Source organism: Ranitomeya imitator, chromosome 4 (genome assembly GCF_032444005.1).
Source record: "Ranitomeya imitator isolate aRanImi1 chromosome 4, aRanImi1.pri, whole genome shotgun sequence".
NCBI classification, from domain to species: domain Eukaryota; kingdom Metazoa; phylum Chordata; class Amphibia; order Anura; family Dendrobatidae; genus Ranitomeya; species Ranitomeya imitator.
Genome location: NC_091285.1, coordinates 200650807 through 200939164, shown reverse-complemented (window position 1 = coordinate 200939164; position 288358 = coordinate 200650807). Strand labels below are relative to the sequence as shown.

General features: G+C 43.0%; 1 protein-coding gene across 2 annotated transcripts; it reads right to left on the bottom strand.

The window, feature by feature from the left end:
- Positions 1-61112: 61112 nt before the first annotated feature.
- On the bottom strand, positions 61113-256840 carry IGF1 (insulin like growth factor 1). Of its 2 annotated transcripts, XM_069764265.1 has the most exons (5): positions 256720-256837; positions 256308-256390; positions 228353-228509; positions 72221-72402; positions 61113-68348 (listed from the first exon to the last, which is right to left on the bottom strand). In XM_069764265.1, exons 2-5 carry the CDS (start codon positions 256368-256370, stop codon positions 68289-68291), a joined length of 462 nt encoding a protein of 153 aa, XP_069620366.1. In that variant the 5' UTR covers positions 256371-256390; positions 256720-256837; the 3' UTR covers positions 61113-68288. The 2 variants fall into 2 exon arrangements, with proteins under 2 accessions (XP_069620366.1, XP_069620367.1); XM_069764266.1 differs by lacking the exon at positions 256308-256390 and having other exon boundaries at positions 256720-256840.
- Positions 256841-288358: the final 31518 nt, after the last annotated feature.

Below are 288358 nucleotides of genomic sequence, written 5' to 3'. Positions count from 1 at the left end.
TTGGTCCGGTGGCACCAATTCATTAAACAGCAAAAGTACAAAAAGAGGATTCAGAGATCCTCCAAAAATTAGAAAAAAACAGCAAAACACGGCAGAGGTTCTTACCTGCCTAGGCCTCCAAACAAATGCGCTAACAGGATGCAGTGGACCCATGTGATAAAATAGAAACACAGGTGCAGCATAACCGATGACGCAGCCACTCACCAGCTACCAAACTAATGGAGGGGGTGGCTGCTTGGCACATAGCTGCACATAAAAACTTGCATGTGGCGCTGTTCACACAATGGAGATGCACAGCATCCAGGCAGGCCTAGTAGTGACACCCTTCTATTAGATCAGGCGGGCCTGCCCAGCGCTATCCAAATGCACCCCACGTGCACAGACACCACAGTTTACAAGCAGAAAATGGGCCCAACTGCACCCCGAAAAAAAGTGCAAAAAACACATAAAAAAATATTATGTGAGGTATTGGTTTATATACTGGCCAAAATACGCAAGCTCATAACCCACGTCAAGGGTCCTCACGCTTATGAGTCCTATCTCTAAACAGCAAAAGTAGAAAAAGAGGATTCAGAGATCCTCCAAAAATTAGAAAAAAACAGCAAAACACGGCAGAGGTTCTTACCTGCCTAGGCCTCCAAACAAATGCACTAACAGGATGCAGTGGACCCATGTGATAAAATAGAAACACAGGTGCAGCATAACCGATGACGCAGCCACTCACCAGCTACCAAACTAATGAAGGGGGTGGCTGCTTGGCACATAGCTGCACATAAAACCTTGCATGTGGCGCTGTTCACACAATGGAGATGCACAGCATCCAGGCAGGACTAGTAGCGACACCCTTCTATTAGATCAGGCGGGCCTGCCCAGCGCTATCCAAATGCACCCCACGTGCACAGACACCACAGTTTACAAGCAGAAAATGGGCCCAACTGCACCCCGAAAAAAAGTGCAAAAAACACATAAAAAAATATTATGTGAGGTATTGGTTTATATTCTGGCCAAAATACGCAAGCTCATAACCCACGTCAAGGGTCCTCACGCTTATGAGTCCTATCTCTAAACAGCAAAAGTACAAAAAGAGGATTCAGAGATCCTCCAAAAATTAGAAAAAAACAGCAAAACACGGCAGAGGTTCTTACCTGCCTAGGCCTCCAAACAAATGCGCTAACAGGATGCAGTGGACCCATGTGATAAAATAGAAACACAGGTGCAGCATAACCGATGACGCAGCCACTCACCAGCTACCAAACTAATGGAGGGGGTGGCTGCTTGGCACATAGCTGCACATAAAAACTTGCATGTGGCGCTGTTCACACAATGGAGATGCACAGCATCCAGGCAGGCCTAGTAGTGACACCCTTCTATTAGATCAGGCGGGCCTGCCCTGCGCTATCCAAATGCACCCCACGTGCACAGACACCACAGTTTACAAGCAGAAAATGGGCCCAACTGCACCCCGAAAAAAAGTGCAAAAAACACATAAAAAAATATTATGTGAGGTATTGGTTTATATACTGGCCAAAATACGCAAGCTCATAACCCACGTCAAGGGTCCTCACGCTTATGAGTCCTATCTCTAAACAGCAAAAGTAGAAAAAGAGGATTCAGAGATCCTCCAAAAATTAGAAAAAAACAGCAAAACACGGCAGAGGTTCTTACCTGCCTAGGCCTCCAAACAAATGCACTAACAGGATGCAGTGGACCCATGTGATAAAATAGAAACACAGGTGCAGCATAACCGATGACGCAGCCACTCACCAGCTACCAAACTAATGAAGGGGGTGGCTGCTTGGCACATAGCTGCACATAAAACCTTGCATGTGGCGCTGTTCACACAATGGAGATGCACAGCATCCAGGCAGGACTAGTAGCGACACCCTTCTATTAGATCAGGCGGGCCTGCCCAGCGCTATCCAAATGCACCCCACGTGCACAGACACCACAGTTTACAAGCAGAAAATGGGCCCAACTGCACCCCGAAAAAAAGTGCAAAAAACACATAAAAAAATATTATGTGAGGTATTGGTTTATATTCTGGCCAAAATACGCAAGCTCATAACCCACGTCAAGGGTCCTCACGCTTATGAGTCCTATCTCTAAACAGCAAAAGTACAAAAAGAGGATTCAGAGATCCTCCAAAAATTAGAAAAAACAGCAAAACACGGCAGAGGTTCTTACCTGCCTAGGCCTCCAAACAAATGCACTAACAGGATGCAGTGGACCCATGTGATAAAATAGAAACACAGGTGCAGCATAACCGATGACGCAGCCACTCACCAGCTACCAAACTAATGGAGGGGGTGGCTGCTTGGCACATAGCTGCACATAAAAACTTGCATGTGGCGCTGTTCACACAATGGAGATGCACAGCATCCAGGCAGGCCTAGTAGTGACACCCTTCTATTAGATCAGGCGGGCCTGCCCAGCGCTATCCAAATGCACTCCACGTGCACAGACGTGCACCAATTCATTGTCAGGTTTTATTGCAAATTTAAATAAAAATGAGTATTTTTTTAAACTTCTCTGGGACCACCCGCTCAGAGTCCATTAACTTTTTAGACTTAAATATGTTTATTGAACAAGGCAAAATTCACACTAGGACTTACCACAAGCCCACTGATGTCAACAACTATATTTCTTTGGAAAGCTGCCATCTTCCCAGTTGGTTATTAAATGTTCCCAAGAGCCAACTAATTTGACTTATAGGAATTGCTCAAGGCTACAGGATTTTAACCATGAAGCGGACCTCTTGACCAGTAAATTTGCCCAAAAAGGCTATTCTCAGAGTTCCTTGACGCAAGCAAAACAAATAGTCGAAAAACTACCCAGAAGACAACTACTCCAAAACAATGAGAAAAAGGAAAACCACGCAATAACCGTAGAAGTTCCGATTATCACAATTCAATGCCAATATTCATATTCTTAGGAAAACAGTCAACAGACACTCAGGTATCCTAAGGGAAGACAAAATCATTGGAGAAAAACTACTTGACCGTCCAAAATTCATTTACAGAAAGGCTAACAATCTGGGCAATAAAATAGCTCCCACCATCCCAAATTCCCTGGTTTCAACTAAATATCCTTCTCAACAAAAGTGCTCGGGCTTCTACCCATGCTTAAAAAGCAAACCCTGCAGGAAATTAAACACAAAAAAAAATTCAGTATTTCTAATGGAACCATTGATTTACAAATTAAGGACTTCATCTCATGTAACACAGAAGGGGTTATTTATTCAATTAAATGCCCCTGTGCAAAACTATATATAGGAAGAACGAAGCTTCCGCTTCATGTTAGAATAAATGAGCACCTACGGAACATAAATAAAAAATTCCTCGGCCACCCATTATCAAAACATTTTGTGACTCATCGTGGAGGTTCTTGAAAAGGTACCATCATTACAGGCCTGAAAATAGTCCAAAAGAGCTGGAGAAAGGGATGTCAAAGGAAGAAAGTGGAATGATTTTTGAACTAGATACTTTAATTCCCAATGGCCTCAACAGTGAGATAGAGCTGTTCGCTTTCAACATCTGAGGAGGCCGCATGATTGCCGCTAACTATAAAGGTACAGAGGACCATCTATGGACCAACCCTGAAGAAGGAATATGTCTATTCCAAAACGCATAGAATATTGGTCCACCTCGCTTCCTATAGCCAGTCACGTGAGCAATCACGTGACCGTGACGTCACCTAAGGTCCTATACCTACAGTGAACCTAGCGGCTACTTGCTGCAGGTGCATTGTACTCCCACTCCACGCGGGTCACGACTCCTGGGGGACGCTTGCAACCGGCCGGGGCAGCCCCCAGGGTCCTCATATCTAAACATAGAATCACTGATTACAAAGCACAGAATGATCCCACGACGACACTGAAAAACTGAGTGATCTGTCCAGTACCACTGCGGAACAGGTATTTCAATTCATTTTTAACCCAAGTGCCCTTATTCTCCAAAATTGCATTTCAGATTTATCTGCTACGCGGAGTAGAGGCAAAGTACAATTCTAACTCTTTGCCATCAGCCAAATGCTATATTGCTATACTATCATTACGGGCTGTCAAGGTTCCCTTACCGCTTTTCATTAGTCAAATATTTTTCACCAAAGCACCAGCACTAACAAGGGATTGATCCGAGCGCAAATACCGTATATATCTTTTACAATGCTTGACATGTGCCGAGCATATCCAGGCACCCAGATACTCGAGTGATATCCGAGTATCACTGAGCATGTTCACTCATCACCAACACTCATCATCATGATCTTTCCCAATTTCTCCATGATATTTTAATTTTTTCCATGTGTACCAGGAAAAAGTGTGTCATTTACTCAAATAAAGTAAAGTATTATAAAATTTATATATGTTATCCTTATTATGAGTGAGGGGAGCGCACATCACATACACCAGCACCGCCTGCACCCCAGCACATTACTAGACAGGACTCCGGATACTCAGGGGAGCGCACATCACATGCACCAGCACCGCACCGCGTGCACACTACTGGCAGGACTCCAGATACTCAGGGGAGCGCACATCACATACACCAGCACCGCCTGCACCCCAGCACATTACTGGACAGGACTCCGGATACTCAGGGGAGCGCACATCACATGCACCAGCACCGCACCGCCTGCACACTACTGGCAGGACTCCAGATACTCAGGGGAGCGCACATCACATACACCAGCACCGCCTGCACCCCAGCACATTACTGAACAGGACTCCGGATACTCAGGGGAGCACACATCACATACACCAGCACCGCACCGCCTGCACCCCATGTTCTTGTACTGGTTCAGTTCGCTCTTGGATCTTTCTGGTGACCCGTCTACTCCAGCAGAAGCTAAGTCCCTGCTTGTTAATTATTTGTTCATTGTTTCCTTGTCCTGCTTGCTATCATGATTTTGCCTTGCTAGCTGGAAGCTCTGGGATGCAGAGTGGCACCTCCGCACCGTGAGTCGGTGCGGAGGTCTTTTTGCACACTCTGCGTGGTCTTTTTGTAGTTATTTGTGCTGACCGCAGATACCTTTCCTATCCTCAGTCTGTTTAGTAAGTCTGGCCTCCCTTTGCTGAAACCTGTTTCATTTCTGTGTTTGTGACTTTCATCTTAACTCACAGTCAATATATGTGGGGGGCTGCCTTTTCCTTTGGGAAATTTCTCTGAGGCAAGGTAGGCTTTATTTTCTATCTCTAGGGCTAGTTAGCTCTTAGGCTGTGAAGAGGCGTCTAGGCAGAGTTAGGTACGCTCCACGGCTATTTCTAATTGTGTGATAGGATTAGGGGTTGCGGTCAGCAGAGCTCCCACTTCCCAGAGCTTGTCCTGTGTGAGTTTAACCATCAGGTAATTCCGGGTGCTCCTAACCACCAGGTCCATAACACACTAGCACCGCCTGCACCCCAGCACATTACTGGACAGGACTCCGGATACTCAGGGGAGCACACATCACATGCACCAGCACCGCATCGCCTGCACATTACTGGCAGGACTCCAGATACTCAGGGGAGCGCACATCACATACACCACCACTGCCTGCACCCCAGCACATTACTGGACATGACTCCGGATACTCAGGGGAGCGCACATCACATACACCAGCACCGCACCGCCTGCACATTACTGGACAGGACTCCAGATACTCGGGAGTGCGCAGGTTACACTGTGCTGGATATATGCAAAGGATTGTTACTGGGGGGAATTTATTATGTGGCATCCTGCCAAGCAGAGACAATTGTGGGTTCAGGCCTGGTCATACTCAAGAATCACAGGCAGTATATCGCTATACACTCATTTATAAACAGTGACACACATACTGTACACTACACACACTATTACATACACAAGAAACCTCTGCATTCATTCACACACAGGAAAGCAGACACTATTGTTGTGAATTCTGTTGTCAAGCTCCCTCCTGTGGTCATGAATGGTACTTCGGCTGGTTCTGTCCATGGGCTTTCTCTGGTGGTTGTGAGTGGAGCTGCGGCTTCTGAGTTTCCTTCTACAGGTGACGAGGTTAATTCGTTAGCTGGCTGCTCTATTTAACTCCACTTAGATCTTTGCTCCATGCCACCTGTCAATGTTCCAGTATTGGTCTAGCTCTCTCCTGGATCGTTCTTGTGACCTGTCTTCCCAGCTGAAGCTAAGTTACTGCTTGTTTTTCTCTGGTTTGCTATTTTTCTGTCCAGCTTGCTATTTTGATTTTTTGTCTTGCTTGCTGGAAGCTCTGGGATGCAGAGGGAGCGCCTCCGCACCGTGAGTCGGTGCGGAGGGTCTTTTTTCGCCCTCTGCATGGTCTTTTTGTAGTTTTTTGTGCTGACCGCAAAGTTACCTTTCCTATCCTCTGTCTGTTCAGTAAGTTGGGCCTCACTGTGCTAAATCTATTTCATCTCTGTGTTTGTAATTTTCATCTTTACTCACAGTCGTTATATGTGGGGGGCTGCCTTTTCCTTTGGGGAATTTCTCTGAGGCAAGGTAGGCTTTATTTTTCTATCTCTAGGGCTAGCTAGTTTCTTAGGCTGTGTTGAGTTGCATAGGGAGTGTTAGGAGCAATCCACGGCTATTTCTAGTGTGTGTGATAGGATTAGGGATTGCGGTCAGCAGAGTTCCCACGTCTCAGAGCTCGTCCTATATTATTAGTAACTATCAGGTCATTCCGTGTGCTCTTAACCACTAGGTCCATTATTGTCCTTACCACCAGGTCATAACACACTATACACACTATTACATACCCTATAAATGACATCCCATATACTCACGTGTGTTGCAGCAGAGCTGTCACTGCTCGCCCCATCCCAGGTCACCAGGGACAGAGGACACAGTAGGACACAGGGAGCTGCTGCCTCCTCTAGGAGTCTGTGCAGGCAGGATCTGCCCCTCCTCCTCCTCCTCCTCCTCTGGTCCGACTGTCTCCTGTGATCTCAGAGGAACTAGGAAGGCATTATGGAGGGGACAGTGCACAGAGGCACCAGCAGGCAGCATCAACAGCTATTCTCAGGATGTAATGGAGGGGGCTGGGGAAGGGAGCAGCCCTACAACTGGAGCCCTACCTCAATTTGTGATGCTGCCAGCTACTGGCCCCTGTAATTGTCACACACTGTGGAGATTTCTGGCTCTGAGCTCCTCCTGCTTTTTCCCTCACTGCCTACGTCCTGATCAGCCCGGAGGGTGAGAGGGAGAGAAGACAGAGGAGGAGCCAGTGCTGGAGGCGGCACCAAGCTCTGCACAGGAGCAACGCTCAGGACTTTGTGTATCAGTCTCCTGCACTGAGCGCTCCCACTGCCGCCCAGCAGGTGGCGCCGCCTGAGGCAACAAGCTCAAGTTGCCTCATTATAGGGACGCCCCTGGCGATAGGGGTCAATACAATATATGAGTTAAATGCTCACAGAACATTGCATAATCTATCCCACATAGATGAAGACCATACTCAAACTATATCCATATGAAAAAAAGGGAAAATATAGCATCCGCATGCTGTGTCTTCCAACACCTAAAGCTGGATTAAAGGTTCCAATGGCCTGTTGGGTATATATATAACATGCATATTAGTAATAAAGAACCTATGGCACTAATATCTTCATAACATTAATCTACCCCTTTATGTATTGAGGTTACTCTGACTCATGGTGAGGCGGTATTTTACCGGGTCTCTGTGTATGACTTACCTGGGGGGAATCGCCTGGATCTGTTAGACCTTTGTGGATATCGGCACATTCTCACTTATATTTATGTGACTTTGCATACCAATTTGTTATGAAGATATTAGTGCCATAGGTTCTTTATTACTAATATGCATGTTATATATATACCCAACAGGCCATTGGAACCTTTAATCCAGCTTTAGGTGTTGGAAGACACAGCATGCGGATGCTATTTTTTCCCTATTTTTCATATGGATATAGTTTGAGTATGGTCTTCATCTATGTGGGATAGATTATGCAATGTTCTGTGAGCATTTAACTCATATATTGTATTGACCCCTATCTCCCATGGTTGTTCATGGGAGTTTTTAATTGTTTTTAGTTTCCAGTGTTCTTTGTGTGGTGTTGTTTACATATAATAAAAATGTGTTATATTTTTGTATATTTGTGTGGTGATCCCATTTATATGATGTTGGTCCTGTTCTTTCTGTAGTATCTATTTATATAGACTTACATCAGGTGATCCCCCCTTTTTTATCTATGTGAGTGTTGATGGTGCCCGCTCAATTCATATATTTCATACACTATGAAGTGTAGCGGGTAGTTTCCGGAAAGAACTAGGTAATAGAATGTGCTACTGTGTGTGCCCACAACTGGCACAGCCAGTATCAGTGGGTATGTACATACACACGGGGCTGTATTCGCTCTAGGAGTGAATGTCCATCAGAAGCTAGGACAGTCCTCAAACCATAAAATGAGAGGGTGTACTGGTGCACACCATGGGTACACCAAAGCCCTCATTTGCATGTATATTAAAAGTTATTTTCACTAGCATGATTTTTAAAAAAGGTGAAGTCCTCTATATCTCATATCCAAAGGAAATGGGACAACGTATTATCTTGAAACGGAAAGAGTGGGTGACACATATAATCATATGGCCTAAATAGCGATGAGCGAGTGTACTCATTGCTCGTTTTTTCCCGAGCACGCTCAGGTGGTCTCCGAGTATTTGTAACTGCTCGGTGATTTAGTTTTCGCTGACACAGCTGCATGATTTACGGCTGCTAGCCAGCCTGAGTACATGTGGGGGTTGCCTGATTGCTAGGGAATCCCCACATTTGTTCAAGCTATCAGCTGTAAATCATGCAGCTGAGGCAATGAAAACTAAATCTCCGAGCACTTACAAATACTCGAAGATCACCCGAGCAACGAGTATACTCGCTCATCACTAGGCCTAAACAATTTTTCATCCCGTTATGTCGGATCAAATACAATGGCAGCAAGCAGAGTTCCTGAAAAAAACATGAGGCATTGTTACAGAGTATATCTGAAAATTGTGTAAGTTTTTACAATAGATTTGATTAATTTGTTGAAATTGAAGTCCCAGTGCAGTTCTAAAGAATCTTGTAGAGTGCGGAGGTGTGTTTTAACGTACAGTACGTATTGCAAAATGTCAGTGTGTGTGGGTTCTTTAATCTCGTCGCTGTCTTTAATTTATGATATTACGTCAGTTGTCAAGCAGAGAAGAGGCATCTTGACACACTGTTTTATTACTATTACTGCAGTAATGGAAAAATACAGACCCAATGTAATTGTCAAAGTTTCTGTTGCAATCACATTAGTGTCATTTATTTATCTGCGCAAAGTCTCTTTCTAGGAAATGATTATTGGCAGCATTGTGTGGACACTTCACAGGTAGTCAATGAGACTGAGGACAAGAGTTGAAATATCTTACTAGCATTTTAATAGCAGAGAGTAACTCAGGAAGTCTAGAAATGGATCTGGTCTATTATCTGCTTAGACTGTCCTGAATTAATGGATTATTTAGTCAAAATCACAATTGCAAATTGTTTCTGGTTAAATATTAGGGCCTTAACTAGTGCAGACTTGCCTTTCTTTAGGAGAGGGGCCCTCAACTGGTAGCTTGAGAGCCACATGTGAGGCTCGCAGATGTTTGTTAGCTTGGTGCATTTGCACCAGATCAAGCAAACAGCTATGAAGAACACATCTTCAGTTGGTGACTTTTATGAGAAGCCCCGCATAGAAGAGCAAATCTGGATATACATGTACTTTCCTTGGGGGTTAGAAATAAATTACGGTAAGTATGGTTAAGAATGGCAAACTCGAGAAAGGAGGAAACTACCTGTCAGAAGCTGCGCTTGAAGCAGAATATGACAGTGTGGTGGGTATACTTGATGCAAGAATCCTGAGGCATTTAATAAATTAGATTTTTCATTATCTTCTTCCACCATTACATCCAGATTATTTTTGAGAGGCCAACACTATCATTTTTGAGTGTCTTATTGTTTATGTTGTTGAATATTTTTGTATTATTATTGTTTTCTTTAACCCCTTTACCCCGAAGGTACAAGGAATTTCGGAGCCCCATACTGGAAAAATTTTTGGGGCCCCCTTGAGACTCTGCCCAGGCTCCACCCCAAGCCCGACTCCACCCCTTAAACCGTCCACAGTCCCAATGCCGTCTCTTGGAAAAACTCCACTTCTGCACAACATCCTCACCAATCACACATTTACAGTTCCCATCACCACATACATAGCCAGCAGCTTTTGTTTTGGCCAAAAGATTTTTTAATCATCCACCATAACAATGTAGACTCTTTTGGCTATGTTCTACTCTACTGTAACTTATTAAACATTTGTTAAAATATCCAATACAATTTTAGTATATTTTTATTTATTGTTCAATTTTTAAAATAACCAATAATATCACAAACAAGGAACAAATACCACAGCACCATGACCAGATCACATATTACCACCATACAGTGATCAAATAATAACACATACAAAGAACAAAAATAGCCACACCATGACCAGACCACATATTACCACCACATAGTGATCGAATAATACTACCGGTACATGCAAATAAATACTGCCACACCATGATCAGATAACATTTTACCACCACATAGCGACAAGGTAATTGCACATGAGTCACCCGCCAGGGCTGTAGGGTACTCGGTACTGGGTTCGGTACTCAAAGAGGGATGTCACGGTGGTGGCCACCTGGTCCATGGCCCTGGGCGCCCATGTAAAAGGGAAGGTCTTTAATGGGGTTTTGAATAAAGTTTGTGTTCGTGGCGACACCTGTGGTATTCGATCAGTGGGGACTTACGCTGCTTAAAGGGGTCCACTGGGGTGATGTTAATGCAGCTGAGATGGTATAACTTCCCACAGGTGAAGTAGGTCCTCAGGGCTCTCAGTGTATAGATGAGGATGTTGAGTGGTGCAGTAAAGAACTGAGGACACAGGTTTGCAGTCTCTTTACCTGGTTTACTGAAGGCTTCAGGCAACTGCAGTCCAGGGCACCAGATCACAGGTACAGGCAGGGTCCGGCCAGCTTGTAAGCAAGTTCAGAGTCCCCTTTACCAGGTGGAGATGAAAGTCTTCCTCATAGCGTGGTGGTATTGTAGTCCCTTACTGCCAATGGCTTCTAGCAAGGTCCTCACAGTTCCTCTCTGTCCTCCATAAAGGTGGGACACAAACCTGTATGACAGGTGGCTCGAGTCTTTTTATAGGGTCTCTATCATGACCCGGGCTCTATGCGCCACTGTGCCTCCTGGGTATTAGGGCGGACAGGTAACGTATAGTCCAGCTGTCCTGCTGGTTTCTGCTGTGCCTCCTAAAGTCTGACACAACCTCGGTCTTCCGGCTACCGGTATCTGCGCTCTGCCAGGGAGGTAGCCCAGTCATATATATCCTTCCCAGATGTCACTCTCCTGTGCTTTGCTCTCCTGCACGCTCTCTACAATCTGTTCTTTTCTTCTGTATTCTCTTTCTCCAGGAGCTGCAGAAACTCTGGCTGCACGGCCCCTTCAGTCCTTCTCTGTCCCTCAGACAGACTAACTGATTTCCCTCCAAGCCAGAATCTATATATTATTATTATTAATTTATATAGCACCCTTAATTCCATGGTGCTGTACATGAGAAAGGGGTTACATACAGAGTTATAGATAACATTTACAGTAAACAAGTTTACAGTGACATACTGGTACAGAGGGGAGAGGATCCTGTCCTTGCGGGCTTACATTCTATGGGATAGTGGGGAAGAGGCAGAAGGTAGGGGCGAGGTGGCGGCTCTGGCGATGGAGAGGCGGCGGCTCTGGCGATGGCGAGGAGGTAGCTCTGGCGATGGCGAGGCGGTGGCTCTGGCGATGGCGAGGCGGTGGCTCTGGCGATGGCAAGGCAGCGGCTCTGGCAATGGCGATGCGGCAGCTCTGGCGATGGCGAGGCGGCAGAATGGTTATTGCAGGCTGTAGGCTTTCTTGAAGAGATGGGTTTTCAGGTTCTGTCTGAAGGAGCCAAGGGTGGTGGATAGTCGACATTTTGAGGCATGGAATTCCAGAGGATGGGGGATATTCGGGAGAAATCTTGGAGGCGGTTGTGTGAGGAACGAATAAGTGTGGAGGAGAGTAGGAGGTCTTGGGAAGATCGGAGATTACAAGAGGGAAGATACTGGGAGATTAGTTCAGAGATATAGGGAGGGGACAGGTTGTGGATGGCTTTGTAGATCAGTGTTAGTAGTTTGAACTGGATTTGTTGGGGAATTGGGAGCCAGTGGAGGGATTTGCAGAGGGGAGAAGCAGGGGAGTAGCGAGGAGAGAGGTGGATTAGCCGGGCAGCAGAGTTGAGGACAGACTGGAGTGGAGTGAAAGAGAGTTAGCGAGGAGGCCACAGAGGAGGGTGTTGCAGTAGTCGAGGCAGGAGATTATGAGGGCATGCATAAGAGTTTTGGTAGATTGTGGGCTGAGGAAGGAATGGATTCTGGCAATATTTTTAAGTTGGAGGCGACAGGAGGTGGCAAGAGTTTGGACGTGCGGTTTGAAGGACAGGGCAGAGTCGAGAGTTACCCCGAGGCAGCGGATTTCAGGTGCGGGAGAGAGCGTGAGCGTGATATAGGGAAGTTCCCCTGAAAACCGGGTACAATGCTCCCCTTCTGGCCTGGAGTGTGAACATGTTGCATGTTTGTGTTTACCTGATATAATAGATCTTCCCCTGCTTCCAAGCGTGACATCATTTTCCCTGTGAGGAAAGCAATGCCACTGTAACAACTAGGACCCTCGGGTGTTACACACATACAAGGAACAAATACCACCACACCATGACCAGACCACATATTACCACCACAGTGACCAAATGCTACAATACTGACCATTAATAGAAAAAACAAAATACTAATATCACCATGAGTGCCATTATACACAGGAGATCTGACATTATACATTAGTGCTCTGTATATAGTGTACAGGTAATACAGTGATCACCAGTGACATTATACGCAGGAGTTCTGAATATATTATACAGTGTATAGTGTCAGTGTACAGGTAACACACTGACTCACCTGTGATGTCTCTAGTTGAAATCCTTCATCTTTGCTTTTCATTTTCATCCAGCACACACTGCCATCACTTCTTCAAGCCAGGACTCGTCTCTGCAGAAAATAACACAGTTATCTAGAGCACATTCTCCCATTTTTCCCCAACCTCTATACTACGCCAGATGAAGAACAAAAAGCAACTGTGTCAACCTGCACAATAACAGGAGCTCTTCTCAACCACACTGAAAACAGTATCCTTAAAAATAATATCTTTTAATTAGCCCCTATAGCAATAATATTGCATATTCTGGACCCCACCTGTCCTCCCATTCTGGACCTAACATGTCCTCCCATTCTGCCTCATGTCTCTCCATACTGCCTTAATAGTCATCCATAATAGTATGATGTACCCCAAAATATAATGTAGCAGAATAATGCAGCCCCATAGTATAATGCAGCCCCATACCAGTATAATGCACCCCCATACCGGTATAATATGCCTCATACTGTGGCTTTACAAAGAAAAAGTTTTTCCTTACCTGGCCAAGCTCCAGTGCTGGCCTCCTCTCCGATTCAGATGATGCGTCATACGTGCTCGCTGACATCAGCTGTCGGCCTGTGATGGCCTGGTGGCTGTTAACTGTTGCCATGCGGGAGGAATCTCCTGCACACAACAGATTTTAACTGATCGTGCATCGGAGGATGCACAATCAGTTCCTTAAGCATTAGGATCCTGCCGCTGGTGCCTGGTGAGTAGAAGAGAGGGGGCCCACTGCGGGCCCCCTCTGCTCATCGGGCGCCTTACGCCAGTAAGGGTAATAATGCCCTGATGGCGGCCTGATGTTAATGACCAGTTCACTTTTTACAATTCTGACCACTGTCAATTTATGAGGTAATAACTCTGGAACGCTTCAACAAATCCCACTGATTCTGAGAATGTTTTTCGGTGACATATTGTACTTCATGATAGTGATAAAAAAAATTCGGTATGACTTGCGTTTATTTGTGAAAAAAATGGAAATTTGGAGAAAATTTGGCAAATTTTGCAATTTTTCAACAATGAATTTTCATGCTCTTAAATCACAGAGATATGATACACAAAATAGATATTAACTAACATTTCCCACAGGTCTACTTTGCATCAGCACAATTTTGTTAGGAAGTTATAAGGGTTAAAAGTTGACATTCAATTTTTAATTTTTCAAACAAAATTTACAAAACCATTTTTTTTTCGGGACCACATCACATTTGAAGTCACATTGAGGGGTCTATATGATAGAATATACTCAAAAGTGACACCATTCTAAAAACTGAACCCCTCAATGTACTCAAAACCACATTCAAGAAGTTTTTTTCATTCAAATTCATTTGTTTCTCATGAATTTTTGGAAAGTGGAAAAAAATGAACTTTTAACCTTTTTTCACAAATTTATTTCAGATACAATTTTTTTTATCTTGACAAGGGTAAAAATTGACCCCAAAATTTGTTGTGTAATTTCTCCTGAGCATGTGTTAGGGCTAGCGGAACGCACCAAATAGTTAGAGAAAAGGATTAAGGTGCGTTCGCAGCCCGGGGTCCACCATGCAGAGAAGGAACCTGCTGCTAAGCAATGATGGACTATATGGCGGTACAATGAGGATACACACGGGTTAGCCTCACCCTGTGTGAAAGAAGCGAACCCTGCTGCGTCACAGGGCCACAATACCACACGTAACAGAAATAATAATTAAATAGCATAAGAGTGCATGCAATGCCGCACTGGCGGACGCCACTAACCACCCAGACTTGGGATTGGAAAGCGCGGTGATAGCGCATGGCGCCGCACTGGCGGTCACAGCAATAGATGCTGTTTGTGTACCAGTGTTGGTTACAAGTCGGGCGCTATATTACAATCATCCTCCTTACGCGAGCATTCAAACACAAGGGAGGGGATGATTAAAGAGTGACTTTCACTCACATCACACACACATAAACAAGTGTATACTAGCGCATGGCCGTGCGGCCATGTGAAGCTTTTATAGCTGCAGCAAGTTCAGGACCTTCCTAGAGGACCAATAGGAGCTACTGCAGTACCTGAGCATGTGACCCCAGACCTCCACTGAAAGGTCTTCCTTTGGGCATGCTCAGAAGAGGAAAAGCAGGACTTAGTCCCAGAGACATCTGCTCGCCGCTGGTCAGTACAGGCTACAATGGCAGAGTCTGGAAAGGCAGCAGTAACCCTTTGCACAGAATCAGACTGAGCGAGACACTGGGACCGACGTCTCCGCTGAGCAGGCTCCACTGCGGCTGATGCAGAATGAGAGACCGCAGCAGACATGGTTCGAGATTCCCCCTGTGCAGTGGCGGGAACTCAACTCCTAACATTACCCCCCTCCTAGGGCCCCCCCTCGGGCCTCGCTACGCTCAAAGGCTGCAATGAGCAGCGGAGCCCAAATGTGCTCTACAGGTTCCCAGGTTCTGTTCTCACGGCTGTGGCCCTTCCAGTCCACCAGATAGTATTTTTTGCCACATACTACCTTGCATCCCACGATAGCATTCACCTCGTACTCATCCATGGACGAACCTGATGTCCCGGCAGATGACTCAGAAAACCGGGACATATAGATGGGCTTTAAGAGGGAAACGTGGAAGGTGTCAGTGATACCAAGGCGCGGAGGAATAGCCAAATGGTAGACCACAGGGTTAACCTGTTCTAGAACCTTGAAAGGACCAATGTAGCGAGGCGCAAACTTAGTGGACTCAACTCGCAGCCTGATGTTACGGGCGGAGAGCCACACTAAGTCGCCAGGAGCGAAGATTGGAGCGGGGCGCCGGTGAGCATTGGCAGAAACCCCTATTCTCTCCTTGGAAGCCCGAATGGCATCCGGTGTGCGGTCCCAAATGTCACATGCCTCCACTGCCCAGTCTGCCACCCTGGAATCAGTAGATGACACGGGCATGGGCACAGGGACACGCGGATGCTGGCCATAATTAAGGAGAAAAGGAGTCTGCCCAGTGGAATCGGCTACGGCGTTGTTCAGAGCAAATTCTGCCCAAGGTAGCAAAGATGCCCAGTCATCCTGCCTAGCAGAGACAAAATGTCGCAAATATGTCACCAGAGTCTGGTTGGCCCTCTCTACCAACCCATTCGTCTCGGGATGATATGCAGAGGAGAGATTTAGTTCTATGCTGAGTAAACAACAGAGCTCTCTCCAAAACCGAGATGCGAACTGGGGACCCCGGTCACTGACAATTTTATCAGGCATGCCATGCAAACGGAAAATATATTTAATGAACAATGCCGCCAAGGCCCGTGCAGAAGGTAACCGTGGAAACGGCACCAAGTGCACCATCTTAGAGAAATGATCGGTGACAACCCACATAACAGTGCAGTTACAAGACTTGGGTAAGCCCACCACGAAGTCCATCCCGACCATCTCCCAGGGCCTGTCTGCCACCGGCAGAGGGTAAAGTTGCCCAGCAGGCCGTTGCCAAGGAGACCGATTCTTGGCGCAGGAGACACACGCCTGAATATAGTCTCAGACGTCATGGGCCATATGCGGCCACCAGTACGTCCTCAGCTCCAAAAACTCAGATGTCCTCTTGGCCCCAAAATGTCCACCCACCCTGGATGAGTGAGCTCAAGAGAGAACCTCTGGTCGCAAATTAGATGGAACGAAAGTCTTGCCAGACTCTAGCGAAACTGGAGCCACAGTTCCCAGGCTCTCAGTAGGGACAATAAGCCGAGGCTCCTCCTCAGATGACACTACGGAGCAAGAGAGAGTGTCGGCACGAATGTTCTTCTGCCCGGAGAGAAAATGGAGAGTAAAATGGAACCGGGAGAAGAACATCGACCATCTAGCCTGGCAAGAATTCAGCCGCTGGGCCATCTGTATGTACACCAAGTTCTTGTGGTCTGTGAACACTTGGAAGGGAAAGCGAGCTCCCTCCAAGAGGTGTCTCCACTCTGAGAAAGCCAACTTCATGGCTAGCAACTTCCTGTCCCCGATGGAATAATTTCTCTCCACTGGTGAAAAGGTCTTGGAGAAGAAGAAGCAAGAATACTTCCGACCTTGAGCATCCTTTTGGAAGAGGACTGCTCCAGCGCCAACGGATGAGGCATCGACCTCCATAATACATGGCTTAAATACATCAGGGCGATGTAGGATGGGAGTGCTAGCGAAGTGTAACTTAATCAAGAGAAAGGCCATGGAGACCTCCTCCGACCACAACTTGGGATTTGCTCCCTTCTTGGTGAGGGCAACCAAGGGAGCTACCAAAGTTGAGAAGTGTGGGATGAACTGGCGATAGTAATTAATGACCCACATAAAGTGCTGCACCGCTTTAAGAGAATGGGGTTCTTGCCAGTCCATCACAGTCTGTAGCTTGGCAGGATCCATAGCCAATCCCTGGGCAGAGATGACATAGCCAAGGAAAGGCAAGGACTCCTGCTCAAACACACACTTCTCCAGCTTGGTGTAGAGGGAGTTTGCCCGTAAGAGGTCAAAAACTTTGCGAACATCTCTCCGATGGGAGTCAATATCTGGAGAGTAGATGAGAATATCATTCAGATAGACTACGACCGAGGTGGTGAGTATCTCCCGGAAGATGTCGTTCACAAAGTCTTGGAAAATGGCTGGGGCATTACAGAGCCCGAAGGGCATCACCAGATATTCATAGTGCCCATCCCTGGTGTTAAAAGCCGTCTTCCATTCGTCCCCCTCACGGATGCGAATCAGGTTGTAAGCACCCCACAGATCTAACTTAATACATACCCTTGCTTCCCGTAGCCTATCAAAAAGTTCAGATATCAAGTGTAGTGGGTATTTATTCTTAACGGTGATGGCATTAAGACTCCTGTAGTCTATGCATGGACGTAGTTCTCCATTCTTCTTCTGCACGGACAAGAACCCAGCCCCTGCAGGTGACACTGACTTCCTAATGAATCCTCTTGCCAGATTCTCTTGAATATACTGGGACATTGCCTCCATCTCCGGGAGAGATAACAGATAGACTCGACCCCGGGGAGGCTCTGCACCAGGCAAGAGGTCAATAGGACAGTCATAGGGGCGGTGAGGAGGAAGGGTCTCTGCAGCCCTTTTGGAGAACACGTCCGCATAGGACCAATAGTGCTTGGGGACAGAGGAAAGATCTGTGGGTACCTCTGTAGAAGCAACCTGAACGCACTCCCTCTGACATTTACCCTCACATGATTTACTCCATCCCAAAATTTTCCCTGAGGACCACTCTATATGAGGAGAATGATAGCGAAGCCATGGTATCCCCAACAGGACCTCATCAATTCCCTCAGGAATGACTAATAGGGAGATAATCTCCTGATGTGATGGAGACATAGAAAGAGTGAATGGAATGGTCTGATGTGTAATCTGTGAGGGTAGTGTCGACCCATTTACCACTCGAACGGTCACAGGTTTGGCGAGCATCACCAGGGGTATTGTGTGACGCTGGGCGAAAGCAGATGACATGAAATTGCCTTCCACCCCAGAGTCCAGGCAAAGCTCTACCATAAGACTGGATGGGCCTATGGTTATTGTTTCCTTGAAGGACAATTTAGAGGAAAAAGTCTCTGTGTCTAGTGTACCTCCTCCAACTACCACTAGATGCCGACGTTCCCCCGAACGCTGAGAACACTTGGAGGCAAAATGTCCTGACTGCCGGCAAACATGACAGACCATAGGTACACGAGCGGACCGGGACTTAGATCCCACATGCAACACCTCTATGGCCTCATGTGACTCGGACGCCTGAAGCGGAGATTCCCGAGGTTTGGCGAAGGTGGGAGAAAGCCGAAACTTCTGCCTACACTGGGCTCGCTCCAACCTTCGCTCGTGAAAACGAAGGTCAATGCGGGTTGATATAGCTATGAGCTCCTCCAGTGTGGCGGGAATCTCCCTAGTGGCCAAAGCGTCCTTCACATGGTCAGCCAGCCCTCTCCAAAATACCGGGATAAGGGCTTTATCCGACCATTCTAGCTCAGACGCTAATGTCCAAAACTGGACGGCAAAATGGCTGACCATGGACGAACCCTGAGACAATGCCAGCAGTTGGAGCGCCGTATCATTGGTGACTTGCTCAAAAACCGAGGAGCACTCTGCACCACATGATCATCGCGCTTTAGACCCAAGGGAGATAAGGTCTGAAGGGTATAAATCTAAAAGGACTCACGTTCCTTGAGTTTCTTAACCCGATCACCTCCCCTTATCATATCTGGTACATGATCTATAATTTGATATTTAAGTTGGGTTATTCTATGGTTATTTTGTAAAAAATGATGTGGAATGGGGAGGAGTGTACGTTCACATCTAATAGCAGATTTATGCTGGGAAACCACCCAGCATATCCGAGACCGCATTTCCAGAGGCCGAAGTTCATCCTATCTGAGAGAAAACTACTGTTTGGGCACACATCAGGTCTCAGAAGGGAAAGAGCATCATTTGAATTTTTAAATGTAAAATTGCTTGGAATCATTAGCGGACGTCATATTCCATTTGGAGAGCCCCTAATGTGCATAAACAGCAGGGGCTGGCCGGGCCGGCGGTAGTGAGGCAAATGCCCCCCCGGGCCGCAACCCCAGCAGCTGTGCGGGGCCAGCTGCCTGATTGCCGCACATAGTAAACTTGCGCGTGACCGTGTCTGCTGTGCTGTGATGCGGCCGGCAGCAGACACGGCCATGCACATCATAGTTACATAGTTATTAAGGTTGAAGGAAGACTATATGTCCATCTAGTTCAACCCATAGCCTAACCTAACATGCCCTAACATGTTGATCCAGAGGAAGGCAAAAAAAACCCATGTGGCAAAGAGTAAGCTCCACATTGGGGAAAAAAATTCCTTCCCGACTCCACATACGCCAATCAGACTAGTTCCCTGGATCAACGCCCTATCAAGGAATCTAGTGTATATACCCTGTAACATTATACTTTTCCAGAAAGGTATCCAGTCCCCTCTTAAATTTAAGTAATGAATCACCCATTACAACATCATACGGCAGAGAGTTCCATAGTCTCACTGCTCTTACAGTAAAGAATCCGCGTCTGTTATTATGCTTAAACCTTTTTTCCTCCAAACGCAGAGGATGCCCCCTTGTCCCTGTTTCAGGTCTATGATTAAAAAGATCACCAGAAAGGTCTTTGTACTGTCCCCTCATATATTTATACATTAAAATAAGATCACCCCTTAGTCTTCGTTTTTCCAAACTAAATAGCCCCAAGTGTAATAACCTATCTTGGTATTGCAGACCCCCCAGTCCTCTAATAACCTTGGTCGCTCTTCTCTGCACCCGCTCCAGTTCAGCTATGTCTTTCTTATACACCGGAGACCAGAACTGTGCACAGTATTCTAAGTGTGGTCGAACTAGTGACTTGTATAGAGGTAAAATTATATTCTCCTCATGAGCATCTATGCCTCTTTTAATGCATCCCATTATTTTATTTGCCTTTGTAGCAGCTGCCTGACACTGGCCCCTGAATATGAGTTTGTCATCCACCCATACACCCAGGTCTTTTTCATTGACGGTTTTGCCCAGAGTTTTAGAATTAAGCACATAATTATACATCTTATTACTTCTACCCAAGTGCATGACCTTACATTTATCCCCATTAAAGCTCATTTGCCATTTATCAGCCCAAGCTTCTAATTTACATAAATCATCCTGTAATATAAAATTGTCCTCCTCTGTATTGATTACCCTGCAGAGTTTAGTGTCATCTGCAAATATTGAAATTCTACTCTGAATGCCCCCTACAAGGTCATTAATAAATATGTTAAAAAGAAGAGGGCCCAATACTGACCCCTGTGGTACCCCACTGCTAACCGCTACCCAGTCCGAGTGTGCTCCATTAATAACCACCCTTTGTTTCCTATCCCTGAGCCAGCTCTCAACCCACTTGCACATATTTTCCCCTATCCCCATTATTCTCATTTTATGTATCAACCTTTTGTGTGGCACCGTATCAAAAGCTTTTGAAAAGTCCATATACACTACATCCACTGGGTTCCCTTGGTCCAATCCAGAACTTACCTCTTCATAGAAACTGATCAAATTAGTCTGACATGAACGGTCCCTAGTAAACCCGTGCTGATACTGGGTCATGAGGTTATTCCTCTTCAGATACTCCAGTATAGCGTCCCTTAGAATGCCCTCCAGGATTTTACCCACAGTAGAGGTTAAGCTTATTGGCCTATAATTTCCGAGTTCAGTTTTTGTTCCCTTTTTGAATATTGGCACCACATTTGCTATACGCCAGTCCTGTGGCACAGACCCTGTTATTATGGAGTCTTTAAAGATTAAAAATAATGGTCTATCAATGACTGTACTTAATTCCTGCAGTACTCGAGGGTGTATCCCATCCGGGCCCGGAGATTTGTCAATTTTAGTGATTTTTAGCCGCCGCCGCACTTCCTGCTGGGATAAGCAGGTGACATTTAATTGGGAATTTTTATCACTAGACATTTTGTCTGCCATGGGATTTTCTTGTGTAAATACTGATGAAAAAAAGTCATTTAGCATATTGGCTTTTTCCTCATCCTCATCCACTATTTCACCCAGACTATTTTTAAGGGGGCCAACACTATCATTTTTTAGTTTCTTACTATTTATGTAGTTAAAGAATATTTTAGGATTATTTTTACTCTCTCTGGCAATGAGTCTCTCTGTCTCAATCTTTGCTGCCTTGATTTGCTTTTTACAGAATTTATTTAATTTTCTGTATTTATTTAATGCCTCCTCACTACCTACTTCCTTTAATTCTCTAAATGCTTTCTTTTTGTCACTTATTGCGCCCCTTACAGCTCTATTTAGCCATATTGGTTTCCTCCTATTTCTAGTATGTTTATTCCCATACGGTATATACTGTGCACAGGTCCTATCCAGGATGCTAATAAACGTCTCCCATTTTCTTTGTGTATTTTTGTGTCTCAGGATATCGTCCCAGTTAATTGCACCAAGATTCTCTCTCATCCGTTGGAAATTTGCCCTCCTGAAGTTTAGTGTCCTTGTAACCCCTCTACTACACATCTTTTTAAAGGATACATGAAAACTTATTATTTTGTGATCGCTATTTCCCAAGTGACCCCCAACCCTTATATTTGATATGCGGTCTGGCCTGTTGGTTAATATTAGGTCTAGCAGTGCCCCCTTTCTTGTTGGGTCCTGAACCAGTTGTGAAAGGTAATTGTCTCTCATAGTTGTCAAAAACCGATTACCTTTGCTGGAACTACAGGTTTCTGTTCCCCAATCTATTTCAGGGTAGTTGAAGTCCCCCATAATAATGACTTCTCCTTGAGTCGCAGCTTCATCTATTTGCTTTACGAGGATATTCTCCATTGCTTCCATTATTTTTGGAGATTTATAACAAACCCCTATCAGTAATTTATTATTTTTTCCCCCTCCCCTTATCTCCACCCACAGGGATTCTACATTTTCATTAAATTCACCTATATTATCGCGCAGGATTGGTTTTAAGGACGATTTTACATATAGACACACCCCTCCCCCTCGCTTATCTGTACGGTCATTTCTGAACAGGCTATAGCCCTGCAAGTTAACAGCCCAGTCATGGCTCTCATCCAGCCACGTTTCAGATATCCCCACCATGTCATAATTATGCTCCAACAACATTAGTTCTAATTCGTCCATTTTGTTGGCGAGGCTTCTGGCATTAGTATACATACACTTTATGTTCCTCTCTGTACTTCTATTTCTTAAATTATTAACTATTCTGACCCCACCCCCCATGCCACCGCCACCCCCAACTTCCTTATTTGTGCCCAGGTCTCTGTCTGCACTATCTTCCCCTCCTATTAAATGAATACCCTCCCCCCCAATTCCTAGTTTAAACACTCCTCCAACCTTCTAGCCATTTTCTCCCCCAGCACAGCTGCACCCTCCCCATTGAGGTGCAGCCCGTCCCTAGCGTAGAGCCTGTAGCCAACTGAGAAGTCGGCCCAGTTCTGCAGGAACCCAAACCCCTCTTTCCTACACCAATTCTTGAGCCACTTATTAACCTCCCTAATCTCCCGTTGCCTCTCTGGCGTGGCACGTGGTACCGGCAGTATTTCTGAAAATACCACGTTGGAGGTCCTTGCTTTCAGCTTGCAGCCTAATTCCCTGAAATCATCTTTAAGGACCTTCCACCTACCTCTAACTTTGTCATTAGTGCCAATGTGCACCATGACCGCTGGGTCCTCACCAGCCCCTCCCAATAATCTGTCCACCCGATCAGCGATGTGTCGGACTCGAGCGCCAGGTAGGCAGCACACCGTTCGACGATCCCTGTCTTTGTGACAGATTGCCCTATCTGTTCCCCTAATAATTGAGTCGCCCACTACCAGCACCTGTCTGGCCTGCCCTGCTCTCCTATTTCCCTCCTTACTGGAGCAGTCACTCCTCCGGCTTTCAGAGGACATGCCTGGCTGCAGCAGTGCTACCCCTGTACTGGCACCCCCCTCATCTGCCAACTTAGCAAACTTATTGGGGTGTGCCAGGTCAGGACTAGCCTCCCTGGCACTCTTCCCTCTACCCCGCTTCCTAACTGTCACCCAGCTTGCTGCTCCACTGTCCTGCAGCTCCATCCCACCATCCCCCCCCCTCATCTGTCCCATTGAGCGTCTGCTCCGTGAGCAGAAGACTCCTCTCCATATTGTCTATGGATCTCAGTGTTGCCAGCTGCACATTTAGAGTCAGAATCTGGGTTTCCAAATGCACAACGTGCTCACATCTCGCACAGCAGTATGCACCCTCGATCGGCTGTTCAAGGACTGCATACATGTGGCAAGATGTGCACTGGATGGCATTAACAAGAGTGGAGCACATTTCCTAATGGGGATTGCACCAGACAGAACAGTTCAATAAAAATAAATAAAAAATAAATACAAAGTATTAATAAAAATCAGACAGCAATTCAGTAATTCCTCCCTTGGAAACTCCCTGACTCCAAAGTCACTGAATCACAAGTCACACTTACCGCCGTCCACACTCACGCTCAGGCCACACTCAGCTCGCTCACACTCGCTATGCTGAAGATTTAAAGATTTTTTTTTTTTCTCCCTCAACAGCAATCCACCTTGCTGTCCAAATGCACTTCCAAAAAGGACTGGAGCCCCAAACAGCTGCCCCTTATAAACCCTTAATTATGAGCCCCCACCCTAAGTTAACCCCTTATGAATATAGCTACCCCCAATTCAGCAACTCACACCAATTCACACAGGTATTTGTTAAAGGCTTTCCAAATACCTCTTCACTGAATCACAAGTCACACTTACCGCCGTCCACACTTATGCTCAGGCCACACTCAGCTCGCTCACACTCGCTATGCTGAAGATTTATAGATTTTTTTTTTCTCTCCCTTAACAGCAATCCACCTTGCTGTCCAAATGCACTTCCAAAAAGTAAAATAATAATAATAATCTTTATAGAGCGTTAACATATTCCTCAGCGCTTTACAGTTTTGCACACATTATCATCGCTGTCCCCGATGGGGCTCACAAACTAAATTCCCTATCAGTATGTCTTTGGAATGTGGGAGGAAACCGGAGTACCCAGAGGAAACCCACGCAAACATGGGGAGAACATACAAACTCCTTGCAGATGTTGTCCTTGGTGGGATTTACACCCAGGACTCCAGCGTTGCAAGGCTGCAGTGCTAGCCATTGAGCCACCGTGCTGCCTGCCTGTCTGTCTCATAAGCTGCAGACCATGGCTTGTGAGGCCTCAGCATGCTCATGCAGGGGGTGCGATGACATCATTGTCTCGCGCCACTCTACAGGTCAGAAGAGAAGACGGAGGCTGCGGTGCCAGGAATCAGGATGAGGTGAGTATAAACTTCATTATTTGTTATATGAACGGGCTGTGGGGCCATCCGACTATATATGGGGGCTGGGGCCATCATACTACATATGGGGGCTGGGGCTATCATATTTTATATATGGGGGAACAGGGTCTATCATACTGTAGTACTGTATATATGGGGGCTGGGGCCATCATACTTTATATATGGAGGAACTTGGGCCATCATACTGTATATATGAGGGCTGGCACCATCATGCTTTATATATGGGGGAAATGGGGCCATCGTACTGTATATATGAGGTCTGGGGCCATCATACTCTATATATGGAGGAACTGGGGCCATCATACTGTATATATGGAGGCTGGGGCCATCATACTGTATATATAGGGGCTGGGGCCATCATTCTTTATATATGGAGGAACTGGGACCATCATACTATATATGGGGGCTGGGGCCATCATATTTTATATATGGGGGAACAGGGGCTATCATACTGTAGTACTGTATATATGGGGGCTGGAGCCATCATACTGTATATATGGTGGAACTGGGGTCATCATACTGTATATATGGCGGCTGGGGCCATCATACTATATATATGGAGGCTGGAGCCATCATACTTTATATATGGGGGGATCTGGGGCCATCATACTGTAATACTGTATATATGGGGGCTGGGGCCATCATACTTTATATATGGAGGAACTGGGGCCATCATACTGTATATATGGGGGCTGGGGCCATCATACTGTGTATATGGAGGAACTGGGGCCATCATACTGCATATATGGGGGCTGGGGCCATCATACTGTATATATGGAAGCTGGGGCCATCATACTGTATATATTGAGGAACTGGGGCTATCATACTGTATATATGGGGGCTGGGGCCAGCATACTTTATATATGGAGGAACTGGAGCCATCATACTGTATATATTGGGTCTGGGGCCATCATACTGTATATATGGAGGAACTGGGGCCATTATACTGTATATATGGGTGATGGGGCCATCATACTGTGTATATGGGGGCTGGGGCCATTATACTTTTTATATGGAGGAACTGGAGCCATCATACTGTATATATGGAGGCTGGGGCCATCATACTTTATATATGGGGGAACAGGGTCTATCAAACTGTAGTACTGTATATATGGGGGCTGGGGCCATCATACTTTATATATAGAGGAACTTGGGCCATCATACTGTATATATGAGGGCTGGGGCCATCATACTTTATATATAGAGGAAATGGGGCCATCATACTGTATATATGGGGTCTGGGGCCAACATACTGTATATGTGGAGGAACTGGGGCTATCATACTGTATATATGGGGGCTGGGGCCATCAAACAGTATGTATGGGGGCTCGGTCCATCCTACTGTATATATGGAGGAACTGGAGCCATCATACTGTATATATGGAGGCTGGGGCCATCATACTGCATATATAGGGGCTGGGGCCATCATACTTTATATATGGAGGAACTAGGACCATCATACTGTATATATGGGGGCTGGGGCCATCATACTTTATATATGGGGGAACAGGGTCTATCATACTGTAGTACTTTATATATGGGGCTGGGTACTTTATATATGGGGCTGGGGCCATCATACTTTATATATGGAGGAACTTGGGCCATCATACTGTATATATGAGGGCTGGGGCCATCATACTTTATATATGGAGGAAATGGGGCCATCGAACTCTATATGGGGTCTGGGGCCATCATACTGTATATATGGAGGAACTGGGGCCATCATACTGTATATATGGGGGCTGGGGCCATCATACTGTATATATGGATGAACTGGGGCCATCATACTATATATATGGGGGAACTGGGGCCATCATACTATATACAAGGGGGGAACTGTAGCCATCATACTACTGTATATACATGGGGGAAATGGAGCCATCCTACTATATACATAGGGAGAACTGGGGCCATTATACTTTATATATGGGAGAACTAGGGCTGGAGTTCTACATTTTAATACAGCCGCACACTCCGATCCGAGTGTCGGCAGCAGTGCCGGGTCCTGATGTGATAGACTCACACGAGTTTCTCGCATCACACTCGCAAGTGTGACCCCGGCCTAGCAGAAAAAGTGACTGAAACAACAAGAACTAGTCTGAATAGGTGCACTCCGCCCTTCACCATGCTGTGATTTTAATTACATCTGATCACATCAGGTTCCAACCAACCCATAATTGTAGGCTTTACCAAGAGAGGTGTTTATATTCACCCATACATTCAGAGATTAGCCATAGGTAAGTCTTCACACTTGGCAGTTAGGTCGAGGACCCATCCGATTCATGAGATTACCTTGACGATGGTGGATGGGCTCACATTATTTGGCCAAATTAAGCGTCTCATGTGTACTTTTCTTAAATTTCAAAAGCCATTTTGTTATTCACACTTCATGTATTTCACATTGACATGCTTTAACACTATTGAGTGCAACCATTTTTCGTATCTTGATATATAAGTGGTTTTTTGGTATGCACCTATTCAGACTAGTTCTCATTGTTTCAGTCAGTTTTTCTGTTACTTATATGGGGAGAACTGGGACCATCCTACTATATACAGTATATGGGAAAACTAGGGCCATCATACTATATACTGTATGTGGTGAAAACTAGGGCCATATATAGGGGCAGTGGGGACAATGATACTATATACAGGGGGCAGTGGGACCCATCATACTATGTATACGGGGCAGTGGTACATTACATTGTATATAGGGGCTATGTAGCCATTTTACTATATGGGGAGCTATGAGGTCCTCAATGTATAATAAAGGGCTTTGGGGACCACCATATTGTGTATTCAGGGCGGTAAGACCATCATTCTGTATAGGCAGAGCTGTGTGGGCACTCAGGACAATATTTGTTATCAATGGGGACATTAATAGTTTTGATAGGGGCACTCAGGTTCCAGTATTTTTTTTTTGGGTGGGGACATTGTCAACTTGAAATGGACACTCAACGGTATTTGTTGCTGGAAGGGGGCACATGGCATATTATATCCCTCAAAGGAGCATATAGGCCTTTGCACAGTGGGGGTATTAATACATTCTATGGGACACTTTAATTTTTGGGGCAGGGAGTAATCATAGTAATGAGACAGTTTTTTTAAAATATTGGTGTCAGTATTTTATGCCTCAGGTGCATGCAGAATGGGGAGTTTTTGTAGGTTGGGAATAGATGGAGACATCACTAGAAATGTGTTTTTGTTGTAATCTGTGCAGACGCGTTGTGGCGGCTGGAGAAGTGGTAATGGAGGTCTGGACGAGATGGAAAAGATGGGAAAAGTGAGTGACCCAAATCAGAAAGATCATCATCTGTAAGTTACTATATATAACTGTACTGTACTCACGTGTATGTTCTGCGGGACTGGGATCTACCAATATACGGTTCCTGTAAGGTGGTAATATTACTCTTTTTAGTAGTCTTTTTTAAAATTTTTTATTTAGTAACATCTGAATTTGTTTCAGTCATTATGTAGTAGAAGGTGTATGGTGGTGTCATTGGTCTCTGCATAGTGTTTTGTTATGTAAAGGTAATGGTCATATTATATGATAATAATCTATAATCTTTTATTTTTATATAGCGCTAACATATTCCGCATCGCTTTACAGTTTGCACACATTATCATCACTGTCCCCAATGGGGCTCACAATCTAAATTCCCTATCAGTATGTCTTTGGAATGTGGGAGGAAACCGGAGTACCCGGAGGAAACCCACGCAGACACGGAGAGAACATACAAACTCTTTGCAGATGTTGTCCTGGGTGGGATTAGAACCCAGGACTCCAGCGCTGCAAGGCTGCAGTGCTAACCACTGCGCCACCGTGCTGCCATATGATATTATGTATTCGCTGTGATTGGTGATGGTGGTGGACATTGAGTAGTTTTATTGTTTTAGTCTTTTACAGTAGTAATTTTGATAATATTGGTCTTTGCATTGTATGTTTTTGGTTAACAACAGTGATATGGTATAATTATAAACAGTATGTATAGATGCTCTTTGAAATGGTTTTACGGGGGTTAGATGGGGAGACATGCACTTTGTGGCTTAGACCCCTGATCTTTTAGAACCCTAGCAATGTCACTGCCGTACTGTGTGTTTACTTGTCAGTGTTTCTAGAGATATATGTATGTTTGTAAGTAAGCTCAGTTACGGTTCCATATCTATGCAGTTAGCTTAGTTCTGGTACTGTATCAATGTAGTAATCTAGATTCTGGTACCATTTGCATGGCGTAAGCTTGATTCTGTTCCGTATCTATTTAGTAGACTTAGTAAGCCTGGTTATGCTCCCATATCTTTGTAATAAGCTCTGTTCTGCTCCCATATCTCTGTAGTAAGCTCGGTTTTGCTCCCATATCTCTGTAGTAAGCTCGGTTTTGCTCCCATATCTCTATTGTAAGTTTGGTTCTTCTCCCACAGCTCTGTAGTAAGCTCTGTTCTGCTCCCATGTTTCTGTACTAAGCTCGGTTCTGCTCCCATATCTCTGTAGTAAGCTAAGTTCTGCTCCCTTAAGGTACCATCACATTAAGCAACTTACCAACGAGAACGACAGCGATCCGTGACGTTGCAGCGTCCTGGATAGCGATCTCATTGTGTTTGACACGCAGCAGTGATCAGGATCCTGCTGTGACATCGCTGGTCGTCGCTGAAAGTCCGGAACTTTATTTGGTCGTCAGGACGGCGTGAATCGTCATGTTTGACAGCAAAAGCAACGATGCCTGCAATGGTTTTCCATGGAGCGAACAACCAGCGAGAACGATAAGTACGTCACTGGATCTTTCCTGCATCGCTCAGCTGTTGCCGGTGTTTGACGTCTCCTAGTGACCTAAACAGCGACGCTGCAGCGATTGGCTCGTTGTCTATATTGCTGCAGCATCGCTAAATGTGACGGTACCTTTACATCTGTAGTAAGCTCTGTTCTGCTCCCTTTTCGCTGTAGTAAACTCAATTCTGCTCCATTATCTCTGTAGTAAGCTCTGTTCTGCTCTCGTATCTCTGTAGTAAACTCTGTTCTGCTCCCTTATCTCTGTAGTAAGCTTTGTTCTGTTCCCTTATCTCTTTAGTAAACTCCATTCTGCTCCATTATCTCTGTAGTAAGCTCTGTTCTGCTCCCATATCTCTGTATTAAGCTCAGTTCTGCTCCCTTATCTTTTGTAGTAAGCTTGGTTCTTCTTCCACAGCTCTGTAGTAAGCTCTGTTCTGCTCCCTTATCTCTGTAGTAAGCTTGGTTCTTCTCCCATATCTCTGTAGTAAGCTCTGTTCTGCTCCCTTACATCTGTAGTAAGCTCTGTTCTGCTCCCTTATTTCTGTAGTAAACTCCATTCTGCTCCATTATCTCTGTAGTATGCTTGGTTCTGCTCCCTTATCTCTGTAGTAAGCTCAGTTCTGTTCCCTTATCTCTGTAGTAAGCTCATTTCTCCTCCCTTATCTCTGTAGTAGTAAGCTCAGTTCCTCTCCAATATCACTGTAGTAAGCTGTGTTCTGCTCCCATGTCTCTGTAGTAAGCTTGGGTCTGCTGCCATATCTCTGTAGTTAGCTTAGTTCTGCTCCCATATCTCTGTAATAAGCTTGGTTCTGCTCCCATATCTCTGTAGTAAGCTCAGTTCTGCTCCCATATTTCTGTAGTAAGTTTGGTTCTGCTCCCTTATTTATGTAGTAATCCATCCTTCTCGTGTTTATGTAGTCAGCTTCCTTCTGTTACAGTATCTATTTAGGCAGTAAGCTTGGTTCTGCTCCCATATCTATGCAGCAAGCTTCATTTTATTTATATATCTACGTATGTACAAGCCTGCTTTTAAAGCCTGTTATCTCTGTTGCTTTAATGCAGCAGCCAGCGATAAGTAGGGCAAAGGTGGGCGACTGCAACTCGAGGGCCTCTGCCTTGTGATGCCCCCCCTAGCTGAAAAGTGCCAGCCAGCCCCTTTATATAGTGGGGTAAATATGTGTATGCAGGGGGGAGACACATGTATGTATATAATGCATGTGACCTTGTTATTTTCAGGGCTTCATCCTGACAAGACGAGTCGTTACTGTAAGATATTGACATGAAGGTCTGACCAGATGGAGAAGAAACAGCAGAAAATGACTAATCAGATAGACATCAGACGTAAGTTACGGGATGTAGATATTATTCTGTATCTGCACTGTGTGACTTGGAGTGATAATGTTATCTGTAAAATGCCTTAAGGTACTGTCACACTAAGCGACGCTGCAGCGATACCGACAACGATCCGGATCGCTGCAGCGTCGCTGTTTGGTCACTGGAGAGCTGTCACACAGACAGCTCTCCAGCGACCAACGATGCCGGTAACCAGGGTAAACATCGGGTTACTAAGCGCAGGGCCGCGCTTAGTAACCCGATGTGTACCCTGGTTACCAGCGTAAAAGTAAAAAAAAAAAAAAAAAAAAAAAACACTTCATACTTACCTTCCGCTGTCTGTCCCTCGGAGCTCTGCTTCTCTGCCTTGTGTAAGCACAGCGGCCGGAAAGCAGAGCGGTGACGTTTTTTTTTATTTTACTTTTACGCTGGTAACCAGGGTAAACATCGGGTTACTAAGCGCGGTCACACACGCCGATTCAGCGATGTCAGCAGGAAGCCCAGCGACGAAATAAAGTGCTGGACTTTCTGCAGCGACCAACGACATCCCAGCAGGATTCTGATCGCTGCTGTGTGTCAAACTGAACGATATCGCTAGCCAGGATGCTGCAACGTCACGGATCGCTAGCGATATCGTTCAGTGTGACGGTACCTTTAGGCCACATTCTCACATTTGTGTGAAATGTCTGTACACTGCCAGATTTATTTATCGGATGGCACACGGACTCATAGAGATTTATAGATCCATTTACACATCCCTGAAAATCACGGATCCAAAAAAGAGATCAGTGAGGGTCAGAGAATCTCCTGGTCTGATCCGATTTTGAGGAGCAGAATAGGACATGCTCAATGCGTCTGTAAAAGTGGGCAGCACACCGACACTGCACATGGATACAGGATTATGTATAGCACAGTACCTTGGTATATAGTGTACTCACATATTATCAGTGAATATTGAAAGGCGCTAGTGTAATGGAAAAGGTATTAGTACGGTGTTCATTTTAGGACATGGTCACAAATCAAAGTCAAACATCAGAAATACTCTGTCTGATACCTCATTCTGATACTTGACTCTTATACCTGACTTTCACACATGGTCACAAATCAAAGTCAAACATCAGAAATAACATCAGAAATGCTGTCTGATACCTCATTCTGATACTTGATTCTGATACCTGACTTTCACATATCAAAGTCACAAATCAAAGTCAAACATCAGAAATACTCTGTCTGATACCTCATTCTGATACTTGACTCTTATACCTGACTTTCACACATGGTCACAAATCAAAGTCAAACATCAGAAATAACATCAGAAATGCTCTGTCTGATACCTCATTCTGATACTTGATTCTGATACCTGACTTTCACATATCAAAGTCACAAATCAAAGTCAAACATCAGAAATACTCTGTCTGATACCTCATTCTGATACTTGACTCTTATACCTGACTTTCACACATGGTCACAAATCAAAGTCAAACATCAGAAATAACATCAGAAATGCTCTGTCTGATACCTCATTCTGATACTTGATTCTGATACCTGACTTTCACATATCAAAGTCACAAATCAAAGTCAAACATCAGAAATACTCTGATACCTCATTCTGATACTTGACTCTGATACTTGACTCTGATACTTGACTTTGATACCTGACTCTGATACTTGACTCTGATACTTGACTTTGATACCTGATTCTGATACTTGACTCTGATACTTGACTTTGATACCTGACTCTGATACTTGACTCTGATACTTGGCTCTGATACTTGACTTTGATACCTGACTCTGATACCTGACTCTGATACTTGACTTTGATACCTGACTCTGATACCTGAATATGATACTTGACTTTGATACCTGACTCTGATACTTGATTCTGATACATGAAATTTGTAAAATTAGTAAAATTAGCTAAAATTAGTACCTGGGATCACTTGAGCTTGTGGTGCAATGGTAATGCCGACGGCTGTAGCCTCTAGACGCAGGATCTGTTTTTTTTCCGCCGATCCTTTTTTTTCCCGCCGGATCGGTTTTATTTTTCTGCCGGATCCGTTTTTGTCGGCTGGATCCGTTTTTTTTCCGCCAGATCCGTTTTTTTCTGCAGGATCCGTTTTTTTTCCTCAGGATCCGTTTTTTTTCCTGCTCCGTTTTTGTCCGCCGGATCCGTTTTTGTCTGCCGGCTCCGTTTTCTTTCTGCCTGATCCTTTTTTTACGCCGGATCATTTTAGGACATGGTCACAAATCAAAGTCAAACATCAGAAATACTCTGTCTGATACCTCATTCTGATACTTGACTCTTATACCTGACTTTCACACATGGTCACAAATCAAAGTCAAACATCAGAAATAACATCAGAAATGCTGTCTGATACCTCATTCTGATACTTGATTCTGATACCTGACTTTCACATATCAAAGTCACAAATCAAAGTCAAACATCAGAAATACTCTGTCTGATACCTCATTCTGATACTTGACTCTTATACCTGACTTTCACACATGGTCACAAATCAAAGTCAAACATCAGAAATAACATCAGAAATGCTCTGTCTGATACCTCATTCTGATACTTGATTCTGATACCTGACTTTCACATATCAAAGTCACAAATCAAAGTCAAACATCAGAAATACTCTGTCTGATACCTCATTCTGATACTTGACTCTTATACCTGACTTTCACACATGGTCACAAATCAAAGTCAAACATCAGAAATAACATCAGAAATGCTCTGTCTGATACCTCATTCTGATACTTGATTCTGATACCTGACTTTCACATATCAAAGTCACAAATCAAAGTCAAACATCAGAAATACTCTGATACCTCATTCTGATACTTGACTCTGATACTTGACTCTGATACTTGACTTTGATACCTGACTCTGATACTTGACTCTGATACTTGACTTTGATACCTGATTCTGATACTTGACTCTGATACTTGACTTTGATACCTGACTCTGATACTTGACTCTGATACTTGGCTCTGATACTTGACTTTGATACCTGACTCTGATACCTGACTCTGATACTTGACTTTGATACCTGACTCTGATACCTGAATATGATACTTGACTTTGATACCTGACTCTGATACTTGATTCTGATACATGAAATTTGTAAAATTAGTAAAATTAGCTAAAATTAGTACCTGGGATCACTTGAGCTTGTGGTGCAATGGTAATGCCGACGGCTGTAGCCTCTAGACGCAGGATCTGTTTTTTTTCCGCCGATCCTTTTTTTTCCCGCCGGATCGGTTTTATTTTTCTGCCGGATCCGTTTTTGTCGGCTGGATCCGTTTTTTTTCCGCCAGATCCGTTTTTTTCTGCAGGATCCGTTTTTTTTCCTCAGGATCCGTTTTTTTTCCTGCTCCGTTTTTGTCCGCCGGATCCGTTTTTGTCTGCCGGCTCCGTTTTCTTTCTGCCTGATCCTTTTTTTACGCCGGATCCGTTTTTTTTACACCGGATCCGTTTTTTTTTACACCGGATCCGGTTTTTTTCGCCAGATCCTTTTTTTTTCTGCCAGATGTTTTTTTTTTTTGCCGGATCCGTTTTTCTTCCGCCGGATCCGTTTTTTTCACCTGATTCGTTTTTTTACGCCGAATCCGTTTTTTTTCACCGGATCCGTTTTTTTTACGCCAAATCCGTTTTTTTCGCCGGATCCGTTTTTTTACGCCGAATCCGTTTTTTTCGCCGGATTCATTTTTTCTTCCGGATCCGTTTTTTTTTTACGCCTGATCCGTTTATTTTTACGCCGGATCCGTTTTTTTTTACGCCGGATCCGTTTTTTTTACGCCGAATCCGTTTTTTTTGCCGGATCCATTTTATTCTGCCGAATCTGTTTTTTTTTTAACGCCATATCCATTTTTTTACGCCGGATCCGTTTTTTTTAACGCCGGATCCGTTTTTTTTACACCGGATCCGTTTTCTTTTCGCCAGATTGGTTTTTTTTTGCCGGATCCGTTTTTTTTCGCCGGATCCGTTTTTTTTACGCCAAATCCGTTTTTGTTCGCCGGATCCGTTTTTTTACGCCAAATCCGTTTTTTTTCGCCAGATTCATTTTTTTCTTCCGGATCCGTTTTTTTTTTACGCCTGATCCATTTATTTTACGCCGGATCCGTTTTTTTTACGCCTGATCCGTTTTTTTCCGCCGGATCCGTTTTCTTTTCTGCCACCAGAAAAAAACGGATCCGGCGTAAAAAAAAACGTTTTTTACGCCGGATCCGTTTTTTTTACGCCGGATCCGTTTTTTTTCCGCCGGCAGAAGAAAAATGGATTCGGCGTAAAAAAACGGATACGGCGCAAAAATAAACTGATCAGGCGTAAAAAATAAAACGGATCTGGAAGAAAAAATGGATCAGGCGAAAAAAAACGGATTTGGCGTAAAAAAATGGATCAGGTGAAAAAAAACGGATCCGGCAAAAAAAAAAATCCGGTGTAAAAAAAAAAAAAACGGATCCGGCGTAAAAAAAAAACACGGATCCGGCATAAAAAATGGATATGGCGTAAAAAAACAGATCCGACAAAAAAACGGATCCGGAGAAAAAAAACGGATCCGGCGTAAAAAAAATGGATCAGGCGAAAAAAAAACGATCCGGCGAAAAAAAACGGATTCGGCGTAAAAAAACAGATCCGGCGAAGAAAACAGATCCGACGGAAGAAAAAAGGATCTGGCGGAAAAAAAAACGGATCAGGCAAAAAAAAAACCGGATCCGGCGTAAAAAAAAAACGGATCCGGCGAAAAAAAAATGGATCCGGCGTAAAAACACCTGGATCCGGCGTTAAAAAAACAGATCCGACGTAAAAAAAATTGGATCCGGCGTAAAAAAACGGAGCCGGCAGAAAAATAAAACCGATCCGGGGGAAAAAAAACCGATCCTGCGTCTAGACACTACAGCCGTTGGCCTTACCATTGCACCACAAGCTCGAGTGATCCCAGGTACTAATTTTAGCTAATTTTACTAATTTTACTAATTTCATGTATCAGACTCAAGTATCAGAGTCAAGTATCAGAGTCAGGTATCAGAGTCAGGTGTCAGAGTCAGGTATCAGAGTCAGGTATCAGAGTCAGGTATCAGAGTCAGGTATCAGAGTCAGGTATCAGAGTCAAGTATCAGAGTCAAGTATCAGAGTCAGGTATCAAAGTCAGGTATCAGAGTCAGGTATCAGAGTCAGGTATCAGAGTCAAGTATCAGAGTCAGGTATCAGAGTCAGGTATCAGAGTCAAGTATCAGAGTCAGGTATCAGAGTCAGGTATCAGAGTCAAGTATCAGACTCAGGTATCAGACTCAGGTATCAGACTCAAGTATCAGAATGAGGTATCAGACAGAGTATTTCTGATGTTTGACTTTGATTTGTGACCATGTCCTAAAATGAACACCGTATATTAGGGTGTGTTTCCATGGTCAGCAAACGCTGCGTGTTTGACGCTGCATAGAGCCGCAGCGTCAAACATGCAGCGACCAGATGTTACAGCATAGTGGAAGGGATTTCATGAACTCCCGTCTCCACTATGTGTTAAAACACGCATGCGGCAGACCCACGTAAACGGACATGCGGCATCTTTTCAGAACGCAGCATGTCTGTTTACAATGCGGCAACGCTCTGTCGCCGCACTGTAAATTTCCCATAATCATTAGATGAGGTAAAATCGCATCTAATGATTAGTCACATGCGTAGTAACTGCGTAAAGGCAGCTTACTGCGCATGTCTCCTAATTTAAATAAGCTCTTACCTGTCCGCCGGAAGTGCCGTGTCCTCTGCAGTTCTCGCGGTAAGCCAAGTTCTCAAGGCTTATTTGTAGTAACACACACGCTGCAGATACTTCACACACAAGTAACACACACACTACAGATACCTCACACACAAGAATCACACACACACTACAGATACCTCACACACAAGTAACACACACACTACAGATACTTCACACACAAGTAACACACACTGCAGCTACCACACCCAAGTAACACACACTACAGATACCACAAACAAGTAACACACACACTACAGATACCACACACAAGTAACACACACACTGCAGATACTTCACACAAGTAACACACACGCTACAGATACCACACACAAGTAACTCACACACTGCAGATACTTCACACAAGTAACACACACACTACAGATACCACACCCAAGTAACACACACTACAGATACTACAAACAAGTAACACACACACTGCAGATACTTCACACAAGTAACACACACGCTACAGATACCACACACAAGTAACTCACACACTGCAGATACTTCACACAAGTAACACACACACTACAGATACCACACCCAAGTAACACACACTACAGATACTACAAACAAGTAACACACACACTACAGATACCACACACAAGTAACACACACACTGCAGATACTTCACACAAGTAACACACACGCTACAGATACCACACACAAGTAACACACACACTGCAGATACTTCACACACAAGTAACACACACACTACAGATACCACACCCAAGTAACACACACTACAGATACCACAAACAAGTAACACACACACTACAGATACCACACACAAGTAACACACACACTGCAGATACTTCACACAAGTAACACACACGCTACAGATACCACACACAAGTAACTCACACACTGCAGATACTTTACACCACAAGTAACACACACTACAGATACCTCACACACAAGTAACACACACTACAGATACCTCACACACACGTAACATACACACTACAGATACCTCACACACAAGTAACACACAATACAGATACCTCACACACAAGTAACACACACACTGCAGATACCTCACACACAAGTAACACACACACTGCAGATACCACACACAAGTAACACACACACTACAGATACCACACACACAAGTAACACACACTACAGATACCTCACACACACATAACACACACTACAGATACCACACACAGGTAACTCACACACTGCAGATACTTCACACACAAGTAACACACACTACAGATACCTCACACACACGTAACACACACTACAGATACCACACACACAAGTAACACACACTACAGATACCTCACACACACGTAACACACACTACAGATACCACACACACAAGTAACACACACACTAGTTACCACACACAAGTAACACACACTACAGATACCACACACACACACTCTTCTGTGCTGCAGGAGAGGCCACTATACATGTGCAGCTCCTTCTGCTCACAGCAAGCACTTTCCCAGCACCTCCCCCGCTCTCTCCTTCTCTGCCTGCGGGAAGGGGGGGGGGGCCGTGGACCAGAGCAGGAGAAGATGTGACCATGGGGAATTGAGCTTCTTCTCTATCTGTCCCTCAGAGCACACACAGGTAGATATGGTGGACATTGCAGCTTGGTTGCACTGCAGGCTCTCCCTCAGAGGCGCACAGTGCAGGAGGACAGGAACACTGGCCAATCAGCTCTTCTGTCAATCTGATGCTCATTGGCCAGTGTTCTTCTCCAGCACGGCACGCCCCTTTTTTGAATGGCTGAACCTGGCGCCGCAAAAAAAATATCAGTGTATAGAAAAATGTTTGCACCCCCGCCTAACCAGTGGCACCATGAGCAGGCCGCTACCCATCCTCTGTCCCCGATTATGCAGAAACTTACTGCTGCAGTCTCCCTATGTTCTGTCACTGCCATCAGCACATCTTCAGTGCATTGTAAATACTTTCATGCCCTATCGCCGCACTAGTCTAGAAAGGAGGAAGTGGGTGGTCTGATGTCCTGATCACAAGCTGCAGTGGGAGGCATGCCCCGAGCAGCACAACGTGGCCCCCATCCTGTTTCTATGTTGCCTCACTGCAGAGCTAGTGATCAGGTCTCAGGACATGAGTCGGCCCACTTCCTCCTTTCTAGTGCGGCGCGATCAAGTGCGCAAGGCAAACAAATGCAACCTGGCGTGCTGGCTGCTGAAGTCAACTCTGGAACGCCCGCTGACAACGCGGAGAGGGCGATATATCTAGCAGCCCATTTCAAGGACCAGCCCTTCTGGCATTTGCCAGAAATGCCCGATGGCCAGTCCAGCCCTGCAATAAATAGATAGATAAAATAGATAGATTTGATAGATAGATAGAGCTATAGATAGATAGATACGATAGATATATCTATCGTATCTATCTATATCTATCTATCTATCGCTCTATCTATTTTATCTATCTATCTATCTATCTCTCTATCTATCTGTGTATCTATCTATCTGTGTATCTAAACATTATTCTTCAATGGAGTATGTAATGTAAATGAAGAGGGTTTTTTTGTATAACTTTATTTGGCTTGCAAAAACACACAAATCTGCATAAAAAACGCATGAAAAACGCATGTAAAAACGCATCAAAAATGCAGGTGACCTGGTATTGACCTCAGGTGCAGATTTGGTGCAGATTTTACCTCCGTCAAATTCTGAGCAAATCCTGATACAATCCTGAACATGGACACATACCCTTTGCTGCAAATAGAACAACACCACAAAGTTGTCAATAGATAAATAGAAAATAATACAATTTTGCACATTAAATACCTCCCATAAAGAATGAACATGGTTTTAATAGATGAAAATAATTGAATACTGATGCTGGATATTGTGTAAAAATACCCTAAGAATGTATCAATCGGAACAATCCTACGGGGTAATCAGTAAACAGATGAATAAATGAATCACGGGTATAAAATGGCATAAATGGCACTGTGAGTCACTAGTTCATATAAAGTTACAGAATTAGCAATAAATTCATAGGTAGCCTCTGTGGCGCGGTGACCCACGTTACAGCCAGGGGGCGCTGTGTGTGCGCCTCAAGATGCGCTTGGAGGCATAAATGTGATGAGACAAAGTCCGGCAGGAGTGTAAATGGCCGGTGTGTGTGTTGCAGAGGAAGACACTCTGCGCTGTCAGTCTGAAGTTAAGTTGGTGTGCTGGGACCTGTAGTCCCACAAACAAGTAATTGTGTAATGCTAATGGGAGACTGGCAGGACTAGTTATGAGAGATGGGAGGGTCAAACTAGCCACACACACCCACACTCTCACCCAGGGGAGTGGTTACAGGTATGTAATGTGACCAGGGTGTGGGTCACATGGTTCAGGGGTTTGGATCTGAATGGTCCAACTGCAAGGCCCTGGAAGCCTGTGTTGGAAGTCCTGGAGAATAGGATTCCTGAAGAGCACATGGCGGGGCTCTGGACCTGGCACATGCCAGTGTGTGATAACCGTAGGTAATGCTGACTGGGGTCAGTGAGAACATCTGAAGGATACCTCTGTAGAGGGGAGAGACACTGTGTATGGGGCACCTCTGAGGCCAAGAGGTGTCCAGGAACCTGTGAAGGTCGCCCACAGGTAACGGACAGGGATCCGTGTTATGCTAACCGGGAGTGACGGACTGTGGTGAAGTTGAATATGTACAGATGGTGTTCAAGCTGTTACCAAGTTCTGAGGATGTGGTTTATGCTGATGTGAAATAAACCTAGAGACTGTGTTTTATAAGAAATCAGTGCCTGAGTGCGTTAATCCCGTGCCAAGCGAGTGTCCCCCAAGACACGCAGTGGGTTAAACGCTACACATGATATAGGGTGGCAAGGTGGATTACCTTTGCTCCACTTGATGCAGGCACCTTTTCCGTGTCCAATGGTGGATAATGGATGGATGATTCCCTCTTAGTATATGCTTGCAGCAGCTCACCGGTTTTGTAGCAGCTTTAAGTTATTTATAGCAGCTCTAAGTTGAGATTCTTCAGGGGGGCGTCTCGGCCGGTGATGAGCGCTTCCCCAGCCTCTTCTCTAGCTGTGTGCGAGTGTGGTGATCTCACGGTAAAGACCTGCGATGTTAAGCATAACCAGCAGGACCTTTGTGATGTGTGTAACCATGCGACTGACAGGAGTACGAGGCACAATTGGGACCAAATCCTTCCTACGTGCTTCGGAAAAGCTCGGTTTCCTTCATCAGGACACGGAAAAGGTGCTTGCATCAAGTGGACGAAGGGTATGTGCACACTCTGCGGATCTGCAGCTGTTTTCCATGAGTTTACAGTACCATGTAAACCTATGGAAAACAAAATCCATAGTGCACATGCTGCAGAAAAAAACGTGCGGAAACACTGCATTGTTTATTTCGCAGCATGTCAATTCTTTGTGCGGATTCCGCTGCGGTTTACACCTTCTCCATAATAGGAATCCGCAGGTGTAAAACCGCAGGTGGAATCCGCACAAAAACCATGGTAAATCCGCAGGAAATCCGCAGTGCGGTTTATCTGCGGATTTACAAAAAACAGGTGCGGAAACATCCGTAGACATCCCACCTACGTGTGCACATACCCTAAAGGTAATCCACCCTGCCACCCTATTTCCATCTATTAAAACCTTGTTCATTCTTTATAGGAGGTATTTAAAGTGTAAATATTGTATTATACTCCCATATTATGTATAGCACAGTCCCTTAGTATGTAGTGTTTTCACTTATTATGTATAGCACAGTCCCTTAGTATATAGTGTGCTCACTTATGTACACCACAGTCCCTTAGTATATAGTGCACTCACATATTATGTATAGCACAGTACCTTAGTATATAGTGTATTCATTTATTATGTATAGCACAGTCCCTTAGTATATAGTGTACTCACTTATTAGGTACAACACAGTCACTTAGTATATAGTGTACTCACTTATTATATATAGCACAGTCCCTTAGTATATAGTGTACTCACATAATATGCATGGCACAGTCCTTACATAGTTTCCTCTTTTATTATGTATAACACCGTCCCTCATTACATGCCTTCCTCTCTTGTTATGTATGGTGCTGTCCCTTATTATATAGCTTCCTGTGCTGCTATGCACAGCACTGTCTCTTACGTAGTGTATTCTTCTTATTTTTGTTATTCACAGCGCCCTCTTTTATTACATAGTCTCCTCTCTTGCTAAATAAAAAACGACTGTGGATGAAGCAGCATCTTACCAGAAGACCAGTACATTAGCTCCTCCATCAGAAAAGAAGCTTTCCCATGCTCCATCAGCCATCATTACAGTTTATATCTAACAAGAGATAAAGACAGGGCTCTATGTAATCTGATATGTAAAGTATGGTGCTGTACATAACAAGAGAGGGCACTGTGTAATAAGGGCCAGTAATAGTAAAGGAGACTATGTAAGATATATATATATATATATATATATATATATATATATATATACTAGATGGTGGCCCGATTCTAACACATTGGGTATTCCAGAATATGTATAGTAGTATATAGCACAGCCCACGCAGTATATAACACAGGCCACGCAGTATATAACACAGCCCACGTAGTATATAACACAGCCCACATAGTATATAACACAGCCACGTAGTATATAGCACAGCCACGTAGGTTATTGCCCAGCCACATAGTATATTGCACAGCCACATAGTATATAGCACAGCCCATGCAGTATATAGCACAGAGGCGTAGTATATAGCCAGCCCATGCAGTATCTAACACAGCCCATGCAGTATCTAACACAGCCCACGTAGTATAACACAGCCCACGTAGTATATAGCACAGCCACGTAGTATATATAACGCAGCCACGTAGTATATTGCCCAGCCAAGTAGTATATTGCACAGCCACGTAGTATATAGCACAGCCCACGTAGTATATAGCACAGAGACGTAGAATATATAACACAGCCACGTAGTATATTGCCCAGCCAAGTAGTATATTGCACAGCCACGTAGTATATAACACAGCCCACGTAGTATATAACACAGCCCATGTAGTATCTAACACAGCCCACGTAGTATATAGCAATGTGAGCACCATATCCCTGTTAAAAAAAGAATAAAAATAATAAATAGTTATATACTCACCTTCCGGCGGCCCCCGGATCCAGCCCAGGCGTTTAGCGATGCTCCTCGCGACGCTCCAGTTCCAAGAATGCATTGCGGCAATAACACATGAAGATGTAGCTGTCTCGCGAGACCACTATGTCATCTCCGGTCATTGCTGCAATACATTCTTGGGACCGGAGCGTCGCGAGGATCGGGAAAGGCACCGGAAGATGAGAATATAATGATTTTTTTTTTTTAAATTATTTTTAACATTAGATCTTTTTACTATTGATGCTGCATAGGGATTTTCCATGACAAACAGACAAACAGACGGACGTGACCCTTAGATGATTATATATATATATATATATATATATATATATTGTAGCATGGCTAAAGCTTGTATAGTCGACGGGAGGTATGTATCACAGAGAAGGCTTGTCGCTGTGATGTAACCCGGAGTGTTTTGTTTAATACACATAAGGCAATAAGGAATTGTTTAGTATGTTTGGGTCGGGGTTACGGGTAGCTATGAGAGATGGGAGGGTCTGGCTACCCATATACCTCACCCCTGGGTAAGGGGCATAACCATGCCTATTTATGTTTGTTTCAGGACCTGTGGTGATGTCATAGCCACATGTCTAATCATGTGACGTTACTTCACCAATGGGTGTGGTTTCAGGCTACTTAATGGAGATGTGTAGCACATGGTAAGTGAGTGTTTGGGAATCCGTCAGGGTGGACAGAGGTCCCTGTGTCCAGATGGGACACTACAGACAGGAGTCTGTGTGTGTGGAGGAGAAAGCCTCCACAGTGTGTTAAGGCTGCAGGACTGAGCCTGAAGGACTGGACTTTTGTATTTTCCTTTCCTGAGCTAAAGGCTGTTTGTTTACCTGTTGTTCACGCTGTTATGTGGTTTATGGAGCAATAAACCCACTTGAACGCAGAAGAGAATGTGGCTCCTGTTTCCTCCTACGTACCTGAATGAGTGAACCCCTACAATTGGTGGAGAATGCGGGCAGCGATCCAAGGAGCACATGTTGCAGCGATGGCTGGTCTGAGCCAGAAGAGTGGACGGTCTTGACAACCGTGAGTAATGCTGATCGGGATCAGTGAGAACTGCTGTAAATGGGATACCTCTGTGGAGAAGAGATGTCCAGGAACCCGTGCAGGTTGCCAGCGGTGACGGTCTGAAAACCGTGTATTGTGCTGATTGGGATCAGTAAAAAAACTGTTTTTGGGCTATGTTAAAGCCGGGTGTGTAACAGACCGTAGTCTGTGTTAATCTGACCAGGGTCAGTGAGAGACTGTGGTTTTTTTTTCTATAAGCACGTGTGCAAGTGCTTGCTGTGGACCGGCGAGTCCATGTATTTCTTTTTTTTCTTCTGTGAACAACTGGCTGTGGCTCGGCGGGGCCACGAAGACTGAAGGCGTCTGGCGGTAACTCGGTGGGGTTACGAAGTTTTGCGGTGGATCGGCGGGTCCACGAAGTCTGCGGTTGAGCTGCAGTGGCGGTAGCAGCAACTTGTGATCAGCACCCGGAGGAGCCAGAGATTTGTGACTGCAGCAGGAGCTGTAGCAGTGCCAGCAGGAGCTGGTGGAGTATTGGAAAAAAAAAAAAAAAAAAAAAGTTGTGCTCCAGATTGTGCAGACTCTTAAAGGGACAGTGCCGAGCTAAAGAGACATATACTGTGGAACTGTTGGGGCTTGAGAGTACTGTGGGGAAGTCCACCGGGTGTACCCGAGGGAAGGGGTGGTGTCCCTAATAGGGTGGTGTCCCCCCCCAAAAAAAATGGGGCGGAAAACCCAAACAGGGATGGTTGCTAAAAAAGGGGCGGAGTCCCAAAAGGGGGTGGTATCCCAAAAGGGAGTAATTGCCCAAAAAGGGGTGGATCTTTTAAAAGGGGAACAGCAATGTTTGTGTTTTACGTATTCCGAGTGCGGCATAGACTTCCCGTTTGATGACAGGGCGCAGGTGTGTACTGTTTTGTTACACCATGAAGGAGTATCTGGTCTGCTGGACTCAAAGAGTCAGGTGACTCTGACAGGAACTCCTCTCGTCTTCTGTCTAACTGAGAAAAAGGTCAATGTTCGCTGCATTCATGGGGGCACTGTTGACTATACTGTGGACAGAGTGATCATTGATATGTCCAAAAATGTAAAGTGCCAAGGTGGCGGTATAACACCAGACTTGTTCTACCCATTTGAGAGGGGCCGGGACTTTGTGATCTTTGAAGAAATATTGGAAGTTGACGCAGTGTGGGGTTGTTCAGAGGAGAGACAGAACAGTCATATTGAAGCCCCACTACAGCAGCAGGCTGTGGGGATTCCTGTTAATGGGATGTGTAAAGGGAAAGTAGCACCACCTAATGTCAATAGTCCAGAGTTACGGGTGACCAGAAGAAAATGTGGGTCTGACACTTGTTTAAGTGGGGAATTGCTGTTCCAGGATGACAGAGTGAAAGGGGGTGACTCCTATTCAGACTGTGACTCAAGCGCAAGGGGAAAAGAGTGCAGTAAGGAGGAGCCGAGTAAAAATCACAGATCTTCATCTCGTCGCGGGGGCTGCAGAAAGGCGGGACAGGTTACACCCTCTGAGAAGAGGGATGATGAGGAGGAGACACGGTCAGGTGCAGATCACGTTGTTGTCCTTGATGAGGAGGTCACTTTATCTCTGACAAACCCTAGCACTAAGGTAGTTAGTGACGGGCTCGGGTTAGAACAGACCTGTAGTAGATCCACATCTGAAATGCCCGGAAAAGGTGAAGTGGCTCAGTATGACGAAGGCTCCAGAGTACCTGATGCTGAAAAGATGGAGAACTCTAAAGTTACCAAGAGTCAAGAGGTGTCTAAGAGTAAACAGACAGAGAGCCCAGGAGAGACCATAGAGGTGGATGCAGAAACAGGTGGAACTCTGAAGAGGCAGAGTGTGGGTGGGCAAGAGACCCCATCCGAAAATCTAATTAAAGAGGTGATGGTGCGACATGTGCTGGCCAAAAAGAGAGCAGCACCATGAGATAGAGCTGCTTAAAGAGACAGTTGAGCAAGAAAGGGTCCTGAGACTGGCGATTGAGCACAGAGTGGATGAGCTGGAGAAGGAAATCTCTGAGCTCAGAGGTGACCTATCAGCGTGTCAGGCCATGAATAGGGCCATATTGAAAGATATGGATGTGCTTAGAATGGCTCAAGAAAAGCATCAGCAGGAGCTTCTCCAGAGAGAGGAGGAACGTCGCTGCCTGGCAGAGGAGTTGCCAATGCCCATCTTGGCGAAGGCTCAAGCGGAAGAAAAGACTGAGGAAGAGTTCGTGCTAAAAGCGGAACAAGAGAGTCACCCGGTTGTGGCAGATGTCCGTGAAGATGAGACCCCACTTTTCAAGAGCGTAATAGAAGTACCCGAAGACATGCGAGAAGTGTGCGCCAGGAAGGGTGTGCATGAAGCATTTAGAAAGGCAGTAGAGGCTTGTAGTGTGCACTGGGCGCCTGAGACTCAGCAATTGGTCATACTGTCGACTAGGAAAGTCACAGTGAAGCGGGTGGCTGTCCTGAGGGATATGCACCTACACTGCCTCCGTACAAAGCAGAAGATCATTTTGAAGAATGATGAAGCCGTTCGATGTTTGGAGCGTGAAAGGAAAGCTCTTAGTCGGCTGGGCTTAGTGGAAGACACCGTCCAAGTACCTAAAGGTCTGGTGGCGAAAGTCATTGGGAAACTTGGGAGAGTGATGCAGGAGATGGTGGATAAATCCGGTCTGAAGAGACTGAGGATACCCGCTGATGAAGAGGTCCAGGTCTTGGGTGAAGATGGTATGGTTCCGTTCCTGGTTGTCGGATCCAGAGAGAGTCTCAGGAATATCCGCATGCTCCTGGAATATCGCATGGCATACCTAAGGGAGGTAGAGCAGCTGAGACTTGAGAGACGGCAAGTTAATAAACAGCTGCCAGAGAGGCGAAGAAGTTTGCGTAAGACCAGAAGTCCTCAAGCTGAAGCTAACAGAGGACATAGACAAAAGTGGATGGATTGCTCTCCAGGCAATAAAAACCATGGGAGAAGGTGGCCTGATGAAACGGGTAGAAGCAGTGATGCCTCAGTTAGCTCAGGGTTAAGTGACCTAAGCAGGAGATCCTGTAGCAGACGAGATGACAAGGGGTCATCGTTATTAAGGGATCTGACCGAAAGAGATGACGAATGCCGACGAAAGGGTTCAATGACAGGCCCTGACTTAGACAGACGGTTTGACTGTCAGGGACGACTGAGAGGGATCTCTAGTCGGTTTAGGACAAGTGCCACGCCCCACGGCTTTAGGCAGAGGGGGGAGGTATGTAGCATGGCTAAAGCTTGTATAGTCGACGGGAGGTATGTATCACAGAGAAGGCTTGTCGCTGTGATGTAACCCGGAGTGTTTTGTTTAATACACATAAGGCAATAAGGAATTGTTTAGTATGTTTGGGTCCGGGTTACGGGTAGCTATGAGAGATGGGAGGGTCTGGCTACCCATATACCTCACCCCTGGGTAAGGGGCATAACCATGCCTATTTAATCATGTGACGTTACTTCACCAATGGGTGTGGTTTCAGGCTACTTAATGGAGATGTGTAGCACATGGTAAGTGAGTGTTTGGGAATCCGTCAGGGTGGACAGAGGTCCCTGTGTCCAGATGGGACACTACAGACAGGAATCTGTGTGTGTGGAGGAGAAAGCCTCCACAGTGTGTTAAGGCTGCAGGACTGAGCCTGAAGGACTGGACTTTTGTATTTTCCTTTCCTGAGCTAAAGGCTGTTTGTTTACCTGTTGTTCACGCTGTTATGTGGTTTATGGAGCAATAAACCCACTTGAACGCAGAAGAGAATGTGGCTCCTGTTTCCTCCTACGTACCTGAGTGAGTGAACCCCTACAATATATATATATATATAGTATATTCTATATATATATATATATATATATATATATATATATATATATATATATATATATATATATATATATATATATACAGGTCCTTCTCAAAAAATTAGCATATAGTGTTAAATTTCATTATTTACCATAATGTAATGATTACAATTAAACTTTCATATATTATAGATTCATTATCCACCAACTGAAATTTGTCAGGTCTTTTATTGTTTCAATACTGATGATTTTGGCATACAACTCCTGATAACCCAAAAAACCTGTCTCAATAAATTAGCATATTTCACCCATCCAATCAAATAAAAGTGTTTTTTAATAACAAACAAAAAAACCAACAAATAATAATGTTCAGTTATGCACTCAATACTTGGTCGGGAATCCTTTGGCAGAATGACTGCTTCAATGCGGCGTGGCATGGAGGCAATCAGCCTGTGACACTGCTGAGATGTTATGGAGGCCCAGGATGCTTCAATAGCGGCCTTAAGCTCATCCAGAGTGTTGGGTCTTGCGTCTCTCAACTTTCTCTTCACAATATCCCACAGATTCTCTATGGGGTTCAGGTCAGGAGAGTTGGCAGGCCAATTGAGCACAGTAATACCATGGTCAGTAAACCATTTACCAGTGGTTTTGGCACTGTGAGCAGGTGCCAGGTCGTGCTGAAAAATGAAATCTTCATCTCCATAAAGCATTTCAGCCGATGGAAGCATGAAGTGCTCCAAAATCTCCTGATAGCTAGCTGCATTGACCCTGCCCTTGATGAAACACAGTGGACCAACACCAGCAGCTGACATGGCACCCCACACCATCACTGACTGTGGGTACTTGACACTGGACTTCAGGCATTTTGGCATTTCCTTCTCCCCAGTCTTCCTCCAGACTCTGGCACCTTGATTTCCGAATGACATGCAAAATTTGCTTTCATCAGAAAAAAGTACTTGGGACCACTTAGCAACAGTCCAGTGCTGCTTCTCTGTTGCCCAGGTCAGGCGCCTCTGCCGCTGTTTATGGTTCAAAAGTGGCTTTACCTGGGGAATGCGGCACCTGTAGCCCATTTCCTGCACACGCCTGTGCACGGTGGCTCTGGATGTTTCCACACCAGACTCAGTCCACTGCTTCCTCAGGTTCCCCAAGGTCTGGAATCGGTCCTTCTCCACAATCTTCCTCAGGGTCCGGTCTCCTCTTCTCGTTGTACAGCGTTTTCTGCCACATTGTTTCCGTCCAACAGACTTACCATTGAGGTGCCTTGATACAGCACTCTGGGAACAGCCTATTTGTTGAGAAATTTCTTTCTGGGTCTTACCCTCTTGCTTGAGGGTGTCAATGATGGCCTTCTTGACATCTGTCAGGTCGCTAGTCTTACCCATGATCGGGGTTTTGAGTAATGAACCAGGCAGGGAGTTTATAAAAGCCTCAGGTATCTTTTGCATGTGTTTAGAGTTAATTAGTTGATTCAGAAGATTAGGGTAATGGGTCGTTTAGAGAACCTTTTCTTGATATGCTAATTTATTGAGACAGGTTTTTTGGGTTATCAGGAGTTGTATGCCAAAATCATCAGTATTAAAACAATAAAAGACCTGACAAATTTCAGTTGGTGGATAATGAATCTATAATATATGAAAGTTTAATTGTAATCATTACATTATGGTAAATAATGAAATTTAACACTATATGCTAATTTTTTGAGAAGGACCTGTATATATATATCAGTACAGACCAAAAGTTTGGACACACCTTCTCATTTAAAGATTTTTCTGTATTTTCATGACTATGAAGATTGTACATTCACAATGAAGGCATCAAAACTATGAATTAACACATGTGGAATAATTATACTTAACAAAAAAGTGTGAAACAACTGAAATTATATCTTATATTCTAGGTTCTTCAAAGTTGCAACCTATAGTTATATATAACTGTAGCTTTGTCACCATAAAAGTATGGGACCAAGACACATTTCTTGCACAGGGGCCCCAAGCTGTCAATGTCCATCCCTGACCCTGCTGACTATAAGAGCTTACACCTTACAGGTAAGAGAGGACCTTGGTGATTATAAGAGTTTATATTCTGCAGAAGTCAGAGACAGAATCCTGCTGACCATAAGAGCTTCCACTCTACAGACTAGAAAGAGAGAGAGGACCCTAATGACAATTAAAGTTTACACTCTACAGGAGAGAGATACTTACCCAGTGACTTGGCAGATAGAAAATAACTCTTTTGTACAAACTGTGCCCCTCTGGGAATCAGTAATCTGTTATAGCCCAGCTACTGACCCTTTACTGTGCAATGTACAGTATGATTACCTACTTGATGTCATAGCTGCAGGGCATCATGCGGAGGCCCACGATGCAATGCAAAATGACGTTAGCTCACTCTCTGATGCCTCACCAGTGTGGGAAATGGTGTCGGGCAAGTTTTTGTTTTGTAAACTGCAAATTAAATCTCAAAATGTTCAATTTCGCATGAAATCGTGAATTTCATGAAATCTGACTGATTGGTAAGAGTCAGAATGCAGGGATCTGCATTGATCTGATGAATGAAGTACTTTTATCACTATTAGGCCTTGTTCTCATGTCTGTGTTTTCAGTACATATGGCATCCGATTTTTCACGGATACCACAAGTACGCATTATAACCTATGCAGTTATGCACGTCTGTGTTTTTATACAGACTGTTTGATCGTGCAAAACACAAAGATGTCTGTTTTTTTTCGGCAGCATGGATGAGAAGGGCCAATACAAGTTGTAGTGTGGCTAATGGTCGCATAGTCAATGGGAGGTATGTGTCACAGAGATAGCTTGTCTCTGTGATGTAACCCGGAGTATTTTCTCTAGTGCATGAAGTGCAGACCATATAAGAGATCACAGTACAGTTATAGTTAGTAACTTACAGCTGATGTTCCTTCTTATGGAGTCGTTCACTTTTCACATCTTTTCCATCTGGCCCAGAGCGACCTGATGACTTCTCCAGCCAGGACTCGTCTGCAGAGAATACAACAACACATTTGACTTCTCACATTTCCTGCATCGTCCATATCTATGCCCAACCTGTGCAAACTGCTCATTCTGCTGATACCCCAATCCTGAGCCGCTGCTGCCATATGTGTCCTACAGCACCTGACACCCCAATACTGAGCCACTGCTGCCGTATGTGTCCTACAGCACCTGCTGTGTTGTACAATAACAACTACTCTTAACGTCCCATAATACTGCCACCACTGTGCCCCTTACATAGTAAAAATGCCACCTTTCTGCTCTCTAGTTAGTAAAATTCCCCCTAGTAAATATTAATGCCCTGTGCTAGTGCCCTCCACATTTTGTCTCTAAAAAGTAATAATACCCCATATGCAACTGTGATGGTGACAATACTCTGAGTGCCCATATAAAAATAATGCTTAAGTGGCCTCTCAGCATTTAATAATGTCTCCTGAGTCCCCCCATGAACAGTAATAATGGCCCCAGCATCGCTGATGTGAGCAGATGGTCATGTGACGACTCTTTCAACTTCTCTCAATTCTCTTCTATTGGGAGAAACCTATCTAGTGGACACATGTACATAGCAAACATGGGGTCCATGACCGCCGGATAATGCCGATGATAATGGGGGGTCATGCAGCAGGCTCTCCATGTCATGATTTGGCATATAAAGTGACTGCAGACATTTATTCCAAGCCTAATCTACTAATAAAGCAGTATAATAATCAGTGCCCTGTCGCCCCTCCCCACCTCAGCCATCACAATACCCCATCCTCTCACATTCACCCCCCAGTGCCCTGTCACTCCTCCCCCACTTCAGCCCTCCCAATACCCTATCCTCTCACATTCACTGCCCAGTGCCCTGTTGCCCCCCACCCACCTCAGCCCTCACAATACCCCCATCCTCTCACATTCAGCCCCCAGAGCCCTGTTGCCCCTCCCCAGCTCAGCCCTCACAATACCTGCATCCTCTCACATTCACCCCCCAGTGCCCTGTCACCCCTCACCCACCTCAGCCCTCACAATACCCCCATCCTCTCACATTCACCCCCCAATGACCATGATATGCCACTTACCAAGTCTACAATCAGTGAGGCAGGACCAGGAAGTGTCTGAGATAAATGCACGGTGGGCACTAGGGCCCAGCGTGCCTGAGCCAATCCAAGCATACACCATACTACAACCGGGAAGATACTCCTCAGGTCAGTACACTGCAGGGGGTAGACTCCACTGTTCTACCAGCTGCAGAATCTCTGTCAGGAAGGGGAGCAGGCATTATACTGCTGTGCTCCTGTGTGGTGTTCTGCCTCATCAAAAAGCGGCAATGACTCTCCGTGGGCCCCCCCAAGTAGCTACACTACTGAGTCTGACTGATTAATTTCATCTGTGGACAGGAGTCTTTTATAAAGGTGAATCAATAGAAAAAATATGTGTGAGTGTAGGTGTGTGTGTGTGTGAGTGTATGTGTGTGAGTGTGTGTGTGTGTGTGAGTGTGTGTGTGTGAGAGTGTGTGTATAGATGCCAGTGTGTCGTTTTGAGTGTGAGTACACATATATATGTATATCCGTCATTTTGCTCCATTCAGACTCTTCTTACAGTGATCCTCCTACTATTATGTCTTTTTATTTTCTTTCTCTTCTGTTTTTTTAGTTTTAGGATGTGTTCTAGTTTGACCAGTGTATATATGTTGTCATCTGGTTCCGCTTGTGTATTCCTGAATATAGATATACAATTTTTTATATATTCGCAAGGGGCCCTTTTAAAGGGACTTCACATTTCGAGATCCTGTGTTGTTTTGCTCTATTCTATTACTGTTTTATTGCATTATTGTTTTGTTTTATTTTATTTTTGTCACTTTTTTGGTTTTTATATGTACCTTAATGCATTTACTCTTGTCATCATTACAGATTCATGTACAGGTTTTCTTGAAAAAGGCTTACAGGCCGAAACGTCGAAATGAAATTGTTACCTGTGAATTGATGCATAGAATTTTTTTCCTCCGTATGCGGTGTTACATATTTTTCTTCTAACGGATTTAACATTATTTGAAACGCTGTTATTTCCTAATAAATTCACAAGAAAATTGCATTGACTTCCACTGTGTGCCGGAGTTTTTTCTATTGATTCTACTATTTTTCTCCCGAGCACCTTATCTAAGGACAGTGAGCACCTCATTTTCTATAGACTGATCCATTTTGTTTTGAGTTGTTGCTCCTGGGCATCCCTTTCCCCTTCTTTTTCCAATGTCTTTTTTGACACTATCATACAACGCGGACGAGACATCTAGTATCATCTCTCAAGTCACGACCCCGGGGACCTTCCTCCATACACCATCCGAACAAATACGGACAAGAGATTTTGAAAGGGACTTACGGAGACTTACAGCCTTGGATCTGCATGCAACTACATTGGCTGAGTATCATAAGGTCCAGCGTATCCCGAGAGGTCTCCGGGTCTCTCTTAGACCTACACTCTTCCAAGAAAACACTGACTACTGTGTCAAATTTGAATCCATCCTGAACAAATGCTCTATGGATCTTATTATTCTTACCATTGACTTTTTACAGAAGGAGATTACAGACCTGAAAGCTAAGATTTCTACTGCAGAGCAACAGTTGGTTGATACCATCAAGCCTGAGGACTTCCAGACTCTTAAGGCCAAACTTGACAATACCATATCGGAATTTCGCAACAACCTACAAGAAAAGAAAAGGACCAAGTTCCTACGTGATACAGACGACTATAAATACAACTCAGTCTATCGATGGCGCTCTACTGGACCATACAGAGGACCAAGATCATACAGGAGAAACAACAATTCTTTCTCTACCAGCTCGGACAGTGACTTTGGAACTTCCAGAGTTCCTTTTTTAGAACGACGTACTCGACAACCAAAAGGAAGACGCGGAGAGGAAGGAGGCAACACGGATCGACAAAGGATGACCACGAGATCTCAGGTAGGGAAACCATTACATCCAATAATATCGTGTACAACATCTCGTCGCAGATCCTCTCCCCAGCTGACATGACACTTTTAGAAAAAGGTCTCACATTCTGTCCGGTTCCTCACTTCGATTCGTTTCAGGTTGACCAAGAGCTACACCGTTTTTTTAGGACCATAAGACTAAAAGCGCATTTTGCCAATCGCCAATATGATCCAGTGGTAGAACCTCCAGATACTTCCTCGTGTTTCTCTCTGAAATCTCTTGGCCTTAGAGTTGGCAGCACCTTCCAACCACCACGACTTTACCATCCTGTTGAGACTTTTATTTCGTTAGTTCAAAAAGATGTTACTTCAATCCTGGATTCCATCGACAAGGGTCACATGAAGGTCAGGAATAACCTATCTCAAGAAGAGTATCGATCTCTTCATGAGATCAAGAATAACAAAAACCTTATAATTAAGCCCGCTGATAAAGGGGGAGCAATAGTGGTGCTAGATAAATCTTACTACATGGAAGAGATACGGACACAATTGAGAGACATTACGACATATACTCCTATATGCTATAATCCTACCTTCGAAATAGCCAAGCAAATCAAATCGATTGTTACCCATTATCAGGAGTTGGGTATCATTGACTCTAAGTTGGGCGACTTCCTCATTAATAGACATCCGGTCACACCGGTTTTTTATACGCTCCCCAAGGTGAATAAAAACTTATGGAAACCTCCCGGCAGACCTATAGTCGCATCCACTAATTCTCTACTATCCCCTCTGGCTATCACCCTGGAAAAAATCTTATCTCCAATTGTACCAAATATGAAATCCTTCTTAAAAGATACAGCCCATTTCCTCAGATTACTAAGAGCTCTAGGCCCTTTGCCCCCACAATCAGTTTTAGTCACCATGGATGTGACAAGTTTATACACTAGTATTGGGCATCGACAAGGTATTGAAGCGGTTATGACATATTTACAAAAGCATACGACCTTCACTACGGAGAAATTGTCTTTTTGTTTTGATTTACTAGGACTGGTACTAACTAAAAACTTTTTCCTTTTTGAAGACCAATATTATATGCAACAGAAGGGGACCGCGATGGGATCTAACGTCGCGCCCCCCTACGCCAACATATTCATGGATTTTTTTGAGAACACTTTTGTCTATTGTCATCCTTTATTCACATCCCATGTGTTCTTTTGGCAGCGCTATATAGACGATGTGTTCCTTATTTGGACGGGTGATGTGGGGGCACTATTGGATTTTCATCATGATCTGAATTCATGTACACCGAATATTGCCTTTTCTATCCAACATGACTGCAACTCCATTAATTTTTTGGACACTTTGGTTCAGATTAAAACAGGTGGGTTGGTTGAGACTGACCTGTACGTCAAACCCACGGACAAAAATAGTCTGCTTCTATACACAAGCAGCCATCCCTGCCATGTTAAGAAGGCGTTACCTAAATCCCAACATGAAAGGATCAGGAGGATAGTCTCTAATCCACTTGTTCGTTCCCTGAGACATCGCGAGATGGATTTTAAATTTCGGGATAGGGGTTACCCCTCATCGATTTCTGGGGTACCAGAGAGCATGGAAACACCAGTACGCGACAAGCATAATACGTCCAGGATAGCATTCGTGAACATGTTTCACCCTTTTAAGCGGCCTATACATCAAAGCATATTTAAACACTGGAGTATTTTACAGACCTCATATCCCGATATCCCCGAGTTTAACATACGGCCATTAATTTGTAACAAAAGATCTGACAATCTAAGAAACCATCTTGTTAGAGCGGATGTGGGTTCAGCAATAGTCACACCATGTCAGCGGACTCTTTGTACTCCGCACAATGGGACATTCCCCTGTTTAGGCTGCCACCAGTGCTCCAATGTCATAAAGGGTGACTCCTTTGTTCATCCACGGACAGGACGCAGGTTCCAAATTAAAGGTCATTTTACATGTGACTCCACATATGTGGTGTACCTCATTAAGTGTCCATGCGGTCTCGGATATGTTGGTGAGACTACCCAACATATCCGGGTCCGCATTTCCCAGCACAAATCCACCATTAGGTGTTTACGTACTTTGTTACCTATCCCCGCCCATTTTGTGGAACGGAGACACACTATCGCACAATTGCGCTATCAGGTCATCGATCATGTCCCTCTATCAAGGAGGGGTGGCGATAGAATCAAAAAACTCAAAGCTCGTGAATCTTATTGGATTCACAAGTTGCAGACACTCTCTCCCCTAGGTCTCAATAGGGATTATGAGATTATTTATTAATATTTGTAGTACCATCAGGTATCATTATTTTGCATTTCATTATCTGGACTTGTTAGCTTTACTTTCCCTTTCTGGATTCCATTGTCCGGAGATCTGTTTTCTCTCCTTCTCGCTTACCTTCAGTCATTGTTACTATATTTATATTATTTATTATTCATTTTTTCCCCTCCCCCTCCCCCTTTCCCCCCCAGCCTCCTTTCACTCTTTCCCTTTCTTTTCTCTTCCTGGCTTTTGGTTTGTTTATTTATTCTGTCTTTTTTCTTATGTGCCCTGTCTGGTATTTATTATGTCTCTCTTTCCAGGTCGGCTCCTAGTTGCGCTTACTGCGCATGCGCCGAGCCATCTCATCGCTCGGCTGGTCTTGTCTTCTTTCGGCGCTCCATTCACTTCTGGCGCCTGCGCACTCTGGATACTCACCTCCTGGGCACCCGGAAGTCTTTCTGTCTTCCTCACTCATGGCGGGAACCGGGCACTTATAAGCGCTATTGTGCGCTCTTCTCTTCACCGCATCACGGACCTCGCACTGTTGGACCTCTGCTACGGGTAAGCCCGCCCCTGCCTGCCGTTTCCTACTCTCAACCGTCCTGGCATCTTGTCCCCTGTATGTGGGACTTGCTTATCTATTTGTACACGTATTCTGTGTATTCTTAGGCTCTGGCCCGGTTCTTTACCTAGCTATCTTTATTTTTACTTTTCCATGCTTATATTTCCTTTTATTTGTATATACGTATATATGCATGTATGGTTAGATGTGTGAATATATGTGTGTGTGTGTGTGTGTGAGTGTGTGAGTGTGTGTGAGAGTGTGTGTATAGATGTCAGTGTGTCGTTTTGAGTGTGAGTACACATATATATGTATATCCGTCATTTTGCTCCATTCAGACTCTTCTTACAGTGATCCTCCTACTATTATGTCTTTTTATTTTCTTTCTCTTCTGTTTTTTTAGTTTTAGGATGTGTTCTAGTTTGACCAGTGTATATATGTTGTCATCTGGTTCCGCTTGTGTATTCCTGAATATAGATATACAATTTTTTATATATTCGCAAGGGGCCCTTTTAAAGGGACTTTACATTTCGAGATCCTGTGTTGTTTTGCTCTATTCTATTACTGTTTTATTGCCTTATTGTTTTGTTTTATTTTATTTTTGTCACTTTTTTGGTTTTTATATGTACCTTAATGCATTTACTCTTGTCATCATTACAGATTCATGTACAGGTTTTCTTGAAAAAGGCTTACAGGCCGAAACGTCGAAATGAAATTGTTACCTGTGAATTGATGCATAGAATTTTTTTCCTCCGTATGCGGTGTTACATATTTTTCTTCTAACGGATTTAACATTATTTGAAACGCTGTTATTTCCTAATAAATTCACAAGAAAATTGCATTGACTTCCACTGTGTGCCGGAGTTTTTTCTTTTGATTCTACTATTTTTCTCCCGAGCACCTTATCTAAGGACAGTGAGCACCTCATTTTCTATAGACTGATCTCTTTTATAAAGGTGGCTATGTAAGACAGCTGTCTTTAATGCAGGTGACGAGTTGATTAGGAGCGTCTAACTGGTCTGTAGGAGCCAAAACTCTTAATGGTTGGTAGGGGATCAAATACTTATTTCTCACTGCAAAACGCAAATAAATTTATATAAATTATACAATGTGGTTTTCTGGATTTTATTTTTGATATTCTATCTGTCGCTCGTGTCCTGATATGCACATGTAGAGCATATGTCCACCGTTGTTTTAATATTGGCTTAATAAAGTTGGAATTTGGATTTTACTATTTGGAGCTGGAACGATTTTTTCTTTTCTTCATGAGATGACCTCGTGGATCAGCGTTGGGTTCCGTGCTCCTGCGGTGGCTACTTGGTGAGCTGGCTTTTTTTCTTCTTTGCTATTTCCAGTGTTAAAATTAACCTACCCTTAAAATGATAGATTGTTCATGTCTTTGTCAGTGGGCAAACTTACAAACTCAGCAAGGGATCAATTACTTATTTCCCCTCTGTATGTGTTTGTTAGATATAGGTCATACGACTGAAAGATTACATTTTGTAAATACATCATTTGTGGACCACTGAATTAAAACTATAATTCACCATACTCACCTTGACTACCGGATTCTCTATTACTATTTAGTATTTTACTATACCCTGTCCACTGTAACTTTTTGTTTTACTATACAAATTGTAGAACACTGTAATTGACTTTTGACAATCTTTTAGTCTCTATTCAACCCATGTTAAAAGGGACATGATAGGAAATTCTAGGTAGTTATGAATCAAACAGAATAGGGTTGAGCGAAACCGGTCGGCCAGATTCAGAAGTCGCCGACTTTTGGCAAAGTCGGGTTTCATGAAACCCGACCTGACCCCTGTGTGGGGTCGGCCATGATGTCGGCGATCTTCTGATCTGGAATCGGAATTCCGATACCGAGTTCTGATATGTTTAAGATATCGGGAATCGATATCGGAATTCATATTTAAGTGTAAAATACAGAATAAAAATAAAAAAATATTGATATACTCACCCTCGGACGCGCCCTGGTTCTCACCGGCAGCCTTCCTTCCTAAGAATGAGCGCCTGAAGGGCCTTCGATGATGTCGCGGCTTGTGATTGGTCGTGTGAGCGGTCACATGGGCGGTCCCGCGACCAATCACAAGCTGCGACGTCATCTAAGGTCCTTCAGGCGCTAATTCTTAGGAATGAAGCGTCCGAGGGCACGTCCGAGGGTGAGTATATTCCTAATAGGTATATACTCACCCTCGGACGCGCCCTGGTTCTAACCCGCAGCCTTCCTTCCTAAGAATCAGCGCCTGAAGGACCTTAGATGACGTCGCGGCTTGTGATTGGTCACGTGACGCCCATGTGACCGCTCACGCGACCAATCACAAGCCGTGACGTCATCGAAGGTCCTTCAGGCGCTCATTCTTAGGAAGGAAGGCTGCCGGTGAGAACCAGGGCGCGTCCGAGGGTAAGTGTATCAATATTTTTTATTTTGATTCTTTATTTTACACTTAAATATGGATCCCAGGGTCTGAAGGAGAGTTTCCTCTCCTTCAGACCCTGGGAACCATTAGAAACCCAATGCACTGCATTGGGTTTCGTGTTTCGGCCGACCCCGACCACGACTTTTCTATAGGGTCGGCCGATTTCACTCGACCCGACTTTTGAAAAAGTCAGGTTTCGTGAAACCCGACCCGATCCTATAAAAAGAAAAGTCGCTCAACCCTAAAACAGAAATCAAAATGTGGCAGCAGGCCACAATATACGGTAGGTATGGTACAGGTGTAAAAAAACTAACAGTTAAATGTCCATATTTTTTTTACTTTTTTTCTATTTAGCAAAGTTCAACCCACTTCCCAAAAATTATGTAATAAGAAAGGTTAGGTAGGTACTAGTGATTAGCGAGTATACTCGTTGCTCGGGTTGGAGATTTAGTGTTTGGAGATTTAGTTTTTGTCACCTCAGCTGAATGATTTATGGCTGCTAGACAGGCTGAACACATGTGGGGATTCCCTAGCAACCAGGCAACCCCCACATGTACTCAGCCTGGCTAGTAGCCATAAATCATTCCATACACTTATAAATACTCGGAGATCACCCGAGCGTGCTCAGGAAAACCCGAGCAACGAGTATACTTGCTCATCACTAGCAGGTAAACATCCAAAATCCAACACCTACAACAAGGAGCTGTGTTGGTGTGGCATGTATTGTTGTAACGCTTGATTAGTAAGCTACAGGTGCTTCTCATAAAATTAGAATATCATGAAAAAGTTAATTTATTTCAGTTCTTCACTACAAAATGTGAAACTCATATATTATATAGAGTCATTACAAACAGAGTGATCTATTTCAACTGTTTATTTCTGTTAATGTTCATGATTATGGGTAACAGTAAAAAAAAACCAAAATCATGATATCAGTAAATTAGAATAATTAACAAAAAACACCTGCAAAAGCTTCCTAAGCGTTTAGAAAGATCCATTAGTGTGTTTCAGTAGGCTCCACAATCATGGGGAAGACTGCTGACTTGACAGATTTCCAGAAGGCAGTCATTGGCACATTCCACAAAGAGGGTAAGCGACAAAAGGTCATTACTAAAGAAGCTGGCTGTTCAGAGTACTGTATCCAAGCATATTAATGGAAGGTTGAGTGGAAGGAAAAGTGTTCCTCCCTGTGTTTGTGTGACATTGTTATGTCATGTGATCCCTGCTGCCAATCAGCACTGGCTTCCCTCCCCTCTTCTTTGCACTTCCTGTGGATGTCAATTACGTCAGATGAGAGGGAAGTCAGTACTGATTGGCCACAGGGATCATGTGACATAACAATGTCCCTTCATCTCCGGAAAAGCCAGTGCCGACATTGCTGGGACGGCACCAGTATCGGAAGTGAGTATAAGTGTTTTTTACTTGAGGGAAATAAAGGATTCAGAAGGGGTTGTCGGAGTAGTGGACAGCCCTTTAAAAAAAACACTTTAATTTCCCTCAGAAGACCTTTACAATTGTAGGGTTTCCCCAAATTTACAGGGAAATAAACTGCTCAATGGCTAACACATTTTTGTGGAGCTCAATGGATAAAACATTTTTGATGTTTGAGAATGCAATACACTAATAGTTAAAATCAACGCATATATTTATTGGTTTCATTTACATGTTGTCACGATTAAGGGAGCTTAGTCTCCAAAAACGCTTTGAGATTCTTACCCATATGGTTCGTGCTGAAGTCTGTATCCTCTATGTTCAAAGTTTGTGAATAAGGCTACTTTCACACTAGCATCAGACTCGGCCCGTCGCAGTGCATCGGGCTGATGTTCCAACGCTAGCATTGAATGCGCCGCACAACGGGGGCAGCGGATGCATTTTTCCAGCACATCCGCTGCCCCATTGTGAGGTGCGGGAAGGTGGGGGTGGAGTTCCGGCCGTGCATGCGCGGTCGGAAAAAGCGGACCGTCGGCAGCAAAAAACGTTACATGTAACGTTTTTTGCTCCCGGTGGTCCGCCGCAACACGGCGCAACCGTCGCACGACGGTTGCGACGTGTGTCAATGCGTTGCAATGCGTCGCTAATGTTACTCTATAGGGCAAAAACGCATCCTGCAGACAACTTTGCAGGATGCGTTTTTTCCCCTAAACGACGCATTGCAACGTATTGTAAAAAACGTCAGTGTGAAAGTAGCCTAAAGAAAACTCTTTTTTACGGATTTGGTGAAGCTGGACATTCTTTTCTTTTTCATTTACATGCGCCTTCCAATTACTTCCCTCTGACAGACAGACCTCTCATTCAGTGCTTTATCTGTGGAAAGTGCACAGCTAGTCTTTGCACCAAGGCCCTAGTGCGAGGGGAAGGTGGCAAACATGCATTTGTGATGTACGAAAACACCAGTATTATAAACGGTAGATAATATGTAGTGGCTATATAATAGGTTTTGCAAGCTTTACATTTACATTTGTGATTATTAAAGCAGATTTACAGTATTGGGCAAATGCAAGCAAAAATGTTTGCACAATTTTCAATTTTTTGTTGAATAGGTATATGTATGTATGTAAACAGTGACTTAGACTGATTAATAAATGTTGGCCATTGTTTTTGGAATTTATAGGGGATGCTCACTTGATTTTTTTTTTATTATGTCACTTGTGTTAACATTGGGCATGGCTTCAGAAGTGCTAAGCGTCTTTAAATTCTGATATCAGAGCCAATTTGTTTGTCAAGCAGTACAAATAAACTACGCATCCTATAGTCAACACCAGGCGCAGACAGAGAATGAGGAGGGATTCTATGCGCAAGAATAGTGTGTAGTGTGTGTGCAGTTTATGTACTGCTTTGGAGGTGGACATGGCCCTCCTTGCTCCTTGGGCCATTGTGCGTCTGCACAGGTTGTACCAATGGTGTGTCTGTTCCTGGTCAACACATTAGTGGGGAAAAAGTAAAACTGTTTGGCACTACTCAATTCATGAGAGCATTTTTATAAAACAAGCTCAGTTTTGAACTAATTAATAAGCTTTGGATGCAGCCACTGAAGATCGTAGATATGAAGATGTAAACCCCTTTATTGACATCAAGGTGTAAAATAATCAACAATTTTTCTTCAAATTTTAATTTAATCCAGCCATAACAATTACTATAGGATCACTCACAATATGTATAATGCGACATAAAATGCAGTTAAACCTTGTCTTGTGGTCTTTCCAGACATTCGAGGGGTTATACAAGACAACTGACAGAGGGCTGATTGCATCTGTATTTTTCACTTTACCAGTCTGCCACAAACTTACATAATATTCCAAATATATCTTATAAAGTGCAGGAAGCTTGGTCAGCACTATATAAAAAAATAAAACATTACCAACAAAGGCAAAATGTCTGTTTGCACAGCTTTTGGTCTTATTGTCAGACGCTAAAGTTCATGTATTTGAAACATTCGGAACCTTGTAAAGCTTTCGATCCAGCTGACACTTTACGATGACGTTATTAAAATTTCAGATGGCACAATATTCAAGATATCGACATAGAAAAAACAATTCAATAAGTAATCTATTTACACAAGGATTGTCAGTTTCTTTGTTTAAAAATATATATTTTATATGCTTTATTTTTTTATATTTTAGTCAAGTACTTCATTTAAAAAAAACAATAGCACCACTTTACCACTCCTGGTCCAACATGCAACTGGTAAAAGCAAATATGCTACATATAAGTGTTCTGAAAGTGATCTAAGCGTATATCTGAATTAAAAATCTGTCACCAGATTTCCCAAGAAAAGTGCATACATTATTAAATAGATGTCCTAGGCCTAACGATGCCGAAGTACGTACTGTGAACATACATGTCATGATGGCTGTGTAGTTATCATACTAAGATAAGCATTTTATGGGCTAAGGTCTAGTTCATGTTAATATCAAGTGGGGAACTATTCCAGAAAAGATACATCCATACTGATTTGGACTTTTAAGTACATCAGCCACATGATGTCTAAGAGATCTATTTACTATTGTATACAGTGAAATTTGATGATAGATCCACTTATCCTATCTCCTAATTCTACTTTCATACAGATTCAGCTTTCTTCATGATGAAAAAAGCAACAAATAAATGTCCTACTAATCTATCAATTAACGTGCATGCATACAGTAGTAAAGGCAACTGGTGCAATCCCTAGAATGTTCTTATCACTTTTGTTGAAGGCCTATATACTACTTTCATTCCAATCTTCAAATAATTTACAAGTATTCAATTATGGTGACTTTTCAAGTAAGAAAAGTAGCCTTTGTTGTTGATGAGTCTTACTGTTTTACTATATTCTAAAATACCACCTCCTGTCAACACCAAAAAGGCTTGATTACCATTAGACCTGCATTGAGAAGTGACCTGTAAAAGAAGACCTCTCACCAATGTAATAATGACCGTGGAATGGAATAAAACTTTTTTTTTTCAATTTTGTCTCTCGTTATGGAAATATTAGCAATCAAAGGATTTCTCACCTCATGAGTTAACTTTTGCTAAGTTCAAGTGGGCGTTATCAGACAGTTTTCACTGGGGGTGTGTACTTGTCCCTGTGTGATGTTCATCAATGATAAGCAGGTGGACCAAGAGATCAGGGCTTACATCTCACACCATAAGAACCTGCACTAAGCTATGGTGGAGCATGTTTTCTTTCTCCTGAGTGTTGCTGCCTGCTTATGATTGATCAGCATCATAAAAGGGAAAGAAGTACAAGCCCCCAGTGAAAACACCCACTTAGACTTAACAAAAGTTAATTCATTAGATGCCCAATATTTTGATTGCTAATATCTCAGCAACGGAAAGCTAAAGTAGAAAAAACACCAAAATGTTTTATTCCGCTCCGCAGCCACTATTTCATCCTACGCCCATTTCAACATGGACAATTTGGTGAAAGGTCCCCTTTATAAAGGTTATTATATAATCTTTTGCTTCTAGGAGAACACAACGTATTTGCCTTCCAGCTTGCCAGGGGTGGTGTGCCCCCAAAGATTGACATTTCTAACCAGAGCATTGTTGGACAGCTGGTCTAAATTGTGCACTCTCCCGTGCTCCAAGCCTCTGCAGCATAGTAGAAGCTCTGGGGCATATAAAGCATAGAGAAGCGCACGCTTCTTGCCCAGGAAACTTGCAGCCTATGCTATCTTAGTAACCTTATCAATGAGCATTGCACAATACAATTAAAAATCCCTCTATTCTAAGGAACTGAAAGGATTTTTAATAAGAGGTCAAATAAAAAAAGGTTCTTGTTTTTACAAACATTTTGCAATTTTACCCATTTAATGAGATGAAACAACCAATTTAATTAGCAGTGGTGCATGGTTCATGCCAATTAGACCCATTGTTTGTTAACAGGGGCACACCATTATATAGCAATATGACCAAAATCTAGACTTAGAATTAGGTCTCATGCACTGAGAATGATACCATACAAAGGATTTTTGTGGATATTGTCTGTGCTGCTGAACAAATGGAAATCTGGACGTATTGATGAAAAGGAATGGTGGTTTTAGTCAACGCATTTCGAAGTCTATATATGACTTCTTCCTCAGGAAATACCACACATAAAAAAAACAATGACTGCTCTATGTAGAAACAGGAAGTCTTTTATCCCTGCATGAGTCATCATTAGAACTACAATTCTACATCACTGCAAAGTCCCTGGCAGGAGTAAGGAGAAGAGCAGCCTGGTCAGAAGAGAAAGATGACTCATGCAAGTAAAAGAGACTTCCTGTTTCTATATAGAGCTTGGAAGGATTCAGCTAGTCAGTATTTCATCATGTGATCTCATAGGAAAAGAGAAGAATTTACTGGGTAGAACGGCAAAATGAGCAATTTTAAGAATGCACTGCTAAATAATATGAGTGCAATGTTTAAAGGGATAAAACACTGATGTGAATGCTTCATTAAGAATAACTGATCACTCATAAGCAGCTTATTGCCCATTTTTAGTTAGTTTCAAGCCTGGCTTCCAGAGAGTAAAATAGGATTTACATTTGCTGATGTTAATCAATTATTTTTCGTAAGGATGGCTGTTTTATTTATGGTGACTTTGACAGAGTCAGACACTTCATTCAGGTTCTGTCGTACAGTATTCTTTATACTTTGCATTTGTGTAATAAAGTGTCCTTATTAAAGATGCAAAATTGAGGTCCATTATATTGACTTAATTTCTGAAACCAAATTTCATGAAGGTAATACAATTGTGCAAGTATTTGTAGATGAAAATAATTTTTGCATAAAATTTGAATTTAGGTAAGTTTTGAATTAATCCCCCTCATATTTCAGTGCAGAGTGCTACAGGTTTCCCTTATCACTTTTTTTGTCAATCTCAGTTGTAAAAATTCCTTGAATATAGAGATTACTATTACATATAAAGGTTCCTGTAGGTTCAGAGGTTGCAGTCACTACCAGGCCTTGGTGTTTTAAGGAGCCTAAAGGTTATGTCAGTAGCATCCAGGAATCTTATGATGGCTGGAAAGACATGGAAAGATCTCAATATGTAGAGGCAACTGCCTAGGAATAAAAACACGTTTCCGATTCTACTCAACTACCTACTGCTTTATAATATAGACATTTAGCTATTAATATATATGTACTGCTGTTGAAATAGCATACATCATTAAGAAACTCAATTTTCATATAGAATTGCAGATATTTTGTTAGGTTCTACCGTGTAGTTTCCTTTATTAAGTCAACAGTTACTAGTGTAAGACAGAAAAGTCCTTGTTTTATGGGTTGCCAGGATCAATTTCAATTAAATGCTTTTCATTTATGGTAGAATTATTAACTTTTAAAAATAGTTTTATTCATGTAAGGAAAGCAGGCTTTTCCTTTCCCATAAATTGAATAAACCTCCTCTTCAAGCCACATATGGAAAGGGGGTCATGATTCAATGAACTTACGTAAATTGACTCGAGGGATTGCTCCTTTTTGACATCTGCTGTGCAAATTAAACACAACAAAACTGTTAAATGGTATACGGTTTCTTTACTGGGAGATGACTGAAACCATCATTTTAAAACTATGACAGGACCCTCTTGGAGAAAAACTTTTCATTTGGTATGAATTAGCAGCTATTAACACTTTTTCACTTTGGATACTGAAAAATTGCCTTTCAATCTGTTCGAGTAGAGGGGGTTAAGACAAGACAAGCATATTTTGTGTCTGCTGGTATAATGTTCCTTCCTATACATTGTGTAGTTTTGGAAGTAGCACAGCCCTAATATCAAGCTCTACACATGGCAAACTCCTTGTTTACGAGGGACTAAAAATATGAAAGCCTTTCTAGTACATTAACACAGAAAATCAATGCTTGTTATATTATTTTTTGTGAATTGTTAAACTGACAATTTATGCGCTACTCTCTTCGGCTAGGGTTACACGACGTTTTTCTCTCCATCCGAGAAAATTGGTCCAATTATGCTAATCACACATCAAAATCAGATTGGAATCCGATTTTTTTGGAAATGGAGAGACAAAAAAAGTTTCTCCACCTTATTCATTATGTCAGTCCAAGAAAAAGGAACAAATGTCATCCTAGCGTGGTCGGATTTTTTTAATGGAACCATAGACTTGAATGGACAAGTGAAATACGATTTTCATTGGTAAATCATGCATACTGTGATATTTTAACTGGGACTACTTTGTCCATATAAAAAATTAGACATGCGCACAGCCCAATAGAATAACATGGGTACAAGTGCTAGCAATCAAAACCACGGATAGCACTTGTCTAATTGAAGTGGTCGTCATGTGCCCGTATTCTTAAAGTATGACAGAAACCTGGAGAATAAATAGGGTTAAACCAATACTTACATCCCCATCAATCTTCACATTCATGGGGTACATACTGCTTTCTTAAATGCCAGCATGTAGTAGTGCTTGTTCCCTGCTGTGGCTTAATGACAGATGGCTAATGCGTCCGTTTTTTGCAATAAGGGTTTTCTTAAGCCAGGCCGAATCAATTAATTTGGATAGCTTTAAACTGAAAAGGGGTTGTCTTATTTGTATAACCAATTTAAGGGGGCCAAAAAACTATTGAAAGTGAACAGTGTGTAGATAATGAGAGAGGAAATAGTTTTTCAGAAATGTGGGATTAATAGACCCTCATGACTTTGGTTGAATTTACACTGCACAATTACGGATGTTAAATGACCAGTGATCAATTGGTGATCAATTACATGCAAGTCTATCAGTGGTAGTTTAATGGCCTGTTTATACAAGTCAAACGCATATCCATGTGCACAGAATGATCGTTAACACAATCGTTGTGTGCGCATAGAACTTCATGTTCTCGGCAGCACGTGACTTGTTTACAGAGGATGATATGTTGCTAAAAACGATGATTGTAATCCTGCTTAAAAACCATCACACCCAATGAAGAAGTATTTTGCTTGTTCACCGGGTGACTGAAGGCCTGCTTAGGCAGGCTCATACTTAGGACTTATAAATTCCTAGGAATGCTTTTTCCTGATTAGGCTCTAACTCACCTCCCAATAATAAATATTGTTTGTTCACATTTCTATTTTTCTTTCAAGTCCAGTACAATTACAAGGTTAAACTCGATAAAAAAAAGTTCTTGACATGTACAATAAGGCCCCAGTTTGTTGTTTAAGAGATGAGTTTGCTTTTACCAGTTAACAATATTGGCCAGATCATTACACAACACTCACTACAACATACGGTAGCACCATTGTACTATTTTACAGCTCTACATACCAAATGATATATGTGCATTAGTGATATACAGGTATTGAATGGATTGAGCACAGATGTATATTGTTGGACAATTAATTAGCTTGTTACCTAGAGTGATGTGTGAGGTTTATGAGCTTAGAAACGTGTTTAACTGTTGCATCATACCATAATTAGCAAAAGGTGAATGAATCAAGCCATAGTGAAATGTAAAACGTAACCCACAATCTGCATATATTGAGATAAGATTCATGAACATAAGGATAGCAATACAACATTTTTTGATACTGAAAAGCTAAACTGTGCAAATACAGAAGGGCAGGCAAACAATGTTAATGGATGCTGGATAATAAAACAGTCCATGAAGAGAAGTGCAAATGTAAGAAAGAACTCTCTTATACATGTCTGGGTCATTCTTCCAGCACTCATCGAACATTAAATAAGTATAGTGCAATTGGAGCCATCAAAAAGGCTATTTATTTTTGGACCTCTAGGGGATACAGGCTATTAACAGAAATGTTTGCGCAGGACATGTAAAACAGGTGAAAGATTACACAGTATAGGATCAGCTAAGTGAATTGTCATGATTCTGGTTGGAATACATAATATTGGAATGTGTATTTGCATCGTACGAAGGAAGAATGCCCATTGATTGAGAGAAGTGAAGTCTTTCCCTGTTTTATCTGATTTTGTTCCATTTCAGTGATGTATCCTGCAGATGGCACATTCATTCTTCAAGACTCTAAGTGGCAATAGCATTATATCCTGAAGCTCCGGCTTCCCGTGTTCCCTCTACTTGCATTCTTCAAATGTACTTCCTGTAAGCATAGATATACACCAAATTACTCAAAACCACCACAAACAAGTTAGAAAATGCCAAAAATCAAACTTTAACCAGGTAAATCAAACCAGGTAAAAATGATCTTTTGATGTGTCATAGAATTTCGTGAAAAGATCACATCGGTGGTATCTGTCATCTTGTGCCACTATTAATTTTTAGAATGAAAGGCCTCTATAAAACAATCATACCAATTGAAGATGACAAACTTTTTGTCATATTTGATTTTTAGTGAACAGTAGCTAAATGTGCCATATATAGGGAGGTACATATCAGAGTACAGTGCCTTGCGAAAGTATTCGGCTGCCTGGAACTTTTCAACCTACCAAATGTAAGATACCATTTCAAGATACCAAATGTAAATTTTTGGTGAAGAATCAACAACAAGTAGAACACAATTGTGAAGTTGAACTAAATTTATTGGTTATTTTAAATTTTTGTGGAAAATCAAAAACTGAAAAGTGGGGCGTGCAATATTATTCGGCCCCTTTACTTTCACTGCAGCAAACTCACTCCAGAAGTTCTTTGTGGATCTCTGAATGATCCAATATTGTCCTAAATGCCTAATGATGATAAATATAATCCACCTGTGTGTAATCAAGTCTCCTTATAAATGCACTTGTTCTGTGATAGCCTCAGAGTTCTGTTTGAAGCACAGACAGTATCATGAAGACCAAGGAACACAACAGGCAGGTCCGTGATACTGATGTGGAGAAGTTTAAAGCTGGATTTGGACACAAAATGATTTCCAAAACTTTAAACATCCCAAGGAGCACTGTGCAAGCGATCATATTGAAATGGATGGAGTATGATACCTCTGCAAATCTACCAATACCCGGCCGTCCCTCTAAATTTTCATCTCAAACAAGGAGAAGACTGTTCAGAGATGCAGCCAAGAGGCCCATGATCACTCTGGATGAACTGCAGAGATCTGCAGCTGAGGTGGGACAGTCTGTCCATAGGACAACAATCAGTCATACACTGCACAAATCTGGCCTTTATGGAAGAGTGGCAAGAAGAAAGCCATTTCTCAAAGATATCCATAAAAAGTGTCTTTTAAAGTTTGCAACAAGCCACCTGGGAGACACACCAAACATGTGGAAGAATGTGCTCTGGTGAGATGAATCCAAAATTGAACTTTTTGGCAACAATGTCAAACGATATGTTTGGCGTAAAGGCAATACAGCTCATCACCCCGAACACACCATCCCCACTGTCAAACATGGTGGTGGCAGCATCATGGTTTGGGTCTGCTTTTCTTCAGCAGGGACAGGGAAGATGGTTAAAATTGATAGGAAGATGGATGGAGCCAAATATACAGGACCATTCTTGAAGAAAACCTGTTGGAGTCTGCAAAAGACCTGAGACTGGGCGGAGATTTGTTTTCCAACAAAACAATGATCCCAAACATAAAGCAAAATCTACAATGGAATGGTTCACAAATAGACATATCCAGGTGTTAGAATGGCCAAGTCAAAGTCCAGACCTCAATCCAATCGAGAATCTGGGCAGCACGGTGGCGCAGTGGTTAGCACAGCAGCCTTGCAGCGCTGGGGTCCTAGGTTCTAATCCCACTCAGGACAACATCTGCAAAGAGTTTGTATGTTCTCTCCGTGTTTACGTGGGTTTCCTCCGGGCACTCCGGTTTCCTCCCACATTCCAAAGACATACTGATAGGGAATCTAGATTGTGAGCCCCATCTGGGACAGTGATGATAATGTGTGCAAAATGTAAAGCGCTGCGGAATATGTTAGCGCTATATAAAAAAAAATAAAAAAATAAAGATCTGTGGAAAGAGCTGAAAACTGCTGTTCACAAATGATCTCCATCAAACCTCACTGAGCTCGAGCTGTTTGCCAAGGAAGAATGGGCAAGAATTTCAGTCTCTCAATGTACAAAACTGATAGAGACATACCCCAAGCGACGTGCAGCTGTAATTGCAGCAAAAGGTGGTGCAACAAAGTATTAAGTTAAAGGGGCCAAATAATATTGCACGCCCCACTTTTCAGTTTTTGAATTTCCACAAAAATTTTAAATAACCAATACATTTTGTTCAACTTCACAATTGTGTTCCACTTGTTGTTGATTCTTCACCAAAAATTTACATTTGGTATCTTCATGTTTGAAGCATGATATGTGGGAAAAGGTTGAAAAGTTCGAGGGAGCCGAATATTTTAACAAGGCACTGTATATCTATGGGCACAAAATGTGAACAAGAGAAATACAATACAGTTATGTAGAAAAGTCAAAACAGGATTTTTTGTTACAAAGAAAGGATTCATTTCTTGTTTCTTTTGAACTCTATATATCTCTCTTTGTTCATCCTAATCAGGGACTGGCACATCATTGGGGCAACTTTTGCAGCCACAAAATGTCTCAAGCTGTAAGGGGGCCCACTTCCACTCCAAAGGTGGACTTGTGCGTCATGATGAACTACTGGACTACAAAGAGCCCATATATAGATTTTGCACATGGGCCCTCTTTGTGTATGTCCACCAGTGCTTCTAATTAATAATTTCCCGGTCCTAGAGTCTTAATTTGACAACATGCTATTTAAACATATGTAATCTTTTTATTCTGGCAAATAATGTTTTGATGTTGAAATAAATGGTAGTGTGCTTAGAATGTTGTGTTAATGAATAATTAAACTTTGTTAAATTTAATTACCATTCAGACATTGAAAATGAATTTATTTTTACAATAGTTAATATTGATTATTATACTTCATTACCCGATTTTGCTTGCTTCTCTCCCAAACATAAACCCAGAAGAAACTAGGAGTACTCAGTCCAGATATTTCATATAAACGTATATAGTACTTTATTACATCACTTGTAGAAACATGTATAACAACATTACATAATTAGAGGGTTAGGGTAGTCACAGTTACACCGGCACAATCATATATCACAACGTAAAGTGCATAGTGCTCTAAATTTGGATGGGAAGCTTCCCCAATAATGTATACCCACTAGAGTCAGGGATTGGAGATTGCTACACACTTGTAGCCCAATAGAGTGATAGTACTCTTTAAGGGGGCTTACCCATCATGTGGTAAAAGACCGGGTCTGTGTTGCACCGCCACCGACGCGCGTTTCGCAGTTCTTCTCCCAAACAGTATGATGCAGTGCAGCTTTAATGCCCAGGTCATGCTGCTTTAGAAACTTCTTTAAATTGTGGCTCGGCAGTCATATGCACACTACATTCCAACAATCTGTGTAAGTGCATTCCTTTATCTGAGACTCTCTATTCCCAAACCTAGTACTCAGACAGGAGACTTTCTATATGTAGACCGAAAATAGTATATTTTTTGCTGAGCAGCAGTTGAAAGAAGCTTCTAAAGGAGCAAGAGAACTTCGTAAAATAAGATAATGAAATATTTCAAAAATTCATAATTTTGCAATTTCTGGAGGATAATTAAATTTACAACAAAATAATTGAGTTGACCAATAGAATTTAATGTTGTATAGAGGTTTTCTAGGAAATCAATGCTGGTCTAAAGTCATAGACTTCAACAACTTGGTTCTCTTACATCTATACATATATAAAAAATATGTACACAGACCTATAGTAAGAATTTAAGTACAGAATTTCAACTCCTATGCTACCTTTTACTACATGTGCTATTGCAGCCTGAAGCTTTGCCCTATGGGCATTAAGTGGAATCAAATCCTCATCAACATCTAGAGTGAGCTTTAACATATCCACGCGTGACTGTGGATACACAAACCTGCTTAATCAGTCATAATAATTTCATTATAAGTACAGTATACAATTTGATTTGAAGGCATCGATGCATTTCTTCTATTACTAGCTATGACATCTAAAATTCTTCTTATAATGCTAGTTTACCTTTTGAGCTTTAGGCATATCAGTGTGACGCTGAGCACGCACGGATCGTGCGGATTTCACTGGCTTGGCCGGTGCACAGTACATCTCTAACCTCCTTAGGTCACAGCTTTGGAAGCAGCACTCATCCACTATTCCTCTGTGATGTGAACGTCGACTGCTGTATCCATACCCCACTGGTTTACCTGAGTGAGAAATAATGATAGATTTAGAAAAAACGTGGCTGCTCTATACAGAATCCTACACCTCTTCTGTTGGCAGAGGTGATTCAAACTGGCATGAAAATGCCCAAAATTGCAAAATTGTTGTACAACTCCCCATTGCACTAAAATGTGCGTCTTTCAAAGCTTTTCTGTTGACAATGATGATATTTATGCCCACATAATTGATCCACTCTGCCTTCGAATAAAGAAACATTTTTATTTTTAGTCGATTTATCAGAGGTATGTTTGCGCAGGCCGATGGTCAAAAATACCGTATGTGTTTTTATGAATAGAACTAAACACTGGAAAATAAAGATTTGAAATTTGACCTTTGTTTTTCCATTTTTATCTACAGTTCTGGCAAAAATTAAGAGACCACCATATTAAAACCCTGTCATGGGCAGCCCAGTCTCCACACCTGAACCCCATTGAAAACCTCTGGAATGTAGTCAAGATTATGATGGATGGTCACAAGCCATCAAACAAAGAACTGCTTACATTTTTGCGCCAGAAGCAGTGTGAAAGACTGGTGGAAAGCATACTAAGACGCATGAAAGCTGTGATTAAAAATCATGGTTATTCCACAAAATATTGATTTCTGAACTCTTCCTGAGTTAATTAACATTAGTATTGTTGTTTTTAAATGATTATGAACTTGCTTTCTTTGCATTATTTGAGGTCTGAAAGCACTTTTAAAAAAAATTTTTGACCATTTTCTTTGTCAGAGAAAAAATACAAAAATTATTGCTTGGAAATTCGGAGACATGTTGTCAGAAGTTTATAGAATAAAAGAACAATTTACATTTTACTCAAAAATATACCTATAAAGAGAAAAATCAGACAAACTGAACATTTTGGAGTGGTATCTTAATTTTTTGCCAGAGCTGTATATTATTCTCCTTTTTATCCTTTTTACTGACTGAAAAGCAGCTGTGGATTATTCATAATAAATAATATAACAAAACTTTTATGCTCCAGTTACTACAACATGAAGTGACAAAACTATCAGCACTTCCGAGAACTCAAGTGACAATACTAACTAAATATTTAATGCCTTTTCTTCCCTGTTAACTTTACAGTAGTATTTAATATTTGCTATACTCTATAAATCATACATGTGAATAATTTTATTACTTTGTTACTCTTTTTCTTTCCCCTTTAGGAAAAGGTGTTGATCAAGTAGACATAAATCATACATGTGAATAATTTTATTACTTTGTTACTCTTTTTCTTTCCCCTTTAGGAAAAGGTGTTGATCAAGTAGACAGTGTGCATATTCATTTATGACAGATTCACCACCCTACCACCACTACTACATCTATCATTGAGGTATGACCATGAATATTTGTCATTCCGGAGTCTCAATTATAATAACAAAATTAAATTGATTGTATGATGCAAAATGCTCCAAAGTCTCATGAGTCCTGCATTACATATCAAGTAAAGTAATATAATGAATAAGATTAATCAAGTTTGCCATTTTTTCCCCCCAAAAATAGATTTTTGGTGAATAAATTTGCGTGAATCTCAATACTGGTAAACTTTGTAATTGCTTGGAAAGTACACATGGGGGAGAGGAGACAGAGATAACTGCTGGCCATAAGAGATTACACTCTACAGGAGACTGAGACAAGAGAGAATACACTGTATAGGAGAGAGAGAGAGGACCTCGCTGACCATAAAGGTACCATCACATTAAGCGACGCTGCAGCGATATAGACAACGAGCCGATCGCTGCAGCGTCGCTGTTTAGGTCGCTGGGAGACGTCAAACACGGCAACAGCAGAACGATGCAGGCGCGATCCAGTGACGTACTTATCGTTCTCGCTGGTTGTTAGCTCCATGGAAAAACATTGCAGGTGTGGCACCCCTAGGGGTATTTGCCACAAAAATAGTTACTGACAGTAAATGCAAATACTAAAATAGCAAGACTGCACTACCACCTCCGGCCAGAAGGGGGAGCTCCAGAGACTCCCCTTGATCCATTCTGGTCTGAGAGAAGAACTGGCAGTTGGGCTAAGGAGCTGAAAGTGAGAGGTCATACAGTTGAATCTCTAACAGCCCTGTGACTGTTACCAGGCCTAAATCACCGGCCTGAGGAGAAGAGGGATAGAGAAAAAGGACATTGTGAGAACCGGGTAGCATTAATCACTACCCAGAACAGGCGCAAAGACGGATACCGGATCCGTGGCTGTATTCATTACATATAATACAGCAACCGGAAAAACGTGAGGTGATATCAGCTTCACTAGGGTCGGACGCAGCAACAGACACAGAGTTCAGCGGTACTCCTGGAGGGGGTAAGCCGATAAAAGGACTCGGGTTGCCCGTCGAACCAGGACCCGGAGGGGACAGATTGGGCCGGCAGCCAGTTCACATACAGCAGCAGGGCCACACAGATATTGCGTACAATAAGAGGCGAAGACCCCGGCAGGGTCAAAGTAACTCAGAGTTCCCATACAGACTCCGGTGACAGGACTGGTTGTAAATCCTTTTTTGTTAAAGTAAACTGGTTAAACGTTTCAGTGCCTCAGTCTTTCATTTGGACAATAGCCATCTATCCAGGATTGGGATCATCACCGCTGGGAGAACCTGCTGCTGATCAAGTAAGTGCCTGTTCCCTCACGATACCCTTTACACTGTGCATTGCCTGAGGCCACAGCACCGGGTCAAGCCACCCGTGACACCCCCCTCAAGAGACAGACCCCATTGGTCCGGTGCTGGGTACCCCGGTCTCTTGGGCGTCACAATTGGCGTCACGAACAGGATCTAGCCAGCCCGTATACCGGGTATTGTGTGCCGTGATTGGAGCCCAAAACTGTGAAAACTTGGATGAAAAATCTTGAAAATTGACTTTATTAAAGAAAAATCCATTCTCCATTGAAAACTATTGAAAGTGACTTTTCCCCATTGGTTATAATGGAGTAAAGATGGCCGCCATCCCCTGAGGTAATCACTTCATAACCGTTAGGCACGAGACTGTTAATTGAGCTACGCCATCACCTGAGCCCCAGTCTAACTGAAAAACTTCAGAATCCGCCATTACAGAGCGCGGTGGGTGGGAGCAGCAGGGGGCGTGTCATTGTGGGCGGCACCAAGCTGAGCGCTCTGACATCAGAGCAAGGGGAAAATCGATCCTGCTGCACAGCGGAACGAATCTACACTATCCCGACGGAAGCGGAGGACCGGAAGGGTCCGGATTAACTAAGGGGGCACAGTATGTCGCAGCACGGAGACGCCGCAGCACCCGGCGACGCTAATGCAGCTGAAAGACAGAGTGTCGATAGAGAGTCCGGTAGCGCAGCGGTGCAAGGAGTGGCGCCCATCATGCCGGTGCTGATGCCATATACCCCGGGTGGCCCATGGCTTCCAATGTATGAAGGTGAGCCTAATACCCTTGACGATTTCAGAGAAAAGATGCTGGCCCATTTTGACATGTTCCCTGTGGGTGAAGTTCAGCGTGTTAGTCTCCTGATGATGCAGTTAAGTGGCCATGCTAAGCGAGAAGTCACAGCATGGGCAGCTGATCTAAAAGGCACTGTTGAACGCATATTTGCTGGATTAAAAGCTACATTTGAAACCACTGCCAGCAGCAAAGCTAAAGTACGATTCTTTAATTGCAAACAAAAAGTTAATGAGGGCGTGAGAGACTTTGCCTTAAACCTGCAGGAAGCCCTTAAATCACTTACACTGGCTGAACCCATTTTTAACACCGGAGCGGATAAACTGCTAAGAGATCAATTTATTGAGGGACTCTACACCCCTTCTCACCGGGGGCATGTGAGCATGCTTGTTTTTAAGAACCCTGAATTGACATTTGCCCAATTAAAGGAGAGCGTTATACGTCTCCAGCTGGCAGAGGCACCTCGGGATCAGGATCCTGCGCAACTCATGGCAGAGGCTCCTCAACAACATGGAGTACCAGTGACATCAGCTATGTCCGGGGCCATTGCTAAGCCCCTGGGGCCCAGTACTAATGAGGCTCTTCAACAAAAGCTTGACTCTTTAACTGATGTTGTTGCTTCAATGGCTAAAACCATGCAGGAGATGAGAGGACCCAAGATGGAGTTGTCAAACCGTAGAGAAGGTGTTCCATGGATGAGACCCCGGAGATACCCGACATGGAGAGGACGACCCCGCGACCGCTACCAACCGGATGGACAGCCCATTTGCCGCCGTTGCCAGCAGCCAGGCCACTTTGCACGAGATTGTGATTTAAACGGGAATCCCCTGGGAATGCGGGCCGCTTCGCAGGAATGAACTTTCAAGGCCCAACACCCTGGCACGACAGGTACATCGGAGGACGACCCATTATCCCTATCGTGCTGGACGGAATGCCCCTCAACGCTTTGCTGGACACAGGTTCCCAGATTTCATCTATACCGTATATCCTTTATAAGAGGTACTGGGCTGATGCAGATATTGATAAAGGGCCCTCTGATGTTGAACTAGATATATGGGCCAGTAATGGTAAGTTGGTACCGAAACTAGGATTCAGGGAGATGACCATAAAGATTGGTAAAGTAGAATTGAAGAAACAGGGTATAATTGTTGTTGATGTTGACCGGCGGAACTGTGAACCAACTGTATTGATAGGAATGAATGTGTTAGAGAACTGCTTTGCCGAAGTCATTTCTGTCTTACAGCAAATTGCTGAAACTGCCCAATCCTGCCAGCAGAGAGTTCTCCGGAGGGAAATAAAAGTATTGATGTTAAGGCAACAGGTAGAAGTTGCAGGTGGAGAAATCGGCAGTGTGAGGGTAAGTGATCCAACATCTATTGTAATCCCACCAAAAACAGAAATGCTGGTATGGTGTAGAGCAGTCATTGGTACTAAGGGACGAGATTATCAAGCCTTAATAGAACCAGTGTACACCGACAGCAGGCCCACTATACTCACAGCACGAGGGATAGTCGAGGTACACCGGGGACGAGTGCCGGTACGACTTTTGAACTGTGGAGAGGAAGAGGTCACTTTGCCAAGGTATGCTACAATGGCAAAGCTATATACTGTTGACAACAATGCCATCACAACCATTGAGCCCTTAGAACCAACCTGTCAGGTGGAAGGCAATGGCTCAGATGGAGAAATGGAGGATTGGTGCCAACAGCTACACGTGGGCATAAATTCAACACCTACCCATCAAAAACAAGGGGTGTATAGGCTAGTGACGGAATATGAACAAGTCTTCAGTAAACACCCATTGGACTTCGGACGGATAGAAGGGGTAGAACACACAATCCCCACCAGAGACCATCCCCCAATAAAAGAAAGATATAGACCCATACCGCCCGCTCACTATCAATGTGCAAAAGATATGCTGAGGGAGATGAAACAGGCCGGGGTAATAAGAGACAGCTGTAGCCCCTGGGCGGCCCCTCTAGTGATTGTCAAAAAAAAGGACGGAACCATGAGAATGTGCGTAGACTACCGGAAGATTAATAACATCACCCATAAAGACGCCTACCCCTTGCCTAGGATAGAAGAGTCCTTAACTGCTTTGAAATCTGCTAATTATTTTTCCACCTTAGACTTAACAAGCGGGTATTGGCAAGTCCCTGTGGCTGAGCGAGATAAGGAAAAGACGGCATTCACCACACCAATGGGTCTATGTGAATTTAATCGCATGCCGTTCGGACTCTGCAACGCATCCGGTACCTTCCAGCGGCTGATGGAATGCTGCCTCGGACACAAGAACTTCGAGACCGTCCTCCTGTACCTAGATGATGTGATCGTCTACTCAAAGACTTACGAACAACACTTAATAGACCTGGCAGAAGTGTTCGAAGCCTTATCCAGGTATGGCATGAAAGTCAAGCCATCCAAATGTCACCTTCTCAAGCCAAAGGTACAGTACCTGGGACACATCGTGAGTTCGGAGGGAGTAGCACCAGATCCCGAGAAAATAAACGCCATAAGGGATTGGCCAAGACCTACCAGCGCAAAAGAAGTGAGACAATTCCTGGGATTGGTGGGTTACTATCGCAGATTTATAAAAGGATTTACCAAGTTGGCAGCACCCTTGCAAGACACCTTGGTAGGGCAGACGAAGAAACCTTCAAACCGAAACCCTCCTTTTCAGTGGAACGACGAAAGGGAAGACTCCTTTGAACAACTAAAGAAGGCACTAACCGGAGAAGAGGTTCTGGCATACCCAGATTACCATCAACCTTTCATCCTCTACACCGATGCCAGTAATGTGGGACTAGGAACGGTGCTGTCACAAAAGCAAGAAGGTCGGGAGAAAGTCATCGCCTTTGCAAGTAGAAAGCTCCGGCCTACTGAAAGAAATTCAGAAAATTACAGCTCCTTCAAATTGGAACTACTGGCAGTAGTTTGGGCTGTGACTGAACGTTTCAAACACTATCTGGCCGCTGCAGAATTTATTGTCTATACTGACAACAATCCGTTGACCCACCTGGACACAGCCAAATTAGGTGCGTTAGAACAGCGATGGATAGCCCGGTTATCTAATTACAACTTCAAGATCAAGTATCGAGCAGGTCGCAAGAATGGAAATGCCGATGCCCTATCCCGGATGCCACACTTGAGAGATGTAGAAGAAGAAATGGGGGAGCTTGAAGAAATTGAACTACCAGCCTTCCATCATCCCAAGGCAAAACATCATCAGTCAAGTACCTATCAGAAACAACAAGAGGTGAATTTAAATCCGTTAGCACACCATAGATGGGCTGACACCCAAGACAGCAATCCGGCTGTGAAGTTAGTGAAGGAACTGTTAACTGAGCAAAGTGCATATCCCGATGAGGATGCCCCAGAAGAGACGCATCAACTCTGGAAAGAGAGAGGCAAAATGTTCCTGTATCAAGGGAAGCTCTGTAGAAGGTACACCAATCCGAAAACACATGAATTGGTTTGGCAGATTATCGTGCCTAAACAAGATGTCAAGATGGTCCTCGAAGCTTACCATAATGGTGCTGGTCACTTCGGTTGGAAAAAGTTAGAAGTACTTCTAAGAGAAAGATTTTATTGGGTCGGGATGAGAAAATCAATCGAACAGTGGTGCAGAAATTGTGGCCCGTGCAACCTCAGAAGAAACGATCAAAAGAACCAAAGAGCACCACTGCAGCCCATAATCACCAAACAACCACTTGAACTTGTAGCCATGGACCACGTGAAGTTGACACCAAGCCGGTCTGGCTATGTCTATGCCTTGACCATCGTGGACCATTATTCACGCTTCTTGGTAGTAGTACCCGTAAAAGATCTGACAGCAAAAACAGCAGCCAAAGCGTTCCAAACGTACTTTTGTAGACCCCATGGATATCCGGAACAGGTTCTCACCGACCAAGGTACAGCCTTTGAATCAGAGATCTTCAGAGAATTCTGTAATATGTATGGTTGCAAAAAGATCCGGACGACGGCCTATCATCCACAAACAAACGGCTTATGCGAGAAGATGAACCATATTGTAATAGAACTACTAAAGACTTTACCTGAGGCAGAAAGGAATCAATGGCCAGAGAAATTGCCTGACTTGGTGGATCTGTATAATCATGTCCCGGTGAGTTCCACCAATTGCACCCCAGCTTACCTTATGCGTGCAAGACCCGGCCAATTACCAATCGATCTAGAAATGGGAATTCTGAAACCAGACGCAGAAGTCCAAGACTCCAATTGGGATATCATACGGCAAAAGCAGTATCGCCAAGTGCAAGAGAGTGTGGAAAGAAGCCTTCAGCAAACTAGAGAAAGACAAGAGCGAACTTTCAACCAGAATGCTCTAGCGACCCCATTAAGACCAGGTGACCAAGTGCTCAAGAGAAATCGTCGAACCAATAAACTGGACAATCAGTGGGAAGCCGTACCCTACACAGTTTTACCAACAAGAGTGGATAATCCTAAAATGTGTCTCATTAGCAAAAACGGAGGCTTAACATCTGTACTAGTGTCAAGAGACAATCTTAAATTATGTCCGGAAGCATTGAAAGAGCCAGACGTTGTCCAGCCAGAACCAGAAGTTATTCAACCCATACAGGTTCAACCAGTAAAGGAAAAAGAAGAGGAAGTGTATCACACCTGTATAGGAGACTTTCCCAAAACCCTACTAACATACCATGGTGCAGTAGTGGTTCCCATAGTGGCCTTTTACCCAACACCAAACCCAATACCAGAAGTCCCAAGACAGGAAGAGGCTGACCCCGTACTACAGGAGGTTCCAGGCCAGGAAGAACAGATTCCTGGTCAGAGTAATCCCATTCACGGTGGACTTGCCAACTCCATAGTCGTGGAATTATCTTTAGCAGAGCGGGCAGATACTACATCCGCAGTAGACAGTAGTACACCACATGAAGAGACACCGCTATTACGTAGATCACAGCGTAGTACCCAGGGTCAATTACCGGCCAGGTATGCAGATTACCAACTATAAAGCTCATAATGTGAATTGTATATATGTTATGCCGTATATAGTTAAACAGAAAATGTAGTATAGTCATTGTTATCAGTCTGCAACGTTTAAGCCCAGTGCCTACAGAGACTTGTCTGTATGAACTTCTTGCATATTCTTGAACTTTTTATCAGCCCGGAGGCACTAAATCAAAGCTCCGGAAAGACTGCTTTTTGAACTTTGCTCCTCGCTCTTTTTGAACTTTCTTTAGACTTTATATTGATAACTCCGTTGGAAAAATGGAACTAAATTCCTGGACACTAAGTACAGTGCCTTTCCTAATACCTTCAAGGATAGAACTGTATTAATGGACGCTATTTGAAGTGACTTTGTACAGAACTATATTTTTGTTTCCTCGAGTGGTTTTTGTAACTTTTCATTTTTAAGACTCTGTACATATTAATTGTTATTTCAAAATGTTATTGTCCCACAGTCCCGGAGTACTGTTCTTAACTAAGGGGGAATGTGGCCCCCGTAGGGGTATTTGCCACAAAAATAGTTACTGACAGTAAATGCAAATACTAAAATAGCAAGACTGCACTACCACCTCCGGCCAGAAGGGGGAGCTCCAGAGACTCCCCTTGATCCATTCTGGTCTGAGAGAAGAACTGGCAGTTGGGCTAAGGAGCTGAAAGTGAGAGGTCATACTGTTGAATCTCTAACAGCCCTGTGACTGTTACCAGGCCTAAATCACCGGCCTGAGGAGAAGAGGGATAGAGAAAAAGGACATTGTGAGAACCGGGTAGCATTAATCACTACCCAGAACAGGCGCAAAGACGGATACCGGATCCGTGGCTGTATTCATTACATATAATACAGCAACCGGAAAAACGTGAGGTGATATCAGCTTCACTAGGGTCGGACGCAGCAACAGACACAGAGTTCAGCGGTACTCCTGGAGGGGGTAAGCCGATAAAAGGACTCGGGTTGCCCGTCGAACCAGGACCCGGAGGGGACAGATTGGGCCGGCAGCCAGTTCACATACAGCAGCAGGGCCACACAGATATTGCGTACAATAAGAGGCGAAGACCCCGGCAGGGTCAAAGTAACTCAGAGTTCCCATACAGACTCCGGTGACAGGACTGGTTGTAAATCCTTTTTTGTTAAAGTAAACTGGTTAAACGTTTCAGTGCCTCAGTCTTTCATTTGGACAATAGCCATCTATCCAGGATTGGGATCATCACCGCTGGGAGAACCTGCTGCTGATCAAGTAAGTGCCTGTTCCCTCACGATACCCTTTACACTGTGCATTGCCTGAGGCCACAGCACCGGGTCAAGCCACCCGTGACACCCCCCTCAAGAGACAGACCCCATTGGTCCGGTGCTGGGTACCCCGGTCTCTTGGGCGTCACACAGGCATCGTTGCTTTTGCTGTCAAACATGACGAATCACGCCGACCTGATGACCAAATAAAGTTCTGGACTTCTAGCTACGACCAGCGATGTCACAGCAGGATCCTGACTGCTGCTGCGTGTCAAACACAACGAGATCGCTATCCAGGACGCTGCAACGTCACGGATCGCTGTCGTTCTCGTTGGAAAGTTGCTCAGTGTGAAGGTACCTTAAAGGCCCCGTCACACATAGCGAGATCGCTAGCGAGATCGCTGCTGAGTCACAAGTTTTGTGACGCAACAGCGATCTCAGTAGCGATCTCGCTATGTGTGACACGTACCAGCGATCAGGCCCCTGCTGTGAGATCGCTGGTCGTGTCGGAATGGCCTGGGCCATTTTTTGATCGTTGAGGTCCCGCTGACATCGCTGAATTGGCGTGTGTGACGCCGATTCAGCGATGTCTTCGCTGGTAACCAGGGTAAACATCGGGTAACTAAGCGCAGGGCCGCGCTTAGTAACCCGATGTTTACCCTGGTTACCATCCTAAAAGTAAAAAAACAAACGCTACATACTTACCTATCGCTGTCTGTCCTCGGCGCTCTGCTTCTCTGGTCTGGCTGTGAGCGCCGGTCAGCCGGAAAGCAGAGCGGTGACGTCACCTCTCTGCTTTCCGGCTGCCTGCCGCTCACAGCCAGACCAGAGAAGCAGAGCGCCGAGGACAGACAGCGATAGGTAAGTATGTAGCGTTTGTTTTTTTACTTTTAGGATGGTAACCAGGGTAAACATCGGGTTACTAAGCGCGGCCCTGCGCTTAGTTACCCGATGTTTACCCTGGTTACCGGGGACCTTGGGATCGTTGGTCGCTGGAGAGCTGTCTGTGTGACAGCTCTCTAAGAGTTTACTCTCACCAGAATGGATTAAGAGCAACTTGCCAAACATAAGAGCCTACACTCTACAGGCAAGAGAAAGATAGAGGACCCTACTTATCATAAGAGCTTACACTTTACAGAAGAGAGAGAGAAAGAGAGAAATGACTGCTAACTATAGGAGCTTGCACTCTATAAAACAAACAGAAAGAACCCAGCTGACCATAAGAGCTTACACTCTATAGGCGAGAGAGGACATCACTAACCACAAGAGCTGAGAGTTAGGCAAAATGATGTTAGCCAACTCTCTGATGCTTCAGCTGTTTGGGAAATGGTGTTGGGCAATTTAGATTATGTAATAACAATAGCCTCCGGCAATGGTAGCTCTATGTGCCAGATTATATGTCCTTTTGATAAGTGTTTCAAATTTTTGCTTTTTCTGGTTTCTTTGTGTTATCCTCATCTTTTTATTTATCACTCCGATGCATGTAGCATCATCATTTGCCTGTCATCTAACAATGTTGACTAATTAATTTTACAACAGTGAAATTGATATGTGTTACTATACTGTTGGCATGTACTCACTTATATATTCCCATCCAATGTATGACACTAGAACTGATCTCCTAGTTTTCTATAAAATTATTTATGGCAAGTGATGTAGTTTCAGGACCCAGGGCAGAAAATGTTGACTGCAGTGTTGTTCTGTTCAGCCACAGCCGATGGACCAGTGAACAATGTGACGTTTTCAACAATTATGTCCAGCTCAGGCATAAAGCAACTAGCTAGACACAACCAATAAACTGAGTGAACCCTTAGCTATCTGCTGGAGGATGTGAATGGAGATTGCGCTCTCACCTTCTACTGTAAGTGTTTCAAAAATGTATACAATCTGCAACAAGGGAAACGTCTCCCCCGTAGATTAATGTAGTCCAGTCAAATTTAAAAATCAGCATCTCATCAAAATTCCAGACAAAACAGTAAGTTTATTACATCAGGTCAGTAACAGGTAACGTTTAAAGGAGATCCAGGCTGAAGAATACATGACTCATTAATTGGCCCTGGCTTTTTTATTTCATGAACAGATGTTAAGTTCAGAGACATCTTTTTAACCTAAAAGCCATCTTCTTAAATGAGAAAGTGACCTATGCAAAGTGCATTTTTCATTACTCCCTGATATACTTTTTCAGCCCTAAAAAATAAGTGGACATGTCAATTCCAGTGAAGAGAGCAATGTTGTATAGTGAATGTGTCATAAGAAAATTATTATTGTTTACAGCAAGTTTTTATGTTTATGTTATATATATTTTTAAATAATTATTTGTTGTGATTTGTATATTTTAATCTTGCCACATGCCCTAATATTAGGTTTATACTTTGTTTTATGGAAAGATAATTGTGAGGACACATTATCACCCTGTCCACTGGTGTGGGGTGAATTATTCTTAATTATGCCAGATGTATTGTTCCTTTGTTCAGCAGGTCAAGGGACATGAGCCATTGTTGCATATGAGCCTGTATGTTAGCTCGTGTTGTTTGTTAACCTGTGGAATGCCTGCTGATTATTTTTTTGTATCAGCCCCCTGTGGTTTACTAGTCTACACACCTTGGAGGAAAAATACGCAGGTTAATTGAACAATCGAACAATGAGGGATTACCTCACCTCACCTTTCCCCAATCATGTGGGAGAATGCCCTTAATGAGAGCTGTGGGTATAAAAGGGGCCTGTCTCTCTCTTTCTCCAGAGAGACTCTATAGGACATCAGCCGAGAGACTATGGCTCCACCTGGTGCAATAAAGATCTGCTCCACTGGCCATCACTGAACTTAAGACGTTTTGGGGACCCAGGTTGTGATAATAAGGTCACCTGGTGATAGGGCTAGCGGAACGCACCAAATAATAAGAAAGATAGAGTAAGGTGCGTTCGCAGCCCGGGGTCCACCGTGCAGAGATGGAACCTGCTGCCAAGTAATGACGGACTATATGGCGGTACAATGTGGATACACACACGGGTTAACTTCACCCTGTGTGAAGGAAGCGAACCTTGTTGCGTCACAGGGCCACGGTACCGCACCAAGAGCGCAAGCAAGGAGTCTCAGAACTCAATCCCAAGACACAGGATTTGAGTTCATATAGACCTCTTGCGCTCGACACCCTGACTGGGGTGTCAGAGTGACAGAAATAATAATAATAATAATAAAGATGCACGAGAGTGCGTGCGGTGCCGCACTGGTGAACGCCACTAACCACCCAGGCTTGGGTCAGGAAAGCGCTGTGAAAGCGCATGGCGCTGCACTGGCAGTCACAGCAAATAGACGCTGTTTTGTGTGTTACGTGCTGATGGCTAAGTCGGGGGCTAGATAGCAATCATCTACCTTACACGAGCAGTCATACACAAGGGAGGGGATAATTAATGAACGACTTTCACACATCAACACACACATGTTTACACTAGCGCATGGCTGTGCGGTCATGTGAACCTTTTATAGCTGCAGCATGTACAGGACCTTCCCAAAAGGACCAATGGGAGGCTGCCACAGAAGTTGAGCACCTTCAGGACCTTCCTGGAGGACCAATGGGATCTACTGCAGTATCTGAGCATGTGACCCTCAATCTCCAATGGGAGATCTTGCCCTGGGCATGCTCAGAAGGGGAAAAGCAGGACTTAGTCCCAAAAGCGTCTGCTCGCTGCTGCCCGGCACTGGCTTCAATGGCAGAAGCTGGAAAAGCAGTAGTAACCCTATGCACAGAGTGAGACTGAGCAAAACGCTGGGACCGACGTCTCTGCTAAGCAGACTCCACTGCGATCACAGCAGAGATGGTTCGAGATTCCCCCTGTGTACATTTCCTGTCTGTTTGCATAGGGGGGCAGATTTATTGTTTGTACATGTCCCCGCTTAATTGTAAAGTGCTGCAGAATATGTTGGAGCTATATAAATAAAAATTATTATTATTACTGCATGAAGATGAATAAAGGACATTGATTTCACCGTACTTGGGTGAGTGCCACGTCTGTTTTATCTCAGTATTTAATGAAGCTGCCAGTTGAGGACCTGTGAGGCATCGATTTCTCAAACTACAGACTCAAGTGTACTTGTCTTGTTGCTCAATTGTGCAGCGGGGCCACCCACTTCTCTTTCAACTCTGGTTAGAGCCTGTTTCTGCTCTCCTCTGAAGGGAGTAGTCAGTAGCGTAGCTACCAGGGGGCAGAGGGTGCGGTCGCCCTGGGCCTGGAGCTCAGAGGGGCCCACCTGGAGCTACGCTACCCTTAACTATATTAGCCTGCTGTGCACGCCAATATAGTTGAGCTCTGCGGTAGAGCAGATTCTTATTGACTCTGTGTGCACCGCCCTATGGTGTCCCCGACCAATTGCCTATTGGCCTCTGATACTTAAACTGTCCTCAACCATTGGAGGATGCCTGAGCAAATTATTTCTCTCAGTAAGCATTTGCTACTGAGCTGCCAGGTAGTGTCTGTTTCCTGTCTCTGAGGGCTGCAATTCGCAGGCCTATATCTGTGTCTAGTTCATGTATCTGTGTCTATTTCTGTCTGTACTCTGGTCTATGTCCATTCCTGCCTGAACTCTGCTCTATGTCTGTTCTTGTCTGAACTCTGGTTTATGTCTGTTCCTATTCCTGCTTTGTTTGTTGTCATTCCCACTCTGCTGTGTGTATCTCTGCATTATCTCTCTGCTCTGCTTGCCACTATCAGTGGCTCTGCACCTCTCTGTTCTGGTCGTCACTACCCGTGGTTCTGTGTTTCTCTGCTTTGCTCACCACTACCTGTGGCTCTGTGCCTCTTTGCATTGCTCGCCACAACCTGTGGCTCTATGCCTTCTGGCTCTTGGCTTTGCCTCCTGCGGTTCAGGCTCTTGGCATTGCCTCCTGCGGTTCCTCTCTCGGCTCCGCCTCCAGCATCTCCGCTCATGGCTCTGCCTCCAGCATCTCCGTTCCTGGCTCCGCTCTTAGCTCTGCCTCCAGTGGCTCTGTCCTTAGCTCCGCCTTCTCCTTCTCAGTCTTCTCCTTCTCTGCTCTTAGCTCCGCTTTCCTCTTCTCTGCTCTTAACTGTCTTCTCCTTCTCTGCTTTTAGCTCCTCCTCTGGTCTTGGCTCTGCCTCTTGCATTTCTGTTCTTGGCTCCACCTCCTGCTCTTAACTCCGCCTCCTGTGGTTCTGCTTTGCATCCGCTCTTGCTCTACCTCTATTCTGCACTTGCCGTACAGGTCTACCTGTTTCTTAATCTAACAACCGGGTACCAAGTACCCAAACAAACCACTCTCACAAAAGTGTTTAGAAAAATTAACAAATTTTATTATTAAAAACACAGAAAATATCAAAATGTCGTATTCATTAAGAGGAAAGGATGAGTACCCAAGTACATAGCACAAAAAAGTGATACAGGAAATAGTATACAGGCTTCTGGGATCATATAGTCTGTGTCATAGCATATGGGCATCCCAAATATATAAGCCCTAGTCTAAATAGACCTAAAGTGCATAGTGCCAAGTTCCCAGTCCAGTTTAACACATATAGAATGCCTGACACATACCCATGTGGTGAGCCCGTCCTTAGTATCACACACGTCCCGACGTACGTTTCGCGTCTTCCGCTTTCTCAAGGGAGAAAAAGATAATTGTGCATGTCATGTCTGCATAGTTGCTGGCTTATATGGTATCCCCACTCACCTATTGCCCAATAGTGTGTCGCGCACGGCGCTGCCGCCCCCGGGTCTCAGGTGCATCTAATGCCGGCACTCAGCTTCAGCATGCAGGGAGGAAATCCCCCGTGATGTCATATCTGCACGCCGGAGTTATAAATTCAGTCCGAATAGGTCCCTACCTGTTCCCATATACCCTCCAGTCTGAACAGGTTCTTACCTGCTTCCATACACCCACCTCTGTACCAGTTCCTACCAGTGTGCCAGTCGTGCCCGCCAGTCCGTGAGTGTGCCAGCCTTGCTCATTTGTCCGCCAGTGTGTTAGCCGTGCCCGCCTGTCTGCCAGAGTGCCAGCCGTGCCCGCCTGCGTTCCTGTGTCTCCAGCAAGCCAGTCTGCCCGTCAGGGCCTCTGCCGTACCCATCTGTCAGCCAGTGTCACTGCCGTGCCTGCCTGTGTCCTGTCCCCTGGTGGGATCAGCATCCACAGTCAGACACCACCCTGGAGTGGCACCTGGCAGCTACCTGCCGCACAAGTCTGACCTCACCATCAGAGGCTCCAGCGAACACCTAGGAAGCTACTTACAGTAGTTACGCCCCTTCCAGGGTAATCTGGTCAGTGGTCCAGTGGGTCCACACCCTCGGACGCCCGCGCGAGCGTTATAGCTTTCCTCTACTTCCTCTCCTTGGGTGCTTACCAAAAGCATGGTGCCACTGGTGGTGATAGTTGGCCTTGGATGCCCCAAAGTCGCAGGGGTTCTAATCTCTGGCAAGCCAGTGGAAGGGGGAGACTCTGTCATTTGCACCACCTTGTGTATTTGCTGAAACTGTACTATATGTTGTTGACTGTTGCTGATACAATAAAGTATTACCACAGTGTGTTACGCTCACCCTGTGTTGTCTATGCAGTATTTTTCCCTCAGGCAAGGAGTACAGGCGTTCAGTGGGATGAACCCTGGTCTGTGCAGTCTTTCTAAAGGCAGCCAGGCCAGCAAACGAGAGCTCCACAATAATTTTTAAGAAGTCATCTCATTATCATCACAGGTAAAATAAGAATCACGGGTAACACCTATCTCTGCTCAATGACCACTGCACAAAAGACAGAACACAAACCGAACTAACGCCCAAATCAAGTTAATAGATAGTTATTAAAGGGGTAGATTACACCATGTAGTAGGGGGGAAGAGAGACCAAAAGAAAAGCACTAAAACCAGGAGACGAGAAAATATATGCAAATGGCAGCACAAAATAAGCATGGCCGAAAAATAAAAAATAAAAAATAAATAAAAAGTGGAATATTGCTACATGCGTATAAATAAATAAATAAATATACATACAACAAATGTGTGCACGCAATATGAAAATTATATATATGTAAATTATATATGCAAAAGTTGTCTCATGAATAAAAGTGCATGTGCATAAGTAATGTATACTATATTAAGAGATGTTAGGAGACCACTTTATAAAGTAAAGTGCATATAGTGCATGCGTGTTTTGAACATGTGCGTATATGTTAGATTGTGATACAAAAGAAATGAGCGGCCACTAGAGCAAAAGGTAACCGGATCCAGGTGAATGCGCTGAGGTATTGGTAAGTATAGAAAAGAAAATACATTCAGAAATATTCCAGTAATATGGATACTAATACAATGACCAGAGCCGCAAATACCTGAATGGGTGCTCTGGTCATTGTATTAGTATCCATATTACTGGAATATTTCTGAATGTATTTTCTTTTCTATACTTACCAATACCTCAGCGCATTCACCTGGATCCGGTTACCTTTTGCTCTAGTGGCCGCTCATTTCTTTTGTATCACAATCTAACATATACGCACATGTTCAAAACACGCATGCACTATATGCACTTTACTTTATAAAGTGGTCTCCTAACATCTCTTAATATAGTATACATTACTTATGCACATGCACTTTTATTCATGAGACAACTTTTGCATATATAATTTACATATATATAATTTTCATATTGCGTGCACACATTTGTTGTATGTATATTTATTTATTTATTTATACGCATGTAGCAATATTCCACTTTTTATTTATTTTTTATTTTTTATTTTTTGGCCATGCTTATTTTGTGCTGCCATTTGCATATATTTTCTCGTCTCCTGGTTTTAGTGCTTTTCTTTTGGTCTCTCTTCCCCCCCTACTACATGGTGTAATCTACCCCTTTAATAAATATCTATTAACTTGATTTGGGCGTTAGTTCGGTTTGTTTTCCTTTTTTCTTCTCGCTTACATATCTCCGAATTGTCCACAATTCTTGTCCATATGGGTTACAGATCAGGCACAAGTAGATAATGCATACAGTTGGATATTTTGATTTATTCTGATCCATTTTGTGATGTATACCCTGCCTTGAGATCTATAAAAGAGAGAACACGCCTAGAAAACTTTGCACAGGAGTCAATTAACGACTTCAGCCTATTGTTTCCTATAGCCCATGTAGCTTCATTAACGCATATTATTGACTGCTGTTAACACAAGTTCAGTGAAAAATGCTTGCCCACATAATCATATAAAGAAAATAAAATAAAAAATTACATAAAAAAGTAAAAACAGATAAAAAGTAACTTATATCACTATATAGCTCTAATGTGTACAGTGGGTATGGAAAGTATTCAGTCCATTATATTATTGACTGCTGTTAACACAAGTTCAGTGAAAAATGCTTGCCCACATAATCATATAAAGAAAATATAATAAAAAATGTACATTAAAAAGTAAAAACAGATAAAAAGTAACTTATATCACTATATAGCTCTAATGTGTATAGTGGGTACGGAAAGTATTCAGTCCCTTATACATTTTTTGCTCTTTGTTCATTTGGTAAATTCAAAAAAGTTCATTTTTTCTCATTAATGTACACTCTGCAACCCATCTTGACTAAAAAACGCGCGTCGGGGTAAAGGAACGGACACACGGACATCATACACCATGTAAGTTTATCAATAGCTTGCCCTATTGTGCAATTTCTTGCCCTGCAATAAAACTGTGATAGGTGTATTCTTGAAGTGGTGAGTGCGACTATATACATGCCATATGGCAGTGATAGACTAATAGAGCCCCACTAATTGTATCACCTTTCTCTACTGAGCCGTTTGCAGGACGGTTAAACCGCTAGGCTATGTGTAGTTCATTTGATATAGGCAGGCTTTTTTGTTCTTTTCTGGGCATTATGCTATTGGTTGCTCATGTGTGTTCAATCTGATGTTATGTGAATAATCCGCTCCACTACATTGGAGGTTTTCTCTGGTTCATTACTGTTGTCATTTTTTGTATGAATTATTAATAAACATTATTGATTTTATATCATAGTGCATTGTGTATAAAGTCCTTTTGCGCTTCATGGCAATTTAAGACTTTATTTGGATTTGAGTATTGTGAGTGTAACACAATGATACAATAGGGATCACATTTTTGTTGATTAAAAAACAAATGTAGTAATTTTTGCAAATTTATTAAAAAAGCAAAACTGAAATATCACATGGTCATAAGTATTCAGACCCTTTGCTCAGTATTGAGTAGAAGCACCCTTTTGAGAACAGTCATGAGTCTTCTTGGGAAGGATGCAAAAAGTTTTTCACATCTGGATTTGGAACTCTGATCTGCATGATAATGATCTATATAAGAATTTGCCTCCAGAGTTTATTTTTAATAAAAGGGGGAGTTACCAGCGTGAGACAAGTAACTAACACAAAGCAGTAGAACTAAACTTTGTCTTCTTACAAACACATTTGCTGCATGTCTGCCCATGAGATGAAGGCTGGAGTACTATGAGAGGACACAGGCAGATATGTTTAGTGATGTGACATGTTAGTTATAATCACACACAGCTCTGCAGTGAGAACAGAAGAGCAGATAGCAGCCATTACCAGAAGATCTACAGGTACTGCTCACAAAATTAGAATATCAACAAAAAGTTAATATATTTCAGTTCTTCAATACAAAAAGTGAAACTCATATATCATATAGAGTGAATACAAACAGAGTGATCTATTTCAAGCATTTATTTCTGTTAATGTTGATGATTATGGCTTACAGCCAATGAAAACCCAAAAGTCATTATCTCAGTAAATTAGAATACTTTATAACACCAGCTTGAAAAATGATTTTAAAATACGTAATGTTAGTCTACTGAAATGTATGTTCATTAAATACACTCAATACTTGGTCAGGGCTACTTTTGCATCAATTACTGCATCATTGCATGGAGGCAATCAGCCTGTGGCACTGCTGAGGTGTTATGGAGGTCCAGGTTGCTTTGATAGCAGCCTTCAGCTTGTCTGCATCATTGGGTCTGGTGTCTCTCATCTTCATATTGACAATATCCCATAGATTCTCTATCGGGTTAAGGTCAGGCAAGTTTGCCTCGGTGAGCTGCGGGATGCGAATGGCGGAAGTGAGCACACAGCGACCGTGCCCTCTGCAGAAGCCTATCTAGTCCGGGATAGTGGGATAAAAATTGCTGGGCAACCAGGTTCAAAACGTGAGCCATACAAGGCACATGTGTGACATTGCCCCGGCGAAGGGCCGCACCCAGGTTTGCAGCATTGTCGCACACAGCCTTCCCTGGCTGCAGGTTGAGTGGAGACAACCATTGATGGAACTCGGTCTCCAGAGCTGACCACAACTCCTCTGCTGTGTGACTCACATTTCCCAGACATTTCAATGTAAACACTGCCTGATGCCATTGAGCCCTGATGACAGCATAGTGAGGAGGTGTGCAGGATTCCTTCTGCTGTTGTGAATTCTGTTATCGAACTCCCTCCTGTGGTCATGAATGGTACTTCGGCGAGTTCTGTCCATGGACTCCCTCTCGTGGCTGTGAGTGGAGCTGCTGGTTCTGAGGTTCCTTCCACAGGTGACCTAGTTTATTTTTAGGCTGGCTGCTCTATTTAACTCCACTCTGATCGTTACTCCATGCCAGCTGTCAATGTTCTTGTACTGGTTCAGTTCGCTCTTGGATCTTTCTGGTGACCTGTCTACTCCAGCAGAAGCTAAGTCCCTGCTAGTTAATTATTTGTTCATTGTTTCCTTGTCCAGCTTGCTATCATGATTTTGCCTTGCTAGCTGGAAGCTCTGGGATGCAGAGTGGCACCTCCACACCGTGAGTCGGTGCGGAGGTCTTTTTGCACACTCTGCGTGGTCTTTTTGTAGTTTTTTGTGCTGACCGCAAAGATACCTTTCCTATCCTCAGTCTGTTTAGTCAGTCTGGCCTCCCTTTGCTGAAACCTGTTTCATTTCTGTGTTTGTGACTTTCATCTTAACTCACAGTCAATATATGTGGGGGGCTGCCTTTTCCTTTGGGGAATTTCTATGAGGCAAGGTAGGTTTTATTTTCTATCTCTAGGGCTAGTTAGCTCTTAGGCTGTGAAGAGGCGTCTAGGCAGAGTTAGGTACGCTCCACGGCTATTTCTAGTTGTGTGATAGGATTAGGGGTTGCGGTCAGCAGAGCTCCCACTTCCCAGAGCTTGTCCTGTGTGAGTTTAACCATCAGGTCGTTCCGGGTGCTCCTAACCACCAGGTCCATAACATTCTGCGCAGTTACAACGCGGGTGGCATTACCAGACAGGCTTTGGGTGCAGGTGGAGGACCGAGAGGAGGTTGAGGAGGCAGAAGCAGTGGAGGAACTTCTAGATACAGAGGATCGACGAGCAACTCGTGGGGACGGCAAGACTTGCACAGCAGCCCCTTCTCCTGATGTCGCCGTAGTTACCCAGTGCCCAGTCACCGACATGTAACGCCCCTGTCCATGTCTACTTGTCCAAGTGTCTGTGGTGAAATGCACCTTGTCACACACAGAGTTTCTCAAGGAAGCGATGATGTTGTGTGTGACATGCTGGTGTAGCGCAGGCACAGCTTTCATTGAGAATTAGTGGCGACTGGGCATCTGGTACTGGGGCATTGCGATGGACATAAGGTCTCAAAAATGCTCTGTGTCCACCAGGCGGAAAGGCAGCATTTCTGTAGCCAACAGCTTGCAGATGGAGAAATTCAACCTCTTAGCTTTGTCATGGCTAGGAGGAAATGGTCTTTCACTTGTCCACATCTGAGGGACTGAGGGCTGGCTGCAGTGCTTAGATGGAGTTGAGAAGGGTGTCCCCGGCAAACTGCTGGGCTGTGAGGAAGGTGCAGGCGGAGATGTTATGTTGTCTTGATCAAAATGTGGTGTCGATGTCGGAGAAGTAGAGGACGAACAGGCGCTGGGCTATCCAGAGACAATGTAGACAGACTAGCGTTCATCAAAATGAACAAATCCTGGATCCACAAAGACTTTTCTACCCCTGTGTCATCCTGGGGAGACTAAAAGCCTGATGATTTTTGAAAATCACCTCACCAACCGTTTTAAAAAACTCTGGCGAAATTGATGCCACTTAAATGGTGCCTGTGGCCGAATTTTTGGAAAAAATGGAGACTCTTTATTGAGTCCCCTTGCTTTGTTTTACATGATGTTGCCATCGTCAATTCTAGGTGGGTGGGGTCATCTGCAGAGTTGTTTACTCATACTATGGCCTGGGATTCAGAGGTCTGCTCCAAAGCTTCAGTGTCTGCTAGTCAGCAGAGTAGCCCACCCACCGCCTGTTTACCTAAGTACTATTTTTTAACGGCATCTAGCCCAGAAAATCCTTTTGGGCCTAGTAGAATTTTGTGCTACTCAGCAGAGTACCCCACCCATGAATCAAGCTACACTGCCTGTTTACCTAAGTACTATTTTTTATCGGCATCTGGCCCGGGAAATCCTTTTGGGCCTAGTAGCAATTTCTGCTACTCAGCAGAGTACCCCACCCATGAAGCAAGCTGCACTGCCTGTTTACCTAAGTACTATTTTTTAACGGCATCTGGCCCAGGAAATCCTTTTGGGGCTAGAAGCAATTTCTGCTACTCAGCAGAGTACCCCACCCATGAAGCAAGCTACACCGCCTGTTTACCTAGGTACTATTTTTTAGCGGCATCTGGCCCAGGAAATCCTTTTGGGCCTAGTAGAATTTTGTGCTATTCAGCAGGGTACCCCACCCATGAAGCAAGCTACACCGCCTGTTTACCTATGTACTATTTTTTAACTGCATCTAGCCCAGGAAATCCTTTTGGGCCTAGTAGAATTTTGCGCTACTCAGCAGAGTACCCCACCCATGAAGCAAGCTACACCGCCTGTTTACCTAGGTACTATTTTTTAGCGGCATCTGGCCCAGGAAATCCTTTTGGGCCTAGTAGAATTTTGTGCTATTCAGCAGGGTACCCCACCCATGAAGCAAGCTACACTGCCTGTTTACCTAAGTACTATTTTTTAACTGCATCTAGCCCAGGAAATCCTTTTGGGCCTAGTAGAATTTTGCGCTACTCAGCAGAGTACCCCACCCATGAAGCAAGCTACACCGCCTGTTTACCTAAGTACTATTTTTAACGGTATCTGGCCCAGGAAATCCTTTTGGGCCTAGCAGCAATTTCTACTACTCAGCAGGGTACCCCACCCATGAAGCAAGCTACACCGCCTGTTTACCTATGTACTATTTTTTAACTGCATCTAGCCCAGGAAATCCTTTTGGGCCTAGTAGAATTTTGCGCTACTCAGCAGAGTACCCCACCCATGAAGCAAGCTACACCGCCTGTTTACCTAAGTACTATTTTTTAACGGCATCTGGCCAAGAAAATCCTTTTGGGCCTAGTAGCAATTTCTGCTACTGAGCAGAGTACCCCACCGATGAAGCAAGCTACACCGCCTGTTGATCTAGTTACTAATTTTTAACTGCATCTAGCCCTGGAACTCGTTTTGTACCTAGTAGCATTTTGTGCTACTCAGTAGAGTATCCCACCCATGAAGCAAACTACACCGCCTGTTTACTTAAGTACTATTTTTTAACAGCATCTGGCCCAGGAAATCCTTTTGGGCCTAGTAATAATTTCTGCTACTCAGCAGAGTACCCCACCCATGAAGCAAGCTACACCGCCTTCTTCCTTTCTCAATCTAACCCCTCGGCTCTGGGGTGTCCACTCTCCCTCCAGCTCTCTCCTTCTCACAGGTGGACTACCGCGTGTATTCACACTGTGGCAAATCTTTTGGGCTCAGGCATAAGAAGTAATCGAGGTAATGGTTAATATGTGCCGCCTTAGAAACATCCATGACGACCCATTCGAGGAAGCACCTAAATGCCTCAAATAGTGAGCAGGATATGGAGCACCCCATGGGCAAACAGCGATCTTATGTAGTATGCTCCTTCACAGAAACAGCCCAATGGGAGGACATTATTCGGAGGCACAGATAGTAACCAGAACGCCCCCTCAATGTCTGTTTTGGCCATTAGGGTGCCCCTTCCCAACTTCTTGACCCGCCTGATTGCCTCGTCAAAGGAGGTACAGTACATAGTACATAGGGGCAGCATGGTGGCGCAGTGGTTAGCACAGCAGCCTTGCAGCGCTGGGGTCCTGGGTTCTAATCCCACCCAGGACAACATCTGCAAAGAGTTTGTATGTTCTCTCCGTGTTTGCGTGGGTTTCCTCCGGGCACTCCGGTTTCCTCCCACATTCCAAAGACATACTGATAGGGGATTCAAGATTGTGAGCCCCATTGGGGACAGTGATGATAATGTGTGCAAAAACTGTAAAGCGCTGCGGAATGTGTTAGCGCTATATAAAAATAAAGATTACTTGGTTCCGCATCGATGTTGTCATTTACTGACCTGCCCCTTGGATATGACAAATGGTGGATTAGTCTGAATGTATTGGATTCCTTTTTTGGCACAACTCCCAGTGGGGGTACCACTATGTCTTCTAAAAAAAGTGTTCTGAATGGACCCGCCGCCATTCTACCTAAAGGTATTTCTTTTTTAATTTTTTTGTCACGACGTCTGGGTGTTGGTAGTGTGATTTTAGATTTTTACTCCAGCCTTTCTTGATTTTAGAAGGGCATGACATGCTTATATCTGTGTCTCCTCCTCCTTTTACTCCTCCACCTCTTTTCTTTTCGCATGACTATATGTAGTTGTGACTTTTCCATGTGTTTGTTGTGTCTTCTGAGCAGTTTGTCAGCTTTTGGACACCTTTTAAGGTATTTTCTATGTGTTTTCCATGTGTTTGTATGTGTTTGCCTGCCATTGGTTTCAATGGGGTTCGACGGTGTTCATCAAACGTTCGATGAACATTCGTTGAACACGCCCCAGTTCGACGAACCGAACCGAACTCGAACACTAGGGGGGTGGCTCAGCACTACCTGTGATACTCTTTGGTGCTGTTCACATATCTGTAATTTTTTGTGGACCGAATGATCTGTGCAAAATCGTGAAAGTCATGTTCGATATTGATCTGAGTGTCAAATCAAACGTGGCAATGTAAGTTTATGGGTCTGCGACCAAAATGGACAGCACTCGGATGCCATACGAGTGTTATATGTTTTTCATGGACTATGAGGAGCAATTGGAGACATTTTTCATTCTTTTCTTTCACAAAAACTGATGAAATTCCTGAGCAAACTTGGATGAAACTCGGATGATGCTCTGATGAAAATCTGATGAAACTCTGATTAAATTAAAGGTGAAACTCTTTTTTTCTTGTACTTGAAACTGATATTAGCCAAAGGGCTTGTTCACATGAACGTATAACACGACCGAGTACTATCCAATGGTTTTAAAAAAGCTACAAAAAGCCCAAAATAAAAATATTTGCTCATGATGGTTTACACCCACAAGCATGTCTTAAGATACCAGCAGTCAGTTAAATGTATAGGCATTAACCAATTAATGTAATTAAACTGGCATTCCTAGGTAATTACATGAAACAAAGTCAGCTAGGCATGAAAGGTGTATGGTAGGGAGGCTGCCTATGGAGGTGCTTAGCTACAGAGTAGTTGTGCTCTAGAGGGCGAGAGCCTCGCAAGCACAGCATTATTTTCTAGCCCAGGTCAGATTCCAGGGTAGAACGTGAGATCAACAGCCAAGAAATTTTCATTGGCAACAAAAATGCTTTGTATGACAAAATCACTTTTCTAGGAAACAGACTAAATTTTTCAAGGTCTGAGATAAGATAATTAGATAGCATTTTTTCTGCTTAGTTTACACTTTATTTTTAAACAACCATGCACAGACTGTAATGTCACTGTATAGCTACAGCTCGTGCGAATGTACAATTCTGAATAGTACAGAACATAGCTTATTAACAGCATATCTTCATACTTATTAAACTATGGCTGCGCATACTCAGTAACAGCATAACCACATACTGATCTAATATTTTTCCATGAAATTGTATTAAATTAATCTTAATTTAAACATATGTATAAACTCATTTTAATCTTTAAGCAATTTCTCAAACATTTGCTACATAAACGAGCACTACAAATAAATATTCTAGATTAAATTTGTAAATAAATTACTTTTTGGGTAGACATAGTCCAGTTGATTTATTCTATTAAAATTCCAATATACGGTACTTTTTGATTATTATTACTCAGCACGGAAAATATGCTGTTATGGGTGCATTTCAATTTTGTCAGAAAATGCACCAAGTTTTTGTGCATTTTGGCACAAGTGGTTGTATCCAGTTTTAGACTTCTATATTCTATTTTTAAGGGATCATTCAAAATCCGATTTTTCCATATATGAGAAAAATGGGTCAATTATTCTGATCAGACTTTGATCAGAGTATGGTCTAAGTGTCATCCATTTTTCTAGCATGTGGAGAAATACAATAAAAAAAGGATATCCACCTTTCTGATCTCATCAAAGTGCGTCCGATTTTTTTCATGGACCCACTGACTTACAATGCCGATTTGGTCCAACCCTTAAAAAATCATGAACATTTGAATGGCCTCATAGACTATCACAGGTACAAGTGCAATGTGTGAAAAACACGGATATTACGTGTACGGGAAAATCAGACATGTGAATGAAATGTGAATGAGCCCTAAAACAATGTTTGGATACCACCTGAAAAGTGGGTGTGGCTTAGTTGGGGAGCGGGCATGGCTTAAAATGTGACCATGTTCACCAAACTGCACCAACATTTTGGTGCAATAAAATGGAGCAAAATAAGCCAAGTTTCATGGCTTGGCTTAGGAATTCGATCTGGTGCCCTTTTGCTGCGTGGTCGCTTTCCCTCTCTGCGGGGCTACAGATCTTTTCGTCTTTTGTGCAAATGCGGATGGCTTTTTTTTGTCTTGGTTTTTCTTTCTTGGTTGGCTTCTCTTCAGTTGTTTTAAGCTTTCCCTTTTGGCTTTGTCCTATCAAATTTTGGGATGGGCTTTACATGTTCACCTTTCTCTTATCGCACTTGCTAGTTATACTTCCATAGAGATTGGTGGTTGGAGTTCCAGTTCCTCAGCAAGGGGTTTATCTTGTCCGTTAAGCGCCAGTTCTTTTTCCTGTTGAAAATCTATGAGGTTTTCCTCCACAGCACATTTCCCTTCTTCACATTAGGGGGGTCTAGAACAGGGGTGTCAAACTGCATTCCTCGAGGGCCTCAGACCATGCGTGGAATCATTCTGTGCAGGTGATTAAATTATCACCTGTGCAATACAAGGAAATCCTGAAAACATGACCTGTTTGTGGCCCTCGAGGAATGCAGTTTGATACCCCTGGTCTAGGAGGTATCACTTATTCTGTTTGTTTTTTGGTTCTCCTTATTTATCCCTATCTATCCTTTGTTTTAGTTTCTCACCCTGTGTTCTCCTGTCTCCCCACATGCTTTCCTCTACTTTTGTTGGATTTGTGTTGCTGCTTCCCCTCTGGTTCCTCAGGAGGTACGAGAAACTCCTCTACGGCCTTTTAAGAAGCAACGTTCGAGGAGGTGTAGTTACTGTAGTTGTGCTGTTAGGGTCTTTTCTAGTCTGTACAGAGACCAGATCGGTACAGGTATGTGAGTGTTTGAGCACGATCTTACAACCAAACAAATGTATACACCTAGTAAGTCTAAAAATGTTGAAAGGCAAATTTAATGACTAGTATGATGTTCAAAAAGGTTGTGTAGATTAAAGTAGGCCACTAATAAAATTCACATAAATCTCACCAGATTACCCTATAAGAACTGACTTATAATCTCATTCTTTTTCTGTTTTTTTAGCAGTATTTTAATTTGGGTTGTTTCTCTTATGCCGTATTACCACATATAAAACTGCTGTATTTTTTTGCGGTGCTTTTTTTCTGCATACACAATACGCAATAGCAATCTGCTCTGGATTATTGCATTTTGATGCACTTATAAAGACCCATTCTTGCTTTACTGATGTCTCCGTGACAGGAATACATCAAACATGAAAGCCAAGATTTTCCAGCCTCACTATATATGCTAAAGATGATGTTGTTTTGCCCCAGGTTTGTCAATCAAGATGGAATGGGTGTTTTTAGGGATTAGGTTCTATGACTTTTCACCCATGCTGCACCTCCATGACTCCAGGAAACTCTTCTGCATTGCTTGCATGCAGTGATCAAAATTAATATTTTACGTAAAAGGGGCATATTGGCTCAGTGGTCTCAACCCAATGCTCCTCACAAGCCCTTCTGTCTCACACACCCATAGGAGAAGAAACCCAGTTGTGCATCATGCAGTGGATATAGGTACCGTAAATGCTGTGCAGGTTGTACCACTGAGCACCTTCTTAAATGGACAATGGTAATGGCCACACTCTAGAAATCCTAAATCAAATTATTAAACCAGGGTAACCATTAGTACAAAAATCAGATTATACCCCAAAAAAACAATTTTATTAAATAATGTTAAAATGCCACCAACCTGTGGCCATACCATACACACCAAACATACTGTGAAAAAAAACATTGGTATAGGGATAAGCACTCATAAAATGATTCCTATTCTGGTGCCTGCCTACCTGCGGGGGTTGGCGCCCTAGGGGAAGGGAGGTCTATGATTGTGTATAAGGTGAAACATAGACAGCTATTGTGCTGAATTTATCTAATTGCCGTGTAATACCTATTTATATGTTCTCTATTGTTTTTATAACACAGTGTGGTGATTAGGATTCCATATATATAGGTGTGATCTTTGTCTAGTTGATAGGAGTACCTTCAGTTAGATACCTGGGTATAGGGACCCTATTGGACCCGTAGGGTTTATCTAGGGACCCTAGGGCCAGCTATCATTGAGCGGGGGCACCACAATGTTTCCCCTAGGGCGCCAACCCCCGCAGGTAGGCAGGCGCCAGTATAGGAATCACTGTAGGAGTACTTATCCCTACACCAATTTTTCACCGTGTGTTTGGTGTGTATGGTATGGCCACAGGTTGGTGGTATTTTAACATAATTTAATAAAATTGGTTTTATGGGGTATAATGTCCACACTCTCTTTGGATTCCTGGACAGTCCAGTGATTCCATCCCTTCATATACTGGTAGAAGTTGATATTTTGCATTTTTTTAGTCTAAGAAAAACATTCCACACATACCCTATTCATAGTCTGATAAAGTGTACATTACCCGAAACGTTGCTATTTTTCATTCTGTTATAAAATAACTATTTTTTGGTATGAGGGTAGAAAATTAAAAGCATTAAATTTTTTTTTCATTTTTTACATATTCTTGATGTTCTATTCCTTTATACAATATTAATTTTCTGATGAAGTAGGGAGTATTGAATCCTGCTCTATCGGAACAAGCACCCAATCTCTTCTTTGCAACATACGTTAGAGGTTGATCAAGCCACCTTCTGTTGATACAGTCACTTGTGACAATCAAACACAATATCTCTGACTAACACAGATTTCATGTTTTTTTTTCGGTAAAAATATTGTGCGGCTATGTTGATGCTTTCTAATGCATTATGAATAAAATAAAAACATGCATAATTACTGTATCATTGAAATGAAGCAGGACAAATGCCAGCTATACAATATCACTGATCAATCACACTAAGGCCGGCTTCACACTTGCGAGTTTTACGGACGTAAGAGCGCAGAAACTACGTCCGTAAAACTCGCAAAAAATACGGCACAATTATTCTCTATGCCCCTGCTCCTATCTGCCGTATTTTACTGATCAGTATTATACGGCTTTCTACGGTCGTACAAAATCGCAGCATGCTGCGTTTGTCACCGTACTGCGCAAGAAATACGCCAATGAAAGTCTATGGAAGCGTGAAAAATACGAATTACACACGGACAAGCAGTGTGACTTGCGAGAAATACGCAGCGCTGTTAGAGAGAAAAGCCGGTAATTCAGTGCGGTGTACAGTAAAATCACACTGACAGCTTACAGTCCAATAGGTAGAATAAATGTGTACACATAGAATAGGTATATATATATATATATATATATGTCAGCGAGACACATATATGTATATATATTAATATTTATTCCAGCGCTATACAGCTTGAAAGCCGGTAATTCAATTACCGGCTTTTTCTTTCTCCTTCCTAAACCGACATGATTTGAGACATGGTTTACATACAGTAAACCATGTCTTCTCTCCATTTTTTTTGCAGATTCCACACTACTAATGTCAGTAGTGTGTATCTGCAAAATTTGGCCGTTCTAGCTCTTAAAATAAAGGGTTAAAAGGCGGAAAAAATTGGCGTGGGCTCCCGCGCAATTTTCTCCGCCAGAGTAGTAAAGCCAGTGACTGAGGGCAGATATTAATAGCCTGGAGAGGGTCCACGGTTATTGGCCCCCCCCCCTGGCTAAAAACACCTGCCCCCAGCCACCCCAGAAAAGGCACATCTGGAAGATGCGCCTATTCTGGCACTTGGCCACTCTCTTCCCATTCCCGTGTAGCGGTGGGATATGGGGTAATGAAGGGTTAATGCCACCTTGCTATTGTAAGGTGACATTAAGCCTAATTAATAATGGAGAGGCGTCAATTATGACACCTATCCATTATTAATCCAATTGTAGTAAAGGGTTAAATAAAACACAAACACATTATTTAAAATTATTTTAATGAAATAAAAACAATGGTTGTTGGAGTATTTTATTCTACGCCAAATCCAGTCACTGAAGACCCTCGTTCTGTAAGTAAAAAAACATAATAAACCAACAATATCCTTACCCTCCGCAGATCTGTAACGTCCAACGATGTAAATCCTTCTGAAGGGGTTAAAACATTTTGCAGCAAGGAGTTCCGCTAATGCAGGCTGCTCCTTGCTGCAAAACCTTGGGGAATGAGGCTAAATATAGATCAATGATCTATATTTAGCTTCATTTGCGGTGAGGCGCCCTCTGCTGGCTGTTCATAGATCGTGGGAACTTACCTAGAAAGCTCCCTGGCTTTCTAGGAAAGTTCCCACGATCTACGGACCACTATTTTTGGGACTTTTCAGCATATTACAGCCGTAATATACGGACCGTATTTTCATACGCTGAGTGTGAAGCCGGCCTAAGTCTGTCACTGCTGCTGCGAGCACCTCTCATATTTCTCTTTTCCCCTATCAATTGAATATCTAGATCATTCACAGACTACTACACATCTTATTCAGTGCTGCAGTTGTAGAATAGATTTTTGAATATAGTTTCTGTCCAATGTTTTAGGCCTTCTCTTCATGTCTCTATTGCTGAATTTTGAGCTCTGACACGCTCTCAATATTTCCTAAATTACCTTAAAATAGTTGTTGCATTCCTTGCTTAGGACTTTATACAGGCTATGATAGTCCCTCCTGATTGATGTGATCTGGTAACCGCAAGACATTACAGGGAAATCCTACTGCATTCTTCTTTAATGTGCAAAATAGAAGGGAGCATATTTTGATGATTTGCACAAATTGAATCACAAATTGTTAGCATTCGCTCTCATCTCTACTCATGATACTACTCTTCCTAATGGCATTGTTCAGTAGCAAAGGTATAAGGGCTTCGGTGTCATTAATTGCACCTAAGCCGCAGTGTCTGAGAGGGGCCAAGGTCCCTTGCTATACCAGACATCAGTATTAGAAATAGCACATTAGGGTACCATCCTTGTAGCTGTGAGTTCTTGTGAATTGACTTGATTGTGAGACCAGATAACAAGTGGTGGATGGGTGTTAATGCTGGTGTGAAGTGGATTGGTCTGTATTGAGACAGGGTCTCAGTTATGCTATGTGCCCACAAACAGGAAATAGCAGCATTTTGGACACATCATATTTTCGCATGACATTTCTATAACTACCATCCACTGTGCTTCTAATGTAGAACGCAGCGTTTTGGACGCAACGCAGGTGAGCTATGTCCAAAACGCTGCTCTTCCTGATCATGGGCACATAGCCCAAGTTCAAAGTCTATAAGGGTAAGTCAATTAGAGAGTTACTAGAGGAATTTAGGATACACAGACAAAACAGAATGAGCCTAGCAGATATGGTATAACAGCAGGGTTTATATTTATTCAAGAAATCAAATGGGAAAGATTTTAGTAGGATATTGATGATGTACAGCAAGCCATAAAATGCATGTATAAGCAGCTGTATTTAGGTAAAGAATTTGCTGGGAATCACTAGAGAAGAGCTTGTTAACACACTTTACAGGAAACAATAAAAAGCCAAAACCAAACTGTAATGCCCGATCAAATGTAAGAAAATAACATAACACAATTTTCTCAAATATAACACCGTTACATAACATAATATGGTGCTGGATCATTTTATTTCTGAATATCTGATATTCCTCAATAAACCTCTTCTCACAGTGATGACAAGGACAAATGGGCTGTGCTAACAGCATTATTGGCACTGGTGTAGAAATCAAAGCCAAGAATAGATACGTCTGCATTTTGCATACAACACAGATAAACATGTGATCTAGAAAAAAAATGCAAAGTTAACCCATTGATCCGAGAAATTATTGCTTTGTATTATTAAAACACCCACACTCCTTAACAAATCTGTTGCATTGTCAGACTGTTCAGATGAATCGACATACCATCCATAATGGCAGATCATGTGCCTTCTATGGGGCTCATGAAATGGGAGGGCCTGGTACCAAATGGCATTGGGCCCCCACATTTTGGCTTTCAATGGCGTCTGCATACTCAGGATGCCGATACTGTTCAATAAAATGGTGGAGGAAAGAGCTGATGACTACCTCCTTCACCTTCATAATGTGTGGGGGCCATAATACTATCGATAGGGTGGGGGCATTACATTGCATATAGAGGACTCTGAGAACATCATACTGTATACAGTGAGACTATAGGGGTATCATACTGTACATATGGGACCTGTGGGGGTCATAATACTGTATATAGGTGGTTATGGAGACCATAATATGCTGTTTATGAACTGTAGAGACATCATTTAGGGTATCATACATTGCTGGAGTCATTCTAGGGACATTAGATGGTGCTTGTGGGGGGCGGCAAATTCACTCTGGGGTTGTCATACTGTATTTGGAGGGGGTCATTTTTGGGGCATCATATTCTATGGGAACCATGAAAGAGCTATGGGGGTGGGTAAAAAAAAACTAAGGGAACTTATTATGGGCATAATATTACTATGGCATTTAGGGGCTGCGTCCCCTCATGATGTTTTTTTCATGACATGAGAATAAAGTACTGAAGATTTTATGAAGAGACGCCTGGTGCTGGAACTTTTTCCTTTCCTTTTTGTTATAATATTACTATGCATGTGCTGCAATACATGTCACTCTCGCTATCTATAAAAGGTGCCATGCATTTGTGCCATGGCCTCATCTACTCTGCATTGGAGGGAATTAAACTTTTGCTATTAGGCCCCATGATTTCTATATACGCCCATGACTACATATCTCATTACGCATAGTATGGGCAGCTGCACATTTACAGTTGAACATTTAAATCTAAAAGTATTTTATGTCTTGCCCAAAGCACATTGTTCTTGCCTATTTGGCACAAAATTAGAGCAATTCTAGAAGTGATTTTTCTAAAGCATACTTATTGTTTCAGGTAATTATTTACAAAAAGCTACAACTATTTCTAGTCATTATATGATTTAAATTTGCATTTTTCACCATATTTGCCATCTGCAGGTTCTTTCAAAAATAATCAGCTGTCTGAGACAGTGTGGTCGAGACTAGCTGGTATAACATCTGTCATACACAATACACATAGGAATACATATTTCAACTCTTCTTTACTGAGAGCACATGATCAGAAGCAGAATGAAAGACATTATACAGCAATATTGAGCCATGTTGCTGTGAATCCAGCACTGCAGTGAAATAAATTTGGTAGAAACCACAACAGAATCTGCATTTACCTCTTCCTTGTGTCTAGCTGTCTTTCACTATGTTGACTGCTCCTCACTTCTCCCCCCCCCCCTCCCTTCTCCTCCTACAGTATAGGAGGTGTTACAAGGCTTCTCACTGTCATGTCAGTTTTGTGTTAACCATAAAGTATTTATGCTGTATTCTTCAGAGTGGATGGTGAATTTAAGTGGCAGAAGGAGGGGAAGAAGTGTTTCATAAATAGAGAAACATATTTTTCTGATAATACATACTACAAAGTTTCTCAAACTCACTTTTACTTTTGTTTTATGCAAAGTTTGCTGAAACAAAAGTGGTAGTGGTCTTACATGGGTCTATTTGATAGTATTTCTTTTTTTTGACAGTAGTATTATGTGAGTGAAAATAACTTGAAACACACTTGCAAAATGATGTGCAGAGAAAAGGGTTACTTTGCCAGTTCACAACATTATGGTTAAATCATATCCCGTGCTGTTATGACCTGGTGGTCAGGACAATAATGGACCTGGTGGTTAAGAGCACACGGAATGACCTGATAGTTACTGATAATAAAGGACGAGCTCTGGGACGTGGGAACTCTGCTGACCGCAATCCCTAATCCTATCAAACACACTAGAAATAGCCGTGGATTGCGCCTAACGCTCCCTATGCAACTCGGCACAGCCTAAGGAACTAGCTAGCCCTGAAGATAGAAAAATACAGCCTACCTTGCCTCAGAGAAATTTCCCAAAGGAAAAGGCAGCCCCCCACATATAATGACTGTGAGTAAAGATGAAAATGCAAACACAGAGATGAAATAGATTTAGCAAAGTGAGGCCCGACTTACTGAACAGACCGAGGATAGGAAAGGTTACTTTGCGGTCAGCACAAAAACCTACAAAAAGACCACGCAGAGGGCGCAAAAAAGACCCTCCGCACCGACTCACGGTGCGGAGGCGCTCCCTCTGCGTCCCAGAGCTTCCAGCAAGCAAGACAACAATAAAAATAGCAAGCTGGACAGAAAAATAGCAAACCAAAGAAATACAAGCTGGAACTTAGCTTCTGCTGGGAAGACAGGTCACAAGAACGATCCAGGAGTGAACAGACCAATACTGGAACATTGACAGGTGGCATGGAGCAAAGATCTAAGTGGAGTTAAATAGAGCAGCCAGCTAACGAATTAACCTCGTCACCTGTGGAAGGAAACTCAGAAACACCCACCAGAGGAAGTCCATGGACAGAACCAGCCGAAGTACCATTCATGACCACAGGAGGGAGCCCGACAACAGAATTCACAACACCGTGCCACCCTAGCCAACCCTTTTCTGTTTAGTATGAGTAAAAAATGTTTTTTTTGTCTAGTTTTGAGTTTTGCACCTTGTTTTTATTTTGACCCAATTCATTCTTATATTTGCCCCTATTTTTAAGTCTTTTTTTTATATGGGCTCACTTATCTTTTTTTTCCATGTGCTAGACTTAGTTTAGCATTATTCGAGACGTTTTCGCCTTATTCGTCAATTGCTACTTATTAAAAGTTGCAAAATTTGGAGCAATTTTCTCCAGTTCCCCTCTGGTGTATTTCTGAGTACTCCAAATTTTGGTGTCATTTCTGTGACTTTTGGAGCTAAAGTGCAACTTTTGGCATCAAAATTAATCACTGGTGCTCTGGTGCTTTCATAGACCTCAGTCATGTCCTCTTTTATGATTGTGACAACAGTCACAGGCTCATTCCTTCGTCATTTCTATTATTACAGTATATTCTCTGGAAAAAAAAAATGTTTCTGCTTAATGAGAATACAGTGCGTAATGGCTCTAAAACTTTATGTTAGTAAAAGAATAGACTTCCTTTTGAAAACAAAGTTCATTCAATCTGAACAGTCACTGGCATTATTATACACGGTAATTGTTAAATGCATTAAGTAAACCTGAAAGCAATCTAATGGAGAATGCAGAAGACTGCTCATTTTCACAATGGATTTTTGACAGCTCCTCCATTGTAACAGAGTTAATATAGCAAGATACTAATGACATAAGCATGTTATTTAGCTGGTCCTGCTGCTCAGCACGATTTGTAATAGTATTATAGAGAGTATGATGGATAATGAAAATTCATCTACAGTTCCTGTAACCATTAGAGGAAGTTCCTGCCAAAGGAGCCACAAAATGTGATTACCTTCAACAAAGTTTGATCGTTTGTCTATAAACAGTAATGCTTAGTTCATGGAGAAATTCAGAAATGTTTGACTCCTTGGCATATTGTTTGCAAAAACTGTAACCATGTCAGAAACTAGTTGGTAATTTCATGCAATGTGTCATGAGAGTTCTTAAAAATACAATAAATACATAAATAAATAAAGTAATAGAGCAAAAATATCTTGGAATCATAGAATGTTAAGAGTTGGAAGGGACCTCCTGGGTCATCTGGTCCAACCCCCTGCTCAGTGCAGGATTCACTAAACCATCTCAGACCGATGTGGGTCCAGACTCTGTTTGAAGACTTCCATTGAAGGAGAACTCGCCACCTCAGCCTCATCCACTCATTGATTACCCTCAATGTAAAAAAAGTTTTTTTGTAATATGTAATCTGTATCTTCTCCCTTTCACTTTTATTCCATTGCTTCTCGTGTTTCCACGTGCAAATGAAAATAAGGATGATCCCTCTACACCAGGGGTGTCAAACTGCATTCCTCGAGGGCTGCAAACAGGTCATGTTTTCAGGATTTCCTTGTACTGCACAGGTGATAATTTAATCACCTACACAAATAATGAGTTGGTGATTAAATTATCACCTGTGCAGAACAAGGAAATCCTGAAAACATGACCTGTTTGCAGCCCTCGAGGAATGCAGTTTGACACCCCTGCTCTACACTGTTACATCCCTTCAGGCATGTGTATACAGCTATTAAGTCTTCTCTTAGGAGCAGTAGAGGGGGATTACTTCATGTGATCTAGACTCTATGCTTCTCTAAAATACAGAATATATTAATAGTACTATTAGTACTATGGCCACCAGACCAGAGCAGTAGGAATCTACCGCCTGCAGCATCGCTGGCTCTTCTTCTGATTAGTAATGTATTTACGGTAAGTAGTGGCAAGAAACACGCATAATGTGGCTGGAGGGCAAAATCAGAAGTCTGGGATGCCGCGGGTACCAGGTGGCTCACAGATCGCTGGTCTAGGCTGTCGATGTGTGCTGCTGAGCCAGGGGCCTGTGAATCATTGCACTAAATTCCATTATAATTTTGCTCACAGGGAATTTTAAGGTTAACTGACGGTATGTTGCTGTTTGGAAAGAGACTGAGTTAGTTCCATCAAGAATTGGGTGTGAAACAAAAAAAAAATTAATTTACTTTCATCATCAATGTGTCAAGGCGTGTAATGAATAATCATGGCTCCCAATGGTCAAAAATCAAATGGTGCTATTCACATTACTTCTCTATTAATCTTGTCATTATCATCCTAGTGCCATATTGGTGGGAACACCAGGTATGTGTGTAGTGTGAATATGGAATGACTAGTTGATAAGTATTGTATCAAGGTAAATCAACCTTGTACCTGCCATAGTTTTTCTCTGTCAGATCTAAAACCTTCTGAAATTTTTTTTATGTAGAGCTCTGCTCAGAATTTTGGCATTTCTATACTTTGGAAAGAAGCCATAATTGTTTCAAAATGTGCTCAAAAATATGTCTGGGCTCTACAGAATTGCTATGAGGGTCTACCAGGTCTTGTTTGGCAATCTTGTGCTTTAGATAATGCTAAAACTGGAGTAGAACACAAGGGCAATGTTACTACCACCATGGATTCAGCCATGTACACATTAAAGCAGCTTTCATATCACTAGCACCTTTAGAAATATATTTACTTAGAAAATTGGTGATGTGTTCAATACTTATTCCACCCGCTGCATATTTATATACATATATAATATGTGTCATCCACATCCACATTACTTTTCTATAAAGCTGATCAAAAAAAAAAAATCATTTTTAGTCTATCACAGCAGAAAAAAAAAGATGAGTCACTATTGCCAGGAATCTGAGCCTCGACCCTTAGATTTTCTGCAGATGTTATGGATGGATGCCAATGAACTATCTGTTGTGGAGAAGCTATACAATTTAATCATCGAGGATTATCACAACAATTTATATTTCATTTTTAATATAAACTCAAAAGCTTTAGGAGGAATTGCCCTTTTTGCATCTCTGGCAGCTTTATACCTTTAGCTATATACACAAGGTCATTTCTTCAATCCTTAAATTAGCTATCCTCCCATTTCTTGCTGTTGCCTGATATTCAAGTACATATTGGGAAGGGTCCAAAGAATGCACACTTGTAGATGGAAGCCCAGGCCCGCAAAGCATGTGTGTTCTGTGAAGCCCTTTTAAAGTGTGTTTCCCTGCAATTAAATATTAAAGAACTTATCCCTGACTAAGACTGATCTGATTTTTTCCTTATGTGGTTAAACTTTATTACTGGGATACGTCAAATGCTTGGCTCTTTTTACATCTCTCAAATCCCCTCGCTTTCTTATTATCTTTTGTTAGTTTAAAAAGCACAAGTCAAAGCAGCCCCTCCTAAGACTACTAATACAACGGGGAATTCATGTTGGGGCTTCACATGGCTGACATACGATACTCCCAATCTGGTTTCATCCTTACGAGATGCCAATGCCCAACACCACTTATTTATGTAGACATGAAGAGCTCATTATCAAATGTATGCTGACAGCTTGCAAATGTATTTGTTTTGTTATCAATCTCCATGGCAAACTTATTGGTACATTTTCCCTCTTGGCTGTGGATGTCCGATATTAAACTGTAATTTGCACAGATTTACTGTCAGAAAGTAGGCTTCACATTTGACATCTATATCAAAATGTGCGTTGCTCAGCTATTGCTAAGCACAGTTGGGAGCGATGTTGGCTATCTTAGTAGGGTCAGCCCTGTACACCAGGAGATAGGAAAAGAGTAGTATGAGAGCAGGAAAATAGTCACGAGTGGTCGCCATTAGTAAATAAATAGTATCATTTAAAAAAAAAATTATAGCAAAATCTCTATATAAATTTTTTTTCTAATTTCTGTCTTCTTAATAGCTCCTTCACTTGGAAAAGTTATTTTTTTTAACCTGGTTTAAACTATAAGAACACTACAGAATTTGACACCAACGCTGCTCTTCAAGAACAGAAGATAAATTTTAAGTTGAGTTTGAGGGGCTTATTGCACAATATGTGGGATAGTTTGTAGCATTTAATGGGAAAATGACCATAAACCCATTACACTAAAGACATTTTAGCTTCTATAATGAATCTCAGAAACAAAAGGACCTTAAATTCATTATAGGTTTTAAAAGGATTAAGTGTTAGGGTTGGCGGATTGCACTAAATAAATTTAATAAAGAAGTACAATCGTAACCCGGAACCACCATGCAGAGGTGTTAAACTGCAGCTAATGGCAACAATGGCAGAACACACAGTGAGTGATTGCTAGCTCGCACTGAGTTACACATCACTCGCACACAGAAACAGAATAGATGCTCTGCTATAGTGCTGTGTCACCTGCACACAGTGACCGAAAAGATACTCTGCTATAGAGCTGTGTCACTCGCACACAGCAATGGAATAGAAATTATGCTAGATACGATGCCTGTTAACCTCACAGGAGATTGAAATCCGCACATGGGGTAGATAGCAAACAGTAGTCACACAGCCAGCAAACAACACTCAGCCAATTCCTCTCCAGAGGTGCCAGAATTCTAATGACTAAACACCAGCCCTGTATTCACTCAGACAAACTCCTCTCCGGAGGTGCCGGAATTCTAACGTCTTACCATTACCACCGACCCTGAGCACATGCTGACATAGACCACACTGTTGCAATGTCACAAACACACACGTAGATTGGTTGATACTAGCACACCGGCGTGAGCCTCTGAGAGCCTTTATACATAAAGCTCAAGTCCAGTCGGACAGGACCTTGCCCGTGGACAATCCGGAGCTGCCACATCTCCAGAGCAGCTGATGACCGACCACCAATGACGCCACATGACGAGCATGCTCAGTAGGGTGATTTCTGGACTTAGTCTCCAGAGCGTTCACTCATCATTGCCTACTGCTGGTTACTATAGGCTTGGCTGAAGAGCCATTAGTAACCAGACAAATAGCACGAGACTGAGCAAGATGCTGGGACTGATGTCTATGCTCAGCAGCACCTGCAGCAGCCAAAGCTGGAAGGGAGACCGCAGATGAAGGCAAGGCAGCGGGAGAATCCTGGCGCCCAATAATAAGTCAACAGGTTTTTGCTATCCCATCTGAGAGTGGTATAATTTGGCAGCAGAGACCCTGATTTCAAGGATGTATCACTTACTGGGTTACTTGCTGCAATTTTGATATAATTCCTGATTTATCTGCTGCAAATCTATCAGTTCTCTGAATGCTGAGCTCTGTATATCCTCGCCCACACCACTGATTGTGTATAAGCAGAAAGCTGCCAATCAGTGGTGCTGTTATACAGAGTTGATGAATATGGAAGACTACCTCGCAGCAGGTTTACTAGTCCTATTGTAATAATCTCCTGCTGAAAAACTATGATTTAATTAAAACTACAAAAAACAGACCAGCAAAGGCATAGCTAGGGATTCAGTTCAGGGGAGGTGAAACATCTTAGTGCACCTCTAACTACAAGTTTGGTCACGCACCGTAATTGTGGGTATAGGAGAACCACAGCAGACGACAGAGCTGTTACTGAAAAGATATCTACACAAAGACAAACACCGATATTACCGCAATATGATGGCGATATAGAGCTAGATACTAGTCCTGCAGAACATATTGAGATTGCAGTGCAGTTATGTATAGTGACATATTGCTGGCGTTCTTTCTGATGGAGCCATTCATTTTACCGTCCTTTCCATCTGGCCCAGACCGATATGACAACTTCTTCCATTCATGCCTCATCTGCACAGATTACATCAAATACCCATTAGACTTCTCATATTTCCTGCATTGTCCCCATTGGAATCTGCACAACCCTGCTGTTGCCTCATTGCTGAGCCGCTGCTGCCGTATGTGTCCCTATTACTGTACCTGCTTTTTGGCACAATAACAGCCCTCATCTTACTGCCCCACATAATAATGTCCCGCAATGTGTGCCCCTTACACAGGAATTATGCCTCCTGTGTGCCCTCCAGATGGTGAAATTGCCACCAAGAAAATGTTCATGTCTTGTGCAAGTGCCCTAGAAAACAGTGCCCATATTTTGCCCTTAGAAAGTAATAATTACCCCTGTGCATCTTTGATGGTCACAATACCCTGAGTGCCCCTATAGCCATAATGCTTCTTAAGTGTCCACTTAACATTTGATAATGTCCCCTGAGTCATCCAATGTACAGTTCCTCTATACACAGTATGATGGGCCAAGAGCTTAGGCTACTTTCACACTTCCGTCGGTACGGGGCCGTCGCCATGTGTCGGCCCGATGTACCGACGGACGTTGTGAAAGAAATGAACAACGGGGACAGCGGATGCAGTTTTTCAATACATCCACTTCCCCATTGTAATGTCCGGGGAGGAGGGGGCGGAGTTCCGGCCATGCATGCGCGGTCGAAAATGGCGGACACGTCGCACAAAAAATGTTACATGGAACGTTTTTTGTGCCAACGGTCCGCCAAAACACGACGCATCCGTCGCACGACGGATGCGATGTGTGCCAATACGTCGCAATGTGTCGCTAATGCAAGTCTATGGAGAAAAAAACGCACCCTGCAGGCAACTTTGCAGGATGCGTTTTTTTCTCCAAAACGACGCATTGCAACGGACGTCACACGACGCTAGTGTGAAAGTAGCCTTAGCTAAAAACAATATGATATCCCCACAATTCCCTATATACAGTATGATAATCCAACAACTCCCCCTAGACACAGTATGGTGGGCCCACAGCTCCCCTAAAAACAGTATAATGGGTCAGCAGCTACTCTATACACAGTATAATGCCCACACAGCTTCCTAATACACAAAATGATGGGACCACCACAGTTTTTCTATACACAGTATGATGTTTTCACTGCTCCCTCAAAACACAGTATAATGAACCTCACAGCAGAACCCACATGCTGTAATGGCACCTGCATTAGCTCCCACACTGTATAAAGGACCCCACAGTAGGCCTCAAACTGTATTATGCACCCCACATTAGCAACCAAAGTGTTTAATGGCCCCAACACTTTATGAGAGCCCCAAAGTAGTTTCTATAATGCATGAATCCCTTCACACTGTTTCAGGGTCCCCTACAGTAAGCCCCACACTATATGAAGCCCTATTCATTGTTTATAATGCCTCCATAGTCACAACACAAGTTTTATTTTAAATAAAAACATCATATACTCACCTAAACAAGGATCCTGACGAAGTCCTTGTGGACCAACACGCTGATATCATTGGACGACGCACGCACAGCACATCATAGTCCCAGCATGATTACGTCACCGCATCGGGTATCACATGTCCTGTGAGTGCTCCGGCGCCACCACCAATGCATCACACCGCTGTTCTGTAGACCACAGTCATAAAGCACCCTACAGTTTCCAGAACAGAGAGAGGTAGTGCAAAGAGATTATGTCTTCCTGCTCTACTGCAGAGTTGACCTATATCACCATGCTGCACATGCTGATACAGTTAAGGATGGCGGTAAATCTGGGTGAGCCCCTCTTATCGCAGGGCCCAGGGCAACTGTCAGTGAGCTAGGCTACTGAGACCAGTAAATGACACATTGCTGTAATCAGGGTCTTTATCACTTCTTCATGCTCCTCTCAAATGAGGTGGCAAAGTCCTAAGGACAGATTCCCTCTAATAAGCTGTAGGGGGAACAAAAAATTTACATTAACATAAAAATATCAATTCATGCACAATAGTTTTAAATCTAATGCACAGCAAGTTACCTCCCAAGTTCCAACCGCTACATATTTTATTCCTAGGAATAATGGAGAATGGAGAAATTCCCTGAGCGGCTTGTGGCTGGGAGCAGCACTGCGCTGAGATAAGCGTTGAAACTTTGATAGGGGTACAGAGTTAAAACCAGGGCTGCAGTCCCTCAAATCTCAGGAACAGTTGTGGTTCAGACAGTTAGATCATAAAGAGATGATCCTATTTATATGCCATCACTTACTCTGATGTGAAGAACCCTATTTACCACATTCAGTGTCTAAGGGTTGGACAAACATTTAGTATTTGCAACAGCTTTTTCTGCTGTAAAAACTGGAGTGTTGGCAGGAAATTAACTGCATAAAATATGGACATTTTAACCATGTTTTTGACATGCGTTTTTATTTGCATTTTTTCACTATTCATTTGAATAGGGAAAAAATCCGGTAAAAACACTGAAAGAATTGACAATCTGCAGATTTGAAAAAAAAAAAAAACGCTTTGAAGGTTCAAATTCACAAGGAAAAAGTCATCAGCATGCGCATGAGATTTCTGAAGTCACATTAACTTTACTGGCTGCATTGATGTATTAAGAAATAATTTTAAAGCCTCACCGTATTGTTCAATATCAGAACCATTCCTGATATAGCATTACCACTCCAAGGAAAACCACTGACCCATGATAAAAAATTGCAAATTGCGGCAACTGGATAAAATCTTCCAAAATTTATTTCAAGGCATAAAATTGCAAATACAGAGAGGTAGAGGACTAGAACTCTAGTGCCACCTATTGGAAGTAGTAATCCTAAAAGTCAATGTCGACCCTTTTGCTTAACTTGTCACTCTCCGCAAGGAGAAACATTACTATTTGGATCAAAGGCATACAATTAAAACTCATGGTGGTAAATGGACTAAAGCTCAAACACGTTTCAGGCATCAACTGCCTTTGCCCTACTTTCATGCCTGAAACGCGTCTGAGGGTTACTCTATCTACCACCATTAATTTTAATTTTATGTCTTGAAACAAAGTTTTGCACATTTTATCCAGTTGCCGCTATTTGGAAATTTTTCTAAATTTTACTGGCTGTTTTTCTTTTTTTAACAAAGCAAAAGCTGAGCAAAAGCGCAACATGTGAACAAGCCCTAAGGATTGTAAGAGTATTTCAAACTAAAATTTCTGGGTTAAAAAAATGTTCACATTTAAGTTACTATTAGTGATGAGCGAGTATACTCGTTGCTCGGGTGGTCTCCGAGTATTTGTTGGTGCTCGGAGATTTAGTTTTAGTCACCGCAGCTGCATGATTTACCACTGGTAGACAGCTTGATTACATGTGGGGATTCCCTAGAAACCAGGCAACCCCCACACGTACTAAACTAAATCTCCGAGCACTAACAAATACTCGGAGATTACCCAAGTGTGCTCGTGAAAACCCGAGCAACGAGCATACTCGCTCATCACTAGTTACTATGTTTCTCTACAGAATGTTGTCATAGATCTCTCCTATAGACAAAATATTTCCTCCCTTATGGTACTTCTATAAAGTTAGGGACCATCCCAATTGGGTACACTTTGTCGCAGTGGGTTGTCGCGATTGGGCACACCTTGTTGCGGTTTGCTCTTTTGAGCAAAATAGTGTCAACTAAGTACCTGTGAAGTTAGTCACAACCCACGGCAAGGCTGTTAATCAGTGCAGTCAGACATTACGGAGTCAATACCAAACGATCATGTAGTAAACCAAGGGAAAATATGAAGTCGTTAGTCAGGTCACATGCCAGGGTCAGAATACCAGAGAAATAGCGGATAAGCAAAGGGACAATAACAAACGCGTAGTCTAAACACGGTCCAAAGGTCAGCAACGGAATATCAGATTAAATGGGGCAATAACAAACAGGTAGTCTGAACATGGTCCAAAGGTCAGCAGCAGAAGAAGATCAGAATTTACAGCACAGGGTACAGTGTACAGGCAAACACACCAGAGAGCACAAACTTAGAACAAGCTTTTGACTGGCAATAATCTGAGCCAGACAGCTCACATAAATAGCAGGGCAATTACCAAGAACATGGAGCACCTGTAAAAATCTCTGCACCTTCCAGTCAGATAGGTCAACCGAGCTGTCAATCAAAGCACCAACAGCTCAGCATGCCCCAGCACAGGATAGTGTGGCACCCCAGGAGTCAGGTTGCCACAGTGGCATTGCCTCCTTCACAGGAGCAAGAAGGGTCCCCTTACCAGGTGTCAGTAGGAGAGAAGTAGAGCAGAACCTGGGAAGTGGAGTTGTGATTAAACTCGAACCAGAGCTGAACGCTAGGAACCGGATACCAGAGTCCGTGGTTGCATGGGTACTAAAGTCCCAGCAGTTAAATCCAGAGGGTAGGGGACTGCAGGTCTCCTGGCCCAATCTAATACCTGGCAGCTCAGCAGCATGCCAGAGCCTGGAGCCGACACAAAGGAGTGGCACCTGTGATAGGCTCAAGCTGCCTGCCATGCAAGCAATGGTTAGTTTTTAAGAAAAAAAAAGGAGGATGGCGCAGAAGGAAGGCCTCCGTACCTACCTGGCCAGGTGTATCTAAAAATTGCTTCCAGGCTGCCCGGCTCTCCATTACGATCTGTTACCTGTACCCCGGTCTGTACTATCAACCATCAAGTAAAGTAAAAGAAAACTACAGCCCTTGTGTCATTCAGTGATCTCTTGCGCCCTGAGTCCTGCACCACAAGGTACACGAAGCCTAACATAACAGGACCGGTAGCCCTGGAGCCCTGCACCACCTGTGGGGAATAGAACCCTCCCAGCTGCGTCACAATCAGTCCCAGCGGTCTCCTTTAGCAGCGTCGGCCATTCGTTGCCGAACACTACAGGTGGCATCATGTTAAATCCCATATACATATTCCAAATTTTACGGCACAGCCAGGGCCAAGGAGTCAGGTCACGGCCTCGTGACTTCCCCAAAGAACTGTCCAACCCGCTTCCAAGTACCCCACGGCCCTGGTGGGCGTGATAATAGGATGACAAAGCTGTCCATCACAGAATACCTGGCACTGTGCAGAGGAATTGTGACAATACCAAATGTTATTTACATGTACTGTTACTATTTACTTTTTGCAGGGCATATACTCATTTTAATTTTATCTTAGGTTTTGCTTTATAAAGATGACAACGGTAATGGCTTTTATACTATTGATAATCTTTGATATCATATGGCTAACAAGATGACTGATAACGACTTGAAAAGATATTTACAGTATGACGTCCTTGTCCATCCTGAGATTTATATATGAAGTTTACACTTTATTTATAATTTGATATTAGGCAATGTCCATGATGTATCATTTTTACTTGTCCTGTGTCCGTCTTTATATACTGCATCATTTGAGCATGAAGCTTCAGGAAATGTAAAGCAGAACGCTGTATACAGCCAAGCAAGGCTTCCTATAAACAACCTGCTTAAGTTTATCATGTTATATTCCTAAACTACCACATAGTTACACACGTAGAGTAAATACATATTAAATATAATCCAACTATTATAAAAAAACTATTTGAGATAGTGGAAACAATTTCTGCTTGTATATACCAAACATTTTGCTCCATAGCAACATTCTGGATTTATAAATAATATTGTATGCAAGAAATAGAGCGGTGCCCATGATCAGTTATATTTATACAATTCAAGCCAGCCGTGGTTTTGGCTATGCTTGTCGATGTCTATAGCGTGGTCTAATTTGATTTCAATGAATTGTAAATTTAGTAAATCTGATACCGGGTTCAAACTTCATACTTGAATGCACTTCCCGCTTAAGGGCCCTGCTTAAAGTTCCGGTAAAAGTTCCTTGATTTTAACATATTGTGCACTGTGTAATTTTTGGAGAATATGGTATGGTAATCATATAAGCAAAAGTACATTCTGTTTATTAGTAAGTTAGTATTAGGAACATTCCACTAAATAGTAACTGACACTTTTGTTGAAAGGTTTAGAGGGGTTGTCCAGGCTTATGGTTTAAGTTTTCAGTCACTCTATGTGTCTTTAGACTTGTGAATCCTCACAGTGTGCACAGTGTACGCTGTCAGGATTTTCCATTGCCGATGCTAGGAGTGGGTAGGCAATTGATTGCAAGTATGCGATTTGCATATATGCGGTCATCTGACAACTTGATGTGCTCGCCCTCACTCAATACAAGTGAATTGAGTGAGGCTGGATATATCTATTCGGAAGGTGACTGTAAGTATGCAAATTGAAAACTTTCCGTCACATGATTGCTCACTCTCAGCGCCTTCACCGGAGGATCCTGGCAGCACGCACTGTGCGCGCTGTATGGACTCACAAGTCTGCAGTCAAATAAAGTGACTGCAAACCTGAACCCCCAAGCCTGGAAAATCCCTTTAACATCAGTAACACGTTGGTGTCACCTGCAAAACACAAGCTACTATAGCTCTTCCAAACTTTATAAAGTAACTCAACAAATCACAATGAGATTCCAAAAGCATAAAGGAGTCAAAGATTTCTTCTCTGCTGCCGGTTAGATAGAATGAGATAGATAGAAGGGATAGATGGAATATGTTTTACTGTCTTGGGAAAAAAGTCTATTGAAAATGTCCAAAATGTTGTCTCTTTGTGTGCTGCGTCTTTTAAATTAAAGATTCTTCACTTTGATCCAAAGTTCTGGCAGCTTGACTATTCTGTTTTGTGGCCCCTCTGAAGAAGGTGATTGGAGGGCCAATGTTCAAGTTTGTACAGACAATCTCATGAAATTAATTTTGAGAACATTTAAAGAGGTTTTCCATTTATAGACTTGAGGCCTCTCGTAAAAACTCCAGGCACATTTTTATAATTCTGAAAATTAAGGTCATGAGTGTCACTAATTTTTTTATTCTGTTTCAGCTCTCTTCTCCATCTTATGTAGGGCAAGCAAAGCTCAAAGTCTGTGAGGTGTGGACTCTAGAGTGTAAATTTGACGAATTTTGCAAATTTGGCTGAGTGCTAACTATAGTAGATTCAATTCCATTTAATTATTTAATATGCTTCTTGTTAGGACTGGCGGAACGCACCGAGTAAAAGGTGAGACGTTATTAGGTGCGTTCGCAGTCCGGGGTCCACCGTGCAGGTGAGAACCTGCTGCTAGCAAATGGCAGCGCTATATGGCGGTGGAAGCGAACCCTGTTAAGTCACAGGGCCGCGGTACCACACAAAAGAGCGCAAGCAAGGAGTCACCGAGCTCAGTCTCAAGACTTGGGATTTGAGTCCATCTAAACTACTTGCGCTCGACATCGCTACTGGGTGTAAGAGGTGAACTGAAATAATAGTTAGAGCACAAGAGTGCAAACTGTGCCGTACTGGCGGACGCCACTAACCACCCAGACTTGGGCTAAGGAAGCGCTCTAATGGCGCGTGGCGCCGCACTGGCGGTCACAGCAGTAGACGTTGTTTCGTGTGTTAACGCTGTGAGTTCAGTCGGGCGCTAGATAGCAGCCATACACCATATGCGAACAGTCATACAATAGGGAGGGGATTTTAAGGAACGACTTTCACTCAACTACACACACATGTATACAAATGTACACTAGCGCATGGCCGTGCGGTCATGTGAACCTTATATAGCTGCAGCATGTACAGGACCTTCCCAGAAGAACCAATGGGAGGTTGCCACAGAAGTTGAGCACCTTCAGGACCTTCCTGGAGGACCAATGGGATCTGCTGGAGTATTTGAGCATGTGACCCTCGATCTCCAACGGGAGATTTTGCCCTGGGCATGCTCAGAAGGGGAAAAGCAGGACTTAGTCCCAAAAGCGTCTGCTTGCCGCTGCCCAGCACTGGCTTCAATGACAGAAGCTGGAAAAGCAGCAGTAACGCTATGCCCAGAGTGAGACTGAGCTAGGACTGACATCTCCGCTGAGCAGGCTCCACTGCGGCAGGAGAAGAATGGGAGACCACAGAGGAGATAGCCCGAGATTCCCCCTGTGCAGAGGCGGGAACTCGACCCCTAAGGGAATGTGCCCACGCTGTGGATTTTCCTGCAGATTTTTCCGCAGTGGATTTGGAAAATCCGCAGTGCAAAACCATTGCGGTTTTTCTTGCGGATTCTTCTGCGGGTTTTTGACCAGCATTTTCCTATTGGTGCTGGTTGAAACCCGCTGCGGAATCCGCACAAACAATTGACATGCTGCGGAAAATAATCCGCAGCGTTTCCCTGCAGCTTTTTCCGCAGCATGTGCACAGTGGTTTTTTTTCCCTTAGGTTTACATGGTACTGTAAACTTTGGGAAAACTGCTGCGGATCCACAGCGGCCAAATCCACTGCGGATCCGCAGCAAAATCCGCAGCGTGTGCACACAGCCTAACACTTCTTTTTTCCTATTCATAATCTGCCATGAAACAAAATTAGGCACATTTTTTTGGAGATGAAGTAGAAGACTAGAATGTAGGTGGTGTGTATGTACGGAGAGTGTTATCAAAGACTAGGTACATACAAAAAACATGCACAAATGGAACAATGATTATAACTCAATTAACTATTATTTAAGCTGTATATCTAATTTTGCACTCCTCTTTGTCTACTTTTTTGCAAGCTAAACATTCCCAGATCTCTCTACACTGTGACTTCCCTTCAGATATTTGTAGATTTGTAGTCTCCTCTTACCCTTCTTTTTTGCAAGCTAAACATTTCCAGATCCTTTAACTGTTCGTCATAAGACATAGTTTGCAGTCTGCTCACCATCCTGGTAGCTTTTCTCTGAACTTGCTCCAGTTTTCCCAATGCCTTTTTTTATATGCAATGCCCAGACCTGGACACAGTATTCCAGATGAGTCCTGACCATGGAGGAGCAGAGAGGGATATTTACTTCATGTGATCTAGACTTTATGGATCTCTTAAAGCATCCCAGAACTCTGTTTGCCTTTTTTGCTGCTGCATCACACTCTTGACTCATGCAGTCTGTTATGTATTAGTATATCCAAGTCTTTTTCACACGTGCTGTTGCTCAGTTCTATTCCTTTCATTATGAAGAGATAATTTTCGTTTTTCTTGCCCAGATGTAGAATCTTGCATTTCTCCCTGTTAAATACCATTCTATAAGGGTACCGTCACACAGTGAAATTTTGATCGCTACGACGGCACGATTCGTGACGTTCGAGCGATATATCTGTGACGTTCGAGCGATATCGCAATGTCTGACACGCTCCTGCGATCAGGGACCCCGCTGAGAATCGTACGTCGTAGCAGATCGTTTGAAACTTTCTTTCGTCGTCTAGTGTCCCGCTGTGGCGGCATGATCGCATGGTGTAACATATATCGTATACGATGTGCGCATAGTAACCAACGGCTTCTACATCGCACATACGTCATGAAATTATCGCTCCAGCGTCGTACATTGCAAAGTGTGACAGCAGTCTACGACGCTGGAGCGATATTGTTACGACGCTGGAGCGTCACGGATCGTACCGTTGTAGCGATCAAAATTTCACTGTGTGACGGTACCCTTAGTTGCTGCCCATTGTTCAAGCTTATCTAGATCCTTCTGAATCCTTTCTCTGTCTTATCCTGTCTTAGCTATCCCTCCTAGTTTTGCATTGTCTACAAATTTGATTAGTTTACATTCAGTTTCCTTATCAAGATTATTCATACAAATGTTGAACAACACTGGGTCCAGGACAGAGCCTTGTGGTACCCCACTGGAAACACTCTTCTAATTGGATGTGCAACTTTTTTTTATTACTCTTTGCATATGATCACTGAGCCAGTTAGGAATCCCTCTAGCCTTGTCAATCCCATACTTGGTCTCTTTTTTTTTTTTTTAAAGGATAGTATGCTTTGCTGAACTTGAGATATACTATATCTAACACATTTCCCTGATTCACCCAGTCAGTGATTCCACCATAGATTGAAAATAGATTAGTCTGGCATGACTTGTTTGCTACAAACCCATGCTGGCTCTGGTTAATTACTGTATTCTTATCCAAGTGCATGCATATTGTTTAATAATTTGTTCAAAGATCTCTCCTGGTACAGAAGTAAGGCTCACTGTCCTGTAATTTCCTGGCTCCATCTTCTTTCCTTTTTTGAAGAAAAGGACAACATTTGCCCTTCTCCAATCTTCTGGGACTTCTCCTGTTCTCCATGAATTTTCAAAGATTCTCGTTAGTAGTTCTGCAGTTTCCTCTGCTATCTCTTTCAGTATCCTAGGATGTAATTTATCATGTAGTTCATTCATAATGCATATATACATATATTTGTTTGTTTGAATAGGTTAGGGGATTGGTTCACGGGATCGCCATATCCTCGGTTTCAGGCGCTCCAAAGACACAGTTCACACCAGGCAGATTTGGTGCAATGGCCGAGAACTGGGCCTAGTTCACCATTGCCAACTGAACAATCGCTGTACTCACAGCAGTTCCTCAGGAGCACAAAGAGCCTTCACCTTGTGGACTCTCTGCCCTTTTATACCAAACCTGAGCATTGCAAGTGATTAGCCACAATTATCCTGAAAAGCTGTGAGTGGCTAAGTGGAGCAGGGGAATACAACTTTTCCTGACGTGAACGGCAAGACTGGTTTATTTACACACTACAAGATTGAAACCTAGTGGAAAAGTACACATCATCAAACACATTTTCCCTGGTCTTATTACAATATATATACAGTATATATATGTAAATATATATCATGATTTCACGAGGAATGCTGTGACCTTGGGCGCATGTGGAGAACTATCCTGGGCCTCATCAGAGAAGGAAACCCGATTCAATGTCAGAAGCCTAGAGATTTCAGTGCTCATGACGGGTGAAGTTGTTTCACAGAGAGGCCAGAGAGCTGAGTGGTAAAGCGCGTTTAAGGATTTTTTTAAACCTTTTGATTTTGTGCAAATGCAGATTATTATAAAATATTTGAGTAGAATTCAAATCCATTCTAATATGGTTGAAAAGTTGACTTCTGGGTAAATAAAGTTCCCTGCATTCCCTTATTTCCATTGGAGTTCTGCTTGCACTCTATTTTTTTCTATATTTGGAGGTTTTTGTCTGGTTGCTTGAGGAAGTTTTGCACCCAAAACAATTTATATAAGTTGAAAGAATATATTAGAGTGGAAATGAACTCTACTCTTATGCTTCTTTAACAATATTTATCTACCTATTTATCTTTACCTATCTATGCATACTCCTCTTTATAGATGATTTATGAATTTTTTTTAATGGAAAATGGACTGTTGTAAACCTATAAACCATGAGATTTATCATCAGAATGCCCCAGATTACATAGTTTATGGGCAATGAAATATTAAGAAAGTTACGCAATTCTCAGAAGAAATAAACAGTAACTGTAGCTTAGTTGACCTCTGTAGTTCTGTAGAAAAAATGCACGTTCATCAGAGTCCATGCTTGGCTTCCTTTATGATTTGTTTTCCAACCAAGAAAAAGATTTATAATAAAATATGAATTTATAGTCATAAAGCTGACAAGACTCATAATATTTGTAATACTTAAAGGCTCTAGCAAGGATAAAGATGTGTGAGGAATTATTGTGCCAAAAACTCAACCGCTACAACTGGCAAAATTAACGCAACAGCTGAAAAACTACAACCAGTGTAATTATGCCAACTGTCGAAGAGTTATGATATGAGTATCAGTAAATCTGCAGTATATCTAGAATTTAAGAAAGCTTTCTAATATACCATTTTTCTCATGATCTCCATCATTTTAACAATACTATCTCCAATTTGAAATGTCATGGCTTTCATGGTTGATGGTTGTGAAAGCAAATCTAGGGTACATATATATGTATATATACACCACTGTGCAAAAGTTTTAGGCCTTTGTGGAAAAAACGTTGCAAAGTAAAGTGTTTTGAAAAATGGAAATGCTAATAATTTATTTTTATTAATTAAGAAAATGCAAAGTGAATAAATAAAATAGAAATCTAAATCAAATCACTATTTGGTGTAACCACCTTTTAAGTTCAGAACAGTATCAAAGTTTTAATTATCCTAGTTACAGTTGCAAACACAATTTGAAGGAACTCTGCAGAAAGTTTACTCCAAATATCTTGGAGAACTAACCATGGATCATCTTTAGTATACATTGGGGAAATATTTCTCCCCATGTAATCTCATACAGACTCAATGATGTACAGATCATGTCTCTGTAGGGGGCTATATCCTCACTTCCAGGACAATAATTTTTAGTGACAAAGGCTGACTGTTTCTGGTTGCACCAGTGAAGCATGGTGGAGGTTCCTTGCAAGCTTGGGGCTGCCTGCCAGCAAATCAAACTAAGGATTTGGACATGATTAATAGTGTCCTCTATGCTAAGAAATACAGTCACATACTTACTCATCATACTATACCATAAGGGATGGATCTGATTGGCTCCAATTTAGTCTTCAGCAAGACAAAAATCCCAATTAAATTGAAATGTGATTAAGAAATATCTTCAGTGTAAAGAAGAACAAGGAGTCCAAGAAGTAATAGTTTGTCCTTCACAGAGCCCTGATCTCAACAGCAAGTCTTCATGGGTTTACACAAAGAGATAGAAGGATTTATGTAAGCTCTACATGCACAGAAGATCTGTGGTTAGTTCACCAAGATATCTGAAACAACATTTCTGTCGAGTTCCTTCAAAAACTGTGTACAAGTGTAAAATGACACAATGTGACACCAACTGCTGCTCTTTTAAATCCCTATTGGAACATCTTCCTAATGCCTACAGTGCTAATGGGAAGAAGCTGTGCATAGATGTTAAAACTTGCTGCTTTCACTACAAAACAGCAATAACAGCAGGAATGTCTGTGTACAATCGTGACCTCCAGCAATGGACACATTGAGTTTGATTCATGATTGAATTTTCACCAATTTTTGGGCATGATTACCTCTCAATTAGTGCCTTTTTGATTTTTGACAAATTCATCAAATGATTTGAGCCTTTATTCAATTTTTCGTTCATGGTTTAGTTAGTTTTCATATTAACATCAATTTGGCTTTTCCAGATGTTTTAGACTGATTCAAGTAATGCAACTTTTTTAAAAAGTTGCAAAACTTATTTCAACTCAACTAAAATCCATCCCAGAGAGATTATGTACAACTCTTACTAGAACCCATTTTTTGCAGCATTTTGAAAAAACGAGCAACTTTTCCACTTGACTAAAAAAAAAACAATTTGGGCTTTGAGCAAAACTCATAATTAATCTGTGCCATATTGATGAATTTAGTGTTAGGGTTGGCGGATTGCACTAAATAAAAATAAATAATAAAGTGCAATCCCAACCCGATGTCCACCGTGCAGAGATGTATAACTGTTACTAGTGTGAACAATGGCAGGACACAACAGTGTGCGACTACTATAACCGCACTATGTTAACGCCACACAGTATGAACAGTACGCAAAGTAGCTAGTTACTTCACTGAGAGATACTGCACTCAATATGCTGAGTACTATACCTTGTTAAACGTCACAGGGATGAAAGCACGTGGATCGCGCTTGTTCTGCAACTAAACTGTGTCAATCGCACACAAGAATGAGGCAGATTCTAAGTCAAAGGAAGAACTCATGTGACGCTAGGTGCAAAGTCCTGACACTTTCCCTGAGAGGTGTAGCCTGAGGGTTGGACTTGCTCTGTGACTCAAGTGTGCTAGCCGCACATATGTGGGAAACAGATGCTAAGCCAAGGGGTAGCTATCCAGTCCTAACCCTACCTTGCCAATTAAAGAACTCTCAGTGTATAGAACGTCTAGTGCAAACAGAGTGGTAGAGTATCCACTCATAAACGCCACACATAAATGACACTAGCGCGCCCACGTGCACCGCTGAGAGCTTTTTAAACCCTAGGCTCCACCCCAAACACTCACGCCCAGTCAGCCGTGACATCGCCCGCGGGCCAATCCGGAGCCACCACATCATCAGAGCAGCTAACGTCCGACCACCAATGAGAAGACGCCACATCATGGATATGCTTGGTAAGGTAATCTTTGGACTTAGACTTCAGAGTGCAGGGCTGCACCAGAATATCACTGGTTCCCATAGACTTGGCTGGAGAGCCAGCAGTAACCAAGTGAATATTACGAGCCTGAGCAAGACGCTGGGACCTACGTCTGTGCTGGGCAGCATCTGCCTTGACCGAACCTGAATGGGAGACCACAGCATCAGGCAATGTTTGGGATCTATCCCGTGCAGTGGGGGAATCCTGACGCCTAACATTTAGTGCAATAAACATCAGTGAAAACAACAAGTTAAAAAAGCAAAGTGACTTAAAAATTCTGCAAATAATGAATAGGGGCCATTTGGTGGATATTTTGTAAGAAGGCTAAGGCCAGGTTCACATTATGTTAACAGCAGCCCGTTCAACACATGCGTTAACGGGCTGCTGTCAACGCAAGTGCTGACTTGATATAGCGCTAGCGCAGATAGAGCTAGCAGATGCTCTATCTGCGCTAGGAGTGACGGGCCTGGCAACGCTGCAGCCCGCGTCCCAGGGTCCGTCACTCAATGACGGCACATTGCTAGCGCACGCCCATTGTGGGCGTGCGCTAGCGATGTATCCGACAAAGGGCATAATGGCGGCGTTAACGGACGCCATAGATGCAATGTGGCCTAAGGGTGGGGGGAGAGCTATCAAGTATATAACAATAAGATCGAGACATACAAGTTTTTTTAACTATCTAAATTGTTGTTTTGCCTGACCTAACAAAGAAATGTAATATTTAACCCCTTAGTGACAGAGCCAATTTGGTACTTAATGACCGGGCCAATTTTTGCAATTCTGACCACTGTCACTATATGAGGTTATAACTCTGGAACGCTTCAATGGATCCCGCTGATTCTGAGATTGTTTTTTCGTGACATATTGTACTTCATGTTAGTGGTAACATTTCTTCGATATTACTTGCGATTATTTATGAAAATAACGGAAATATGGCAAAAAATTTTAAAATTTTGCAATTTTCAAACTTTGTATTTTTATGCCCTTAAATCAGAGAGATATGTCACAAAAAATAGTTAATAAATAACATTTCCCACATGTCTACTTTACATCAGCACAATTTTGGAAACAAAATTTTTTTTTGGTTAGGGAGTTATAAGGGTTAAAAGTTGACCAGCAATTTCTCATTTTTACAACACCATTTTTTTTAGGGACCACATCACATGTGAAGTCATTTTGAGGGGTCTATATGATAGAAAATAATGAAGTGTGACACCATTCTAAAAACTACACCCCTCAAGGTTCTCAAAACCACATTCAATAAGTTTATTAACCCTTTACGTGCTTCACAGGAACTGAAACAATGTGGAAGGAAAAAATGAACATTTAACTTTTTTTTGCAAACATCTTAATTCAGAACCATTTTTTTATTTTCACGAGTGTAAAAACAGAAATGTAACCATAAATTTTGTTATGCAATTTCTCCTGAATACGCCAACACCCCATATGTGGGGGTAAACCACTTTTTGGGCGCACCGCAGAACTTAGAAGTGAAGGAGCGCCGTTTGACTTTTTCAATGCAGAATTGGCTGGAATTGAGATCGAACACCATGTCACGTTTAGAGAGCCCCTGATGTGCCTAAACAGTGGAAACCCCCCACAAGTGACCCCATTTTGGAAACTAGACCCCTTAAGGAACTTATCTAGATGTGTGGTGAGCACTTTGAACCCCCATGTGCTTCACAGAAGTTTATAATGTAGAGCAGTGAAAAAAAAATCGCATTTTTTCTACAAAAATGATCTTTTTGCCCACAAATTTTTATTTTCACAAGGGTAACAGGAGAAATTAGACCACAAAAGTTGTTGTGCAATTTCTCTTGAGTACGCTGATACCCAATATGTGGGGGTAAACCACTGTTTGGGCGCACCGCAGAGCTTGGAAGAGAAGGAGTGCCGTTTTACTTTTTCAATGTAGAATTGGCTGGAATTGAGATTGGACGCCATGTCGCGTTTGGAGAGCCCCTGATGTGCCTAAACAGTAGAAACCCCCCACAAGTGACCCCATTTTGGAAACTAGACGCCCATGGAACTTATCTAGATGTGTGGTGAGAACTTTCAATGCCCAAGTGCTTCACAGAAGTTTATAATGCAGAGTCGTGAAAATAAAAAATATTTTTTTTTCCACAAAAAAGATTTTTTAGCCCCCAAGTTTTTATTTTTACAAGGGTAACAAGAGAAATTGGACCCCAAAAGTTGTTGTCCAATTTGTCCTGAGTATGCTGGTACCCCATATGTGGGGGTAAACCACTGTTTGGGCGCACGGCAGAGCTCGGAAGGAAGGAGCGCCGTTTTGGAATGCAGACTTAGATAGAATGGTCTGTGGGCGTTATGTTGCGTTTGCAGAGCCCCTGATGTACCTAAACAGTAGTAACCCCCAACAAGTGACCCCATTTTGGAAACTAGACCCCCCAAGGAACTTATCTAGATGTGCGGTGAGAACTTTGAATGCCCAAGTGCTTCACAGAAGTTTAGAATGCAGAGTCGTGAAAATAAAAAATATTTTTTTCACAAAAAAGATATTGTAGCCCCCAAGTTTTTATTTTCACAAGGGTAACAAGAGAAATTGGACCCCAGAAGTTGTTGTCCAATTTATCCCGAGTATGCTGATGCCAAATATGTGGGGGTAACCCACTGTTTGGGCGCACGGCAGAGCTCAGAAGGGAGGGAGCACCATTTGACTTTTTGAGCGCAAAATTGGCTGTCGTGTTTGGAGACCCCCTGATGTACCTAAACAGTGGAAACCCCCCAATTCTAGCTCCAACCCAACTCCAACACACCCCTAACCCTAATCCCAACCCGATCCATAATCCTAATCACTAACCCTAACGATAATCCCAACCCTTACCCCAAAACAACTCTAATGTCAACCCTAACCATAACCCTAATCAAAACCCTAAATCCAACACACCCCTAATCCTAATCTCAACACTAACCTCAAACCTAACCCTAATCCCAATACACCCCTAATCACAACCCTAACCTTAACCCTAATCCCAAACCTAACCCTAATCCCAAGCGTAACCCTAATGCCAACCCTAACCCCAATACCAACCCTAATCCAAACCCTAACCCTAATCCCAACTCTAACCCTAACTTTAGCCCCAACCCTAACCCTAAGGCTACTTTCACACTTGCGTCTTTTGGCATCCGTCGCAATCCGTCATTTTGGACAAGAAACGGATCCTGCAAATGTGCCCGCAGGATGCGTTTTTTGCCCATAGACTTGTATTGCCGACAGATTGTGACGGATGGCCACACGTCGCGTCCGTAGTGCACTGGATCAGTGTTTTGGCGGACCGTCAGCACAAAAAAACGTTCAATGTAACGTTTTTTTGTACATCGCATCCACCATTTCTGACCGCGCATGCGTGGCCGTAACTCCGCCCCCTCCTCCCCAGGACATAGATTGGGCAGCGGATGCGTTGAAAAACTACATCCGCTGCCCACGTTGTGCACAATTTTCACAACGTGCGTCGGTATGTCGGGCCGATGCATTGCGACGGCCCCGTACTGACGTAAGTGTGAAAGAAGCCTAACCCTAAATTTAGCGCCAACCCTAACTCTAAATTTAGCCCCAACCCTAACCCTAAATTTAGCCCTAACCCTAGCCCTAACCCTACCCCTAGCCCTAACCCTACCCTTAGCCCTAACCCTACCCCTAGCCCTAACCCTAGCCCTAACCCTAGCCCTACCCCTAACCCTAGCCCAAACCCTAGCCCTAACCCTACCCCTACCCCTAACCCTACCCCTAACCCTAGCCCTAACCCTACCCCTAGCCCTAACCCTACCCCTAACCCTACCCCTAACCCTAACCCTAACCCTAATTTTAGCCCCAACTGCTCTTCTCCTGCCGGCCGGCAGATGGAGACAGATGGCGGGCGCATGTGCAGTTTTCTTTTGCCCAGAAGATGCCGGCGGCCAGGAGGAGCAGCAGGAGGATCCAGGGACACAGGTGAGTATGCTAGGGTCCCCGAATCCCCCTATTTCTCTGTCCTCTGATGTGCGATCACATCAGAGGACAGAGAATTACACTTAGCTTTTTTTTTTTTTGCGGTCGCCGGTAAACAGTTAATTACCGGCGATCGCAAAACAGGGGTTGCTAAAACCGACCCCCGATCATGCTCTTTGGGGTCTCGGCTACCCCCGGCAGCCGAGACCCCAAAGATTCTCGCGGGGCCGGTCGGCGGGCGCACTGCGCATGCGCCCGCCGTTTTCAAGATGGCGGCGCCCACCGGGAGCCACGAGGAGCATCGGGGGAGATAGGTAAGTATTGGGGGGCTACCTGGGACCCCTTTTCTCTATCTTCCGATGTGCGATCACATCGGAGGATAGAGAAATTAAAAAGAGATCGCGTTTTTTTTCTTTTTGCGATCGCCGGTAAACGGTTAATTACCGGCGATCGCAAATGCGGGGTGGGTTAAAAAACCCCGAATCATGTTCTCTGGGGTCTCGGCTACTCCCGGCAGCCGAGACCCTGGAGAAAATCCGACTCTGGGGGGCGCTATTTACTTTTTCCACAGCGCCGTTATTTAACGGCGCTGTGGTTTAAGTACCCTTAGCGGCCGCCGTTAAAAGGCGTATCGGCGGTCGCTAAGGGGTTAATTGTAGGAGAACTCTTGTAAGCCACTCTTTATAGTTTGACATCACAACTGTTTTTGGCACCTTTTCTTAAAGTAAATCCTATACATTTAGTATTCAAATTCTAAGAAAGATGCAAAAGGAGATGGAAAAAACACAAGTTTATCTGCCTGAAAGTCCTAACGTCCAATTCCATCTGCAGTGCTACTGATGGAAAGTATGGAAGATGACACAATAGGGATTTCCTGTCTCTCTGTGAGGGTGAAAACACATCACTGACAGGAATAATTGTAAAAGGGTAGATGGATTTTAAACTCCTAGCAAACATGACAGCAACCAGAACTGTCACCTGCAGAGTGCACATGGTAACATTTTCGGAAACAAGCAATATTGCAGTATGTGAGCACCAGCTGATAGCACTCAGCATTTCATAAGGGAGAGCGGTTTAATGTCAATATCATGTTTCACTGCATACTCTCAAGGGGATAAAGTCCATTTTCAGTAGCTTTCCGCTGAATCTCTTCATGCTGTGAGTCACGAATTCCCCTATGCCAAGCAAAATATATCTCTTGGAAAAAAAGAATGGATATAAAAATAAGCAGCAAGTATACAGATGAAAATAACTTGCTCATGAAGTAGCTGTTGATTAAGAATTGAACAGATGGAATTAAATTGTTTTAGAATTCATCACTACATCTTGTCTCTACCAATTGTATATAATGTAGCAGGGCAGCAGCAAAAGTGGGGAGATTCAGGTTTAAAATGTAATAAATGTGGAGTATTTTGATGTGAATGGAAGAAAAGAGCAAAAATGACCCCAGTCCATATAATGTATGGCTCTCAATATAATTTTAGTTTAGAAGATCATCTCCACAACTAAAGTTAATTTGTAGCTGGCTTAAAAGTCTACTTTTTAGTATTTTATGGCAGCCATTCACATGAATGGTCATCTATGTAAAACGCACTTAGCAACTTTCTTTTCATGTCTTGGTTAAGGGAATTCTCCTCTGCAATGGGGTTTATGAAAAGAACATATCTTAGAGTAACAAACTTAAGGTACTGTCACACTAGACGATATCGCTAGCGATCCGTGACGTTGCAGTGTCCTCGCTAGCGATATTGTCCAGTGTGACAGGCAGCAGCGATCAGGCCCCTGCTGGGAGATCGCTGGTCGGGGAAGAAAGTCCAGAACTTTATTTTGTCGCTGGACTCCCCGTAGACATCGCTGAATCGGCGTGTGTGACACCGATTCAGCGATGTCTTTGCTGATAACCAGGGTAAACATCGGGTAACTAAGCGCAGGGCCGCGCTTAGTAACCCGATGTTTACCCTGGTTACCATCCTAAAAGTAAAAAAACAAACACTACATACTTACCTACAGCCGTCTGTCCTCCAGCGCTGTGCTCTGCTCTCCTCCTGCTCTGGCTGTGAGCGTCGGTCAGCCGGAAAGCAGAGCGGTGACGTCACCGCTCTGCTTTCTGGCTGCCCGGCGCTCACAGCCAGACCAGAGAAGCAGAGCGCCGAGGACAGACAGCAGAAGGTAAGTATGTAGCGTTTGTTTTTTTACTTTTTAGGATGGTAACCAGGGTAAACATCGGGTTACTAAGCGCGGCCCTGCGCTTAGTTACCCGATGTTTACCCTGGTTACCGGGGACCTCGGGATCGTTGGTCGCTGGAGAGCGGTCTGTGTGACAGCTCTCCAGCGACCAAACAGCGACGCTGCAGCGATCCGGATCGTTGTCGGTATCGCTGCAGCGTCGCTATGTGTGACGGTACCTTTACTGTATCCTAGAGAGATATACATAAGGCACTTAAAAATTGTGTGACCAAGTAAGCAGGGCATTAGTGAGGTAGACCACCAATCGGGGCACAAGTGAGGTAGACCACCAATCGGGGCACAAGTGAGGTAGACCACCAATTGGGGCACAAGTGAGGTAGACCACCAAGCGGGGCACAAGTGAGGTAGACCACCAAGCAGGGTAATAGTGAGTTAGACCACTAAGAAGGGCACCAGTGAGGTAGACCCCCAAGCTGGAAAATAGTGAAGCAGACCACCAAGCAGGGTACTAGGCAGGCAGAATGAAGCAGGGCACTAGTGAGGCATAATGGAGCTGGGCATTAGTGAGGCAGACCACCAAGAGGCCTATCAAAGTGAAGGAATGAAAAGTGTTGGTGAAATAAAATAAACTGCAAGTCTTTACATACTATTATGGGTGCAGTATAACATGGAAGAAAATCGCATTGCAATGCTTGGACTGGCTAATGGCTCTATTGACCCAAGCATGACAGCATGTATTTCTTTGCAGCTATCACGCTTGGGTCAGGAGAGCCGCCGCATTGCAATGCGATCATCGTCTCTGTTATACAACCGTCTGACTGTGCCCTAAAACAAACTTCAGTAAATGCTGAGAATGAATGCTACGGCAATTCAATTATTTCATATTTAATAAATGTACTTATTGCAAATCTATCGCAAGAGAATAATTAGATTGATTATGAATAGTGTTGAGCATTCCGATACCGCAAGTATCGGGTATCGGCCGATACTTGCTGTATCGGAATTCCGATACCGAGATCCGATACTTTTGTGGTATCGGGTATCGGTATCGGATACATAAAGATGTGTAAAATAAAGAATTAAAATAAAAAATATTGATATATTTACCTCTCCGGCGGCCCCTGGACTCAGCGCGGGTAACCGGCAGGCTTCGTTGTTCAAAATCAGCGCTTTTAGGACCTCAGAATCACGTCCCGGCTTCTGATTGGTCGCGGGCCGCCCATGTGACCGCCACGCGACCAATCACAAGCCGCGACGTCATTCGCAGGTCCTTAACGCGCTCATTTTTTAAAAATGAGCACGTTAATGGCTTTCAAAGACGTAGCGGCTTGTGATTGGTCGCGGCCACGCGACCAATCACAAGCCGCGACGTCACCGCAAGCTATTAACGCGCTCATTTTTAAAAATGAGCGCGTTAATGGCTTTCAAAGACGTAGCGGCTTGTGATTGGTTGCGGCCACGCGACCAATCACAAGCCGCGACGTCACCGCAAGCTATTAACGCGCTCATTTTTAAAAATGAGCGCGTTAATGGCTTTCAAAGACGTAGCGGCTTGTGATTGGTCGCGGCCACGCGACCAATCACAAGCCGCTACGTCTTTGAAAGTAATTAACGCGCTCATTTTTAAAAATGAGCGCGTTAATAGCTTGCGGTGACGTCGCGGCTTGTGATTGGTCGCGTGGCCGCGACCAATCACAAGCCGCTACGTCTTTGAAAGTCATTACCGCGCTCATTTTTAAAAAATGAGCGCGTTAAGGACCTGCGAATGACGTCACGGCTTGTGATTGGTCGCGTGGCGGTCACATGGGCGGCCCGCGACCAATCAGAAGCCGGGACGTGATTCTCAGGTCCTAAAAGCGCTGATTTTGAACAAAGAAGCCTGCCGGTTACCCGCGCTGAGTTCAGGGGCCGCCGGAGAGGTAAATATATCAATATTTTTTATTTTAATTCTTTATTTTACACATCCCTATGGATCCCAGGGCCTGAAGGAGAGTTCCTCTCCTTCAGACCCTGGGAACCATCAGGATACCTTCCGATACTTGATGTCCCATTGACTTGTATTGGTATCGGATATCGGTATCGGCGATATCCGATATTTTTCGGGTATCGGCCGATACTATCCGATACCGATACTTTCAAGTATCGGACGGTATCGCTCAACACTAATTATGAATCAGTGTGATTTCAGTGTTGGCAAGTAGGCTTAAATTCTTTACATTTGCACTATCCAATTGAAGAATTGTATCACGTGTATTATGACACCCCCAGAAGAAGCTGACGCGAAACATGCATTGGGGTCTTCTGCACCCAATCTACCAAGGCTGAATTGAATCCAAAGGCATAACATCTGCTTGGTCCCATATTCATATGTCATTTTTTGCATACTTTGCACAGTATTTATTTAGTGATAATCATGTGCATATTTACTAGACTCTAGTTCCATGTACGACATTGTTCCACATCATTCTAAATATTGAGATATCTATGAATATAGTAAATATATATAGTACAGTATTTTGTGATGGAATTGAATTTATATACCTCCCACTGACTCGCTGCTTTATTTGCACGCTTTGAACATGAGTTTGTATTTTTTTCTATGTATTTATTTCATGTATGTAGGATCATGCTCCACATTATTATGATTTAGCATGTGATTATGTATTAATAACCAGGGAATGTTTAGTGTTATATCTTAATTTAAGTGATAACTATTTTCTATGTACTGTGTATTCATGCTTCTGGGGAAATGAGGATACTCTGCTCCACACTCCTATTTTTTATTTGTTTTTAGATTGTCAGAAATGAATAAAGATGATATTATTAGTATTTTGGTTGTTTTTGCTTCCATTAATTAACGGATATATTTATTACATGTACAGTGGGGGAAATAAGTATTTGATCCCTTGCTAATTTTGTAAGTTTGCCCACTGACAAAGACATGAACAGTCTATAATTTTAAGGGTAGGTTAATTTTAACATTGAGAGAGATAGAATATCAAAAATAAAATCCAGAAAATCACATTGTATAAATTATATAAATGTATTTGCATTTTGCAGTGTGAAATAAGTATTTGATCCCTCTTGCAAACAAGACTTAATACTTGGTGGCAAAACCCTTGTTGGCAAGCACAGCAGTCAGACTTTTTTGTAGTTGATGATGAGGTTTGCGCACATGTCAGGAGGAATTTTGGTCCAATCCTCAGATCACCTCTAAATGATTAAGATTTTAAGGCTGTCGCTTGGCAACTCGTAGCTTCAACTCCCTCTGTAAGTTTTCCATGAGATTAATGTCTGGAGGCTGGCTAGGCCACTCCATAACCTTAGTGTGCTTCTTTTTGAGCCACTCCTTTTTTTTCCTTGGCTGTATGTTTTGGGTCATTGTTTAAATGTCCTGGCGGAGGGAAGGAGGTTGTCACTCAGGATTTTACGGTACTTGGCTCCATCCATTCTCCCATTGATGCAGTGCCTTAGCAGAGAAACAGCCCAAACATAATGTTTCCACCTCCATGCTTGACAATGGGGACGGTGTTCTTTGGGTCATAGGCAGCAGACCCCAATTTTTGTCTCATCTGACCACAGCACCTTCTCCCAAACACTCACAGAATCATCAAGGTGTTCGTTGGCAAACTTCAGATGGGCCTGCACATGTGCCTTCTTGAGCAGAGGGATCTTGTGGGCAGTGCAGGATTTTAAACCTTTACGGCGTAATATGTTAGCAATCGTTTTCTTAGTGACTGTGGTCCCAGCTGCCTTGATATCATTAACAAGTTCACCCCATGCAGTTTTAGGCTGATCTCTCACCTTCCTGACGATCAAGGATACCCCACGAGGTGAGATTTTTGCATGGTGCCCCAGATTGATGTCGATTGACAGTCATTTTGTATTTATTCCATTTTCTTACTATTGCACCAACAGTTGTCTCCTTCTCACCCAGCGTCTTATGTATTGTTTTGTAGCCCATTCCAGCTTTGTGCAGGTCTATGATCTTGTCCCTGACTTCCTTAGGCTGCTTTCACACATCAGGTTTTTTGCATCAGGCACAATCCGGCGAATGTTGGAAAAACTGGATCTGGCGCAGATTGTGAAAAACTGATGCGACGGATCTGTTTTTTTGATGGATCTAGCTAGCATATCTAGATTATTGGATAAAAAAATATTTGGAGCATGCTCAGTTTAAAATAACGGAATCCGGCGCCGGAATCCATCATTTTCTGGATTCGGCACCTTCCGGCTCCCATAGACTTCCATTCTAGCAAACAGCCGGAGGCGCCGGATCCGCTATGTTGCTATGGACGTTTTTTCAAAAAAACGGAAATGGCAGATTTGCCGGATCCAGTGAAAACTGGACGAAACGCAAGATCATCACAATCCAGCACTAATACAAGTCTATGGGAAAAAAACGGATCTGGCAGCAACATTCGCCAGTTCCGTTTTTTGAAAATTAGCCGGATTCAGCCTGACACCGAAAACCTGATGTGTGAAAGTAGCCTTAGAAAGCACTTTGGTCTTGCTCATGTTGTTGAGGTTAGAGTCTGACTGATTTATTGAATCTGTGAACAGGAGTCTTTTATAAAGGTGACTATGTGGGACAACGGTCTTTAATGCAGGTAACAAGTTAAAAGTTAATTAGGAACATCTAACTGGTCTGTAGGAGCCAGAACTCTTAATTGTTTTTAGGGGTTCAAATACTTATTTCTCACAGCAAAATGCAAAAAAAAATGTATACAATGTGATTTGCTGGATTTTATTTTTGATATTCTATCTCTCAATGTTAAAATTAACCTACCCTTAACATTATAGACTGTTCATGTCTTTGTCAGTGGGCAAACTTACAAAATCAGCAAGGGATCAAATAATTATTTCCCCCAGGAAAGGGAGATATATAAATTCAATTCCATCACTGTATTAGCACATGAAACCAATTGGGCTTGTACTTGCACATTGTGTCTATTAAAAGTAATGGTAAAGAAAGAAGGAATTGTTTGCAAATCATGAATCTTAACGTAGTCATATAAATAGACACTTACATAACTTAGTACAGCTGATTTGACCTCCAAGGAAACAAAACTTAACCAACACTATGGCCACAGTTATAGCAAGAAGTGCGCTTATAAAATCTGGGCACAAATTCAAGGCTCAAGATGGTTCCTGGATGCACTTTCTCATTTCCCTCTGGCCTTCTAGTTTGAATCTGTTTTTACAAAAGTTTTACTTTCACTGAAGTCTTTTTAAAATAAACTTTATAAAAAAGAGTAACAATATAGTGCCCTGCATGGAAAATGTTTGCTTTAGTCAATCTTATTTTCAACTTTTGATAGCTTGCACAAGTGACATGGTGACATGTCGTTATACCTAATACATACTAAAAAAGAGTCTCTATTAAAAATGCATTTTTTATGCTTTAGATTTGAAACATTTAATTGGCTGTAGTGCACGTAATTAACAATAAAACTATGTAAAGTGCACCTTATTATTTTGATAGCGTAGATTGGACACTTGTCATAAAGTAATAACATATGCTTGCCATTGAGTTGCATGTTAAACAAGAGACTGAATGGATCAATATATCTATGATATATCTGTTACTATGACTTTTAAGTAGTCATTGGTGGAAAAGGAAAGAGATGAAGGCTATAAAAATGCTTTTCCGCTAATAACCACTACTTGTTAAATGGGTCCCTTAAAATAGGCAGGTGACAATGGTTCTAGAGCAATCAGCTCTAATATGCTGGATATCTGGCTGTAATTGTTTGATTACCTTGCAGCACTACAACAAGGGAAATAAAGGATTTAGCAGTCCCTCCCCAAAGCAAAACACTCTCTTTGTAATTGCTCTCTATTCTGACCAAGATATGCAAATTGCCCTTTCAGAGAGGAAGAGGACTAGAACTCTAGTGCCACCTATTGGAAGTAGAAGTCCTAAAAGTGAGCGTCGACCCTTTAGCGAGCCTTGTCACATGACTTAGGATAAAAGCCACAACCAGAAACTCAATTTGCAGACGCTGTGTTTTGGGGTACTGCTCCTCATCAGTGCAAAGTGTGAGATTTGGTTCGGCTGTGTGCAAGGCATCTGACCAAGATATGAGGCCTTGAACATAAAACCTCTTTCTATTAACTTAGAATTTTCTAAAAAGGGAACATTTAAATGAAGTTTTACTTGTGAAATCTGAAAATGAACTTAGATCAATGAAATTATGTTTAAGTTGACCGCGTGTTTTTTTTTTGGTTTCCTATAATACAATGTCACCATTCAAAGATGGCTGGAACAAAGTGTTCTTCATAACAGCAAAAAACATTCTCACTGTTCAATCTACTATCAAAATGTCACACAAGTCATTTTGGGACAATCAGTAAACAATTATTGCCTTTAGAGTGTAACTAATTTAAGGCACTTGTACAATACTTCTTGCTAAAGAGCAAGTGGATCTGAAGTTCTGCTTCTATTGCTCAACACAATTTTGTAATATGAGCATCAATGCCCTGGAGCTAAATGCGTTGTAGTCCTGAATGTTGGTTTTAAATGGTACCGCATGCTTAAATCATGTCTGCGAAACTTGCTCAGCAGGATTAAGAAACTCAGTCATGAATTGCCAAGCAAATATCTATTCCCCTGGTGTTCCAAAAACACAGGTCCTGATGTTTTATCAGTTCCAGATTAAATAGATCTATAAAACTCTCACTTAGTTTGCCAAGCAAATTAGAACAGGTCTGCGATGTACTTTTTGACACAGCTGAGAATTCGGCTCATAAATTTCGAGAGTGATTTGCATTATATGAGTGTTCGGACCTGTGCTGAGCTGTGACTCCACACTGAAGAGATAAATAATGCCTTTGTCAGGGTTATGATTTCTATTTTCTCTAGAGCTGCAGACTTCTCCCCTGAGTATGCAGTTTGACGTAATAGAAGAGGTTATGTCTATAACTCTTTAAAGATGTTCAGATTCCAATGCTCATCATTTGTCTTTGTATATGGATTAATTTATGGCTGGAAAGGTACACCCTAGAAAGTCCAGTAGGAAACTCTTTAAACACAAGTTCTTGTCTGGTTGACTACCTCTAAAAGTTATAAAGATATATAAAGTAACAAGGTAAAATACAACTTTTTGGGGAAAAAAAGTACCACCCAGAGGCTTTTTAGAAGGCCGCACTGGGGAGACATGATTAGTATTCATACTCTTGTGCATGTCCCTATGAACAACGTATCAGTAAGCGGAAGGTACGATTGCAAGGCTACTGGTAATTATTTATTTAATAATTATTATAATTATTATAATGTAATATGATGCTTTATGGCTACTAAAAAATTAGGAATTCACAGACATGTTTGGATTGCTGCATAATCTGTCAATAGGTCAGTTGGTTATAGACTTAAACTTTTTTTTGCATTATGTAGAAAGCTGCTGCTATTTATCCCAATAAAGACCCAGCCATTCTCTGATAGGTTATATCTTTCCGCAGACTTTAAGGCTCCGTGGAGGTGGCGCCTGATTAACTGACTAGTAAGGAGCCCCGTGGCATCTATTGGCTTACCATGTGGCTTTAGGTGTTATACTCTATGTTTAAGCTGCTTTTCTTTCGTGGAAGCTATATTTCTAGGAAAGAATACCTCTGTACAAAGCCCATCAGATGTAACTTGCCATGTTTTTTTTCAAAAACATATATGTGCCAACAAAGAATTCCTCAATATGCCTCAATATATAATCGTAGGTATACAGAGGTAGGGCACTATTATGGGTGCTGAAGAGTGTAGGGTAAGTAAACAATAAGACCTAAGTGTTAGAAGGCGAGTTCCTTGGGTGTACTCATATATTGTATATATTGTATCAACTCAATTCGAATACTTAATTGGAAGAATAATAAGCTAATAGTGACATTTAATGATTTTGGTCTATTAGAATACCCCAACTTAAAGAAATTCGTTATATCAATACATATTACTGTTCAAATAATTAAAGAATAACCTTGCAAAGTGAATCCATATTTTTGTGGTTGTTTTAGTCTACAATTTTTTATTGTAAATCTATCTAAAAATGTCATTTAATTGTAAATATAATGGTAATCTGCAGGTAAATAGCATGTAAACTAGGTCTTTCAGGCTCCTTGGAGCAGTGGCTAAAGGGGCAACATGAAGTTATATTCTCCCTGCAGCCGCTCACTTCCAGTCATCAGGTGTAGAATGCTGTTACAGTCACACTCATTACCTAGTAGCCCCACTGTAATCACTCCCCATGCATATTAATTGACAGCCTTCTCTGTGTACAGAGTGATTACAATGTGTTCATTATGTAGTGAGTGGTGACTGTAATAGCAATCTGCACCTGATGACTGGATGTGAGTGGCTACAGGAAGGATATGTTTATTTTCTCCCTGTAGCTGCTGCTCCAGTGATCAGTCAGACATCATTGAATTGCTATTAACCTGCAGATTAACACTATTTCTGCTGGTAAATAGGATTTTTGGAAATAATAGTCTCCCTATATGGAGAAACTAGTAGACTGCATGCAAACATATCAATGTGGAGGTAAATGTATGGTTTAAATCTTTCATGCAGTATATTATATTAAGTCACAAATTTCTCAGTTTATGTGTTATATGTGTGTGTGATACTCAAAGACCTTACTTTAATGATTTAAAAAAATCATTCATTGATTCATTTGTTAAAGTTTTTTTTTTAAATAAATGATAGCCCTAAATCACTTGTTAAAAATTGACAACCACATGGTTGCTAGAAATTATCATGCACATATACTAAAAATAAGACTTTCCAGCCATGGATCATTGCCTGTCTATAAATACATCCGAATCTGAATTTTCAATCAGCTTGACATTAGGGAGTTCTGTGCTGTAAATGTCTTCACTAAGCTTGTTAAATCGTTTGCTAAGGATACACTGATATATTTTCAGTCCTTCGCTGAATTTTCCCACAATTTAATCCTCTAACACAGAAATTCTCAGCTGGTGCTTCCATCCACATGTTTCAAGGTACCAGACTGGGTGTGGTATAATGAACTAGTAACTTATGACATATTTTAAGTCCTATTTACTTACTTCTAGAAATAATATCATTTAAATCTGCTTTTTTAAACAGGGTCACATAGCTGTCAAATGGTAATACCATTAAGACATTCATTCATTGATACATCATTTATTTATATATAAATAAATACATACTCAATATACTCTCGCATCAGCTATTGACAAGGTTACCCCTCTCGTCCATGGCAGAGTGCGATGTATTAATTGACAACCTTGGCACAATAGCACCACTAAAAAGCTCCGGCAAGTGTCCAGGGTTGCAGAGCGGCGTTGGAAGAAAACACACTCGCAAGATGACTTCACTGTATTCAAACAAGCAACACTCGTTTTTAAATCTGCTCTCACCTCTGCTAAACAGGCCTATTTCACAACCCTTCCCTATCCTACAACCCCAAACAGTTATTCAAAACCTTTAACTCCCTCCTCCGCCCCCCACTGCCCCCTCCAACCTCCCTCATCTCTGCTGAGGACTTTGCCACACACTTTAAAAATAAGATTGACCAGACAAGGCAGGTCTTCATTGTTCAACCACCACAACCCCTTTGTATACCAGACCAATGCCCAAACCCCATAACATCCCTATCCAACATCACTGAAGGGGGGCTTAAATGTCTTCTCACCACCTGTGCGCTCAACCCCATCCCATCCCACCTCCTCCCCAACCTCACCACCACACGTATCCCATCCCTAACCCAACTCTTCAACCTATCACTAACTTCTGGCACCTTCCCTTCTGCTTTCAAACATGCCACAATCACGCCTATCCTTAAAAAGCCAACCCTCGATCCAGCTGCTATGTCCAGCTATCGCCCAATATCGCTGCTCCCATTTGCTTCCAAACTCCTGGAGCAGCACGTCCACTCTGAACTTTCCGCCCACCTCTCATCTAACTTGCTCTTTGACAATCTACAGTCTTGTTTCTGCCCTCATCACTCAACTGAGACAGCCCTAACCAAAATCACTAATGACCTACTTACCGCCAAAGCTAACGGACAATACTCTGTACTCTTCCTTCTAGACCTGTCCTCTGCTTTCAACACAGTTGACCACTGCCTCCTACTACAGATCCTCTCCTCCTTTGGCATCAAAGACCTCGTCCTATCCTGGATCTCCTCGTACCTTTCCAACGTTCAGCGTCTCCCAAACCCACACTACCTCCTCATCCCACCCACTCTCTGTTGGGGTCCCCCAAGGCTCTATTCTAGGACCCCTACTCTTCTCAATCTATACACTTGGCCTGGGACAACTCATAAAGTCCCATGGATTCCAGTACCACCTCTATACTGATGACACTACCTCTCTGGCCCAGACGTCACCTCTCTGCTGTCCAGAATCCCAGAGTGTCTGTCAGCCATATCCTCCTTCTTCTCCTCTCGCTTCCTCAAACTCAATGTGGACAAATCTGAACTCATCATCTTTCCTCCATCCCATAGATCTTCCTTAACTGACCTATCGCAATCAACGACATCATGCTTTCCCCCATATCGGAAGTCCGCTGCCTCCGAGTAACCTTTGACTCTGCCCTGTCCTTCAACCCGCACATCCAAGCTCTGTCCACCTCCTGTCGCCTCCAGCTCAAAAATATCTCCAGAATCCATCCTTTCCTCAATTGTCAATCTACTAAAATGCTTGTGCATGCCCTCACCATCTCCCGCCTTGACTACTGCAACATCCTTTTCTGCGGCCTCCCTGCTAACACCCTTGCACCTCTCCAGTCCATCCTTAACTCTGCTGCCCGACTAATTCATCTCTCTCCTCACTCCTCCTCCGCTTCCCCCCTCTGCAAATCTCTTCACTGGCTTCCATTTCCTCAGCGTATCCAGTTCAAATTACTAATACTGACCTACAAAGCCATCCATAACCTGTCTCCTCCATATATCTCTGAACTAATCTCCTGATATCTTCCCTCACGTAATCTCTGGTCTTCCCAAGACCTCCTTCTCTCCTCCACACTTATTCGCTCCTCATCCAACCGCCTCCAAGACTTCTCCAGAATATCCCCCATCCTCTGGAATTCTCTACCCCAACACGTCTGACTATCAACCACATTGGATGCTTCAGACGGAACCTGAAAACCCATCTCTTCAGGAAAGTCTACAGCCTGCACTGACCCCACTGCCTCCTCATCACTACTGGAGATACTGCCTCACCAACACCGGAGCTACTGCAACCATCAACCTACTGTCTCCTTCCCCATAATCCTGTAGAATGTAAGCCCGCAAGGGCAGGGTCCTCACCCCTCTGTATCAGTCTGTCATTGTTAGTTTGTTTACTGTAAGTGATATCTGTAACTTTTATGTAACCCATTCTCATGTACAGCACCATGGAATCAATGGAGCTATATAAATTAATAATAATAATCATATCTATTCAAAGACAAAAACACCAGTTTCTTGCACCACTGGCATACAGCTGATACTGATGGGGGTCTGCAGGCCAGCCAGACATTTAGCGTGCAATATTCAGTTACAGAAAAAATGAATAATACAGTTAGGCCCATATATATTTGGACAGAGACAACATTTTTCTAATTTTGGTTATAGACATTACCACAATGAATTTTAAACAAAAATTCAGATGCAGTTGATGTTCAGACTTTCAACTTTCATTTGAGGGTATCCACATTAAAATTGGATGAAGGGTTTAGGAGTTTCAGCTCCTTAACATGTGCCACCCTGTTTTTAAAGGGTTCAAAAGTAATTTTAATAATTGTAAATAAAATGTTCATTTTTAGTACTTGGTTGAAAACCCTTTGTTGGCAATGACTGCCTGAAGTCTTGAACTCATGGACATCACCAGACGCTGAGTTTCCTCCTTTTTGATGCTCTGCCAGGCCTTGACTGTGGTGGTTTTCAGTTGCTGTTTGTTTGTGGGCCTTTCTGTCTGAAGTTTAGTCTTAACTAGGGTTGAGCGACTTTCAGTTTTTTAGGGTCGAGTCGGGTTTCACGAAACCCGACTTTCTCAAAAGTCGGGTCGAGTGAAATTGGCCGATCCTATTGAAAAGTCGGGGTCGGGGATCGGCCGAAACTCGAAACCCAATGAAAGTCTATGGGTTTTTTAAAAAAAAAATATTTCCTTCAGGGCGATATAGCAGAAAAGCCGGTAATTCAATTACCGGCTTTTCATTTCTCTTGCCAAAACCCGACATGATATGAGACCTGGTTTACATACAGTAAACCATGTCATATCCCCATTTTTTTTGCATATTCCTCACTACTAATGTTAGTACATTAGTACATTAGTACACACGGCTGCAGGTGGGTACTCTCTGTACGTGCCTTTTATTAGCGGTATGCAGGCTTGAATCAGGTTCCACCCATTTAATTGTATGGGACTCTCCCTCTAATGGTTTATCTATGCCATGGTTTTGGCGAGCATAAGTTATATGGAATAGCCCGCTATATTAAGTTCGCACTAGGCACTTTATTGGTACTTCTCAATATACTTATTAGTGCACCAGGCACTTTATTTGATACTCCCTTGTATACTCAGTATCTCCCTGCATAAGTATTTTATCTGCGAGCATTTCATCTTTTGTCTATTGCTACCATCTGCCCGGCTATTCATTCATTTATATTATATCATTATGGTTCCTATTGTTTGTATACGCACTATGCATTACCCTATTGATTGATGTATGCTACTTATGTGTATATTTACACCCGTGGTATTAGTACAATTAACTCTTTCTGCTCTTCAGTGTAGTATTACGTCCGTGTGTGGCAATAGTGTCGCCTTTCCATTTTTTCATTGCATCCCTTTACTTGGTTCTTATTTGCATTATTTGTGTATTTTTAATATGGTTCTCTAATAAAATTGTTTACTTTTAGCTATAATGTCCATTTTTCTTTTGGGTGTCTTTTGTCATAATAGTCTTCATGTGGAGCGAACAGTACTTGCTAATAGAGATCAGCGGATCGGTTGAGATTTCATTTTGCCAAAAACTACAGATTTTATTTGGAAGTTTGATAAGCAGCAAAGTAATGATTCTGAGAGACCCAGAGCAAAATAAATATTTAATGTAAAAAAAACAAAACAAAAAAAAACTAATACTCTTCTGACCGGTCACCTCTTCTGGCACCCCGATGCTCCTGGTGCCTGCTGCTCACTCTTGCAGTTTTCAGGGCCTCTTCTTTCTGCATGCACATGGAGCGCCCGCTAGGACCCTGAGGTACTCGGGCCGGGTCCTGTGGTCATTAAGGGTGTAGTCACGGTGGCAGCGACCCGGTCCGTGGCCCTGGGCTTCCAAGTTAAAGGGAAAGTCTTTAAAGGGTTTTTTGAATGAAGAATGTTCGTGACGCCACCTGTGGTATTCCGACGCTGCTTAAAGGGGACCACTGGGAATGATAGTACTGCAGCAGGGATGGTATGGCTTCACACAGGTGAAGCTTAGTCCCCAGGGCTCTGGGTGTAGTGGGTAAAGATGAAGATGGTGTAGTGCCGGAAAGAATTGGAGGACACAAGGTTGCAGTCTCTTTACCTTTTACTGGTGGTATACAGCCACAGTCCAGGGTGCGGATCACAGGTGACAGTGAGGTCCAGGCAGCTTGGAAGAGTCCCTTTAACCAGGTGGGGTTCGAAGCCTTCCTTATTGCGCTATACTGTGCGTCCCTTGCAGCCTGAGGCTTCTCACAAGGTCCTCTCTCTCTTTGTCCTAGGGCAGTACCCACATGGCAGGCAATATGAGCCTTTTTACAGGTGCCCCTACTGGGGCAACTCTGGGCTCTATATGCTGCTGTGCCTTCAAGTGTAGTTGTGGACAGGCAACTTTAAATCTCCTGCCCTCCGGTTTCTGCTGCGAGGCATACAGTCCCACACAGCCTCAGACTCTGGTGTCCGGTTGCTGCGCTTCAGCATGGAGGGAGCTCAGTCGCAGCTTCCCTCCAGCTCCTCATTTCTCCTGTGCTCCTTCACCTCCACACTTTCCTACAGACTGAACTAACTCCTCCAAGCGAGAACATATATAGGGAAGTTTCCCTGAAACCGGGTCTAGAGCTCCCCCTTCTGGCTTGGAGTCAGAACATGTTGCTTGTATGTGTTACCTGATAAAGGGATCCTCTTTACTTCCAGGCATGGTATTACCCTCCCCAAGAGGAAGGCAATACCACTGTGGTACCCGGACTCCTGGGGTGCCACACACTTACCAATATCTACACTCTAGAACATGGCTTTCGTTCACATCCAAGCTTCGGAGGTCAGGGCATGTCATAAAGTAACAACTTGAGGATTAGCTGTAACCACTGAGGCCTGGTGTCTTCTATCTAGAAAAGGAATTCTAACTGCTACTAGGCAATGGTATGTTGTGATGCCATGAAGTTATGATGCACTGTGATCTCTGAGGCCTAGTTGTGGCCAAATATTCTGTCCTAGAGTGAAGATACTGATGCACTACTGTTAAAAATATCCAGATCTGGAGCAGAAGTGACTAAGACACAGACTGATCTACCACAGACGGATCTTGGGAGAGGACATCTAGCAAAAAAGTCCCTGAGTAGCTTACAGCTCTTAAAGGTAACAAGCATAGACAGGACTGAGTAAGTGAGACAAATAGATTGTCCCAGGTGGGAGCAGGGTCGGACTGGCCCACTGGAGAACCGGAGGATTGTCCGGTGGGCCCAGGCACTGACAACTGCTGACATACAGGACCAGCAGTTGTCTAGGGCCCCCACTGCTCCAAGGGCCCTCAGCCAGTGGCGTCGCTAATAGTGGCACACCCAGCTGCTATGGGGCCAGTGAGTCGGAAGGTCCCACCCGGTGCCAGCAAGACAGGAGGCAGAAGCCGGCTGCTGCAACTAAAGCCTGTCCCCGCTTCTAAAGAGAAATGAATATTCACTCTTCCCCACGCCCCCATGGGCATGGAGAGGAGTGAATATTCACTTCACTTTAATAGCGGGCAGTGTTAGCCACAGGCTGTTGCTAACACTGCCCGCTTTCAGAGCCGGCAGACCAGGGCCCCCACTCCACCAGCCCACGTGGCCACTATGGGGCCCGTAAGTCTGGGGGGGTCAGCGCCAGTGCCTCCCCCAGAACATGCCACATTCAATTGTATCGACATTATAGATGCTGATGCAGTTGAAAGCAATAATGGAGGAGAGCGTGTCAGATGACGCTCCCCCTCGCATCATTCTTCTCTGCCTCTTACACTGCGGATGCACAATGACATCACTTCTTCGAGAATTGTGTACCTGCTGTGTGTTGTGCAGACTGGAGCAGAGCCGGAATCAGCATGGGAATGAGGAGAGGTGAGTAGGGTTGAGCGAAATGGGTCGGCCAGATTCAGAAGTCGCCGACTTTTGGCAAAGTCGGGTTTCATGAAACCCGACCCGACCCCTGTGTGGGGTCGGCCATGAGGTCGGCGATCTTCTGAATCTGGAATCGGAATTCCGATACCGATTCCCGATATGTTTAAGATATCGGGAATCGGTATCGGAATTCAGATTTAAGTGTAAAATAAAGAATAAAAATAAAAAATATTGCTATACTCACCCTCGGACGCGCCCTGGTTGTAACCGGGAGCCTTCCTTCCTAAGAATCAGCGCTTGAAGGACCTTTCGATGACGTCGCGGCTTGTGATTGGTCGCGTGAGCGGTCACATGGGCGTCACGCGACCAATCACAAGCCGCGACGTCATCGAAAGGTCCTTCAAGCGCTGATTCTTAGGAAGGAAGGCTGCGGGTTAAAACCAGGGCGCGTCCGAGGGTGAGTATATACCTATTAGGAATATACTCACCCTCGGACGCGCCCTGGTTCTACCCGCAGCCTTCCTTCCTAAGAGTCAGCGCTTGAAGGACCTTTCGATGACGTCGCGGCTTGTGATTGGTCGCGTGAGCGGTCACATGGGCGTCACGCGACCAATCACAAGCCGCGACGTCATCGAAAGTTTATAGATTAAAAGAACAATTTACATTTTACTCAAAAATATACCCATAAAGAGAAAAATCAGACAAACTGAACATTTTGCAGTGGTCTCTTAAATTTTGCCAGAACTGTATATTACCGCACTTACACTACACTACATGTACATTTACATAGGTTTAGGCAATAAAAAGTTTGGTGGAAGTGCTTCTTAAATCCCTTCGCCATCTAGGGTTTTTCCATTTTTGAGTTTCCGTTTTTTGCTCCCCTTCTTCCAAGAACCATAACTTTGTTATTTTTCCATCAATATGGCCATGTGAGGGCTTGTTTTTTGTGGGACGACTTTTACTTTTGAACAATATCATTGATTGCACCATATAATGTACTTAAAATTGGAAAAAAATTCAAAGTACGTTGAAATTGCAAAAAGGGAAATTCCAATATTGTTTTTTTTACCATGTTCACTAACTATTAAAACTGACCTGCCATTATGATTCCCCAGGTCATTAAGAGTTCATAGATATCAAAAATGTATAGATTCTTTTGTATTTAAATGGTGAAAAAACATCCAAAGTTTGTCATAAAAAAGTTGCCATTTTCTGAGACCCGTAGCATCTCCATTCGTAAATTGGGACTGGGTGAGGGATTAATTTTTGCTTGCATAGTCGACATTTTTATTGATACCATTTTGGGGTAGATACAATCTTTTGCCCACCCATTATTGCATTGTAATTGAATGTTGCGGCGACCAGAAAAACGTAATTCTGGCATTTTTTTTCTGGTTATGCCGTTTACCGATTTGATTAATTCTTTTTAGATTTTGATAGATCGGGGGATTCTGAACATGGAGATACCGAATATGAGTATTTTTTATTCTATTTTATAATTATTTTATTTCAAATGGGGCAAATGTGGGGTGATTTAACCCCTTAGTGACGGAGCCAAATTTTTAAAATCTGACCACTGTCACTATATGTGGTAATAACTCTGGAACGCTTCAACAAATCCCAGTGATTTTGAGATTGTTTTTCCGTGTCACATTATACTTTATGATCATGGTAAATTTAGGTCGATATGTTTTATGTTTATTTATGAAAAATATCAGAAATATGAGAAAAATGTTCAAGGGGTCAGGGGGTCCCCCTGACGAAGGAAGAGATTCCGAAACGCGCGTCGGGGTGCGCGGTGATGGGACTTGGTGACCCTCCATGAAGGTATTTTGCAGATATAGGCATTATCCTTGGACACTTGTTTTTTGCACTCTGCACTTTATTGGTGTTTTTTTGAGCCTGCAGCTGCGTGCTGTTCAATTCTGTGGCTCTGCACATATACATTGCTTTTTTTGCACAAGGAATATTTTTTATATAGCAATCATTGATACGGCTACTTTTTACACTCTTATTAATTATTCATATATATCTTTTTGCACATTTTTTATATTGTTATATTTTTTAATGACTTTCACTAATTTATTTTTTTTGCAAATAATATGCATCAGTCGATATTGGAGGTCACCAACTTATATCTATTATGACAATTGTATAATATATTTTTTAATTGTCCTGTCATAAATTCGCGTACTTGATCATTTTTTATCTTGATTTTTTATATAAGTGGTAAGTGATGAGCGAGTATACTCGTTACTCAGGTTTTCCTGAGCACGCTCGGGTGGTCTCCGAGTATTTGTTAGTGTTCGGAGATTTAGTTTTCATCGCGGCAGCTGAATGATTTACAGCAACTACCCAGCCTGAGTACATGTGGGAGTTGCCTGGTTGCTAGGGAATCTCCACATGTAATTAAGCAGGCTAGTAGCTGTAAATCATTCAGCTGCGGTGATGAAAACTAAATGTCCGAGCAATCATAAATACTAGGAGACCACCCAAGCAACGAGTATACTCGCTCATCACTAATTCAGACCCTTTGCTCAGTGCACCCTTTTGAGCTAGTACAGCCATGAGTCTTTTTGGGAATGAATGATGCAACAAGTTTTTCACATCTGGATTTGGGGATCCTCTGCCATTCTTCCTTGCAGATCCTCTCCAGTTCCATCAGGTTGGATGAACTTTGGTGGTCAGCCATTTTCAGGTCTCTGCAGAGATGCTCAATTGGGTTTAGGTCAGGGCTCTGGCTGGGCCAGTCAAGAATTGTCACAGAGTTGTTCTGAAGCCACTCCTTTGTTATTTTAGTTGTGTGCTTAGGGTCATTGTCTAGTTGGAGGGTGAACCTTCAGCCAAGTCTGATGTCCAGAGCACTCTGGAAGAGGTTTTCATCCAGGATATCTCTGTACTTGGCCGCATTCATGTTTCCTTCAATGACAATCAGTCATCCTGTCCCTGCAGCTGAAAAACACCCCCATAGCATGATGCTGCCACCACCATGTGTGACTGTTGGATTTTTATTGGGCAGGTGATGAGCAGTGCCTGGTTTTCTCCACACATACCGCTTAGAATTATCACCATCTTCGTCTCATCAAACCAGAGAATCTTATTTCTCATAGTCTTGGAGTCCTTCATGTGTTTTTTTTTAGCCAACTCTATGTGGGCTTTCATATGTCTTGCACTGAGGAGATGCTTCCATCGGGCCACTCTGCCATAAAGGCCCAACTGGTGGAGGGCTGCAGAAAGTTCCACAAAGTTGACTTTGTGGAACTTTCTCCCATTTCCCTACTGCATCTCTGGAGCTCAGCCACAGTGATCTTGGGGTTCTTCTTTACCTCTCTCACCAAGGCTCTTCTCCCACGATTGCTTAGTTTGGCTGGATGGCCAGGTCTAGGTAGACTTCTGTTGGTCCAAAACTTCTTCAATTTAAGGATTATGGAGGCCACTGTGCTCTTAGAAACTTTGAGTACTGCAGAAGTTATGTTGTAACCTTGGCCAGATCTGTGCCTTGCCACAATTCTGTCTCTGAACTCCTTGGCCAGTTCCTTTGACTTCATGATTCTCATTTGGTCTGACATGCACTGAATGCTGGGAGGTCTTAAATAGACAGGTTTGTGTCTTTCCAAATCAAGCCCTATCAGTTCAATTAAACATAGCTGGCCACTAATGGAGGAGTAGAACCATCTCAAGGAGGATCACAAGGAAATGGACAGCATGTGGCTTAAATATGAGTGTCTGAGCAAAGGGTCTGACTACTTATGACCATGTGATATTTCAGTTTTTCCTTTTTTTATTACATCTGCAAAAATTTCTACATTTCTGTTTTTTTTCAGTCAAGATGGGGTGCAGAGTGTACATTAATGTGAAAACAATTAACTTTTTGGAATTTACCAAATGGACGCAATGACACAAAGAGTGAATAATGTAAAGAGGTCTGAATATCCACTGTACCTGCAAACAGTATAATATGCCCCCCTACATAGTCTTGTAAACAGTATGATGAACCCCCATACAGTACAATGGGCCCCACACATTATTCCATACAGTATTATGGGCCCCAAATATTCCTCCATACAGTATAATGGGCCTCATATATTGCTCCATACAGTATTGTGGGTCCCATTTAGTCCTCCATACATTATTATGTGCATATGTAATCCTCTATACAGTGTTATGGGTCCCATATGGTCCTCCATACAGTATAATTGCCCTATATAGTCCACCATGCAGCATAATGGGCTCCACATTACAAATAAATAAATAGTCACATATCCTCGTTCCCCCACTGCTATGGACTCTGAAGTGCATTTTCTGACCCTTTGTCCTGCTAATTACAAAGGGCATGCTGTAGTGACGTAATTGCACCCTCTGCGCTGAGACATCATAGCGTTCAGATGCAGAAGGGGAATGATGGGAGGAGAACAGTCAGCTGACAGCCCCCTCACCCAGGACTGTTTTGAACTGTAATGGCATCCAGAATGCCAATACTCAGAATGCAGATACACTTTAAAGTATGATGCTGGCCATGGGGAAAGGTGGCGCTGGCACCGGCCCCCAACTCACAGTCACCATAGTGGTCTTGAGGTCTGCCACCACTGGTGGTATGCCACTGGCTGTGGGCTCATTAAAGCCCTACTCTGATAATTTTTTCATTACACCACTGGAGTGGTGCCACTGATGTCTGTCCCCTGCCCCTAGTATTGTACTTTCCATCCGCTGTCTTCTGCTCTTCCCGGATACGTTCCCTTTCTCCCCTCCTGTGACTGCACTACCTGAATGGTCGGAAGTCAGAGATAGCAGTGACAAGCTCTCAATGGAAGTCAGTGAAAACTGCGTTCGGGCCTCGTTGTGGCTCTCTTAGACTTACATTGAGTAGTGAACTCTGGCTTGACAAGCAAACACTAGAGCAATCTGCCAGGTCACAAGTAGCAGAAGATGACTAGAGTGATGGCGAGAACAGCAGAAGACGGCACCTGGTAAGTATTTTACTAAGGGCAGTGCGTATGCATTAGTGATATTCTGGTAGTGAAATTAAAAAAAGCACCGGAGTGGTGCTTTAACATAAAGTTTTTACTAGTGAATCACACTATTAACCTTTAAGCTGTCTTGTACTCACATGCTAGAATACTTTTCTTATCTACTTATTTATACATTATTTCTGGCTTCAGAAGAAAAAAGCTATGGACACTTTCCTGGGCAATGTTTTTTTTTTAACTTAAATGCGTATATATTTTAGCTAAAAATCGTATTTTGCGATTTGGTTTATTTATAAATTTTAGTCTAATAGCTTGTAGTGACAGGAGAGTTAATAACTTTTATCTTTGTTCTTCTGAGCTTCTCTTGGTCAATTTATTACCACAAATTAACATTCATGCCACCTTAACTCAACTGAGAAGAGGTGAGGAGAGGTAAGATAACAATTATAAAACGTCTTGTGAGAACAAGTTCACTCATAGGTTCCCATTTAGCGTATTCTGTTTCCAGTATTTATCAAAATTTTTAATGTAGCCCAATTACAAAAATGATTTTTATTTAAAAATGCATGCAGGTTTCCATATTTTCATCAGAGAGTCATGCTATGGTAAATGATATTACTAAAGGTGGCCATTTGCTCAAGTCACTCTTAGGCTATGTTCACACGTTCAGTATTTTTTTGGTCAGCATTTTACATCAGTATTTGTAAGTCAAAACCAGAAGCGGAACAATCAGAGGAAAAGTATTATAGAAACACATCACCAGTAGACATGAGCGAATATCTTCAGCTCCCTCCTTATTTGGCAAGCTATATTGCTTACCGAATAAGCTGCAGTGGGAACCCGGATACCTGGAGCACTTCCGATAAATACGTGTCTGGCACCGCAGCTGCATGTGTCGCAGCTGTGTGACAGTCACGACACATGCATGGAGAGCCTTTGTGTTTTGATATTGTCACACAGCCGCAACAAATGCAGCTGCGGCGCTGGACACCTGATTATCGGGAGCGCTCCAGGTATCCGGTTTCCCGCCGCAGCTTGTCGAATAAGTAGGGAGCCAAAGATATTCGCGAATCTCTAGTCACCACTTCTGCATTTATCACCCACTCCTGGTGTTGGATTACAAATACTGAACGTGTGAACGTGGCCATATGATGATGCCGCAGTATTCTTGATCAAAATGTTTCTCATCCCATGAAATAATAAAGTCTATACTTTACCTCCCGTGCCAGTACCATACCTCCATTGTTGTCAGGAACTTTCTCTGGGGAACTTGTGCAGTGTTGTGACATGTGACATGTGACACCGGCGCTCAGTCAGAACTAGTGTCACTGTCCCCGCCTTCCAGGGCCGGACTGGGACTAAAATTCAGCCCTGGCATTTGAAGTTACACAGGCCCACTTGTCACATGGTGACTGTATAATATCTTTGTACACTTGTAGGCAGGGCCGGTTTTAGGCAAAGTGGGGCCCTAGGCAAAGTTTAAAATGGGGCCCCAAATGCTAACATATTACACATCACACAAAAGCATTTTGGTTGTATTTATAAGCGCTGAGTTCAGGCCGCTAAATGAGTTTGATCGACAATACTGAAGTTGTTCAACGCTTGTTTCCTGGCCTCTTTCCACCAGCTGAGGAATAATGATGGGACAGAACCATCATTAACAGATCACTAACAGATCACCATACAGTATCATGTTATCAGCAGCACATCTACAGTTTACACCGGCGATGTGCTGCTGAGAACAAGGATTTTTGTTCCCGCAAAAACAATCTGAATATGCAGCATTTTACTTGTTTAGTAAAATACACCCCATAGTCCTCCATATATTATAATGTGCACCACAGTCCTCCATATAGTATAATACACTCCCTATAGTCCTCCATATATTAAAATACACTGCTCAGTCCTCCACATAGTATATTACACTCCTCATAGTCCTTCATACAGCATAATACACTCCTCATAGTGCTCCGTATAGTATAATGCTCCGCCATAGTCATCCATGTAGTACAATTCACTTCTCATAGTATAATGCACCCCATAGTTCTTCATATAGTATAACGTATTCCCCATAGTCCTCAATACAGTATAATGCAGCCCGCATACAGTATAATGCAGCCACCACCCTACAGAGTGTAATGCAGCCGCCCCAGAGTATAATGCAGCCACCCCAGAGTATAATGTAACCCCCAAAGAATATAATGCAGCCCCCCATAGAGTATGATGCAATCACCCCTCATAGAATATAAATATAATACAGCCCCCCATAGAATATAATGTAGCCCCGAATAGAATAGAATACAGCCCACCTCCCCATACAATATAATGCAGCCCCATCAAAGAATATGATGCAATCATCTCTCATAAAATCTAATGCAGCCCCCCATAGAATATAATGCAGCCCACCTCCCCATAATATATAATGTAGCCCCCCATAGAATATAATGCAGCCCCCCATAGTATATAAGACAGCTTCCCCATAAAATATAATATACCCCCCATAGTATATAACACAGCCTCCCCCATAGAATAGAATATACCCCGCAATAGTATATAACACAGCCACATAGTATATAAGACAGCCTCCCCCATAGAATATAATATACCTCCCATAGTATATATCAAAGCCCGCATATAATATAGCACAACTTGCATAGTATATAGCACAGCCTGCATAATATAGCACAGCCCGCCTAGTAGTATACAGCACAGCCCGCGTAGTAGTATATACTGCACAGCCCGTGTAGTAGTATATACAGCACAGCCTGCGTAGTAATATATACAGCACAGCCAGCGTAGTAGTATATACAGCACAGCCAGCGTAGTAGTATATACAGCACAGCCCGCGTAGTAGTATATACAGCACAGCCCGCGTAGTAGTATACACAGCACAGCCCACACAGTGGTAAATACACAGCACAGCCCACACAGTGGTAAATACACAGCACAGCCCACACAGTGGTATATACACAGCACAGCCCACACAGTGGTATATACAGCACAGCCCACACAGTGGTATATACAGCACAGCCCACACAGTGGTATATACACAGCACAGCCCACACAGTGGTATATACACAGCACAGCCCACACAGTGGTATATACACAGCACAGCCCACACAGTGGTATATACAGCACAACCCACATCTCATCCCCCCGATAATGGCTCCACAGTCCAGTTAAAAAAAAAACACTCTCCTCACCTTTCCTCTTGCCCGCGCTGCTCCTGGCTCCTGTCTCCTGTCTCGGCGGCTGCAGTCTGCCCGGGACACAGCAGGTGCGCGATGATATGACGTCATCTCGCACCTGCAGTGTCAGAGGCAGATCGGGGAATGATGGGAGAGGGAGCGACAGCAGACGCTCTCTCCTCCATCATTGCTTTGAACTATACCTGCGTCATAGACGTGTCACAACTCTGAACAAGAGCGACTGCCAACACCACTGGAACAGCGCCAACACTGGAGGTGGGAATAGGCTTTATTATTTTATGGGGGCCAAGCAAGGGGTATTAAAAGAAGTTGTCCAAGTTGTTATAATGATATATTTTGCCATGACTTCCTGAAAGACTAGCCAAATCAGTTCTCATGCTTCGCACTGACGAAGGCCAACAGCCTGAAACACCGTGTCTGCGAATTGAGATACTGTTTTCGCTCTTATCTTAAAGGGAACCTGTCACCCCTAAAATCGAAGATGAGCTAAGTCCACCATCATCAGGGGCTTATCTACAGCATTCTGTAATGCTGTAGATAAGCCCCCGATGTATCCTGAAAGATGAGAAAAAGAGATTAGATTATAATCACCCAGGGGCAGTCCCGCTGCGGTCCGGTCCGTTGGGCATCGCAAGGTCCGGTCCAGGGCCTCCTATCTTCATAGGATGACATCCTCTTCTTGTCTTCACGCTGTGGCTCTGGCGCAGGCGTACTTTTTCTGCCCTGTTGAGGGCAGAGCAAAGTACTGCAGTGCCCAGGCGCCGGGCCTCTCTGACCTTTTCTGGTGCCTGCGCACTACAGTACTTTGCTCTGCCCTCAGCAGGGCAGACAAAGTACGCCTGCGCCGGAGCCGCAGCAAGACGACAAGAAGAAGACGTCATCGAATGAAGATAGGAGGCGCTGGACCCGGATCGTGATGCCCATCGGACCGGACCGCAGCGGGACCACCCCTGGGTGAGTATGATCTAGCATCTTTTTCTCATCTTTCAGTATACATTGGGGGCTTATCTACAGCATTACAGAATGCTGTAGATAAGCCCCTGATGGCGGTGGGCTTAGCTCATCTTCAATTCTGGGGGTGACAGGTTCTCTTTAAGTCATATTGCAAGACTCATTAAAGGGTTGATTGTGACTTGGAGGATCGCTACTTCCAACAGGTGGCACTATACTGTAGAGTTCAAGTCCTCCTTTTCTCTGAAGAGGCAATTTGCATATGAAAGACTGTGGTAATGGATTTTAGGAAAGGATATAGAGCTAAATATATATATAAAGTGACTGTGTAAACATCTAGTATGACTTTAATAAAGTACTGTTGTCTTTACTCAGCAACTCACAAACAATCTATTCTAGATTCTTTTACTTTTACATCAGTCCTTACTGAAGTTCTCACATTCCAGGAAACAATGTCAATATGAAAAATCATTTCAAATGTTCCCTAGAAAGTACTTAAGTGGAACCTCATTCTTGTTGCCTCAGTCTTTTTGATATATGGTTTTGTGTGTCATGAATTACAGCATGAACAATGGGAATTGTAACACACGGTTCACTTTATTTGTGTATCCTTCCAACATGTGGAATATTGAGCCCTTTTCACCGGAGCCTTCACTATACAGGTCACTCTCTTATATGTATGATCACAGCAGCAAATGATTTTAATTAAAAGGCTGTGTGGTCTCTGTCAACTGTGTGACTTGGCCCAGTGGTTAAAACGACAAATCAAAATTCACAAAGCAATTAATTATGTCAGACCAGAGTATATGTCCATATGAAAAACTTTCTCTCTAATTGCTCAACATCATCTGCCAAAATTTAAGTAATTCAAGGGTTTTTCTTGGTATTTTAGGTCTAAGGAAAAGTAAAAGTAGTCAATGTGCCAAGAATCATTTCCAAGCTTGCCAAGTGCTTCTTTAGATGAGTTTTGCCAATGAGAAACTAAACAATGCGTTAAATCTGAATAAACCTGACAGTAGTTCAAATAGCCACATCAAGTAATCATTCCGAGCAGTATTTTCCACTTAATTTAGCATGACATTGGACCTGTAAGGCCGGGGTCACACTAGAGAGAAATACGGACGAGTGAGAGGCACAAAAACAACGCATTGCACTCGGACCAATGTTTCTCTATGGAGCAGCTCCCACCAGCCGTATATTTCTTGGCCGTATTTAACGGGCTTAAAAAATTGCAGCATTCTGTGATTGTCAGCGTATTCCTACAAAAATACGCCAATGCAAGTCTACGGTGGTGAGAAAAATACAGAGTAAACACACACCACACGTCTGCCTTGCGAGAAATACGCACCGGTGTCCTATAGAAAAGCCAGTAATTCAGTGCGGTGTACAGTAAAGTCACACTGACAGGTTAGAATAGAATAGGTAAAATTAATGTCTACACATAGTATAGGTATATATATATATATATATATATATATATATATATATTTATAACCATCCCCCTGACGAAGGCTCATGCTAGGGACTCTGCAGCGTGCAATAAGGTAGTTATTTGGAGGCTCTGTTTGGGCAGTGTACTTTCACTTTTTACTGGATACTTCAGCCATTGCAGTAGTTCTCACCTTTCCCTTTAAAAAAAGACCTTTCATATTATTAAGCACATGCACTTTACTATTATTGCTTTTTACCTTATGCTTTGTACGAGTCACTTTATTCAAGTATTGCATTTTCTATTATTCTTTCTTTTTCAACGGCAGTTTATTTTGTCATTATTCTTGCCATTGGGTATCAATTTTTATCTCTGTGCCGTTCTTATTCACATTTGATATTCTGCAGTTTTTGTCCCTGGGTTGTGCCCCACAAGTTCTGGTATTGTTCGCACCTTTTCATCATCTTAATGTTTAAATAAAGATTTTGCTTTTTTCTTTAATCACTGGACGTTCTTCGGGTGTGTTCTCTGTTCATGATTATAGTTTGCCGATTTGTCCTTTTTTTGGTATTATCCATGTATGCACACACTATGGTGTTAATAATTTAATTTATCCATATTCTATATATAGCCACAGATTTTGTATGTGCACTTTCCCTTGAGTCTCTTTAAATATATATATATATATATATATATATATATATAGTCATTGACACACACACATATATATATATATATATATATATATATACTAGATGGTGACCTACACATCGAGTATTCTAGAATATGTATTTCGTTTATTTATGAAGTTTTCAGAATAATGCAATTATACACAGGATTCGGCTGGCCGCGACCAATTAGCGAAGCGTGGTTCAAATTCCGCGCCAATTCGCGGGCGGACTGAGGGCAGATATTAATAGCCTAGAGAGGGACCATGGTTATTGGCCCCCCCCCGGCTAAAAACATCTGCCCCCAGCCACCCCAGAAAAGGCACATCTGTAAGATGCGCCTATTCTGGCACTTAGCCACTCTCTTCCCACTCCCGTGTAGCGGTGGGATATGGGGTAATGAGGGGTTAATGTTACCTTGCTATTGTAAGGTGACATTAAGCCTGGTTAATAATGGAGAGGAGTCAATAAGACACCTATCCATTATTAATCCAATAGTAGGAAAGGGTTAAAAATAAACACACACATTAAGAATAAAGTATTTTAATGAAAGAAAGACACAGGGTTTTATTATCTTTATTGTACACTCAATCCAACTGAAGACCCTCATTCTCCTGTAAAAAATTCCAAAGTAAAAAAGCAACAATATCCCATACCTGTCCGCTGTACAGTCAAGTCCCACGCTGTAAATCCATTTCAAGGGGTTAAATACATTTACAACAAGGAGCGTTGCTAATGCTGCCACTCCCGGCTGTAAATGGCTAGGGAATGAATGAAATTAAGGTAACGTAGCTTTGGTGACTGTCACCGAATCTGCGCCTCCTGGTGGCATAAACTCATATGAACTGTAGCGTGGGACATTTTCTGAATATTTTCTCATTTGTAAGCCAAAACCTGTTGTGGGTAAAAATACAGAGGTGGTGACGTGTTTCTATTATAGTTTTCCCCTGATTGTTCCTCACCTGGTTTTGGCTTACAAATGCTGATGTAAAATACTGACCAAATACTGATAGTGCAACCGTAGTCTAAAAGACACTCTCATCTGCATTTATAAAATGTTGGTACTGAAAATTTGGACGAGAGTCATTCAAGTGACTTGCGAGTATCATGCAATTTTTCTCACCTATCATCATCCGTCTGACGTCCATGTGACATGCATATGCAATACATATGCAATGCGATTTTAAAATCAGCTTTTACATACCGGAACTCTCTATGTCATTTCAAGTTAGTTTATTAACTAAAAAAGCAATCTTAGATACAGATATAGATACAGATAGATAGATAGATAGATAGATAGATAGATAGATAGATAGATAGATAGATAGATAGATATGGGAGAGATTGATAGATAGATGATAGAGAGGCATGGGATAGATAGATAGATAGATAGATAGATAGATAGATAGATAGATAGATAGATAGATAGATAGATAGATAGTTCGGGTACCACAGTAGTGCTGCCTTCCTCTCGGGGAGGGTAGTGCTATGCCTGGAGACAAGCGAGATTCCCTTTTGGCAGGTTGTCACACAGTCAACACCTTCTAAATCCAGGCCACGAGGGGGAGCTCAAAACCCTGTTTTAGGGCAGCTTCCCTGGATAAAGATCCTGGTTTGGAGGAGGAGCTAGTCATTTCGTCCCAGGAGACCAGTCAGTTCAGTTTGGAGAGAGAGTCTGTGTGCGAGGACAGACAGGGACGCAGCACAGTGGAGATACAGGAATCCAGGAGGCTACGAGTAGGCCTCCACGGAGTCAGAGCGTAGAATCCGGGTACTGGGAGCCCGAGGCTTTTGTGGAGCTATAAGACACAGAGCAGAATCGGAAGGCATAGAATTACATGGACTTTGCCCATATTCGCCTGTGGTATAGCAGCACCTTGGAGCCTGGAGTCACCGTGAAAAGACCCCAGTAAGCACGGCTCAAGCTGCCTACCATACAGGTACCTGTCCCAGGACAGGGGAACAAATTAGGACTTTGCTGGGAACACTTAGTGGCAGCAGGGACCTCATTTACAGTAAACGCAGAGTGGAAGACTTCTACCTGACCTGCCAAGGGGATTTCACTTGTCTCAGGATTGCCTGGACTCTTAATGGACGTGTTGCCAATGCCCTGGATTGTGGTCTGTCACCCATACTAAACCAGGTAAAGACTTACAACTTGTCTCCTCTATTTATTCATCGGCATCTACCAACATCTTGGCCACACACCATAGGACCCCTGGGAACCCCGCTTCACCTGTGGCAAATGTAACACCCGTGCTGCCGCAACATCCCCCAAGGGACCCCTTTAATGCAGTATCGGTCCAACTACTGACCGAACTCCACAGGTGGTGTCACGACAAACTTTGAACATAACCCCTTTAACGTTGAGGCCCAGGGCCACAGACTGTGTCTCAGCCACCGTGACATCCCCCTTGCGAGCGGGCCCGCTACTGAGTACCCCACTGCCCTGAGGGCGACTCAATGACATGGGGTTCCCCTTATAATTAATAACCAGCAAAGGCTAGGCAGACAGCTGTGGGCTGATATTAATAGGTTAGGAAGGGGCCCCCATGGATATTGCCCCCCAGACTAAAAACATCAGCTCAGGTGAACCAATTCTGGGGTTTAGCATCCACTTTTTCCACTTACCTTGGTGCGGTGACAAGTGGGGTAATATTATTTGGGTTGATATTAGCTTTGTACTGTCAACTAGCATCACCCCCAGGGGTTAGTAAAGGAAAGACATCTATAAAATACTCCCATTACTAACCCCATAGTCATATTGTAAAAATACACAGCCAGAAAAAAAGTAATTGAAAGAAACACACAAGCTAATTCATTTTAAATAAATACTCCCGGTCACTCTTTTTTCCCATTTATTATTGTAGAATAAAAAATAATAAACAACCATATTCCTCACCTGGCCCCCAAGAATCCAAATGTAATGCTGTCCCACGAAGAACTTGAGCTCTGCTACATCTGAATGGTTTGTTGAGCGGTGGCATGATTCAACCACTCAGCAAGCCAGCCAGATCAAACTGATACAGGAGCATAAGAATGACAGTGTTCTCAAATGGATTGGCAGAACAGAGAATATTTATGCTTAATGGGGAACTTTTATCCACATTACAAAATTAAGTCACAGGTCAGATGCCCAACTGTAGGTCTATTATTTCTCTAAGGGCTTCTGGAAAAAGCCAAGAGTAGCTCTGTAAAGAGTGAAAGATGTGGTGATCGAGAATGCACACTGCCATTCCATTTTAACTAGTATAACATTTTCCTGTTCTGCCTTATCGGTTCAGAATTCAGCCATCTGACTCCAACCGATCAATAAGTCATCATTAGAGATGAGTGAGCACTAAAATCCTTGGATGCTCGTTACTTGAATCAAGTAATTTCCAATGCTTGGGTACTCATTTCGAGTAACGAGTATAATGGGTGTCAATGGGAAATCCAAGCATTTTTCCAGCAGACCCTATAAAGAGGTCTGTGGGACAGTGAAAATGTTGAAATAGATGAAAAAAGTGCTGAATGGAAGTGGAACAGCATAGGGAAGACCCCTATAAGCATCTCAGGCTTCCTCATTGCTGCTGAGCACAATGGTGTCACACTTTTAATTCACTTTAAGCACTGACAATAAAACACTCAAAATCGATGAGAAATGGAGTTTACAGGAAAAAATGTTTTTCCTCTATATTGGATACATTTAAAAAGAATAAAAAACATATAATTTAAGTAAACTAAAATAGATTTTTTTTTTATTAAAAAAAATGGAAATTTCAGTGTAATTATTGAAGGAAGCAAGAAGTACCAAAAATTAGAGACTCAGATACATCTTGTATTAGACCTAAAGGAGAACCTCATACACATTCTGTTCAAATTGTGATGTAGTTGTATTCCTAGACTCATAAAGGATATGAACTAAGCAGAGTCATGCATACACCCTTGTAGGCACGAACTGTAGTGCCTCAGTCAAATATTGTGAACAAAGTGTAGTTGTGGTTACTCCTACACTCATAAAAGCTCTGCACACAGTGCAAAGCCTGCAGAAGATAACAGCTTGCGGAAATATTCAAATATTGAACATTAAAAACACTTTATGTGATGCGGTCATCTGGTGCCTCTCAGCATTTTCTGTTGACAGGCTAAAGCGCCTGTCTGTTATGAGTCCCCAAGAGCGCTAAAAACCTGCTCAGACAAGACGATATCGCCAGGGCAGCACAACACCTCCAAGGAATAGAGATACAGCTCATGCCAGTTGTCTTGCTTTGAGATCCAATAGCTGAAGGTCACAGGGGAATTAGGGAGTACGTTGGCTTTGCCGGCCAGGTATTGTTTGAAAATCTTTAAAACCTTTCTTTCCTTGTTTAAAATATCCGGTCATCAGGGCATGGACGTTGGGATGGTATCATTAAATTGGCCCAGGCTTTGACAGTGTACCCTGCCTCTGCTGTGTGTCTCCCTTGCCTCTCCTCCTTGGTTGGGCAAGGAAGCTTGCCTTCTGCCACTAGCTTTGTGTGATGGGAATGTTTTCAATAAATTTTCCACAATGGGCTTCTTGTATAGCACCATTTTAGAAGACCACTCTGCCTCAGAAAGAAGAGATGCACAGTTCCCCTTGTAGCGTGGCTCCAGCTTGTTGTGCAAGATGACTGTAACATGAGGGACACCTGAAAGGCAATGGTACATAAAGTCTGCCATATGTTCTAAGGTTTCTATAGCCAACACCTCCTTGTCTCCACCATGATGATGACTCTCCATCTCCTCCTCTCTCCCTCCTCATTCAACTTCTCAGCCCATCCGCATAGGAGAGACAAGACGACGTTTGTGTGGGTACTAGCCTCTTTTGCACTATCAGCCAGCTTCTGTTCCTCACCTCCTCATTGTTACCTAATCCACGCTGAGCAGATGAGTTGAAGCTGGGATGGGTAGTATATCCCTGTCTCATGTCTTCCTTCATCTTCACTTGGTCTGTATGCAAAGTGTCATATTTCATTGTCAGCAGCAACTGTTTTCGTAGGCACATAAGCGAGATTATTGAGCTGATGATGGCATCATTGCCTAAGGATGTCTTGGAACTGCTATTCCACAACTGGCCTCTGCTGCTCACAAAGCCTTGCCAGCATATGAAGTGTGGAATTGAAGCACGAGGTCAAATCGCACTCCAGTCGCTGTGCTACAACTTACATTGCTGCCAGAGCACAGGCAGCCATAGCTGACTTGGGTAAATGGGTACTTATGCAGGTTTCCTTGACCAGAAGCTCTATCAAATATGGGAAGGTTTACAGAAACCGCTGAACTACCAAGTTGAGTACGTAGGCTAAGCTGTGTGAACTTGCCAAGCTTCACAGCCGCCACTGGGTTGCGGCCATTATCACACACGACCATGCCTTGTTGGAGGTTCAGTGTTGAGAGCCACAGATCTGTCTGGTCTGGTATTCCATTCAATAACTGTGCCGAGGTGTGCATTTTTCCTCCTAGACAAAGTAGCTTCAGCAGAACCTGTTGCCACTTAGTTGAGGCAGTAGTGCAGAGCTTCCAGCTTTCAGCTGAGGTGGACGACGTGTTTTGAGATAGCACATTGGAGATGGAGGACGAGGAAGAGCAGGAGGAGTGCAGGAACTGGTGGAGGTGGAGGAAACCCTGATAGAAAAAGGGTCAGGCATCCTCGAAGTCAGTAGCACATGGCATTAGCAATGTTCACCCAGTGTGCCATCAGGGAAATGTAGTGGCCATAGCCAAAAGTGCTTGTACACATATCAGCTGTTAAGTGGACAATCACAATAACAGCATTGTTAAAGGCAAATGTGATATTTCTTGAACATGCTGGCACAAGGCAGGGATACAACAATAGGAGAAATTGTGGCGGCTGAGGACTGAGTACCGAGGGATCAAATTTGTACACCTGTAGCAGGACATTTTTTTTTTTTTTTAAACAAACAAAATTTCACACCAACTAAGTACTAGATTATATGTGAGACTAGTGAATTTTTGGACAACTACACTTACACTTGTAGCAGGCCAATTTTAGCTTTTATTTCAAACCAACAAAATTCACACAAAGCAGGTTTTACAGTATATATGACAATAGGAATTTTTTGGAACAAAAATATTTTGTAAACAGCCAAGCTGAGCAGTTTTTACATATTTGAACCCACCGTTATTTTACACAAAGCACGTTAAACAGTAAGTATAACAAATTGAATCCAGAAATGTTTTTGAAAGTAAAGACTTTGAAAGTGCATTTCATGTACTCCTACACTCCTAAACGATTTATAGAAAGTGCAAAGCCAGGAAAAAATTATAAAATTATACTGCAATCCTCTTCAGGTGTCCGCATCTTCTTCTCCTCCCTTTGGAGGCTGGTGGGACTGCCTCCATTTGGTTCCTGGAACCCGATTCCCAAGTATCTGGGCTGTAAGTGGCCTGGCTTTGGGTAGTGCTGGAGCCCCTGAAATGTATAAATGGGTCACAGCACCCTGTAATACCTTCACCATCGTCTCCTACTGCATGGGAGGTGGGGAACCTCAAGGACAGTACGATGTCTTGGGATGGTAGTCACTTCTCGAGCCACCTTGAGGAGTCTCTCCCAGGCCCGTTCATTTCTCAAGTAGGGTGTATCCTACTCCCTTCTTTCTGAGATCACACCACTGCATACCATCGACGTTGATCCTCCATTTGGAGGATTGTGACCCTGGTTCCAGCGACAGATCTTGCAGACTTCGAGGCAAGTGTTTTGTCTTTACTGCCTGCTGATTAAATGAGATGTGATGACGAGTCCCCTTTCTCCACTGCCGGTCGTATATAACGACTTTCCCCAGGGATGCCAACTGTTGGTACCTTGTGACTAGCAGGCCTGCTAGCATTTCACCAGCCTTGGTCCTGGCTTGCCTCCTTGTCTCCTCCGACCAGCATAGGCCCTGCAATCCGCTCACTAGTTGCTGGTTCCTGTCTCTTCAGTCCACAGTCCACAATAACCCCAGGGGTGAAGGATGAGGTCTGGATTCGCGCCTTTGTGGTTCTGTGAAACCGGCCATTACAGACCAAAGGCTACTGCCACCTCCACTGTTGCACCAGCTTGGTCTGGCTCCGATATTCCTTTGGTAGCTCCCTCGGGAGTCTCTTGGGATTCTGCCATCTTTGTTGCTATGTCGCTCACTAAGCACGTTACACTGTATTTATTACTAATTCAATTCAGAAAATTTTTATAAAGCTTATTTGGAGTGTTATATACCACCGAAATATACCCAAGAACATGCAATACTCTATGGATGATCAATCTAATATTGATACATTTTTCATCAATTCTTTTGAGGGTTATATACTATTAAATTGTACCTCAGAAGACGTAATACTGTATGGATGGGTAATATAATACCAATAAATTTTTGAAATTTTTTTGAGGGTTATATACCATCACAATGTACCAAAGAAAACATAATACTGTATGGATTAGCAATATAATACCGAAAAAATGTTGACAACTTATGTTGAGGGTTGTATACCAACGATATCTACCCAAGCACATGTAATATTCTATCGATGAGCAATATAATGCAACCTTTTTTTGAGAACTTGTTTTGAGAGTTATATGCCACCGAAATGTACCCCAGCACACGTTTTACTCTATGGATGAGCAATGTAATACAAAAAAAATGTAAACTTATTTTGAGGGTTATATACCAGCAAAATCTACCGAAAAACATGTAATACTCTATGGATGAGCAAATTAATACTGAAAAAATTTTAACAACTTGTTTGGAGGATTACATACCACTGAAATGTACCCAAGAACACATAATACTGTATTGATGAGTAAATGAATCCAGATACATTTTTCAACACTGTTTTGGAGAGTTGTATGCCACCACGATGTCCCCCAGAGCACGTAATATTATATAGATGAGTAATTGATTACCGATTAATTTTTTCACGCTTTTTTGAAGGGTTATATAACACCGAAATGTACCCCAAAGCATGTAATAGTATATGGATGAGTAGATTTTACTCTTTTTTAAGTGTTATATACCACAAAAATGTCAATTTCCCCATAGGAAGCCGCACATGGTGTGGCAATACGTTTGGGGTCTGATCCCTAATCCTCCTTGATGTCTGCTACAGATTTTATGTGATCACATTTTTCATTGTGGGCTTATTATTTTTGCCCCTTCTTGATCCACGTGGGTCTCTTATTTAACCAACATAATTTTTTCTCTGAATAACATTCTAGTCAAAGTTATTCTAGGTGTGATATTTTTGCATGCATTATTATCAAGGATTTTGTACATTTTCTGTCCATCATGTATAGCACCATTTTAATGCTGTATATGTGTTCATATTTGTGACTCCATGTAGATTATGGTGACCACAACTTTCTTATGGGTGTTTATGGTCAGTACTGTTGGGCAATGGGATTTTTAAAATGTTTTCATTGAATTTTTTGTCTGTACTTTAGTTTCAATAAAATTATTGTTCATTTTAAAAGAGATCTCTGCATTTTCATATATTTTTCTTCTTTTGTTTTGTATTGATTTTTCTATATGCATTAGGTTAATCTGTTTTTTAGTTGGTGGTGCCCCCCTCTATGGTTTGATATCATAAAAATGTACCCCTGACCACAGAATACTGTATGGGTGTGTAATTAAAAAACAGAAAAAAAATTGAAACTCTTGGAGTATTAGATATCACAGAAATGTACCTCAGACAACGTAATACTGTATGGGTGAGTAATTTAACCCAGAAAATAATTCAACAAAATTTTTTGAGTATTGTATAACACCGAAATGTACCACAAAGCACGTAATACTCAATGGATCACACAATATATTAAATTTTTTAACAAGAAAAAAATTCTGCAGCTATATACTTTGCAAGGGACTGCACAGCCCTAATCCCTGTCTACAGACTGTGTTCAGCCACTCTCATGCTCTTGCAACTCTCTCTCCCTCCCTAGACTAAATGCATAATTTATCTGATATAAACAGCATAGCAAACGATTAGCACTTACAAGGGCTCTGTTAGTATGATGGTTCAGCTTCAGAACCAGTTTCAACACTTCAGGACTCTGATTTGTTATACTGTGCACAAACGCCTGAACAAACACTTTCTCTCTCAAATATAAACTGTCACAGCATTGTGCAATGACATCAGTGTGCTGAGGCTGGCAGAATTGGACCTTTCATAATCCCTGATGATGTCATACGGCCAGCCAAATCACAGTAATGCCACTACCAAGATGGCTATGGCATCACAGCGACTCACATGCCATCCCCACGTGATTATTGGCTGTGTACCAGTTTCCAAACATGAGGGCAGAGATTTGAGTTTGAAATCGAGCACTGGCTAATGTTCACCAAATAACGAGCACATTCAAGCACCCAGATACTCAAATGATATCCCAGTATCACTGAGCACATTTGGTCATCCCTAGTCATCACCTATATTGTGGATTGAAGATAACTTGTTTTCACCAGACAACACATTTAAATTTTCACATGCGGATATTACAGAATAGCACAAACGCATATATGAGATTTTATGACATAGCTGATTAACATAACATATTAGGCTAGCTCTAATTATGGGCAAAATACTGAAACACTTGACTATAATGTGTTTCATGCTTCTCATACTGCATATCTGCTCCTGGCATCACAGCTTTGGCAGACCTAGGTTAATATATCCCATTAAATGACATAATTCTCTGAAAATTATTTGTTTATTAAGAAATTAAGCTTATTTGGCACATCAATATTTTTTCTCTTGTAAGCTACCCTAGTTGGCAGATGTGTTTCTATTCAGCAGTGGAAATGTTATTGCTATATACTGTTATATACACTACCATTCAAACGTTTAGGGTCACTTAGAAATGTCCTTATTTTTGAAAGAACTGCAGAGTTTTTTCTAATGAAGCTAACATTAAATGATTCAGAAATACACTCTATACACTGTTAATGTGGTAAATGACTATTCTAGCTGCAGACGTTTGATTTAGGAAAGAAATATATATTGGTACCGTTAGCCAGTAGATAGAAAAATATTTAGAATTGAGAGTCCTCAGTGGTTGATACCTTTTAATGGCTAACTGAAAAGATGGTAACAAATTGCAAGCTTTCGAGACTACATACGTCTCTTCATCAGGCAAAGACTAAAACAAATTCTGAAGAATCCCATATTTATGCACAACATAGTATAGAAAAAAAAAAAAAAGGGAAAAAAACCATGGATAAGCCAGGTGACATGAAGCAGAATTACCATGGGTGATAAACAGTTATGTCCATAAATATTGGGCCAATTCTTAGATAAGGATTGTTTTATTGTCCTGTGATTAGGGTCTCTGTTGTGATGACCCTTCATGGTCTGAGGGGCAAGCTCCTTAGTTGATGTAAAAAGACATAAATCCATCTGACACATTCATTCCTTCAGTGAGAGTGTCAAAGGTCGTCATCAGTTTATATTCCCAGACTCTTCTGTCTTTCTGCGATTTGAAGTTACCTTTTAGTACAAGTAATTTCATGTCCATAATGTTATGATTTGGGAGACAGAAATGTATTGCCACAGGTATATCCATTCTTTTTTCTCTTATTGTATGGTGGTGAGAGTTCATCCTTGTTCTCAGTTTCTGCCCTGTCTCCCCCACATACAGACGCCCAGTTGGACATTTAGTGCAAATAATTAGGTACACCACATTAGAAGTGACACAGCTGAAAGTACCTGGGATCTTGTAGTCCTGATGTGAATTGGGGATCTTTATCTTGTCCGTGGTCATTATAAATGGACAGGTTTTACATTTTTTCTGATTGCAAGGAAAGGTTCCCGCAGCTGTTGGAGAGGAAAGGGAGCTCTTGACAATGATGCTTCTTAGATTTGGGGGCTGCCTAAAACACAGTAGTGGGGGGTCTGGAAAAATGGATTGTAAGCGGGCATCTTTTTGCAGTAAAGGTTGTAATTTCCGTGCAGCTCCCCTTAGCACCTCCAGATTTGGATTGTAGGTAACTACTAGAGGTACCCAGTTATTTTCTTCTTTAGCTGTGTAATGTAGCAGGTGATTCCTTGATATTCTGGTGGCTCTTGTGATCTGGTTTTCAATTGTTCTTGGATGGTAGCCCTGATTCAAAAAGGTCTTTCTGAGGTGACCAAGGTGTTCATCCCTATTCATTGGGTTGGAACATATATGATTGTATTTGATGGATTGGCTGTAGACAATAGAGTTTTTATGTGTTTTGGAGGAAAACTGTCCCATTTAAGGTATGTTGGACGGTCGATTGGCTTCTGATACAGGGATGTCTCTATTTTATTGTTCTGCAGCTTAATGACGGTGTCCAAAAAGTTAATTTCAGTGCAGGAGTAGTTGAGTGTCAAGTTGATGGTAGGATGAAATTGATTAAACTGTTCATGGAATGTCTTTAGCTTTGGCTCAGACTCCGTCCAGATGATTAAAATGTCATCAATGTAGCGGTAGTACGCCAGAGGCCTGATGGGACATGAGGACAAAAAGTCGCTTTCAAGCTTGACCATGAAAAGATTTGCATACTGTGGGGCCATTTTACTTCCCATTGCTGTGCCAGTCTCCTGTAGATAGATCTTCTTGTCAAACTCAAAGTAATTGTGGGTGAGAATGAATTTTATAAGTTTCACCACAGAATCTGCATCAGTCCCTGTGTTTTCCAGGAAGAATTTGCAGGCATTTATTCGATCCTGGTGTGGGATATTGGAGTAAACATCAACTAAGCAACTTGCCCCACAGACCATGTGGGGTCATCACAACAGAGACCCTAATCACAGGACAATAAAACAATCCTTATCTAAGAATTGGCCCAATATTTATGGACGTAACTGTTTATCACCAATGGTAATTCTGCTTCATGTCACCTGGCTTATCCATGGTTTTTTTCTCTTTTTTTTTTCTATACTATGTTGTGCATAAATATGTGATTCTTCAGAATTTGTTTTAGTCTTTGCCTGATGAAGAGACGTGTAGTCTCGAAAGCTTGCAATTTGTTACCATCTTTTCAGTTAGCCATTAAAAGGTATCAACCACTGAGGACTCTCAATTCTAGACGTTTGATTTGTAATGCAATATCTTCATAGGTGTATAGAGGCCCATTTCCAACAACCATCACTCCAGTGTTCTTATGGTAAATTGTGTTTGCTAACTGTATAAGAAGGCTAATGGATGGTTAGAATACCTTTGAAAACCCTTGTGCAATTATGTTAGCACAGCTGAAAACAGTTTGGCTCATTAGAGAAGCTATAAACCTGGCCTTCCTTTGAGCTATACAATCCAACAAGGGGTCCCAATTATATCATTGTGTCAACAAAGTTCTATAGAAATCCAACACATCAGTCTTTCACTAGTAACAAGAAAAGACCAAAACACAATATTTACCATAATAGAATTAACATAATGTTTATTAATAATTAAAAGGTAAAACAAAAAATAAGTAAATAAGAAGAACAATTCTTGCAGATAGCGAAACGGATATTATAACATGGCCACAAAACAAAAAACACACCTGAATATATCTTAGGGCTCACTGCTAAAGACAGCCTGTGTGATTAAATAAACCTGTCAGCTGGACACCAAAATCTCACATGCGTCCTGTTTAACAATGACAGGAGGTGTTATATACCCTGAAGGCAGCACCTGATTTTGTCACCGCCCGAAGCATATGACTCACACCTACGCTGCCCCAAAGTAAACACCTAAATCAGTGCCAAAAACACGCTGACCAAAATGAGCCAAACATAACTTACATAGTGTATTTGAAGAGCCCATTTCCGTTCCTTTACCCCGACGCGCGTTTCGTAACACTTCCTCAGGGGCCTTCCTTTGAGCTAGTTGAGAATCTGGAGCATTTCATTTGTTGGCTCCATTAAACTCTCAAAATGGCCAGAAAAAAAGAACTTTCAGGTGAAACTCGACAGTCTATTCTTGTTATTAGAAATGAAGGCTATTCCATGAGAGAAATTGCCAAGAAACGGAAGATTTCCTACAACGGTGTGTACTACTCCCTTCAGAGGAGAGCACAAACAGGCTCTAACCAGAGTAGAAAGAGAAGTGGGAAGCCCCGCTGCACAACTAAGCAACAAGACAAGTACATTAGAGTCTGTAGTTTGAGAAATCGATGCCTCACAGGTCCTCAACTGGCAGCTTCATTAAATAGTACAGGCAAAACGCCTGTGTCAACGTCTACAGTGAAGAGGCGACTCCGGGATGCTGGCCTTCAGGGCAGAGTGGCAAAGAAAATGCCATATCTGAGACTGGCTAATAAAAGGAAAAGATTAATATGGGCAAAAGAACACAGACATTGGATAGAGGAAGATTGGAAAAAAGTGTTATGGACAGACGAATCCAAGTTTGAGGTTTTTGGATCACACGGAAGAACATTTGTAAGATATCGAAACAACTGAAAATACACTGGGAGAGTGCCTGATGCCATCTGTCAAGCATGGTGGAGATAATGTGATGGTCTGGGGTTGCTTTGGTGCAGGTAAAGTGGGAGATTTGTGCAAGGTAAAAGGGATACTGAATAAGGAATGCTATCACTTCAATTTGCAACACCATGCCATACCCTGTGGACAGCGCTTGATTGGAGCCAATTTCATCCTACAACAGAACAATGACCCAAAGCACACCTCCAAATGATTCAAGAACTATTTAGGGAAGAAGCAGGCAGCTGGTATTCTATCTATAATCGAGTGGCCAGCGCAGTCACCAGATCTCAACTCCATTGAGCTATTGTGGGAGCAGCTTGACCGCATGGTACGCAAAAAGTGCCCATTAAACCATACCAACTTGTGGGAGGGGCTTCTGGAAGCATGGGGTGAAATTTCTCCAGACTATCTCAGCAAATTAACTGCTAGAATGCCGAAGGTCAGCAATGCTGTAATTGCTGCAAAGGGAGCATTCTTTGATGAAAGCAAAATTTGAAGGAGAAAATTATTATTTCAAATAAAAATCTTTGTTTGAACCTTGTCAATGTCTGGACTAGATTTTCAATTCATTTGGCAACTCATTTGATTAATAAAAGTATGAGTTTTCATGGAAAACACAAAATTGTCTGGGTGACCCTAAACTTTTGAATGGTAGTGTATATGAATAAATAAACAAACCAATTTTCTTACATTTACATTAAACACTTTTTGGTATTTGAATAAAAAAAGTATTCATCTCTGCCATTCTCATGTCTGATAGATGCCTTTCTTTTCTAGGACTCACACCAATTTCAAGAACATGGCCTCCTCTCACGGCCACTTTGAATGGAAAGGTGGTCAAATACTGACAGCTCCCAATCACTTCTATGGGTTTTGAAAAAAAAGCAAAGCAAACGTAATCGACTATTATTGGAACTCCCATAAACATGAATACAGAGAACTGTGTAAGACCAATTTTCCATTCAATGTGGCTATGAGATGGAGATTACGGGTGGTACAGTTCTCTAGACCCAGGATTCAAGGCATGTATGACATTTCCTATGGAACAGATTGACTGAACTAATCTGGTTGTCAAGTAGGCCCCATGGAGCTTTTAAAAGGCAAAAGATTCAAACATCTGAGTTCATTTTGACTGATAGGCTAAGATTAACATCATCTATAGCCTGACGTGTAAAATTGACTGATTTTATTCACATGAATGCACACTGGGATTCTAGTCATTTTGTAAGAAAGATTTACCTACTCAACAATAAACAATAGTGGCACAGTGACAGCCCTCTCCTTCACAGAAAGCCAAGGCATGCATCAATCCGTTATGACCCAACTGCTTTCCTCCTGATAACATACATAATAGGGAATATCTTCCACATGACCTCATTCTGTATAATTTAAAATCAGTCATGTCATCTGTGCTGTCAGATTTTTGAAGTGCTAATGCAGAAAAAATAAATCCATAATCCACAGTTACAACACAATCAATGCGATGAAAACATTTTTCCATAAACAAATGTGTAACGACAATTACTAGAAACTACAAGTACAGATCAGGTAGCACTGATAAATTTGTTTTTGTGTGATCATATTCTGTATGTATACTTTTGTCAGCCACTCTGGATATACAGTGGGTACGGAAAATATTCAGATCCCTTTAAATTTTTCAATCTTTGTTTCATTGGAGCCATTTGGTAAATTCAAAAAAGTTATTTTTTTCTCATTAATGTACACTCTGCACCCCATCTTGACGGAAAAAAAAACATAAATGTAGAAATTTTTGCATATTCGTTAAAAAAGAAAAACTGAAATTTCACATGATATTAAGTATTCAGACTCTTTGCTCAAACACTCATATTTAAGTCACATGCTGTCCATTTACTTGTGATCCTCCTTGAGATGGTTTTACTTCTTCATTGGAGTCCAGCTGCATTTATTTAAATTGATAGGACTTGATTTGGAAAGGCACACACCTGTCTATATAAGACCTCACAGCTCACTGTGCACGTCAGACCAAATGAGAATCATGAGGTCAAAGAAACTGGCCAAGTAGCTCAGAGACAGAATTGTGGCAAGGTACAGATCTGGCCAAGGTTACAACAAAATTTCTGCAGTACTCAAGGTTCCTAAGAGCACAGTGGCCTCCACAATCCTTAAATGGGAGAAGTTTGTGACCACCAGAAGTCTTCCTAGACCTGGCTGCCCAGCCAAACAGAGCAATCATGGGAAAAGAGCCTTGGTGAGACAGGTAAAGAAGAACCCCAAGATCACTGTGGCTGAGCTCCAGAGATGCAGTAGGGAGATGGGAGAAAGTTCCACAAAGTCAACAATCACTGCAGCCCTCCACCAGTCGGGCCTTTATGGCAGAGTGGCCCAATGGAAGCCTCTCCTCAGTGCAAGACATATGAAAGCCCATAGAGAGTTTGCTAAAAAACACATGAATGACTCCCAGACTATGAGAAATAGGATTCTCTGGTCTGATGAGACGAAGATAAACCTTTTTGGTGATAATTCTAAGTGGTATGTGTGGAGAAAACCAGGCACTGCTCATCACCTGCCCAATAAAATTCCAATAGTGAAACATGGTGGTGGCAGCATCATGCTATGGGGGTGTTTTTCAGCTGCAGGGATAGGATGACTGGTTGACATTGAAGGAAACATGAATGCGGACAAGTTCAGAGATCATGGATGAAAACCTCTTCCAGAGCCCTCTGGACCTCAGACTTGGCCGAAGGTTCACCTTAAAAAAAAGACAATGACCCTAAGCACACAGCTAAAATAACAAAGGAGTGGCTTCAGAACAACTCTGTGACCATTCTTGATTAGCCCAGCCAGAGCCCTGACCTAAACCAAATTGAGTATCTCTGGAGAGTCCTGAAAATGGCTGTCCACCAATGTTCACCATCCAAGCTGACGGAACTGGAGAAGATCTGCAAGGAAGAATGACAGAGGATCCCCAAATCCCTTTGTGGAAAACTTGTTGCATCATTCCCAGGAAGACTCATGGCTGTACTAGCTCAAAAAGGTGCTTCTACTCAATACTGAGAAAAGGGTCTGAAAACCTATGACCATGTGATATTTCAGTTTTTCTTTTTTAACAAATTTGCAAAAATGACTATATTTCTGTTGTTTTTCAGTCAAGATGCGGTGTAGAGTGTACATTAATGAGAAAAAAATGAACTTTTTATGAATTTACCAAATGGCTGCAATGAAACAAAGAGTGAAAAATAATTTCCATAACCACAATATATATATAAACTGTATCATTTTTTTGGCTATTACTTATGGCTATTTTTTCTTTTCTTTACCTGAAAGAAGTTTGCAGGCATCCAATGGAAGATTACTAGCGATGGGCGAGCACTAAAATGCTCGGTGCTCGCTGCTTGGGTCGAGCAAGTTGGAATACTCGGGTACATTGGTCGGGCATCTAGGAAATAGCGACCACAATATTGTACAGTTTCACCTGTCTTTCACTAGGGGGACTTGTCAGGGAGTCACAAAAACACTGAACTTTAGGAAGGCAAAGTTTGACCAGCTTAGAGATGCCCTTAATCTGGTAGACTGGGACAATATCCTCAGAAATAAGAATACAGATAATAAATGGGAAATGTTTAAGAACATCCTAAATAGGCAGTGTAAGCGGTTTATACCTTGTGGGAATAAAAGGACTAGAAATAGGAAAAACCCAATGTGGCTAAACAAAGAAGTAAGACAGGCAATTAACAGTAAAAAGAAAGCATTTGCACTACTAAAGCAGGATGGCACCATTGAAGCTCTAAAAAACTATAGGGAGAAAAATACTTTATCTAAAAAACTAATTAAAGCTGCCATAAAGGAAACAGAGAAGCACATTGCTAAGGAGAGTAAAACTAATCCCAAACTGTTCTTCAACTATATCAATAGTAAAAGAATAAAAACTGAAAATGTAGGCCCCTTAAAAAATAGTGAGGAAAGAATGGTTGTAGATGACGAGGAAAAGGCTAACATATTAAACACCTTCTTCTCCACGGTATTTACGGTGGAAAATGAAATGCTAGGTGAAATCCCAAGAAACAATGAAAACCCTATATTAAGGGTCACCAATCTAACCCAAGAAGAGGTGCGAAACCGGCTAAATAAGATTAAAATAGATAAATCTCCGGGTCCGGATGGCATACACCCACGAGTACTAAGAGAACTAAGTAATGTAATAGATAAACCATTGTTTCTTATTTTTAGGGACTCTATAGCGACAGGGTCTGTTCCGCAGGATTGGCGCATAGCAAATGTGGTGCCAATATTCAAAAAGGGCTCTAAAAGTGAACATGGAAATTATAGGCCAGTAAGTCTAACCTCTATTGTTGGTAAAATATTTGAAGGGTTTCTGAGGGATGTTATTCTGGATTATCTCAATGAGAATAACTGTTTAACTCCATATCAGCATGGGTTTATGAGAAATCGCTCCTGTCAAACCAATCTAATCAGTTTTTATGAAGAAGTAAGCTGTAGGCTGGACCACGGTGAGTCATTGGACGTGGTATATCTCGATTTTTCCAAAGCGTTTGATACCGTGCCGCACAAGAGGTTGGTACACAAAATGAGAATGCTTGGTCTGGGGGAAAATGTGTGTAAATGGGTTAGTAACTGGCTTAGTGATAGAAAGCAGAGGGTGGTTATAAATGGTATAGTCTCTAACTGGGTCGCTGTGACCAGTGGGGTACCGCAGGGGTCAGTATTGGGACCTGTTCTCTTCAACATATTCATTAATGATCTGGTAGAAGGTTTACACAGTAAAATATCGATATTTGCAGATGATACAAAACTATGTAAAGCAGTTAATACAAGAGAAGATAGTATTCTGCTACAGATGGATCTGGATAAGTTGGAAACTTGGGCTGAAAGGTGGCAGATGAGGTTTAACAATGATAAATGTAAGGTTATACACATGGGAAGAAGGAATCAATATCACCATTACACACTGAATGGGAAACCACTGGGTAAATCTGACAGGGAGAAGGACTTGGGGATCCTAGTTAATGATAAACTTACCTGGAGCAGCCAGTGCCAGGCAGCAGCTGCCAAGGCAAACAGGATCATGGGGTGCATTAAAAGAGGTCTGGATATACATGATGAGAGCATTATACTGCCTCTGTACAAATCCCTAGTTAGACCGCATATGGAGTACTGTGTCCAGTTTTGGGCACCGGTGCTCAGGAAGGATATAATGGAACTAGAGAGAGTACAAAGGAGGGCAACAAAATTAATAAAGGGGATGGGAGAACTACAATACCCAGATAGATTAGCGAAATTAGGATTATTTAGTCTAGAAAAAAGACGACTGAGGGGCGATCTAATAACCATGTCTAAGTATATAAGGGGACAATACAAATATCTCGCTGAGGATCTGTTTATACCAAGGAAGGTGACGGGCACAAGGGGGCATTCTTTGCGTCTGGAGGAGAGAAGGTTTTTCCACCAACATAGAAGAGGATTCTTTACTGTTAGGGCAGTGAGAATCTGGAATTGCTTGCCTGAGGAGGTGGTGATGGCGAACTCAGTCGAGGGGTTCAAGAGAGGCCTGGATGTCTTCCTGGAGCAGAACAATATTGTATCATACAATTAGGTTCTGTAGAAGGAAGTAGATCTGGGGATTTATTATGATGGAATATAGGCTGAACTGGATGGACAAATGTCTTTTTTCGGCCTTACTAACTATGTTACTATGTTACTATGTTACTCGGCCAGAACAACGAGCCCAATTTAAGTCTATGGGAGATCCGAGTATTTTTACCGCGATCCCCCCCCCCCCCGGGGGTCCTATTAAGGTCTAAAAATGTCTGAAAATGATGGAAACACTGTTCAAATGGCACAGGGACCTCATGGTGATCGCCCCTGGTAGCATTCCTGACTCCTAGTTCACAGCTTTAATAATTTTTTTCCGAGATTCATGCAATTTTTCCTTGTGCCACAAAAAAACACATTAACCCCTTAATCCCATATGACGTACTATCCCGTCCAGGTGACCTGGGACTTAATTCCCAGTGACGGGATAGTACGTCATATGCGATCGGCCGCGCTCACGGGGGGAGCGCGGCCGATCGCGGCCGGGTGTCAGCTGCCTATCGCAGCTGACATCCGGCACTATGTGCCAGGAGCGGTCACGGACCTCTCCCGGCACATTAACCCCCGGCACACCGCGATCAAAGATGATCGCGGTGTGCCGGCGGTGCAGGGAAGCATCGCGCAGGGAGGGGGCTCCCTGCGGGCTTCCCTGAGACGATCGGTACACGGTGATGTACTCACCGTGTACCGAGCGTCTTCTCCCTGCAGTCCCCGGATCCAAAATGGCCGCCGGGCTGCATCCGGGTCCTGCAGGGAGCACTTCCGGGTCAGGATCAGGCTGCAGCTGCAGCTCTAATCCTGCCCGGCTGTATGTCAGATCACCGATCTAACAGAGTGCTGTGCACACTGTCAGATCGGTGATCTGTGATGTCCCCCCCTGGGACAAAGTGAAAAAGTAAAAAAAAAAATTTCCACACTTGTAAAAAAAAAAAAAAAAAAATTCCTAAATAAAGCAGAAAAAAAAAAAATATTATTCCCATAAATACATTTCTTTACCTAAAAAAACCCCCAAAAAACAATAAAAGTACACATATTTAGTATCGCCGCGTCCGTAACGACCCGACCTATAAAACTGGCCCACTAGTTAACCCCTTCAGTGAACACCTTAAGAAAAAAAAAAAAAAAACGAGCCAAAAAACAACGCTTTATTATCATAATGCTGAACAAAAAGTGGAATAACACGCGATCAAAAAGACGGATATAAATAACCATGGTACCTCTGAAAGCGTCATCTTGTCCCGCAAAAAACGAGCTGCCATATAGCATCATAACCAAAAAAATAAAAAAGTTATAGTCCTCAGAATAAAGCGATGCCAAAATAATTATTTTTTGTATAAAATAGCTTTTATCGTATAAAAGCGCCAAAACATAAAAAAATGATATAAATGAGGTATCGCTGTAATCGTACTGACCCGAAGAATAAAACTGCTTCATCAATTTTACCAAACGCGGAACGGTATAAACGCCTTCCCCAAAAGAAATTCATGAATAGCTGGTTTTTGGTCATTCTGCCTCACAAAAAATCGGAATAAAAAGCGATCAAAAACTGTCACGTGTCCGAAAATGTAACCGATAAAAACGTCAACTCGTCCCGCAAAAAACAAGACCTCACATGACTCTGTGGACCAAAATATGGAAAAATTATAGGTCTCAAAATGTGGAGACGCAAAAACTTTTTTGCTATAAAAAGCGTCTTTTAGTGTGTGACGGCTGCCAATCATAAAAATCCAATATAAAAAACGCTATAAAAGTAAATCAAACCCCCCTTCATCACCCCCTTAGTTAGGCTAGGTTCACATTGCGTTAATGGGTTAACGCTAACGGACAGCGTTGCACGGCGAAAATATCACAATTAACGCCGTGCAACGGGTCCGTTAGCACAACCATTGACAGCAATGTGATTTTCGGGTGTAGCACATCGCTAGAGCGTGCCATTTTCGGCTCGCGCTAGCAAGGTGCCATTCTTTTGTGGCGCGCCTCAGACGCTGCTTGCAGCGTCCGCGGCGCGCCCGAGGTCCGATCCCCGATCTTCCAGAGCGGGGACGTTAACGCGACCACTAAACACGACACCTAAAAAGACATTGCGTTAGCGCAATCCGCTAGCGCTAAATGGATTTCCCTAACGCAATGTGAACCTAGCCTTAGGGAAAAATAATAAAATTAAAAAAAATGTATTTATTTCCATTTTCCCATTAGGGTTAGGGCTAGGGTTAGGGCTAGGGTTAGGGTTTGGATTACATTTACGGTTGGGATTAGGGTTGGGATTAGAATTAGGGGTGTGTCAGGGTTAGGTGTGTGGTTAGGGTTACAGTTGGGATTAGGGTTAGGGGTGCGTTTGGATTAGGGTTTCATTTATAATAATCCACTGTTTAGGCACATCAGGGGCTCTCCAAACACAACATGGCGTCCGATCTCAATTCCAGCCAATTCTGCATTGAAAAAGTAAAACAGTGCTCCTTCACTTCCGAGCTCTCCCGTGCGCCCAAACAGGGGTTTACCCCAACATATGGGGTATCATCGTACTCAAGACAAATTGGACAACAACTTTTTGGGTCCAAGTTCTCTTGTTATCCTTGGGAAAATAAAAATTTGGGGGGCTAAAATCATTTTTGTGGGAAAAAAAGGATTTTTTATTTTCACGGCTCTGCATTGTAAACTGTAGTGAAACACTTGGGGGTTCAAAGTTTTCACAACACATCTAGATAAGTTCTGTGGGAGGTCTAGTTTCTAATATGGGGTCACTTGTGGGGGGTTTGTACTGTTTGGGTACAGCAGGGGCTCTGCAAATGCAACGTGACTCCTGCAGACCAATCCATCTAAGTCTGCATTCCAAATGGCGCTCCTTCCCTTCCGAGCTCTGCCATGCGCCCAAACAGTGGTTCCCCCCACATATGGGGTATCAGCGTACTCAGGACAAATTGGACAACAACTTTTGGGGTCCAATTTATTCTGTTACCCTTGTAAAAATACAAAACTGGGGGCTAAAAAATAATTTTTGCGAAAAAAAAAAAATTATTTTAACGGCTCTGCGTTATAAACTGTAGTGAAACACTTGGGGGTTCAAAGCTCTCAAAACACATCTAGATAAGTTCCTTAGGGGGTCTAGTTTCCAAAATGGTGTCACTTGTGGGGGGTTTTAATGTTTAGGCACATCAGGGGCTCTCCAAACCAACATGGCATCCCATCTTAATTCCTGTCAATTTTGCATTGAAAAGTCAAATGGCGCTCCTTCCCTTCCGAGCTCTGCTATGCACACAAAAAGTGGTTTACCCCCACATATGGGGTATCGTCGCACTCAGGACAAATTGCACAACAACTTTTGTGGTCTAATTTCTTCTCTTACCCTTGGGAAAATAAAAAATTGGGGGCGAAAAGATCATTTTTGTGAAAAAATAAGATTTTTTATTTTTACGGCTCTGCATTATAAACTTCTGTGAAGCACTTGTTGGGTCAAAGTGCTCACCACACATCTAGATAAGTTCCTTAAGGGGTCTACTTTTCAAAATGGTGTCACTTGTGAGGGGTTCCAATGTTTAGGCACATCAGGGGCTCTCCAAACGCAACATGGCGTCCCATCTCAATTCCAGTCAATTTTGCATTGAAAAGTCAAATGGCGCTCCTTTCCTTCCGAGCTCTGCCATGCGCCCAAACAGTGGTTTACCCCCACATATGGGGTATCGTCGCACTCAGGACAAATTGCACAACAACTTTTGTGGTCTAATTTCTTCTCTTACCCTTGGGAAAATAAAAAATTGGTGGTGAAAAGATTATTTTTGTGAAAAAATATGATTTTTTATTTTTACGGCTCTGCATTATAAACTTCTGTGAAACACGTGTTGGGTCAAAGTGCTCACCACACCTCTAGATAAGTTCCTTAAGGGGTCTACTTTCCAAAATGGTGTCACTTGTGGGGATTTCAATGTTTAGGCACATCAGGGGCTCTCCAAACGCAACATGGCATCATATCTCAATTCCTGTCAATTTTGCATTGAAAAGTAAAATGGCGCTCCTTCCTTTCCGAGCTCTGCCATACGCCCAAACAATGGTTTACACCCATATATGGGGTATCAGCGTACTCAGGACAAATTGGCCAACAAATTTTGAGGTCCAATTTCTTCTCTTACTCTTGGGAAAATAAAAAATTGGGTGCGAAAAGATCATTTTTGTGAAAAAATATGATTTTTTATTTTTACGGCTCTGCATTATAAACTTTTGTGAAGCAATTGGTGGGCCAAAGTGGTCACCACACATCTAGATAAGTTCCTTAGGGTGTCTACTTTCCAAAATGGTGTCACTTGTGGGGGGTTTCAATGTTTAGGCACATGAGGGGCTCTCCAAACGCAACATGGCGTCCCATCTCAATTCCTGTCAATTTTGCATTGAAAAGTCAAATGGCGCTCCTTTCCTTCCGAGCTCTGCCATGCGCCCAAACAGTGGTTTACCCCCACATATGGGGTATCAGCGTACTCAGTACAGATTGTACAACAATGTTTGGCATCCATTTTATCCTGTTACCTTTGGTAAAATAAAACAAATTGGAGCTGAAATAAATTTTGTGTGAAAAAAAGTTAAATATTCATTTTTATTTAAACATTCCAAAAATTCCTGTGAAACCCCTGAAGGGTTAATAAACTTCTTGAATGTGGTTTTGAGCACCTTGAGGGGTGCAGTTTTTAGAATGGTGTCACACTTGGGTATTTTCTATCATATAGACCCCTCAAAATGACATCAAATGAGATGTGGTCCCTAAAAAAAAATGGTGTTGTAAAAATGAGAAATTGCTGGTCAACTTTTAACCCTTATAACTCCCTAACAAAAAAAAATTTTGCTTCCAAAATTGTGCTGATGTAAAGTAGACATGTGGGAAAGGTAACTTATTAAGTATTTTGCATGACATATCTCTGTGATTTAAGGGCATAAAAATTTAAAGTTGGAAAATTGCGAAATTAGGCTTAGTTAAGACGCAGCGTTTTTGAAGCGTTTTCAACTTTAACATTGCTTTCAACCACTACAAATGCATTTTGATACATAAAATGAGAATAATGGGGATAGGGGAAAATATGTGTAAGTGGGTTGAGAGCTGGCTCAGGGATAGGAAACAAAGGGTGGTTATTAATGGAACACACTCGAACTGGGTCGTGGTTAGCAGTGGGGTACCACAAGGGTCAGTATTGGGCCCTCTTCTTTTTAACATATTTATTAATGACCTTGTAGGGGGCATTCAGAGTAGAATTTCAATATTTGCAGATGACGCTAAACTCTGCAGGGTAATCAATACAGGGGAGGACAAGTTTATATTACAGGATGATTTATGTAAACTAGAAGCTTGGGCTGATAAATGGCAAATGAGATTTAATGGGGATAAATGTAAGGTCATGCACTTGGGTAGAAGTAATAAGATGTATAACTATGTGCTTAATTCTAAAACTCTGGGCAAAACCGTCAATGAAAAAGACCTGGGTGTATGGGTGGATGACAATCTCATATTCAGTGGCCAATGTCGGGCAGCTGCTACTAAGGCAAATAAAATAATGGGATGCATTAAAAGAGGCATAGATGCTCATGAGGAGAACATAATTTTACCTCTATACAAGTCACTAGTTCGACCACACTTAGAATACTGTGTACAGTTCTGGTCTCCCGGGTATAAGAAAGACATAGCTGAACTGGAGCGGGTGCAGAGAAGCACCAAGGTTATTAGAGGACTGGGGGGTCTGCAATACCAAGATAGATTATTATACTTGGGGCTATTTAGTTTGGAAAAAGGAAGACTAAGGCTGTGTTCACACGTTCCGGTTTTTTCGCGGTTTTTTCGCGGTTCTTCCCGATAAAAACGCTATAAAACTGCAAAAAAACCGCATACAATAAGCATCCCATCATTTAGAATGAATTCCGCATGTTTTGTGCACATGATGCGTTTTTTTCCGCAAAAAAAACGCATCAGGCACAAAATCCGGACATGCTCTATCTTTTTGCGTTTTTTTTGCGGATTTCCCACTCCAAAATGCATTGGGAAGTGTCCGGAAAAAACCGCGGCAAAAACGCGTCAAAAACGCGGCAAAACCGCGTCAAAACCGCGGCAAAATCGCGGCAAAAATGCACGCGGTTTTCTTGCGGATTTCATGCAGAAAATGTCCGGAATTGTCAGGAATTTTCTGCATGAATTCCTGAACGTGTGCACATAGCCTAAGGGGTGATCTTATTTTAATGTATAAATATAGAGGGGACAGTACAAAGACCTTTCTGATGATCTTTTTAATCATAGACCTGAGACAGGGACAAGGGGGCATCCTCTACGTCTGGAGGAAAGAAGGTCTAAGCATAATAACAGACGCGGGTTCTTTACTGTAAGAGCAGTGAGACTATGGAACTCTCTGCCGTATGATGTTGTAGTGAGTGATTCGTTACTTACATTTAAGAGGGGACTGGATACCTTTCTGGAAAAGTATAATGTTACAGGATATATACACTAGATTCCTTGATAGGGCGTTGAGCCAGAGAATTAGTCTGATTGCTGTATGTGGAGTCCTGAAGGAATTTTTTCCCCAATGTGGAGCTTACTCTTTGCCACATGTTTTTTTTTGCCTTCCCCTGGATCAACATGTTAGGGCATGTTAGGTTAGGCTATGGTTTGAACTAGATGGACTTAAAGTCTTCCTTCAACCTTAATAACTATGTAACTATGCAACTATGTCATTGTAACATTTAACACCCCCAGCTAGCCATGTGGTGTGTGACCCATCTTGTTTCATTTACGAAGGAAGGACTCTTAAAGTCACAGAGCCTATTTTTACTTGTGCATCAGGCAGCATTAATCTTCTTAAAGGGCCATTATGAAACAGTGGGTCTCCTAAGCTGTTGTAGCCTATGCTGTGAGTGGAAGGGATGCCAAGAATTACAACTCACCACAATACCCCTGTCATAAGATGTCCAATGGGGACTCCTGAAAAAGTGTTGCTTTGAATTCAAGGCTTGCCCTGCTACCAATTCATATGCACCCCAATAAGCCTTTGAACCCACATAGTGGATGGACCCATGAAAATCCACTTCACAATATGCATTTTGTACTCAATACTCCTTTGTTCTACACAATGGCAGCAAGGCCAGCCCTGCTGCATAGTCATATGCACCCCATTACACCTTGGAACCCACATACTGGATGGGCCTATGAAAATCGACTTCACAATGCACATTTTGTACTCCATACACCTTTGTTTTACACATTAGCAGCAAGGCCTGCCCTGCTGCATAGTCATATGCACCCCATTACGCCCTGAAACCCACATACTGGATGTGCCCATGAAAATCCACTTCACAAAATGCATTTTGTACTCCCCTACTCCTTGGTTTTACACATTGGAAGGAAGGCCAGCTCTGGTGCATAGTCATATGCACCCCATTAGGCCTTGGAACCCACATAGTGGATGGGCCCATGAAAATCCACTTCACAATATGCATTTTGTACTCCTGGGCTCCTTGGTTTTACACATTGCCCGCAAGGCGAGCCCTGCTGCATAGTCAGTCATATGCACCCCATTAGGCCTTGGAACCCACATAGTGGATGGGCCCATGAAAATCCACTTCACAATATGCATTTTGTACTCCAGTACTCCTTTTTTTTACACATTGCCAGCAAGGCGAGCCCTGCTGCATAATCAGTCATATGCACCCCATTAGGCCTTGGAACCCACATAGTGGATGGGCCCATGAAAATCCACTTCACAGTATGCATTTTGTACTCCCATACTCCTTGGTTTTACACATTGCCAGAAAGGCCAGCCCTGCTGCATAGCTCTTTGAACAGACAGCACGCTGTTGAAGCATGGCAAGGGCAACTGAAGCTGTAGCTGACTTTCTAAAATGGGCAGACAGACGGCGTACTTTCACCAGCAGATCGGGCAGCTCCGAGTAGCTTTTCAGAAAACATTGAACCACGAGGTTAAGCACATGGGCCAAGCAAGCTCCGTGTGAGCTCACCTTGCCTCAGAGCTGCCACCAGGTTACGGCCATTGTCACACACGACCATGCCTGGCTGTAGGTTCAGCGGTGTCATCCAAATATCTGACTGCTCTTTCAGCGCTGTCCACAACTCTTCTGCATTGTGCGGTTTGTCACCAAGGCAGATTAGCTTCATCACAGCCTGTTGCCCCTTGGTTGAGGCAGTGCTGCAGTGCTTCCAGCTTCTGACTGATGTGTTGATTTCAGAGATGGAGGATGAAGAGGAGGAGGAGGTGCAGGAGCTGTAGACTGTGGGGGCAACCCTGATTGACGTAGGGCCAGCAATCCTCAACATGGGGAGGATGCGTTCCATCCCAAGGTCCAACTGGGTCCCGGCTTCCACTATGTTAACCCAGTGTGCCGCCATTGAGATGTACCGTCCCTGCCCACAAGCACTTTTCCATGTGTCTGTGGTGAGGTGGACTTTCCTGGTAACAGCATTGTTGAGGGCACGGGTAATGTTGTGGGACACATGCTGGTGTAATGCCGATATGGGACACCGGGAGAAATAGTGGTGACTGGGAGCCGAGTACCTTGGGACGGCCACCGTCATCAGGTTGCGGAAAGCTTCCGTCTCAACAAGCCTAAAAAGCAGCATTTCTAGCGCAAGCAGAAGAGAAATATTAGAATTGAGGACTGTGGCCTATGGGCCGTTGGCTGGGTATTTCCGCTTGCGTTCCAAAGACTGGATTATAGACAACTGAACTCTTTGCTGGGACAAGGATGTGGACGGGCTTTCTGATGGTGCTGCTTGATTGTGGGCCACAACAGGTGTAGGGCTAGAGGCATCTTCACATGCACGGTGTACTGGGGATTGGCTTCTATGCAAAACAGTGGAAGAAGCAGTGGTGTGACCAGCAGGCAGTGGTCCTGGAGCCTGGGGTTCGGCCCACAAAGTCGGGTGCTTTGCCTGCATGTGCCTGATTATGCTGGTGGTGGTCAGGCTGGTTGTTTTGCTACCCCTGCTGATGCAGGCATGGCAGGTGCTGCAAATGGCCTGTTTGGGGTTATTAGCAGAGTCTTTAAAAAATAGCCAGACTCGGGAAGATCTCACAGGTGGAATGAAAACTTCACTCATGTTGGAGTTAAGGGGAAGGGATGCATGCCTTCTGTCTGTCACCACCACACTGCTTCTTCCTGCCTGTTGGGGGGATATGCCTCCTTCCCGATTTGTGCTGCTGTCCTAGCTATGCATGTCCTGCTGCCAGGTTGGGTCAGTCACTATGTCATCCACCACCTCATCTTCCACATCTGCACCCTGCTCCTCCTCCTGACTTTCTGGAAATTGTGTCTCATCATCGTTCACCTCTTATGACACTTTCCCACCATCGCCTTCATGTAACCGGGGCTGGTCAAAGCCTAGGGCAGCTGTACATGCGATCTCATCTTTCCCCACTTCAAGTTGACCGGCAGAGATTTCTGAATCTTGAAATGGAAAACTGAACAGCTCTTCAGAGTGTCCATTGTCCAAGTGTGGGATCAGTTGTCTCAGGGCACTCGGCATGGTGGAAGGAAGGCGGATGAGGATGAGGAATATCCTGGCCACCCTCATGGCTACTCAGACTTGACCGTGTGGAAGACAAGGTGGTGGCTAAGTGACTGGAAGCATTATCCGCTATCCAGCCAACAACCGTTTCACACTGCTCTGGCTTCAATAGTGGTGTGCTGCGGTTCCCTAGAAACTGGGACAGGAAGGTCGAGCGGGAAGATGTGGGTCTTTGTTGTTGCCCACTTTCACCTTGGCCACAGCCTAGTCCTCTGGAGGCACCATCAGCATCACTTCCACTTCCCCGTCCCTTGCTCCTTGCCTTAACCATTTTAAATGGACTACTGCACTATTTCAAATGCTCAACATAAATGTCTTTATTAGTAGCAAAATAATATGTTATCAGTATGCCTGCAAATCTACGATTTTTCAAACCCAAACACCAGGCAGGCCTCAGCCTGACCTAACAGAATGTATTCAATTCCTTTTTTTTAAAGTTAATTTATGCGAAATTGTGCTATATAGAATTAGAGTATCACACAGCCAAAAAATAAATACATCGGCCTACAATGTCCAAACTTGGGGCAGAGATATATGAGGGCTCTCACAGAAATACCACACTGGCAAATCTGTGGCCTTGGATTTTTTATATGCAAAAGAGTGCTGTATAGAATTTGAGTATCACACAGCCAAAAAATAAGTACACCAGCCTCCAATGCCCAAACTTGGAGCACGCAGATATATGAGGCCTTTTTCGGTGAATTTAAAACACCAAAAGAAACAGAAAAGGGCATAAGGGTAGCACACACAACTATGCTACGTATGCCTGACAAACTATAACTTTTCAACAGGCCTCAGTCTGACAGAACAAACTGTACATTTTTTTTTGGGGGGGGGGGATTTAAAAAAAAAATAGGTATATAGACAGTAGATAAGCTGCAGCAGCAGGCAGTTATGGAGCTTTGGGAAGGATGCAGTGGCACCAATGGATGCACATACAGTGCCTGCAGACCTTGCACTGATGTGGATATGCTGTGCACTGCCTACTTAGCGCTGCTATATCGGGACCCTAAAAAGAACTTTTGGTTTCTGAGGAGTTGTGGATGTTAGAGTTGCAGACCTACACTAACTCTAAAACCAGGATTCTGACCCTATCTTTGCAGCAACTCTCCCTATTGTCACTGAAACAGGAACAGAATGTGGCGAGCAGGGCGGTGCCAGGTCTCTTATACTCGGGATTATGCTGTATGGCTCAGCCAATAACTGCACGACCACAACAAAGATGGCTGCGGCATTTCATGGCCTTGCAGACAATCCCTGCACCATGATTGGGTCTCTAAAGTCCGCCTGCTGGGTGGAGACTGCAGTTACCGCCAAATAATACCGGAAATGCTCGCTGCTCACCGAGTACACCGAACATAGCGATGCTCAGGCGAGTAATGAGTAGTGGCGAGCACGTTCGCTCATCACTAAAGATTACACATTTTTCTTATTTTGCTGTGTAGGTAGTCATGTGTAAAAGGTGTGGGCTGGATTGTCACTTTCCTACCCCTGAATACACCAATCACATCATGTGTAGAGTGGTTTTCATCTTTTGTATATTGTGTAATATGATTTTTTCCTATGTAATGTGTAGTAATTTAGAATTTAGGATGTGATAATGTAGGATAGCATGGGGTAAGATGTAGCTTAAGACTTAGGGCATAAGATAAGTAGGACATTAGGGTAAGGATAGAGTTAGTGTTTTGGGACTAGCCCATAGTGGGAGGGGTTTAGTGTCAGGGATAGAGATCATTCCTGTAATGCAACTGCAAGGCCCGCAATCTCCACCAGGGGGTGCAGGTAAGGGGAACAAGGTAGCACTCACTGTGTAGCACCACAGTGCAAAGAGTGGAGCGCCACGAGGAGGCGGCAGAGTAGTCATACAGGCCGGTCAGCAGCAAACAGGAAGGCAAAGTACCAGCGGTCACAGCAATGCACGTGGTCAGAGACAAGCCAGATATTGAAAACAGATGGGAGCGCGGGATCAAAAACGTGATACAGAAGACGTAGTCGGGGTACGAGTCAGGGAGTTAAAGCCAGACTTGAAATGTAGTAACAGAGATGGAAAGCAAGATGCAGGGTTCAGAATTCAAGCCGAGTCATACACTATAGGAAGCCACCAAACACACTGAGTCAGGGATAGGGAACAGGTCAGACACAAATACAGGTAGTCAGAGGCAGAAGGATCACTAGGATATATGGGTCAGCTGCTAAAGCCAGAGACTGGAACTATCACTGACAAATGCTACCAAATATGGCACCAATCAATCAAATGGGCAGGGTGATGGTAAAATCTCAGCCTATTTTGCGGAGAACACATCCTCAAAGTCCTTCAGGTACTCTGGAATACACTTCAGACTGACGGATGACATGGACATAGTAGTAACACAATTTTCAGAACAATTAGGTCCCCACTTAACAATATCCTGGGACCCCCAGTCAATAATCGGGTTATGCAGTAGTAACCAACGAAACCCTAACACCAGACCAGCAGGGAGATCATCCAAGACAAAACATGAAATACATGTCCTGTGGCATCGCAGTAAGAACAAAGTTTACCATTGTGTCAACGTCTCCTCAATGGTGATGGCCCCTGCTTCCACGGGCTCAGAGGGTTGTGAGGGTTCTGGCTTAAGAGGAAGGAAAGGAGCCTCCCGATGCATGACTCCTCTCTCCCGTAACCTCCGATCCATGCGAACGGCCTGAGTCATGGCCTCTTCAAGAGAGCTGGGAGGAGGATGGAGAGCCAGAGCATCCTTTAAATGATCAGACAGTCCCCTCCGGAATTGACACCTGAGTGCTGAGTCGTTCCAGGACAGCTCTGGGGACCATTGCCGAACTCTGAACAGTACCATTCAGCAGAGATCTTTCCTTGAGATAGACCCATAATTGTCTCCTCTGCCAATCTGACTCGGTCTGGTTCATCATAGATGAGGCCCAGAGCCTCAAAGAACCTGTCCACAGACATTCTCTCAGTGGCGGTCGGGGGTAAGGAAAAGGCCCAAGACTGTGGACCCTCCCTCAATAAAGATATAATTATCCCCACCCGCTGTCTCTCATCCCCTGAAGATTGGGGTCAAAGGTAAAATAGTAGTTTGCAACCCTCTCTGAACAAGCGGAACTTATCCTTCTCACCAGAGTAGGTGTCAGGGAGTTTCACCGAAGGTTCAGGAGAGTGAAGAGATATGTCAGTCACCTCAGCAGACTTACTGACGGAAGGAGTCCCCTGGGCTATCTTAACTGTGTCAGCCATCTCCCTCTGCACCTGCTTCTGGGAAGTAACCGCAGTCCTGTGCTCCACAGATAACTCCTGCATCATCTGAGTAAGGTTAGCCACTTGGTCTGCTAGAGTACGGATAAAAAAGTGCAAAATCCCCTTTAAATGACTTGGTCAGTGATAATGTAATGCAACTGCAAGGCAGCTGCATACAACCTCCACCAGGGGGCGCAGGTAAGGGGAACGAAGTAGCACTTACCACAGTGCAAAGCGCAGAGCGCCACTAAGAGGCGGCAGAGTAGTCAGACAGGCCGGTCAGCAACAAACAGGGAGACGAAGTACCAGAGATCACAGCAATGCACATGGTCAGAGACAAGCCAGAAATCGGAACCAGACGGGAGTGCGGGATCCAAAACGTGAGACAGAAGACGTAGTCGGATATGAGCCAAAGAGTCAAAGCCAGACAGGAAACGTAGCAATTGGAAGTAAGAGGCAGGGTTCAGAATTCAAGCTGAGGCATACACTGTAGGAAACCATCAAACACCACCAAACACACACTAAGTCAGGGATAGGGAACGGGTCAGGCACAAATACGGGTAGTCAGGGGCAGAAGGATCACTAGGGTATACGGGTCAGCTGCTCAAGCCAGAGATTGGAACTATCACTGACAAATGCTACCAGGAATGGCACCAATAAATAGCCACCCATGAACCAATGAGAGGCAGGAAAGGTTAACCCCTCCATAACTAGGAAAGAAAAGCAAGAAACAAACCCCAACCTGGATCATGACAATTCCTTTCGTTCGTCAGATGGGAAAAATTTTGAGTTCAAGTGGGAAGTGTTTGTGAGCAGTGCTGCCACAGTGGGTGAACTACAGCGAGGAAGCTAAGGAACAAGGTAGTAGAGAGACCTTGAAATAACCAAAGGGACAGAGTGACCTTCCATCGAAAAGGGGTCCTTCTGAGCTTGGTGAACACCAATGATAACAAAACTGAATTCTTGGGACTGGTCAGGGTCCCAAGCGGTAGATCCAGGGAATCAGTATGAAAGAAATAGGTTGCGGAACTGCCGATCATGTAGAGAGTATTGCTGATCAGGACTGAGGCAACGAGCTGGGCCTTGATGAAGAAGGTAAAACAGTGTGCACTTCACCAGCTGTGGAGTAGACTACAGTGGTCAGAAACTCTGTGTGTGAAAATGCTTTACACTGTGAAAGAAATGTCCATAAGACTTTGTACCCACTACCCATTGTATATAACTTTTACCAAGTTATCAATCAGTAAAGACTGTGTTTTAGAATGGGAGTCTCCCTTATTGAACACTGAAACCTATGGTCCCAACCGGCCAAACCCATTGGCTACAGGTGGCCTGCACTAATGCAAGGCCCTAACAGCACCAACACCTAGCCAGGACCAACTCTTTCATGTAGCATGCCGGGTTACAACAGAAGAAGACCAGTGCCTCAGGACCACTATTTGGTTCCGAGGCCTTTTCCGACACACAATGATCTTCATCATCAGCCCTTACTCGGCAGATAATTGCTTCTCTGTGAAAAAGGTACTGAGCTCTTTGTCCCCCTCATACACTTGATTAGCACCTCGAGATTTGCTCTGGCTTAGAGTGCCATTACAATAGTCAGTGCAATTAACACAATAACTTGCAGAGTAATTAACAAAGCTATGCATTTGGCATGTCATCAGAGAACAAAGGCTAACTGTTCATCTCTTTGAAGACATCACCTGGAAGAAGTTGGTCTGGTGAAATACTTTCCTTAACCCTCAGGGTTAGATATCAAACTAAGGCACAGAACAGATAAAACTGTCATTTATGGAATTGAAGTCCACTATAGCAAACATAACTTGTTACAGTGATTGAACAAGGGGATTGAGCAGAACACTGACTCAAGCTGACCAAGAATCAGCTTGAGTCAGTGGTAACATCATGATGAGATAAGATCATATTGCTGTGACTGATATGAGTGATGTTATAATGCAATCAATATAAAACAGAAAACTCATTCCTTATATGTTGTCAGGAAATAATTTTTAAATCAAGTTTTCTGTATCACTATGTTAAGGGAAAATAAACTGAAATCTTGAATTTTTTACCATGTCCACTAAGCTTAAAGGGACTCTGTCACCTGAATTTGGCGGGACTGGTTTTGGGTCATATGGGCGGAGTTTTCAGGTGTTTGATTCACCCTTTCCTTACCCGCTGGCTGCATGCTGGCTGCAATATTGGATTGAAGTTCATTCTCTGTCCTCCATAGTACACACCTGCGCAAAGCAATCTTGCCTTGTGCAGGCGTGTACTATGGAGGACAGAGAATGAACTTCAATCCAATATTGCAGCCTGCATGCAGCCAGCAGGTAAGGAAAGGTTGAATCAAACACCTGAAAACTCCGCCCATATGACCCAAAACCAGTCCCGCCAAATTCAGGTGACAGGTTCCCTTTAATATTTGATACTTCCTGTTCTGTGTAGTTCACTTTTCTGTAGTGATCTCATTATCGTTATAGAAAATGAAAGATACAACTAGTTATAGATAACTAAGGAAGGATCACACTATTCACGACAGGTAATGATCATAGCTCACTTCCTCCTCTTTCATGCACTCTACAATGACCTCTGCACTAATCTTCGAGCATGCCTAGAAAACTTCTGATTCATATGGTCCTTGTAGTAAAATATAGCTCTAAATACTGCTAACATAGATTAATCAATATGGCTGCCTTCATATTTATGAACAGAAAAATAAACAAAAAAGCTACAATTAGAAAATATAAACAGAATAGTTATGAAAATGAGACTACAATTATTACAGAACACTAAGGCTATGTTCACACCTTGCGTCGGGTCCCTGCGGGTTCTCCCGCAGCGGATTTGATAAATCTGCAGGGCAAAACAACTGCGGTTCTCCCTGCAGATTTATCGCGGTTTGTTCCGCGTTTTCCGCTGCGGGTTTCCGCCTATACTATTGATGCTGCATATGCAGCAATATGCAGCATCAATAGTAATGTTAAAAATAATAAAAATTGGTTATACTCACCCTCTGATGTCCGGATCTCCTGGGCGCTGCACCCGGCGGTCCGGTTCCAAAGATGCTGTGGGAGAAGGACCCTTCGTGACGTCACGGTCATGTGACCGCGACGTCACCGCAGGTCCTGGTCGCACAGCAACTCTGACCGGACGGCCGCGTGCAGCGCCCAGGAGCTCCGGACATCAGAGGGTGAGTATAACCAGATTTTTTATATTTTAACCCCAAATATGGTTCCCAGGGCCTGGAGGAGAGTCTCCTCTCCTCCACCCCGGGTACCACCCGCACATTATCCGCTTACTTCCCGCAACGTGGGCACAGCCCCATGCGGGAAGTAAGCGGTTCAATGTATTCCTATGGGTGCAGAATCGCAGCGATTCTGCACAAAGAAGTGACATGCTGCAGGTTGTAAACCGCTGCGTTCCCGCGCGGTTTTTCCCGCAGCATGTGCACAGCGGTTTGCGGTTTCCATAGGGTTTACATGTTACTGTAAACGCTATGGAAACTGCTGCGGACCCGCAGCATCAAAATCGTGGCGGTTCCGCGGTAAAAACCGCTAAGTGTGAATATAGCCTAAAAGTGATACATTCCCTTTAGAAATTAGTGTACAAAACAAACTTAAAGCTAACCTGTCACCAGTTTTTAGTGATTACTGTGATGGTAAAATGCTATAGAACTCGTGAACATCATTCCAAACATCTTTTTGGTTAAATTGTCTATTTCATCTCACTGTGTCCTATGTGTAAAGAATAGTGTTGAGCATTCCGATACCGCAAGTATTGGGTATCGGCCGATACTTGCGGTATCGGAATTCCGATACCGAGATCCGATACTTTTGTGGTATCGGGTATCGGTATCGGATCCATAGTGAGGTGTAAAATAAAGAATTAAAATAAAAAATATTGATATATTCACCTCTCCGGCGGCCCCTGGACATCACCGCGGGTAACCGGCAGGCTTCTTTGTTTAAAATGAGCGCGTTTAGGACCTGAGGAATGACGTCGCGGCTTCTGATTGGTCGCGTGCCGCCCATGTGACCGCGACGCGACCAATCAGAAGCCGCGACGTCATTCTCAGACACTAAACTCCTCATTCTAGGAATTTAGGACCTGAGGAATGACGTCCCGACCCTGGGAACCATCAGAATACCTTCCGATACTTGGTGTCCCATTGACTTGTATTAGTATCGGATATCGGTATCGGCGATATCCGATACTTTTCGGGTATCGGCCGATACTATCCGATACCGATACTTTCAAGTATCGGACGGTATCGCTCAACACTAGTAAAGAACTTACCAGGAGTCGTGGAATCAAGGATGTAGCCATACAGAGTCATTTTAAACAGATGTGCAGTACAGTGGCTCAGTGTTTAGCACTGCAGCCTTACAGCGCTGGAGTCCTGGGTTCAAATCCCACCAGGGGCAACAGCTGCAAGGAATTTGTATGTTATCCCCGTGTTTGCGTGGGTTTCCTCCGGGTACTCCGGTTTCCTCCCACATTCCAAAAACATACTGATAGGCAATTTAGACTGTGAGCCCCATCGGGGACAGCAATGATAATATGTGCAAACTGTAAAGTGCTGTGGAATATGTTAGCGCTGTATAAAAATAAAGATTATTATCTTTTTGTGAATTTTAACCCCTTACCGGCATCGGACGTACTATACCGTCCGATGCCGGCTCCCCTGCTTTGATGCAGGGCTCCGCGGTGAGCCCGCACCAAAGCCGGGACATGTCAGCTGTTTTGAACAGCTGACATGTGCCCGTAATAGGTGCGGGCAGAATCGCGATCTGCCCGCACCTATTAACTAGTTAAATGCCGCTGTCAAACGCAGACAGCGGCATTTAACTACCGCTTCCGGCTGGGCGGCCGGAAATGACGTCATCGCCGACCCCCGTCACATGATCGGGGGTCGGCGATGCGTCTGGATGGTAACCATAGAGGTCCTAGAGACCTCTATGGTTACTGATTGCCCGTCGCTGTGAGCGCCACCCTGTGGTCGGCGCTCACAGCACACGTGCAATTCTGCTACATAGCATGATACATCAGCAGATCGCTGCTATGTAGCAGAGGCGATCGTGCTGTGCCTGCTTCTAGCCTCCCATGGAGGCTATTGAAGCATGGCAAAAGTAAAAAAAAAAAGTTTAAAAAAATGTGAAAAAAATAAAAAAAACGTAAAAGTTTAAATCACCCCCCTTTCGCCCCAATCAAAATAAATCAATAAAAAAAATATCAAATCTACGCATATTTGGTATCGCCGCGCTCAGAATCGCCCGATCTATCAATTAAAAAAAAGTATTAACCTGATCGATAAACAGCATAGCGGGAAAAAAATTCGAAATGCCAGAATTACGTTTTTTTGGTTGCCGCAACATTGCATTAAAATGCAATAACGGGCGATCAAAAGAACGTATCTGCACCGAAATGCTATCATTAAAAACGTCATCTCGGCACGCAAAAAATAAGCCCTCAACCGACCCCAGATCATGAAAAATGGAGACGCTACGAGTATCGGAAAATGGCGCAATTTTTTTTTTTTATTAGCAAAGTTTGGAATTTTTTTTCACCACTTAGATAAAAAATAACCTAGTCATGTTTGGTGTCTATGAACTCGTACTGACCTGGAGAATCATAATGGCAGGTCATTTTTAGCATTTAGTGAACCTAGCAAAAAAGCCAAACAAAAAACAAGTGTGTGATTGCACTTTTTTTGCAATTTCACCGCACTTGGAATTTTTTTCCCGTTTTCTAGTACACGACATGCTAAAACCAATGATGTCGTTCAAAAGTACAACTCGTCCCGCAAAAAATAAGCCCTCACATGGCCAAATTGACAGAAAAATAAAAAAGTTATGGCTCTGGGAAGGAGGGGAGCGAAAAATGAACACGGAAAAACGAAAAATCCCCCGGTCATGATGGGGTTAATGTTAAAAATTTGCTAAAAACAATGAAGAACTAAAATTATTGCATTTTTGCTTTTAAGCCATATTTATGAATCACTTGTGTCATTTTTAAGAATTTCATGCAAAAAATATTGGTGAATACAACATAACAAAAAATAATATCACAAGATTGTAATAATTCTCTAGTGTTGAATCAGGGCCATGATGTTTTGGTTTTGGTTCTTAAAACACCCATTCCTCCCTGCTAATATCCCCATTTCATCTAAGAGCCAGGATACAGTGACTTTTTCTTGAAAGTACAGTATTTTTTGTTTCAAAATGTAATCCATAAAAAGTTATACTTGGTATCTACATAGCCTTTCATTACTTGTGTATGTTCATATTTAAATGCCTATTATCTTCTTTAAAGATGTTTATGATTTCTGTACATAGTTGTGAAATGCAGATTTACTGGCTATGCTGCAAAGTCAGGAATAGGAATACCGAGATGTCAACGAATGCACACTGATAAAATATAGAAACAAATGTTATAGTTTAGCATCATTACTCATGTAGCTGCTTTGCATCGGGTATTCTAGAATATGTATGTAGTATATAGCACAGCCCACGTACGATATTGCACAGCCATGTAGTAGATAACACAGCCCACGTACGACCAATCAGCGACCCGGGATTTCCGTTACAGACAGACAAAGAGACGGAAGTGGACCTTAGACAAATACTGTATTTTCTGGCGTATAAGACTACTTTTTAACCCCTGAAAATCTTCTCAAAAGTTGGGTATCGTCTTATACGCCAGGTGTCGTCTTATAGGGCAGGTGCGGAGTAATCTGCAGTCGTCGCATATTGTGGGGGGAGCGGTCCCAATGACGAGGTGAGGGGGCGCCTCACCGGGAAGGTGTAAGTGAAGCAGAGGCAGAGAAGGAGATAATAGGATACAAGGGCGAGCCAGATGAGTGACAGAGGAGTGTTTTTCTAGGCACAGCACCGCTCTCTCTCTCTTTTTTGCATACCCCTGGCATCCCAGACGCTGACAGTTTGCTTCACTTACACCTTCCTGGTGAGGCGCTCCCTCACCTCGTCATCGGGACCACTCCCCCACATTATATACGTCGACCGCAAATTGCTCCGCACCCACCCTATAAGACGGCACCCAGCATATAAGACAACCCCCGACTTTTGAGAAGATTTTATATTTTAACTGGAAAATTTGGGGGTCATCTTATACGCCCAGTCGTCTTATACGCCGGAAAATACGGGATATATATATATATAAAATCTTCATGGACATGGAAAAGTTGCTTATCTAAGAAAGGTTCATGGTGCAATATGTTACTAAGCTATTGTGAAGTATACAAAGGCATAATGAAAAGGTGTCCATATCACAGAGAATGCATATGCTTTTAGCTTTTAAGTCTATTATGAAAGGAAACCAGCTCTTGTTGACCCCAAATTTCTTTTGGTGCTATGAACCAACATAGGACCTTTGTGTTTTTAACAACTTACAAATAGGGATGCACAGCCCTGTAAAGTACTTGTACATATGGCACCCTCTGGCTCGATTGATGGTCAAACCATTGTCTTGACAGCCTGGATTGGTTGATAACACCAGAAACAGCATGTCTAAATGGTGAAAGTTGTTAATATTATTGAGCAGTGACTAAAGCTTGAGTGAAGATGATCTGACCAACAAGTGAGAAAAGCATGAGAGGATGAGACAAGTGTCATTCAGAGAATTAGCACTATATGTGGTCAGGGCCTGTATTAGTTGATAACATCAGGAGCAGCATACCTAAATGGAATACATCAAGAGTAGATGTTAGTCAAATGGTGACTATTGCGTGCCGTTTGCCAGATATGATGGTGGAAGTTATAATCTTGTTATTGAGGAGTAACTAAGGGTACCGTCACACTATACGATTTACCAACGATCACGACCAGCGATACGACCTGGCCGTGATCGTTGGTAAGTCGTAGTGTGGTCGCTGGGGAGCTGTCACACAGACAGCTCTCCAGCGACCAACGATGCCGAGGTCCCCGGGTAACCAGGGTAAACATCGGGTTACTAAGCGCAGGACCGTGCTTAGTAACCCGATGTTTACCCTGGTTACCAGCGTAAAAAAAAACAAACAGCACATACTTACATTCCGGTGTCTGTCCCTTGCCGTCTGCTTCCCGCACTCACTGACTGCCGGCCGTAAAGTGAAAGCACAGCACAGCGGTGACATCACCGCTGTGCTCTGCTTTCACTTTACGGCCGGCAGTCAGTGAGTGCGGGAAGCAGACGGCAAGGGACCTGACGGACACCGGAATGTAAGTATGTACAGTTTTTTTTTTTTTACATTTACACTGGTAACCAGGGTAAATATCGGGTTACTAAGCGCGGCCCTGCGCTTAGTAACCCGATGTTTACCCTGGTTACAAGCGAACGCATCGCTAGATCGGTGTCACACACACGATGACAGCGGGAGATCCAGCGACGAAAGAATGTTCCAAACGATCTGCTACGACGTACGATTCTCAGCAGGATCCCTGATCGCTGCTGCGTGTCAGACACAGCGATATCGTATGGATATCGCTGGAACGTCACGAATCGTACCGTCGTAGCTACAAAAGTGCCACTGTGTGACGGTACCCTAAAGCTAGAGGAGTGAAGATGATCGGACTGACCACCAAGTGAGATCAGGATGAGATAGAAGGTGAGAAATATTCTGGAACTTGTAGCCCACAGAGATGTCATTTAGAGAATGAGAAAAACATTATACGTGGGATAGTTCCAAGGAAGTTGTAGTTATCTGGGGACTGCAAAGGCATCAGGGCAACACTAAAAAAGACAACCCTGCAAACATCCCAAAGTTGGAGTGTGCTATATAGCCTCCCTAAGAGATACAGTGACATACAAGCAGAGTCAGACATGCTCGCTTGAGAATCCTCTAGTGGACAATGGGATCTTCCTTGGGGCATCTGCAGCTGAATACAGGAGCAGCTGCTGCAATAGGCCAAATTAACCCCTGTCCAGATTAAACTCGGGTATAGTTATGCCCAGGCCACAGTATTCCCCAGGGGATAAACTCTCCTAGGATAAACTATACCCAGGGGTGTAAAATATCCTAGGTCAACTATACCCCTCCAGGATACAATATACCTCTCTATTTTATGAGCCCTTGTGAATTAGATAGATTTTAGATTACATTTTTAATAACTTAAAACTGACTTACACATAGTGGGAAGGTATGTGTTGTGTCACATAATGGAGATTGATCTTACAAAACCATGTGACAGACAACAGTCATTACATCTGAGATTACGCTATTGTCCATTAAGATAAGCTGTACAGTTTTCTCTCCCAGGCTCCTGCTGCTGAAGGCATCTCTCATCATTGTTGCTTGGTCTCCCTGAGATTAGCGTGATCAGTCGACAATGATGGGAGTTGTATTCAGCACCCGCTATGTCCCTCTTGTGGTAAATAAAGAATTAAATGAAAAAAATGGCATGGACTCCCACACAATTTTTACAACCAGCAGAGGAAAAGCCCACAGCTGGGGAACAATGTTAATAATATGGGAAAAGGGACAATAGAATGCAATTGTAACTTAATCCTATCATTTCACTGATTTTCTCACCTGTCTCTGATTGGTTGAAAGAGTGCAGATCTCTTTCTATCATACTCAGGCACACAGATGCTTTTAATGTGTAACTACTGAGAAGTGCGATAGGATTCCATACCTCATTATATCTTTGTAGAAGTCTAATATTTTTATACATTGAAGTTTTTCTGGTTCAAGTAATACAAGTCTATGTGTTTATTATTTATAACTGTAAAATTTAAGTAATTTATCTTCTCACATAACTTACCTGAAAAACACGAACCCCAATAATGAAAAATTAAGCAATTCTTGTGTATTTCACTCAATCCTGCCTAATATCAAGTGGGTTATAATCTGGCATGAGGGGGTATGAAATAGCCTATGACAATTTATACCCCAGAGTATAAATTGGCTTAGATCATAATATATCTGGGATATAATCAAGCCTAGGCCGCTTTAACCCTGGGTATAGACTGGACTCGAGGTATGCTATGGCCTGTTACACAGGTACCAAACAGTGACCATATTACTGTATATAAGGAGCTGTGTGGGCCAACATACTGTGTGTAGGGAGCTGTGTGAATCATCACACTGTATACAGGGAGCTGCAGTCCTTCATACTGTGTTCTGGGGTCACTCTTAGGTCATCATACTGTGGTTGTGTTACGTAATTCACTATGGGGATATTATAATGTATATGGAAGAGGCATTTTGCAGGGCATCACATTCAAAGAGAACCATGAAATCAATATCATAGTAGGTGAAAACCTATTAAAAAAGTGACTTCTCCTCACAAGTGACATTGATTTATCACTTGGCTAGGTCATCGATAAATGATTAGTGGGGGTCTGATACCAAGCTGTAACAGCCTCTGATGGTGGCCGGATGTAAACATTTATAGACCTATACTGCACAGCTCTCTCCAATGTATCATTAAAGTTTTTTTTCAGGTCAGCACAAAAAGAAAAAAAAAAAAAAGCATGAACCGCATCTCCAAAAATCATACGTTGATCTAAAGCCGCTAGGCAAAACTTTATATAACTGAATATGAGGTTTTCAGTTTAACATTCTGATCAGACTGTATGAAGCCCACTGCCACGTCATGGCAAACCTCGTAGTGGGTCCTACCGCCCTAACGGAGCAGAGCCATGCGGCGACCACCACCACCACAGCGGCAATGCACCAGCAGGGCAAACGGCCTGTTGCCCCACAGCACCCATGCTTCAAGACTGAGTCACCATGACTCCAGACCGCACCGCCCCACCACTACAAAGCCACAGCAACAATTGCTGCCACACAGCACCCACACCAGAATGAAAGGAGCCCTGAAACTCGCCTTCCTCCAGCTCTTCAGTGAGAGCCAAAATGGGCTAGACTCCTTACTTTGTAGTCTCCTGCTAATTAAAATCACCTGTGCCAAAATGTGATTTTTTCAGGTCAGGACTAATATTCTTCAGCCACTGTATTATGCCAAATACTAACACTATGTTGTATATTAACTGCTTGGATTTGGCTCTGCTTGTCTGTTCAATCAGTCATCATGTGATCACTCAAATGTGATTTGCATACTTTCGGTCACTTGCTGACTAAGGGTACCGTCACACAGTGCCATTTTGATTGCTACGACGGTACGATTCGTGACGTTCCAGGGATATCCATACGATATCGCTGTGTCTGACACGCAGCAGCGATCAGGGACCCTGCTGAGAATTGTACGTCGTAGCAGATCGTTTGGAACATTCTTTCGTCGCTAGATCTCCCTCTGTCATCGCTAGATCGGTGTGTGTGACACCGATCTAGCGATGCGTTCGCTTGTAACCAGGGTAAACATCGGGTTACTAAGCGCAGGGCCGCGCTTAGTAACCCGATGTTTACCCTGGTTACCAGCGTAAAAATAACCAAACAGTACATACTTACATTCCGGTGTCTGTCCCTTGCCGTCTGCTTCCCGCACTCACTGACTGCCGGCCGTAAAGTGAAAGCACAGCACAGCGGTGACGTCACCGCTGTGCTCTGCTTTCACTTTACGGCCGGCAGTCAGTGAGTGCGGGAAGCAGACGGCAAGGGACCTGACGGACACCGGAATGTAAGTATGTACTGTTTTTTTTTTTTACATTTATGCTGGTAACCAGGGTAAACATCGGGTTACTAAGCGCGGTCCTGCGCTTAGTAACCCGATGTTTACCCTGGTTACCCGGGGACCTCGGCATCGTTGGTCGCTGGAGAGCTGTCTGTGTGACAGCTCTCCAGCGACCACACTACGACTTACCAACGATCACGGCCAGGTCGTATCGCTGGTGATGATCGTTGGTAAATCGTATAGTGTGACGGTACCCTAACTTCTCTCCCTGCTTCTCTCAATGATTTAATATTTTAGCATTCAAAGAGGCAGAGAGATTAGTTAGTTGGCATGTGACCACAAGTATGAAAATTAAGTGTGAGAGATCACATGATGCCCAATCGAACAGGTAGGCACAGTGCCTGATGAAAATTATTCTGGTCCGAAAAACCTCTTTAATGATAATGTATTGGTTTTGCATAGCTGAAAGGTGGGCTTCAGAATCAAGTCCTCCAGTGGACCCAATGTTCCCCAATTTCGACATTGAATAGAAGTTTTGAGAAAGAGCCATCAGTCATCTTTCTGACCACCAAACCTAAGCCAAAAAGCGGTAATGTTTCTTCAATAACCCAATTTTCCAAGAGTATTTGCTTCCCACATTTGAGAGTAACCAAGATTATTGTGGGAGAACAATAAATATTTTCACTTTGCACTACAAGTGCCTATGACATTCCAGCGGCTTATGAGTTCCATACACATAATGTTGAAACAGTCATTGACTCGAGAATGCATGTGAGTTTACGATGTGCTACTTGGAATTCTCCAGAAAGTATGACTGTAGATACTTTGAACAGTGAAACCTGTAATGTAACGCCTGAAAGGCGTGTGGCTTTGTACAAAGTTGCCGTAAATGCTCTATGCCATTGTGCATGAGCACTTAGATATAATGTCTTCAGCAATCTGTTTTAAAAGAATTCTCCGAGAGTGCAAAAAATAAATATCAAGAACAAGTCATTCTAAATACATTTTTTTATATCTTTTATGATGAAGTCACTGGAAGTGTAATAGCGGGGAGACATGTGTCACTGCGCTTAAATGCGTCAGTGATATGAAACAAGAGTATTTTCCTCCAGCACACTGCGTGTTCTGAGGGTTAAATTAAAGTTTCATACATGGGCTGTTTTCTTTGTGGACATCTATAGAGTGGGTGAGAAAATGTCCACCTTATCTCCACCTGCACCTCTGTCTACTGACAGGACCTGTGTGATGTCATAATCATGTATTCAGTCACATGATGGCAAGAGTCACATGGTCTGGGAATAAATAACTGCGCTCTAGAGGCAGTCTTTGGTCAGCAAGACTGGAGAGAGGTTCTGCAGTGGTTTTTGTGTCCTGAAGACAGACTGAACCTGTGTTCCTCCAGAGCGGGATGTTATCCACATACGTATGGACTGGGTTGTAGTGTTTTTGTTTTTTTTTTACTTTTTAGCCTGAAGGGCTGTGTTTATTTTCCCTTCTTGCTGGTCTATGCCGCATAATAAAAAACCAACTGAAGATTTAAAGAGACGATGTTCCTATTTTATACCTCCGTATACCACCACATAAGTTGAATTACCATACCTTATTTAGCAAATACCACTTGTTTTGACCAGTGGGGTTATCACTATAAGGCTGGGATCACACATGCGAGAAACACGTCCGTGTCTCGCATGTGAAAACCAAGCTCTGGTGCCGGCACTTGGGAGCGGAGCGTGCGGCTCCATGTGTTGTTATGTGGCCGCACGCTCCGCTCTGGAGTGCCGGTGCCAGAGATTGGTTTTCACATGCGAGACACGGACGTGTTTCTCGCATGTGTGATCCCGGCCTTATTCATTAAAAAGGATGCTGTCTTGTTACACTCACACAAGCCTGTCCTAGAGTGGTAATAGTATAATTGCCAGTAAGTATGTGCAATATGAAACTCTGCTGTGACTTTTACATCATGCTATCATGCTATAGCAGCCACAGAGCTTTAAGAAAAACAAGCTGGACAGCAGTGTGAGCATCCTTTTTTTTAACCTTAGCAGCCCTGTTATCTCTAATATTAAAACAGACAGGATGGAGAGCAAGGTGAGCAGCCTCTTCTTACCTCAGCACTCCTGTTATCACCAGTATTAGAAAACACAGACTGGGTGGGGAGCAGTGTGAGCAGCCTCTTCTAACCTCAGCACTCCTGTTATCGCTAGTATGAGATACGACAGACAGGATGGGGAGCAGTGTGAGTGGCCTCTTCTTACCTCAGTACCCCTGTTATCGCCATTATGAGATATGACAGACAGGGTGGAGAGCAGTGTGAGTGACCTCTTCTTACCTCAGCACTCCTGATATCGCCAGTATGAGATACGACAGACAGGATGGAGAGCAGTGTGAGTGGCCTCTTCTTACCTCAGCACCCCTGTTATCGCCATTATGAGATATGACAGACAGGGTGGAGAGCAGTGTGAATGACCTCTTCTTATCTCAGCACTCCTGATATCGCCAGTATGAGATACGACAGACAGGGTGGAGAGCAGTGTGAGAGGCCTCTTCTTACCTCAGCACCCTTGTTATCACTAGTATTAAATCAGATATACAGGGGGAAGAGCAGTGTGAGCAGTCGCTTCTTACTTCAGCTCTCCTGTTATTGCCAGCATGAGATATGACAGACAGGGTGGAAAGCAGTGTGAGTGACCTCTTCTTACCTCAACACTCCTGTTTTCGCTAGTATGAGATATGACAGACAGGGTAGAGAGCAGTGTGAGTGGCCTCTTCTTACTTCAGCTCTCCTGTTATCTCCCAGTATGAGATATGGCAAACAGGGTAGGGAGCAGTGTGAGAGTCCTCTTCTTACCTCAGCACTCCTGTTATCGCCAGTATTAGATTAGATAGACAGGGTGGAGAGCAGTGTGAGCGTCCTCTTCTTACCTCAGCACTCCTGTTATCGCCAGTATTAGATTAGATAGACAGGGTGGAGAGCAGTGTGAGTGACCTCTTCTTACCTCAGCACTCCTGTTATCGCCAGTATTAGATTAGATAGACAGGGTGGGGAGCAGTGTGAGCAGCCTCTTCTTACCTCAGCACACCTGTTATTGCCAGTATTAGATCAGATAGACAGGGCGGAGAGCAGTGTGAGTGGCCTCTTCTTAGTTCAGCACTCCTGTTATTGCCAGCACGAGATACGGCAAACAGGGTGGAGAGCAGTGTGAGTGGCTTCTTCTTACCTCAGCACTCCTGTTATCGCCAGTATGAGATTAGATAGACAGGGTGGGGAGCAGTGTGAGCGGTCTCTTCTTACCTCAGCACTCCTGTTATCGCCAGTATTAGATTAGATAGACAGGGTGGGGAGCAGTGTGAGCGGGCCTCTTCTTACCTCAGCACTCCTGTTATCGCCAGTGTTAGATTAGATAAACAGGGTGGAGAGCAGTGTGAGCGGGCCTCTTCTTAAGGCCCCTTCACATTAAGCGACGCTGCAGCGATACCGACAACGATCCGGATCGCTGCAGCGTCGCTGTTTGGTCGCTGGAGAGCTGTCACACAGACCGCTCTCCAGCGACCAACGATGCCGGTAACCAGGGTAAACATCGGGTAACTAAGCGCAGGGCCGCGCTTAGTAACCCGATGTTTACCCTGGTTACCATGCTAAAAGTAAAAAAAAACAAACACTAGATACTTACCTACCGCTGTCTGTCCTCCAGCGCTGTGCTCTGCTTCTCTGCTCTCCTCCTGTACTGGCTGGGAGCCGGAAAGCAGAGCGGTGACGTCACCGCTCTGCTTTCCGGCTCACAGCCAGTACAGGAGGAGAGCAGAGCACAGCGCTGGAGGACAGACAGCGGTAGGTAAGTATGTAGTGTTTGTTTTTTTTTACTTTTAGCATGGTAACCAGGGTAAACATCGGGTTACTAAGCGCGACCCTGCGCTTAGTTACCCGATGTTTACCCTGGTTACCAGTGAAGACATCGCTGGATCGGTGTCACACACGCCGATCCAGCGATGTCTCCAGGGAGTCCAGCGACGAAATAAAGTTCTGGACTTTGTTCAGCGACCAACGATTTCCCAGCAGGGGCCTGATCGTTGGTCGCTGTCACACATAACGATTTCATTAACGATATCGTTGCTACGTCACAAATAGTAACGATATCGTTAACAATATCGTTATGTGTGAAGGTACCTTTACCTCAGCACTCCTGTTATCGCCAGTATTAGATTACATAGACAGGGTGGGGAGCAGTGTGAGCGGGCCTCTTCTTACCTCAGCACACCTGTTATTGCCAGTATTAGATCACATAGACAGGGCGGAGAGCAGTGTGAGTGGCCTCTTCTTAGTTCAGCACTCCTGTTATTGCCAGCACGAGATACGGCAAACAGGGTGGAGAGCAGTGTGAGTGGCTTCTTCTTACCTCAGCACTCCTGTTATCGCCAGTATGAGATTAGATAGACAGGGTGGAGAGCAGTGTGAGTGGCTTCTTCTTACCTGAGCACTTCTGTTATCGTCAGTTTGAGATATGACAGACATGGTAGAGAGCAGTGTGAGTGGCCTCGTCTTACCTCAGCACCCCTGTTATCTCCAGTATTAGATCAGATAGACAGGGTGGAGAGCAGAGTGTGTGGCCTCTTCTTACCATCTCTGTTATCTCCAGTATTAGATCAGATAGAGTAGACAGCAATGTGTGCAACTTTACCTGAGCACCTGTGGTATCTCCAGTATATCAGTAGACTATCTATCTCCTACACAGGAAGGGAGGGGCAAAGCTTTCTACCGCACATATTTATATGTAACTGCCATATTAACATTCTAGGACAGCTTTCTGTCAGTGTAATTAGATGGTGGCTATTTTAATGTATTATTGTGAGGACCTCTTTATACAAAACAAGTGTTATTTGCTAATATAGGTATTTAAGAATTTATCTATAACAACATTTTCTTTCTGTATTTTTTTCTATTCACGGAGAACTCAATTAAACATACTCAGCATGGCAGTTTAAATCTGGATTACTAATACAAGGCAGCATGCACATGTTGAGTAATTTGGTCGGTGTTACAGAGGAAAAATATAGCAGAAACACGTCACCACTTCTGCACTTTTTACAGTGCCTTGCAAAAGTATTCAGCTCCCTGGAACTTTTCAACCCTTTCCCACATATCATGCTTCAAACATAAACCCATGGACCCGTAGAAGCGCCTGTGCGCGAAACGGCCGTCGTCCTCCCCTGTCACTCCCCCGCTCCCTCGTATACTCCTGCCGATGCCGCATCATGTTTGTGAAGGTTTAAGTGCTAAATAAAGGACATTTTTAGCTGAAGACAGATGGTGAGTGCCGCATTTCTTTTATACCTGCTCAAACATAAAGATACCAAATGTGATTTTTTGGTGAAGAATCAACAACAAGTGGTACAGAATTATGAAGTTGAACGAAATGTATTGGTTATTTTAAATTTTTGTGGAAATTCAAAAACAGAAAAGTGGGGCATGCAATATTATTCAGCCCCTTTTAACTTAATACTTTGTTGCGCCACCTTTTGCTGCAATTACAGCTGCACGTCGCTTGGGGTATGTCTCTATCAGTTTTGTACATTGAGAGACTGAAATTCTTGCCCATTCTTCCTTTCCAAACAGCTCGAGCTCAGTGAGGTTTGATGGAGATCGTTTGTGAACAGCAGTTTTTCAGCTCTTTCCACAGATTCTCGATTGGATTGAGGTCTGGACTTTGACTTGGCCATTCTAACATATGGATACATTTATTTGTGAACCATTTCATTGTAGATTTTGCTTTATGTTTGGGATCATTGTCTTGTTGGAAGACAAATCTCCGTCCCAGTCTCAGGTCTTTTGCAGACTCCAACAGGTTTTCTTCAAGAATGGTTCTGTATTTGGCTCCATCCATCTTCCCATCAATTTTAACCATCTTCCCAGTCTCTGCTGAAGAAAAGCAGGCCTAAACCATGATGCTGCCACCACCATGTTTGACAGTGGGGATGGTGTGTTCAGGGTGATGAGCTGTGTTGCCTTTACGCCAAACATATCATTTGGCATTGTTGCCAAAAAGTTTGATTTTGGTATCATCTGACCAGAGCACCTTCTTCCACATGTTTGGTGTGTCTCCCAGGTGGCTTGTTACAAACTTTAAATTACACTTTTTATGGATATCTATGGGAAATGGCTTTCTTCTTGCCACTCTTCCATAAAGGCCAGATTTGTGCAGTGTACGACTGACTGTTGTCCTATGGACAGACTGTCCCACGTCAGCTGTAGATCTCTGCAGTTCATCCAGAGTGATCATGGGCCTCTTGGCTGCATCTCTGATCAGTCTTCTCCTTGTTTGAGATGACAATTTACAGGGACGGCCGGGTCCTGGTAGATTTGCAGTGGTATGATACGCCTTCCATTTCAATATGATCGCTGGCACATTGCTCCTTGGGATGTTTAAAGCTTTGGAAATTATTTTGTATCCAAATCCGGCTTTAAACTTCTCCACAACAGCATCACGGACCTGCCTGTTATGTTCCTTGGTCTTCACGATGCTCTCTGTGCTTCAAACAGAACCCTGAGACTATCATAGAGCAGTTGCATTTATACGGAGACTTGATTACACACAGGTGGATTATATTTAGCATCATTAGGCATTTAGGACAACATTGGATCATTCCGAGACCCACAATTAACTTCTGGAGTGAGCTTGCTGAACTGAGAGTAAAGGGGCCGAATAATATTGCACGCCCCACTTTTCAGTTTTTGAATTTCCACAAAAATTTAAAATAACCAATAAATATCATTCAACTTCACAATTGTGTTCCACTTGTTGTTGATTTTTCACCAAAAATTTACATTTTGTATCTTTATGTTTGAAGCATGATATGTGGAAAAAGGTTGAAAAGTTCCAGAGAGCCGAATACTTTCGCAAGGCACTCTATCTACTCCTGGATTTGGCTTACAGATACTGAGGTAAAAAACTGACCAAATACTGAACTTGTGCTCATGGCATTAGTATCAACTGTACCATTCCCCATCACAATATATGTTTAATCAAACATGAAAGCTTAAAGGGGCATTTCTAAATATAACACATTAAGAGATTCAGAATAGAGTTGAGTGAATTTGTTCGGACAGCAAATATTGTTTTTGCAATATTCGTCGAACACAGCCAAATGTCATTAGAATCAGTGGGAGCAGAAATTACCGAATATGTTCCGAACCGATCAACAAATATACATTTGGCACGAATAGGGTAACAAAATGGCATGAATATGGCAAATTCAGATTCAACGACCGAAGCCGAACAAATTGGCTCAACTTTAATTCAGAACAATCTTCTGATGCCTAAAAGGGGATGCAAATACACAGGACCTAACATGTCTTCTGGTTCACATGGACGATTCATTATTGCTAATGGTGCAATATTTAGTTATTGTTTATTTATTTTACCCACTTACACACGTGGTCAAAATTGTTGGCACCCCTTGTTTAATGACAGAAAAACCCACAATGGTCACAGAAATAACTTGAATCTAACAAAAGTAGTAATAAATAAAAAATCTATGAAAATGAACAAATGAAAGTCAGACATTGCTTTTAAACCATGCTTCCACAGAATTAAAAAAAAACTAAAACTCATGAAATAGGCCTGGACAGAAATGATGGTTCCCTTAACTTAATATTTTGTTGCACAACCTTTCGAGGCAATCCCTGCAATCAAACGATTCCTGTAACTGTCAATGAGACTTCTGCACCTCTCGACAGGTATTTTGGCCACTCCTCAAGAGCGAACTGCTCCAGTTGTCTCGTGTTTGAGGCTATGTGCACACGTTGCAGAATTGCAGTGAAAATTTGCAATTCCCTGCAACGGGACATACGCATGTGGAATTGGCATGTATATTTCCGCTAAACACTAGCGTTTTGCAAACGTAATTAGCTTGCAGAATGCTAGCGTTTTCCAAGCGATCTGTAGCATTGCTTGGAAAACTAATTGACAGGTTGGTCAAACTTGTCAAACATAGTGTTTAACAAGTGTGACCAACTTTTTTCTATTGATGCTGCCTATGCAGCATCAATAATAAAAAGATATAAAAAGATTTAAAAAAAAGAATTAAAATAAAAAATCATGATATTCCCACCTTCCAGCAGCCCCGCAGCCTTCCCGCTCCTCGCGATGCTCCTGGCAGCTCCCCTTCCCAGTAATGCCTCGCGGCAATGACCCCAGGTGACGTAGCGGTCTCATGAGACCGCTACGTCATCACTAGAGTTGAGCGACCTTGACCTTTTTAGAGTCGAGCCGGGTTTCGCGAAACCCGACTATCTCAAAAGTCGGGTCGAGTGAAATCGGCCGATTATGACGTAAAGTCGGGATCGACCGAAACACGAAACCCAATGCAAGTCAATGGGGCAGCATAGTCGGCAGTGAGTGGGGGCCAGGAAAACACCTAGAGTGCCCATTTTAATGTCAAAACCATCCATTCTTCTTAATGAAGCTTGTCAAGCGTAATTTACCTTATAATAATTGGAAGGCATTTGAAATTGGGGGTCATTTGGCTAAAGTTGTGGTGGGTAGGGCTGGTTCAAGTAATTAGTGGGCCCAGGAAATCTGGACCACGTCACGGCAGTGGAGCAGGGAGAGGTAAGTATTTCAACTTTGCAAGTGCTGTGAACCTGAGCAAGCAGGGGGGGCCCACTCGTTGGCATTGGCACTGGCACAGGGTCCCTCAAAGTACAGCGGTGTGTTTGCACGGCGGGGGCGCCTCCCACCGGCAGCAACACTTTTGCGTACTATGAGAGGCCCTGTGCCAGTGAGGTCGCCAACTAGTATTCCTCCCCCCCACCTGATGAAGGAACCTGCACTTTCATCTGCACCTTCCTCTTTGTCCCCGTGTAAGGTGGTATGGTATGCGGGAAGAGCAACCTGACTTTCAGCAGGGTCACAATGTTGTTGTGTAGCGTGCACGGGGAATGTTGCGTTATGGGTCAATGTACCAGCAGACTCATCTATCACTGGCTGGGCAATGGGCAGGATGAGGAGGAAACACAGATATAGGCCCAAAGAATAAAGTTGGCTAAATGCAGTTCAAAATTGGTAACACAGGAATAACCAGGGGGCATTGCAGTGGAGGACAACTGGAATGAGAGGCTGACACAGAGAGTAGGCCCAAATCAGTAAGTAGTCGAAATGCAGTTCAAAATTGGCAACCGTAGTAAACAGGCGGCACAGCTTTGTTCAGTGGAGGAGAACAGCAAGGAGTGGCAGACACCGATAGTAGGCCCCAACCCAACTAGTAGGCAAAATGCAGTCTAACATTAACAACTACTTAACGAGCGCCTGAAAACGGAATTTCAGGACAGGAAACCAGGAGAACAGCAAGGAGTGGCAGACACCGATAGTAGGCCCCAAACCAACTAGTACGCCAAATGCAGTTGTTCCGTTTAACCACAATTTAATGAGAGCCTGAAGATAGAAGTTCAGGAAAGGCAACCTGGAGAACACCTTGGAGTGGAACACACCATCTCTCTACACCCCATACCCAATTTGTAGGCCTAATGCAGTGTAGTTTCCAAGAACTACTAAACGAGAGCCGGAAGATCGAAGCTCAGGAAAGGCAACCTGGAGAACACCTTGGAGTGGAACACACCATTTCTCTACACCCCATACCCAATTTGTAGGCCTAATGCAGTGTAGTTTCCAACAACTACTAAACGAGAGCATGAAGATCGAAGCATTGGCGAGGAAACCTGGGGAACACCTTGGAGTGGAACACACCATCTCTCTACACCCGATACCCAATTTGTAGGCCTAATGCAGTGTAGTTTCCAAGAACTACTAAACGAGAGCCGGAAGATCGAAGCTCAGGAAAGGCAACCTGGAAAACACCTTGGAGTGGAACACACCATCTCTCTACACCCCATACCCAATTTGTAGGCCTAATGCAGCGTAGTTTCCAACAACTACTAAACGAGAGCATGATGATCGAAGCATTGGCGAGGAAACCTGGGGAACACCTTGGAGTGGAACACACCATCTCTCTACAGTGGAACACACCATCTCTCTACACCCCATACCCAATTTGTAGGCCTAATGCAGCGTAGTTTCCAACAACTACTAAACGAGAGCCGGAAGATCGAAGCTCAGGAAAGGCAACCTGGGGAACACCTTGGAGTGGAACACACCATCTCTCTACACCCCATACCCAATTTGTAGGCCCAATGCAGCGTAGTTTCCAACAACTACTAAACGAGAGCCGGAAGATCGAAGCTCAGGAAAGGCAACCTGGGGAACACCTTGGAGTGTAACAAACCCTCTCTCTACACCACGGAAGGGCTGATTCTTAGGAAGGAAGGCTGTCGGAAAGAAGCAGGGCGCGTCCGAGGGTGATTATATTCTTATTAGGTATATACTCACCCTCGGACGCGCCCTGCTTCTTTATTTGTAATGAATGTTTATTTGCAATGTGGTTTTGACTTACTCTATTTTTTTGGTAAATAATGATTTTATTATTTTCATTGTTTTGCATCTTCTTGGCAATAATATAAAGAAGACGCGACAGGACAACACTCGGTGGATGCCATATCTGTGTTTAAAATTGAAAAAACCTTTCAGTTAACTACTTGCAGGAGAAAGTTATTGTAGCTGGTGGCCATTTTTAGTACTGTACCAGATTTTTGTTGTATGTGTTTGTTTTTAATGTTAAAATGTCTGCATTTGATATCTCTCCAGTATTTTCTTTTTTATAAGCAAAATACTTATTTTTATATTTTCTGATGTTGGTTCCAGGGGTACACGGGCAGCAGTGGTGTGGTCAGTGGAGGCCTAGTGGAAGGAGTGACCGCAGACAGGCATCGAAGGCCTAAAATAATAACACATAGCTGTAGGCAATTTTAAATTGGTTCCAGGGGTACACGGGCAGCAGTGGTGTGGTCAGTGGAGGCCTAGTGGAAGGAGTGACCACAGACAGGCATCGAAGGCCTAAAATAATAACACATGGCTGTAGGCAATTTTAAATTGGTTCCAGGGGTACACGGGCAGCAGTGGTGTGGTCAGTGGAGGCCTAGTGGAAGGAGTGACCACAGACAGGCATCGAAGGCCTAAAATAATAACACATGGCTGTAGGCAATTTTAAATTGGTTCCAGGGGTACACGGGCAGCAGAGGTGTGGTCAGTGGAGGCCTAGTGGAAGGAGTGACCGCAGACAGGCATCGAAGGCCTAAAATAATAACACATGGCTGTAGGCAATTTTAAATTGGTTCCAGGGGTACACGGGCAGCAGTGCCCTGGTCAGTGTAGTAGTAGTTGAAAGAATGGACCGCAGACAGGCATCGAAGGCCTAAAATAAAAAAAATTGGGCTGGCTGTAGGCAATTTTAAATTGGTTCCAGGGGTACACGGGCAGCAGTGCCCTGGTCAGTGTAGTAGTAGTTGAAAGAATGGACCGCAGACAGGCATCGAAGGCCTAAAATAAAAAAATTGGGCTGGCTGTAGGCAATTTTAAATTGGTTCCAGGGGTACACGGGCAGCAGTGGTGTGGTCAGTGGAGGCCTAGTGGAAGGAGTAACCACAGACAGGCATCGAAGGCCTAAAATAATAACACATGGCTGTAGGCAATTTTAAATTGGTTCCAGGGGTACACGGGCAGCAGTGCCCTGGTCAGTGTAGTAGTAGTTGAAAGAATGGACCGCAGACAGGCATCGAAGGCCTAAAAAAAAAAAATTGGGCTGGCTGTAGGCAATTTTAAATTGGTTCCAGGGGTACACGGGCAGCAGTGGTGTGGTCAGTGGAGGCCTAGTGGAAGGAGTGACCGCAGACAGGCATCGAAGGCCTAAAATAATAACACATGGCTGTAGGCAATTTTAAATTGGTTCCAGGGGTACACGGGCAGCAGTGGTGTGGTCAGTGGAGGCCTAGTGGAAGGAGTGACCGCAGACAGGCATCGTAGGCCTAAAATAATAACACATGGCTGTAGGCAATTTTAAATTGGTTCCAGGGGTACACGGGCAGCAGTGCCCTGGTCAGTGTAGTAGCAGTTGAAAGAATGGACCGCAGACAGGCATCGAAGGCCTAAAATAAAAAAATTGGGCTGGCTGTAGGCAATTTTAAATTGGTTCCAGGGGTACACGGGCAGCAGTGGTGTGGTCAGTGGAGGCCTAGTGGAAGGAGTGACCTCAGACAGGCATCGAAGGCCTAAAATAATAACACATGGCTGTAGGCAATTTTAAATTGGTTCCAGGGGTACACGGGCAGCAGTGCCCTGGTCAGTGTAGTAGTAGTTGAAAGAATGGACCGCAGACAGGCATCGAAGGCCTAAAATAAAAAAAATTGGGCTGGCTGTAGGCAATTTTAAATTGGTTCCAGGGGTACACGGGCAGCAGTGGTGTGGTCATTGGAGGCCTAGTGGAAGGAGTGACTGCAGACAGGCATCGAAGGCCTAAAATAATAACACATGGCTGTAGGCAATTTTAAATTGGTTCCAGGGGTACACGGGCAGCAGTGGTGTGGTCAGTGGAGGCCTAGTGGAAGGAGTGACCACAGACAGGCATCGAAGGCCTAACATAACAAAAATGTCAATACAATGGTATTGTCAGTGGCAGGCATTGAAGGATGTCAGCGCATAGACTAAACATTGGTGGAGCTGTGAGATAATTTTGCAAGTGGTAGAGCACTGTTTGAGCTGGGGTGGGGGGAAACTGTCTTGTGGCCAGCGGTACAGGCCCAGGGCCCCTCATATTACAACGGTGTGTCTGACGTTGGGTGCGCACCACCACCGCCAGAGACACTTTATTGTACTAGGAGGGACCCAGTGGCAGTGCCGTCGACCAAAAGCGGGCTCACCCACCTCTTCAGACAAACTGCACTCTCACGGGTGCTGTCGCCAAGTGTCGATACCACAGCCCCGTGTGGGGAGTTTGGCCATTTAGTGAGGTGTAAACATGTCGTATGCTGGACAATCAGGTGCAGAAAATTACGAGATTGGAAAAGGCATTCAGAATAGTCCACAGGCAAGACCTTTTCATAGGAAAGCTAGGTGTCAGCCGGGCAAGGTGGGGCAAAAGATTTCGAAATCCAGTTGTGGTTCATTTTAATGAAGGTTAGATCATCTACATTTTGGGTAGCCAGACGAGTCCTTTTTTCTGTTAGTATTGAACCTGCAGCACTGAATACTCTTTCTGATAGGACACTAGCTGCCGGGCAAGCAAGCTCCTGCAATGCATATTCTGCCAATTCTGGCCAGGTGTCTAATTTTGATGCCCAGTAATCAAATGGGAATGACGGTTGAGGGAGAACATCGATAAGGGATGAAAAATAGTTTGTAACCATACTGGACAAATGTTGTCTCCTGTCACTTTGAATTGATGCTGCAGTACCTGTCCTGTCTGCGGTCATAGCAAAATCACTCCACAACCTGGTCAGAAAACCCCTCTGGCCAACGCCACTTCTGATTTCTGCCCCTCTAACTCCTCTGGTCTGCTGGCCCCTGCAGCTCGTGTGAGAACGATCACGGGCGCTGTGTGCAGGGAATGCCAGAAGCAAACGGTCAACAAGAGTTGATTGTTTGGTTGCTAATATTAGTTCCAAGTTCTCATGTGGCATTATATTTTGCAATTTGCCTTTATAGCGAGGATCAAGGAGGCAGGCCAACCAGTAATCGTCATCATTCATCATTTTAGTTATGCGTGTGTCCCTTTTGAGGATACGTAAGGCATAATCCGCCATGTGGGCCAAAGTTCCAGTTCTCAAATCTGCGGTTGTGCTTGGTTGAGGGGCAGTTTCAGGCAAATCAACGTCACTTGTGTCCCTCAAAAAACCAGAACCCGGCCTTGCCGCGCCACCAATTTCCAGTGGCCCCGGAAAAGCTTCCTCATTAAAAATATAATCATCCCCATCATCCTCCTCGTCCTCCTCCTCCTCTTCGCCCGCTACCTCGTCCTGTACACTGCCCTGGCCAGACAATGGCTGACTGTCATCAAGGCTTTCCTCTTCCTCAGCTGCAGACGCCTGATCCTTTATGTGCGTCAAACTTTGCATCAGCAGACGCATTAGGGGGATGCTCATGCTTATTATGGCGTTGTCTGCACTAACCAGCCGTGTGCATTCCTCAAAACACTGAAGGACTTGACACATGTCTTGAATCTTCGACCACTGCACACCTGACAACTCCATGTCTGCCATCCTACTGCCTGCCCGTGTATGTGTATCCTCCCACAAGAACATAACAGCCTGCCTCTGTTCACACAGTCTCTGAAGCATGTGCAGTGTTGAGTTCCACCTTGTTGCAACGTCTATGATTAGGCGATGCTGGGGAAGGTTCAAAGAACGCTGATAGGTCTGCATACGGCTGGAGTGTACGGGCGAACGGCGGATATGTGAGCAAAGTCCACGCACTTTGAGGAGCAGGTCGGATAACCCCGGATAACTTTTCAGGAAGCACTGCACCACCAGGTTTAAGGTGTGAGCCAGGCAAGGAATGTGTTTCAGTTGGGAAAGGGAGATGGCAGCCATGAAATTCCTTCCGTTATCACTCACTACCTTGCCTGCCTCAAGATCTACAGTGCCCAGCCACGACTGCGTTTCTTTCTGCAAGAACTCGGACAGAACTTCCGCGGTGTGTCTGTTGTCGCCCAAACACTTCATAGCCAATACAGCCTGCTGACGTTTGCCAGTAGCTGCCCCATAATGGGAGACCTGGTGTGCAACAGTGGCAGCTGCGGATGGAGTGGTTGTGCGACTGCGGTCTGTGGACGAGCTCTCGCTTCTGCAGGAGGACGAAGAGGAGGAGGAGGGGGTGCGAACGGCTACAGCCAATTGTTTCCTAGACCGTGGGCTAGGCAGAACTGTCCCAAACTTGCTGTCCCCTGTGGACCCTGCATCCACCACATTTACCCAGTGTGCCGTGATGGACACGTAACGTCCCTGGCCATGCCTACTGGTCCATGCATCTGTTGTCAGGTGCACCTTTGTGCTCACAGATTGCCTGAGTGCATGGACGATGCGCTCTTTAACATGCTGGTGGAGGGCTGGGATGGCTTTTCTGGAAAAAAAGTGTCGACTGGGTAGCTCGTAGCGTGGTACAGCGTAGTCCATCAGGGCTTTGAAAGCTTCGCTTTCAACTAACCGGTAGGGCATCATCTCTAACGAGATTAGTCTAGCTATGTGTGCATTCAAACCCTGTGTACGCGGATGCGAGGCTAAGTACTTCCTTTTTCTAACCATAGTCTCATGTAGGGTGAGCTGGACTGGAGAGCTGGAGATCGTGGAACTAGCGGGGGTGCCGGTTGACATGGCAGACTGAGAGACGGTGGGAGATGGTATTGTTGCCACCGGTGCCCTAGATGCAGTGTTTCCTACTACGAAACTGGTGATTCCCTGACCCTGACGGCTTTGGCCTGGCAAAGAAACCTGCACAGATACTGCAGGTGGTGCGGAAAATGGTGGCCCTACACTGCCGGAAGGGATGTTGCGTTGCTGACTAGCTTCATTGGCCGAGGGTGCTACAACCTTAAGGGACGTTTGGTAGTTAGTCCAGGCTTGCAAATGCATGGTGGTTAAATGTCTATGCATGCAACTTGTATTGAGACTTTTCAGATTCTGTCCTCTGCTTAAGGTAGTTGAACATTTTTGACAGATGACTTTGCGCTGATCAATTGGATGTTGTTTAAAAAAATGCCAGACTGCACTCTTTCTAGCATCGGATACCTTTTCAGGCATTGCAGACTGAGCTTTAACCGGATGGCCACGCTGTCCTCCAACAGGTTTTAGCTTTGCCACGCGTTTTGGGCAAGATAGGGGCCCGGCAGATGGAACCTGTTGCGATGTTGATGCCTGCTGCGGCCCCTCCTCCTCCGCTTCAGAACTGCTGCCGCCTGCACCCTGTTCCCCCAATGGCTGCCAATCGGGGTCAAGAACTGGGTCATCTATTACCTCTTCTTGTAGCTCGTGTGCAACTTCGTCTGTGTCACCGTGTCGGTCGGTGGTATAGCGTTCGTGATGGGGCAACATAGTCTCATCAGGGTCTGATTCTTGATCATTACCCTGCGAGGGCAATGTTGTGGTCTGAGTCAAAGGACCAGCATAGTAGTCTGGCTGTGGCTGTGCATCAGTGCACTCCATGTCAGATTCAACTTGTAATGGGCATGGACTGTTAACTGCTTCACTTTCTAAGCCAGGGACGGTATGTGTAAAGAGCTCCATGGAGTAACCCGTTGTGTCGCCTGCTGCATTCTTCTCTGTTGTTGTTTTTGCTGAAGAGGACAAGGAAGCGACTTGTCCCTGACCGTGAACATCCACTAACGACGCGCTGCTTTGACATTTACCAGTTTCACGAGAGGAGGCAAAAGAGCTAGAGGCTGAGTCAGCAAGATAAGCCAAAACTTGCTCTTGCTGCTCCAGCTTTAAAAGCGGTTTTCCTACTCCCAGAAAAGGGAGCGTTCGAGGCCTTGTGTAGCCAGACGACGAACCTGGCTCCACAGCTCCAGACTTAGGTGCAATATTTTTTTTCCCACGACCAGCTGATGCTCCACCACTACCACTACCCTCATTACCAGCTGACAATGAACGCCCCCGGCCACGACCTCTTCCACCATACTTCCTCATTGTTTTAAAAACGTAAACAAACTAACGGTATTTGTTGCTGTCACACAAATTACACGGTGAGCTATAACTTCAGTATGATTTAGCTACCCCTTTACAGGTGAGAGAGACCACAACGAAAATCAGGCACAATGTTACACACTCTGTTGTTGGTGGCAACAAATGAGAGAGATGCCACACACGCAGGACTGTCACTGAAGCACAAATGTAAATATTAATCTCCCACTGATTTGATTTTTTTTTTTTTTTCAGGGAGACTTTAGGAAAAAAAAAAAATAGAATAAAATGATTTTTTCAGGAAGAATTTAGAAACCAAATAAAATAAAATGATTTTTTCAGGGAGAATTTAGAAAACAAATAAAACAAAAAAAGGCTTTCTATGGCCCACTGAGTGAGAGATGACGCACACAGGAGTCAGGAGTGGCACACAAGCCCAGAGGCCAATATTTATCTCCCACTGATTGATGTAGTGATTTTTTCAGGTAGATTTTGGAACCCAAATCAAGCTAAAAAAAATAATAGGCTTTCTATGGCCCACAATTGGAGAGAGAGAGAGAGATGGCACACCCAGGAGTCAAGACTGGCACACAAGCAGAAAGGGCAATATTAATCTCCCACTGATTTGTTTTTTTTTGTTTTTTTTTCAGGGAGACTTTAGGAAAAAAAAAAATAGAATAAAATGATTTTTTCAGGAAGAATTTAGAAACCAAATAAAATAAAATGATTTTTTCAGGGAGAATTTCGAAAACAAATAAAACAAAAAAAGGCTTTCTATGGCCCACTGAGTGAGAGATGACGCACACAGGAGTCAGGAGTGGCACACAAGCCCAGAGGCCAATATTTATCTCCCACTGATTGATGTAGTGATTTTTTCAGGTAGATTTTGGAACCCAAATCAAGCTAAAAAAATAATAGGCTTTCTATGGCCCACAATTGGAGAGAGAGAGAGATGGCACACCCAGGAGTCAAGACTGGCACACAAGCAGAAAGGGCAATATTAATCTCCCACTGATTTGTTTTTTATTTTTTTTTTCAGGGAGACTTTAGGAAAAAAAAAATAGAATAAAATGATTTTTTCAGGAAGAATTTAGAAACCAAATAAAATAAAATGATTTTTTCAGGGAGAATTTAGAAAACAAATAAAACAAAAAAAGGCTTTCTATGGCCCACTGAGTGAGAGATGACGCACACAGGAGTCAGGAGTGGCACACAAGCCCAGAGGCCAATATTTATCTCCCACTTTTTTTTTTTTGTTCCAGGGAAAATTTATAAACCCAATAAAAAAAATAATAAATAGGCTTTCTATGGCCCACTATCTGAGAGACAGAGAGAGATGGCACGCTTAGGACTGGCACACAAGCCCAAAGGCCAATATTAATCTCCCTTTTTTTTTGTAAGGGAGAATTTATAAAACCAAAAAAAAATAAATAAATAGGCTTTCTATGACCCACTATTTGTGAGAGAGATGGCACGCTCAGGACTGGCACACAAGCCCAGAGGCCAATATTTATCTCCCACTTTTTTTTTTTTTTCCAGGGAAAATTTATAAACCCAATAAAAAAATAAAAAAATAAATAGGCTTTCTATGGCCCACTATCTGAGAGAGAGAGATGGCACGCTTAGGACTGGCACACAAGCCCAAAGGCCAATATTAATCTCCCACTGATTGATTTATTGATTTTTTCAGGTAGAATTTAGAACCCAAATAAAGCAAAAAAAAAAAAAAAATGGGCTTTCTATGGCCCACTGAGTGAGTGATGATGCACACAGGAGTCAGGAGTGGCACACAAGCCCTGAGGCCAATATTTTTCTCCCACTGATTGATGTAGTGATTTTTTCAGGTAGATTTTAGAACCAAAATCAAGCAAAAAAATAAATAGGCTTTCTATGGCCCACTGAGTGAGTGATGATGCACACAGGAGTCAAGAGTGGCACACAAGCCCTGAGGCCAATATTTTTCTCCCACTGATTGATGTAGTGATTTTTTCAGGTAGATTTTATAACCCAAATCAAGCAAAAAAAATAAATAGGCTTTCTATGGCCCACTGAGTGAGAGATGACACAGACAGGGATGGCACTCTAGCAGAAATGTCAATCTTAATCTCCCACAAAAAAAAACAAAAAAAACAGGGAGTGTCCTTCAATTATTATCTCCCTGCAGTAATCTCAGCCAGGTATGGCAGGCAGCAATAAGGAGTGGACTGATGCACAAATTAAATAAAAAGTGTGTACAAACCAAAAAGATAGCTGTGCAGAAAGGAAGGAACAAGAGGATTTGTGCTTTGAAAAAAGCAGTTGGTTTGCACAGCGGCGTACACACAGCAATGCAGCTATCAGGGAGCCTTCTAGGGCAGCCCAATGAGCTACAGCGCTGAGGGGGATAAAAAAAAAAAATGTAGCTTCCACTGTCCCTGCACACCGAAGGTGGTGTTGGGCAGTGGAAATCGCTACAGCACAAGCGGTTTGGTGGTTAATGGACCCTGCCTAACGCTATCCCTGCTTCTGACGAAGCGGCAGCAACCTCTCCCTAAGCTCAGATCAGCAGCAGTAACATGGCGGTCGGCGGGAACTCCCCTTTATAGCCCCTGTGACGCCGCAGACAGCAAGCCAATCACTGCAATGCCCTTCTCTAAGATGGTGGGGACCAGGACCTATGTCATCACGCTGCCCACACTCTGCGTTTACCTTCATTGGCTGAGAAATGGCGCTTTTCGCGTCATTGAAACGCGACTTTGGCGCGAAAGTCGCGTACCGCATGGCCGACCCCGCACAGGGGTCGGATCGGGTTTCATGAAACCCGACTTTGCCAAAAGTCGGAGACTTTTGAAATTGAACGACCCGTTTCGCTCAACCCTAGTCATCACATGTCATTGTCGCAAGCCATTACTGGGAACGGGAGCATCGCGAGGAGCGGGAAGGCTGCGAGGGCCGCCGGAAGGTAAGAATATCATGATTTTTTATTTTAATTCTTTTTTTTAACAGGTATATGATTCCCAGGGCCTGGAGGAGAGTCTCCTCTCCTCCACTCTGGGTACCAACCGCACATGATCCGCTTACTTCCCGCATGGTGGGCATAGCCCCATGATTCCGCACAAAGAATGAACATGCTGCATTTTTTTCCGGACTGCGATTACGTTGTGGGAAAAAACACAGCATGTGCACAAAAAATGCGGAATGCATTAAAAATGATGGGATGGGTATGCAGGTTTTTTTAGCGTTTTTTTGGCGGAAAACGGCCAAAAAAACCGCTAAAAATCCTGAACCTTTGCATATAGCCTGAAGGTTGCCTTGTCCAGACGGCATGTTTCAGCTGTTTCCAAAGATGCACAATAGGATTTAGGTCAGAGCTCATAGAAGGCCACTTCAGATTAGTCCAATGTTTTCCTCTTAGCCATTCTTGGGTGTTTTTAGCTGTGTGTTTTGAGTCATTATCCTGTTGCAAGACCCATGAACTGCGACTGAGACCAAGCTTTCTGACACTGGGCAGCACACTTCTCTCTAGAATCCCTTGATAGTCTTGATATTTTATTGTACCCTGCACAGATTCTAGACACCCTGTGCCACATGCAGCAAAGCAGCCCCAGAACATAACAGAGCCTCCTTCATGTTTCACAGTAGGGACAGTGTTCTTTTCTTGATATGCTTCATTTTTCGTCTGTGAACATAGAGCTGATGTGCCTTGCCAAAAAAGTTACATTTGTGTCTCATCTGCTCATAGGACATTCTCCAAGAAGCCTCGTGGCTTGTCAATATGTAGCTTGGCAAATTCCAGTCTGGCTTTTTATGATTTTTTTTCAACAATGGTGTCCTCCTTGGTCGTCTCCCATGAAGTCCACTTTGGTTCATACAATGACGGATGGTGCGATCTGATACTGATGTTCCTTGAACTTGAAGTTCACCTTTAATCTGTTTAGAAGCTTTTATGGGCTCTTTTGTTACCATTCGTATTATCCGTCTCTTTGATTTGTCATCAATTTTCCTCCTGCGGCCATAACAAGGGAGGTGGCCTACAGTGCCATGGATCTTAACCCCTTCACCCCAAAGCCTGTTTTCACCTAAGTGACAGGGCCAATTTTTACAATTCTGACCACTGTCACTTTATGAGGTCATAACTCTGAAACACTTCAACGGATCCTGGTGATTCTGACACTGTTTTCTCGTGACATATTGTACTTCATGATAGTGGTAAAACTTCTTCGATATGACTTGCATTTATTTGTGAAAAAAACAAAAATTTGACGGAAATTATGAAAATTTAGCAATTTTCAAACTCTTAGTATTTATGCCCTTAAATTAGAGAGTTATATCACATAATATCTATATATATAATTGTCTAAGGGTTTTTCCGTCTGTCTGTCTGTCTGTCTGTCTGTCCTGGAAATCCCGGCTCTCTGATTGGTCGAGGCCGCCAGGCCTCGACCAATCAGAGACCGGCACAGCATCGACGTAGAAATCCCGCGTCTCTGATTGGTCGAGGCCGCCAGGCCTCGACCAATCAGCAACGGGCACAGCGACGATGATGTCATAATGGTTGCCATGGCGACGATGATGTCATAAAGGTTGCCTCGACCAATCAGCGACGGGCACAGTCTGCCGCGAATTCTGGAATCATCATTGTCCATATATTACAGGGACATGCATATTCTAGAATACCCGATGCGTTAGAATCGGGCCACAATCTAGTAGTTAATAAACAACATTTCCCACATGTCTGCTTTACATCAGCACAATTTTGGAAACATAATTTTTTTTTGTTAGGACGTTATAAGGGTTAAAAGTTGACCAGCGATTTCTCATTTTTGCAACAAAATTTGCAAAACCATTTTTTTACGGACCACCTCACACTTGAAGTGACTTTGAGGGGTCTATATGACAGAAAATGCCCAAAAGTGACACCATTCTAAAAACTGCACCCCTCAAGGTACTCAAAACCACATTCAAAAAGTTTATTAACCCTTCAGGTGCTTCACAGGAATTTTTTGAATGTTTAAAAAAATTGAACATTTAACTTTTTTTTCACAAAATTTTTACTTCAGGTCCAATTTGTTTCATTTTACCAAGGGTAACAGGAGAAATTGGACCACAAAAGTCGTTGTACAATTTGTCCTGAGTACGCCGGTACCCCATATGTGGGGGTAAACCACTGTTTGGGCACATGGCAGAGCTCGGAAGGGAAGGAGCGCCATTTGACTTTTCAATGCAAGATTTGCTGGAATTGAGATCGGAGCCCATGTCACGATTGGAGAGCCCCTGATGTACCTAAACAGTGGAAACCCCCACAAGTGACACCATTTTGGAAAGTAGACCCCCTAAGGAACTAATCTAGATGTGTGGTGAGCACTTTGAACCTCCAAGTGCTTCACAGAAGTTTATAATGTAGAGCCGTAAAAAAAAAATTTATATTAATTTTCACAAAAAATGATCTTTTTGCCCCAAATTTTTTATTTTCCCAAGGGTAACAGGATAAATTGGACCCCAAAAGTTGTTGTCCAACTTGTCCTGAGAACGCTGATACCCCATATGTTGGGGGGAACCACTGTTTGGGTGCACGGCAGAGCTCGGAAGGGAAGGAGCGCCATTTGAAATGCAGACTTAGATGGATTGGTCTGCAGGCGTCATGTTGCATTTGCAGAGCCCCTGATGTACCTAAACAGTAGAAACCCCCCACAAGTGACCCCATATTGGAAACTAGACCCCCCAAGGAACTTATCTAGATGTGTTGTGAGAGCTTTGAACCAACAAGTGTTTCACTACAGTTTATAACGCAGAGCCGTGAAAATAGAAAATATTTTTTTTCCACGAAAATGATATTTTATCCCCTATGTCTTTATTTTCCCAAGGGTAACAGGACAAATTGGACCCCAAAAGTTGTTATCCAACTTGTCCTGAGAACGCTGATACCCCATATGTTGGGGGGAACCACTGTTTGGGCACACAGGAGAACTCGGAAGGGAAGGAGCCCTGTTTTACTTTTTCAAAGCAGACTTGGCTGGAATTGAGATCGGACGCCATGTCGCGTTTGGAGAGCCCCTGATGTGCCTAAACAGTGGAAACCCCCAATTATAACTGAAACCCTAACCCCAACCCTAACCCTAGCCCTAACCCTAACCCTAGCCCTAACCCTAGCCCTAACCCTAGCCCTAACCCCAGCCCTAACCCTAGCCCTAATGGGAAAATGGAAATAAATACATTTTTTTACATTTTATTATTTTTCCCTAACTAAGGGGGTGATGAAGGGGGGTTTGATTTACTTTTATAGCGTTTTTTTGGCGGATTTTTATGATTGGCAGCTGTCACACACTAAAAGACGCTTTTTATTGCAAAAAATAGTTTTTGCATCACCACATTTTGAGAGCTATAATTTATCCATATTTTGGCCCACAGAGTCATATGAGGTCTTGTTTTTTGCGGGATGAGTTGACGTTTTTATTAGTCACATTTTCGGGCAGATGACATTTTTTGATCGCTTTTTATTCTGATTTTTGGGAGGCGGAATGAACTAAAACCAGCAATTCCTGAATTTCTTTTAGGAGGGGCGTTTATACCGTTCCACGTGTGGTAAAATGGATAAAGCAGTTTTATTCTTCAGGTCAGTACGATTACAGCGATACCTCATTTATGTAATTTTTTTTATGTTTTGGCGCTTTTACACAATAAAAACTATTTTATATAAAAAAATAATTGTTTTTGCATCGCATTATTCTGAGAGCTATAACTTTTTTATTTTTCTGCTGATGATGCTGTATGGTGGCTTTTTTTTTTGCGGGACAAGATGACGTTTTCAGCGGTACCATGGTTATTTATATCCGTCATTTTGATCGCGTGTTATTCCACTTTTTGTTCGCCTGTATGATAATAAAGCAATGTTTTTTGCCTTGTTTTTTTTTTTTTTTTTTTTGCGGTGTTCACTGAAGGGGTTAACTAGAGGGATAGTTTTATAGAGCGGGTCGTTACGGATGCGGCGATACCAAATATGTGTACATTTATTGTTTTTTTTTAATTTACATAAATAAATGGATTTATTGGGAAATGTTTTTTTTTTTTTAATTTGGGGATTTTTTTTTTTTTTTTACACATTCTATTTTTTTTTTTTTAACTTTCTAACATTGTCCCAGGGTGGGACATCTCTGTATTAGATCAGATCGTTGATCTGACACTGTGCATAGCACACTGTCAGATCAACGATCTGACAGGCAGTTTAGCTGGCTTTCCAGCGCCTGCTCTCAGCAGGCGCCGGCTAGCCAGGTCATTTCATGACCCGGAAGGAGTCCGGCGGCCATCTTGGATCTGGGGACTCCTTCCGGGTCACCAGAGCAACGCGATCTCATTGCGTTGCTCTGGTGGGAGAGCGCAGGGAGCCCCCGTCCCTGCGCGATCCCCCTCTATGCCGCTGTCACTACTGACAGCGGCATCAGAGGGGTTAAATGCCCGCGATCGGTGATAGCGCCGATCGTGGGCATTGCTGCGGGGTGTCAGCTGTCATATACAGCTGACACCCGCACCCGATCACCGCGGCGCTCAGCGCGAGACCGCGGTGATCGGTGCGCGGTACTAGTACTGCTGCTGGCACAAATTCAGTGCCGGCAGCGCAGTACTAGTACGGCGCGTGGCGCGAAGGGGTTAAAATTCTGAATAATATGTACAACTGTAGTCACAGGTACATCAAGCTGCTTGGAGATGGGAGACAACTCTTTCCTTCACTTCCTCCGGTCCATGTTGCGTGTGATACACACCATGTCACCAAACAGCACAGTGAGTATCTGTAGCCCTATATACAGGCCCACTCACTCATTCCAAGATTGTAGATACCTGTGATTCTAGTTAGTGGACACACCTTGATTTAACAGGTCCCTTTTGTCACATTATTTTCAGGGGTACCATTATTTATGTCCGGGCCTATTTCATGAGTTTTATTTTTTTTTTAATTCTGTGGAAGCATGGTTGAAAAGCAATGTCTGTCTTTCATTTGTTCATTTTCATAGTTTTTTTTCTTTATTATTACTTTTGTTAGATTCAAATTATTTCTGTGACCATTGTGGGTTTTTCTGTCATTAAATGAGGGGTACCAAAAATTTTGACCACGTGTGTATATAGCACCATTAATTCCACAGGGCTTTACACACATTATCATCGCTGTCCCCATTGGGGCTCACAATCTAAATTTCTAATCAGTATGTCTTAGGAGTGTGGGAGGAAACCCACACAAACACGGGGAGAACATACGAACACCTTCCAGATGTTGTCATTGGTGGGATTTGAACCCAGGACCCCAGCGCTGCAAAGCTGAAATGCTAACCACTGAGCCAACAGGAATGAAAAGTGCTTGCAAGGTTTCCCTATAGGTTTGGCTCTATTCACCTCTCATTTCAGCCTATAGTATGTTGGAGGAATAAGTTGGGAAGCTCCCCTAAAATATACTCTCCACTGATTTTTGCAACATATTCCACCATACAGTGAAATATGTTAACCACAAGCTTTCATTGAAATATAAACTTATAAGGTAAGGTACACATGTTTTTTCTTTTATTATGCCCTGCATAAGAAAGCTACTATGTTTTCCTTTTACAGTGAAATAACCAGAGTATGCCAAATGAATATTGTGTGTGTGTGTGTGGGAGTGAACATCCAATTTACTAAGAGTGCCAGCACAATAAAGTAAATGGAGATCAAATTAGAATGCTTAAAGTGAATCTGTCAGCAGATCTTTGCTATTTAATCAGAGAGCAGCATAATGTAGGGGCAGACAGCCTGATTGCTGGAATGTGTCACTTGCCCACAGTTTGCTGTGGTTTCAGTACAATCAGAGTTTTATGGGCAAGAGATTATCACTGCATGATTAGTCTAATCTGTGTAACCCAGCCTCCACCACTGATTGGCAGCTTGCTGACTATACATCGTGTACACAGGAAGCTGCCAATCAGTGATATAGACTATACCCAGCTCAGCATTCTCACCAATACGAGCCTTATAAATAGTTGCTGGAAAACTCAACAGCATTTTACTTCCTATAAAAAGTGCTTTTCCAAGTAGACAGTCCTTTTAATTGGGCCACATAAGTTCAGGAGGTCATCAGTTAATAAATAAATATTAAAACATCAATATAAAAACTTACTGAAAAAGAAGCCCCTGTCTCCGCACACAAACTGAAGAGCATCTACTAACTCAGCACCGCAAAGTGTCTCTTGGCCTGCAGTGGCTGAGTGGGTTAAAGTGAGTAGACATATACCAAGATAGAAGAGATGAAGATAGGACATTGTGTGCATCTTGACCTGGAAAATAATAATAAAAAAAATTACATAACATTAGTGATATTTATTATAATTCAGAATAGTGTATAGTATGATTGTAAAGCATTTATCCCTTGAATGACAACAAAATGAAACCAATAGAATTTGGGTCTATATATCTGCCAGTTGTGCACTACAGCTAACAGAAATGGTAATCTCAACTTAAAGCTGTGTATGTTTATACAATAAAGCTTTAACTTGCATTTCTCAATTGCACAGCAAACTGTGCTCGCAAACGATTATTTCTGGTAGTATTCCCAAGCCCCTGCAGTAATTTACGTGACACAAACATGTCTGTTTGTAATGTAGCACGGCTTGGGGGCTCGTAAATCATGAGCATCCGATATTGACCATCAGTTTTGTCCTTTGTACACAAGGATTTCATCAGAATCTCTGAATCTTTTGATGATGTCATGTGCTGTAGATGGTGGGATATTCAAGATCTTTGTAATTTTACCATGAGGAACAATCTTAAATGCAGATGCTTACAGTTTGGCGAATGTCTGACCATCTTTGCTTCTGAGTGACTCTGCCTCTCTAACATGCTCTTTTCACCCCTTTACCCCCAAGGGTGGTTTGCACGTTAATGACCGGGCCAATTTTTACAATTCTGACCACTGTCCATTTATGAGGTTATAACTCTGGAACGCTTCAACGGATCCCAGTGATTCTGACATTGTTTTCTCGTGACATATTGTACTTCATGACAATGGTAAAAATTCTTTGATAGTACCTGCGTTTATTTGTGAAAAAAACGGAAATTTGGCGAAAATTATGAAAATTTCGCAATTTTCCAAATTTGAATTTTTATGCAATTAAATCACAGAGATATGTCACACAAAATACTTAATAAGTAACATTTCCCACATGTCTACTTTACATCAGCACAATTTTGGAAGCAAAATTTTTTTTTGTTAGGGCGTTATAAGGGTTAAAAGTTGACCAGCAATTTCTCATTTCTACAACATCATTTTTTTTTAGGGACCACATCTCATTTGAAGTCATTTTGAGGGGTCTATATGATAGAAAATACCCAAGTGTGACACCATTCTAAAAACTACACCCCTCAAGGTGCTCAAAACCATATTCAAGAAGTTTATTAACCCTTCTGGTGCTTCACAGGAATTTTTTGAATGTTTAAATAAAAATGAACATTTAACTTTTTTTCACAAAAAATTTAATTCAGCTCCAATTTGTTTTATTTTACCAAGGGTAACAGGAGAAAATGGACCCCAAACTTTGTTGTACAATTTGTCCTGAGTACGCCAATACCCCACATGTGGGGGTAAACCACTGTTTGGGCGCATGGCAGAGCTCGGAAGCGAAGGAGCGCCATATGACTTTTCAATGCAAAATTGACTGGAATTGAGATGGGACGCCATGTTTCGTTTGGAGAGCCCCTGATGTGCCTAAACATTGAAACCCCCCACAAGTGACATCATTTTGGAAAGTAGACCCCCTAAGGAACTTATCTAGAGGTGTGGTGAGCACTTTGACCCACCAAGTGCTTCACAGAAGTTTATAATGTAGAACCGTAAAAATAAAAAATCATATTTTTTCACAAAAATTATCTTTTCGCCCCCAATTTTTTATTTTCCCAAGGGTAAGAGAAGAAATTGGACCCCAAAAATTGTTGTACAATTTGTCCTGAGTACGCTGATAGCCCATATGTGGCGATAAACCACTGTTTGGGCGGATGGGAGAGCTCGGAAGGGAAGGAGTGCCGTTTGATTTTTCAATGCAAAATTGACAGGAATTGAGATGGGACGCCATGTTGCGTTTGAAGAGCCACTGATGTGCCTAAACATTGAAACCCCCCACAAGTGACACCATTTTGGAAAGTAGACCCCCTAAGGAACTTATCTAGAGGTGTGGTGAGCACTTTGACCCACCAAGTGATTCACAGAAGTTTATAATGCAGAGCCGTAAAAATAAAACAAAATTTTTTTCCCACAAAAATTATTTTTTAGCCCCCAGTTTTGTATTTTCCCGAGGGTAACAGGAGAAATTTGACCCCAAAATTTGTTGCCCAATTTGTCCTGAGTGCGATGATACACCATATGTGGGGGGAACCACTGTTTGGGCACATGGGAGGGCTCGGAAGGGAAGGAGTGCCATTTGAATGCAGACTTAGATGGAATGGTCTGCAGGTGTCACATTGCGTTTGCAGAGCCCCTAATGTACCTAAACAGTAGAAACCCCCCACAAGTGACACCATTTTGGAAAGTAGACCCCCTTAGGAACTTATCTAGATGTGTGCTGAGCGCTTTGACCCACCAAGGGCTTCACAGAAGTTTATAATGGAGAGCCGTAAAAATAAAACAAAATTTTTTTCCCACAAAAATTATTTTTTAGCCCCCAGTTTTGTATTTTCCCGAGGGTAACATGAGAAATTGGACCCCCACAATTTGTTGTCCAATTTGTCCTGAGTGCGCTGATACCCCATATGTGGGGGGGGACCACTGTTTAGGCGCATAGGAGGGCTCGGAAGGGAAGGAGCTCCATTTGGAATGAGGACTTAAATGGAATGGTCTGCAGGTGTCACATTGCATTTGCAGAGCCCCTAATGTACCTAAACAGTAGAAACCTCCCACAAGTGACACCATTTTGGAAACTAGACCCCCTAAGGAACTCATCTAGATATGTTGTGATAGCTTTGAACCCCCAAGTGTTTCACTACAGTTTGTAACGCAGAGCCGTGAAAATTAAAAAAAAAATCTTTCCCCCCAAAATTATTTTTTAGCCCCAGTTTTGTATTTTCCCGAGGGTAAGAGGAGAAATTCGACCCCAAAAGTTGTTGTCCAATTTGTCCTGAGTACGCTGATACCCCATATGTTGGGGGGAACCACCGTTTGGGCACATGGCAGAGCTCGGAAGGGAAGGAGCGCCATTTGGAATGCAGACTTAGATGGAATGGTCTGCAGGCATCACAATGCGTTTGCAGAACCCCTAATGTACCTAAACAGTAGAAACCCCCCACAAGTGACCCCATATTGGAAACTAGACCCCCAGGGAACTAATCTAGATGTGTTGTGAGAACTTTGAACCCCCAAGTGTTTCACTACAGTTTATAACGCAGAGCTGTGAAAATAAAAAATCTTTTTTTTCCCACAACAATAGTTTTTTAGCCCCCAGTTTTGTATTTTCCCAAGGGTAACAGGAGAAATTGTTGTCCTATTTGTCCTGAGTACGCTGATACCCCATATGTTGGGGTAAACCCCTGTTTGGGCACACGGGAGAGCTCGGAAGGGAAGAAGCACTGTTTTACTTTTTCAACGCAGAATTGGCTGGAATTGAGATCGGACGCCATGTCGCGTTTGGAGAGCCCCTGATGTGCCTAAACAGTGGAAACCCCACAATTATAACTGAAACCCTAATCCAAACACACCCCTAAACGTACAAAGAAAGAATATAAGCAACCTAGGGAAAAATAATCAATTGTGTAACATATAATCCCTTAAAACATCAATTTATTTATATATATATATATATATATATATATATATATATATATATATATATATATTAAAAAAAACAATTCCCAGTGGAGAACAATCATAAATAAACAACAGGATCCAGATGTGCACCTAACCTGTCAAATAGCCCTGCACTTAGCTACCATCCCTACCTACCAGTGGAGGTTGGCACCCTAATAGATCGATTTGGCGCCCCCACTCAACGCCGGCTGACCCAGACTCACCCTGATAAATATCTAGCGAGCTACAGGTGGGAAAACAATAAGCTATTGAAAGAAATGAAGGAAGGGCTGGAGAGATAAACTAAGGTGCACAAAAAAATAAACAAATAATAAATAACCCCAGTGTTGGTATAGCATACAGTAACAAAGCTACTTATGTGTGCTGCATACAAGCCATGGTACCATCACATAAGAGCTATACTCATAGTGTGCCGGCTAAGAAAAAAAACTGAAATAAACAAATATAGCCAGCACTCAAGAGGTTACAGACTACAACAAAAATAATACTGATAACTGGGGTAGGTAAAATATCCTCAGAATAGCCTGATATGGTGTATGTCAGCAGACTGTTAATAACAGACCCTTTTTACACAGCCTGAGATAGTATGTGCCAATAGTATCATGGTAGATGATAGATGGTGTGACATAGCAATCATATGTAGCTGACATGAAAAACAATAATATTGTCACACAGCACAATAGAAAAAATCTATTCCATGTCTAAGCACCAGACTGAAGACAGATCAATATATCAGCAATGCACAGCCTCAGCATATTGGTGTACATGATATACAGGACAGCTAGAGAAGGACATAGGCCAAATCAACTTAGCTGCCAGGTAATCGCCCCGACGCGTTTCCCCGCAAGACGGTTCCTCAGGAGGCAGAGATATCAGGAGGCATATGTAATGGATGCAGGCGCCATGATGCTTGGGCAGGCCTGAGTAAATCCCACAGGGGGAGGGATTTTATAGTAAAAGATGAGATCCACCGGCCAGTAATGACTCGCCAGTGGAGACCCACCCCCAATTGACAAAACAACACCGGGTACAGATAATCCGATCCATAAATTGGATCGATAATTTAAGAATTGTCCATAAGAGCATGTGGTTCCCTCACCCACGGCTAACCGGATCATAATGTAAGTAAACAGTACATACCATGTCTAATCTATATGGCATCCTCCATATCGGCGTGAGGATACACGTGGCGCGATGGGGGCCGCCATAGTAAGGACTCACCGTGCGAAGCCCGCATGCGCAGACCGCGCGCATAAGGAAGCGCCGGCACCAAAGTGGAACGCACGCTTGGAGCGCACAACGGCGGAAGTGCGCATCCATCAGATGAATGAGTGGAGTCGCACCTGCGCAGTGACATAGCCAGAGGGCGCCTGCGCAATGAAATGAGACAGGCAAGGCAGCACAATGCGCACGCGTATGGGACCCAAAGTGCCTGCAACCTGAATAAATATATACATAAATTGGGGTATAACAAAAAAGGCCACCATATAATGGCAGCAAATATTTGATATAAACAGTCACGGGTAACATATGCGCCTCCTGCCAATTTAGAAAGAAGGCACGGTAGATTGCTAAAAGGCCAAAAGAGCCCCAGAAGTAAAAATCTAATATATAAACAGCCGCCAAAACACATAGAGTAACCATATAATCACATGCAGCGGCACGGTTAGCATTCTATCCAGCATCATATGTTAAACACACCTAAAGATAAACGGAGGACCGTATTGTTGCAGTAATAGGGTTAAATATAGATGTCCATATAGAACTAGTATGAAAGAAACATAGAAAAAATACATAAATAGATAAAGGGAGTTGAACAATAATAAAGATATAGTATAGGGTCAAAATTGACTACTGCATCAAAAACAGTATGCAGTGTATATGGCGGTTCCGACTACGGTTCCCAATATCTTCATTTGCTAAAAACACAGTGCAAGAAAAGGACTAGACAGAATAACAGAGATGCATACTTTATAGGAAACAGGTAAACGTAAGGGATTCGTTTAGGCCTCTCGGGGAGACTGACTGCATGCGAAAAATCCACTCCGCTTCCCGTTTTAGGAGGGCCTTGTCAAAATCTCCACCTCTAATCCTAGGTTGTAGGAGTTCTATCATACAAAAGGTAATCCCATCCAGGTTCCCTCCATGTACTAGGTTGACATGGCGAGCAACAGGAGTGTCCCTCCTATGCCTGATGTCCCCCAGATGTTCTCCAAATCTAGTTCTAAGTTCCCTAGTAGTCTTTCCAATATAATCTAGGGGGCAGGGGCAAGTGATCTTATATACAACTCCAGTGGACTTACAATTGCCAAAGTCCCTAATATCAAAAGTTCTACCAGTAGCAGCACTGGTAAACTGTTTTGTTTGCTTGGCATATTGGCATTTGGAGCAATTACCACACCTAAAGAAACCCAGAGGTTTTCTCTCTAGCCATGTTCCTGTGCCCTGTGGTTTTTGATAGAGGCTATGCACTAGCCTATCCCCAATTGACCTCCCTCTCCTGTAAGTGATACTGGGTGTAGATGGAACAACATCCTTCAGGTATGGATCCGCTCGAAGTATCCCCCAGTGTCTTCTCATGATTTGAAATATTCTTTCAGATTGACTATCAAATGTCCCTATGAGTCTAACGGGGTCAGGAGATATTCTAGAAGTCTCCCTCGTTCTCAACAGCAAGGATCTATCCCTCCCAAGTGCCTCATTATAGGACCTGGCCAAAATGTCCGTGGGGTACCCCCTCTCTCTAAACCTCTGATGTAATTCACTGGCTTGATGTTTAAACGTATCTATATCAGAGCAGTTCCTTCTAATACGAAGAAACTGCCCCCTAGGTATACCACGTTTAAGAGGGGTAGGATGATGGCTCTGCCACTGCAACAGGCTGTTTGTTGCAGTGGGTTTACGGTACGTACATGTACTGATCCCCCCCTTTTCATTTTTGGTGATTTTCAGGTCTAGAAAAGCGATACTCTGTTCCTGAATGTCGGACGTGAACCTCATCCCTATATTGTTGATGTTAATCTCTTCTATAAATTTGTCAAACTCCGCCCCTGGGCCAGACCACAACACTAGAATATCGTCAATGTATCTGGCCCAGAGGCAGATATATGGCTGCCACCACTTCTCTTCCTCAGGAAAAATATGGGTTTCCTCCCACCAGCCCAGGAACAGATTGGCATAAGTGGGGGCACAGGGGCTCCCCATTGCCGTGCCCCTGAGCTGGTGGAAGTACTTCCCATTGAAGATAAAATAATTATGGGAGAGTGTGAAAAGAAGAAGCTGCTTAACAAATAAATTGTGTTCCCCACATTCGACAGCCCTTGTTTTAAGAAAGTGCTCTATAGCTCTCATACCAACATCGTGGGGGATGCTGCTGTAGAGTGCCTCTACATCAATGGAGGCCAATTTCACACAAGGCTCCACAACAACATCCTCCAACATACCCAAGAGATGGAGAGTATCCCTCACGTACGAGGGCAAAGAGAGCACAAAGGGTCTGAGGATCCGGTCTACATATATTCCAACATTTTGAGACATCGAATCAATCCCTGCCACAATAGGGCGGCCTCTAAGTGGGTCCAGACCCTTATGCACTTTTGGGAGGGCATAGAATGTAGGCACAGTGGGACAGGCTGGAACAAGGAAGGTGTACTCACTCTGTGATACAAGTTTCTTTTCTACCGCTGGATTAAGTATACACATAAGATCATCAGTATACACCCGAGTAGGATTCCCTGGTAGTATTTCATACGTTTGACGATCATTGAGAAGTAGGGCACACATTCCCAAATATTTTTTATGATCCATGATGACGAGATTCCCACCCTTGTCAGATGATTTGAAAATTAGATTGGTGTTCCTTTCCAATCTTTTCAAAGCCTCTGACTCACTTGATGTCATATTGTGGTTTCTCTCACCATCATTGTTGGAGATTTTACACAGATCGGCTTCAACTAATTTGACAAAGATGTCAACACTCGTCACGTCGCTTGTTGGCGGCATTTTTTTGCTTCTGTTCTTTAGAGAGGTAAATGGTCCCTCACCTCTATCTCTCTCATTCTCTTGTAAGAGGCCAAACAGAGCATGATACCCCTCCATGTCCTCCTCAGTGAGACCCAGCTCCCTACATCTCTCTCCATCATATTTCTTAAAAAAGAGTTTCCATTTAAGGTTACGTGCAAACAAATTCACGTCCTTGACCCAATTAAAGCAGTTAAAGGCATTAGTAGGGACAAAGTTAAGTCCCTTCTGTAGGACAGCATATTCTTCTCCAGAAAAGAAAAAGGGAGTAAGATTAATAATCTGCCCTTGTACTATTGGGGCCTTCTCCTCAAGTCGTAGTTCATGTCTGGTCTGCAATCTAAAAAAGACGACGAGGATGAAGTAGGTAAGGAAGAGGATATCTGTGGTATGGGCCCAAAGGAAGTACCAAAGGGACCCCTTGCCCCTCTTCCCTTCCCTCCTCTCCCTTTTTGTCTGTGCTGATTTCTGGTCGGATGCCATCTATTACTCGGTGTATTGTTCCGATGTATTATGGAGCCTTGTTCTTGTCGCTCCGTGTCCGATGTGTCAATGTCTGATGAAGAGATATCCGTAGTGATCTGAGATTGGTAATCGTAGGCTTTGTTATCCTTAAACTCACCCAGATCCCTAATAAACTGTGAATGTTTCCTTTCTTTCAGCCTATTTTGGAATTTCTCTATAGATGTCTGTAGAAAGTTTTCCCTCCTAGTAAACTCGGGATCAGATTTTTGTTTCTGTGCTTGTTCAATTAGTGTAACTTGTATCACAGAGTGAGTACACCTTCCTTGTTCCAGCCTGTCCCACTGTGCCTACATTCTATGCCCTCCCAAAAGTGCATAAGGGTCTGGACCCACTTAGAGGCCGCCCTGTTGTGGCAGGGATTGATTCGATGTCTCAAAATGTTGGAATATATGTAGACCGGATCCTCAGACCCTTTGTGCTCTCTTTGCCCTCGTACGTGAGGGATACTCTCCATCTCTTGGGTATGTTGGAGGATGTTGTTGTGGAGCCTTGTGTGAAATTGGCCTCCATTGATGTAGAGGCACTCTACAGCAGCATCCCCCACGATGTTGGTATGAGAGCTATAGAGCACTTTCTTAAAACAAGGGCTGTCGAATGTGGGGAACACAATTTATTTGTTAAGCAGCTTCTTCTTTTCACACTCTCCCATAATTATTTTATCTTCAATGGGAAGTACTTCCACCAGCTCAGGGGCACGGCAATGGGGAGCCCCTGTGCCCCCACTTATGCCAATCTGTTCCTGGGCTGGTGGGAGGAAACCCATATTTTTCCTGAGGAAGAGAAGTGGTGGCAGCCATATATCTGCCTCTGGGCCAGATACATTGACGATATTCTAGTGTTGTGGTCTGGCCCAGGGGCGGAGTTTGACAAATTTATAGAAGAGATTAACATCAACAATATAGGGATGAGGTTCACGTCCGACATTCAGGAACAGAGTATCGCTTTTCTAGACCTGAAAATCACCAAAAATGAAAAGGGGGGGATCAGTACATGTACGTACCGTAAACCCACTGCAGCAAACAGCCTGTTGCAGTGGCAGAGCCATCATCCTACCCCTCTTAAACGTGGTATACCTATGGGGCAATTTCTTCGTATTAGAAGGAACTGCTCTGATATAGATACGTTTAAACATCAAGCCAGTGAATTACATCAGAGGTTTAGAGAGAGGGGGTACCCCACGGACATTTTGGCCAGGTCCTATAATGAGGCACTTGGGAGGGATAGATCCTTGCTGTTGAGAACGAGGGAGACTTCTAGAATATCTCCTGACCCCGTTAGACTCATAGGGACATTTGATAGTCAATCTGAAAGAATATTTCAAATCATGAGAAGACACTGGGGGATACTTCGAGCGGATCCATACCTGAAGGATGTTGTTCCATCTACACCCAGTATCACTTACAGGAGAGGGAGGTCAATTGGGGATAGGCTAGTGCATAGCCTCTATCAAAAACCACAGGGCACAGGAACATGGCTAGAGAGAAAACCTCTGGGTTTCTTTAGGTGTGGTAATTGCTCCAAATGCCAATATGCCAAGCAAACAAAACAGTTTACCAGTGCTGCTACTGGTAGAACTTTTGATATTAGGGACTTTGGCAATTGTAAGTCCACTGGAGTTGTATATAAGATCACTTGCCCCTGCCCCCTAGATTATATTGGAAAGACTACTAGGGAACTTAGAACTAGATTTTGAGAACATCTGGGGGACATCAGGCATAGGAGGGACACTCCAGTTGCTCGCCATGTCAACCTAGTACATGGAGGGAACCTGGATGGGATTACCTTTTGTATGATAGAACTCCTACAACCTAGGATTAGAGGTGGAGATTTTGACAAGGCCCTCCTAAAACGGGAAGCGGAGTGGATTTTTCGCATGCAGTCAGTCTCCCCGAGAGGCCTAAACGAATCCCTTACGTTTACCTGTTTCCTATAAAGTATGCATCTCTGTTATTCTGTCTAGTCCTTTTCTTGCACTGTGTTTTTAGCAAATGAAGATATTGGGAACCGTAGTCGGAACCGCCATATACACTGCATACTGTTTTTGATGCAGTAGTCAATTTTGACCCTATACTATATCTTTATTATTGTTCAACTCCCTTTATCTATTTATGTATTTTTTCTATGTTTCTTTCATACTAGTTCTATATGGACATCTATATTTAACCCTATTACTGCAACAATACGGTCCTCCGTTTATCTTTAGGTGTGTTTAACATATGATGCTGGATAGAATGCTAACCGTGCCGCTGCATGTGATTATATGGTTACTCTATGTGTTTTGGCGGCTGTTTATATATTAGATTTTTACTTCTGGGGCTCTTTTGGCCTTTTAGCAATCTACCGTGCCTTCTTTCTAAATTGGCAGGAGGCGCATATGTTACCCGTGACTGTTTATATCAAATATTTGCTGCCATTATATGGTGGCCTTTTTTGTTATACCCCAATTTATGTATATATTTATTCAGGTTGCAGGCACTTTGGGTCCCATACGCGTGCGCATTGTGCTGCCTTGCCTGTCTCATTTCATTGCGCAGGCGCCCTCTGGCTATGTCACTGCGCAGGTGCGACTCCACTCATTCATCTGATGGATGCGCACTTCCGCCGTTGTGCGCTCCAAGCGTGCGTTCCACTTTGGTGCCGGCGCTTCCTTATGCGCGCGGTCTGCGCATGCGGGCTTCGCACGGTGAGTCCTTACTATGGCGGCCCCCATCGCGCCACGTGTATCCTCACGCCGATATGGAGGATGCCATATAGATTAGACATGGTATGTACTGTTTACTTACATTATGATCCGGTTAGCCGTGGGTGAGGGAACCACATGCTCTTATGGACAATTCTTAAATTATCGATCCAATTTATGGATCGGATTATCTGTACCCGGTGTTGTTTTGTCAATTGGGGGTGGGTCTCCACTGGCGAGTCATTACTGGCCGGTGGATCTCATCTTTTACTATAAAATCCCTCCCCCTGTGGGATTTACTCAGGCCTGCCCAAGCATCATGGCGCCTGCATCCATTACGTATGCCTCCTGATATCTCTGCCTCCTGAGGAACCGTCTTGCGGGGAAACGCGTCGGGGCGATTACCTGGCAGCTAAGTTGATTTGGCCTATGTCCTTCTCTAGCTGTCCTGTATATCATGTACACCAATATGCTGAGGCTGTGCATTGCTGATATATTGATCTGTCTTCAGTCTGGTGCTTAGACATGGAATAGATTTTTTCTATTGTGCTGTGTGACAATATTATTGTTTTTCATGTCAGCTACATATGATTGCTATGTCACACCATCTATCATCTACCATGATACTATTGGCACATACTATCTCAGGCTGTGTAAAAAGGGTCTGTTATTAACAGTCTGCTGACATACACCATATCAGGCTATTCTGAGAATATTTTACCTACCCCAGTTATCAGTATTATTTTTGTTGTAGTCTGTAACCTCTTGAGTGCTGGCTATATTTGTTTATTTCAGTTTTTTTTCTTAGCCGGCACACTATGAGTATAGCTCTTATGTGATGGTACCATGGCTTGTATGCAGCACACATAAGTAGCTTTGTTACTGTATGCTATACCAATACTGGGGTTATTTATTATTTGTTTATTTTTTTGTGCACCTTAGTTTATCTCTCCAGCCCTTCCTTCATTTCTTTCAATAGCTTATTGTTTTCCCACCTGTAGCTCGCTAGATATTTATCAGGGTGAGTCTGGGTCAGCCGGCGTTGAGTGGGGGCGCCAAATCGATCTATTAGGGTGCCAACCTCCACTGGTAGGTAGGGATAGTAGCTAAGTGCAGGGCTATTTGACAGGTTAGGTGCACATCTGGATCCTGTTGTTTATTTGTGATTGTTCTCCACTGGGAATTGTTTTTTTTAATATATATATAAATAAATTGATGTTTTAAGGGATTATATGTTACACAAACACACCCCTAACCCTAATCCCAACAGTAACCCTGACCACACCTCTAACCCTGACACACCCCTAACCCTAATCCCAACCCTATTCCCAACTGTAAATGTAATCTAAACCCTAACTGTAACTTTAGCCCCAACCCGAACCCTAACTTTAGCCCCAACCCAAACTGTAGCCCTAACCCTAGCCCTAACCCTAGCCCTAACCCCAACCCTAGCCCTAACCCTAGCCCTAGCCCTAGCCCTAACCCTAACCCTAGCCCTAACCCTAGCCCTAACCCTAGCCCTAACCCTAGCCCTAGCCCTAACCCTAGCCCTAACCCTAGCCCTAACCCTAACCCTAGCCCTAACCCTAACCCTAGCCCTAACCCTAGCCCTAACCCTTGCCCTAACCCTTATGGGAAAATGGAAATAAATACATTTTTTAATTTTTCCCTAACTAAGGGGGTGATGAAGGGGGGTTGATTTACTTTTATAGCGGGCTATTTAGCGGATTTTTATGATTGGCAGCCGTCACACACTGAAAGACGCTTTTTATTGCAAAAAATATTTTTTGCGTTGCCACATTTTGAGAGCTATAATTTTTCCATATTTTGGTCCACAGAGTCATGTGAGGTCTTGTTTTTTGCGGGACGAGTTGATGTTTTTACTGGTAACATTTTCGGGCACGTGACATTTTTTGATCGCTTTTTATTCCGATTTTTGTGAGGCAGAATGACCAAAAACCAGCTATTCATGAATTTCTTTTGGGGGAGGCGTTTATACCGTTCCGCGTTTGGTAAAATTGATAAAGCAGTTTTATTCTTCGGGCCAGTACAATTACAGCGACACCTCATTTATATCATTTTTTTATGTTTTGGCGCTTTTATATGATAAAAACTATTTTATAGAAAAAATAATTATTTTTGCATCGCTTTACTCTCAGGACTATAACTTTTTTATTTTTTTGCTGATGATGCTGTATTGTGGCTCGTTTTTTGCGGGACAAGATGACGTTTTCAGCGATACCATGGTTATTTATATCTGTCTTTTTGATCGCGTGTTATTCCACTTTTTGTTCGGCGGTATGATAATAAAGCGTTGTTTTTTGCCTCGTTTTTTTTTTTCTCTTACGGTGTTTACTGAACGGGTTAACTAGTGGGCCAGTTTTATAGGTCGGGCCGTTACGGATGCGGCGATACTAAATATGTGTACTTTTATTGTTTTTGTTTTTTTATTTAGATAAAGAAATGTATTTATGGGAATAATATTTTTTTTTTTTTCATTATTTTGGAATATTTTTTTTTATTTTTTTTTACACATTTGAAAAAATTTTTTTTTACTTTTTTACTTTGTCCCAGGGGGGGACATCACAGATCGGTGATCTGACAGTTTGCACAGCACTCTGTCAGATCACCGATCTGAGAGCAGTGCAGGCTGTTTCACAGTGCCTGCTCTGAGCAGGCTCTGTGAAGCCACCTCCCTCCCTGCAGGACCCGGATCCGCGGCCATCTTGGATCCGGGGCTCGAGCAGGCAGGGAGGGAGGTAAGACCCTCGCAGCAACGCGATCACATCGCGTTGCTGCGGGGGGCTCAGGGAAGCCCGCAGGGAGCCCCCTCCCTGCGCGATGCTTCCCTGCACCACCGGCACATCGCGATCATCTTTGATCGCGGTGTGCCAGGGGTTAATGTGCCGGGGGCGGTCCGTGACCGCTCCTGGCACATAGTGCCGGATGTCAGCTGCGATAGGCAGCTGACACCCGGCCGCAATCGGCGGCGCTCCCCCCGTGAGCGCCGCCGATCGCGCTGGACGTACTATCCCGTCCATGGTCATGGGGGCCCACCCCACCTCGACGGGATAGTACGTCCCATGTCAGAAAGGGGTTAATACACAACCATGTGATTTAGGTAAAAATTGATTAGCTGTTTTACATTAGTACCACTAACTTTTTCAGCCGTTTGTTAACCCTGTCCCAGCTTTTTAAAGATGTGTTGCTGACATTAATTTTTAAATTAGTTAACTTTTTCAAATTAAATTGGAAAATGATTGACTTTGAACTTGTGATCTGTGCTCTATGCTCTGTTGTGAATAAAATATGGCTATAAGAGATTTTTCAATCATCGCATTTCTGGGTTTTTCTACATTTCATACAGTGCCCTATCTTTTTTGAAATTGGAATGGTGTAAGCTAACCCTTTGAACAGTCTTACAAGTCAACACTAATCATAACCTACTGTGTAGGTCATATACATGGTATATATTAATTATAGACATAATGTTATTGCTGTGGTCCAGGCACTGAGACAATAACAGAACCCTGAGAGTGGAGGTCCCAAATTCCCCTGTGTGAATGGAAGAATATCATGCATGCATGACCATAGCTCAAGTAACTTATGGAATAGTTGTCCATGTTAGTTATATAGTATTGAATGGAGTGGTGATCACATATGTGCACTACTATGCCATTCACACAGAGAACTCCAGGATTCTCTTTCTCAGAATTAATAGGGATACCGCATGCTAAATTCCTGAGATCATACAGGTATCATACCATGAATAGTGAATAAATGTATGTAGTGGAAAAACTCTTCAATGAAATTGCATATCATGAGTAGCAGTGGAAGATTGGGGTAGACAATGAGGACCTCCTCAATAGTTGTAACATGCTGAAACATCTAGCAATTCATCCATGCTATATAAATAAAATTAAAATGACAATACTATGCTGATAGAGACCAAAACATATATTTGTAACATCAAAATTATTTTTGTGAAAATGCATATTTACTACTAGATGGTGGCCCGATTCTAACGTATCGGGTTTTCTAGAATATGTATATAAGTATATAGCAGCCATATAGTATATAGCACAGGCCACGTAGTATATAGGAGTACTACGTGGCCTGTGGTATATACCATGTGGCTGCTATATACAGTACAGACCAGAAGTTTGGGCACACCTTCTCATTTAAAGATTTTTCAGCATTTTCATGACTTTAAAAACTGTAAATTCACACTAAAGGCATCAAAACTATGAATTAACACATGTGGAATTATATACTTAACAAAAAAATGTGAAACAACTGAAAATATGTCTTATATTCTAGGTTCTTCAAAGTAGCCACCTTTTGCTTTGATGACTGCTTTGCACACTCTTGGCATTCTCTTGATGAGCTTCAAGAGGTAGTCACGGGAAATGGTCTTCCAACAATCTTGAAGGAGTTCCCAGAGATGATTAGCACTTGTTGGCCTTTTTGCCTTCACTCTGCGGTTCAGCTCACCCCAAACATTCTCGATTGGGTTCAGGTCTTGTGACTGTGGAGGCCAGGTTATCTGGCATAGCACCCCATCACTATCCTTCTTGGTCAAATAGCCCTTACACAGCCTGGAGGTGTGTTTGTGGTGATTGTCCTGTTGAAAAATAAATGATGGTCAAACTAAACGCAAACCGGATGAAATAGCATGTCGCTGCAAGATGCTGTGATAGCCATGCTGGTTCAGTATGCCTTCAATTTTGAATAAATCCCCAACAGTGTCACCAGCAAAGCACCCCCACACCATCACACCTTCTCCTCCACGCTTCACGGTGGGAACCAGGCATGTAGAGTCCATCTGTTCACCTTTTCTGTGTTCACCAAAGACAGGGTGGTCGGAACAAAAGATCTCAAATTTGAACTCATCAGACCAAAGCACAGATTCCCACTGCTCTAATGTTCATTCCTTGTGTTCTTTAGCCCAAACAAGTCTCTTCTGCTTGTTGCCTGTCCTTAGCAGTGGTTTCCTAGCAGCTATTTTACCATGAAGGCCTGCTGCACAAAGTCTCCTCTTAACAGTTGTTGTAGAGATGTGTCTGCTGCTAGAACTCTGTGTGGCATTGACCTGGTCTCTATTCTGAGCTGCTGCAATTTCTGAGGCTGGTGACTCAGATAAACTTATCCTTAGAAGCAGAGGTGACTCTTGGTCTTCCTTTCCTGGGGCGGTCCTCATGTGAGCCAGTTTCTTTTTATCGCTTGATGTTTTTTGCAAGTGCACTTGGGGACACTTTCAAAGTTTTCCCAATTTTCAGACTGACTGACCTTCATTTCTTAGAGTAATGATGGCCACTCATTTTTCTTTACTTAGCTGCTATTTTTCTTGCCATAATTCAAATTCTAACAGTCTATTCAGTAGGACTATCAGCTGTGTATCCACCAGACTTCTGCTCAACACAACTGATGGTCCCAACCCCATTTATAAGGCAAGAAATCACACTTATTAAGCCTGACATGGCACACCTGTGAAGTGAAAACCATTTCCAGTGACTACCTCTTGAAGCTCATCAAGAGAATGCCAAGAGGGTGCAAAGCAGTCATCAAAACAAAAGGTGGCTACTTTGAAGAACCTAGAATATCAAACATATTTTCAGTTGTTTCACACTTTTTTGTTAAGTATATAATTTCACATGTGTTAATTCATAGTTTTGATGCCTTCAGTGTGAATTTACAATTTTCATAGTCATGAAAATACAGAAAAAAATCTTTAAATGAGAAGGTGTGTCCAAACTTTTGGACTGTACTGTACATACATATTGTAGAATACCCGATGCGTTAATATAGGCCACGCAGTAAATAACACAGCCCATGTAGTATATAACACAGCCCACACAGTATATAGCAGCCACGCAGTATATAGCAGCCACGCAGTATATAGCACAGCCCACGTAGTATGTAACACTGGCCACGTAATATATAACACAGCCCACGTAATATATAGCACAGTGTTGTGAATTATGTTATCGAACTCTTTCCTGTGGTCATGAATGGTACTTCGGCGAGTTCTGTCCATGGACTCCCTCTGGTGGCTGTGAGTGGAGCTGCTGCTTCTGAGGTTCCTTCCACAGGTGACGTAGTTTATTCTTTGGCTGGCTGCTCTATTTAACTCCACTCAGATCGTTACTCCATGCCAGCTGTCAATGTTCTTGTACTGGTTCAGTTCGCTCTTGGATCTTTCTGGTGACCTGTCTACTCCAGCAGAAGATAAGTCCCTGCTAGTTTATTATTTGTTCATTGTTTCCTTGTCCAGCTTGCTGTCATGATTTTGTCTCGCTAGCTGGAAGCTCTGGGATGCAGAGTGGCACCTCCGCACCGTGAGTCGGTGCGGAGGTCTTTTTGCACACTCTGCGTGGTCTTTTTGTAGTTTTTTGTGCTGATCGCAAAGATACCTTTCCTATCCTCAGTCTGTTTAGTAAGTCTGGCCTCCCTTTGCTGAAACCTGTTTCATTTCTGTGTTTGTGACTTTCATCTCTACTCACAGTCAATATATGTGGGGGGCTGCCTTTTCCTTTGGGGAATTTCTCTGAGGCAAGGTAGGCTTTATTTTCTGTCTCTAGGGCTAGTTAGCTCTTAGGCTGTGAAGAGGCGTCTAGGCCGAGTTAGGTACGCTCCACGGCTATTTCTAGTTGTGTGATAGGATTAGGGGTTGCGGTCAGCAGAGCTCCCACTTCCCAGAGCTTGTCCTGTGTGAGTTTAACCATCAGGTCGTTCCGGGTGCTCCTAACCACCAGGTCCATAACAGTACAGCTGGCCAGAAGTATTAATGCATCTCAATAGAGGGATAAGAGAAGCTCTGAGACCATTTTTTTTCTCTGCAGTGTGTTTTGTCTTTCTTTTCCCCTTAACCTCTGGGTGGTTCAGGACACAGGTTTAGATATGGACATTCAAGGTCTGTCCTCTTGTGTGGATCATCTCACTGCAAGGGTACAAAACATTCAAGATTTTGTGGTTCAGAATCTGATGTTAGAGCCTAGAATTCCAATTCCTGATTTGTTTTCTGGGGATAGATCTAAGTTCCTGAATTTCAAAAATAATTGTAAACTGTTTCTAGCTTTTAAACCCCGCTCCTCTGGTGACCCCGTTCAACAAGTAAAAATCATTATTTCTTTGTTGCGTGGTGACCCTCAAGACTGGGCATTTTCCCTTGCGCCAGGAGATCCTGCATTGCGTGATGTAGATGCGTTTTTTCTGGCGCTTGGATTGCTTTATAATGAACCTAATTCAGTGGATCAGGCAGAGAAAATCTTGCTGGCTTTGTGTCAGGGTCAGGATGAAGCGGAGGTGTATTGTCAGAAGTTTAGAAAGTGGTCTGTGCTTACTCAGTGGAATGAGTGTGCCCTGGCGGCAATTTTCAGAATGGGTCTTTCTGAAGCCCTTAAGGATGTCATGGTGGGATTTCCCACGCCTGCTGGTCTGAATGAGTCTATGTCCTTGGCCATTCAGATCGATCGGCGCTTGCGTGAGTGCAAAGCTGTGCACCATTTGGCGGCATTCTCTGAGCATAGGCCTGAGCCTATGCAATGTGATAGGACTTTGACCAGAGCTGAACGGCAAGAACACAGACGTCGGAATGGGCTGTGTTTTTACTGTGGTGATTCCACTCATGCGATCTCCGATTGTCCTAAGCGCACTAAGCGGTTCGCTAGGTCTGCCACCATTGGTACGGTACAGTCAAAATTTCTTTTGTCCGTTACCCTGATTTGCTCTTTGTCATCCTATTCTGTTATGGCATTTGTGGATTCAGGCGCTGCCCTGAATTTGATGGACTTGGAGTTTGCCAGGCGCTGTGGTTTTTTCTTGGAACCCTTGCAGTATCCTATTCCATTGAGAGGAATTGATGCTACGCCTTTGGCCAAGAATAAGCCTCAGTACTGGACTCAATTGACCATGTGCATGGCTCCTGTACATCAGGAGGATATTCACTTTTTGGTGTTGCATAATCTGCATGATGTGGTCGTTTTGGGGTTGCCATGGCTACAGGTCCATAATCCAGTATTGGATTGGAAATCTATGTCTGTTTCCGGCTGGGGTTGTCAGGGGGTACATGGTGATGTTCCATTGCTGTCAATTTCACCTTCCACTCCTTCTGAAGTCCCTGAGTTTTTGTCAGACTACCGGGATGTATTTGATGAGCCCAAATCCAGTGCCCTACCTCCTCATAGGGATTGCGATTGTGCTATTAATTTGATTCCTGGTAGTAAGTTTCCTAAGGGCCGACTGTTTAATTTATCTGTGCCAGAGCACGCCGCTATGCGGAGTTATATAAAGGAATCCTTGGAGAAAGGTCATATTCGTCCGTCGTCATCACCATTGGGAGCAGGGTTCTTTTTTGTGGCCAAGAAGGATGGTTCTTTGAGACCTTGTATTGATTACAGCCTTCTTAATAAGATCACAGTCAAATTTCAGTACCCTTTGCCGCTGCTGTCTGATTTGTTTGCTCGGATTAGGGGGGCTAGTTGGTTCATCAAGATAGATCTTCGAGGGGCGTATAATCTTGTGCGAATTAAACAGGGCGATGAATGGAAAACAGCATTTAATACGCCCGAGGGCCATTTTGAGTACCTGGTTATGCCATTCGGGCTTTCTAATGCTCCATCTGTGTTTCAGTCCTTTATGCATGACATCTTCCGAGAGTACCTGGATAGATTCCTGATTGTATATTTGGATGATATTTTGGTCTTTTCGGATGATTGGGAGTCTCATGTGAAGCAGGTCAGAATGGTGTTCCAGGTCCTTCGTGCGAATTCCTTGTTTGTGAAGGGGTCAAAATGTCTCTTTGGAGTTCAGAAGGTTTCATTTTTGGGTTTCATTTTTTCCCCTTCTACTATCGAGATGGACCCTGTTAAAGTTCAGGCCATTTATGATTGGACTCAGCCAACATCTGTGAAGAGCCTGCAGAAGTTCCTGGGCTTTGCTAATTTTTACCGTCGCTTCATCGCTAATTTTTCTAGTGTTGCTAAGCCGTTGACTGATTTGACCAAGAAAGGTGCTGATGTGGTCAATTGGTCCTCTGCGGCTGTAGAGGCTTTTCAGGAGTTGAAGCGTCGTTTTTCTTCTGCCCCTGTGTTGTGCCAGCCAGATGTTTCGCTCCCGTTTCAGGTCGAGGTTGATGCTTCTGAGATTGGAGCAGGGGCGGTTTTGTTGCAAAGAAATTCTGATGGCTCGGTGATGAAACCATGTGCCTTCTTTTCTAGAAAATTCTCGCCTGCTGAGCGCAATTATGATGTTGGCAATTGAGAGTTGTTGGCCATGAAGTGGGCATTCGAGGAGTGGCGACATTGGCTTGAAGGAGCCAAGCATCGCGTGGTGGTCTTGACGGATCACAAGAATTTGACTTATCTCGAGTCTGCCAAACGGTTGAATCCTAGACAGGCTCGATGGTCGTTATTTTTCTCCCGTTTTGATTTTGTGGTTTCGTACCTTCCGGGCTCTAAGAATGTGAAGGCTGATGCCCTGTCAAGGAGTTTTGTGCCTGACTCTCCGGGTGTTCCTGAGCCGGCGGGTATTCTCAAAGAGGGGGTAATTTTGTCTGCCATCTCCCCTGATTTGCGGCGGGTGCTGCAGAAGTTTCAGGCTGATAGACCTGACCGTTGTCCAGCGGAGAAACTGTTTGTCCCTGATAGATGGACTAGTAGAGTTATCTCTGAGGTTCATTGTTCGGTGTTGGCTGGTCATCCTGGAATCTTTGGTACCAGAGATTTAGTGGCTAGATCCTTTTGGTGGCCTTCTTTGTCACGGGATGTGCGTTCTTTTGTGCAGTCCTGTGGGACTTGTGCTCAGGCTAAGCCCTGCTGTTCTCGTGCCAGTGGGTTGCTTTTGCCCTTGCCGGTCCCGAAGAGGCCCTGGACGCATATTTCCATGGATTTTATTTCAGATCTCCCTGTCTCTCAAAGGATGTCGGTCATTTGGGTGGTTTGTGATTGCTTCTCTAAGATGGTCCATTTGGTACCCTTGTCTAAATTGCCTTCCTCCTCTGATTTGGTGCCATTGTTTTTCCAGCATGTGGTTCGTTTGCATGGCATTCCAGAGAACATCGTCTCGGATAGAGGTTCCCAGTTTGTTTCGAGGTTTTGGCGGTCCTTTTGTGCTAAGATGGGCATTGATTTGTCTTTTTCTTCGGCTTTCCATCCTCAGACAAATGGCCAAACCGAACGAACTAATCAGACTTTGGAAACATATCTGAGATGCTTTGTTTCTGCTGATCAGGATGATTGGGTGTCCTTCTTGCCATTGGCTGAGTTCGCTCTTAATAATCGGGCCAGCTCGGCTACTTTGGTTTCGCCTTTTTTCTGTAATTCTGGTTTCCATCCTCGTTTCTCTTCAGGGCAGGTTGAGCCTTCGGACTGTCCTGGTGTGGATACTGTGGTGGACAGGTTGCAGCAGATTTGGATTCATGTGGTGGACAATTTGACATTGTCCCAGGAGAAGGCTCAACGTTTCTCTAACCGCCGGCGCTGTGTTGGTCCCCGACTTCGTGTTGGGGATTTGGTTTGGTTGTCGTCTCGTTATGTTCCTATGAAGGTTTCCTCTCCAAAGTTTAAGCCTCGTTTCATTGGTCCGTATAAGATTTCTGAAGTTCTCAATCCTGTGTCATTTCGTTTGGCCCTTCCAGCTTCTTTTGCCATCCATAATGTGTTCCATAGGTCGTTATTGCGGAGATACGTGGCGCCTATGGGTCCCTCCGTTGATCCTCCTGCCCCGGTGTTGGTCGAGGGGGAGTTGGAGTATGTGGTGGAGAAGATTTTCGATTCTCGTATTTCGAGACGGAAACTCCAGTACCTGGTCAAGTGGAAGGGTTATGGTCAGGAAGATAATTCCTGGGTTTTTGCCTCTGATGTTCATGCTGCCGATCTAGTTCGTGCCTTTCATTTGGCTCATCCTGATCGGCCTGGGGGCTCTGGTGAGGGTTTGGTGACCCCTCCTCAAGGGGGGGTACTGTTGTGAATTCTGTTATCGAACTCCCTCCTGTGGTCATGAATGGTACTTCGGCAAGTTCTGTCCATGGACTCCCTCTGGTGGCTGTGAGTGGAGCTGCTGCTTCTGAGGTTCCTTCCACAGGTGACATAGTTTATTCTTTGACTGGCTGCTCTATTTAACTCCACTCAGATCATTACTCCATGCCAGCTGTCAATGTTCTTGTACTGGTTCAGTTCGCTCTTGGATCTTTCTGGTGACCTGTCTACTCCAGCAGAAGCTAAGTCCCTGCTAGTTTATTATTTGTTAATTGTTTCCTTGTCCAGCTTGCTATCATGATTTTGTCTCGCTAGCTGGAAGCTCTGGGATGCAGAGTGGCACCTCCGCACCGTGAGTCGGTGCGGAGGTCTTTTTGCACACTCTGCGTGGTCTTTTTGTAGTTTTTTGTGCTGATCGCAAAGATACCTTTCCTATCCTCAGTCTGTTTAGTAAGTCTGGCCTCCCTTTGCTGAAACCTGTTTCATTTCTGTGTTTGTGACTTTCATCTCTACTCACAGTCAATATATGTGGGGGGCTGCCTTTTCCTTTGGGGAATTTCTCTGAGGCAAGGTAGGCTTTATTTTCTGTCTCTAGGGCTAGTTAGCTTTTAGGCTGTGAAGAGGCATCTAGGCCGAGTTAGGTACGCTCCACGGCTATTTCTAGTTGTGTGATAGGATTAGGGGTTGCGGTCAGCAGAGCTCCCACTTCCCAGAGCTTGTCCTGTGTGAGTTTAACCATCAGGTCGTTCCGGGTGCTCCTAACCACCAGGTCCATAACAGCACAGCCCACATAGTATCTAACAGTGTCCACGTAGTATATAGCATGCAGTATAGAACACAGCCACGTAGTATATAACGCTGCCCACGTAGTATATAGCAGCCACGTAGTATATAACGCAGCCCACGCAGTATAGAACACAGCCCACATAGTGTCTAACACTGGCCAGGTAGTATATAGCAGCCACCCGGTATCTAACAGAGGCCACATAGTATTTAGCAGTGTGGGCACCATATCCCTGTTAAAAAAATAATTAAAATAAAACATAGTTATATACTCACCCGGCGGGATCCAGCGTAGATCCAGCGAACCTCTGGCGATTAGTGCGCGGCTGCCACCATCTTTCATTCCCAGGATGCATTGCGAAATTACCCAGATCACTTAGCGGTCTCGCGATGCATCTCTTGGAACGCGGAAGCTGGCGGCAGGCGCGAGCGCATTGTCGGACTACGGAAGGTGAGAATAGCAGGTTTTTTGTTTTTTTTATTATTTTTAACATTAGATCTTTTTACTATTGATGCTGCATAGGCAGCATCAATGGTAAAAACTTGGTCACACAGGGTTAATAGCGGCGGCAACGGAGTGAGTTACCCGTGGCATAACGCGGTCCGTTACCACTGTCATTAACCCTGTGTGAGCGGTGACTGGAGGGGAGCATGGAGCGGGCACTGACTGCGGGGAGTATGGAGCGGGCCCTGACTGTGGGGAGTATGGAGCGGGCGCCGGGCACTGACTGCAGGGGAGTAGGGAGGGACTAATCAGACTGAGGCCGTCGCTGATTGGTCACGGCAGCCATGACAGGCAGCTGGCGAGACTAATCAGCAACTTGGATTTCCATGACAGACAGGGGCTGCGACCAATGAATATCCGTGACAAACGGAAGTGACCCTTAGACAATTATATAGTAGACAAGCTTATAGAACGTTTATATACATTTTGTTTCAGAAAAACTAAACACTGTCCGTAGGTCACACTGAGGACAGACAGATAAGGATTACTATTTTTCTAAAGTTTATGCCATGGTTTAGGCCATTTATTGCCAAGTTGACAAGCAACACAATGTTCCATATCTATAGAGTAAAGGCCACATGACAGATTATTCTTTAACGCTGCATTTATGCATACAACCACATCTCCTATACTGGTAATAGCAACAGTTGATTAACCACAAAAGACTATGTGACTAGCTGATAACGTTTTACCTGCTGTTATAATACATAAAAGCAGCATCTCAACATATAATCTATTTGTATGATATAGTGGTGTTTGAAACTGTCCAGTTTTTTGCATAGATTTTACCAAAGTCTACATCAGATTATCCCACAAGCCCTATAAGTAAAAAAAAGAGAACCAAATAAAAGAAATGAGTCCAAAAATATTACACTTCAACCTTTTTTATTGAGGAAAATTATCAAATTTCACATCTCATCTATAAAAGTCTGATCTTCACTAAATTTGTTTGTAGAATTATATCATGGCATGAACAAAGAAGATTTCAGTGGACCTTAGGAGAAGAGTTTTTGGTGCTCATCTGGCTAGAAAAGGTTATAAAACCATCTCCAAAGAGTTTAGACTGGAACCACTCAACAGTCAGACAGATTTTGTACAAATGGAGGAAATTCAATACAAACACTACCATCACTAGAGGTGGTTGATAAACAAGAATCACTTTAAGAGCAAAATTTGCAACAGTTTAAACGGTCAAAAAGAAGCCCAAGATAACCTCTGAGCAACTAAAGGCCTATTTCACATCAATTACTGTTATTTTTCATGAGTTCGCCATCAGCAGGACACTGAACAACAATGGTGTGTATGACCAGATTGAAAGAGGAGAAAGCCACTACTCTTAAAAAAGAACATTGCTGCCCACTTGCAGTTTGCTAAAGATCACAAAGAGAAGCCATCATGCCATGCCATTAGAACAAAACTTTCTGAATGCCTGAGACCAAAATAGAGCTTTTTGGTTTAAATGAGAAACATTATGTTTGGAGAAAGAAAACCACTGCATTGCAGCATTTAAACCTCATACCATCTGTGAAACATGATGTAAGATGCATCATGATTTAGGCCTATTTTGCTACATCTGGGCCAGGACGGATTGCCATCATTGTTGGAATAATAAATTCTGAATTTATCAGCAAATTCTAAAGAAAAATGTCAGGGCATTTGTCCATGAGATGAATCTCAGGTGAATGTGGGTCATGTAGTAATGTTACAACCCAAAGCACACAAGTCATTATACAAAATAATTTTTAAAGAATAAAGTTAAAGTTTTGGATAGGCCAAGTAAAAGTCCTGATCTTAATCATATAGAAATGTGTAGAAGGACCTGAATTGAGCAGTTAATGGGTGAAAACCAACCAGCATAGTGAAGCTGAAGGTGTCTTATAGGAAGGAATTTGCTAACATTCCTCTAAGTCAATGAGCATAATTAATCATCAATTACTGGAAATGATTAGATGCTGTTATAGTTGCAGAATGAGGTTACACCTGAAACTGAAATCAAAGGTTCACATCATTTTGCCTCTCACAGACATGCAATACTGGATGATTTTACTAAATTAAAAACTCTAATATTTTTAACTTATTGGCTTGACTTCTTTTTATCTACTTTTATGATTTTTGTTCAAATCTTATGCCGTTTTAGTTTAAATTTATGCAAAAAGGTGGAAAATTCTAAAAGTTCAAACTTTCAAGCACAACTGCACTATAATTGATAGCAGCAGGTCCTAGGCAGTAGACTTCTGTCTCTTTCTCCTTGAACTATTAGGAAGTGCAAGAGAAGTTTGATTCTCTATTCTTGCTAATGTATGCTGATTATTATATATATTGCATATTATTTAATTCTATACATTTTACATATGATTTAAGAAGGAATGTCGTGGTCAATAAGCTAAGTAAGCAGCCATGCCATTAAAAAATTGTTGCCAAACCACAGGCTACTATCATGTGAAACATTCTCTCCTGTAATTGTGCTGCTTAAATACTCCAGTGTTTATTGAAGGCCACTTTAAAAGGGTAAAACATGTTTGATGTAAACTTGAATATTAGAAAATTAGAAGAAAAACATATCAAAATTACTTCACTGACTTGAGTTCTGACTTTTCTTTATTATCAAATTACATTGTTATTATGGATTGGCTTTTCCCATTTTTGGTCAAAGACCATATATACCAATGTGAATCATGTAGGCTAGATCTCCATTCACAAATTTATTTGCCAAATGATTTAACTTTTTAAGTGATATTGAAGACCTTCTTGAGTATTTTGAGCACAATATGTCCTTACCTTTATATTCACAGCCTTGTAACATAAAGTTTTTAAGGCATTCCAGTATCACTGTCAATTCTTCTCCTTAACTTAGAGCCCTGAGCTCGTGGTTTAAAAGGGTGAGGGGCGTGACCCAATGATCAATGAAATATGAGAGGGTAAAATATTAAATTTCAATAAAAACCTTTGTGTGATTAATTAATTCAACAACTTTTACTATGATAAGGAAATGTTTCTTCTTTTTAATGTACAAGGTTGAAATGAGTCATGTTGGAATACTAGTAATACCTCAATATTAACCATACCAGTCATTGGAGCTTATGTTTGGGAAATGCCTCTTTAAATACATGTAAGTATTATGTCAGTTTTTCAATCTGTGCCTCAACTTCTCTAAAGCCAAATGTCAAGTAATATGATTGTCAGACTTGCTGACTTTGATGTATAAAAGGTGAAGGATACATAATTATTTTGCATCACTGCTTGCTAAAAAAATCCCCTGCCAATAAAAGAGAAGAGTTAAGTGCAACATTTTGAGTCTACTTTCTAGGGCTCTAGACTAGAGCCCAACTTTAACCAGTGTTATTGCTCAACGCACCAGAGGTTCTTATAATGGGAATGTTTTGGTGTCTACATTCTTAATTTATCAAAAGGTAGATATCAAAGATTTAGCAATTAAAAAGCTAGTCAAAACACATTCTTGGGTGGCTATCCAACTGCTTTCTCTTTGTTCCTTTCGAATGTCACATAGTTTATACCCCATGTAATAGGCAATATGCTTATTACTGTCATTTCATAATTCTAAAGCCCCATTCATTTAGTAGCTAAGCCATACATTGACATTTCTCTTCATTTGAACACATGAAATGAACGCATTTATTAAACCAACCATTAGGCGTAGAAGATATTTTCAGAGGCTATCACATTAACATTGTGAACGCATATTCTAGCCAACATCATTTCAACCTCAATTCTGTCGAATAAACAGAACAATACAGAAATCAAGCAGCCAACAGAGAGATTATCATAAATGACTGTTACAATATGTTTGTCACTTTTTTTCTCTGCCTAAAACAAATAAATTAAAATTGGGCAACCAATCGCATGTTTTATGGCTTGGGCCTAAAGTGAACATTTTCAGTGGCTGATCCAATGGCATGAGCTCATTCCAAGTTATATAAAAAAAAAACAATCCTAAGAAACTTTTTTTTATGCTGAGAAAGGAAATTTGAAGACTGGCCAGCAACTGTAAAATAAAAAAGGTCAGTATAACCACCATGACCAAATAAGCCTGAATGTTTCAAACAAAAAACGATATCAATGGTGTGGAAATAAATCCTGGGAGCATAAAAATATAGCATACTTACTCATCAATTACCTAATATATAATTAAATCCCTTGGTCAGCAACGAGTAGTATAAAAGAGACACAAAAATATAATTGAAGGGGATTATACTAAGACTTATAAATCAAATGTCCTGAAAAATAACTAATTTGCAAGTAGGGAATATCTAAAGTCAATGTACATATACTTCCTACTCACAGAAAAAGCAGGTGCAGCAATATGTTAAAAATAGTTAAAAAAAAAAGCAACAGAAGTGTCATAAAAGAAACACAGTGTCATAAAAAAGCAAATGGAAATGTTATCTAAAAATCTTTTGAATATGAATGAGTTAATCCAATAAACTTCATGCATACATAGCAAATGCAGAAGTATATGCCCCTACACTATAGAAGTCATAAATACAACAATGCATTCAGATCATTGACTTTCCAGATAATCACAGGCTGCACATAACTGAATGAATATCTTACAAAGCTCATTCTAACACATTCATCATCTTATCATTTTGCATTATAATATAGATAAAATAGCCATATACACAAAAAAAATGCATATTCAGCAGTTTGAAAACTGCAGATTCACTGCTCTATGACAGATGGGGAAAATTGTTCTAGCATTCTAAGAAATAAAAGAGACGCGAGAAATCGTTAGAATAGAAATATACAAGGAAATGAAAATAAGAAATGAGTTACCTTTAAGATATCGCAAAAGTAGCACTTTAATAATTGTGATGAGAAAGACTTGTTTTTTTCCATGGCTTCTTTAAGTACAGGGTCTGCAAATGAGATTGCTAGCTGATAACAAGAATAGGAAAAAAAAAAAAAAAAAAAGAAATCCAGAGAGATATTCAATGCTAAGTCACATTTGAATATTAGGACTTTACTCCATTGCGTAGGATCTGCTCTGATTTTAGCAGTGACAGTCAGATTTAGCAAACAGAAGAAGGATTTACAGAAAATCCTCACATTTATCTACATTTACACACTGTAGACAGGAAACAGCTGGGAGAACAGTTGTGTTTTCTCTCTCTCTCTCCCTCTTCTGGCAAGTTTTTGGAGCAAAGACTTTTTTTTGGGGGCTGCCTGACAAATAACATCATCATACCTTAGCACTGCAGGACTGGATCACAAAGCATATTTATTTTCACTTAAAGGAATTCACTTTGGTGACATAGTGAAAAAAAAAAAAATCACAGGAGGGAGTCTGCTGCTGTGCATGTCTCACATCTTTTTCCTATGAAGCCTGCATGATGTAGGTAGAATTCTGCAAGCAATCAGTGCAGGGCTGTTTGACGTCCACAGTGATAAAAGTTCAAGCAGGAAAATATGATGACTTATTTTTATTGCAATATGCAATATGATACAGTAGGCCTTTTATAGACATGACAGATGTAATTTTTTTTTTTTTCGCTATTTTTATAAACAACCCTAATAGGTTACCAGATGAAATCACAGAACTTGCCATGGGAAATGGATGAAGGATTCCAAGAAATAGTAAACGTTTGACAAACATTGATCCTGAATTGTATATAAAACAACAATAACGGCATCATTTAAATAATAGCAGCTGCTTGTCAGTATGTGATCACAGGTGATGATGTCATTCCGATCCCCCCGAGATTCTGCAATGAAAGCTCAAGTCAGCTGTTTTTTTTTTCTATTTATATAGCAAAGCACTTAGCAGCATTCAACGTTTAACCTTTGAGTTATATCATTTTATTGCTGCGTGGTACGACTTTTACCTTTGTCATAATGGTTCCTAGTTAAAGGCATGGGTAACTTTTGGCTGCAGAAAATTAACCCTATATACAGTGCATAGAAAGTGTGACTGAAGAGTGTAATGAGCATCAAACATCTTTTCTCAACAGCGGTAATATCATGTGGGTTCTATTTCCAGAACTAATACAGCTGATGACGCTGCGTGCGCGGAATATTAAAAAGACTTGTGTCACAGTAACAACAAAGACAATGCAGACATGATTCATGTGCAATGCATCAAGGTAATGCCTTTTTTCTTTAAATGGTAGTCACATCTATCTATGCTCTTAACATTTCTAGAAAAATGTGAAGGAAACATTAGGATAGAACATTTATATATTATTAAATGATTTCACTTTTTTTTTTTATTTCTTCTTATTTGACTTCTTTGGTTGGACTTAGGATAAACTTAGAACTTAATCGACATCACTTTGACAGTAAGGTTTTAATACCAGAGGTTAGGACCATCCAAATTTGGGTTCATCTTGATAGTGGTGGGATGGATTTTACCTTTTTGATCAAAAAGGGTGCTTAATAAGTACCCTGTGATATTTATATGCACTATTACTTTTACTTATTTACTTACAGCAGGGTAAATGTTCATTTTATTTCTGGCTTAGGCTTTGTAAATTAAGAAACAAGATAGAAGAAGAATTGACGCCTTTGAAATGTGGTACTGGAGAAGGATGTTACCAATACCATGGATGGCAAGAAGAACAACCAAATCAATTCTGGAACAAATCAAACCAGATATGTCACTCCAAGCAAGAATCATGATGATATGACTTGCCTACATTGGACACATCATACGAAGAGAGGAATCACTGAAGGACATTATGGTCAGAAGAATAGAAGGAATAAGAAGAGGAAAACAAGAAAGCCGATGGCTTGATACTAACAAGATATCTGTAGAGAAGACCCTGGAGGCCCTATCTAGGCTTGCACAAGATCGATCTTCCTGCAGATTGTTCATCCATCAAATCGCCATAGCTTGACATGAAGCTGAAGACCATTAAAAAAGAACAAAAACATTGCCTGAATTGCAAAGGGGTGAGAATAATGTTGATTACTCTATAAGTAACTATTCATTGACCCCTAGTACATGGCTTGCGCATAAGGCAGACCTGTGGCTCAGTGGATAGCACTGTATCCTTGCCATGTTAGAGTCCTGGGTTCAAAACCCAGTAAGGAAAATATCTGCAAGTAGTTTATATGTTCTATGTTTGTATGGATTTTCTATGGGAATTTTGTATTCTTCCCATTTTCTGAAGATATACTGATAGCTGCTCCTTACCATGCCTTATTTTTTACAAGGCATGATAGTCCCTCCTGATTGGCTATGCTATACCATGTGATATAATTTGGCAGTGGGTCAGTAATGGTGTGGGGTGGCATTGCTTTGGAGGGTCACACAGCCCTCCATGTGCTCACCAGAGGTAGTCTGACCGCCATTAGGTACTAAGATGAGATCCTGAGACCCCTTGTGAGACCATATGCTGGAGTGGTTGGCCCTGGGTTCCTCCTAATGCAGGACAATGCCAGACCTCATGTGGCTGGAGTGTGTCAGCAGTTCCTGCAAGATGAAGGCATTGAAGCCCATTCCCTAGAGCTGAATCCGATTGAACACATCTGGGACATCATGTCTTGCAAAAACCACCAATGCCATGTTGCACCACAGACTGTCCAGGAGTTGGTGGATGCTTTAGTCCAGGTCTGGGAGGAAATCCCTCAGGAGACCATCTGCCACCTCATCAGGAGCATGCCCAGACGTTGTAGGGAGATCATACAGGCACATGGAGGCCACACACACTACTGAGCATCATTTCCTTGTCTTGAGGCATTTCCACTGAAGTTGGATCAGCCTATAACTTCATCTTCCTCTTTGATTTTGAGCATCATTCCAACTCCAGACCTCCGTGGGATATTAGTTGTGATTTATGTTGATAATTTTTCGGTTTTATTGTTCTCAACACATTCCACTATGTAATGAATAAAGATTTACAACTGGAAAATTTCATTCAGTGATATCTAGGATGTGGGATTTTAGTGTTCCCTTTATTTTTTTGAGCAGTGTATAATAAAAAGAAGAAGCAAAACAGCACAATAGTTTTTACAGAGAAAAAAAAATCTAAAATCGGTGTCAGAAGGTGTGCTTACTTGTCACAGGCAACGCTACTGAGTTTTTGCATTTCCAAAACATTGGATACAGACAGGAATGTTTTGCAAAAAACTACACTGAAGATGATGAGAGTAATTGTCTCCGAATGATATAGAGATTCAATTCATAAGTGTGGAGATATAGGAGGTATGCTAGCAGCATCAATCCCAGACTAGTGTGCTTGTTCAGTAATATGGTGTAGTCATCATTTGTCATAAAGCACTAGAAAGCAGCAGCAAGACAGCACAATATTTTAACAAAAAAAAAATGAATGAAATCAGTGTCAGATGGCATGTTTGCTTGATTCTACTGAGTTATTGAAAGTCAGCAAGATAAAAATAAAAAAAGTTTAATAAAATTTGACTGGATTAGATTATCTCTAGTACAGTCCCTTCTCTATGTAAATGTAGTGTGCATTATTACTAACTTGTTTTAGCGTTGCATCCAGCATAAAAATACATTTATCATTAATTCGCCAAACCTCTTATGATTATGAGATGACTGCTTTGAGATGAAAAGATGATCTTTTGAGATGAAAGTATCTGAATTCTCACAGCGCATACACTGCACACTTTTGGGATTCTCTGTTACCGGTGGCAAGAGTGAACGGTCATGTGAGAACAAGTATGCGATTTGTTTACTTCTGGTCACATTTCAACTAGAAGTGTCCCTGCTCAATTCATTTTCATTGAGTGGGGCAACGTACTGTATTTCTAGTTGGAACGTGACCATATTTATGTAAATCAGGTTCTTGCAGTGCACGTTGTAAGAATTCAGAAGTTTTTAGTCACAAAGAATGACTGCAGACTCATCATAAACTTGGACAACCCCTTTAATGCTCCTAACATAAATAAAAGCATAGTAACCCTTAACTTTTCAGACTGCACAACACTTTATTAACATATCCATGTATCCTGTAATCTTACAAGTTATGAAGTTACTTGTGTACAGGATGAGAACCAATAACAGCACAAGAATCAGAAACAATGGGAGTACAGAAATACATCATCACAACCCTCATCACTTTAGAAATATATCACCAGATCCATCAGCAGTACAGAAATGCATCATCAGAAAGACCAGCAGTATAGAAATTCATCACCAGAACCACCAGCAGTACAGAAATACAGCTCTGGCAAAAAATTAAGAGACCACCACATCAAAACTCTGTTATGGGCAGCCCAATCTCCAGACCTGAACCCACATTAAAAACCTCTGAAATGTAATCAAGTGGGTGATGGATAGTCACAAGCCAACTGTGGTGCCCCGGAGGGTCCAGATGCCACAGAGGTACTGCATCTCAGCCAGAGGTGTAGTATCCCAACTCTCTGGTAAGAAGGGAACATTGTACAGAACTCTAACACCTGCATCCAACACCACACTTCTCCAGTTAGGGCACCTGGGCGTACCCTAAGGGAGGTTGGCCTCATCCCAGGTTGGAGAGGGTTAATAGGTAAAGGGTGTGGGTGGAGGAAGGTAGGAAAGAAGGGGAGCTAGGACACACAGAGTTAGACACAGGAGGGATTTGGAGAAAGGAAGTGGAGCTCAGCTGAGCAGACATGAGGGTCTGCAGATCCTGACAGGCTGAAGGGAGAAGGAAAGCAAAAAGCTCCCAGGAAGCTAGAAGGGGTTCCAGGGGCCTGGGAAGTGCGAAGGCCACCTGTGGGACCCGTATCCAGAAGTGGAGGAACCAGACAGTAGTAGGGGACCTGCCCCTTAACTAGTGGGACAGCTTCAGGCTCCAGCTAACAATCCGGCTGCTGTGACTGTAGGTGCAGCAGCCAAACTTGCACATATTCGCTGAAAAGGTGAACACAGAGAGTCCAGGGGACAGAGAGTACGTCATCCGACAATACCCGCGTTCACTGGCTTGGGACACTGGGTGGCAAGCAAAGTGCATGAGAGGAGGTAGCCAATGCAGAAAGATGGCCAGGAGAGGCATACAAAAGAGGAATTCTGGACAGGTGCCCAACTTGCTGGAGAGTTTCCTGGACTTTGTACGCAGAGGACACAGCACCCCGGCTGGGGGCCCGATATATAAGTAAAACTGTGAAAACTGCAACATGCTGTTTCCTTCCATTTCTTTCCGGCATTACCTACCCTGCACCATTACCTGCCACTAGCAACATTGCCACCCACACCACTAACTGCCCTGGGGACCAAGCTCTACCTGTGGAGAGCTTTAACAACTCAGCTGCATTATCATCTGCCCCAGAGGACTGCATAGCAGCGTCGGCTAACGTCTCCATTGCCATTCCACAGGTGGTGTCACAAACATTTCCTTAAAAGACTTTATTTTCCACTTTCATTCACTTCCCCTTTAACTGGATGCCCAGAGCCACAGACCAGGTCACTGCCACTGTGACCACCTCTTTAAGTACCGCCAGACCCAGTACCGAGTATTCCATGGCCTTATCGGGCGCTCCACAACCATCAAAGAAGATCTGCTTACATTTTTGTGCCAGAAGTAGTGTGAAAGATTGGTGGAAAGCATGCCAAGAAGCATGAAAGCTGTGATTAAAAATCATGGCTATTCCACAAAATATTGATTTCTGAACTCTTCCTGAGTTAAAACATTTGTACTGTTGTTTCTAAATGATTATGAACTTGTTTTTTTAGCATTATTTGAGGTATGAAAACACTGTCTTTTTAATTTTGACCATTTCTCTTTTTCAGAAAAAATACAAAATTTATTGCTTGGAAATTCGCAGACATGTTGTCAGAAGTTTATAGAATAAAGAAACAATTTACATTTTGCTCAAAAATATACCTATAAAGAGAAAAATCATATAAACTGAACATTTTGAAGCGGTCTCCTAATTTTTGCCAAAGCTGTTCATCAATAGAACCCTCATTAGTACAGAAATACATTACCAAAACCACCAGCGGTACAGAGATTCATCATCAGTACCACCAGCAGTACAGAAATACATCCATATAACCCACATCAGTATAAAAACACAGCATCAAAACCCTCATCAGTAAAGAAATACATGACAAGAACAACCATCAGTACAGGAATACATCACCAGGACTACTATCCGTGAAGGAATACCTCACCAAAATTACCATCAGTACATGAATATATCACCATGACCACCATCAGTACATGAGTACATCACCAGAACCATCACATGGTACATCAATTGTAATAATAGGTCAGACTCATACACATTTGTATCGCATGAACTTAAAACTACTAGTATGTCCTTAACAATGGCAAGGAGATACTGGGAGTTGTTCCTTAAAGTCATCATCAGACTGAGGACCACACAGGAGTCACAGTACTAAAAAGAATTAGTCAGTATCACAAATAAAAATTTATATCCAGGTACCTTATAGATGATTTTGCCTTTTATTTGAGTCATTCTCTTTCTTTTATTCTACTTATTCAGACACCATGCTAATTTTTCACAGCCACAGCTTGTCTTTGCAGACTTCCATCTTCTCCGGTCTTGTGCATCACATCCCCACATGATACTCTTAACCCCTTAACCCCCAGAGCTTTTTTCGGTTTTGCATTTGTTATTTTTCGCTCCCCTTCTTCCCAGAGCCATAACTTTTTTATTTTTCCGTAAATATGGCCATGTTGCACCTGTTTTTTGCGGGACGAGTTGTAATTTTGGACAGCAACATTGGTTTTGCCATGTCATGTACTAGAAAACAGGAACAAAATTCCGAGTGCGGTGAAAGTGAAAAAAAAAAATCAATCCCGCACTTTTTTTGGCTTTTTTTGCTAGGTTCACTAAATGCTAAAACTGACCTGCCAATATGATTCTCCAGGACATTACAAGTTCAAAGACACCAAACAAGTCTAGGTTCTTTTTTATCTTAATGGTGAAATAATTCCAAACTTTGTTAAAAAAAAATTGTACCATATTCTGATGCCCGTAGTGTCTTCATTTTTTGTGATCTCGGGTTGGGTGAGGGCTTATTTTTTGTACGCCGAGCTGACGTTTCTAATTATATAATTTTGGTGCAGGTATAATCTTTTGATCTCCCATTATTGCATTTTAATGCATTGTCACAGTTCTTCCTATAACTTTAATAAATGTACTAACGTATATTACACCCTGATATTAGCATGTTTTAGGATAGATTTTCCCAAATTTAGCCAGATTTTCACGGCAGCAGGGGGCCTGTTGAATACCCTCATGGCCGTCACCTTTGTTTTTCTGTGAAGCCAACCCTGCGGCTGTACTTCAAAGGAGTATATTTTTCAGCTAAACACTGCAATACTATTGTATTAACTATCAGATGATAGCTGGTTCAAGTGCCCTAAGGGACTAAAAAATAGTATAAAGTAAAAGTAAAATTGTATTAAAACCTGAAAAAAACTAAAAAAATCTAAAAATTTAAATCCCCCCAATTTCCCAAGTTAATAATAAAGAAATTAAAAGAAAAGTATATTTGGTGTTACCACATGTGTTACTATGCCCGTAAAAGTAGGATCTATCAAAATATAAATGAATTAACCCAAAAGGTAAACAGCGTAATGAGAAAAAAAATCATAACTGCAGAATTCATATTTATTTGGTCACAACATCCACTAAAAATTGCAATAAAAAGAAATCAAAATCGTATCTACTCATCAAAGGTATCATTAAAAGCCATCACATTGATAAAAAAGTTACAGGTCTTAGAATATGGTAAAATAAAACTTTTCATTATATTTTTTTTTATACAAAATTCTAATTTTTTTACCACTTAGGAAAACAAAAACTACACATGTTTGGCATGATCAATCATTACTGACCCACCAAATATTTTTTACCACACTTTGTTTTCTGTTTTCCAGTACATTGAATGGTAATATTGTCACTCAAAGCTAAAGGTCATACAGTAAAAACAAGCTGTCATATGGCTATGTTGGCGAAAAATAAAAATGTTTTAACTCTTGGAAGAAGGAAAGGGAAAAAACTAAACTGCAAAAGTGAAAAATCATCATGTCATTTAGGAGTTAAATAGTGATGAGCGAGTATACTTGTTACTCAAGATTTCTCGAGCATGCTCGGGGGTCCTCCGAGTATTTTTTAGTACTCGGAGTTTTAGCTTTTCTTGCCGCAGCAAAATGATTTACATCTGCTAGCCAGCATAAGTACATGTGGGGGTTGGCTAGCAACCAGACAACCCCCACATGTACTTATGCTGGCTAACAGATGTAAATCATTCAGCTGCAGCAAGAAAAACGAAATCTCCGAGTACTAAAAAATACTCAGAGGACCCCCGAGCATGCTGGAGAAATCTCGAGTAACAAGTATATTCTCTCATCACTAGAGTTAAACCAATTCCCAGACACTACTGGAAACATCACCGGTTAGCTCACAAGTTAGAGCCATTGACCAAGTGTTTTATTGATCAAGAGCAGGTAACCTTATGAATAAATTTATGCAACGTGAAGTAAAATGGATCACACTTTAGGAAACCATTAAGACCCCACTGCCATAATGAACAATGGGGATTGGCCAGTTATCTCTGAATTCTTCTGTCTTTTTGATAATTATCTAATTTTGCATTTATCATTTTTTTTTAAATTGTGTCAGCTAGGAGAGTAATTTGCCATAAAGCTTTGTGGGGTGGGGGCTTATTCATATGATTGCTGTATCTTTCGCGCAGGTTTCTCTTACAGTGGCTGACTTATCAATATCTATTCACATATATTTCCAAGATATGCTGCCCATTTACTAGCAATGGCAAATTTTTTCCTTTAACAGGCCACTATTTGCATTTGTTTTTATAAAAGTTGCATTGGATATGCAGTGGTTGATTGGTTTATGCAATTTACACTCTGCACAATTCTTAGGCATTTTGTATTTCTGATGTTTCATTTTATAAATGAATAACTATAGCCCTGTCAGTCAACCTGTAAGAGTGTGACAGAAGCTGTAATGCGCATCTCCCCCTAGTGTTCCTGTGCATACAATTAATGTGTGGTAATGTAAATTATGCTTATGTGTACCTTATTAATAATAATGAAGTTATAGTGTATAAGGGTTTAACATCTAATGTTATGTGTTTTGATATTGCTATAAGATTAAAGGGAACCTGTCACCTGAATTTAGCGGGACTGGTTTTGGGTCATAGGGGCGGAGTTTTCTGGTGTTTGATTCACCCTTTCCTTACCCGCTGGCTCCATGCTGGCTGCAATATTGGATTGAAGTTCATTATCTGTCCTCCATAGTACACGCCTGCACAAGGCAAGATTGCTTTGCGCAGGCGTGTACTATGGAGGACAGAGAATGAACTTCAATCCAATATTGCAGCCAGCATGCAGCCAGCGGGTAAGGAAAGGGTGAATCAAGCACCCGAAAACTCCGCCCATATGACCCAAAACCAGTCCCGCCAAATTCAGGTGACAGAGTCCCTTTAAGGAAAGATGTAAAGGATACGATAAGAGGCTAGCTATAAATTCAAATAGGATTGGGTAAAGTATTGTGGGGCACAATAGAGTCGGAAAACTAGGATGCCAGTATAAGAATATGTAGGGGATTTCCAAGTTGACTGATTCTCAGTCAGTAATTGGGAGCAGTGTACAATAATGTATTATAGTTGTAACGTTAAGAAAGTGCTGAAGAGTGATTCAGGAGAAGGCTGAAGAGGCCAGAGGGCCACACTTTATGGAAAGGCACAGAACGCTTGGGAAAAGCAGAATAGGGTCAGCCGCCACTTCGTACGATGGTATCCCTTAGAGAATCTGGGGCCTATGGTTCGAATCAGGACAGAGGAACCTTTTACATCTCCTAGTGAAGGGGAGCTGGAATGGGAACCAGTACAGGAAAGTGGGCGCAGGAATATGAGGACCCCAGAGCCAGGATGAGTATGTCAGAGGCTAGAGGAGCCAGCATTGAGAGGGAAAGCTCGGGCTGAGTATGGGACCACAGAGCCAGGAAGAGCATCTCAGGAGCTAGAAGAACCAGCATTGAGAGGGAAAGCTCAGGCTGAAAACATGCTGTACTGAAACTGCCATGGATTGTTTGTTAGCAAGCAAAGTTACACTGTTTAAGCGGAATATGGTGTCTGTTGCTGAGTGTGTGATATCGTCCGGAGACAGGACTATGGGATCAGCAGGATGTGCAAATGCAAATGTGAATGTTGTACAATACTCCCACACCACACATCAGACTGGACATTATGTTTTCTTTGCGGGGTGCCAGGGTGTGGGAACACAACAGCCCCTCGCCTTGACTACCACACTGGCCACCTCACAAACCCAAAAGGTTAATCTGTCAGCAGGTTTTTGCTATATAATCTGACAGGTGTATCGCTTACTGGACTGCTTGGTGTAGTTTTCATAGAACACCTTGTTTGTCTGATGAGACATAGCAAATTTAAGAGTTAAACTGTGTATAATCCGGCCCACATCCCTGACTGGCAGCTTGTTGTGTACACTGTGCAATGTGAGCAAGGTGCTCCTTAGTGTTGATAGTGGTAGTGGGATTACACTTAACTGGCTTGGGCTGCATTGAGCTGTAGTTCAGCATTGTTAATCTTCTGCTAATAAAATGGGGATTGTATTAAAACTTCAACACACACCATTATAAGTGACAAGTCCCTGAAATCGGGCTCTCAATGGCTACAGTTGTATTGCTCTCAAATCAAATAGTAAAAACATGCTGACAGATTCCCTTTAAAAAACCTGAATATTTAAGAAAGTAAAAGTCAAGTGTTGTCTTTCTTTGGAGAATATCTATGTGTGAAGACTAATTGAGCAACTATTAATGCTCAGAATTATTATGTATTTAAATTAAACACATAGTTTCTATCTCAATTCTTTATTTTCATCTGTTAGAGTGAGTATACTAATTAACCCCTTAGTGACCGAGCCAAATTTTTGAAATATGACCAGTGTCACTTTATGTGGTAATAACTCTGGAACGCTTCAACAAATCCCAGTGATTTTGAGATTGTTTTTTCGTGACACATTATACTTTATGATAATGGTAAATTTTGTTCAACATTTTTTGTGTTTATTTATAAAAATTATCAAAAATTTGAGAAAAATGTTAAAAAATTAGCAATTTTCTAAATTTGAATGATTATCCCTTTAATCCAGATAGTCATACAACAGCAAACCATTAATAAATAACATTTCCCACATGTCTGCTTTACATCAGCACCATTTGTAAAATGTTATTTTATTTTGTTAGCATTTTAGGAGGTTTAAAAATGTAGCAGCAATTTTTCATTTTTTCAAAGAAATTTACAAAATTTATTTTTTCAGGGACTTATCCATGTTTGAAGTGACTTTAGGGGTCCCATATATTGGGAAACCCACAAACGTGATACCATTTTAAAAACAGCACCCCTAAACATATTGAAAACTGCTGTCAGGTAGTTTATTAACCCTTCAGGTGCTTTACAGGAATTAATGCAAAGTGGTATGACAGAAATGAAAATGTGTATTTTTACCACCTAAATGTTGCTAACTTCTAAACAGATTACTACAGCCGTCAGACTCTAAGGCCGCTATTTGGTCATGAATTGCCATGGCAAACATCAGGACAACAAAATCATGATCTGAGGGCACCAATTGTGACAAAGAAGAAGCCCCCACACTCTGTTAACCATTTATAATGATGTAGTCACTATTGACAGCAGCATCTAAGGGGTTAAACAGATTTAGATGGTGCAAATACTGATCATGGCTGATACAGCAAGTTGTCAGCTATAGTGTACAACTGACAGATGCTGGATTGTCATCTGTATGGGGAGGCTATTCTCTTATATCTCAGGTCAGTTAAAAGACGTATTGGCGGTCATTAAGGGGTTAAACATCTCAAAATGTGCAAAAATACATTCTATCATTTCAAAAAAATATCAGTGACCAATAGCCATTCTTTTTTTCAATAACAGTTTCCTAATTTGTTGATGACCAAACACTATTCAGTGAAGTGTACTGTTTTCCTTCACCATATATTTCACACAAGTTCTCAATAAGGTTTAAGTCAGGTGAGGAAGGGACAATGTCATTATTATTTCATCTCTAAGGTCTTTACTAGATGGCAAAGTAGTACAGTACTGTGATGTATGCGATGGAGCAATGTCCTGCATAAAAACTATGGTTTTCTTGAAAGATACTGACTTTTTTTCTGTACCAATTCTTGAAGAAACAATGTCTTCAAAATTTGGAAGTAGGTTTGGGAGTTGATTTTGTAAAGGTCCAACTAGCTCATCTTTAATAATACCAGCCAATAGCAGTACCCCACTTTTACTTTACGGGCGTCTGAGTCAAAGTGGAGGTTTGTGCTCATTACTGATCCAGCCATGGGCCCATCCATCTTGTCCATCAAGAGTCTCTCTCATCTTATCAATCCATAAAACCTAAAACCTTTGAAAAATCTGTCTTCAAATATTTCTTGGTCCAGTCTTGATGTTTCATGTTATGTGTCTTGTTTAGAGTTAGTTGGGGTTGTTCCTGCCTTACATTGGCCGTGTCATTGAGCACTAAACGCCTTGTACTTCTCGAAAAAATGTCGGTGAACCTATTTGCAACAAAACTTTTGATGGATCTGTGATAACACCCCAAAAATCTTAGCAATTTCAAGTCTGCTCCAACCATCTGTAAGACTTTTAACAATTTTTAATTTTTAAGCCAGTTAAATCTCTTTTTTGGCTCATTTTGAATGAAAAAACTAGCTGCCTAATAATTCTGCACATCTTGTCAAAGAGTGTTGACATCATTAGGCCACACAGCCCACATTACTCAAAAACACATCACCTGACTGGCATCATTCAATAAGCATTCAAGTTTATTCAGCTAGGAGTCGGAAAATTTGGATAAATGTGATGATCTGGTTACAATATTCACTTGCCTAATAATTGTGCACACAGTGTATTACCTCTCAGAATTTGTTCATATGAGCATATGTCTTATCATCCATTTTATGTCCAAAAACACTGATGATTATTGATTTGCACTAGATGGTGGCCCGATTCTAACACATCGGGTATTCTAGAATATGTATAATAGTATATAGCACAGCCCACGTGGTATATAGCATAGCCCACGTAAAATATAACACAGCCCACGTAGTATATAACACAGCCCACGCAGTATATAGCACAGCCCACTTAGTATATAACACAGCCCACGTAGTATATAGCACAGCCCACATAGTATATTGCACAGCCATGTAGTATATAACACAGCCCACGTAATATATTGCACAGCCACGTAGTATATTGCACAGCCCACATAGTATATAGCACAGACACGTAGTATATTGCACAGCCACGTAGTATATAACACAGGCCATGCAGCATATAACACAGGCCCCGCAGTATATAACACAGCCCATGCAGTATATAACACAGCCACGTACTATATTGCACAGCCATGTAGTATATAACACAGCCACGTAGTATATAGCACAGCCACGTATTATATTGCCCAGCCACGTAGTATATTGCACAGTCGAGTAGTATATAACACAGCCCATGTAGTATATAGCACAAAGACATAGTATATAACACAGGCCATGCAGTATATAAGACAGCCCATGCAGTATATAACACAGCCCACGTAGTATATAACACAGCCCACGCAGTATATAGCACAGCCCACGTGGTATATAGCATAGCCCACGTAAAATATAACACAGCCCACGTAGTATATAACACAGCCCACGCAGTATATAGCACAGCCCACTTAGTATATAACACAGCCCACGTAGTATATAACACAGCCCACATAGTATATTGCACAGCCATGTAGTATATTGCACAGCCCACATAGTATATAGCACAGCCATGTAGTATATTGCACAGCCACATAGTATATAACACAGGCCACACAGCATATAACACAGGCCCCGCAGTATATAACACAGCCCATGCAGTATATAACACAGCCACGTACTATATTGCACAGCCATGTAGTATATAACACAGCCATGTAGTATGTAGCACAGCCACGTATTATATTGCCCAGCCACGTAGTATATTGCACAGTCGGGTAGTATATAACACAGCCCATGTAGTATATAGCACAAAGACATAGTATATAACACAGGCCATGCAGCATATAAGACAGCCCATGCAGTATATAACACAGCCCATGTAGTATCTAACACAGCCCACATAGTATATAGGAATATGGGCACCATATCCCTGTTAAAAAAAGAATAAAAAAAAATAGTTATATACTCACCTTCTGGTGGCCCCCGAATCCAGCCCAGGCATTTAGCGATGCTCCTTACGATGCTCAGGTCCCAAGAATGCATTGCAGCAATAACACGTGATGATGTAGCCGTCTCGCAAGACCACTACATCATCATCTCGCGATACCGCTACATGATCTCGAGTCATTGCCGCAATGCATTCTTGGGACCGGAGCGTCGCGAGGAGCGGGAAAGGTGCCGGAAGGTGAGAATATAATGATTTTTTTTATTATTATTATTTTTAACATTATATGTTTTTACTATTGATGCTGCATAGGCAGCATCAATAGTAAAAAGTTGGTCACACAGGGTTAATAGCAGCGTTAACAGACTATGTTACACCACGTTATGCCGTGGTGTAACGCAGTCCGTTTAACGGACTGCTACATTGCTATGGGGGCACTGACTGGGGAGTATGGAGGGGGCACTGACTGGAGGGGAGTAGGGAAGAGCGACTTCACGGCCGGACAGTGCCCGTCGCTGATTGGTCGCGGCACACTGGGACCAATCAGCGACGTGGGATTTTCGTGACAGACAAACAGACGGAAGTGACCTGTAGACGATTATATAGATAGATACATGGTTATTAGATCGCCCCTCAGTCATCTTTTTTCTAGACTAAATAATCCTATTTAGGATTATGCGTTCTTACGCATCGGGTATTCTAGACTATGTATGTATGTACGTCGCGCTTAGCACAGCCATGTAGTGTATAACACAGCCACATAGTATATAGCACAGCCACGTAGTATATAGCACAGCCACGTAGTATATAGCAGCCACATAGTATATAGCAGCCTCATAGTATATAGCAGCCACATAGTATATAGCAGCCACATACTATATAACACAGCCCACGTAACACAGACAGCCACGTAGTATATAGCACAGCCACATAGTATATAGCAGCCACATAGTATATAGCAGCCACATAGTATATAGCACAGCCCACGTAATATATAGCACAGCCCACACAGAATATAACACTGCCTACGTAGTATATAGCAGCCAGGCAGTATATAACACAGCCCACGTAATATATAACACAGGCCACGCAGTATATAACACAGCCCAAAGCAGTATATAACACAGCCCACACAGTATATAACACAGCCCACGTAGTATATAGCAGTGTGGGCACCTGTTGTGAATTCTGTGGCAGAGTTCACTCCTGTGGTCACAAGTGGTACTTCGGCTGATTCTCTCTGGGATCTTCCGTTTGTGGAGGAAAGTGGTACTGCAGCTTCTGAGTTTTCTCCCTCAGGTGATCTGGTGAGCTCGTTAGCTTCTTCTCTACTTAACTCCACCTGATGCTTTGATCCATGCTTCATGTCAATGTTCCAGTGTTGGACTGGTTTTTTCCCTGGATCATTCCTGTGGCCTGCTGCTTTGCAAAGCTAAGTTTTGCTTTTGTTATTTTGTTGCTATTTTTCAGTCCAGCTTGCTTTATTGGTTTTTTCTCGCCTGCTGGAAGCTCTGAGACGCAGAGGGACGACCTCCGTACCGTTAGTCGGTGCGGAGTGTCTTTTTGTCCCCTCTGCGTGGTTATTTATAGGTTTTTGTGCTGACCGCAAAGTTATCTTCCCTATCCTCGTTCTATTCAGCTAGTCGGGCCTCACTTTGCTAAATCTGTTTCATCTCTATGTTTGTGTTTTCATCTTACTCACAGTCATTATATGTGGGGGGCTGCCTTTTCCTTTGGGGAATTTCTCTGAGGCAAGGTAGGCTTATTTTTCTATCTTCAGGAATAGCTAGTTTCTCAGGCTGTGACGAGGCGCCTAGGTTCTGGTCAGGAGCGCTCCACGGCTACCTTTAGTGTGGTTTGATAGGATCAGGGATTGCGGTCTGCAGAGTTCCCACGTCTCAGAGCTCGTTCTTTAATTTTGGGTGTTTGTGAGATCACTGTATGTGTTCTGACCGCTATGTCCATTGTGTTACTGAATTGGTTAACATAACAGTACAGGAAGCCATAAGTGCTAATGATTCTCAATAGAGGGAAAAAAGAAGTTCTGAGACCATTTTTTTTTCTTTGCACTGTGTTTTGTCTTTTTTTTCCCCTAGACATTTGGTTGGTTCAGGACACAGGTGTGGACATGGAGATTCAGGGTCTGTGCTCTTCAATGGATAATCTCGTTATAAATGTGCAAAAGATTCAAGATTTGGTGGTTCAGAAGCCTATTTTTGAACCAAGAATTCCTATTCCTGATTTGTTTTATGGTGATAGAGTCAAGTTTGTGAATTTCAAAAATAATTGCAAACTGTTTTTGGCCTTGAAACCTCACTCCTCTGGTGACCCAGCTCAACAAGTGAGAATTATTATTTCTTTTTTGCATGGCGACCCTCAGGATTGGGCATTTTCTCTTGCGCCAGGAGATCCTGCATTAAGTAATGTTGATGCGTTTTTCCTGGCGCTCGGATTGCTGTACGATAAGCCTAATTCAGTGGATCAGGCAGAGAAAAATTTGCTGGCTTTGTGTCAGGGTCAGGATGAGATAGAGTTATACTGTCAAAAATTTAGAAAGTGGTCTGTACTCACTCAATGGAATGAAGCTGCGCTCGCAGCGATTTTCAGAAAGGGTCTCACTGAAGCCCTTAAAGATGTCATGGTGGGATTTCCTATGCCTGATGGTCTGAATGAATCTATGTCTTTGGCCATTCAGATCGGTCGACGCTTGCGTGAGCGTAAATCTGTGCACCATTTGGCGGTATTACCTGAGCTTAAACCTGAGCCTATGCAGTGCGATAGGACTTTGTCCAGAGTTGAACGGCATGAACACAGACGTCTGAATGGTCTGTGTTTCTACTGTGGTGATTCCACTCATGCCATCTCTGATTGTCCTAAGCGCTCTAAGCGGTTCGCTAGGTCTGCCACCATTGGTACGGTACAGTCAAAATTTCTTCTGTCCGTTACCTTGATCTGCTCTTTGTCATCGTATTCTGTCATGGCATTTGTGGATTCAGGCGCTGCCCTGAATTTGATGGACTTAGAGTATGCTAAGCATTGCGGGTTTTTCTTGGAGCCCTTGCAGTGTCCTATTCCATTGAGAGGAATTGATGCTACACCTTTGGCCAAGAATAAGCCTCAGTACTGGACCCAGCTGACCATGTGCATGGCTCCTGCACATCAGGAGGATATTCGCTTTCTGGTGTTGCATAATCTGCATGATGTGGTCGTTTTGGGGTTGCCATGGCTACAAGTCCATAATCCAGTATTAGATTGGAAATCCATGTCGGTTTCCAGCTGCGGTTGTCAGGGGGTACATGGTGATGTTCCATTTCTGTCAATTTCGTCATCCACCCCTTCTGAGGTCCCAGAGTTCTTGTCTGATTACCGGGATGTATTTGATGAGCCCAAGTCCGATACCCTACCTCCGCATAGGGATTGTGATTGTGCTATCAATTTGATTCCTGGTAGTAAATTCCCAAAAGGTCGATTGTTTAATTTGTCCGTGCCTGAGCACACCGCTATGCGCAGTTATGTGAAGGAATCCCTGGAGAAGGGGAATATTCGCCCGTTATCGTCGCCATTAGGAGCAGGGTTCTTTTTTGTAGCCAAGAAGGATGGTTCGCTGAGACCTTGTATAGATTACCGCCTTCTAAATAAGATCACGGTTAAATTTCAGTACCCCTTGCCATTGTTATCTGATCTGTTTGCTCGGATTAAGGGGGCTAGTTGGTTCACAAAGATAGATCTTCGTGGGGCGTATAATCTGGTGCGAATTAAGCAGGGCGATGAATGGAAAACTGCATTTAATACTCCCGAGGGTCATTTTGAGTATCTCGTGATGCCGTTCGGACTTGCCAATGCTCCATCAGTGTTTCAGTCCTTTATGCATGACATCTTCCGAGAGTACCTGGATAAATTCCTGATTGTGTACTTGAATGACATTTTGATCTTCTCGGATGATTGGGAGTCTCATGTGAAGCAGGTCAGAATGGTTTTTCAGGTCCTGCGTGCTAATTCTTTGTTTGTGAAGGGATCAAAGTGTCTCTTTGGTGTGCAGAAGGTTTCATTTTTGGGGTTCATCTTTTCCCCTTCTACTATCGAGATGGATCCTGTTAAGGTCCAAGCCATCCATGATTGGACTCAGCCGACATCTCTGAAAAGTCTGCAAAAGTTCCTGGGCTTTGCTAATTTTTATCGTCGCTTCATCTGCAATTTTTCTAGTATTGCTAAACCATTGACCGATTTGACCAAGAAGGGTGCTGATGTGGTCAATTGGTCTTCTGCTGCTGTGGAGGCTTTTCAAGAGTTGAAGCGTCGTTTTTCTTCTGCCCCTGTGTTGTGTCAACCAGATGTTTCTCTTCCGTTCCAGGTCGAGGTTGATGCTTCTGAGATTGGAGCAGGGGCTGTTTTGTCACAGAGAGGTTCAGGTTGCTCAGTGATGAAACCATGCGCTTTCTTTTCCAGGAAGTTTTCGCCTGCTGAGCGAAATTATGATGTGGGCAACCGAGAGTTGCTGGCCATGAAGTGGGCATTCCAGGAGTGGCGTCATTGGCTTGAAGGAGCTAAGCATCGCGTGGTGGTATTGACTGATCATAAGAACTTGACTTATCTCGAGTCTGCCAAGCGCTTGAATCCTAGACAAGCTCGTTGGTCGTTGTTTTTTGCCCGTTTTGACTTTGTGATTTCGTACCTTCCGGGCTCTAAAAATGTGAAGGCGGATGCTCTGTCTAGGAGTTTTGTACCCGACTCTCCAGGCTTATCTGAGCCGGCGGGTATCCTCAAGGAAGGAGTAATTGTGTCTGCCATCTCCCCTGATTTGTGGCGGGTGCTGCAAAAATTTCAGGCTAATAAACCTGATCGTTGCCCAGCGGAGAAACTGTTTGTCCCTGATAGGTGGACGAATAGAGTTATCTCTGAACTTCATTGTTCGGTGTTGGCTGGTCATCCTGGAATCTTTGGTACCAGAGAGTTAGTGGCTAGATCCTTTTGGTGGCCCTCTCTGTCGCGGGATGTGCGTACTTTTGTGCAGTCCTGTGGGATTTGTGCTCGGGCTAAGCCCTGCTGTTCTCGTGCCAGTGGGTTGCTTTTGCCCTTGCCGGTCCCGAAGAGGCCTTGGACACATATCTCTATGGATTTTATTTCTAACCTTCCCGTTTCTCAAAAGATGTCAGTCATTTGGGTGGTCTGTGATCGCTTTTCTAAGATGGTCCATCTGGTACCCTTGTCTAAATTGCCTTCCTCCTCTGATTTGGTGCCTTTGTTCTTCCAGCATGTGGTTCGTTTGCATGGCATTCCAGAGAATATTGTTTCTGACGGAGGTTCCCAGTTTGTTTCGAGGTTTTGGCGAGCCTTTTGTGGTAGGATGGGCATTGACTTGTCTTTTTCCTCGGCTTTCCATCCTCAGACTAATGGCCAGACCGAGCGAACCAATCAGACCTTGGAAACATATCTGAGGTGCTTTGTTTCTGCTGATCAGGATGACTGGGTGTCCTTTTTGCCTTTGGCTGAGTTCGCCCTTAATAATCGGGCCAGCTCGGCTACCTTGGTTTCACCGTTTTTCTGCAATTCTGGGTTCCATCCTCGTTTCTCTTCTGGACAGGTTGAGTCTTCGGACTGTCCTGGTGTGGATACTGTGGTGGACAGGTTGCAGCAGATTTGGACTCAGGTAGTGGACAATTTGACCTTGTCCCAGGAGAAGGCTCAACGTTTCGCTAATCGCAGACGCCGTGTGGGTCCCCGACTTCGTGTTGGGGATCTGGTTTGGTTATCTTCTCGTCATATTCCTATGAAGGTTTCCTCTCCTAAGTTTAAACCTCGTTTTATTGGTCCGTATAGGATTTCTGAGGTTCTTAATCCTGTGTCTTTTCGTCTGACCCTTCCAGATTCTTTTTCCATACATAACATATTCCATAGGTCATTGTTGCGGAGATACGTGGCACCTATGGTTCCATCTGTTGAGCCTCCTGCCCCGGTTTTGGTGGAGGGGGAATTGGAGTATATTGTGGAGAAGATTTTGGATTCTCGTGTTTCTAGACGGAAACTCCAGTATCTGGTTAAATGGAAGGGTTATGCTCAGGAAGATAATTCCTGGGTTTTTGCCTCTGATGTCCATGCTCCCGATCTTGTTCGTGCCTTTCATGTGGCTCATCCTGGTCGGCCTGGGGGCTCTGGTGAGGGTTCGGTGACCCCTCCTCAAGGGGGGGGTACTGTTGTGAATTCTGTGGCAGAGTTCACTCCTGTGGTCACAAGTGGTACTTCGGCTGATTCTCTCTGGGATCTTCCGTTTGTGGAGGAAAGTGGTACTGCAGCTTCTGAGTTGTCTCCCTCAGGTGATCTGGTGAGCTCGTTAGCTTCTTCTCTACTTAACTCCACCTGATGCTTTGATCCATGCTTCCTGTCAATGTTCCAGTGTTGGACTGGTTTTTTCCCTGGATCATTCCTGTGGCCTGCTGCTTTGCAAAGCTAAGTTTTGCTTTTGTTATTTTGTTGCTATTTTTCAGTCCAGCTTGCTTTATTGTTTTTTTCTCGCCTGCTGGAAGCTCTGAGACGCAGAAGGACGACCTCCGTACCGTTAATCGGTGCGGAGGGTCTTTTTGTCCCCTCTGCGTGGTTATTCATAGGTTTTTGTGCTGACCGCAAAGTTATCTTCCCTATCCTCGTTCTATTCAGCTAGTCGGGCCTCACTTTGCTAAATCTGTTTCATCTCTATGTTTGTGTTTTCATCTTACTCACAGTCATTATATGTGGGGGGCTGCCTTTTCCTTTGGGGAATTTCTCTGAGGCAAGGTAGGCTTATTTTTCTATCTTCAGGAATAGCTAGTTTCTCAGGCTGTGACGAGGCGCCTAGGTTCTGGTCAGGAGCGCTCCACAGCTACCTTTAGTGTGGTTTGATAGGATCAGGGATTGCGGTCTGCAGAGTTCCCACGTCTCAGAGCTCGTTCTTTAATTTTGGGTGTTTGTCAGATCACTGTTTGTGTTCTGACCGCTATGTCCATTGTGTTACTGAATTGGTTAACATAACAGGCACCATATCACTGTTAAAAAAAGAATTAAAATAAAAAATAGTTATATACTCACCCTCCGTTGTCCACCGAAGCTGTCCCAACGCGCGCGATGTGGCCGCCAGCTTCCGTTCCCAGAGATGCATTGCGAAATTACCCAGATGACTTAGCTGTCTCGTGAGACAAGTCTAAGTTGCTAAGTCATCTGGGTAATTTCGCAATGCATCTCTGGGAACGGAAGCTGGCGGCAGCATCGCGCGCATCGGTGGACGTCCATAGGCAGCACCAATAGTAAAAAGTTGGACCGGGATGGGGCGACACACTGGCGCTGACTGGAGGGGAGTAGGGAGGGGACACTGACTGGAGGAGAGAAGGGAGGGGCCAATTTGCAGCCGGACTAAGCCAGTCACTGATTGGCGAACGGCCGGCCGCGACCAATCAGCGATGTGGGATTTCTGTTACAGACAGACAGAAAGACCGACAGACAAACAGACGGAAGTACCCCTTAGACGATTATATAGGTAGATTGTAATTCGTACGCTATCCGTGTTTAAATTTTTTACGTTCATGTGCCATGTCCATTTTGTTAATCCATATAGCATTTACTTTTATGTGAACAATTTAATTAATAAAAAGGACAATTACAGTGTCCTATCTTTATAATTAAAACGTATATGTGAAATACGTAAAACATTCTGATGGTAAATCATAGGTGATCTGTTCTTTATGGACCCACTGACTTATAATGGGCAAGATTGATCCAGAATACACATCAAATGCTGTGATGTTTTTTAGAAGCAGACCATTAGTCCATGTGTAAAAACAGTAATGTAAACTACCACATAGACTTTTATTGGTCAGAGTGCTGTCTGTATGCTGTCGACACTTGGACGTTTAATACGTTTTTGCGGAATGAGTCTTCATTATTATTTTTCATACAGAAAATCATGGCCGATAGTGAGATGCACTATTAAATACTTTCACCTCAAGCTAAAGTATTTGCTTTCCATATCATTGTTATCCGAGCAGCTGTATATTACCATTACAGTGGCTTTTTGACCATGTTTATCAGAACTCTGAAATTTAGCCACATTCTTATAAACAGGCTCTTCTTCATGACTTTTATGCTTGTGCAGCGCCCCAGAGATCTGGTCGTTGCAGTATGACACTCTGCCACTAAGTGGAGTGATGGTACGTCTGATGGCACTGAAGGAATTCTCCTGACCAGGTATCACCAGAACACATTACACTTCACACTCCGGCCACTAGGGGGAGAAAAAGGCTTTATTTATTGGGCCACTCCTCACACTGGTAAAACTAGGGGCTGGGGAGGAAGTTAGTCAGAAGCTGACTGGGTTGGATTCAGGCAACATCCCGTGGCAGGGGGTGTTGCAGGGAGAAGACACAGGGGGTCCCTGTCAGGCGTGGGAACCTGGCAGGAGCCTAGCGAACAGAACAGAACGTTACGGAACCGTGCCTGCACTTCCTTGCGGCGGTATCCTAAGAAAGAGACAAGAAAGGAAGGATATTGTGGAACAGTGTAAATGAGATCAAGCAAAAAGGAGTACCAGTAGGAGTCGTGCCGTGAGACCGAGGCAACATCCTGCTGAGGCGTGTAGCCGGTGGCCGGAACACCGCGGGAGTAACTGACTGCAGGCCTTACTTCAAACTCCGCAGGACAGTTAATTATAGGTTGGCTGTCTACCTTAAATTTCCTAAGAAGACATAGGGGGCAACATTGGGAGAGGGGCGTCTCTAGGGTCCCGGAAGACCTCCAAGCCTTCCCGTCATACAGGTGCGTCCTAGCCAAAACATACCTGGGGGACGAGAAACTAGTAACATCTGGAACTAAAGAGAGAGAGAGCTGTAAAGAACGAACAAACGAGAACAGCAGTTGTGAGGACTATACCGAATGCTCAGCAGGGTAGGACTACAACACATAGGCGCTAGTGGTGGGCAACGATTTCCATCTGCGAGGGAAACTCTGGAAGTGCCCATCAGACCGGCCTGTCTCTGATAGCCCTGTTAAACATGCTCGGGATTGAGGATCCTGAAGTCTACAGTAACCTTGTGTCCTCGTTATTGCCTGCACCTCACACCATCGCCACCTACACCACTGGGAAGCCCTGGGGACATACTTCACCTGTGGGAAGGTATACTGTTGTGAATTCTGTGGTCAAGCTCCCTCTTGTGGTCATGAGTGGTACTTCGGCTGGTTCTGTCCATGAGCTTCCTCTGGTGGATGTGAGTGGGGCTGTGGCTTCTGAGTTTCCTTCCTCAGGTGACGAGGTTAAGTCGTTAGGTGCTGCTCTATTTAACTCCACCTAGTTCTTTGTTCCTAGCCTCCAGTCAATGTTCCAGTATTGGTCTTGCTCTCTCCTGGATCGTTCTTGTGGCCTGTCTGCCCTGCATAAGCTAAGTTCTGCTTGTGTTACTTTTGTTTGCTATTTTTTCTGTCCAGCTTGCTATATTGGTTTGTCTTGCTTGCTGGAAGCTCTGGGACGCAGAGGGAGCACCTCCGTACCGTTAGTCGGTGCGGAGGGTCTTTTTGCGCCCTCTGCGTGGTTGTTTGTAGGTTTTTGTGCTGACCGCAAAGCTATCTTTCCTATCCTCGGTCTATTCAGTAAGTCGGGCCTCACTTTGCTAAAATCTGTTTCATCTCTGTGTTTGTATTTTCATCTTTACTCACAGTCATTATATGTGGGGGGCTGCCTTTTCCTTTGGGGAATTTCTCTGAGGCAAGGTAGGCTTATTTTTCTATCTTCAGGGCTAGCTAGTTTCTCAGGCTGTGCCCAAGGCGCCTGGGTCTGGTCGGGAGCGCTCCACGGCTACCTCTGGTGTGGTGTGATGGGATTGGGGATTGCGGTCAGCAGAGTTCCCACGTCTCAGAGCTCGTCCTATGTTATTAGTAACTATCAGGTCATTTTCAGTGCTCTTAACCACCAGGTCCATTGTGGTTCTAAATCACCAGTTCATAACAGTACTGGAGGCCACAAGTACTAATGCTTCTCAATAGAGGGAAAGGAGAAGTTCTGAGACCATTTTTTTTTTTCTGCACTGTGTTTTGTCTTCCCTTTCCCCTAGACATTTGGGTGGTTCAGGACACAGGTGTAGTGATGGACATTAAAGGCCTGTCTTCTTGTGTGGATCATCTCACTGCAAGAGTACAAAAAATTCAAAACATTGTGGTTCAGAAATCTATGTTAGAACCTAGAATTCCTATTCCTGATTTATTTTCTGGAGATAGAGCTAAGTTTCTGAATTTCAAAAATAATTGCAAACTGTTTCTGGCTTTGAAACCCCGCTCCTCTGGTGACCCAGTTCAACAAGTTAAGATCATTATTTCTTTATTACGTGGCGACCCTCAAGACTGGGCATTTTCCCTTGCGCCAGGAGATCCTGCATTATGTGATATTGATGCGTTTTTTCTGGCGCTCGGATTGCTTTATGATGAACCTAATTCAGTGGATCAGGCAGAGAAAAATTTGCTGGCTCTGTGTCAGGGTCAGGATGAGGTAGAGATATATTGTCAGAAGTTTAGGAAGTGGTCTGTGCTCACTCAATGGAATGAATGTGCGCTGGCAGCAATTTTCAGAAAGGGTCTCTCTGAAGCCCTTAACCCCTTACCGGCATCGGACGTACTATACCGTCCGATGCCGGCTCCCCTGCTTTGATGCAGGGCTCCGCGGTGAGCCCGCACCAAAGCAGGGACATGTCAGCTGTTTTGAACAGCTGACATGTGCCCGTAATAGGTGCGGGCAGAATCGCGATCTGCCCACACCTATTAACTAGTTAAATGCCGCTGTCAAACGCAGACAGCGGCATTTAACTACCGCTTCCGGCCGGGCGGCCGGAAATGACGTCATCGCCGACCCCCGTCACATGATCGGGGGTCGGCGATGCGTCTGGATGGTAACCATAGAGGTCCTAGAGACCTCTATGGTTACTGATCGCCCGTCGCTGTGAGCGCCACCCTGTGGTCGGCGCTCACAGCACACGTGCAATTCTGCTACATAGCAGCGATCAGCAGATCGCTGCTATGTAGCAGAGGCGATCGTGCTGTGCCTGCTTCTAGCCTCCCATGGAGGCTATTGAAGCATGGCAAAAGTTAAAAAAAAAAGTTTAAAAAAATGTGAAAAAAATAAAAAAAACGTAAAAGTTTAAATCACCCCCCTTTCGCCCCAATCAAAATAAATCAATAAAAAAAATATCAAATCTACGCATATTTGGTATCGCCGTGCTCAGAATCGCCCGATCTATCAATTAAAAAAAAATATTAACCTGATCGCTAAACAGCGTAGCGGGAAAAAAATTCGAAAAGCCAGAATTACGTTTTTTTGGTCGCCGCGACATTGCATTAAAATGCAATAACGGGCGATCAAAAGAACGTATCTGCACCGAAATGCTATCATTAAAAACGTCATCTCGGCACGCAAAAAATAAGCCCTCAACCGACCCCAGATCATGAAAAATGGAGACGCTACGAGTATCGGAAAATGGCGCAAGTTTTTTTTTTTTTTTTTAGCAAAGTTTGGAATTTTTTTTCACCACTTAGATAAAAAATAACCTAGTCATGTTTGGTGTCTATGAACTCGTAATGACCTGGAGAATCATAATAGCAGGTCATTTTTAGCATTTAGTGAACCTAGCAAAAAAGCCAAACAAAAAACAAGTGTGTGATTGCACTTTTTTTGCAATTTCACCGCACTTGGAATTTTTTTCCCGTTTTCTAGTACACGACATGCTAAAACCAATGATGTCGTTCAAAAGTACAACTCGTCCCGCAAAAAATAAGCCCTCACATGGCCAAATTGACAGAAAAATAAAAAAGTTATGGCTCTGGGAAGGAGGGGAGCGAAAAACGAACACGGAAAAACGAAAAATCCCCCGGTCATGAAGGGGTTAAGGATGTCATGGTTGGATTTCCTATGCCTGCTGGTCTGAATGAGTCTATGTCTTTGGCCATTCAGATCGATCGACGCATACGTGAGCGTAAAACTGTGCACCATTTGGCGGTATTATCTGGGCATAAACCTGAACCTATGCAATGCGATAGGACTTTGACCAGAGCTAAATGGCAAGAACACAGACGTCGGAATGGGCTGTGTTTTTACTGTGGTGATTCCACTCATGCTATCTCCGATTGTCCTAAGCGCACTAAGCGGTTCGCTAGGTCTGCCACCATTGGTACGGTACAGTCGAAATTTCTTTTGTCCGTTACTTTGATCTGCTCTTTGTCATCCTATTCTGTCATGGCATTTGTGGATTCAGGCGCTGCCCTGAATTTGATGGACTTGGAGTTTGCTAGGCGCTGTGGGTTTTTCTTGGAGCCCTTGCAGTATCCTATTCCATTGAGAGGAATTGATGCTACGCCTTTGGCCAAGAATAAGCCCCAGTACTGGACCCAATTGACCATGTACATGGCTCCTGCGCATCAAGAGGATATTCGCTTTTTGGTGTTGCATAATCTGCATGATGTGGTCGTGTTGGGGTTGCCATGGCTACAAGTCCATAACCCAGTATTGGATTGGAAATCTATGTCTGTGTCCAGCTGGGGTTGTCAGGGGGTACATGGTGATGTTCCATTTCTGTCTATTTCATCATCCACCCCTTCTGAGGTCCCAGAGTTATTGTCGGATTACCGGGATGTATTTGATGAGCCCAAGTCCAATGCCCTACCTCCGCATAGGGATTGTGATTGTGCTATCGATTTGATTCCTGGTAGTAAGTTTCCTAAAGGTCGACTGTTTAATTTGTCTGTGCCTGAGCACGCCGCTATGCGGAGTTACGTAAAGGAATCCTTGGAGAAGGGTCATATTCGCCCGTCGTCGTCACCATTAGGAGCAGGGTTCTTTTTTGTGGCCAAGAAGGATGGTTCGTTGAGACCTTGTATTGATTACCGCCTTCTAAATAAAATCACGGTCAAATTTCAGTACCCCTTGCCGCTGCTGTCTGATTTGTTTGCTCGGATTAAGGGAGCTAGTTGGTTCACCAAGATAGATCTTCGTGGTGTGTATAATCTTGTGCGTATTAAACAGGGCGATGAATGGAAAACAGCATTTAATACGCCCGAGGGCCATTTTGAGTACCTGGTTATGCCATTCGGGCTTTCCAATGCTCCATAAGTATTTCAGTCCTTTATGCATGACATCTTCCGAGAGTACCTGGATAAATTCCTGATTGTATACTTGGATGATATTTTGGTCTTCTCGGATGATTGGGAGTCTCACGTGAAGCAGGTCAGAATGGTGTTCCAGGTCCTGCGTGCGAATTCTTTGTTTGTGAAGGGGTCAAAGTGTCTCTTTGGTGTTCAGAAGGTTTCATTTTTGGGGTTCATTTTTTCCCCTTCTACTATCGAGATGGATCCTGTTAAAGTTCAGGCCATTTATGATTGGACTCAGCCGACATCTCTGAAGAGTCTACAAAAGTTCCTGGGCTTTGCTAATTTTTATCGTCGCTTCATCAATAACTTTTCTAGTATTGCTAAACCGTTGACTGATTTAACCAAGAAGGGTGCTGATGTGGTGAATTGGTCTTCTGCTGCTGTGGAAGCTTTTCAGGAGTTGAAGCGTCGTTTTTCTTCTGCCCCTGTGTTGTGCCAGCCAGATGTTTCGCTCCCGTTCCAGGTCGAGGTTGATGCTTCTGAGATTGGAGCAGGGGCTGTTTTGTCGCAAAGAAGTTCTGATTGCTCGGTGATGAAACCATGTGCCTTCTTTTCCAGGAAGTTTTCGCCTGCTGAGCGTAATTATGATGTTTGCAATCGAGAGTTGCTGGCCATGAAGTGGGCATTCGAGGAGTGGCATCATTGGCTTGAAGGAGCTAAGAATCGCGTGGTGGTCTTGACTGATCACAAGAACTTGACTTATCTTGAGTCTGCCAAACGGTTGAATCCTAGACAGGCTCGTTGGTCGCTGTTTTTCTCCCGTTTTGACTTTGTGGTTTTGTACCTTCCGGGCTCTAAGAATGTGAAGGCGGATGCCCTGTCTAGGAGTTTTGTGCCCGACTCTCCGGGTTTGCCTGAGCCGGCGGGTATTCTCAAAGAGGGGGTAATTTTGTCTGCCATCTCCCCTGATTTGCGGCGGGTGCTGCAAAAATTTCAGGCTAATAGACCTGACCGTTGCCCAGCGGAGAAACTGTTTGTCCCTGATAAATGGACGAGTAGAGTTATCTCTGAGGTTCATTGTTCGGTGTTGGCTGGTCATCCTGGAATCTTTGGTACCAGAGATTTGGTGGCTAGATCCTTTTGGTGGCCATCTCTGTCGCGGGATGTGCGTTCGTTTGTGCAGTCCTGTGGGACTTGTGCTCGGGCTAAGCCCTGCTGTTCTCGTGCCAGTGGGTTGCTTTTGCCCTTGCCGGTCCCGAAGAGGCCCTGGACACATATCTCTATGGATTTTATTTCGGATCTCCCTGTCTCTCAAAAGATGTCGGTCATTTGGGTGGTTTGTGATCGCTTCTCTAAGATGGTCCATTTGGTACCCTTGTCTAAATTGCCTTCCTCCTCTGATTTGGTGCCATTGTTTTTCCAGCATGTGGTTCGTTTACATGGCATTCCGGAGAACATCGTTTCGGACAGAGGTTCCCAGTTTGTTTCGAGGTTTTGGAGAGCCTTTTGTGCTAGGATGGGTATTGATTTGTCTTTTTCCTCGGCTTTCCATCCTCAGACAAATGGCCAAACTGAACGAACCAATCAGACCTTGGAAACATATCTGAGATGTTTTGTTTCTGTTGATCAGGATGATTGGGTGTCCTTTTTGCCTTTGGCGTAGTTCGCCCTTAATAATCGGGCCAGCTCGGCTACTTTGGTTTCTCCGTTTTTCTGCAATTCTGGTTTCCATCCTCGTTTCTCTTCAGGGCAGGTTGAGTCTTCGGACTGTCCTGGTGTGGATACTGTGGTGGATAGGTTGCAGCAGATTTGGACTCATGTAGTGGACAATTTGACATTGTCCCAGGAGAAGACTCAACGTTTTGCTAACCGCAGGCGCTGTGTGGGTCCCCAACTTCGTGTTGGGGATTTGGTTTGGTTGTCGTCTCGTTATATTCCTATGAAAGTTTCCTCTCCTAAGTTTAAGCCTCGTTTTATTGGTCCGTATAGGATTTCTGAGGTTCTTAATCCTGTGTCTTTTTGTTTAACCCTTCCAGCTTCTTTTTCCATCCATAATGTATTCCATAGGTCATTGTTGCGGAGATACGTGGAACCTGTGGTTCCATCCGTTGATCCTCCTGCCCCGGTTTTGGTTGAGGGAGAGTTGGAGTATATAGTGGAGAAGATTTGGGATTCTCGTATTTCGAGACGGAAACTCCAGTACCTGGTTTAGTGGAAGGGTTATGGTCAGGAAGATAATTCCTGGGTCTTTGCCTCTGATGTTCATGCTGCCGATCTGGTTCGTGCCTTTCATTTGGCTCATCCTGCTCGGCCTGGGGGCTCTGGTGAGGGTTCGGTGACCCCTCCTCAAGAGGGGGGTACTGTTGTGAATTCTGTGGTCAAGCTCCCTCTTGTGGTCATGAGTGGTACTTCGGCTGGTTCTGTCCATGAGCTTCCTCTGGTGGATGTGAGTGGGGCTGCGGCTTCTGAGTTTCCTTCCTCAGGTGACGAGGTTAAGTCGTTAGGTGCTGCTCTATTTAACTCCACCTAGTTCTTTGTTCCTAGCCTCCAGTCAATGTTCCAGTATTGGTCTTGCTCTCTCCTGGATCGTTCTTGTGGCCTGTCTGCCCTGTATAAGCTAAGTCTGCTTGTGTTACTTTTATTTTTGGGGCGATCCACTTTTCAACATCCATATGGGTATTCTCATCACTAGTACATATTGTTCTTTGCATATCGTGTGTTTGATCACTATTATTCATCACTATATTGGACGGGTGAAAATTTTTGTGGTGGGCATTAATTACCTACCCCCCACGCATAGCTTTCTACCCTATACATATAAATATCAGCATTTCTCCATTTTCACTTATTTCTCACCTTTTCCATTATCTCCCTGCATGTTCCTGATTGTGCTTTTAAGCTCCGCACCTTTTCCAATCTGTCTTTAGTTTTCCAGTCTTCCCCCACACCCTGTATTTTCACCTTTTAACTTCGGTCCCTCATTATCCTCCTTTTTCCTCTGCAGCTCTAATACAATCCTTGTAGTTGCTACATACCAGTTCCCCCTATTTCTATTTTCTATTTAATACTTTTTTCTTTATTTGTTCTCTTTTCCCATTCCTCTTTTTACACACTTATCTCTCTCCCTACTCTTCATAAAATATTTCTGTTTCTTTCCACCTCTCTCTGCTATTCTTCCTGTTTTTTTAATTTTTATTGTCAACCCCCAAATGGATGGTAAATATGCTTCAAATGGGTAGGCTTTAAACACCTCAATGTGTCAGTGTCTTTTATATTTTGTTTTTTTTTTCACTTGAAAAAGATGCCAGTATTCATCTCATCTTTATTCTTTCACATTTTTTTATTGGCCACTGTCACACACTCCTTGTCAGGTATGACATCTTTGTAAAGATGGACTATAGGCCGTCAAACTAATTATAGTTAGTTCACACATTTTCTTACACTCATTTTTTTATCCATCATCCATCCATGTTTCAATCCACATGTGATATTATTATTCACATTCACATATATCTCAATTTGCCACCCGGCACATCACCACATCACATTGTACTCACAAACCCATTCACCTCTACTCATATTTCCATACATACTTTCCATCTTTGGTAACTAAGTTTTCAGGGCTTCTTTATCCTTATCCCTTGTTATAGAGTAATACTATTTTTTTGTGTACTGACATGTATCTGTATGTCTTCACACTATATCCATCATGTTGTTTTCCAATCAATCATGCATTTTTCTTTTTCTTCTATGTAGATAGCAGTTTTTATATATTTTTTTATTCATATTTTTAATTTATTCTTGTATATCTTTGAATATTTAATATTTTTGCCACATATTCATTTCAATGCTTATGATATGTTGACAATGTGAAGTTTTATATATGGATTTGGTCTCCAATACTTACCTCATGTGTAAAACACATATTTTTGTTTAGCTTATAATTATGAATTTACTATCTCCAGTATGGTTCATTCCATTACCCTCCCAAGATAGCTACCAAAGTAGTGTGAGCCTTACCATGCATATGCACAGGCATCTCAAGCTTATGACTTCAATTGCTGAGCATGATGAACCCTTCAGTGATGCGCACTTTGATTAAATGCTGTTTTAGACCAATGTGCTCAGCATTTTCATTATGGTCAGATGGCCAGCAAAATATACTCCAATTTTAACCACCACTTGCATATTTAAGGCTGTTTTCACATTTGCGGTTGTGTCCGCAGCGTTTCGGATGCACACATCCGCATGAGTCTTGATTTCATATCTTTTACATTGTAGATGCAGGAGCATGCGTTTGCATGCATTCGCTTACGCATGCGTATTTTTGCGGTGTGCGGCTGGGGGTAGCTAACGCCCCATGTTGGAATTTTTGTAACGGAATATTCCGCCGCCATAAGCATCCGGACGCTTGTGGAAGGAGTGCACCAAATAAACGCATTACAGTCCATGGAAACACACGCGTACGCAAGTACATGCGTAGGATTGCGTTTGCGTACGCATGCTTTTTTATGTGTAAGTATGTCTAGGAACTTGTTTTAAGCCACCCCAAAAAAACTTTATAAAAGAATTTGTGGGCAGTGGAAGTCCAGTACTCTCAAGACTCTGGAAGCGATAC

Coding starts and splice junctions, on each gene's coding strand:
- IGF1 (XM_069764265.1), bottom strand. CDS start 256,370: ATGGAAAAAAACAAGTCTTTCTCATCACAATTATTAAAGTGCTACTTT. Junction 72,403..228,352: donor AGACAGGGGCTTCTTTTTCA/GTAAGTTTTTAT, acceptor TTTCTCACTCAG/GTAAACCAGTGGGGTATGGA. Junction 68,349..72,220: donor ATATGCCTAAAGCTCAAAAG/GTAAACTAGCAT, acceptor CTATGCTTACAG/GAAGTACATTTGAAGAATGC.